The sequence below is a fragment of the Mobula hypostoma genome, chromosome 2 (assembly GCF_963921235.1).
Source record: "Mobula hypostoma chromosome 2, sMobHyp1.1, whole genome shotgun sequence".
In the NCBI taxonomy this organism is placed as follows: Eukaryota; Metazoa; Chordata; class Chondrichthyes; order Myliobatiformes; family Myliobatidae; genus Mobula; species Mobula hypostoma.
In genome coordinates, this window is record NC_086098.1 from 245434372 (window position 1) to 245678164 (window position 243793).

Sequence of the window (243793 nt, forward strand, 5' to 3'; positions counted from 1 at the left end):
TCTCTCACATGCACGCACTGTCTGTGTGCATATGTGTGAGTGTCTGTGTGTGTGAAAGAGCGAGAGTGCATGTGTGTCCACTTACACCTGCTTTCTAGCCCTAGTTTCCCGACAGATTACCTGTAGTCTTGTCCCCCGATTCATTTGCATTTCCACCTCTGATCCAAGGTTCCAGGACCAAGTGGTGCTCGGGATAAAACTCTGGGCCGATACTGGGGCAGGGTTGCACTGTCAGAGGCAGACTGAGCAACGCTTCTTGGGTAGATGGAAAACATGTTGAAGTGTAGGGGAGTTTTTCCAGATATCCTGACTAATATTTATCTGTCAACTGACATGACAAAAAGGAGACCAGATTTGTTGCTACATTGCAGTTTATAAGAATTTGTCTGGTCAGAACAGTTGCCTCATTTCCCCTGTTGGTACGGTGGGTGGAGTCGCTGCCTGGGTTTGAATCTGACCTCGGGTGCTGTCTGTGTAGACTCTGTTCATTCTCCCCATGACTTGTGTGGAGTTCCCCTGGGTGATTCATAGATTCATAGTTATACAGCATGGAAACATGCCCTTCAGCACAACTTGTCCATTTGCCTGCGTTTGGCCCTAAACCCTTCCTATCCATGTACTTATCTAAATGCTCCCTAAAACACTGTAATTGTACCTGCCATTGCCACTTATTCTGGTAACTAATACCCACCACCCTCTGTGTGAAAAACTTGCCCCTCAGATCCCTTTTAAATCTTTCTCCTCTCATCTTAAACTATGTCCTATTAACTATATCTCCCTCACTACCATTCAGGGCTTCAAACAGTCCTTCCAGGTGAAGCGACACTTCACCTGTGAGTCTGTCGGGGTCATATACTGTGCTCGGTGCTCTTGGTGTGGCCTCCTGTATGTCACTGAGATGTAGTTTGGGAGACCGTTCTGCCAGAAAAAGTGGGATCTCCCAGAGGCCACCTATTTTAATTTCACTTCCCATTCCCATTCCGATATGTCAATCCATGGCCTCCTCTACTGTCATCATGAGGGCACACTCAGGTTGGAGGAACAACACCTTATATTCCATCTGGGTAGCCTCCAACCTGATGGCATGAACATCAATTTCTCAAACTTCCAGTAATGCCCCCCACCCCACTCTCCTTCACCATTCCTCATCCCCTTTTCCATCTCTCACCTTATCTCCTTGCCTGCCTATCACCTCCCTCTGGTGCTCCTCCCCTCTTTTCTTTTCTCCATGGCCTTCAGTTCTCTCCTATCGGACTCCCCCTTCTCCAGCCCTGTATCTCTTTCACCAATCAACTTCTCAGTTCTTTACTTTATTCCTCCCTGTCTTGGTTTTACCTATCCCTTTGTGTTTCTCTCTCCCCTTTCCCACCTTTAAAATTTACTCCTCATCTTTTTCTTGTACCTTCTTCCTGATGGCAGCAGTGAGAAGAGAGCATGACCTGGTTGGTGAGGGTCCCTGATGATGGATGCTGCTTTCTCGTGACAACCTTTCATGTAGATGTGATCAATGGTGGGGAGGGCTTTATCCATGATGGGCTGGGCCACATCTGCTACTTTTTATGGGGTTTTCTGTTCAAGGGCATTGGTGTTTCCATACCAGGCTGTGATGTAGCCAGTCAATATACACTCCACTACACATCTATCAAAGTTTGTCAAAGTTTTAGATGTCATGCTGAATCTTCGCAAACTCCTAAGAAGGTAGAGGCACTAATGTGCTTTCTTCGTAATTGCACTTATGTGCTGGGCACAGGACAGGTCCACCAAAATAATAACACCAACAAATTTAAAGACGACATTCAACAATCTAGACAACATTCCTGAATATCCTTTTTTAAAACTCCCTCTTGCTTAATCAAATCCTTCCTATTGAGTGTTCCCTGAACTCTTCCCATCGCACTTTTAAAAGCCTCCCACTTGCCAGACATTCCTTACCTGCTAATAGTCTCTCCTAATCAACCATTGCGAACAGGAATTGAGGCTTTAACCTGTGGACTTGTCTTATCAATAAATCACAGATTTGCGTAGAGGTACGGCACAGATAAAGATTCTTTGCCTTATTGTCTTGCTGATGTTTTTTTGCTCAGTATGCCCTCTATACTGCCTGCCTAAATGCCTCAAATGTAATGACTGTATCTAATTCCACCATCTCCTCTGGCAGCACATTCCAGATCTCAAACTTTCCCTGCGTAAAAAACTTAGCCCTCACTTCCTGTTTAAAACTCCCTCCTCTCACCTTAAACCTCTACCCTCTTGTTTTTGATACTCTTAGTATGGGAAGAAAGATTCTGGCAATCTATCTATGCCTTGCAAAGTATTACATTATATACCTCTGTTAGGTCACGCTGCAGCCTCCTCTGGTCCAGGGAAAACAAACCCAGCCAGTCCAATCTCTCCCCATAACCAATCGTGGTGAATCTCCACTGCTCTCTCTTCAGCTCAACCGCGCCTTTCCTGTAGTGTGGCACGGAGGCGCAGCAGTTAGCTTAATGCTTTACAGCACCAACAATTGCGGTTGGGTTTCAATTCATGCCACTATCTGTAAGGAGTTTGTATATTCTCCCTGTGACCGCACGGGTTTCCTCTGGGTGCTCCAGTTTCCTCCCACAGTCCAAGGACATGGAGCTAGGATGTGTAAGTTCTAGGCATGCTAGGTTACTGCTAGAAACTCATGGGCTGCCCTCAGTACATCATCGGACTGTGTTGATGGTTGATAAAAACGCCGCATTTCACTGTATGCTTTGACGTTTTGATATGCAAGTGACAAGTAAAGCTGATCTTTAAAACTTTATTGTGGTGCTGAGAACTGCATACAGTTCTCCAAGTACAGTTTTAACCAGTGCTTTGTAAAATGGAGCGTCTGCAGATGCAGGGTCTTGATCCAAAACACGGAGCGTTTCCTTTCCTCTGAATGGACGCTGTTCGAACCACTGAGTTCCTCCAGCAGACTCTTGCAGCTACCTTGCTTTGTATAGTTCCATAGAGCAGTACAGCCCTGGACAGCCTACTGGACTCACATTAAATGTCCTCCTCCAGATTTGTTTATTTATTTTGTGTACAGCTAAATGCGTTAACAACCAACATAGGTCAAGGGTGTGCAAGCAGCAGCCCACAAGTGTTGTCACATATTCCGGCACCAATGTGGTATGCTCACAACCTTCAGCAGAAGAACACAAGCAACAACAACAAAAGCAATTACTCAACAAAACAAAACAATAACAACAAAATAAGCCCTTTTCTTCTCATCCCCCTGCCCACCCACTCACACACAAACCCAGGACAGGCCACCTCCAGGCCTCCAACCCTGGCCTGGACTTGCAGGCATCAAGCTTCCAACTTCTGGACATGCCAACCCAGGGGCTTCAAAATCAGGCCTTGACCTCCAGATGTGCCGACTTTGGTCTTCAACTTCTGGTATCGACCCCAGGATTTGCCAATCATGGGATTTTGAACTCTGAACTCCCACGGACCTCCGACCCGGGAATTTACTGACCTGAGGGGTCACCAGCCCTTATGCTTCCTGCTCTGCATATCATAACATCTCGACACTTTAATTCTGTGCCCAGCACATAAGGGAACCATGCGATATGCCAGGGGTGGTGAACCTTTTTGAGGGTGTGTGCCCAAATAGTCAATGATCTTCTAAAACCTGTCTCACGTGTCATGATAATTTTAAGCAGAGATTATCATTGAACAATTATGGACTTTTTTTTAAGGAAAAAGGATGAGTCCTGTTGTTTATTTACATGTATTCATTGTTTTACTATTAAGAAAACTATAACAGAACCATTTTGGAAAACCTGTTTGAAAATTATTAATATTAATCTTTTTAAAAGACAATTGAAAAATAACATCATTTTAAAAATAGTATTGTGGTGGTAATCATTTACTATCCAAATACTGAGTGTATACCAGGTCTATAAGGATTTCAAAATGTGTCATCCAATGTCACATGCTCTCAAAACCATCTAGCTAGCACCAAGCCGGCGTGAGAGATTTCCCGTGAAAAGATCTCACTGCTCTTGGATTGTAAGAAAAATAACTTGCTGTTTCATTTGGCAGTAAAGATAATCATTAGGTATCTTTTTATTGTGAATGGGGTTTAAAGAATCAAGGGGTGGCACTGCATGGTGCATGCCAAAAAAGTTTAGTGTGTGCCATCTTGGACATGTGTACCATAGGTTTACCACCCTTACATGCCTTCTTCACTACCCACTCAAGTGGAATTTACCACTCAAGGTGGCTGTGGAGCTCTGTCATTGAATACATTCAGAAACAATCTTACAGACATTTGGAATTAAGGACAAACTTGGGTTGTTTTTGCTGGAGCATCAGGGTCTGAGAGGAGATCTAAAGTTATGAGAGGTAAAACAAGGGTAGACAATCACAGCAACACACACAAAAATTGCTGGTGAACGCAGCAGGCCAGGCAGCATCTATAGGAAGAGGTACAATCGACGTTTCGGGCGTCCTGACGAAGGGTCTCGGCCCGAAACGTCGACTGTACCTCTTCCTATAGATGCTGCCTGGCCCGCTGTGTTCACCAGCAACTTTTGTGTGTGTTGCTTGAATTTCAAGCATCTGCAGATTTCCTCGTGTTTGCGTAGACAATCACAGTCTTTTTTTCCAGAGTGGAAATGACAAATACTAGAGGGCACACATGGAATGCTGGAGAAACTCAGAAGTTCAGACGGCATCAGTGGAGAGGAATTAGCAGTCGACATTTTGGGTTGAGGCTAGAAAGGAAGGAGGAAAAAAACCAGAGTAAGAAGCTGTGGGGAAGGAGAAGAGTACAAGCTGGCAGGTGATAGGTGAAGCTAGGTGAGGGGGAAGGATGGTGGGTGGTGGAGGGGGGATGAAGTGAGTAGCTGGGAGGTGATAAATGGAAAGGGTAAAGAGTTGAAGAAGAAAGAATCTGATAGGAGAGGAGAGTGGACCATGGGAAAAGGGGAAAGAGGAGGGGCACCAAAGGGCAGGTGAGAAGAAGAGAAAGGATAAGAGGGGAGTCAGAAATGGGAATAGAAGAGATGGGGGGAGGAGAAATTAATGAAAGCTAAAGAAACACTAGAAGGCATGACTTTAAGGTGGGGGGGGGAGTTTAAAGGATATTAATGAGGCGGGCCTTTTTAACAGAAAGTGGTAGGTGCCTGGAATGTGTCACCAGAAGAAGTGGTGGGAACAGATTGTTTAAGAAATGTTTAGATAGACACATGAGCAGATAGGGAATGGGGGATATAAACTACATGTAGGCAGACAGGAACAGGTTGGGTTGGCATCATGATTAGTATGGATGTACTGAACCAAAGGGCCCGGTCCTGTGCTGTACTGTTCTCTGTTTTATGTTCCAATCATTGCAGGGATTGTGACAGCCTATTTATGCACCGCCAGCTCCTTCAGACAGAAGAAGATAAGTGACCAAGCTATCTCTTTTCTGGGCAAGGGATGTGTTGGCTTGAGGGAAGCCCCTTCTGCCCTTCTCAGAAATTGTAGTTGTGGTGGTGGGGGAGATGCGATGAACCCCGCACCTTGCCAGATGGTAGATGGTAGATAGAAGATTGGCTGACTGGCAGGAGGCAAAGAATGAGAATAAAGTGACCTTTTCTGGTTGGCTGCTGACGATTAGTGGTGTTCTGCAGAGACTGGTGTTCGAACCACTTTTTATCATGTTTTTGATTAATTAGATTATAGAACTGATGGCTTTGTGGCCAGGGTTACAATATATAGTCATAGTCATAGTCACATTTTATTGATCCCGAGGGAAATTGTTTTCGTTACAGTTGCACCAACCAAGAATAGAGTATAAAGATAGGTGGAGGAGCGGGTAGTGTTGAGGAAGCAGGGTGCCTGCAGAAGGACGTAGAGAGATTAGGAGAATGTGCAAAGAAGTGGCAGATGGAATATAGTGTAGAAAAGTGTATGGTCAAGCACTTTGATAGAATAAGTAAAGGCAAAGACTATTTTCTAAACAGGGAGTGAATTCAGAATTCAGAGGTGCAAAGAATCTTGGGAGTCCCCATGCAGGATTCCATGAAGGTTAACTTGCAGGTTGTGTTGGTAGCAAAGAAGGCAAATGCAATGTTAGCATTCATTTTCAGAGGACTAGAGTACAAAAGCAAGGGTGTGATGCTGAGACGCTTGGAGTATTGTGAGCAGTTTTGAGCCCCGTGTCTAAAGGATATGCTGTCAATGGAGAAGGTTGAGAGGAGGTTTACAAGAATTAGCTTGTGAATGAAAGGGTTAACATGAAAACATTTTATGGCTCTGGGCCTGTATCCACTGGATTTTAGAAGAATAGTTGGGGGGGGGTGGTGGGATCTCATTGAAACCTATTGAATATTGAAAGGCCTAGACAGAGTGGACATTGAGAGGATGTTTCCAAGTGGGGGACTCTAAAACCAGAGGGCACACCCTCGGAATAGAAGTAGGTCCCTTTGATGACACATCAACAAACTTAAATATAGTATTGGAGGTGGTTGTTGATGAGTGAGGAACTCGGGGTCTGGAGGTGAGAAAATTGAGGATCCAGTTGCACGGGGAGGTATCGAGGCCCAAGTCTTGGAGCTTAGCGATGAGTTTCAAGGGGATGATAATGTTGAATGCTGAGCTGAAGTCAATGAACGGCATCCTGATATATGCACCTTCAATGTCCAAATGTTCTAGGGCTGAGTGAAAGCCTTTGAAATAGCATCTGCTGTTGCTCTGTTGTGACAGTAGGTAAATTGGAGTGGATCCAAGTTACTCCTTAGGCAGGAGTTGATAAACTGTGTGACCAACCTCACTGAGAGGGAAAATAAATCAGCCATGGTTGGATGGTGAAGCAGACTTGATGGGTCGAATGGCCTAATTCTACCCCGATGTCATATGGTCTTACGGCATTTCTCCTCGCGTCAGAGAGGCAGTACCTCTGAGAGTACCGTGCGTACTCAGTACTGGCACCAGAGAGCCAGCCAAGCCCATAGGCATGAGCCTTCGGAGCCACGTTCCCCCCACCCATCACCTCTCGGATGAGGCGGCCTGAAATATGTGTGTGTTCCAGTTGACTGGGCTAGTCACCACTTTCCCTGCACAGCTCACTCAGTGAAGCGACAGTGGCGTGCTTTGCTTCGGTTGATTGACTCATTTCTGTTCTCGTCTGACCCTTTCACAACCCAGGCCACCTCCTCCTTCTTGGAAGTCAGGAGAAAACCCACACTGCACTATGAAGTCATCTCTAGTGCAAAGAAGCAAAAACAGCTGAGGAAGTGTGTTGTTGCAAGAAGAACATTGGCCTGTTTTAACAGAGCTGCAACTCTTCCTCGTGCTCTGCAGAGGTTCATGAGAGTGACCATGTGAATGACAGGGCTAATGTATGAGAAGCATTTGATGGCCCTGGGCTGATATTCACTAGAGGTTAGAAGAATGGGGGTGGGGGAGATACCTCATTGAAACAGATCAAATACTGAAAGGCCTATAGATAGAGTAGATGTGGGGAGCGTGTTTTCTATAGTGGGAGAGTCTCAGAAAAGAAGGGTGTTCCTTTAGAATAGAATATAGAAATCTACAGCATATTACAGGCCCTTCGGCCCACAATATTGTGCTGACCACGTAACCTACTCTAGAAACTGTCTAGAGTTACCCTACCACATAGCCCTCTATTTTTCTAAGCTCCATGTACATATCTAAGAGTCTCTTAAAATAGCCTATTGTATCTGCCTCTACCACTGTCACTGGCAGTGTATTCCTCACATCCACCACTCTTTGTGTGAAAAACTTACCTCTGACACCCCCTTTGAACCTACTTCCATGCACCTTAAAACTATGCCCCCTCATGTTCGCCATTTCAGCCCTGGGAAAAAGCCTCTGGCTATCCACACATTCAATGCCCCTCGTCATTTTCTACACCTCTATCAGGTCACCTTTCATCCTGTGTCACTCCAAGGAGAAAAGGCTGAGTTCACTCTACCCATTCTCATAAGGCATGCTCCCTAATCCAGGCAACATCCTTGTAAATCTCCTCTGTACTCTTTCTATAGTATCCATATCCTCCTATAATGAGGTGACCAGAATTGAACACAATATTCTGAGTGGGCTCCAATGTCTTATATAGCTGTAACATTATCTTACGGCTCTTGACTCAATGTGATGTGGTGGAAAAGAGTGGCAGGCGATTCCTGTTAGCAGGGTGGAGACTGGAAGATGCCTGCCCTGTGCAGTTCTGACAGTCTGTTCCTTTCTCTCTCCTTCGCATTGACCCATGTCCTCTGGGGCAGCACTCTCTTTCCAAGCCCCCTACCCAGCCCACTGTTAGAGATTAGGAGGATTTTTTTTTACCCAGAGGGAGGTGAATCTATGGAATTCATTGCCACAGACGGCTGTGGGGTCCAAGTCATTGGTCATTTTAAAGCGGAGGTTGATAGGTTCTTGATTTGTAAGGGTGTCAAAGGTTATGGGTTAGGAGAAGGTGGGAGAATGGGTTTGAGAGGGATAACAAGTCAGTCATGATTGAACTGCGGAGCAGACTCAATGGCCAGATGGCCTAATTCTGTTCCTATGTCTTATGGTCCATGGGAACTTTTACCCTACTCCAAGATCCATGGACCTTTTACCCTGCTCCAAGATTCATGGTCCATGAGACCTTTTAACCTACTCCAAGATCCATGGTCCATGGGACCTTTTAACCTACTCCAAGATCCATGGTCCATGGACCTTTTAGCCTGCTCCAAGATCCATGGTTCATGGGACCTTTTACCCTCCTCCAAGATCCATAGTCCATGGGACCTTCTAACCTACTCCAAGATCCATGGTCCATGGACCTTTCAGCCTGCTCCAAGATCCATGGGACCTTTTACTCTGCTCCAAGAGCCATGGTCCATGGGACCTTCTAACCTACTCCAAGATCCATGGTCCATGGGACCTTTTAGCCTGCTCCAAGATCCATGGTCCATGGACCTTTTAACCTACTCCAAGATCCATGGTCCATGGACCTTCTAACCTACTCCAAGATCCATGGTCCACGGACCTTTTACTCTGCTCCAAGATTCATGGTCCATGGGACCTTTTAGCCTGCTCCAAGATCCATGGTCCATGGACCTTTTAACCTACTCCAAGATCCATGGTCCATGGACCTTTTACTCTGCTCCAAGATCCATGGTCCATGGGACCTTCTAACCTACTCCAAGATCCATGGTCCATGGGACCTTCTAACCTACTCCAAGATCCATAGTCCACGGGACCTTTTAACCTACTCCAAGATCCATGGTCCATGGACCTTCTAACCTACTCCAAGATCCATGGTCCACGGGACCTTTTACCCTACTCCAAGATCCATGGTTCATGGGACCTTTTAACCTACTCCAAGATCCATGGTCCATGGACCTTTTACCCTGCTCCAAGATCCATGGTCCATGGACCTTTTAACCTACTCCAAGATCAATCTAACGATTCCCTCCCACATTGCCCTCCATTTTCCTTTCATCCAGTGTCCATCTGAAACACTCTTGAATTACCCTAATCCTGCCTCTACTATTGCCTCAGGCAGTGCGTTGCGTACGCTTGCCATTGTGCAAATAACCTACCTCTGATATCCCCCCATACCTTCCTCCAATCACCTTAACATTGAGACCTCGTCAAGATGTCATTGATGGTGGGGACGGTTATGCCAGTAATGGAATTAGCTGAGTCTACGGCCTCTGAAGCCTCTTACATGAGAGGTTATGTAGGATTAGTGGTTGATGGTCAGTATGGACTCAATGGGCCGAAGGGCTTGTCTCTTTGACTCCATGTGTCTTACAGAGTTGGTATGCATTAGAGGAATGTATGAGAACAGATAGAGGAGGGAACTAGATAAATACATGGTGGGAAAGAACGTGCAGAGTCATAAGTTAGATATTGAGGGAATAGATGGATACAGACATAATAAGGAGGAGAAGATGGCGGCACGACGGCAGCGCGCGCGGCCACTTCGGCGGTGATGTCTGTTATCTGTTAAGTAGGGAACCGTGCACAATTCTGATTTGATGGAGACAGATGTGAGAGTACGGAGGAACATCTGGAAAACTTCTGAAATGCCCGCTTCGCTGCCGCTGCTACTGTGTGGTAACCGTAATCTCCGGAGCAGAAGGCCCCAAAATCCTCGGCTTTGCGTGTTTCAGCGGCCGGGGCAAGGTCGAAGGCGCTAGGCAGAGGATGGTGCTCGGGAGGCTGGTCGGAAGCTTGAAGTTTTCGGACGGATGGACTCAGGGTCGGCTAGGGTCGGCTGTGGTTGGCTGCTTCCAAGGTATCGGCAAGTTGACGGTGGCTGGCGGTTTATGGCAGGGAGTTTCTCCCTTTTGCCGCCTGCTATCGGGGACTCAGGAGTCAATCAACTTGGGGACTTTTGAGACTTTATTTACCGTGCCCATGGTTTGTTCTTCATCAAATCATGGTATTGCTTTGCACTGCTGTAACTATATGTTATAATTATGTGGTTCTGTCAGTGTTAGTCTTTGATTTGTCCTGTTTTCTGTGATATCACTCCGGAGAAACATTGTATCATTTCTTAATGCATGTATGCATTTCTAAATGACAATAAAAGAGGACTGAGTGTTCTCATAATCTAATCTAGAGCAGGAAGAACAATCTTTTACAGATGCACCACACAAAGCATCCTATCCGGTTGCTCATGGCTTAGTGCAGCTACTGTACAGCTCAAGACTGTAAGGTGCCACGGAGAGTTGTAGACACAGCTCAGCACGTCACAAAAACTAGCCTCCCCTCCACTGACTTTGTCTACACTTTCAGCTGCCTTGGGACAGCGGCCAACATAATCAAAGATACCACCCACCCCGGACATTCTCTCTTCTCCCCTCTCCCCTCGGGCAGAAGATACAAAAGCCTGAGACCAGGCTCGAGAACATCTTCTATCCCACTGTTATCGTACTCTTGAATGGACCTTTTATATGCTAAAAGATGAGTTCTTATGTCGCTGTGGCCCTTGCACTCTATTTACTTGTATTACACTTTCTCTGTAACTGTAACACTCTATTCTGCATTCTGTTTCCTTTATACTACCTCGATGTAATTATCTGTCTGGATGGCATGCAAAATGGAAGGTTTTTGCTGTACCTTGCTACATGTGACAATAATAAACCAATTACAAAGATCAGCCATGACCTAATCGAATGGTTGAGCAGATGAAAAGGGCCAAATGACCTAACGAGCTTCTTTGTTTTATGTTCATATTCAAGAACAGAAGAACATAGAGTGAAGATAATCAGGTTGCACTTTCAAAGGGACAGCATGGGAACAGTTGGCTAAGTGGCTTCTTTCTATATGGACAAGAGAAAATCTGCAGATGATGGAAATCCAAGCAACACACACAAAATGATGGAGGAACCCAGCAGGCCAGGCAGCATCTATGGAAAAGACGTTTCGGGCCGGAACCCTTCGCTTTTTAACCAATTTCCCCCGGGATCAATAAAGTATGACTATGACTATGACTATGTGGTGCTGCTTATCGGAGGTTAGAAATTCCAGCACAAAATAAGTTTTGTTTTCAAGGGTCCAAGCCCCTTTGCAGACAGCTGAGGTGGAATCACTGACACAGTACGGACCCAATTTTGGGCACAGCCAGCCTGACATTCAGTTTTCCCCACATTGAACTGCACACAGTGACTCCAGGTGTGGCCTAACCAAAGTTTAATAACATGGTAAGCATGATGTCCCTTATATTCAGTATCATCACCAATAAAGTCAAACACCTCGTATGCCTTCTTCCCACACTCTCCAGCTGCTTTCCAAGGCCTTGTATTTGGTGGTTCATCTGTTCATCAATGCTCCCTCAGGCCTGACCATTTGCTGAGTATGTCCCACCCAAAATGCATCACCTCACATTTCATTGGACAAATTGAGTAAACCACACACTCATAAAGTGACCACTTTATTAGTACCTCCTGTTCATGATCTTCTGTGCTGTAGCCCATCCACTTCAAGGTTCTACATGTTGTGCATTTAGAGATGTTCTTTTCTGCACAACACTTAGTTATGTGAGTTACTGTTGCCCTCCTGTCAGCTTGAGATAGTCTGGCCATTCTCCTCTGACCTCTCTCATTAACAAAGCATTTTTACCCACAGAACTGGATGTTTTTTTTTGTTTATCGCACCATTCTCTGTAAACTGTAGAGACTGCTGTGCATGAAAATCCCAGGAGATAAGCAGTTTCTGAGATACTCAAACCATCCTGTCTGCACCACACATAAAAGTTGCTGGTGAATGCAGCAGGCCAGGCAGCATCTCTAGGAAGAGGTACAGTCGACGTTTCGGGCCGAGATCCTTCGTCAGGACTAACTGAAGGAAGAGCTAGTAAGAGATTTGAAAGTGGGAGGGGGAGGGGGAGATCCAAAATGATAGGAGAAGACAGGAGGGGGAGGGATGGAGCCAAGAGCTGGACAGGCGATTGGCAAAAGGGATATGAGAGGATCACGGGACAGGAGGCCCAGGGAGAAGGAAAGGGGGAAGGGGGGGGAAACCCAGGGGATGGGCAAGGGGTATAGTGAGGGGGACAGAGGAAGAAAAAGGAGAGAGAGAAAAAGAATGTGTGTATATAAATAAATAAATAACGGATGGGGTACGAGGGGGAGGTGGGGCATTAGCAGAAGTTAGAGAAGTTAATGTTCATGCCATCAAGTTGGAGGCTACCCAGACGGAATATAAGGTGTTGTTCCTCCAATCTGAGTGTGGCTTCATCTTTACAGTAGAGGAGGCCGTGGATAGAAGCCTTGCAGCTCCTGAATTCAATCGCCTGACTAATGAAGGCTAATACACCATAAGCCTTCTTAACCACCCTATCAACTTGTGCGGTAAATCTGGGGGATTTATGGACGTGAACCCCAAGATCCTTCTGTTCCTCCACACTGCTAGGAGTGCTGCCATTGACCCTGTACTCTCCCTTCAAGTTTGATTTTCCTAAGTGTATCACTTCACACTTTTCCAGATTGAATGCCATCTGGCACTTTGTTCAAGGTCAGATGGTTTATCCAAGAGTGATGGAAACAGGCAGGAAGAGGAACTCAGAGCAAGATCAGATCCACCAAGACTGTAATGAATTAGCATTCGTCAATCAGGTGATTGAGTTCAGGACCTGCAAGGTAATGTACACCACACTTGAAGTATTGTATGCAGTTCTCCGTTATAAGAAGGATGAGGAAGCTTTAGAGAGGGTGCAGCGGAGATTCACCAGGATGCTGCCTGGATTAGAGAGTATGTCTTATGAGGAGAGCACAGGCTTGGAAAACCACAAGCTCACCTCCTCTTTAAGCATAATTTTGCTGTCTATCGCCACCTCCCTTCCTGTTTGACCTACAAGTGTCCCTTTGTAGATTCCTTGTATCTTCCGCCCAGCTCATCTTCTCACCTGGAGGAGTAGGGGCAGTGGTAAAGGTAGACACATTAGGGACACTTAAGAGACTATAAAATGGGCACATGGATGAAAAAAAAATTGAGAGCTATGTGGGGGAGAAGCATTAGATTGATCATGGAATAAGTTAAAAGGTTAGCACAATATCATGGGCTGAAGGGCCTGTTCTGTGCTGTACTTACTGTTCTATGTGCTATGTAACAAAAAGAAAGTGACTGTCTAAAAGATATCCAATATTCCAGAAAATCAGACAGTTTTACAATAAAATCCTGAGCACGCCGGATTATTGGATTACCCTGATGAAGGGCCTCGGCCCGAGATATTGACTGTTCATTCCTCTCCGTGGATGCTGCCAGACCTGCAGCATTTTGTGTGTGTTCCTCTGGATTTGCAGTGTCTGCAGAATTTTTTTGTGTCCAGCTTATTGGTGTTTGTTTGATTTCTACATGAGAAAGATACAGCTGCTTTGGAAGTCATCGGATTCCTAGGGCATGGGGATTGTCTAATGAAGCAACTCTATGACCACTCAACCATATCCAGGCTCCACTATCACACCTCTTTCTGTTTGAGCTTCCTTTTCAACCACCATTTCCTTCCTTGACCCCATCTCCTCTCTTCCCTGGTTTCACTATAATTATCACCATTCTATTTATTTATTGAGATACATCATGGAGTAGGCTCTTCCGGCCCTTCAACTCCCAGTTTAATCCTAGGCTAATCACAGGACAATTTACAATGACCAATTAACCTACCAACCGCTATGTCTTTGGACTGTGGGAGGAAACCAGAGCACCCGGAGGAAACCCACGCGCTCACAGGGAGAACAAACTCCTTACTGACAGTGGTGGGAGTTGAACCTGTGTTGCCTGTACTATAAAACTTTGTGCTAACCACTACTCCACTAACCTTCCAAGTAACTCCTTATCATCACGTACTGTTCTTGAACCAGCAGAAACTCTCTGTAGAAGAGAGATTGTGTAAAATTGGCTTAACTTATTAACTAATCAACTCATTCAGGCATACAAGAGTCTGTGTGAGATTGAAAATGTGGGTGTTGCTATGTGTTTCCAAGCATAGGGGATTAGCTGGAGGATTAAACACAAAGTTAATTATGGTGGAACTAGGAAAGAGAAAAAAAATTGAGTTAAAGGACAGTGTCATAAGGGGGCACTGGTGGCGGACCCATATGCAAGACACAGACACTGAAGTACTAGGAACAGGAACGGACTAGAGTTAGGGAGGGGACAGGACGCAGACAGGAACACAGACCAGGCTAGGGAAGCAGGACCAGGACGAGGGACTGGGAACAAGGAGCCTGGGCATGGACTCCGAGCCAGAGACTGGACAAGGACCCAGAACCTGGGTCTTGGCTCGTGCTCAGACCCCCAAAACCAGGCAAAGATGTGACAAAGCTTGGGTTCTTGGGGACCCGGCAAAGACGTGTTGAGGCTTGGGTCCTTGGGGACCTGGGTTCTTGGAGGCTAGACGATAGGGCAAGGGTACTTCAAGGCAACTCCTGGGAAGGATGCGGGACTCCTGGGCAGGATGCTGGACTCCACCCCACGGAGGCAAGGACAGGGAGGGATAGACCCAATCGCAGGGTAACAGCAAATGACCTGGCTTACCCAATGGAGGCAAAGGACAGGAAGGGACAGAACCAACCGTAGGGTAACGCCAAATGGCCTGGCTTACCCAAAGGAGGCAAGGGACAGGAAGGGACAGAACCAACTGCAGGGTAATGGCAAATGGCCTGGCTTACCCAACAGAGGCAAGGGACAGGAAGGGGCAGAACCAACCGCAGGGTAACGGCAATCAGTCTGGCTTACCCAATGGAGGCAAGGGACAGGAAGGGAGCTAGGTCCAGGGTGGCTCCAAGACTCAAGGCAGCCGATAACCTCGGCGGGCTACAGAACAGCCAAATCCATATCTCAATGACTGCACTAGTCTTCCACCAGTGGGTTGCTCCAAAGGGAGACTGACAAGACAACCCAGCAACCACACTCGATCCCAGGGCCACCTATATTCCCAGCCCCAAGATGAGCATCAGGTGCTTATGGTTAAGTCCAACCAAAACAAGGGACAGCCGGAAGTCCCGGAGTCCGCGGACTGGACCGAGAACCGGAACGCGGACTTCAGACTGGACCATGACAGACAGAGGTCCAATAGGCAGCAAGGCAGCACAGTGGCATAACAATCAGCACAATGCTTTAAAACATCAGTGATCACAGATCAGGATTTAACTCTTGCCACTGTCTGTAAGGAATTTGTATGAACCCCCTGTGATTGTGTAGGATTCCTCTGGGTGCTCTGGATTCCTCCCATATTCTGAAGGTGTATGGGTTAGGGTTAGTAAACTGTGGCATGCTATGCTGCCACTGGAAACATGGTGATACCTGAAGCCTGCCTCAACACATCCTCCGCCTGCATTGGTCATTGACGCCATCAACACTTTTCACGGTATGTCTTGATGTACATGTGACAAATAAAGCTAATCTATCTCTTTAAAAGTGGAGATGAATCAGCAATAAATGAGAGTAGAACCTGAGTGGCCATGTAGTCATTGAGTAATACTGCATAGAAACAGCCCTTCAGCCCATTGAATCCTTGCTGGTCAATGGAGACAGGCTAGCTCCTACTGTCATCAATAGATCTGGGGTTGAGAAGGTGAACAGCTTTAGTTCCCCGGCATAAATCACCAAGGATCTCACGTGGTCTGTACATACCAGCTGTGTGGTGAAAAAGGCACAACAGTGCTTCTTTCACCTCAGACGGATGAAGAAATTTGGTATGGGCCCCCAAATCCTAAGAGCTTTCTATAGGGGCACAACTGAGAGCATCCTGACTGGCTGCATCACTGCCTGGTACGGGAACTGTACTTCCCTCAATCGCAGGACTCTGCAGAGAGTGGTGCGGACAGCCCAGCGCATCTGTAGATGTGAACTTCCCACTGTTCAGGACATTTACAAAGACAGGTGTGTAAAAAGGGTCTGAAGGATCATTGGGGACCTGAGTCATCCCAACCACAACCAGCTGCTACCATCTGGGAAACGGTACCGCAGCATAAAAGCCAGGACCAACAGGCTCCAGGACAGCTTTTTCCACCAAGCCATCAGACTGATTAATTCACGCTGCTAAAGTTGTATTTCTGTGTTATATTGACTGTCCTGTTGTACATAATATTTATTACAAATTACTATAAACTGCACATTGCACATTTAGACAGACATAACATAAAGATTTTTACCTCTCATGTATATGAAGGATGTAAGTAATAAAGTCAAAACAATTCAATTCAATTCAACGTCAATCCTACCCTAATCCCATTTTTTATTCTCTTTGCATTCCCATCAACTCGCCCCAGATTCTACCCAATTAGGGCAATTTATAGCATCTAATTAACCTACTGATCCCCACATCTTCGGGATGAGAGAGGGAAGCAGAGTAGCTGGGAACCAACATGTGGTCCAATCACTGAAACCAACATATGGTCACATGTCAGGATCAAACCCAACTCAATGGTGCCATGAGTTAGTAGCCCTAATAGCTCAGAATCAGAACCATTTATTATCACTGACTTACATGATGTGAAATTTATTGTTTAGCAGCATCAGCTGCAGAAAATAAATAGTGCAATAAGAAAGAAAAATAAAGGAATAATGTGGTAACACACATCAAAGTTGCTGGTGAACGCAGCAGGCCAAGCAGCATCTATAGGAAGAGGCGCAGTCGACGTTTCAGGCCGAGACCTTCGTCGGTTCATGAACTGTTCAAAATCTGTTCCTAAAGTTGAGTACGTTTTCAGGCTCCTGTACCTCCTCCCTCATGGTAGTAATGAGAAGAGAGTGTTGGAATAGGGTGTAGAATTGTTACTTTTCTTGTATTTTGACTTTTCTATGTTTGCTTATAATGTTATATGCTCTCTTACATGTGTGTAATTGTTCAGTGGATTTTCCAGTAATTGTTGTATGGCTCATTTTGTATTTTTGTGGAAGTTTCTCTGCAGCATGCGTAACACCATCTCTCTAGTGAGCCAGCTTTTAGTATAAAATGGCCATAACTTCTTTGTTCTTTCTCTTTTCCTTTGTTTTCCTCTTTTGCTTTCTCTCTCTCCCTTACAGTAGGGTGAGTTGTGTTATAAGTGCCTAACAAAAAGCTATCATTATAAGCTTTGCACCTCATTCTTGACTTCCAAGAAATCTGTGGATCAAAATCACTGAAACCAACAAGGGCAGGTCCGAGATGGTGATGTTCCTTAATGCTTGATGTCACCTTCTTGAAGATATCCTGAATGGTGGGGAGGATTGTGCCTGTGATGGAGCTGGCAGATCCTCTGTAACCTCTTTAGATCTTGTGCAATGGAGCCTGTCTACCAGGCTGTGATACAGCCAGTCACAATGCAGACCATTCTGACTGACTGCCCTCAGGAAGATAGAAAAAAAGGAGAAAGGGAAGGAAGAAGGAGAGATCTGCTGAAAGTCAGTGAACCCAGAGCTGCTTTCCTCAACCACCCCAAGCACAAGCATCAACTGTCTCATGTCCAAATGGCAAAGTCAGAGGGAGAGATGCAGAAATGGACAACATAATGTGGGACAGGCGCAGAGGAACACCGAAGGTCTGAAAATGTTCCCCCAGAGCCAAAGAAGGCTAAGAAGAAATTTAACTCATAAAGGGCCTTGAGTAAACAGATACGTAGAATAACTTCTTTAGCCACAGGGTGGTGAATCTGTGGAAATCCCCAAATCAGCAACATCATGACTGAACAAATGATAACTACAGCTTTCATAGTGCATCATTCTCTCAGAGGATACTACACTATCAAAGCTGCTGTACTTTGGATGAGATGCTGAAGTCAAGAACAATTTTCTCCTGATTTAAACAACCCTCTGCGTGGCAGAGAGCTGTAGTTATTCTGGTGACCTGAGCTATGTGTATCCCTCAGTCAACATTACTAAAAGCAAATTACTTGCTCAATTGTGATGTTGCTGTTTTGGGGATTTTGTCATGAAATCTGACTGCCCACATTGAAGGCACTATGTAAATGCCAGATTATACTTTTACCGCCTATGTTTCTCATTGATCTGTATCATGTTGTAGCTTTAGAGAACTTCTCCTATTATCTACAGCACCATCAATTTTCTGCCCCAGCATAAGATCATAAGACACATGAGCGGAATTAGGCTATTCAGCCCATCAAGTCTGCTCCGCTATTCCATCATCAGATGATGGTTCAGCCCCAGCTTCCGCACTCTCTGTAAGTACACCAGGGTCACTGGAACATTTATGATAATACCATGTTGGACTTGTCGGGAGATTGAGTTCAAGAGCTGTGACGTGATTTTGAAGCTCTATAAAACCCTGGTTATGATAGCGGAGTATTGTGTTCAGTGCTGGTCACCTCATTATAGGAAGGGTGTGGAAGCTTTAAGAAGGATACAGAAGAGATTTACCAGGATGCTGCCTGGATTAGACAGCATGTATTATGTGGATAGGTTAAGCAAGCTAGGGCTCTTCTCTTTGAAGTGAAGGAGGATAAGAAGTGACTTGATAGAAATGTACAACATGCTAAGAGGCATAGGTTGATTGGACAGCCAGAGACTATTTTCCAGGGCAGAAGTGGTAATATGAGAGGGCATAATTTTAAGGTGACTAGAGGAAAGTATAAGAGGAATGTAAGAAGTAAGAGTGCAGATCCAAAAAACAGCCTTCAACTGCTGGGTGATTCCATAACAGAATCTAAAATCCACTCCTATTAACAATTTCCTGACTGTGAGATTGGTCACAGGGATCCATGCTGGCCCCCCCCCCGAATGTTTGTCACCTATATTAATGATTTGGATGAGAAGGCAGTTGTTATAGTTGGTAAATTTGCAAATTTGCAGATTGCAAAGATTGACAAGAGGTCAAAAGAACATAGAACAGAGAACAGTACACACTCTTCGGCCTATGATGTTGTGGCGACCTTTTAACCTACTCCAAAATCAATCTAATCTTTCCTTCCTACATAGCCCTCCATTTTTCTTTCCTTCATGTGCCTAAAGAGTCTCTTAAATGTCCCTACTGTATCTGCCTCTATCACAACCCCGGGCAGGGTGTTCCATGCACCCACCACTCTCTGTGTGACAAACCTACTTCTGACACCCTGCCCGCCCCCCCCCCCACCAACGCTGAGTGTTCCTACAAACACCTTAAAATTATTTCTTCTCAAATTAGCCATTTCCCCCCTGGAAAAAGAGACACTGGCTTTCAATGCTTCTTATTATCATATATCCAGTACCTCTATCTAGTTGCTCTCCTTCCGTCACAAGAGTAAAGCCCTAGCTCGCCCAGCCTTTCCTCAAAGGAGTTTTATAGAGCTGAAACATTGCCTCATGGTTCTTGAACTCAATCCTCTGACTAACAAAAGCCAACGTACTATTATAATACATGTTCCTTTTATCTAAGATTATAACTGGATTTAGGTCAACCATGGAATGGTGTGGAATTTAACTTAGACAAGTGCAAAGGTTTGCATTTTAGGAAGTTAAGCCAAAGCAGGAGTCACAAGTACTGCCCTGGTTTAACTTTCCAAAATGGCAGGTTCCTGGACAGTGATGTAGAACAGAAAGAACTTAGAGTATACGACCATAAGATATAAGAGCAGAATTAGGCCATTTGGCCCATCAAGTCTGCTCCGTCATTTCATCATGGCTGATCCAGTTTCCTCTCAGCCCCAATCTCCTGCCTTCTCCCCGCATCCCTTCATACCCTGACCAATCAAGAATCCATCAATCTCGGCCTTAAATATATATAAAGACTTGGCCTCCACAGCAAAGAATTCCACAGAATCACCACTCTCTGGCTAAAGAAATTCCTCCTCATCTCCTTTCAAAAAGGATGCCCCTCTATTCTGAGGCTGTGTCCGCTGGTTTTAGACTACCCCACCATCGGAAACATCCTCTCCACATCCACTCTATCAAGGCTTTCACCATTCGATAGGTTTCAATGAGGTCACCTCTCATTCTTCTGAATTCTAGTGAAAGCTGACTTAGAGCCATCGTACACCCTTCCTATGACAAGCCATTCAATCGTGGCTTGAATGCGCTCCACTCTCTCTGCACTAATCCTAATTTCACCATCAAACCCACAGATAAGGGAGGTGCTGCAGTAGGCTGTTGGGACTAATCTCTACCTCGCTGAGGCCAGGCAACAACTGTCAGACACCTCCTCTTACTTACCCTTGAACAGGACCCTATAAAGGAGCACCAGGTCATTGTCTCCCACACCATCACAGACCTTATTAACTCAGGGGATCTCCCATCCACTGCCACCAACCTCATAGTTCCCACACCCTGCACTTCCCACTTCTACCTCCTACCCAAAATCCACAAACCTGCTTGTCCAGATAGACCCATTGTTTCTGCTCATTCCTGCCCTACCAAATTTATAGCCTTATACCTCTACTCAGTTTTATCTCCCCGGTTCAGCCCCTTCCTACCTACATCTGTGACACTTCACACACTCTTGATCTTTTCAATGATTTCAAAGTCCTTAGCCTCGATCATCTTATTTTCACTATGGATATCCAGTCCCTATACACCTCCATCCCCCACCAGGAAGGCCTCAAAGCTTTCCATTTCTTTCTGGACACCAGACCCAACCAGTTCGCGTCCCCCACCATTCTCCTCCGTCTTGCAGAACTGGTCCTCACTCTCAATTTCTCCTTTGGCTTCTCCCACTTCCTTCAAACAAAAGGTGTAGCCATGGGCACTTGCATAGGTCCCAGCTATGTCTGCCTTTTTGTCGGCTATGTGGAACAGTCTATATTCCAAGCCTACACTGGCATCACTGCCCAACTTTTCTTGAACTTCATCAATGACTGCATTGGTACTGCTGCTTCCCACACCCATGCCGGGCACATTGAACTCATCAACTTTGCCTCCAACTTCCACCCTTTACCAGGTCCATTTTAAACACCTCCCTCCCCTTTCTTGATCTCTATCTCTGGAAATAGCTTTTCTACTGATATCTTTTATAAACCCACTGTAAAAATGCCACCCCCTTCTCTCAATTCCTCCGTCTCAGCCGCATCTACTCTCAGGATGAGGCTCTGCATTCCAGAACTAAGGAGGTGTTCTCCTTCTTCAAAGAAAGGGGCTTCCCTTCCTCCACCATCAACTCTGCCCACGTTCGCAACTCTTCCATTTTGCATACATCTGCCCTCACCACATCCTCCCGCCACCCCACCAGGGATAGGGTTCCTCTTGCCCTCAGCTACTACCCCACCAGCCTTCTTGTCCAGCACATAATTCTCTGTAACTTTCACCAGTTTTCAACAGGATCCCACCACCAAACATATATTTCCCTCCCCACCCCACTTTCTGCTTTCTGCAGCGATCGCTCCTTACGCAACTCCTTTGTCCATTTGTCCCTCCCCACTAATCTCCCTCCTGACACTTATCTTTGCAAGTGGAACAAGTGCTACACCTGCCCCTACACCTCCTCCCTCATTACTAAACAGTCCTTCCAGGTAAGGTGCCACTTGTGAGTCTGTTGGGGTCATATACTGTATCCAGTGTGGCCTCATGTATATTGGTGAGACCCATCGTGATTTAGGAGACAGCTTCACCGAGCACTTGCAATCTGTCTGCCAGAAAAAGCAGGATGTCCCAGTGGCCACCCATTTTAATTCCACTTTCCATTCCCACTCTGACATGTCATTCCATGGCCTCCTCTACTGCTGTGATGAGGCCACACTCAAGCTGGAGGAACAAAACCTTATATTCCATCTGGGTAGCCTCCAACCTGATGGCATGTATATTGATTTCTCAGACTGCTGGTAATGACCCCCCCGCCCCCATCCTTCACCACTCCCCATTCCCATTTCTCTCTCCCACCTTATCTCCCTACCTGCCCATTACCTCCCTCTGTGCTCCTCCCCCTTCCCTTTCTTCCATGGCCTCCTGTCCTCTCTTATCAGATTCCCCCTTCTCCCTTTTATCTCTTTCACCAATGGACTTCCCAGCTCTTTACTACATCCCTCCCACCTCCCAGTTTCACCCATCACCTACAACCTTGTATTTCTTCCTCCCCTCCCTCCACCTTCTTACTCTGACCTCATCTTTTTTCTCCAGTCCTGATGAAGGGTCTTGGCCTGAAACGTCAACTGTTTACTCTTTTCCATAAATGCTGCCTGGCCTGCTGAGTTCCTCCAGCATTTTTTTGTGTGTTGATTCAATCCTGGAAAATGTTCGTGAACCTCCTTTGAACCTTCAGCACATCCTTTCTAAGATCATGGGCCCAAAACTCCTCACAATACTCCAACTGCTTTATAAATGAAGCACCTTCAATAATTCCAAAAGACTGAAGTAGGGTAAATACTGAAAGGCTTTTATGCGCTGTACAATACGACTTCCATGCTGAGTGTCTGCCCCCGGACTGAGGCGGAGGGGCAAGGTGAAATCACCTTTATTCAGGGGTCTGTGGGAGGAGCCACAGGGGCAGTCAGCAGAGGGGCATTTCCAGACAGTTAACCCAGTTACAACATATATATGGTTTACCACAATAAAGTCTCAACATTACATCCTTGCTTTTATATTCTAGTCCTCTTGAAATGAATGCTAACATTGCATTTGCACATAGTTCCCTGAAAGTTCAAATACAGGATAGACAGAGTGATGAAGAAGGCACTTGGCTAATTTGGTTTCATTGGTCAAGGTAACGAATACATGAGTTGGGACACCCATCTTCCAGCTGCCCAAGACGTTGGTGAGACTTCATTTTGGAGTACTGTGTGCGGTTCTGGTCAGCATACTGTAGGAAGGATGTCATTAAGTTGACGATGTGGTCTGAGACCAAATGGCTTGAGTTAGGAGAGGTGGATAGGCAAGGGCTGTTCAATCTGGTTGAGGGATGTCTTTACAGAGACTTGACTAAATCATGAGGAGCATAGATAAAGTGAATGGATACTGGCTATTTCCCAGGATAGACTCCAAAATGAGAGCATGTAGGTTAGAATGAGGAAGAGAGAAAGAAGGGCAAGTTTTTCCACACAGAAGGCGGTGATTATTTGGCATAAGTTGCCAGAAGACATGGTAGAGCTGCACTTTTAAAAGCATTGCAATATTTAAAAATCACTAAGACAGGTACATGGATAGGAAGGATTTAGAGTGATATGGGCAAATGGGACTAGCTCAGGTAAGCACCTTGGACAAGATGAGCTGAAAGGCCTGTTTCAGAGCTGTAAAACGATATGACCCTGCAAAAAGCTGCAGTGTGATTCCGAACTAAGATCTAAAATCCGCTCATGCCCTTGGTTTCCTGAACAAAAGATAATTAAACATTAGATTTTTTTTTTGTCTTGGGATAAATAGACTTAAAAATAAACATAAAAGGAATCCCAGTGTTTATTTCTGGAATTAATTTCAAGAATGGATAGGAATTATTCTTTGCACTTCTAAAAACTATCAGAATATATGGTAACTGTTGCAGCATCTAATTCCTGTGCGATAAAATAGCATGCCTTCTGACAAAACCATGAATGTTATCTGAGTAATAATTATGTATCTGAATATGCACACTATCTATATCCTGTTGATGTCTTTCTGCCACTGTGTAATTTTCACCATTGTTAAGTCGCTGTTTGAAATAGAACTCAAAATGTTTCTGAGAAGACATTCAGCAAAAGTTTCTGAGTTGCAATTTTTCTCTGTAATTGAAATTTCTAATGTTTAAAGATACAGGTTGTTCCAGATAGCAAACAGATGCCCTTGAGTCACTTTTTTCAGAAGTTAGAAAATACACAAAAATCAGTTGATATGGTAACCATATCACCACAGTATTGTAATGAAAAGCATCAAAAACACATACAAGGGGTGATTGATAAGTTGGTGGCCTAAGGTAGTCATAGTCATACTTTATTGATCCTGGGGGAAATGGGTTTTCGTTACAGTTGCTCCATAGATAATAAATAGTAATAAAACCATAAATAGTTAAATAGTAATATGTAAATTATGCCAGGAAATAAGTCCAGGACCAGCCTATTTGGCTCAGGGTGTCTGACCCTCCAAGGGAGGAGTTGTAAAGTTTGATGGCCACAGGCAGGAATGACTTCCTATGACGCTCTGTGCTGCATCTCGGTGGAATGAGTCTCTGGCTGAATGTACTCCTGTGCCCACCCAGTACATTATGTAGTGGATGGGAGACATTGTCCAAGATGGCATGCAACTTGGACAGCATCCTCCTTTCAGACACCACCGTCAGAGAGTCCAGTTCCATCCCCACCACATCATTGGCCTTACGAATGAGTTTGTTGATTCTGTTGGTGTCTGCTACCCTCAGCCTGCTGCCCCAGCACACAACAGCAAACATGATAGCACTGGCCACCACAGACTCGTAGAACATCCTCAGCATCGTCCGGCAGATGTTAAAGGACCTCAGTCTCCTTAGGAAATAGAGACGGCTCTGACCCTTCTTGTAGACAGCCTCAGTGTTCTTTGACCAGTCCAGTTTATTGTCAATTCGTATCCCCAGGTATTTGTAATCCTCCACCATGTCCACACTGACCCCCTGGATGGAAACAGGGGTCACCGGTACCTTAGCTCTCCTCAGGTCTACCACCAGCTCCTTAGTTTTTTTACTAACTTCAAACTTTCTGCATAATCACTCAAACAGATGAGCTGTATAACTCATCTCCTTCTACCTTAGGCCACCAACTTATCAATCACCCCTGCCTGTGGGCACTTTCTGGAGGTCCAAGATCCGTATGCTCCACGGCTGCTGGACTAAGTGTGTAAGTGTAGGAGGGGGACTATGTTGAAAAATAAATGTGCTAGGTTTTCTGAACTTGACTCCTTCTACCTTAGGCCACAAACTTATCAATCACCCCTTGTAAGCATGATTGTAAAGAATAATTACGAACCGTGGAAAGGGAAAGGAGAGTAGCTCTGTTGTTTGGTGGAACAAATATGTATACATGTCAGATTTTAAAATTTAACAATATATTATTTTATTTAGAGATACAACATGGTAACATGCCCTTCTAGTCCAACGTGCCCATGCCACACAATTACACCCTGCATATGACCACCAACCCGTGAGTCTGTGGAATATGGGAGGAACCGCAGCACCTCAAGGAAACCCAAGAGGTCAAGGGGAGGATGTTCAAACAGTAGCAGAATTAAACCTGGGTTGCAGGGGCTGCAATAGTGTGCTAACCCTAGTATCCTGAGAGCTTACTTGCATGTAGGGGTGTCTATAAGTCAGATATTTGTAACCTAGGCGTCACCTGTAATCGCGTGTTAAGTAAATAGTGTGCAGTTTGTTGTTGTTTTTGGAAGAGGTACAATGACACAGTTAGTTGAGATTCCGCCTCTCAGCTCCAGAGACCCAAGTTTGTTCCTAATCTCTGGTGCTGTGTATGTGTGCATTCAGATGTATGTATTTTCACGTGTGTTGTATGTGGGTTCACTTGGATGAGGGGAACTATTTACGAGCAACAATTGCATTTTTATTTACTACAGCACTTAGCTTTCAGCAGAGCAGATCAGTCCTGTTTCCCTTCAATTCCATTACATGTGCAGCGACTCCCTTTTGGTTCTTTTGCTATTTACCGTCTCTAAGGGACAATTTACCGCAGCCAGTTAGGATATGGAAGGAAACTGAAGCACTCTGGGTTACAAGAAGGAAGTGTAGACTCCAAGCAAAGAGCACCTGAGATCAGTATGGAGCTGAGATGAAGTGTCATGACCTGCCCACTGAGATGGGGAGGAATTTCTTCAGCTAGAGCGTGGTGAATCTGTGGAATTCTTTGCCACAGACAGCTTTGGAGACCAAGTCATTGGGTGTATTTAATTCAGAGCATGATAGGTTATTGCCTGGTAAGGGGGTTAAGGATTAAAGGGAGAAGGCAGGGGAATGGGGTTGAAAAAAATTAACTAGCCAGAATTGACCAGTGAAGCAGACTCGATGGGCCAAATGGCTGAATTCTGCTCCTATGTCTTATGAATCCAGGTCACAGGTGTTGTGAGGCAACAGCTCTTATAGCTGCCTATATAACAGTCATAGATCATGGAAACAGGCCTTTCAGCACAACTGGTCCATGCAGTGCAGGACTCCCATCTAAGCTAGTCCCATTGCCCATGTTTGTCCCATATCTCTCTAAACCTTTCCTTCCACGTAACTGTCACCTGTTCATGTGTCTTTTAAATGTTATTAATGTACCTGCCTCAACCACTTCCTCTGGCAGCTTATTCCATATACTGATGTGAAGGTTCCTATTAAATCTCTCCCCTCTCATATTAAACATTGCTCCCCAGTTCTTGATTCTCTAACCCTGGGGAAAAACTGTATGCATTCACCCTATCTATGCCCTTCATGATTTTATACACCTCTGTAAGATCATCCGTTCTATGTTCTAATTTCTTGGGAGGCAATGGGGGATTGCTAGTGCAACAGTGGAATGAATACACTTAATTCTGCATAATTGTGGTCTTACGGTTTTGAGGGGCTTGGGCCTGTTCTTACTAAAGTTTAGAAGGAAGAGTGATGATCTTGCTGAACCATTTTGGATTCTGAAGATGGATCTTTGAGAGGCTGCTTCTCCTTTAAAGGGGAGTGAGAATAAATGACCACAGTTTCAGAATGTGGAGATGCCTATTTAAGATATGGGTAGGTAGGAATTGTGAAGACTTGAAACTCTCTACTTCAGAGAGACATGGACAATGGGTCTTTGCAGGGAGTTATAGAGAGTCATTGAGTTATACAGCACAGAAACTGGCCCTTTGGTCTAATCTGACAATGCTGACCATGTTTTCGAAATGACCTCGCTCCATCTTCCTGTGTTCGGCTGATATTCCTGTGAATCTTTCCTGTCCAAATGCCTTCTAAATGTCATGATTATACCTGCCTATACCACTCCCTTGGTGGCTGCTCTTGACTTAGAGTCATAAAGTCATAGAGCACCTCAGCACAGAAACAGGCCCTTTGGCTCATCTAGTCCATGTGAACCTGATCTTCAGCCTAATCCCATCTACCTGCACCCGGACCACATCCCTCAAAAACCTCCCGTCCATGTACCTATCCAAGCTTCTCTTAAATGTTACAACTGAGCCTATATCTACAGTACCACTTCTGCCAGCAGCTCTTTCCACACTTGCACTTCCCTCTGGAACTGCAGTGGCAGAGTGCAACACTTTAAAAAGTCACTATAAGTTACAATACAAAATATATTTTTTAAAAAGTAAGTAGTGTGAAAAGAGGGCAAAATAGTGAGGTAGTGTTCCAAAGGCCACCCAGAAATCTGATGGTGGATGGGAAGTTGTTTCTAAAACATTAAGTGAGCACCTTCAGGCTCCTGTACCTCCTCCCTGATAGTATAAGGTTCGTCCATCATCATCGACGAAGACCTCGACACCATTAGATGGTGTCGAGACTAGCGCGTGATTTGGATTTAAGTGAGAGAGAGTTGCGCAGTGTCAGCCTCACTCTCTCTTCCCAATTCCCATCTGGATCCAGTGACAAGACAGAGTCTAGACGGCTGGAGATGGGACTAGGCGCAGTGGATGACCAGAACGTCTTCTGTGTCTTGTCCTGCTCTACACGTTCCACGACGCTTGCAGAGACTGCCTCCTTGACCGTTGGACCTTCCATTGGTCTCGTCCGCTCAATCCGCTGGAGTCTGTCTTCATGCTGGGATAGACAACTCCCTATCTCACCAAGGGTGTGAGACCCGTCGGCTACCCTCACCTGGTTTAGCTGGCTTGTCGAAGCCGTTGCCCGGGGTGTGGACGCTATCACATGCAAACAGCTACGGGGAGCCACAGGTGAGAGCTGAGTTCCAGGTGGGGACCAAAGGTGGACAAACCGCCCTGAAAAGGACGCGACGTGTTCCCCCACCAGAGGTGCTACCCCTCCCTGACACCCCATACACCCCTCCCTGATAGTAGTAAAGAGAAGAGAGCATATCCTGGATGGTGAGGGTCTTTAATTATGAATGTGGCCATCTTGATGTACCACCTTTTAAAGATGTCCATGATGATGAGGAGACATGTCATGTCTGCGATGGAGCTGGCTGAGTCTACAGCCCCCTGTGGCTTTATTTTTGATCTTGTGCATTGTAGCCTCCATTCCAGGCAGTGATACCTCCAGTCAGAATGCTCTCCACAGGACACCCGTAGAATTCATAACTGCTGGTTCTGCTACACACCAAAACTCTTAGGCCTTGGCCAGTATGGATGTGTTGGGCCGAAGGGCCTGCTTCCATCTCATGGAACAGCAGAGCAGACCTCAGGACTGCATGGCTTTCTCTTATTCCAAGTCCTGATTCTTAATTGCAAATAGGCCTGTAATTTTTTGCCAGCAAGACATAAGAAGATTGAGGCGAGTCAGTTTTCCCTCTCCCCCCCCAACTATTCTAACCAATTTTTACAGAAGCACCATTGAAAGTGCTGTCACCATCTGGTATGGGGATTGCAAAACATCTGACCACAAGTCCTTACAAAGGATTGCGAGGACTGCTGAGAAGATTATTGGGATCTCTCCTTCACCCATCAACAATATTTATCAGGAGTGCTGCATACGCAGGGCTCTTAGCATTAGCAATGATCCCTCCCATTTGTTCAATGATCTCTTTGACTGCCTACCATTAGGCAGGAGGTACCATAGCATTATGATAGGGACCGTTAGGATAGGAAACAGTTTCTTCCCCCAGGCTGTGAGACTACTGAACTCTTTGCCACCATCCAGGTCTCAACACATATGAAGAGCCAGTGACATTATGCAGTTTACTTTTTAGATGCACCTTATCATTTATTAGTTTATTTCTGGTCATCAGGAAATGTAAAGGAGGCTTGATCCAAACGCAGAGCAGTGGAAATGATTTAGCTGTGAGTGATAACGTTAATAATACAAAGCAAAATAACAAGCCATGAGGGGCCACAAATCAGAAGAGAATGGATACTTAACAAGGTAGCTAAAGGGTAGGAGCAACTAGGTGAGGCTGCCTGGTTTGATGAGTGAACCAGGACTTGGATGAGAGCTGGGTTTAAATAGGCTGCAGGTGATGAGTTGGAAATGAGTGGCAGGTGACTTCTGTTCGCTGGGTGGAGCTTGGGAGGTGCCTTCCTGTGCAGGCCTGACAGTGGTAATATTACTTTGTTGTGTGTGAGTTATCTGTACTGTGTTGTGCACCTTGGTCCAGAGGAATGTTGTTTTGTTTGTACAGTTGAATGACAATGAACTTGAACTTGAGCTTGAAAATGTGATGGAGAAACACAGCGGGACAGGCAGTATCTATGGAGGGAAATGGACAGTCAACGCTTCTTGTGTCGCGACCCTTCACTGGAATCCAGGTGAAGGTTCTCGGTCCGAGAAATGTCGACTGTCCATTTTTAATTTCCCTCCATAGATTCTGCCTTATGACTGAGGTCCTCCAGCATTTGTGTCTTGCTCCAGATTCCAGCATTGGCATTCTCCAGTGCCTGTATTCCTTTTCTGTGAGAGGTGGTGATACAGGTTGGGATGCTCCTTGGTAACGTGGAGCCTCCTGCTTGCCATCTAGCCAGGTTCAGAGAGACTGCAATGGGGGCAATCTTATGACACACAGCAGATGTAAGGAGGTGATAAAGGCTGCCGTGCAGGAGCTGCTCTGGTGGGAGGCAGTAACCTATTTAAGTGGTGATATGCAACTCTTGGGTGAGTCACTCTTTCCCCTTGATAAGAAAGAAGCAAAAGAAAGAAAGGTCTTCTGGAAATATTCCAGAGAAACATATTTTTTTTCAATACAAGGAAGCCTGATACCAGTATTTTAATCATTCAATCTGCTCAAAACAGTTCCATGGAATATTACTTGCTGGCTTACGTTGTACAGCTGACCAGTTCCTTCTCTTTTTCTGGTTCAGCCTTTTTTTTTTGGCTGAACTCTTTTGTGCTTCTGGCCTTGTTTCCTGTGGTTTCAGTAGCTCCACCAGAGACCAATGTAACACTCTAGTAACTCATCCTGCACATACCAGGACCACATATACACAAATTATTTATATAAAATATATCCATAGTCTTCTGCTGCTGTAGCCCATCCACTTCAAGGTTAGACATAACGTGCGTTTAGAGATGCTCTCGTGCACACAACTGTTGTAACATGTGTTTAAGTTACTGTCACCTTCCTGTTCTAATCCTAAATAGCTTAAATCATTGTATGTGTGGCTTCAGGCTCCTGTACCTGCTCCCTGATGGTAGCAATGAGAAGAGGGGATCTGCTGGGTGGTGGGGTCCTTAATAATGGAATCCGTCTTCTTGAGGCAGTGCCTTTTGAAGATGCCCTCCATGGTGGGGAAGCTAGTTCCTATGATGGAGTTGGCTGAGTTTACAACCATCTGCAGCCTCTTGCAATCCTGTGCAGTGGAGCCATCACAACAGGCCGTCGTGCAATCAGTGAGAATGCTCTTCTCAGTGTATCTGTAGAAATTTGTTAAGAGTCTTTGGTGACCTCCCAAATCTTTTCAAACCAATTTTAATCTGCTACTGGGGCTTGGGAGCTACTGGTTGTAACCTATCACTGAGAGTAGCCACGCCAGGATCACTCAAGCTGAAGCCAGGGTGGCTAAGCTAATTGATAAACAAACTCCCAGCTGCTCACCAGGCACTTGTGTGCCTCTCTCTACCAAAGCAAGCGGATGCAGAGAGGATGATTGCATTGGTGGAGAATCTAACGTCCTAGGGCAGAGCCTCAGAATAAAGGGACAGCCCTTTAGAACAGAGATGAGGAGAAATCTCTTCAGTTACAGCGTGGTGAATTGGTGAAATTCAATGCCACCGAGGGCTGTGGAGATCAATTCATTGGGTAGCAGTTGATAGGTTATTAGATTAAGATTTAAGAGATTGATGGAAATTAAGGCAGAGATTGATTGGTCAAGGCTTTAAGGTGCTAGGGAAGACTGGGGGTTGAAGAAAAAAATCAGCCATTATTGAATGGTGCAGCAGACTCAATGGGCTGAATATCCTAATCCTGCTCCTGTATCTTATTTTGTCTTTTCCCTATCTTCCCATGCTTTCCTTTCTCTCAGCTTGCACTCATGCTTGTCCATTGCCCCGCTCACATGCTAAGACTTTATCCCATACAGAAGCAAGTCTGCAGATGCTGGAAATCCAGAGTAACACACACAAATTGCTGGAGGTACTCAGCAGGTCAGGCAGCATCTATGGAGAGAAATAGGGAGCCAATGTTTCGGGCTAAGATCCTTCATCACTCACTATCCCACAGTTTCCTCTTTGATCGACCCCAGTTCCTTCTGTCTTCCTTTCTGTGTCTTGTTTGTTCTTTCCTGTTTATTTCTCATTCCTTTTATCTGCGCCTATCTCGCTCTCCTACCTCTGTAAGCTCCAATTTCGTCTTCTCTTGCTTATGACCACTGCTTCCTCCTTATCGCTCAGGCTTCGATTAACATTCTTGCTCTTTCCATGTGGTGGTTTGGAGATATGAAAATTTCCCTTTCTGATACACAGGATGTAATAATGTGCTTGAAGGTGCACTTTCCAACACCTACTAACTTTTCAATTGAAAGGGCATTATTGTGTATACTGAAAAGAGGTAAATTACGCTTAAGCGTTGTTACAATTCATTATCAAACAGAAGACAAAAAAAACTTAGAACAATCATCCCATTAATGACCTTTAAAAATCCCCAACAGAAGGAAAAAGAAAAGAGACTTACATTTATTCATTCCACTGTTTCGCTAGGAATCTCCCCTTACCTTCCAAGAAACTAGAGCTGAGGAGAATGAGTGGTGACTTTACAGAGGTGTATAAAATCATGAGGGACATAGATACGGTGAATGCACACAGATCTTTTTCCCCCCTCAGTTGGGGAATCTAGAACTAGAGGGCACAGGTTTACGTTGGTGGGGGGATGTTTAATAGGAACCTGAGGGGCAAGCTCTTCACCCAGATGGTGCTTGGTACATGGAATGAGCTGCCAGGGGAAGTGATTGAGGCAAGCACATTAACAACTTTTAAATGGTACTTGGGCAGGTACAAGGAGAGATGTGGGCCAAACACGGCCAAATGGACCTAGCTTAGATGGTAGTCTTAGAATGCATGGACCAATTATACTGAAGACAGCTAGTTGAGCTAATACCCCACAGCTCCAGTAACCTGGATTCATAAGACCATCAAACATAAGAGATAAGAATCTATCGCTCTGGTGTTGGACTAATGTTGGTCAGCTGCACCCTAAACACTTCCTCCACGGTGACTGTGGTACGTACTAACTACAAAATGCACTGCAGACTACTCAGGCAGCCCCTCCCAAATCCATCCACCTCTATCAGTGAAGATAAGAGCTGATTGGGAACATTACCATCTACTCCATCTAGACTTGGAAATGTCTTGGTCATCGTCATTGGATCCAAATGCTGGAATATCCTATCCAACAGCATGGTGAGAGCACTTCACCAGGACTGCAGCAGTTCTAGAACACAGCTATTCAGTCCCTTCTCAGGGTCGTTATGGGAGAGGCAGCAAATACTGTCCTCGCCAATGATATCCAGTGGGCTACAGTGACCCGTGTTCAATCCTGACATTGAATGCTGTCTGTGTGGAGTTTGCACATTCTCCCAGTGACTACATGGGTTTCATAGTCATAGAGTCATAGAGCACTGCAGTATGGAAACAGGCCCTTTGGTCCATCTAGTCCAGGTCACCAGTTAAGCTGCACCTGGACTATAGTCCTCCATACCACTCTCATCCATGTACCTATCCAAATTTCTCTTAAAAGTTACAATTATACCTGTATCTATCACTTCCGCTGATAGTTTATGGCACTCATACCACCCTCTGAGTGAAGAAGATTCCCCCTCAGTTTCCCTTTTAATAGTCATAGTCATACTTTATTGATCCCGGGGGAAATTTGGGTTTTCGTTACAGTTGCACCATAAATAATTAAATAGTAGTAAAACCATAAATAGTTAAATAGTAATATGTAAATTATGCCAGGAAATAAGTCCAGAACCAGACTATTGGCTCAGGGTGTCCGACCCTCCAAGGGAGGAGTTGTAAAGTTTGATGGCCACAGGCAGGAATGACTTCCTATGACGCTCTGTGTTGCATCTCGGTGGAATGAGTCTCTGGCTGAATGTACTCCTGTGCCCAACCAGTACATTATGTAGCGGATGGGAGATATTGTCCAAGATGGCATGCAACTTGGATAGCATCCTCTTTTCAGACACCACCGTGAGAGAGTCCAGTTCCATCCCCACAACATCACTGGCTTTAGTTCACCTTTCACCCTAAACCTATGACCTTTCCTCTCATGCTGGATGGTGGATTATCAGGCTGCTTAAAAATTGTGCTTAGTTAGATGAGTGGGGAAATCTGGTGGGAGTCGGAAATATGGAGAGTTAGGTAGGATTAGAATAAGGAGCTGCTACTGCCATCAGGAGGAGGAAGGTGGAGTTCCATGAGCCAGTCCTCATCGGGGAATCAGAGGTGGAGAGGGTCAGCAACGTTAAGCTCCTTGGTGTTATCATTTCAGAGGATCTTTCCTGGGTCTAGTACATAAGTGCCATTGTGAAGAAAGCAGGGGAGTGCCTCTACTTTCAGAATCAGGTTTATTATCACCTGCATTTGACGTCAAATTTGTTAACTTAGCAGCAGCAGTTCAATGCAATGCATAATCTGGCAGAGAGAGTAATTAATAAATAAATAAATGAATGAATGAATGAATGAATGAATGAATGAAACATAATAATAAACAAGTAAGACAATGTGCAAAAACAGAAATACTGTATATTAAAAAAAAGTGAGGTAGTGTCCGAAGCTTCAAAGTCCATTTAGGAATTGGATGGCAGAGGGGAAGAAGCTGTTCCTGAATCACCTTCCTGAAGTGTGTGCCTTCAGGCTTCTGTATCTCCTACCTAATGGTAGGGTGCTGGAGGTCTTTAATAATGGATGCTGCCTTTCTGAGACACCACTCCCTAAAGATGTCCTGGGTACTTTGTAGGCTAGTACCCAAGATGGAGCTGACTAGATTTACAACCTTCTGCAGCTTCTTTCGGTCCTGTGCAGTAGCCCCTCCATACCAGACAGTGATGCAGCCTGTCAGAATGCTCTTCACGGTACAACTATAAAAGTTTTTGAGCGTATTTGTTGACATGCCAAATTACTTCAAACTCCTAATAAAGTATAGCCACTGTCTTGCCTTCTTTATGACTACATTAATATGTAGGGACCAGGTTAGGTCCTCAGAGATCTTGACACACAGGAACTTGAAGCTGCTCACTTTCTCCACTTCTGATCCCTCTATGAGGATTGGTATATGTTCCTTCGTCTTACCCTTCCTGAAGCCCACAATCAGCTCTTTCGTCTCACAGATATTGAGTGCCAGGTTGTTGCTGTGACACCACTCTACTAGCTGGCATACCTCACTCATGTACACCCACTCGTCACCATCTGAGATTCTATAACAATGGTTGTATCGTTAGCAAATTTGTAGATGGTAATTGAGCTACACCTAGCCACATAGTCAAGTGTATACAGAGAGTAGAGCAGTGGGCTAAGCACACACCCCTGAGGTGCGCCAGTGTTGATCATCAGCGAAGAGGATATGTTATCACCAATCCTCACACTCTGTGGTCTTCTGGTTAGGAAGTCAAGGATTCAATTACAGAGGGAGGTCCAGAGGCCCAGGTTCAGCAACTTCTCAATCAGGATTGTGGGAATGATCGTATTAAATGCTGAGCAATAGTCGATGAACATCATCCTGACGTAGGTGTTTGTGTTGTCTAGATGGTCTGAAGCTGTGCGAATAGATAGATAGATAGATAGATATAATTTATATTAATCCCGAGGGAAATTTGGTTTCGTTACAGCCGCACCAACCAAGAATAGAGCGTAATATAGCAATACAAAAAACCCCAACAATCAAACACCAAAATGCAAACTATGCCAGATGGAAAGTAAGTCCAGGACCAGTCTATTGGCTCAGGGTGTCTGACCCTCCACGGGAGGAGCTGCACGTTCGATGGCCACAGGCAGGAACGACCTCCCGTGCCGCCAAGTGTTGTATCTCAGTGGAATGTGGCCGAAGTCCAACAGTAAAAAGTTCAATATCCAGTCTGCAAACACATTCCTCGATCATAATATACCCCGGATTGCACCATCCGTTGTTAGCCAGAACAGTAAGCACCGAACTCCTTTACGCTTATCGCTCTCAGTGCACTTCCAGTCAGTTGGAACGGTATTACCCACTGAACTCCTCTTGTCCAAAAGTCTCTGTTGTCTCGACTGGTCCTCTTTCCTCGGCTTTGTGATCCCCCTCTGTGTGTTTTCCTCCGGATTTCAGCAGGGGTGTCCACTGCTCTGTTCGCTAAGCCGGCCGGTCTTTGCTGGTCCGTGAAATACACAATGCGTCCTTGCTTCTGTCCTGCGTGGCGGGATGTAACCATTTCCAGCACTAAAGAAAACCCAAATAAAATTCTCTCTACCAGCATGTTAGAGAGGGTGCAGCTTCGACGTGTTACCGTGAGAAAAAAAATACAAAAAATAACGTAAATTAAAAAGTGAGAAGAAGAAAGTAAGAATAGATCGGAACGGCTGTACCAGGCTGCATGCAAGAGCCATGGAGAATGCGTCTGCCGTTGACCTATTGTGACGATAGGCAAATTGCAATTGGCCCAGGTCCTTGCTGAGGCAGGAGTTCAGTCTAGTCATAACCCACCTCTCAAAGCATTTCATCACTGTTGATGTGAGTGCTACTGGGTGATAGTTGTTAAGGCAGCCCACATTATTCTTCTTTGGCACTGGTATACATGCAATTGTTGCCTTTTTAAAGCAAGTGGGAACTTCTTCCCGTAGCAGTGAGAGGTTGAAAATGTCCTTGAATATTGCCGCTAGTTGGTTGGCACAGGTTTTCGGAGCCGTACCAGGTACTCCATCGAGACCTTCTGCCTTGAGAGGGTTCACTCTCTTTGAAGACAGTTAGAAGTTTGTGAAGATTCGGCATGTCATCTAAAACTTTGACAAACTTCTATAGATTTGTGGTGGAGAGTATATTGACTAGTTGCATCATGGCCTGGTATGGAAACAGCAGTGTATTTGAATAGAAAAGCCTACACACAAAGAGTAGCCCAGTCCATCACGGGTAAAGCCCTCCCCACCATTGGGCACAACAACAAGGATTACTTTCGCAGGAAAGCAACATCCATCATCAAGGGCCCACCATCCAGGCCATGCTCTCTTCTCACTGCTACCATCAAGAAGGTGGTATAGGAGCCTCAGGACTTTCACCACCAGGTTCAGGAACATTTATTACCCCACAACCATCAGGTTCTTGAACCAGAGGGGTTAACTTCACTCAACTTCACTTACTCCATCACTGAACTGTTCCCACAACCTATGGACTGATTTTCAAGGTCTCTACAACTCATTTTCTCAATATTTATTGCTTATTTATTTATTATTATTGCTTTTTTTCTCTCATTTTGTATTTGCACAGTTGTTGTCTTTTGCACATTGGTTGTTGCCCACCCTGTTGGGTGCCGTCTTTCATTAACTCTACTGTGTTTCTTGTATTTACTGTGAATCCCTGCAAGAAAATGAATCTCAGGGTTATATATGGTGACATGTATGTACATTGATAATAAATTTACTTTGAACTTTTTGAAAATAGGTGCTTGAAGGTCAGCCTGGACCCGATGTGGTCCATGCTGTGATGGTTTGCATCACCAACAATGATGTGACGGCTTACAGGGAGGAGGTGGAAGAGCTCGAGGCCCGGTGCCAGGCAAATAACCTCTTGCTTAATGTTAAACAAGACAAAGGAGATGGTTATTGACTTTAGAAAAACTTGAACCAGTCACACCCCTCTTTACATCAGTGGCACAGCACTGGATACGGCGAGCAGTTTCAAACTCATAGGAGTACACATCTCACAAATCCCTCATGGTTCCTACCATCCAGGGCCATCCCATCTTCCCTCAGTCGTAACATCGGGTAGGAGGTACAGGAGCCTGAATTCCCAGACCACCAGGTTCAGGAACAGCTACTTCCCTTCAGTCATCAGGTCCTTGAACCAACTGCACGACCCTAATCACTACCTCAGCAATGGAACACTACGGACCACCTCTTACACCATCATGGTTATGTCTTTCTTTTTGTACTAAGGTCTTGGTTTTTACAAATCTTTCACAGTCTGTATAATTGATGAATAATTTATATTCTGTGTGTTGTCTATATTGATGTGCCTGTGATGCTGCTTGCCAAGCTTTCCATTGTACCCATACCTCATTGTACTGACACCCATGACAAGGAGCTTAACGTAGACACAAGAGATTCTGCAGATGCTGGAAATCCTGAGCAACACACAAAATACTGGAGGAACTCAGCAAGTCAGGCAGCATCTATGGATGGGGTCTCGGCTCAAAGCATCAGCTGTTTATTCCCCTCCATAGGTGCTGTCTGACTTACTAATTAACTAAAGACAGCATAACTAAACACAATGAATTCCAACCTGATAGAATTTCCACCGCTGCTGTCTCCAACCAGACAGCTTAAATGCCGAATTCTCAAACTTCTGCTAACCACTCTCCAACCCTGTCCCTTTTCTCTTTCTCTGGCTGATTCAACTGGCCCCCATCACCTTAACCCTTTTCCCTCCCCCACCCACTCCATTTGCCCATCACCCACGTACCCCTCCTACTGGTTCCCTTCCTCAACTACCTTCCTTTGCTCCATGCTCCCCCCATCCTCTTCCCGCAGATTTCATCATCTTCAGCTCTTCATCACCTCCTACTTCTGACATCATTCCTCTCTCTCCTCATTCTTATCTACCCATTACTTCTCCAGGCATGGGTGGCATACCGATCAATTCACAGAAAGAGAGAGAGAGAGAGAGCTTGGCACAGGTCAGGGAGAAGAGTTCTAAAAAGGAGTGTTTCACGGGGCTTGGTGTATTAGCAGCAGACCAATTCATTCACGATTCATTAGCAGGAGCAAATAAAAGTTAAAGCAGGGTCAAGCAGAACGGCCACTGTGTGAGCGGACCAGTGTAGGAGTGGGAACTTGAGGCTTTGGCGAGGAGGCACAGGTGAGTAGCAGGTAAGGCTTTTGCAGTGGTTGGATAAAAAGTCACTGAATTACACCTAACTAAATGAAGGGATGATGCAGGATCAGGTGATGTGCTGCATCTGCATTATGTGGGAGGTGGTGGACCCCATTGTGGTTCCTGGTGACCACATCTGCAGCAAGTGTTGGCTGCTCGAAGAATTTAGGAGAGTTACCTGGATTCTCTGTTTCAGGAGGTAGGCACACCCATTAGATTAGCTGCCTCAAATTCAGTCTGTGGTCAGGGACAAAAGGGTGTGACTATGAGCGAGGCAGATTGTGGGATCCAAGAGACAGTGCTGGAGGAGCCTCAGCCCTTGAGCTTGTCCAACAGGTTTGAGAGTGGGGGCTGTAGGAAGGATGAGCAGCCTAACTGTGGCACCATAGTTCAGGGAGCCATTCAAGAGGGGGAAGGGAAGAGAAATGTAGTGGTAACTGGGGATAGTACAGTCAGGGGAATAGACGGACTTCTCTCTCGCGAGGATAGAGCATCCGGGAGGCTGGTAGAGATTAGGAATAGTAAAGGGAAAAATCTTATCAGCCACCAAATAATAACATTACAGTGGCACAGGCAATAAACACAGAAATATTTAGGCATTTAAGAATGGAACAGCAGTTATCATGGGGGAGTTTAACTTGCACATAGATTGGGTGAATCAAGTTGGTCAAGATCAGGTCCTGTGCAATAAGACGAGTTAAATTAGTGATCTTGTAGTTAGGGATCTTCCTGGAAAGAGTGATCACAGTATGACTGAGTTTCTCATACAAATGGAGGGTGCAATAGTTCGATCTAAAACCAGTATATTATACCTAAGCAATGGAATGAAGGAGAATTTGGCCAGAGTAGACTGGGAACACAGGTTACATGGTGGGATGGTTGAGTAACAGTGGAAGACTTTCAAAGAGATTTTTCACGGTGCTCGACAAAAGTATATTCCAGTTAAGAGCAAAGACAGTAAGGGTGGGGAGAACCAGCCTTGGATAGCTAAGGAAATAAGAGAAGGCATCCAACTAAAAGCTCATGCATACAAAATCGCTGAGTAGTGGGAAACTGGAAGACTGGGAAAACTTTAAAAAGCAACAAAAAAACTACTAAGCGAGCAATAAAGAAAGGGAAGTTAGATTATGAAAATAAACTAGCACAAGTTTTTATAGTAAAACTTTTTGGATAGTAGAAGTTTTTATAATTATATAAAGCAGAAAAAGGTTGCTAAAGTAAATACAGGTCCCTTGGAGGACGACAAGGGGAAATTGATATTGGGTAATGAGGAAAGGGAAGAGACTTTGAATGACTATTTTGTGTTGCCTTTCACGGTGGAGGACACATCTAACATGCCAAAGAAAGATGTTATGGATGTGATGGGAAATGAGGACCTCAGTACAATAACTATCACTAAAGAGGTAGTGCTGAGCAAACTTGTGGGCCTGAAGATAGACAAGTCCCCTGGTCCTGATGGAATGCATCCCAGGGTACTGAAAGAAATAGCAGAAGTTATAGTAGAGGCTTTGATGATAATTTACCAAAATTCTCTGGACTCTGAGCAGGTCTCAGCAGATTGGAAAACAGTGAATGTCACACTACTATTCAAAAAAGGATGTAGGCAAAAGGCAGGTAACCATAGGCCAGTTAGTTTAACATCTGTAGTTAGGAAAATGCTTGAAGCTATTATTAAAGAAGAAATAGCGAGGCATCTGGAAAGAAATGGATCCATCAGCGAATGCAGCATGGATTCTGCAAAGGCAGATCCTGTTTGACAAACTTACTGGAGTTCTTTGAGGATATAATGAGTGTAGTGCATAAAGGGGAACAGATGGACGTTATTTACTTGGATTTCCAGAAGGCATTTGATAAGGTGCCGCATAAAAGACTTATCCATAAGATAAGGATGCATAGAGTTGGGGGGTGATGTATTAGCATGGGTAGAGATGGCAAGAAGAGAGTTGGGATACATGGTTGTTTCTCTGTTGGCAATCAGTGGTGAGCGGTGTGCCACAGGGGTTGGTGTTGGGGCCACAACTGTTCATGGTATACATTAACAGTCTGGAAGAGGGGACTGAGTGTAGTGTATCTAACTTTGCTGATGACACTAACTTGAGTGGAAAAGCAAATTGTGCAGAAGGCACATTGAGTCTGCAGAGAGACATAAACAGGTTAATTGAGTGGGCAAGGGTCTGGCTGATGGAGAACAACGTTGGTAAATGTGAGGTCATCCACTTTGGAAGTTAAAATGAAAGCAGATTATTATTTAAATAGTAAAAAAAATTGCAGTATGCTGCTGTGCAGAGAGACTTGGGAGTGCTTGTGCATGAATCACAAAAGGTTGGTTTGCAGGTGCAGCAGGCTATCAAGAAGTCAAATTGAATGTTGGCCTTCATTGCTAGAGGGATTGAGTTTAAGAGCAGGGAGGTTATGCTGCAACTGTACAGGGTACTGGTGAGGCCGCGCATGGAGTACTGCGTGCTGTTCTAGTGTCTTTACTTGAGGAAGGATATACTGGTTTTGGAGATGGTGCAGAGGAGGTTCACCAGGTTGATTCCAGAGATGAGGGGGTTAGATTATGAGGAGAGATTGAATTACCTGGGATTTTACTCGCTGGAATTCAGAAAAATGAGAGGAGATCTCATAGAAACACATAAAATTATGAAAGGGATAAATAAGATAGAGGCAGGAAAGTTGTTTCCATTGGTAGGTGAGACTAGAACTAAGGGACATAGCCTCAAGATTCAGGACGGAGATGAGGAAGAAGTACTTTTCCCAGAGAGTGGTGAATATGTGGAAATCTCTGCCCAATGAAGCAGTGGAGGCTACCTCTGTAAATATATTTAAGACAAGGTTGGATAGATTTTTGCATAGTAGAGGAATTAAAGGTTATGGGGAAAAGGCAGGTAGGAGGGATGAGTTCATGGCCAGATCAGCCATGATCTTATTGAATGGCTGAGTAGCTTGACGGGCCAGATGGCTGACTCCTGCTCCTACTTCTTATGTTCTTACACCTGGATCCACCTATCACATGCCAGCTCTTGCCCCACCCCTTCCCTCTACCTTTTTATCTGACTATCTTTCTTTCAGTGCAGATAAGGGATCTTGACCTGAAATGTCAACTGTCTATTTTCCTTCACAGATGCTGCCTGACCTGCTGAGTTCCTTCAGCATCTTGTGTGTTGCTAAGGACAATGAATGGCAGAGACCTAGGGTTTGTTAAGGAACATAAGAGACCTCAGTGCACAAGTACTAGGATTCCTGAAAGTGACAGTGCCAGTGCATATACCCTGTCTTGGGCAGGGAATATAAAAGAAAGGAGGTCATGCTACAGTTTTGTAAAACATTGATTAAGCCACTGCTGGGGTATTGCATGCAGAATCAGAATCAGATTTATTATCCCTAATATATGTCGCAAAACTTAGTGTTTTGTGGCAGGAGTACAGTACAATAAATAAAATTACTATAGCAATCAGATGAAAGGCATCCGTTAGTCTTGCAAGACCATGGATCTGTGCCTGGAAAGTCTTCACTCTCCAGGGCACAGGCCTGGGCAAGGTTGTATGGAAGACCGGCAGTTGCCCATGCTGCAAGTCTCCCCTCTCCACGACAACGATGTTGTCCAAGGGAAGGGCATTAGGACCCATACAGCTTGGCACCAGTGTCGTAACAGAGCAATGCGTGATTAAGTGCCTTGCTCAAGGACACAACACGTTGCCTCGGCTGGGGCTTGAACTCACAACCTTCTGGTCGTTAGTCCAATCCCTTAACCACTTGGCCACTTGGCCACGTGCCCACTCAGCAATCAGACATATTTTTAAAAATGTGCAACATTACCGTACTTTTTGCACCACTTATTTATTTTTAATATACAGTGCCTATAAAAAGTACTCACCCCTTCCCCCCAGAAGTTTTCATGTTTTATTGTTTTACAACATTCAATCGCAGTGGATTTAATTTTGCTTTTTTAACACTGATCAACAGAAAAGACTCTTTAGCGTCAATGTGAAAACAAATTTCTGCAAATTAGTCTAATTTGATTACAATTTTTTAAACATGAAATAATTGATTACATAAGTATTCACCCCTTTCAAGTCAGTATTTAGTAGATCCACCTTTGGCAGCAATTACAGCCCTGAGCCTGCTTAGATAGGTCTCTATCAGCTTTGCACATCTGGACATTTCAACTTTTCCCCATCCTTCTTTACAAAGCTGCTCAAGCTCTATCAGACTGCATGGGGATCATGAGTGAACAGCCCTTTTCAAGTCCAGCCACAAATTCTCAATTGGATTGAGGTCTGGGCTCTGACTTGGTCACTCCAGGACATTAACTTTGTTGTTTTTAAGCCATTCCTGTGTAGCTTTGGCTTAATGCTTGAGGTCATTGTCTTGCTGGAAAACACATCTTCTCCCAAGTTGCAGTTCTCTTGTAGACTGCATCAGGTTTTCCTCCAGGATCTCCCTGTATTTTGCTGCACTCATTTCACCTTCTACCTTCACAAACCTTCCAGCGCCCGCTGCAGTGAAACATGCTTCACAGTAGGGATGGTGTGTTTTTGATGATGTGCAGTGTTTGGCTGATGCCAAACATAGCATTTAGTCTGATGGCCAAAAGGCTCAATTTTGGTTTCATCAGACTATAGAACCTTTTCCCAGCTGACTTCAGTCTCTCACATGCCTTCTGGAAAACTCTAGCTGAGATTTCACGTGAGCTGTTTCCAACAGTGGCTTTCTCCTTGCCACCCTCCCATAAAGCTGTGACTGGTGAAGCACCCGGGCAACAGTTGTTGTATGCACAGTCTCTCCCATCTCAGCCACTGAAGCTTGTAACTCCTCCAGAACTGCCACAGGTCTCTTGGTGGCCTCCCCTCACTAGTCCCCTTCTTGCATGGCCACTCTGTTTTTGAGGTTGGCCTGCCCTAGGCAGATTTACAGCTGTGCCATATTCTTTCCATTTCTTGATGATTGACTTAACTGTATTCCAAGGATATTCAGTGACTTGGAAATTTTCCTGCATCCATCTCCAGACTTGTGCTTTTTAATAAGCTTTTCGTGGAGTTGCTTTTGTTTTCATGGTGTAGTTTTTGCCAGGATACTGACTCACCAGCAGTTGGACCTTCCAGGTACAGGTGTATTTTTATTACAATCAATTGAAACACCTCGACTACACACTGATGGCAGTAATGAGAAGAGGGCATGTCCTGGATAATGAGGGTTCTTAATGATGCTGCCACCTACTTGAGGCATTGTTTGATGATAGAGGTATTCAAGAAGCTCTTAGATAGGAAGATGATTGTGCAGGAAATAGAAAGATATGAATATTATGTAGGCAGAAGGGATTCATTTAATTGAATATTAGATTACTAATTTAATTACTTGAGCATAACATTGGTGGCTGAAGGGCCTGTTCCTGTCAACACACACTAAGTGCTGGAGGAACTCAGTAGGCCAGGCAGCACTTATGGAGTAAACAGTCGACGTTTTGGGCCGAGACCCTCAATCAGGACTGGAAAAAAAGATGAGAAGTCAGAGCAAGAAAGTGGGGAGGAGTGGAGAGGAAGAAGTTCAAGGTGGTAGGTGATAGATGTCACCAGGAGAGGAGGAGAGGGTGAAGTAAAGAGTTGGAAAGTGGATTAGTGAAAGAGATGAAGAGCTGGAAAAGGGGGAATCTGATAAGAAAGGATGGGAGACAATGGAAGAAAGGGAAGGGGGGGGAGTACAGAGTGAGGTGATAGGCAAGTAAGGAGATAAAGTGAGGGGTGGAAAGAGGAATAGGGATGGTGAAGGAGAGGGGGCAATTACCAGAAGTTCGAAAAATCAATGCTCATGCCATCAGGTTGGAGGCTTCCCAGATGGAATATAAGATGTTGTTCCTCCGACCTGAGTGAGATCTCATCGTGGCAGTAGAGGAGGCCGTGGGAATGGGAAGTAGATTTGAAATGGTAGCCACCAGGAGATCTCAGGCCTGATCCTATGTTGTACTGTTCTGTGTTCTGTTTTTGGTAGCCACACCCTCAGGAGAAAGTGACTGCACTGGAGACGGTGCAGAGGAGATTCACCAGGATTTTGCCTAGGAAGGCAGTGTTTCAGTTATGAGGAGAGATGGAATAGTTTAGATTTTTTTCCCCTTTGGAATGGAGGAGACAGCCGGGGGGGGGGGCATTGGGGAGGAAACTGATAGAGGATACAAAATGATGAATGGGATCTTTCCGCCCAGAGGGGGATTGGAATCTGGAATGGACTGCCTGAGGGAGTGGCAGAGGCAGAGATTCTCATGATATTTAGTAATGTATCCAGATGAACACTTGATCATTGAGACAGAGAGGCAAGTGTTGGTAAATGGGATATAATATTCATCCTGTATGTTTACTAATTCCCTATTTCATCTTGGAAACTTGTGTGCTCAATCCAAATAGATCACAGAGCAGTACAGCACAGGAACAGGCCAGTGTTGAACTAATTAAACGCCAATTAAATTAACCCTGTCTGCCTATACTATATTCATATCCCTCCCTGCACATCCATGTGCCTATCTAAGAATCTGCTGAATGCTTCTTTTATATCTGCCTCCACCGCCAATCTTGGCAGAATATCCCAGGCCTTTACCACACTGCGTGAAAAAAACTTGCTCTATATGTCTTCTTTAAATATTCCACATCTCACCTTGAATGTATGCCCTCTAACAATAGATATTAGATTAGATATTGTGATCCTGGGATAACGATTCTAACTGTCTAAGACTCTCATCTTATAAACCTCTATCAGATCTCCCCTCAGCCTCCACCGCTCCAGCGAACGCAATACAGGTTTGTCCACATGCTCTCTAATCCAGATAACATCCTGGTGAACCTTTTCTACATCCTCTCTAAAGCTTCCAGGTCTTTCCGGAAATACTCTGGTTCATATTTCTGACTCATGTGCTGTACTTTAGAAGTCTAATCTGCTGAGATAGTCCCTTGGGATCAAGGGCGATTTGCTTGTACTCTGGATCTGCGGCTTCCAAGGAGACTGCTGAAATCAATGTGCATCACACACAAAAGGCTGGAAGAACTCAGTGTGAAAGGTAGCATCAATGGCGGGGAATAAACAGTCGTCATTTTGGGCTGAGACCCTTCATCAGGTCATCAGAGGAAGGGGGTAAAAGCTAGAATAGGGTGGTGGTGGGACGGAAAGGAGTACAAGCTTGCAGATGAGACCAGGTGAGGGGAAAGGTTGGTGGGTAGGGGAGAGCAGATGAAATAAGAAGCTGGGAGGGTTTCGGTAGAAGAGGTAAAGGGCTGATGAAGAAGGAATCTGCTAAGAGTACAGTGGAGCACGGAAGAAAGGGAAGGAGGATGGCAGGTGAGGTGGAAGGGTGAGAGGGGGACCAGAATGCAGAATAGAAAATAGAAACAGAGAGAGGGAAGAGGGGAGAAATTACCAGAAGTTTGAGAAATGAATGTTCGTGTCATCAGGTTGTAGGCTACCCAGATGGACTATGAAGTGTTACTACTCCAACCTGAGTATGGCTTCATCGTGGCAATAGAGGAGGCATAGAACATGTCAGAATGGGAACGGGAATGGGAAGTTGCATTGAAATGGGAACCCACCAGGAAATCCCATCTTTTGTGGAGGATGGAGCAAATGTTCTCAACAAAGCAGTCCTCCAATCTACATTTGATCTGAAGTCAACATGGCAGCTATAAGTTCTGCCACAGGATGCGGAAATGGCTGGGTGGCTAGATCATGAGGTGGTGTGCTCCTTCCACTGGTTATGTTGGGCTGGGTGACTGGAGATCCTCAGACCCTTCCCAGCTACTTCTTGTCCTCTGAGTCACAGACACGCAGACAAACACAGGTTGTTTGTCCACTGACCATCAAGCAACCATCTATCCATTTTTATTCTCCCCACATTCCCGTCAATCCACTCTACCACTCACCTCCATACTTACAAGAGCCAATTCCCCATGCCACTGCACGTCTTTAAATTGTGGGTGGAAACTGAAACATCAGGGGCAACCCACACCATCACAGGGAGCACATGCAAACTCTACACACACACGCCAGAGGCCAGGATTGAATCCGGATCACTGGAGCTGGGAGGCAGTGGGCCACTCTATTGGCCAGTGATTACTGGAGTTGATAGAGATGCACTACTTTTCCAAGGAAAGTCAAAGTCGAGTTTATTGTCATTTGCATAAGTACATGTGTGCACAGGTGCAATGAAAATCTTATTTGCAGCAGCATCAGATACACAACATTCACAAGAAAAATATAAATTATACATCAGTTTGAAAAGAAAACACAATTAGAATGAAAATTCAAATTCCATTGTAGTACAAAGTGGTCCTCGTGTTCCTATATTGAGGCAGTGAATCCGGTTGTGCCATTTGCTTCAAGAAGGGAAGTCGCTGTTCCTGAACCTGGTGGTGTGGGACTTCAGGCTTCTGTACATCCTGTCCGATGGGAGCTTTGAGAAGATGGAAGGGCCTGGAGGGTGGGGATCTCTGATGATGAACGTTGCCTTCTTGAGGCAGCACCTTCGGTAGATACTACTGATGGTAGGGAATGATGTCCCCATGATGTGTTGGGCTGAGTCCATGACTTTCTGCAGCTTCTTGTGTTCCTGCACCTTCTAGTTGCCTTACCAGACCATGACGTAACCAGTCAGGACAGCTGTAGAAGTTTGTTAAGAATGTCCTAAACCTCCTTATGCTCCTAAAAAAATAATGCTGGCACACCTTCCTCATGATCACCTTTATGTGCTGGGCCTAGGACAGGTTAATGCCCGGGAATTTAAAGCTGTTGACCCTCTCAGAGGTTTTGAGAATATAGTATTGCAGCTTTTCCTCTCTGCAACTTGCAATCTCTTATTGAGCTTGGAAAATTTCTGGCATTATCAGGCAAACAGCATAATCAATTCCACCTCTCCTCAGACCTGCAACCCATCCCCCTACTATATCCCCCATACCCCTCCCTCCCCAACTGCTGACAGAAGTACACAACTCCGGGTTGCCGGGTTTAATCCATAGCTCAGGCCTGGTGTTTGTGGAGTTCAGTCATTCTCCTAGCAGCTGTGTGCATTTCCGCTGGCTCCTCCTGCTTCCTTCAACCCATGATTTATGAGTCTGATAGTCCACTGGAAAAGTCAATAGCCCGATGTATGCAAGCCTATTAGTCCACTGAAGGCAGGAGGCCCGGAGGCAGCCTGTACTGGGGCTGGAGGACTGTGCACATGTGAGTGGGTGGTAGGGAGTAAAGGGCTTGCTTTGCCATTGTTGTTTTGTTGTCATTGTCGTTATGCTGACAAACGGTGGGCATGCTGGCTCCAGAATATATGGTGACACTTGTGGAATGCCCCCAGCATACCCTTAGGTTGCATTGGTTTCAGTGTACGTTGCAATGTACACGTGACAAATAAATGAATCTACATCTGAGTTATATCTGACAGGTTACCTGGTACATTAAATGGCCGCTGTAAATTACCTCTTGGCTTTGGTAAGTGTTGAAAGAATTGACTATGCTCCTACGTGTTATGGTCTTTTGGCATGGAGCCTTCAGTGTGCAGAATCAAAAGAGGCTGCAGTGGATTGAAGGCTCAGCCAGTTCCACCACGCGCACTAGCCTCCCCAGCTTCGAGGATATCTTCAAAATGTGGTGTCTCAAGAAGGCAGCATGCCAATTTAGGATCCTCGCCATCCGGAACATGACCTCATCTCATTACTACTGTCAGGGAGCAAGTACAGGAGCTTGGATACTCACGCTCAATGTTTTAAGAACAGCTTCTTCCTTTCTGCCATTAGATTTCTGAATGGTCAATGAACAGTACCTCACTATTCCACCCTTATTATCTATGTAGTGTAACTGGAGTAATTTTAAAAAAATGTTAGCACTGTACCACTGCCATAAAGCAATGAATTTCATGATGTTAGTGATAAACCTGATTCTGGTTCTAACAATAGTGTGTACGTAGGAGTCAGAGGGTTTTCTAGAGATTGTGTTGGCAGCATCTATCCATTGTTGAGGTTTATGCTGTAGGTAGTGCAGCTCTCATCATTGGTTGTAAGTTGTTTTGGGACAATCATAAAGGTCTGTGGAAACGCTTCGCTCCTTTCAATGATAGACTTCTGCAAAAGAGGTGATTGAGATTCAGTGAGATAACACACTGTGTAATCTATGGTAGTTGTTCTGCGAAACGCCCACCAGGAATGAATTAATCTGATAATTCTGTGAACAGAGATGTAGGTGGAAATTGGGCAGGACTTCTAGTCCATTTCCCCAGTGAGAAATGACCAAACTAATGGACTATATAGACGTTCTGGTACCTGTGCCGAAGACGCCGCGCCCCAGCGGCCTCAATGACTACAGACCGGTGGCATTGACCTCCCACATCATGAAGACCCTGGAGAGACTTGTTCTGGAGCTGCTCCGGCCTATGGTCAGGCCACACTTAGATCCCCTCCAGTTCGCCTACCAGCCCCGACTAGGAGTTGAGGATGCCATCGTCTACCTGCTGAACTGTGTCTACGCCCACCTGGACAAGCCAGCGAGCACTGTGAGGGTCATGTTTTTTGACTTCTCCAGTGCGTTCAACACCATCCGCCCTGCTCTGCTGGGGGAGAAGCTGACAGCGATGCAGGTGGATGCTTTCCTGGTGTCATGGATTCTTGATTACCTGACTGGTAGACCACAGTACGTGTGCTTGCAACACTGTGTGTCCGTCAGAGTGATCAGCAGCACTGGGGCTCCACAGGGGACTGTCTTGTCTCCCTTTCTCTTCACCATTTACACCTCGGACTTCAACTACTGCACAGAGTCTTGTCATCTTCAGAAGTTTTCTGATGACCCTGCCATAGTTGGATGCATCAGCAAGGGAGATGAGGCTGAGTACAGAGCTATGGTAGGAAACTTTGTCACATGGTGTGAGCAGAATTATTTGCAGCTTAATGTGAAAAAGACTGGTGGAGCTGGTGGTAGACCTGAGGAGAGCTAAGGTACCAGTTACCCCTGTTTCCATCCAGGGGGTCAGTGTGGACATGGTGGAGGGTTACAAATACCTGGGGATACAAATTGACAATAAACTGGACTGGTCAAAGAACACTGAGGCTGTCTACAAGAAGGGTCAGAGCCGTCTCTATTTCCTGAGGAGACTGAGGTCCTTTAACATCTGCTGGACAATGCTGAGGATGTTCTACGAGTCTGTGGTGGCCAGTGTGATCATGTTTGCTGTTGTGTGCTGGGGCAGCAGGCTGAGGGCAGCAGACACCAACAGAATCAACAAACTCATTTGTAAGGCCAGTGATGTTGTGAGGATGGAACTGGACTCTCTGACGGTGGTGTCTGAAAAGAGGATGCTGTCTAAGTTGCATGCCATCTTGGACAATGTCTCCCATCCACTACATAATGTATTGGGTGGGCACAGGAGTACATTCAGCCAGAGACTCATTCCACTGAGATGCAACACAGAGCGTCATAGGAAGTCATTCCTGCCTGTGGCCATCAAACTTTACAACTCCTCCCTTGGAGGGACAGACACCCTGAGCCAATAGGCTGGTTCTGGACTTATTTCCTGGCATAATTTACATATTACTATTTAACTATTTATGGTTTTATTACTATTTAATTATTTATGGTGCAACTGTAACAAAAACCAATTTCCCCTGGGATCAATAAAGTATGACTATGACTCCTATGACTATGACTTAATGCCCACCATTGAGCCCATCTACAAGGAGCATTATCGTAGGAAAGCAGCATCCATCAGCAAGGACCCCCACTATCCAGGCCATGCTGTCTTCTCGCTGCTCCCATCGAGAAGGAGGTAGAGGAGCATCAAGTCCCACATCACCAGGTTCAGGAACAGTTATTACCCTTCAACTATCAGGATCCTGAACCAGATGGGATAGTACTTCCATAACCTATGCCTCACTTTTAAGGACTCAGTTAATAATAATAACAATAATAATAGATAAATAAGTAATAAATATCAAGAACACAAGTTGTAGAGTCCTTAAAAGTTTTTGCTGCTATTTGCACACTGGTTGTTTGTCCATCTCCCTTGTGCGTTTTTTTATTTATTCTATTGTGTTTCTTTGTATTTACTGTGAATGCCCACAAGAAAATGAATCTCAGGGTAGTATATGGTGACACATACTGTGTGTACTTGAGTAATAAATTTACTTAGAACTTTGCTGTAACCCCTTGTTTTTGGTAAGTTGCAACAAGAATGGGAGTTGATTGGTATGAGAGATAAGTGTTAGCTGGTATGATAGAAGGCATCAGCTAATAGAATGGTTATACCATTGGAAGGTGCCATTTGGCCCATCAAATCATTTACTGTTCTACATCAGAGCAATCCACCTAGTCTCATAATTTGCTCTCTACCCAAAGTGGTATGTTCTGATCTTGGGTGATGTGTGTGTCCACAGAATTAGTACGTTCTCCCAGTGACCATGTGCATTTCCCCTTGTATGCATCTAAAAATTCAACCATTTGTTTGTCATGATTTGCCTAGAATAAATCCACACTGGCTATCTCTAATCAATCCACACATGTCCAGGTGACATATAATCCTGACCTCAGTTATTGATCTAGAACATTCCACCAGTGAAGTTAACAAACTGGTGTGCTGCACTGTAGGTTGTCTTGAGGGTACCTTTTGAATAAGGGGGGAGTGGATGGAGGGAACTGTGAGAGAGGAGGGCTGGGGTGAGATGAAGGCTTGGAGGGCAGAAGGCGGCTTGGGGTGAGAGGGATGCTTGGATGGGGTGGGGGAGATGGAGGCTTGGAGGGCAGAAGGCGGCTTGGGGTGAGAGAGAGGCTGGGCGGTGGGGGGTGAGAGGGATGCTTGGGTGGGGTGGGGGAGATGGAGGCGGGGGGAAGAGATGGAGGCTTGGGGGGGGAGATAGAGGCTGGAGGGGGGAGATAGAGGCTCGGGGGGAGATGGAGGCTTGGAGGGCAGAAGGTGGCTTGGGGTGAGAGAAGAGGCTGGGCGGTGGGGGGTGAGAGGGATGCTTGGGGGGGAAGAGATGGAGGCTTGGAGGGCAGAAGGTGGCTTGGGGTGAGAGAGAGGCTGGGCGGTGGGGGGGTGAGAGGGATGCTTGGGGGGGAAGAGATGGAGGCTTGGGGGGGAGATAGAGGCTGGGGGGGAGATAGAGGCTGGAGGGGGGAGATAGAGGCTGGAGGGGGGAGATAGAGGCTCAGGGGGGGAGATGGAGGCTGGAGATGGAGGCTTGGAGGGCAGAAGGTGGCTTGGGGTGAGAGAGAGGCTGGGCGGTGGGGGGTGAGAGGGATGCTTGGGGGGGGAAGAGATGGCTTGGAGGGCAGAAGGTGGCTTGGGGTGAGAGAGAGGCTGGGCGGTGGGGGGTGAGAGGGATGCTTGGGGGGAAAGAGATGGAGGCTTGGGGAGAGGGAGATGTGGGAAAGGGAGAGATGGGGAGAGGGGAAGAGGAGGGAGAGTGAGAGAAGAGAGAGTAAAAAGAGAAAATGAGAAATAGAGACTCTGCTGGCGTGAGTGCGTAGGGTCACTGGTGGGTGCGGGGCCACGGTCCAACCCGCCCACTTGCTGCTTTGGCAGCGGAGGTTGTATTGGCCCCACGTGACCAGTGAACAAGCGCCACAGACAGGAGATTGCTCATCAGAAGAAAAATGTGAAGGTTTTCCTATACTTTTCCCTCAGGATCCCCACTCAGTGATCAATTAAATTTAATACCTATTTTCAGTTATTGAGTGAGGAGAGGGAGGGCTTCAGGTGACCTACCTCCGTCTCGGGGCGGGGCGAATTAGATCAGGTGGCGCCGCCAAAGCCTCGCCTGCGCGCCGCCGATCCAACCAATCAAGATGGAGGTTGAGGTCGTGGAGGTGGAGCTTAGCGTGATCGACAGGATTGCATCCACTCACGGGTGACATCTGACCAATCAGGAATCAGAGTTTTTCTATGCCGTCGCTTGCGCAACCTGAAGGGGCGGGGAAATATTTGATAGGCACCTAGATTCTCCAATTGCCACTGCGGAAAGCGCCACGAGGCTGGGCGTGACTGACGCGACAGACAATCGGGGCGGAGCTTCATCTGGAAGCCAATAGAAACCGCCTGTTTTGAGATTGATGTGGCCATACACCAACCAGACGGGTATATAGTTCCAGGCCGGCGGGACTTTACTTAAATTGACGTCGAAGCCGACTAATGGAGATGGAAATCCAAGGGCGCCGCCCACCGCCGAGGGGGAGGGGCGGCTTCCAGTAGGCCGGGCGGGAGGCGGAGTCTCAAGCGGCATTGCGTGAAGTTTTTTTCCCTCTTCTCCTCGGGAGCGGAGCGAATGGGCGACGGGAGGGAGCAACACGCTTAGCAGGGCATTAGCGGCGTGCCCTTCTTCTCTGCCTGGCTCTTCGGTGTTGTCAGCCCGGTTAAATTGTTAAATTAATTACTCCGGGACCGGAAGCGCAGGTAAGTGACGGCCAGTTGACCCGCAGTTAGTTTATTTTTGATGGTGGCTTGGGGCTGGGGGAGGGTGGGAAGGTGGAGCGATTCCCTTCTTTTAGCTCCCGTCGGGCCGTCTTGGCTATCTGACAACAGGTGAAGGGAAGGGTCAGGGGTCAGGGAGTGGGCTGGGCTGGGCAGCGAGACGCCGGGCTGCTGCTGTGATCCCACCTCTTCGCGTGGTTCGGCCCGCCCCTTGGACACGCCCCCTCGCGCCCCTCCCTCCCCCCGCCCTGCCGCGCCCCTCCCCGCCCCCTCCATGTGGCCGACCTCTTCTGTCACTCGCTTGAGGTCAGGCGTTTAGTACCGAGCGCAGGACAGTCCCTCTAACTAACTACAACTTTAAGGCAACCCGTCCCTCCTGCAAACTACTTTCCTACATCCTGTTGCGAATCCTGACATTCACCCTGTACTCTGCCTTCAAGTTCGACCTTCCGAAAAGTGCATCAATTTACACTTTAACAGATTGAATTCCATCCGCCACTTCTTGGCCCGGTTCTGCATCCTGTTAATGGCAAGTTGTAACCTGTGATAACCTTCTATCCACAACACCACCAAACTCTGTACCATTCGCAAACTTATTAACCCACCCTTCCACTTCCTCATTCAAGAGCAGGGGGGTCTCCGAGCAGTTATGGGATTGTTCTGTCTGCCACGTTTGTTAACCTCTTGTATGCTGCAGTATAAATACTTGGTGAGTTGCATGAACGTATTGAGCGCGGATGAGTCTGGCTCTTTGACTGTCAGGGCTATGTTGGAGGGTATGATTAAGGTCTGGCTGAGGGTAGCAGACACCAACAGAATCAACAAACTCATTCGTAAGGCCAGTGATGTTGTGGAACTGGACTCTCTCATGTGGTGTCTGAAAAGAGGATGCTGTCCAAGTTGCATGCCATCTTGGACAATGTCTCCCATCCACTACATAATGTACTGGGTGGGCACAGGAGTACATTCAGCCAGAGACTCATTCCACCGGGATGCAACACAGAGCATCATAGGAAGTCATTCCTGCCTGTGGCCATCAAACTTTACAACTCCTCCCTTGGAGGGTCAGACACCCTGAGCCAATAGGCTGGTCCTGGACTTATTTCATAATTTCCTGGCATAATTTACATATTACTATTTAACTATTTATGGTTTTATTACTATTTATTATTTATGGTGTAACTGTAACGAAAACCAATTTCCCCTGGGATCAATAAAGTATGACTATGACTATGGTGGGGTGTAGGAGCTGACAGGTGATGGGGGTTGACTAACAGTGACCAGACAGGTTCTGATGGTGCTAGGTAATGACAGGGCCAGCCACGAGTGATGGTGTGTTAGCACTGAGGTCTGCAGGAAGTCAAGAATGGAAGCAACACACACAAATGCTGCAGTAACTCAGCAGGTCAGGCAGCATCTGTGAAGGGGAATAAACAGTGGACTTTTCGGGCTGAGACCCTTCTTCAGGACTGGGAAGGAAGAGAGCAGAAGCCAGAATAAGAAGGAGGGGGAGGGAAAGGGTGATGGCAGGTGATAGGTGGGTGGGAAGAAAGAAGCGAGAAGAGGATAGGTGAAAGGGATATAGGGCGGAAGAAGGAGGAATCTGATAGGTGAGGCCTTTCAATTCCCCCACTCACTGATCTTCCCTTTGGTGACAAAAGAATTGGAATTGATTATCAAAGTTAAAGTCAAGGACAAGTTATAGTCATATGCACAAGTACATGTAAGCACAGGTGCAGTGAGAGACAGAGGTGCAGCACCACAGGCCCATTATAAACAACATTCACAAGAAGTGCAGAAATATAATGCAATTCTTATGAGAACTAAAGAACTATTAGAACTAAAGAAAACAGCAATTTGTTTTAGTGCAAAGTGATCATAGTCAACAAACACAAGAGGTTCTGCAGATGCGGGAGCAGGCTCAATGAGCCGAATGGTCTGATTCGGCTCTCGTGCAACACATTGCAAAACGCTGGATGATCGCAGCAGATTGGGCAGCATCTGTAGAGGGGAACAAAGTATCAGTGTTTCAGGTCGACACCCTTCAGGACTGGTCAAAGTGGTCATCGTGTTGCTAAGCTAGCGATTCAAGAACTGAATGGCTGAAGAGAAGTAGCTGTCCAAGTCAAGTTTATTGCCAAGGTGTGAGTACCATTATATCTAGGTACAGTTGCAATGTTAATTAGGTAGGCTTGTGGTTCTGGGTGTAGGAGGAGCTAGTGCTGTGTGGGCTGTTGTATTTCAGGCAGTGGGGGAGGGGGCAAGGTCAGCTGAATGAGGGAATTGCAGTTGGACATCTTTGGAGAAGCCATTCAGTGTGCTGGTAACACCTTTGGGGATGGCTGCCATTTAATAGATGCTGTTTTTTATGCCGGTTGCTACTGTGGAAGGTGTAATGAGAATGTTGCAAGAGGTGGAGCCACTGCCCTGTTAGATGGTGGACAGATGGGCAGGTGTGTTATACAGGCTGGGCTCTGTAAATACAATACTTGTGCTCCTTGTTTTCCAGACTTGGCATTTGTCCATCCCTAATAGTTTTGGTTTAAATCCCTGGCTGCTTAAATGAAACACATTATAAATATGACACCTAATCCAATGAAACACATTACAAATATGATACCTAATCCAAAAGAGCTCAGATACAGTTTGTTCTTTCCATAAGACACAGGAGCAGAATTAGGCCATTTGGCCCATTGAGTCTTTGCTATTCCATCATGGCCGATTTATTATCCCTCTCAACCTGCCTTCTCCTTTGACACCATTACTGATCAAGAAACTATCAACTTCTGCTTTAAATATACCCAGTGACTTGCCCAGCACAGCTGTCTGTGGCAATGAATTGAAGCGGAAAAAAATTTACAAAGATGTTGCTGGGACCTGAGGGCCTGAGTTATAGGAAAAGGATGAATAGGTTAGGGCTTTCTTCCCTGGAGCATGGGAGAATGAGGGGAAATTTGACAGAGATATACAGAACTATGAGGGTAGAGCAGGCTTTTTCCATTGAGGTTCTGTGAGACTAGAACTAAAAGTCATGGGTTGAGGGGAAAGGTAAATTATTTAAGGGGAAAATGAGAGGGAATTTCTTCACTCAAGGTGGTGCAAATGTGGAATGAGCTGCTAGTGCAAATGGTGGACTCTGGTCCAATTTCAACTACCAAGAGAAACTTGGATGACTATATGGGTGGGTGGGTTATGGTGGGCTGTGGTCCGGGTACAGATCGATGGGACCAGGCAGATTAAAGGTTCAGCATGAATCAGATGGGCTGAAAGACCTGTTCCTGTGTTGTAATGTTCTATGAGATTATGAATTCCACAGACTCACAACCCTCTGGCTAAAGAAGTTCCTCTCATTTCTGTTGTAAAGGGATGTCCTTGTATTCTGAGGCTGTGCCCTCTGGTCCCAGACTCTCTGGCTGAGGTGGAAAGCCATTAATGATATAATCGCATCAGTTATATATCTCCACTAACACAGCAGAAACATCCCGCGTTGCCTCATAAAAGTTAAAATTACACAGAATGGACATGTTTGGCCAGATGATCACGATTTTGGCTGAGTAAATTCCAAAGACAGAGTCAGGAGTTAGGATTAAGACAGTATGGAGATGCTAATGCTGTTTTCCTCTCAACAGTAATTGGCTGACCTGATTGTTTACTGTACTGGTATTAGAAATAACTTGGAAACTTTAGTCTGCACTTGAAGTGCTGATTCACCAGCGTTAAATATCAATGGGTTTATATCACTGTGATTTGCATTCCCATGAGCATGGATAGTTGAGGCCCAGTTAAACCTTTCATAGATATCAAAGACAAGATTTTCTCAAGAGTATTATTTTGACATCCTGACATTGTGAAGGGCAGTATATAAGTCCAGGGTAAGGAACCATCACCTTAAAATTGGGGTTCATTACTTTAAGAGTGGTCCCCAACCCAACAGCTGCATAAGGAATTTTACATCTTTTTAGACATTCTGACTACTTGGAGTATCGTGTTCAGCTCTGGGTGCCTTATTAGGATGGTTAAGAAGCGGTATGGTTGGTCTTCATTAATTGGGGGAATAGCTCTGTCTGCTGGAAAATGATGGTGGATAGTTATTAATGGGGGACAAAGAACTGATGGATGAACTCTTAAGTATTATGTCACTCTGCACTATGGAAGACAACAGCAGTGCTAGAAATTTGAGACTCTCAGGGGGCAGAAGGAGAAAATGCTTGGGAGCCTGAAAGGTCTGAAGGTAGGTAAGTCAGCTGGACCAGATGGACTGCACCCCAAAGTGCTGAAGTGATTGTGGAGGCATTAGTAGTGAGCTTTCAAGAATCACTAGAGTTAGTGGTGGTTCCGGAGGACTAGAAAATTGCAAATGTCATTCCACTCTTTAAGAAGGAAGGGAGGCAGAAGAAAAGAAATTATAGGTTAGTTATCCTGACTTCAGTGATTGGGAAGATGGCAGAGTCCGTTATTAAAGACGTGGTTTTTGGATACTTGGAGGCATATGATAAATTCAGTACGGTTTCCATCAGGGGAAATCTTCCCTGGCAAATCTGTTGGAATTCTTTGAGGAAATAACAGGCAAGATAGACAAAGGAGAGTCAGTCAGTGGACGTTGTTTACTTGGATTTTCAGAAGCCTTTGACAAGATGCATGCAAGGCTGCTTAACAAGGTAAGGGCCCATGGTATTACGTGAAAGATATTAGCATGGATAGAAGATTGGCTGATTGACAGAGGGCAAAGAGTGGGAATAAAGGGGGCCTTTTCTGGTTGGCTGCAAGTGACTAACAGTTTTGGGCTCCTTATCTAAGAAAAGATGCGCTGCATTGGAGAGGGTCCAGAGGAGGTTCATGAGAAAGGTTCTGGGAATGAAAGGGTTACTTGCCTGTACAGGTTTCCCCTGCTATCCGAAGGTAGAGCGTTCCTATGAAACGATTCATAAGCTGGAATGTCGTAAAGTGAAGAAGCAATTACCATTTATTAATATGGGAAAAATTTGAGCGTTCCCAGACACAAAAAATAACCTACAAAATCATGCCAAATAATACATAAAACCTAAAATAACAGTAACATATAGTAAAAGCAGGAATTATATGATAAATACACAGCCTATATAAAGTAGAAATACTTTTCTGCAATCATCGAAGCACTGTCTAGCGCAGCGAAAATCTTACGCAGGTGCTCTCGGCAGGAAGACTCTCTCCAGTAACCTTTAAGCTATGAAGCTGCCAAATCATACCAAATAACACATAAAACTACACAGCTGATATAAAGTATAAATAATGTATGTACAGTGTAGTATCACTTACTGGAATTGGGAAGACAGTGAGCACACTGATGATAGTATGTTAGGCTGAAATTGGAGGTTGGGGTGGTGGGACACTGGGGTGTCATCTCATCGTTGTCTGTTTCCATCAGGGCAGGCAGGTCATCTTCTATGTCTGCTTGCCTCGATGTCAAAGGTCGAGGTTCGTCGTCTGCTGTGGCTGATGTGGAAGGTTTGAAAAACGACAATATGCTTGACTGCTTAGCCTCGCGCATTTTTCTATCATCCAGTTCTTTGTAAGCACTCAAACCATCCTGCAACCATACCCTAAACCTATATACCCTTTCAAAATCAAAGCTGTACTTTTCAAAATTAAAGTCGTACTTTGCAGTCATTGCAGCGAAAATCTCATGCAGTTGCTTCACGTTCAGTTCCTGGACAACTTCACTTTTGGTCTGTTCGCTACTGCATTCGGTTTCGATTGTTATCCTTTCCTCTTCCAATTGCATCAGCTCTTCATCTATCAGTTCTTGGTCATGGGATGCCAAAACCTCTTCAATATCATCTTCGTCAGCTTCCACAAGCCAAACTCACCTTGTCCTTTGTTCACCATGATCGAAACGCTTAATTATGTCTAGTTTTACGCTAAGTGTAACACCCTTATGAGCTCTTTCAGGCTTTTCCGACACCTTAGAACTCATCTTGCTAACGGATGCTCAAAGTAAATCGACATAAAGCACAGATGCTCACAAGCACATGTTTAAGTAATGCCGGCTAGAATGCAGTTCCAGTGGAGGAGCGGCTGCTCGGGGCGCGCGCTGCCTTTTTTTGTAACAGTGTAAACACCTTCTGTTAGCGAAAACAGGTAACTCATGTAGGTCTTTCGTAACAGCAAGGTGTCATAAAGCTAATGTTCAAAAAGCGGGGGACACCTGTACTCGCTGGAGTTTAGAAGAATGGGGTGGTGGGGGGAAAGAATCCAATTGAAACCTGTTGAATATTGAAAGTGAATATGGAGAGGATTTTTCCTAGAGTGGGGAAGTCTAGGACCAGAGGCACAACCTCAGAATGGAGGGACGTTGATTTAGAACAGAAGTAAGGAGGAATTTCTTTAGCCAGCAGGCTGTGTTCATTGCCACAGATGGGTGTGGTGGCTAAATAATTGAGTGTTTAAAATGGAAATTGACTTCTCTAACTTCCGTTAATGCCCCACCTCTCCCTCGTACTCCATCCATTATTTATTTATTTAATATACATATATTCTTTTTCTCTCTCTCTCCTTTTTCTCCCTCTGTCCCTCTCACTATACCCCTTGCCCATCCTCTGGGTTTTTCCCCCTCCCCCTTTTCCTTCTCCCTGGGCCTCCTGTCCCATGATCCTCTCATATCCCCTTTGCCAATCGCCTGTCCAGCTCTTGGCTCCATCCCTCCCCCTCCTGTCTTCTCCCATCATTTTGGATCTCCCCCTCCCCCTCCCACTTTCAAATCTCTTACTAGCTCTTCTTTCAGTTAGTCCTGACAAAGGGTCTCGGCCCAAAACGTCGACTGTACCTCTTCCTAGAGATGCTGCCTGGCCTGCTGCGTTCACCAGCAACTTTTATGTGTGTTGATTGATAGGTTCTTGATTAGTGAGGGTGTCAAAGGTTATGAGGAAAAGGCAGGAGAAGGGAGTTGATAAATCAACCATGATGGAATGGCTGAGCAGACTTGATGGGCTGAATGATATAATTCTGTTCTTATTTGCTATGGTCTTGTGGGGCAATGCTATACTGTACTATGTACATCACGGCCTTGCTCCTGCAGTTGAACTCATTCGTACCAAGTTGGAGATGGCCAAATGCAATACTAATAGATTATAGAAGATGTGGGGGTGTGGTAAAGCTGAGCCAAGTATCTGGTGCATGCCTGTTCGTAGAGAGAGTGTAGACAGCAAGGTACACTCTACCATGATGAGGTAGATTGAGAGGTCAAGAGTGTATCTTTTTCATGCAAGGAAACTATTCAGTTATGTTACAACAGCAAGATAGAAGCTGTCCTTGAGCTTGCTGGCACCTTGTGTCCAGCTTTATCATCTTGGAGTTGAGTGCGGGGGTGGGGGGGGGGAAGAATGTAGAGATGTCTTAGATGTTGTGAGAGTCTCTGTTTCTTAGGCAGAGGCAGCTGACAGAACCTTAGGCAGTTGGTTCCAGATTCTGGCCACCTTCTGCATGAAAACAATTGTCCTTGTAACCCCTTTGGCTCTTGCCCCTTAACCTTTGAATTTTATTACTGGGGGAAGGTTTTTTAATTTGTCTATCTCTGCCCCTCATAATTTTGTAAATTTTAATCAGGTCTCCAATCTGTTCCCTGCAACTCAGGTCTCGTACTAGAGTTTTAGTCAAGATAAAGTGAGTAGTATTTTCTCCCTCGAGTCATGGTAGAGTGAAAGGATTCAGGTTCCACTCTAGTGATGGATAATCTAGAATCAGAATTAGGATTATTGTCAATGACATGTGCCATGAAATTTGTTGTTTTGTGGCAGCAGTACATTGCAATGCATAAACTATTGATAAATTGCAACAAGAAATATGTTATCTACACATACATATTAATATATAGGTAACAGTTGGGTGTGTATATAATTACACGTAGCAAAAAGGAAGTAAATTTAGTGAGGTAGTTAGTATTCGTGGGTTCATTGTCCATTCAGAAATCTGATGGCAAAGGGGAAGAAATAGTTCCTAAATTGACAATGTAAGCTGACGATCCCGGTGCTAATCAGATTATATGTCAGGGTGCAGTGAAATTTCTTGTTGCATGAAGCTTGGAGAATAAACAGTGTCATCTTCATCATTGTGTGCCGTGTCTTATTCCATGAGTGATCATGGTCTTCCATCTAAAGCCTGTGGGAAAGACCCCCTTCAAGCTGTTGTTCTTGTTCTTTTATCTAGCCATGATTGTTCTTGACAAATTTTCTACAGAAACGGTTTTGCCATTGCCTTCTTCTGGGCAGTGTCTTTACAAGACTGGTGACACCAGCCATTATCAATACTCTTCAGAGATTGTCTACCTGGTGTCAGTGGGCGCGTAACCAGGACTTAGTGATATGCACCAGCATCTCCATGCTGCCCCCCCCCCCCAAATTAACAATGTACACGCTAATAATAAATACACAAAGGTGATTGTAAAACAGCAGAATAGAGAATAGTGCAAAGACTGTATTGCAATCTGCAGTAGTATTTCTGCCCATTTGGGCAGATAGGGCTTGTCGGCCGTGTTTGGCAGCTCACTTAGGAGAAGAAAATCTCTGATCTCAAACTGTTACTGCCTCGTGGCTGTAGCCACTCAAGAGGAAGGCTTCAGGAGTAAAACATGAGGAAAAATCTGGAGCTGGAGTCCCTAAGGCAGTCCTACGTTGAGTTCAAAACACCTGCAACATTGCTGGTGCCAAACTGTATTGCTCTCTGGCGTGCATTTGGATTTATCAGCTGCATGGGCAACAGTTTGCTCTCCATATCGTACTGCCCTGGCTTGTGTAACTAGACAGCTATTATGTAACATCCATGGTCGACCCTGACCGATGGAAGGCCACAGTACTATAAAAAGAATTACTGAAGCAGAGTAATCAAGAGATAGAACTGAGTCCAAGGTTGTGGCAACAATAGATGAGATGGATGGTCCAAAAATTTTTCTCCACACTAGGAGTCCAGAACTAGATGGCATAGATTTAAAGTGATAGGGAAAGGATTTAAAAAGGACCTGAGGGGCAACGTTTTCCACACAGAGGATGGTGAGAAAATGGAAGGAGCTGCCCGAGAAAGTGGTGGGAGTGGTTACAATTATGGCATTTAAAAGACAAATGGACAGTTGCATGGGTAGGAAAGTTTTGGAGGAATATCGCTCAAACCCAGACAAATTTCAGATAAATTCATTGGCATGGACATTTGGGGAAGGAGGTGCGAAAGACATGATGGGGTCAGAGGTCTGACAGTGGTGGGGAAGGAACTGTTCTTGTCTGGACAGCTGGACTTTCAAACCTCCTGTACAAGAGAGAAAAAGGAATGGCTAGGGAGGTGGACATCCATTATCGTACTGTTAGCCTCCCTCAGGCAATATAAGAAATTGCTTCAGATTCCGATTCAGTTATGTAGGTTAGGTTTTGGGTCCCACAGGAACAGTTATTACCCTACAACCATCAGGTGCCTGAAGCTTTCCGGCGTGGACAACTTGGCCAATCTCAACACTGATCTGATTCCACAACCTATGGATTCACTTTCAAGGGTTTGACAACTCACATTCTCTGTATTTTATTATTATTTGTCTTTTTTTGTATTTGCTTAGTTTCTTTTTTGCACATTGCTTGTTTGTCAGTTTCTGTAGTTTTTCATTGATTCTATCGCATTTCTTTGTTCTTCTGTGAATGCCTGCAAGAAAATGAATCTCAGGTGACATAGACATCCTGTGATAATAAATATACTTTGAAATTTGAATTTACCATGTGTATATTGAAACTTGCCATGAAATGTGGCACATCGGAGGGTGTGCCAGCCATCCTTTCACACATTGCAGGAAAGGCATTACGCTGAATATATGGAATCCTGAGCTGCTTTGAACAGTTGCTCCAGTTCTCTGATAATCAGTACCCAAACATTGTGTTTTATACCCTTTTCCCACTCACTCTGACTTTCATTAATCTATTAACTAGACTCTCCTGTAAGCAGCGGGATTAACTAAGCACCCCTGTGTCCCATTATCCTTGTTCTATCTATACCTGCTGATTTAAAGCCTTATATACACACATTCTTCCTCTCTCTCCTTTTTCTCCCTCTGTCCCTCTGACTATACCCCTTGCCCATCCTCTGTTTTTTTTCCACCCTCCCCCTTTTCCTTCTCCCTGGGCCGCCTGTCCCATGATCCTCTCATATCCCTTTTCCCAATCACCTGTCCAGCTCTTGGCTCCATCCCTCCCCCTCCTGTCTTCTCCTATCATTTTGGATCTCCCCCTCCCCTTCCCACTTTCAAATCTCTTACTAGCTCTTCCTTCAGTTAGTCCCGACGAAGGGTCTTGGCCCGAAACATCGACTGTACCTCTTCCTAGAGATGCTGCCTGGCCTGCTGCGTTCACCAGCAACTTTGATGTGTGTTGCTTGATTTAAAGCCTGCTTGTTTTTGCTGCCTTTCCAGTTTTGATGAAGGGCCTTTGACATCAAATGTTACCAATCTATCACCGTAAATCAGTGAGGTTTCTTTCTGTCTTGTTAGTCTCCATTCTTGCTGTGTGACACCTCTCTGTCCTTTTGTTAGTGAGAGAGAAAGCCTGTGGTATGTTGAATTGTCAGGTGAATGATGAGTTTTTGTTGTACTGCAGGTCATGGGGGCTGCTGATGCTTTTTTTTGCTGAAATAAGTGGGGGGAGGGGAGAGTTGTTCTGCTTGTGTCTGGGAGGGGACTGCGGGGTTCTAATGTTTTTACTGCCACTCTTTCTGTGGGGCACTCTTTTTTTGAAAAGAAGAGTTTCAGGGTGAATATTGTATACGTTCTCAGATATTAAATGAAACTATTGAACTATTGAAACTATTGATTCTCTTTGCATTGATCTGGCCTGACCTGCTAAGTCTTCCACCATTTCCTGTCTTCATTACAGATTTGTGCTCCTTTGTGAACAAATTGTTGCCCCTCTTTCCTTGACAATAGTAGTACTTCATTCTGTGGCTGTGAGAGGCACTACGTACTTGTAGGCCCTTTCATTGGGAAGTCATACAGCACAGTAGAAAGTTCTATGACCTTGCTGACCAATTTGCCTAACTGAGATTTGTCTGACATTCACCCATAATCTCCCCCCCCTTCTCCATTCCTTTCCTACCCATGTAACTGCTCAAATTCCTTTTAAATATGGTAATAGTATCCACCTCTACCTCCTCTGGCAGCTCATTCCATATTCTAACTAAGTTCTAGTTCAATGTGGTAATGTCATCCACCCCGACATCACCAAGTTCAACGTGGTAACTGCATCCACCCCTACCACTTCCTCTGGCAGCTCATCCCATATTCTCGCCAAATTCAAGTTCCAGTTTAATTGTCATTCAACTGCACACACAAATTCAGCCAAACAAAACAGTGTTCCTCCGGGGCCAAGGCGTAAGACACAGTTCCAACAATTACACACGGCACGTATAGTACTTATGATTATAACAGCGGAAAAATATAGAGTCATAAATAGAGCCCAAGTCCCTGAGTGCCGTGGTCTATGGATTGATGGTGCATGAGGTGTTGTTCTGGAGTCACATTTCTGCAAGAACAAGCAGGCAGCGGTCCTCATCATGAATGAATGGAGCTGCAGGTGAATGCAATCCAGCTGCCTGCCCCCTGCAACCCAGCACAGACTGCCATGCCTCTGCTCTTGCCCAAGTGAACCAGTGAACTGGGCTTGCACTATTCTATGTTGCCAACGTCCAACAGGGTCTTGCAATCACCTACCCTCCCACCCTCTGTATGAAAACTGTTGCCCCCCTCGTGTGTCCTTTAAATCTTTCCCCTTTCACTTTAAACCGATGCCCCCTAGTTTTGTACTGTAGGAAAAATTCTTTGACCATCCAGTTTACCTATGCCTCTTGTGATTTTATAAACCTCCTCAGCGTCCTTTACTGCAGGGAAAGCAGTCCCAGCCTGTCCAGTCCCTACTTGTAACTCAAGCTGTCTAGTCGCACTAAGATGCTTTTAACTGGAACTGGAGTGCCAGCTAAATTGAGATTATTTTGTCTAATCTGCTGTTGTGGCTCTCTTTCTGCTTCTGCGTTGTACAATTCTCTATCCCTGCTCCACGCTGAAGAAAAGCTAATACGTCAGAACTGGGAGATTGGCAGCGGATTACTGCACTAATCCAGCTTCGGCTTAATGCGTTTGGTAATTTCTCTGGGGCCAGGTGAGAGTGGCGGGCTTCATAAGCAACAGGTGTTCGGGGGTGGGTAAGATGGAGGTTTACAGAAATTGTCAAAGTCTCATTGTTTGATCTCCATTAGGTTGGATGAAATTGAAGACAATGCCATAATCCACAAGGCCCAAACTGAGCTCGCAATACAGCTGAACTCTGAGGCTGGGTTTCTGCCAATAATCCTCTGCCAAGCTCTAAACCGGTAAGGGTGCTTTCTGTTTTGGGAGGTGCTTCTTTTGATGCCTCTGCTTTTGATGTGGGTCACTGTACCAGCCAGAAGGCAAGTTGCTGCACTGATTCCTGGTGCCTCGCACAATTTTAAGGGAAGGTGTGTGTGCTCGTCAGTTTTAATTATTTTGTATTCCTCTTCTGTGGGTGTTGACCGGTGTTGGTCTAATAGCTGCCAACTTCTCTGTCCTCTCTTCCTGCTGATCTGGATTGTTAGTCATGTAGAAGTACATCTTTGTTAAGAATGGACGATAGGTTAGATCCTGACCTCTGGTGCTGCTTGCGTGGAGTTTGCACGTGCTCCCGGTGACCAGGTGGGCTGCCTGCTGGGTGCTCCGGTTTCCTCCTGCACGCAGAGCCAGTGGGTTAACTGGCTACTGAAAGTCGCCTTCCCTTAGTGAGTGCATGAAACTGGGGGGAGATGATGGGAATGTGGGGAGAATAGGGCGGGATGAGTGTAAATGGGTGACACAGTGGCTGCCTTACAGCACCAGAGAAGCTGGGTTCAATCTTGACCTGGGGTACTAACAATGTGGAATTTGTATGCTCTCCCTGCGAACGGGTGGTGTCCCCCAGGTGCTCTATTTTCTTCCACATTCCAAAGGCGTGCGGATTGGGAGCTTAATTTGCTGCTGTAAATTCAGAATCGGGTTTATTATCACTGACCCATGTTATGAAGTTTCTTTTGTTTTGCTCCAGAGGTATGGTGCAATAAAAATATTTTTAAAAAGTAGTTCATGGGAGAATGGACTGTTCAGAAATCTGGTGGAGGGGGAGAAGCTGTTTCTAAAATGTCGAGTGTGGGTTTTGAGGCTCCCTTACCTCCTCACTGAGGTAGTAATGAGAAGCGGGCATGTTCTGGATAGTGAGGGATCCTTCATCATGGATGCTGCCTTTTTGAGGAATCGCTTTTTGAAAATGTCCGTGATGGTGGGAGGCGACTGTTTGTGATGGAGCTGGCTGAGTTTACAACCCTCTACAACTTTTTCTGATCCTGTGCACTGACCGCTGCACACCAGACAGTGATGCAACCAGTTAGAATGCTCTCCACAGTACATCTGTGGAAATTTGCTAGAGTCTTTGCATACCAAATCTCCTCAAACTCCGAAGGAAGAATAGACACTGGTGTGACTTCTTTACATTCAGATTAATTAATTTATCATGTACATTGAAAAATAGAGTGAGGTGTGTCATTTGTTTTAACAGCCAACACCACCGAAGGATGTATTGAGGGCAACCTGCAAGTGTAGCCACACGTTCCAGTGCCAAAATAACACCAATATTTTGAGAACAGGTGAGGGCCTGACATATCCGTAGTGTCCAGGCGAAGGTTAGAATCTGGAGTAGAGAATTAGGGGGAGGATAAAGGAGATTTTGTGTAGGGTTGGTGGAGATGCCAGTGTGGCCTCAAGACTTCTATAGTTTCTGTACGTTTCATGACTGGAGTTGGCTAGTTCTTGTTGGGAGAGTGTGGTTGTAGGAACACAGGTCTTTTTCTCCCTCACTTCCCCTTAGAAATCTTTTCTTCCCTGAAGAATGCTGCCTCACAATTGCACGTTTGCAACTTCGAGGCCTCGCTAACAGTTTAAATGCAAGAGCTACTCAGTCATAGTTGATGAATCAATTGTGAGTCATTTTTAAAACATCCTTCTCTGTGCCACTTTGACACCACTGGTCAATCCTGGCTGAGTGTTATTCAGCACTTCATCAGATTGGAATTGGTTTATTATTGTTGTATGTACTGCGTTACGGTGAAATATTTAGTTTTACAAGCTATCCATACAGATAATTTCAACATGCCAATGCATTGAGGTAGTACAGGGGAAAGTCAGTGAGAGAAAGGTGCTAAAGTTACAGAGAAAGTACAATGTAGGCAGACAACAAAGTGCAAGGGCCATGCTGAGCTGGATTGTGAGGTCAAGAGTTTATCATTAAAGTACAAGATGTCCATTCAAGACTCTGATAACAGCGGGGTAGAAGCTGCCCTTGAGTGTGCTGATATGCTTGCAGGCTTTTGTCTCTTCTGCCTGATGGGAGGGAGAAGCAAGAATGTCTGGGGTGGGTATGGTCTTTGATTAAACTGGCTGCTTCACTGAGGTAGAGAAGTGTAGACAGAATCTCTGGAGGGGGAGGCTGGTTTTCCTAATGGACTGGTCTGCGCCCACAACTCTGTGCGGTCTCGGGCAGAGCAGCTGGCATACGAGGCCTTGATGCTTCAGAATAGGATGCTTTCTATGGTGCATCAATTTATAAATTGGTGAGTGTTAATAGAGATGTGCCAAATTTCCCAGCCTTCTGAGGTTCTGGTATGCTTTCTTGGCTGTAGTGTCGAAGTGACTGGACCAGTACAAGGTTTTCATTGCACTTGTTAACACATGCCTGTGCGTTTGACAATAAACTTCATCTTTGAATTTGAATAGCCTTGTTCCTAGGTGATGCTTACACCTACAAATTTGAAGCCGTCAACCATCTACACTTCAGCACCTTTGACACATACAGGCGAGTGTGCTCTACCCCGCCAGCTGAAGTCAATGACCAGCTCTTCCGTTTTGCTGATCTTCAGAGAAAGGTTGTTCAGAGTCAAGTTTGTTCTCATATGCCCAGGTACAGCTACACACAGGTGCAGTGAAAGCTTACTTGCAGCAGCACCACAGGTACACAACATCAATGAACAACGTTCACAAGAAAAATTTGGATGCAAATTTTACAAGAGTATGATTAGAACAAAAACAAAGCCCATTTTATTGTAAAGAGATCAAAGTGGTCATAGTGTGGCTGAACTGTAATGATTAGGGTTGAGTTGGTTGGTTCAGGAAACTGGTTGAAGGGAAGTAGCTGCCCCTGGACGGTGGTGTGGGACATCAGGTTTCTGTACTTCCCGCCTGATGGGAGCCATGGGAAGTTGGCCTGGCCCGGATGGTGGATGTTGTCTTTTTTGAGGCAGTGCCTCCCGTAGATAGTTGTCCTGGTACCATGCTATTTGGCCTGAATTGTCGGCTTATTCCTCTCCATTGATGGTGTCTGACCTACTGAGTTCCTCCAGTATTTTTTGTGTGTGAGACCCTCATGTCCTTTTGTCTTCCACCTCATCATTATTTGAGATCCAATTAACTGTGGTGGTGCCATTTGTAGACTTGGTTGGTGCTTGCTTCTGGCGTGCTGACAATGGCAGGGTTGATAACAGTAGTGGAATAAGGAGGTGGTGTGGACCTCGTGTCCCTGCCGTCTAATGGGTGTATTATACTTTGGATGCACAGTTTCATGCTGCCAGACTTCTTGTTTTTCACGGTGCCGTAAAATGTGGGGAGTGTGGAGACATTCTCTCTCTCAGTTCAATGTTGTACAGAGTTGTCAGAGGTTACAACAGGACATTGAGATGAGTTCAGAAGTGGCAGATGGTTTCAACTGGAAAAGTGTGAAGGGATTCGCTTTGGGAGGCCGAACTTAAAGGGAAAATACTGGGTTAAGGGCAGTGTGGAGGAACAGGGGGATCTTGGGGTCCATGCTCATAGATCCCTCAAATTTGCTGCACAAGTTGATCGGTGGTTAAAAATGTCTATGGTGTATTGGCCTTCAGTAGTTGGGGGACTGTGATCAAAAGCTGTGAGGTAATGTTGCACCTCTATAAAAGCCTGCTTAAACCACAATTGGAGTATTCTGTTCAGTTCTGATTGCCTCATTCTAGGAAGGATATTGAGGATTTAGAGGGGGTGCAGAAGAGAGTTACCAGGACACTGCCTGGATTAGAGAGCATGACTTGAGAGGAAAGGTTGAGGGAGCTAAGGCTTTTCTCTCTGGACAGAAAAAAGATGAGGGGTGATGGTAGAGGTGTTTAAGATGAGAGGTATAGATCAAATAAACAGCCAGAGACTTTTTCCCAGGGCAGAATTGGCTAATATGAGGGTGTATAATTTTATGATTGGAGGAAAGTAAGGGGTTGAGTTTTTAGAGTGGTGGGTGTGTGGAACAACCTGCCGGGGGTGGTGGTTAAAGCAGATATATTAGGGACATTTTAAGAAACTCTTAGACACATAGATGATAGAAAAATGGAGGGTGATGTAGGAGGATGGGTGGTGGGGTGGAGATTCATCTCTAACCAAGGAGGTGAAAAGCTCTCCTTCCCTCTGCTAGCCTATATGTCACCCTTGGGCAAAGTGTAGCACCTGCTTAGCCCCCCGATCAGGGTCACGTGAAGCCATGGGAGCAGGTGATGGGTGGTCACATGAGCCGCTGATGCAGAGCACATAACCAGGACTTGTGATCACTGATGCCAGGCAGACGATCTCTGAAAAGTATTGATAATGGCTTGGATCAGCTGTCTTGTAAAGGCACGACCTAGAAGAAGGAACTTCTGTAGAAAAATTTGCCAAGAACAATCATGGTCGTGATTGTCCATGTCAATACAACACGGCACATGATGATGTTGAATGTAGGAGGGAAGGGTTAGAATGATCTTAGAATAGGTTAAAAAGTTGGCACAATGTCATGGGTCATAGGGCCTGCACTGTTTGTTGGCATTGCAGCAGGTAGTGCACTTCAGGAGATACTGCACTGACAGCCAGGGGTCATAAGTGAGTGCAAAGGCACAACGTTTTCTTTATTTTTCCTGCAACAGCGCGTGTTACTTGGAAAAATAAAGCTGAACCCAGGTGCGCTACAGATCTGAAAGGTTTTGACACGTGGAGGAGAGTGTTGACGCACAACTTGCTCCACGATTGGAGCATGTTTTCCCTCTGCCAACGCGAGGCATTGATGGCTTTGTTTTTAAGCAGTCTTTTCCGCTGTGTGTCAGCAGTGGAAAAATTTGGCTCTTTAATGACACATCACAAACATATCAATTTCATAGTGACAAAGATTCAAAATTCATGATTCAAGTTCGTTTATCATGTGTACATTAAAACACACAGTGAAATGTTGTTTACGTTAACAACCAACACAGCCAGCGATGTGCTGGGGGCAGCCCTCAGGTGTTGCCACACATTCTGGAGTCAACTTAGCGTGTCTACAATGTTCAGCAGAGCAACACAGAACCCAACAAGCAACAAAACAAGCCCCTTTCCTCATTCCTACCCAATGTACATACACAGTCCTCTAAGACAAGCCATCTTCGGCCTCCAGCCTCCAGCAGACCCAGATTTGGACTCAGTCGCACAGACATTGGTCCTTCAGCTACTCCGATGGACTCAGAGATTTGTGAACCTGGGGCTCTGGGCAACGGGCCTAGACTTCCTGACTTCTGATTCAACCCTCAGGCTTCAATCTTCAGCATCATGTTATAAGACCATCGAACCCACCCAGCCGGACTGGACATTCTCTGTCCTCCCCTCTCCTGTCAGACGATGTGCTTTTGGCAGGCTATGCAAAAGCTTGATAGCATGAGCCACCAGGCTGAAGAACAGCTTCTGTTCTGCTGTTATAACTACTGAATGGTCCTCTAGTATGATAAGATGGACTCTTGACTTGGACTAACTTGTTGTGGTCCTTGCACTTTATTATCTACTTGCACTGCACTTTCTCTGTAATTATAATACTACTTTCAGGAGGAAGAGAAATAGACAGGTGACCTCCGACCCCCCCCGCCCCCCAGCCATTATCAATACTCTTCACAGATTGTCTGCCCGGCATCAGTGGTCACAGAACCCGGATTTGCGATCTGCACCAGCTGCTCATACGACCATCCACCACCTGCTCCCATGGCATCACATGACCCTGATCGGCGGCTAGGCAGGTGTTATGCCTTGCCTAAGGGTGACTCGGAGAGAGGGAGCACCTTGCACCTCGTTTGGTAGAGATGTATCTCCACCCCACTTTGTAAAAGATCTTTAAAGAATGAAAGAAGTATTATTTGTCACATGTACATCAAAAGATGCAGTGAAATTCATTGTCTTGCATCGATGACCATCACAGTCTGTGAATTGTACTGGAGGCAAGCATCACAATGCTTCCGGTCCAACGTAGCAAACCCACAGCTCACTAATTCTAATCCGTATGACTGGTGTGTGGGAGGGAACCCATGCAGTTACAGAAAGACCATACAAACTCCTTATAGACAGCAGCAGGAATTAAACCCTAATCTTCTGATTGCTGGCGCTGTAGAGCAATTGCGTTAACCTCCGCTACTGTGTTGCTGTGAGGATGGCGTCACACAGGCTAGATGGGACACACACACCTGTAAGAATATTAGGGAAGCAGATTGTTTTTCACAACAGTTAGTAACATCTTGGTCACTATTTCTTGTGTTGTGGAGGTTTGTGAATGTTTAGAGGAACTGGGAATACAGACGTGGGTAAAAGACATTGGTAAAAATAATCCCCTTACTCGGTGAATTTTATGCTCTGGGCCTTGCTTCTGTATTAATGGCAGTAGGAATTAGATATTATTACAGGGAAAATAATTTGCAGGGTTATTAGAGAGGAGTGGGTTAATGTGGCTACCTCGATTGCGGTACTGCAGCTTTGCATTGAGTTTGATGGGCCGAGCAGCCTCCTTAGCGCACAAGATTCCTTGATTCTATAACGGGACCTCCGGTGCTGGCTGTGTGGAGTTTGTGGGTTTTCCCTGTGACCATGTGGATTTCCCCTGCGTGCTCTGTTTCCCATTATCCTAAAAGACATAGGATCAGAATTACACCATTTGGCTCATTGAGCCTGTTCTGCCGTTTTCATCTTGGCTGATATATTATCCATCTCAACACCATATCCTGTAGACATGCAGTGGGTTAATTAGCTGCTACAAATTGCCCCCCCACTCCTCCCCCCCCCATCTCAGTGTGTGGGTGTGATAGAATGTGAGGGGGAGTGTCTGGAGAGTAAAATAGAATTGGTGATTCTATGGTGAGCTGTTTAGTTTGGGTTTGTTTAATTCATTTTAAGTTCCCCAACTAATGTGGTGGGGTGACCTTGTATCTCTGCAGTTTTACTCCATGTCTCTGCATTGCTGGCCAGCAATGTGACATGCCTCCCTTTAGCTTCACATTACAAATCGTCAAGATAGAAAAAACATAGATTTGTCCAATTGGGGAAAGTGACCTTTTCGAATCAATGGCAGGATGCAAGAGAGCCTGGGAAGCTGAGGAGTTTCATTGTTCTGAGGAAAGAATGAGTCTGCAATCAGTTCTTGGTGTTGGTTTAGATTCACTAACCTTTGCAGACTGATGGATGTACTTGCTGCCTTTTAATTAGCAGTGAGGGGTCTGCAGGATAACAAGTGGTTAATTTTCCTCTAATTGCTGAGTTCCTGCAGCATTTTGTGTGTGTTGTTGAACCCTTCAGCCCAAAATGATGTCCCAACCTTCTAACTCACTCTAAAATCAATCTAAACTCTTCCCCCGCCCACCACATAGCCATCTATTTTTTTATATCATCATGTGTCTAAAAGTCTCTTAAATACTCTGGAGAGTATTCATAATGGTTGAGGTCACCTGTCTTGTAAAGATTCTGCCCAGAAGAAGGCAACGGCAAACCATTGTAGAAAAAAATTTCCAAGAATAATCATAGTCCGATGACAGGGCACATGGCAATGATGATGATTGTATCTGCATCTGCCTCTACCACCACCCCTGGCAGTGTGTTCCACGCTTCACCACCGTGACATCCCCCTCCCATCACCTTAAAATTATACCCCTTTATATTAGCCATTTCTCAAGATGAATAGCCTTTTTGCAGATGAACAGCCCAGCAGAGGTACACTTAGATTTGTCCAGTAGTACGCTTCCCTTCCATTACTTCCCCTACCTGCAGGTCCAATGTTAGCCTCCTCCGGTCATTTCCGAGCTCTCAGAATTAGAATGTAGCTGAGTTATTCTCAGTCCCTGCCTACACTTCTTGCTGCCTTGGAAAAGCAGCCAGCATAATCAAGACCACTCCCACCTTGGATGTTCTCTCTCCTGACTACTACCCCTTCCCATTGAGCAGAAAACACAAAAGCCTGAAAGCATGTGCCTCCAGGCTCAAGGACAGCTTCTCTCTCTCTGTTGAATGGTAAGGTGTACTCTTGACCTCTTCGTCAGCCTCATCATGGCCTTGTACCTTAGTGCCTGCCTGCATCGTGCTTTCTCTATAACGGTATTGTTTTACCGTTTGTTACTCCCTCCATGTACTGATGAGACCCAACAAATCTGTTGGAATTCTTTGAGGAAATGACAGTGAGGATAGACAAAGGAGAGCCAGTGGATGTTGTTTATTTGGATTGTCAGAATTACAGGAAAGATACTACCATGGATAGAGAATTGGCTGATTAGCAGGAGGGAAAGGGAGAGTATCTGACTGCCAGTAACTAGTGGTGTTCCACAGGGGTCAGAGTTGGTTCTGCTTTTTACATTGTATGTCAATGATTTTGATGATTTGATGGCTTTGTGGCCATATTTGCGAATGATGCAAAGATAGATGGAGGAGCAGGTAGTGTTGAGAAGTAGAAAGGCTATGGAAGGACTTGGACAGATTAGGAGAATGGGCAAAGAAGTGGTAGATGGAAAGCGGTGTTGGGAAGTGTATGATCATGCACTTTGGTAGAAGGAATAAATCTGAGTTCTTCCAGCATTTTGTGTGTATTGATTTGCATAAAGTGTTGCTGATAGCAGAGCTCTGTGACCTGCATGGAGAGAGAGATGTGGCAATGGAAATGAAACTTAATGAAGATATAACAACGATTTGTTCAAATGGCTGAATGTGGTTGGATCAATTCTCTATCTTGACCTTTAAGAAATGCATTTGTTTAACTTTTTGCGTACCTTTACTGAGTAAAACACTGTAGTTTCACACGCTGAGACTTCCAGACAGTTTCCTGTCACGCAAGGGGTTAACAACTCTCAAAGTAGAAGTTTATCTTAACATTACAGGTGCACCATACATTCTACCAGGAGGAACTGAAACCTCGGTGAGGCCGCTGTCTGGCCGTGCATCTGAAAGCCACTCATGGGCAGACTCCCTGATGGAATTGTGCATGGTGTTCCTCACTGCCCTTCTATGGAAGGTTGTCCTCTCAGCTGCCCCAGGTGACATCAGTAGAGACTGGATTGTGCACTTGTAGTGCCCTGGTTTGCTCAGGCTGGCCGCTGTTATCAGGGGATGGAGAACCTAGTGGAAGCACTTCTTGGCCGCTGCCTGTATGCACTCAACATTCTGAGCCTTTGTAGCACTGTCGCGCTGCTCCAGGGCCAGTAAATTGCTTTTCCTGAATGTCTGGTGTAGGAAACATAACAGTTGGGTTGTTTACTGGCACCAATGTAAATACAGCCAGGTGATCTTTCTAGAGCGATTTAGCTAAGGCTCAATGTTAATCCCAGGACTAGGGAGAGAAATCCCCTGGTGTTCATCAGAAACAGGTTTATTATCACTGACAAATTCTATATTGTGAAATTTGTTGTTTTGTGGTAGCAGTATAGTGTGATACATAAAATAATTATTCTAAGTTACAATAAGAAATATAAAAATAAGTAGTGTAAAAAGAGCAATATAGTGTACTTGGGTTCGTGGACCATTCAGATATCTGATGGCAGATGGGAATGAACTGTTGCTAAAACGTTGAGTGTGGTTTCACGCTCCTGTATTTCCCTGATGATGACGAGAAAAGGGCATATCATGGATGGTGACTGTCTATAATGGTGGACGCATCCTCGATGGTTGTGTCCACGATGGAGCCGGCTGAGTTTACAACCCTCTGCAGATTGTTCGCCATCTCTGTACATATGACAAGTAATTTATAAACACAGGAGATTCTGCAGGTGCTGGAAATGTTGAGCAACACATAAAATGCTGGAGGAACTGGAGTCAGGCGGCATCCATGGAAGGGAATAAACAGTCGATGTTTCAGGTCCACTTGTGCTTCATCAGTGAGATTGTTCACATCTGTCTATCGAACTGCGTAGCTCCATCATGGGCACTAGCCTTCCCACCATTGAGGAAATCTTTTAAAACACGATGCCTCAAAAAGGCAGCATTCATCATTAAAAATCCCTGTCACCCAGGGCACGCCTTCTCCTTATGCCATCAGGGAAGGTGTAAAGGAGCCTGAAGACACACTTCTCTCCCCCTCCACAATCTGATATCTGAATGGTTCATGAATGCTATTTTGCTCTTTTTGTACTAATTATTTTTATAATACATTTCTTCTAACTTGTATTAATTTCCGTATATAGCACTGTATTACTGCCTCAAAACAACCAATTTCACAATATGAATCAGTGATAAACTTGATTCAGATTCCGGAACAATCTTATACTGCCTGGTTAAGCGTCCTTCCCTGGTAATTTATTCCACACCTAATCTTACAGTGAATCATGGATCACACCAGAACTCATTGTGTGAAACTGGAGCGGGGTTTATGGCTGTAATCTGAATCCAGGGATCAGGATACAAACTTCAGTTTACTGAGAAGGGGCTGTGTATTTGTTTTATGGAACCCGTGGTGCACGTGTGACCTCTCCAGTGGGTGTCCTTCGATATGTGTTCTTGCATTTATAGACATTGGAACCACCTCCCCTCTCTGGACTCTTGTCTACACTTCTCACTTCATCAGTAAAGCAGCTGCTATAAATCCCACCCACCCCAGACATTCTCTCTTCTCACCCTCCCATCGGACGGAAGATACAAAAGCCTGAAAGCACACAACACCAGGGTCAAGGACTGCTTCTATCAGACTCCTGAAAGGTTCTGATGAAGTGATTAGGCCTGAAACGTTGACTGTTTATTCCTCTCCATAGATGCTGCCTGACCAGCTGAATTCCTCCAGCATCTTGTGTGTGTTACTCTTGTATGATAAGATGGAATCTTGGTCTCATAACCTACCTTGTTATGATCTTGTATTTTATCGTTTACATACACTACACTTTTTCAGTATGTTTTACACTTCTGCGTTGTTAATTGTTTTACATTTTTCTAGCTTAAATAACTCTGTGATGATCTGATCAGGACAAGCTTTTCCACTGTATCTTGGTACATGTGACAATTATAAACCAACATCAATTGTATCAGTGATAGGAATGGAGGAGGGGTGAGGAATACAAGCTGGCAGGTGACGGGTGAAGCCGGGTAAGGGGGAAGGTGGGGCGGCTGAAGCAAGATGTTGGGAGGTGATGGGTAGAAGAGGTAAAGGGCTGAAGAAGGAATCTGATAGGAGAGGAAAGCATGAAAGAAAGAGGAGGGGAAATAGAGGGATGCGATGGGCAGGTGAGGAGAAGGGAAGGGGTAAGAGGGGAGCCAGAATGGAGACGGGGAGAAATTACCGGATGTTACGAGAAATTGATGTTCATGCTGTCAGCTACCCAGGTGAGATACGAGGTGGTGTTCCTCCAACTTCAGTGAGGCCTCATGGTGTTGCTGTGTATTTACAAGGTTTGTGCAATCTCTGGGGTTAATGATTCACTGACTTCCTCCAGCAGTTGTTTTTTTTTATGCTGCAGATTCCAGCATCTGCTGTCTCTTGTATCTCCTATCTGCTCAATCAGATGAGCATTACAAGAAAGATGTGTTGGCATTGGAGAGGGTCCAGAGGAGGCTTACAAGAATGATCCTGGGAACGAAAGAGTTGATGCATGAGGAGCATTTGACGGCTCTGGGCCCGTACTCGCTGGAGTTTAGAAGAATTAGGGTGTGGGGGATCTCACTGAAACCTAGCAACGTGTGTAAGGCTTAGACAGAGTGTGTAGGAGAGGATGTTTCCTATAGTCCAGGACCTGAGGGAGCAGCCTCCGAGTAGACAGAGTGTGTAGGAGAGGATGCTTCCTGTAGTCCAGGACCTGAGGGAACAGCCTCCGAATAGACAGAGTGTGTAGGAGAGGATGTTTCCTATAGTCCAGGACCTGAGGGAGCAGCCTCCGAGTAGACAGAGTGTGTAGGAGAGGATGTTTCCTATAGTCCAGGACCTGAGGGAACAGCCTCCGAATAGACAGAGTGTGTAGGAGAGGATGTTTCCTATAGTCCAGGACCTGAGGGAGCAGCCTCCGAGTAGACAGAGTGTGTAGGAGAGGACGTTTCCTATAGTCCAGGACCTGAGGGAACAGCCTCCGAATAGACAGAGTGTGTAGGAGAGGGTGTTTCCTATAGTCCAGGACCTGAGGGAGCAGCCTCCGAATAGACAGAGTGTGTAGGAGAGGATGTTTCCTATAGTCCAGGACCTGAGGGAGCAGCCTCCGAATAGACAGAGTGTGTTGGAGAGGATGTCTCCTATAGTCCAGGACCTGAGGGAACAGCCTCCGAATAGACAGAGTGTGTAGGAGAGGGTGTCTCCTATAGTCCAGGACCTGAGGGAACAGCCTCCGAATAGACAGTGTGTAGGAGAGGATGTCTCCTATAGTCCAGGACCTGAGGGAACAGCCTCCGAATAGAAGAAAGTCCCTTTAGAACAGTGAGGAATAAATATCCTTAGCCAGAGGTTGGTGAATCTGTAATTCATTACCACAGACAGCTGTTTAAAGTGGATAGATTCTTGATTAGTCAAGGTATCAAAGGTCACTGGGAGAGGGCTGGAAAATGTGGTTGAAAGGGATAATAAATTAGCCAGGATGGAATGGTGGAGCAGACTCAATGGACAGAATGGCCTAATTCTGATCCTATGTCTTGTGGTTTAACAAACACCGTGACTGTACTTGAGGAAGAACTGGGAATCTGCTCCAGTGCCCTGTGCAATTTTTACCCATAGATGCAACAGGTTATTTGAGCATTGCTTTGTGTGTATATGGAAGCTTGCTGTACACCTAGATCCTAGAAGGAAGCGAAAGGGTTTGGACAAATCTTCCTTGCAGTCAGATGAAAGCAGCGGCAATTTTATGCACACACAGTCGTACAGGTGACATTAAAATCAGGAACTGGAGAAAATCTGTTTTCAATGGTGGAAGAAACCCTTGGTCAGAACCTTGACAGAACTTCCTGATTTAGGGCACCTGACTGGTAGTTATCTCAGCTTAACCACAGCATCCTTTTTTTTATAAAAGAGAATTTTCTTTATATATTTACAATAATCACATCATTCTCAATTTATTTTTGTAAATGTACATCAAGTTAAAACCTAACTATCCCTGAATCAACAAACAAAATGCTGGAGGAATTCAGTGGGTCAGGCAGTATCTGTGAACGTAAATGGGTCGAGACCCTGCATCTTGGACAAAATTCTGATAATCTGGCATCTGAATGTTCAAAACCCAAACATCTGTCCACATCTTTAACAGATGAAACACAGGGATTCTGTTGATGCTAGAAATCCAGAGTAACACACACAGTACTGGAGGAACACAGCAGGCCAGACCGCATCTACAGAGGGGTTTAGGGCTTCTCTCTTCATAGATTTCATACCATTAATGCTGCTTGACCTGATGAGTTCCAGTCTGTGTTACTCCTTAAAAGATTTGCTTTATTTATCTCATGTACCACAAAGCATGCACAGTGAAATGTGCCATTTGCATTGAGGATGTGCTGGGGGTAGCCCGCAAGTGTCGCCATGCTTCTGCGCCAACATAACATGTCCACAACTCACTAACTGTATGTGTTAGAAATGTGCCTTGGAATGCACAAAAAAAAGTGCGAAAAATGAGGTGGTGTTCATGGTCCGTTCAGAATTCTGATGACGGGGGGGAAGAACAGTTTTGAGTGTGTGCCTTCAGACTCCTGTACCACCTCCTGACAGTAACAATGGGAAAAGGGCATGTTCTCTGTGATGAGTCCTTGATGCATATTGTCTCCTTGAGCCATCGCCTATTGAAGATATCCTCGACGACAGGGAGGCTCGTGCCTGTGGTGGCGTTTACAACCCTCTGCAGCCTTTTCCGATCCTCTCCATACCAAATGGTTACTGTTTTCTCTTATTCTAGCTTAATGCACTGTGGAATGTTTGATCTGTATGAACAGTATGCAAGATGCACTTTTCACTGTATCTTGGTACATAATTAAAGTGGAGGTTGATAGGTTCTTGATTAGTCAAAGGTTATGGTGAGAAAGTGGGAGAACGGAGTTGAAAGGTACAATAAGTCAGCCAAGATGGAATGTTGGAGCAGACTCGAGGGGCTGATTCTGCTCCTAGGCTTTATGGTCTTGTGTGACCATATACAAATACCAATATCAAATTGGTCAGTTGTGCCATGTGGCAATGTTCTAACGGCAGATGGTAACAGCCTATGACATATGCTCTTCGATTGCTGGTCTTACTGACTACTTGATGTGCTGATTTTAAATCTGTCTGCCAAATCCAGGCTGAGAGTATTTTTAAAATCCTTGGTTCATGATTGAGCAGAAATGGAGAGTGGATTGGGGCTGTTTGTTGATGTTCATCATGAAAGTTTTTAAAAAAAACTTTTAATGCAGTAGATTAGTCTACAGCTTTTATGTTTTAACTCTTTTTCTGCAGTCTTCTCCACCCCCCCCCCCGCCATCGCAAAGATTTTGTTGGTGTATGGTTCTTAAAAGCTGGCAGCCACTGGATTTGCTGGTTAGGTCAACCTCTGTGTGCACTAGTGTTATCAAGTTACTTCAGCACACACAGACAAGATCACCCGGTACTGCTGTCTCTCGATAGAGAGCCTGATTACGTGCGTGGCTTTGTCAAGTTGCCAACGCTTCAGGAGGCTCTGAGGATTAAAATTTAATCTCTGTGATAAACTGACGCGAGAATATCGTAGGGAAATTCTACTTTGTTCCTCTGAAGTCCTTGTATGGTCAGAAAATATTGGGAGATTCCTACTTCCCTTCAACCATTTCGTTCTTGAACCACCCAGCAAAACCCTAATTACTACAGAATTAGAATTGGGTTTATTATCACTGACAGACTGTGAAATTTTGTAGCAACAGTACGCTGCAAGATGTAAAAAAAATTAAGTGACGCAAAAAACGAACAAAGAATGAGAACTACAAGAGATTCTGCAGATTCTGGAAATCCAGAGTAATACACACAATTGCTGGAGCGACTCAGCAGGTCACCAGCATCTATGGAGAGGACTAAATGGTCGATGTTGTGATCCGAGGTCCTTCATCAGCAAAGTCAACTGTTTACTTCCTTCCTGACCTGCTGAGTTCCTCCAGCATCTTGTGTAGATTGTCTGTTGCTGATAGAACTATGTGCCCTGTTCAGCAAGGAAGAAGTGGCTGTGGAAACGAGGTTTGGTTAAAACCTTTTGAAGATGTGACAAAGATTTTATTTAGAGATGCAGTGCGAAATAGACCCCTCTGATCCAACAAGCTGCACTGAACAACAACCCTACTATTTAACACTAGCCTAATTACAGGACACTTTTACAATGACCAGTTAACCCACTAACCGGTACGTCTTTGGACTGTGGGAGGAAGCCAGAGCACCTGGAGGAAATCCACACAATTATGGGGAGAACGTGCAAGCTCTTTACAGACTGTGCTGGAATTGAATTCAGAAGTCCGATTATTTAATAGTGTCACACGAACTGCTATGCTACTACTGTGGCGCCCTTTTGTTCAAATGGGTAAACATGGTTGGAACAGTTTTCTACCCTGACCTTGGCATTTATTCAATTTTCTGCATACCTTTCCTGTGAGAAATTATGCAGAAAATATTTACAAGGTTGTTGCCAGGACTAGAGGGCCTCCTGAGCCGTGGGTCAGGTTAGGTCTTCATTCCTTTTGAGCGTAGGATAATGAGGGGCAACTGCGTCAAAGTCTTTAAACTTATCAGAGAACATAGATAAGGTAGATGGTAACAGCCTTTTCCCTAGGGTAGGGGAGTCCAAAACTAGGAAGAATAGATTTAAGGTGAGAGGGCGGAAGATTTAAGAGACCTGATGGGCAACTTTTATCAGGCAGAGGGTGGTGAGCCAGAGCAAGTGGTTGAGGCAGGCACAGTAGAGTTGAGGAGTCAACAAGACTGGGTACAGATTAAATGCAGGATGTTTCCAATTGCTGTGGAGTCTACTACCTGGGATCAAAGTTCAAAGTAAATTTATTATCAAAGTACAAAGATGTCTTTGTATACAACACGAAGATTTGGTTTTTTTTTGGGGTGTACACAGTAAATCCAGGAAACAGAATAGAACCAATGAAAGACCACACCCAACAGGCCAGACGAGCAACGAATCCGCAAAGGAGAACTGTACAAATACGAAAGAGGAGAAGAAAAAAATATAAAATAAGTAAACTATGAATATTGAGAACATGAGATGAGTCCTGTGTTCAGTGATGGGATGAGTGAAGTTATCCCTTCTGGTTCAAGAGCCTGATGGTTAAGGGGGTAATAACTGTTCTTGAACCTGATAATGTGGGTCCTGAGAATCCTGCACTACCTACATGATGGCAGCAGTGAGCAGTATGTGTTACTCTGGATTTCCAGCATCTGCAGAATCCCTTGTGTTTTATGTTTTAGGAACAGCTTCCCCTCCGCTATCAAATTTCTGAACGTTCCATGAACATTTTTAGTCATTATCGGTCATGTACGGTCTTTCAAGTGACACACACAAAATACTGGAGGAACTCAGCAGGCCAGGCAGAATCTACGGAAAAGAGTACAGTGGACATTTTGGGCCGACACCCTTTGGCAGGACTCCTCAGAGATTTTCTGCTAGGTGTCAGTGGTCGCATATGTGATGTGCACATATTCTGGGGGTGGTGGGTGGGGGGATCTAAATAGTTGCTAAACCTTGCGCAAGCATGTCCTGCAGACCAGCAGAGAGAAGGAGTGAATTGTACCTCCTTTGATAGAGATGCATCTCCACTCCACATGAACACTGCCTCACGATCGGTGTTTCTCTTGCACTTTTTAAATGTCAGTAATATTAAACCTGATTCTAACAGGATGATATTCTAACCTGCTGTCTGGAGAGTGGAGCAGTTGACCATTTTAAGACTACAGCTTGAGTGGCTAGGAACTTTAGATGTTCAAACCATATTATAATAATAATCTTGATGATGAGTCAGGATTTCTCAGAATTTACATTCTCTTTCTAAATAAGAGTTCTAGTCTTGTTAAAAGTGACTGTGAGGCTGCCAAACTGTTGTCAAAGTTCAAAGTAAAAGCATTATCAAAGTACACTTGTCACCATATACAATCCTCAGATTCGTTTTCTTGTGGGCATTCATAGTAAATACAAGTAAGTACAATAGAATCAATGAAAAACCGCACACAGACAACCAATGTGCAAAAGATAATGAACTGTACAAACACAAAACCCCCAAAATAATAAAAAATAAATAAACAATAAATATCAAGGACACAAGGTGAAGTTCTTGAAATTCTGCAGATGCTGGAAATCCAAAGCAACACATACAGAATGCTGGAGGAGCTCAGCAGGCCAGGAATCATTTATGGAAATGAATAAATAGTCGAAGTTTTGGGCCGAGAGCCTTCTTCAGGACTTGAAAGTGAGTCTGTAGGTCATGGAGTCAGTTCAGTGTTGAGGTGAGTGAAGTTATCCATGCTGGCCCGGAGCCTGACGGTTTAAAGGTTTCTGAATGTGGTGGTGTGGGACCTAAGGCTCCTGTACCTCCTGCCTGATGGTAGTAGTGAGAAGAGAGCATGGCCTGGAGGAAATCCTTACCCAGTTTGTGTCTTTGTGCTTCTCTTGGTCCCATACCTTTCTACAGTGGTCTAGTTTGTCAAGATAAAAAGTTCAAAGCTCAACGTAAATTTATTATCATAAGTGCATCTATGTTGTCATAAACTACCCCATGATTCATTTCTTGCAGGCATTCACAGTAGAACAACAAAATATAATAGAAATAATGGAAAACTACGCACAAAGACTGACAGCCAATGTGCAAAAGAAAACAATCTGTGCAAATACAAATAAATAATACTGAGAACTTGAGTTACAGAGTCCTTGAAAATGAGTCCATGAGTTGTGGAATCAGTTCAGTATTGGGGTGGCGGGGATGAGGTCTGGCGGGTGTGACATCACTGGTGACAGGCTGAGTTCTGGTGCCGGGCTGCTGCCGTGAATTCCCCTCCGCATTCCTGTTGTGTTGTGCTTTCCCTGTGACGTTGTGGGCAGTAGCAGACTCTGCACTCGGGGGTGGTAGCTGAGAAGTAGCGGGCTGACTCACTTGGTGGGCTAAAGCAAAGGTCAGATAAGCTTTTCTAGTTCTGAATGCTGATCATGATGAGGTGCCCATGTGAGAGGTGGACAGGGCTTGGCATAGGAAACTGGTGTAGGGTAGCTCCTTCCAGACTGCTCTACCGTTCACTTAAAAGCAGAGTCGTCTTTCATTGCTGTCCCCTGCAAGAACATGATGTGATGCAGTGTAGAGAAGTGTATGGTCATAAAGGTGTAGACTTAATTTGTAAATGGGAGAAAGTTCAAAATTAGAGATGCAAAGGGACTTGGGAGTCCTCGTGCAGGATTCCATAAAGGTTAACTTGTAGTTGAGCAGTGACAAGGAAGGCAAATGCCATTTTGGCATTTATTTTGAGAGGACTAAGTGTAATGCTGAAGCTTTATAAGGCAGTGGTCCCCAACCACCGGGCCGCGGACCGGTACCGGGCCGCAGAGCATGTGCTACCGGGCCACGAGGAAACGATATGATTTGGTGATATGAGTCAGCTGCACCTTTCCTCATTCCCTGTCACGCACTGTTGAGCCATTACCCGCACGTCATCCATGCCAGCGCGGGAATGAGATCAACTCCTCGAGCTTGCAAATGACAGCGGGCTGAAAAGTCTGTTTGACATAACATCTCTGCCGGCATTCTGGATCGAAGTCAAGGCTCAATATCCTGAGATAGCCACGGAAGCACCAAAAATGTTGCTTCCATTTCCAACATATCTCTGCGATGAATGTAACAAAAACTAAATTGCGGATTAGACTGGACATAAGGAACCCCCGTTCGAGTATTGCTGTCCCCCATCACCCCTCGATAGGACTGTCTTGTTGCAGGAAAGCAAGCCCAGGGCTCCCACTGATTCAGCGATATTGGTGCGTTGCAATGATTTTATAAGTTCATATGGGGAAAATATGCGCTGTGTTTAATATCCAAAGGTTACTTAAAATGTTATGATGCTATTGACTTATATAATCATATAACAATTACAGCTCGGAAACAGGCCATCTCTGCCCTTCTAGTCCGTGCTGAACACTACTCTCACCTCGTCCCACCGACCTGCACTCAGCCCATAACCCTCCATTACTTTCCTGTCCATATACCTATTCAATTTTTCTTTAAATGATAATATCGAACTTGCTTCTGACATTTCGACTGGAAGTTTATTCAACACTTACTTCAAGCTCCCCTGTCCTCCCCTGATAATTGACATCACTATATTCATGCGAGGAAAAGGCGCTGTGTGTTTAATATTAAATTCGTTAGGTAAAGCCTTTTAGAAACGAAATTTTGTGTATTAGCCACTTATCACCGATATTCCAGTCGTGATTAACACCCCCCTCTGAACAGAAACGCCAAAAACGATTTGTAGAAAAATAATCGGCAGGTGCACGCATGCGCACTGGTGCCCGCGCAAGGCTTCATGGTCATTGTAGTCTTTCTCTGGGTAAACGCAACGTATTTGACTGCTACTCTTGTCCCTTGGCAACCATCCGCCCCTCCCCCCCCCCCCCCCCCCCCGGTCGGCCAGTCCGCAAGAATATTGTCAACATGAAACCGGTCCGCACTGCAAAAAAGGTTGGGGACCCCTGTTATAAGGCATTGGTCAGACTGCTTGGAGTACTGTGAGCAGTTTTGGGCCCCTTGCCTAAGAAAGGATGTGCTGGCATTGGAGAGGATGTGGAGGAAGTTCACAAGAATGATAGCGGGAATGAAGGGGTTAATATACGAGGAGTGTTTGATGTTTTTGGGCCTGTACTTGCTAGAATTTAGAAGAATAAGTGGGATCTCATTGAAACCTATTACATATTGAAAGCCTAGATAGATTGGATGTGGAGACAATGTGGTGGGGGAGTCAAGTACCAGAGGGCACAGTCCTAGAACAGAAGAACTTCCCTTTAATACAGATGAGGAGGAATTTCTTTAGCAAGGTAGTGGTGAATTTGTGGAGGCCGTCATTGGGTATATTTAAAATGGAGGTTGACAGGTTCTTGATTAGTCAGGGTGTCAAAAGTTATGGGGAAAAGGCAGGAGAATAGAGTTGAGAGGGATAATAATTTAGCCATGATGGAATGGCAGAGCAGAGTCGATGGGCTAATTCTGCTGCATATCTTATGGTCTTAATTTCAAGGATAAACTTTATTTGCCATATACATTTACATACATTATGAATTTGCTGTGGTGTGTTGTTCAGGGTGCAACAAAAACAACATTCAACAATTTTAAGGAATAAAGAATTATATAAGCAATGAAGGTATGGATTGAAGTGTAGATGTGGAATAAAATGTGCATAAAAACTAAGTACTAGTGTGTATTTACAATGTAAATAGCATTATAAAAAGTGTGTTTAAAAATATTTACAGTACATTGTATGATGGTAATAGAGAGGAGTGTGGGGGGCTAACTAGCATGGTTGATCAGATTAACAGTCTGGGGGAAGAAACTTTTAACGTGTTGTGAAGATTTTGTTTTGTTTCAATATCCCTGTAGCACTTTCCCGGAGGGAGCTTTTGGAAGAGGTGGTTTGCAGGGTGGGTAGTGTCCGCATTGATTCTTCCTGCCTGTCTGGACACACAGAAGTTCTACAGTGATGGTGGACTGCAGCCAGTGAGCTTTCCTGCTGAGCTGACAGTTCGCTGTGGTTTTTGTGCATCGCGGGAGGATGCTGCACCGAACCAGACAGTGATGACTGATGTGAGGATGCAGAGTAGTAGTGTGATCACTCGAGCTGAGCATGATGTTCTCCAAAGGGGGCCCTGGGGTGGATTCGCTTAATGGAGAACGCCTGTGCGTGATTTTGTTCAATATGGGGAGGATGGAGCACAGGCAGCCACCACACATTCCTTGACAGATCGGGGTCAGTGCCAGTGACATGGAACGTGATACAACTGGGGACTTTTCAGTGCTGCAGCCTTCCTCCAGCTTCACTGTCGTTGTGGTGTGTCATCGTTTTCCGCCAGCACCACTATTGAGGTCTTAGTTGGATTGTTCTATGTCTGGAATCTCCCCCTTGACCTTACCGCCATGGGTGACCCTACCAAGAGCTGAACTCCAGGCAGCACTGCTCTCAGGGTCTTGAACACCCAAGCCTCACCACATGACAAGGTGATGACCCTTGGAGAAGACAGGTGTAGGAGTAGGTTATCAGATCCCTTAAGCCTGCTCCTCTTTTCAATAGGCTGGTATACACTGGCCTCCTCTTCTGACCAGTTTCCCATCCCATAATCTGCAGTTCCTCAATCTATTAGCTATTGATCCACCTCAACCTTAAATGATCTGCCATCCACTGTGTTTAGAGGAAGGGAATTTGGAGGCAGGATTATTATCACGGGTACATTGTGAAATTTGTTGCTGCTTGGTAGTGGGATACAAGCTCTCCTTGAGCCTGCTTTCAGGCTTTTGTATCTTCTGCTTGATTGGAGATGGGAGAATGAAGAATGTCCAGGCATCTGTCCCCATTACACACCTCTCCTCTGGACAGAGGGTACACTTCAGTAACCAGTACGTTCAGAATGAAATCCTGTTATGTGTTCATGCATCCTGTAAGCTATCTTAGAAAAGCAAATTTTCAGATTTCCAGCATCAACCATATTTTGCTCTAGTACAGATTGGTTTTACAACAAATATTCAGGATACAGGTGTGATCTTGGCTTTGATTGTAAAGGAGATGGATGATGATGTGCAAAATCATATTGAGGTAGATTGAGGCTTAGCGGCTACCTTATCGAACTAGAGGTCTGTTTAAGTATCTGATAACAGCGAGATAGAAGCTGTCCCTGAGCTGGTGGTATGTTCTTTCAGGCCGATGTGGGAGAGGGGAGTGGGGGTGAGTGGGGTCTTGGATTATGCTGTCTGCTTTACTGGGGCAATGAAGTGTAGACAGAGTCTACAGAGGGGAAACTGGTTTCTGCGATGTGGTGAGCTGTGTTCACAACTCTGCAGTTTATGCAGTCATGTGTAGAGCAGTTGCTGTACCAAATGGGATACTTTCCAGAGTGCATTGATTTAAGTAAAAAAAAAATAATAGCAATATTGGTTAGGTTCATCAGGTATAGGCCAGATTTCTTCAGGAGGAATTTCTTCTGCCAAAAGGTGATGAATCTGTAGAATTCATTGTCATAGACAACTGTGAAAGCCAAGTCATTGGGTGTAATTAAAGTGGAGATATATAAGTTCTTGATTAGTAAGGGCGACAGAGGTTATGGGGGGAAGGAATGAGAATGGGGTTGAGAGGGAAAATATATCGGTAAATCGGCCATGATTGAATGGTGGAACAGACTTGATGGGCTGAATGGCCTAATCCTGCTCCTTTGTCTATAGGTTTACATATACAGAACATGCTGAGCTCTCATACATTTAACGGCTATGCCAGTGTGGTTGTATGAGTTGGAAAATTGGGTGTGAACTGCAGGTTTGAGGTCATAATTTTAATGCGTGCAGTTGTGTTGCTGGTGAGAATCCCGTAGTGACATTTCAAACCACTGAGTCACTTGCTCCAAAAGCCTAGAGATAGTTTACGGAGCATGATGGAGAAGTTCAGATTCTACCTCTCCCAGCATAGAATGCATGAGGTGCTATCACAGTGTGCTGCCGTGCCTCCTTTGTAGGAGCAGAAAAGGCTACAAAAAGCCCTCTCCACCACTGAGCACATCTCTACACAGAGCGCTGTCACAGGAAAGCAGCATGCATCATCAAGGACCCCCACCACCCAGGCCGTGCTCCCTTCTCACTACTACCATTAGGAAGGAGACAAAGGAACCTTGAGTCCCACACTGGCAGGTCCAGGAACAGTTATTAGCCTTCATCGATTAGGCTCCTGAACCAGCTCAACTCTGAGCTGATTCCACAACCTATGGACTCACTTTCAAGGAGTCTACAACTCATGTTCTAAGTGTTATTTATTTACCGTTTATTTATTATTTATTTTTTGTATTTGCAGTTTGTTTTGCACATTAGTTGTTGTCAGTCTTTCTGTAGTTTTTTCCATTTATTTTACTGTGAATGCCTGCAAAAAATGAATCTCTGGGTAGTGTATGGTGACATATGTACTTTGATAATTCATTCACTTTGTAATTTGAACTTTGTGAACTTTGTACCATTTGAGGAGGAATTGGGTCAACAAAGTGTTTCACTTGTGACACACTAGTTTAAAGACCTGTGGTCGCTCTGGTGAACATTAATAAACAAAATTTTATGCTGAGCTTTGTAAAGATGGATTCGTCTAGGTGACCAAAGGCTTATTCAGAGCAGGAAGTTTTAACGAGAGCCCTGCAGGTGAAGATATAAAGGGATGAGGTTCCAGAGCTTGGGCCCCAGACAGCTGACAACTGCCATTGACAGAAGGATGGAAATTAAGAGATGGTAGTTGACATTTTCGGCGGAGACCCTGCATCTGAACTGTTTCTCGGTCCGAAATGTTGACCTTTTATTCCTTTCCATAGATGCTACCTGATCTGATAAGTTCCTCCAGCAGTTTGTGTGTGTTGCTCTTAGATAGCCTTCCATGTAGCCATCATCCATGTGCCTAGTAGGATGGGAGGTGACGTTGATCCTGGAGTAGGTTAAAAGGTTGACACAACATCATGTGCCAAAGGGCCTGTACTGTGCTGTAATGTTCTCTGAACTGTCGATGTTTCTGCCCAGGAAGAGGGCAGAAGCCAGAATATTTGTTTATTCTGTACCGTACGCTTATCCCAGTCTGCACTATCGAGGACTTTCCTTCCAGTTAATTCAGTTCCATTGTTTGCTGATGAGTTTAAATGTCAATGTGCATTAACTCCTTAATATAAAAGTAACTTTAAAATAAAAGGTTTTGGAACTGTTAGGGTTCCCTATCCCGTTTGCTCCTCAGCCTCTAATTCCAGACCACTTAGAAAATGTTGGAAACCTCCCCTTGCAGAGAGTTGTAGAAGTAAGTGGCTTCTGAAGAGCACCTCATTCTCGCTCTGTAAGCCGTTCGAACCGGGGATTGATAACTCATGTTAAGGATGTGTGCTCAAGGTATGGTGGTAGAAGATCTCCCTGTAGCAGAGTTTCCAAAACTAGAGAATGTAGGTTAAGGTACATGGTTTAGAGGAGATCCAAGCAAGAGCCTTGTCATCCGGAGGGCTGTTGGAACATGGAATGCACTGCCTGAGGGGTCGGTGGAGGGGGTACTCTCATAACATCTGTGTGATTATATCTGGAAGTGGTTAGTGCAATCACTCTACAGCATTAGTGATCACTGATTTGGGGGTGGTGTACAGGGCAACCACTTCCATTGAATTGCAGACCAGACCTGATGACCAGAGTGATTCATTCTGTAAGCACTTGGTCGACTATCCATGTGAAGTTCTAAGGGAGGTCAGCAGGGTAGTGCATCACTTTACAGTACCAGCTATAAGATCGAGAGTTCAATTCCTGCCGCTGTCTGTAGGGAGCTTTTTCATTCTCCCCATGTCTGTGTGGGTTTCCTCCGGGTGCTCTGGTTTCCTCCCACATTCCAGGGATGTTCCGGTTAAGGTTAGTGAGTTGTTGACGTGCCATGAAGGTGACGAGAGTGTAGTGACACTTGTGGGCTGCCCCCAGCACATCCTCAAACTACGGTTGTTGGCGCAACTGACACATTTCACTGTATGCTTCGATGTATTTGTGACAAATAAAGCTAATCTGTAATCACTGCCTTTTAATAATAATAATAAGTACTTTATTGAACCCGAGTGGGAAATTATTTCGTTATAGCTGGATTTTACATAGGGTTGGGGCATAGGTTCAAGGTGAGAGGCTCAATAGGATTCTGAAGGGCAACTTTTTACCCAGAGGTGGTCCAAGTATGGAACAAGTTGCCAGAGGAAGTGGTTAAGACAGGTACATTAACAATATTTAACTGACATTTGGGTGGGTTCATAGGAAATGTTTGGAGGGGTATGGGCCAGACACGGGCAGGTGTTCCTTGCTTAGATGAGCTGGCATGGACCAGTTGGGATGAAGGATCTGGTTCCACAATGTCTGGGGGGACACATTAAAAAAAATCTGAAGGAAAAGGAATTTTGTACTGCAATTAGTTACTTTATGTGGCTGTTTTATTCCACACTGTTAGAGGGATGACCTGAGGAGTTTTTTTTTAGAACCTTGGTAGGGTGGGTGTGAAGATGTTTCTACAAGTGAGTGAAAGTCCAAAATTAAACTATAACTACAAGGAGCAAGCATCAACTTTATTTGCCTTCTACATTTACATGAATTAGGAATTTGTTGTGGCGTGACATGCAACAAAAATCATTCAACAGTTACAAAGAATTATATAAAAAATAAACTTGGAGGTTAAGGCCATAACCATAAAACATAGGAACAGAATGAGGCCATTCAGCCCATCAAGTCTGCTGCACCATTCGATCATGGCTTGTTTGTTATCCCTCTCAAACCCATCCGTAACCTCTGATGCCCTGACTAACCAAGAACCTATTGGCCTCCACTTTAAACATACCCAATGACTTGTGGCAACAAATTCCACAGATCCACTACCCTCTAGCTAAAGAAATTACTAGATCTCTCTTCTAAGGGATGTCCCTCTATTCTGAGGCTGTGCCCTCTGGTCTAAGACTCCCCCACGAAAGGAAACATCCTCTTCACGACCACTGTATCTTGTTTGTTATGTGTCATGTTGTATGATGAGGGCAGTCATGGTCTTTCCATGACAATGATTGTTCTTGGCAAATCTTTCTACAGAAGTGGTTTGTCATTACCACCTTCTGGCCAGTTTCTTTTTAAGGCCGGTGATCCCAGCCACTATCAATACTCCTCAAAGATCGCCTGCCTGGCTTCCGGAGTCACGTAAACAGGACTTGTGATCTGTAGCAGCTGCTCGTACGACCATCCACCACCTGCTCCCACGCTTCAGTTGACAATGATTGGGGGGCTGAGCATGTGCTACACCTTGCCCAAGGGTGACCTGCAGGCTAGTGGAGGGAAGGAGTTTCTTCTTTCTACAGAAGGAGTATCTACGTTCTCTCCATGTCCATTCTATCTAGGCCTTTCTATAAGCGATATGGAATAAAATGTGCAAAAATACCAGTATGTATTTACAGTGTAAATAGAGGGACTGTAGACAGAAATCTCAGTAAAGATTCTGGGAAAGCCACCTTTATTCGGAGAGTGGGGAGAAGGTGCAATCATTTATTTTGGCCAATGTGCATGATCAGGTTAGTATTTGTCATAGACACCAAGATACAGAGACATCCTGTGCTTGCATGAGCTGAGAGTAAACAGGGTACATGATGTTAATAAATGCAGTGGGATGGTGCGATAAAGTAACAATCTCTGAAAACTGGAAGAGGTAGAATCAAAGATAACTTCACTCAGTACAATGCTGAATGTCTGAACACAACTTGGGGACTCACGTTCAAGGACACAACACATCCTCCGTTATTAGTTTTGTATGTGCGCAGTTTGTCTTTTACACCTTGGTTCTTGTCAGTTTTTCGTTAATTGCATTCTATTTCTTTGTTGTGCTGTGAGTACCTGCAAGAAAATGAATCTCGAGGTAGTATATGGTGACATATAGACTCAGTGGCCATTTTATTAGGTACACCTGTACACCTCATTAACGCAAATATCTGATCAGCCAATCATGTGGCAGCAACTCAAATGCTTAACGGCACGCAGACATGGTCAAGAGGTTCCATTGTTGCTCAGACCAAACATCAGAATCGGGAAGAAATATGATCCAACTGGCTTTGATCATGCAATGATTCTTGGTGCCAGATGGGGTGGTTTGAGTATCTCAGAAACTGTTGATCTCCTGGGATTTTCACACACAAGTCTTTAGAGCTTACAGGGAACGTTGTTATTTTTTAAAAAAAAATATCCAGTGAGTGGCAGTTCTGTGGATGAAGATACCTTGTTAATGAGAAGGTCAGAAGAGAATGGCAAGTAACTCAGATAACCACATATTACAATAGTGGTGCACAGAAGAGCATCTCTGAACACACAGCACGTTGAACCTTGAAGTGGATGGGCTACATCAGAAAACCATGGGCATGTACTTGGGCCACTTTATTAGGTACAGGTGGTAGCTAATTAAGTGGCCACTGTGTGTACCTACTTTGATAATAAATTTACTTTTAACTTTTGACAATTCTGACAACATGATTGAAATAAAGTAGGATTGGTAGGAGGCTTGTGTGTAGCTTAAACACTGAAAGGACCATTTAGGTTGAGTTTCTCTCTGTGTTGCACATTTTTAAAAAATAGTGTTTACAAAATAAATTCTCCTGATTAAAAACTTTTTCTTGAATTACTGCTTTTAAAGAAAGGAGCCCTTTTCTTCCCAGAGTTAATTATTAACTAGGGATGAGCTGTTTGCGTGACTGCTACTTGACACCCTTATGTGGGCTGTGAAGCCTGAGCCCTTTCGCAGGTGGCGATTAGCGTGTCAGTTTTGTGTAGAGCACTGTCTGTAATCAGGCAGGTGACTTGAGATGGGTAGGCTCAGAATGCTACTGCAGGTATTGTCGGCATTTTTCCTCCTTGTGAAACAGCTATTTGGTCAACAAGCAGTGAAGAGAAAGTTTTTAACACTAACACAGTTTTGGGCTCTGTAATTTTTTTCTTTTTTTTCCCCCTAAAAAAGGATCCTTGTTTTCATGAATCTGCTCCCCATCTTGCTGTATCCCAAAGCACAGTTGCGCAGTGAGCAGGGCTACTATCTCACGGAGCCTGGGTTTGATCCACTTTGTGCGTGGATTTCCACAGGGCTCTCCAGTTTCCTCACACATCCCAAAGAAGCTCATATTGGTAGGTTAACTGGCCATTATAAAATTACCCCTGGTAGAACATAGCACAGTTCTTTGGACCACAATGTTGTACTGACCTTTTAATCTACCCTTACATCAATCTAACCCTTCCCTCCACTGTGTCTATCTACCAGTCTCTTAAATCTCCCTAAATGTATCTGCCAGTACTACCACCCCTGGCAGAGTGTTCCACACACCTACCACTAGCTGACATTATCTTCCCTATCTGATCACCTTAAAATGATGTCACCTCGTATAAGCCATTTCCATCCTGTGGAAAGAGTGGCTGGCTGTCCACTTGATCTATGTCTCTTATCATCTTGTACAGCTGTTTAGTATCTGGTGTTTGGATAGGTGGTAGAATCTGGAGGCCGTTGAATGAAATGAGGGGAGAATAAATTGGGATCAAATGGTCCTTGGTGGTCAGATACTGTAGACTTGTTAACCCAGGATGAATTAACTATAGAAGGCAGTTGTCTCCATGATTGTCTGCTCTGCTACTTAGTGAGATGGTGGTCAATCTGTACACCAACCATATTCAGCTGCCTTGGGTGAATGGTGTACAGGTAACTTATTAATGCCAAGGTTATTAATAAGTTATCAGTCTCAGGTTAAAGTTGAATTGTGATAGCCATTGTGACAAAGGGAATTATGGTGACTGTTTTGTTCTCAGTGGGATCTTGGAAACACAATGTGGCGATGACCAGTTATTAGAAGGTTAATTGTTAGCACAGTACACCAGTAACATCCCCGCCTACCCCCCCCCACCCTGCCCATGTCAGTTGCACCTTGATATCGTAAATTGGTTTATTATTGTTACAAGTACTGACATACAGTGGAAAATCTTGAATTGCACACCATTCATACAGATTATTTCATTACAATTAAGGTAGTAAAAGGTAAAACAATAACAGAATACAGAATTAAGTATTACAGTTACAGAGAAAGTGCAGTACAGGTGGACTCTAAGGTGCAAGGGCCACGATGAGGTAGATTGTGAAATCCAATCCACCTTTTTTGTACGAGGGAACCGTTCAATAGATTTAGAATAGCAGGATAGAAGCCACCCTTCAAAATTCAAGATTATTTAATGTCATTTCCTGGACACAAATGTAAGGAGAGTGAAGTAATTGTTACATACACAGGAAAGTCTGCAGATGCTGGAAATCCAAAGCAACACACACAAAATACTAGAGGAATTCAAAGGTTAGGTATCATCTGTGGAAAAGAGTAATCTGTCAACGTTTCGGGCTGAGATCCTTCAGGATTTGTTACTTTACATTTGATTCAGCGCAAAAAAAAACACAAAAGATAAATACATAGGGTAGCTTATATACAATATTCTTCAATGTCCTGAAGAAGGGGCACAATCTGTCTTCTCCCTCCCATCTGAATGCATCAGTTTGGTTTTCTGTGTTCTCTGTGGTTCTGCTGAGTTATATTGGTGCTATGCATATAGCATGAATTCTATGAAGTGTCGATTTAAAAAGAAAAATTGGTGAAGCTACTAGATAGCCCATTAGATATAGCCTACAAGATCAATTTTCAACGTCCTTATTAGGTGAGTTGTCCTTCAGCCCACCGAGTCTATGCCTTCTTTCAAATGCCCCACTTCTATTGATCTCATTTTATTCTCCCCTCTTTCCCATCAACTTCCTCTGCATTCTTCCCCCCCCCCCATCCCCACGCCTACTCTGGCTGCCAATTAACCTACAAATCTCCACGCCTCCAGGAGGAGGAAGGAAACCAGAAAATCTGGGGGAAACCCGCACAGTCGCATGGAGAGCACACAGAGTCCACGAGTGCAGGCAGCAAGTCAAGGTAGAGCCTGGGTCAGTGGGACTGTGAGGAAGCATCTCTTTTCTCCTTCCTGCTTTGCCACTTATGCCACCCTTAAAAAATCTGATTTAACCTAGTTGCTAGAATATAAGTTCGCCTGACATGATGGTGGCATTTGAACTTGCATCTCGGCATGACCTTGCAGAAAGGGGAAAAATAGCTTTGGTGACCTCTGACAATAGGATTCAGTGAGTGGCGGTTATTTCAAGGGTAGTAAACTGCTTGTGGGACTCATTGATTCATGCTGTATGCAAAACTTTGTGTCAGCGGGGATTCTCCCTGAATTTTTTTTTCTCTGCAAGACAAAGTTTGAACGAAAAACGCAAATGTGTGTTCTGTAAAGGTCACTTGTGTTCATTCTCTTGTTTGGGTGTTCCATTTCTGTCTGTACCTTGTTGCGATATTTTAACGCATCCGTTTGTAGTTCGGTCGCAGCTAGGATGTAAGGTAGTTTCAGTGTTCCTGACCACTAAAGTGAGAAAAATACTTCCCCATTTTCTACCTAGTAACATGTTTTGCTAAGACCAAGCTTCATTCAGTGGGGGGGGGGGGTGGAATTTACCCCTCAGGTCCCTCCTAAAATCTTTCCTTCTCACCTTAAGAGAAGTTTGAAAAGGATGTGGACGGGAGGGGAATGGAGGGCTATGGTCCAGGTAAGGGTCAATGGTTCTCAGCAAAATAGTGGTTGGGCACAGATGGGCTGAAGGGCCTGTTTCTGTGCTGTAGTGGTCTATGACTCAATAACATTGAATCTATGCCCTCTACTTTTAGACTACCTTACCCTGGGGAAAACAAAAACAAAACTCTGGCCATTCTCATTTTCTGCACCCCACATGGTTTCATAAAAGTGTGGTCGTGTAGTCATTATTATAATCTTACAGGCAGCACTGTGAAGTGTTGAGTGTTGAGTTTCAATTTCTGCTGCTGTCTGCAAGGATGTTCTCCCTGTGGCGATGTGCGAGCTTCCGTCTGAGCGTTCTGGTTTCCTCTTGCATTCCAAAAGACATGCGGGTTCGATGCTTTGTGGCCATGCTATGTTGCCACTGGAAGCTTGGCAACACTTGCTGGCTGCCCCCCAGCTCACATTCAGGCTGCACTGGTCAATGCATTTCACTGTATGTTTCGATTTCTGATGTACACGTGACAAGTAAAGCTACTCTTTAATCTTGAGAAACAAACGCAAAAGGTCTCAGCCCAAAATGGCGACTGTTCATTCCTCTCCATAAATGCTGCCTGACCTGCTGAGTTCCTCCAGCATTTGTCTGTTTGTTCCTCTGGATTTCCAGCATCTGCAAAATCTCTTGTGTTTATAATCTTTATCTTTAAAATATTTTGCTGCAGTTAAATCTTTAATGAAGAACGGCCACTAAGAGCGTGGTGGCAGAACTGATGATTTGTCGATGTGCCAGAGGTTGAGAGTCCAAATGCTGCCGTGACAGATGGTCATATTGAATGCCTCTGAAAACCTATCTACTTCGCTTCTGCTCTTCTTGCAGACAATCTGCCACCCCCCCCCACACACATACCCTGACCCCCTCTACAAGATTGACATGATGCTTGCTCAGCCATTAATGATCTAATCTTGTAGTATGGAGATAGTTTGGTAGTCTGAATGAAATTACTTTTAATTCCTTGTTGCTGTCAGTTTCCGGCTGCCCTTCAAGAAGTTAGATCCAGACCGCGTCACCCAATTTCTCATCTCCCTTTTTTCTTATGCCATCTGCCAGTCCTCCCAGGGTTAACAGTTCACTCAATCAAAACTCTTCATTATTCTGAACGTCTGTCATTTAATATCCCTGCAACCTCTCTATTAGAGTAGGAACGATCCCAGTTTTTCTGTCCCTTCCACGTCTGGGGCAGTCCTGGAAAATATCCCCAAATCTCTGAGACCTGGTTATTGTGCTGCAGGAGAGGATACAGAAGAGATTCACAAGGCTGTTATCGGGACAGGGCTTTTTGAGTTACAAGGAGAGGCTGGACAGGATGACTCCAAGACTAGGGGGGGCTAGTGGACACGAGAAAGGATATCAAAGCTAGTAACGGGTTCTGGACCAAATGGAACAATGGGCTGAGCAATGGCAGATGGAATTTAATGCAGTCAAGTGAGCTGTTGTCCTTTGTGAAGACAAACCAGGGCAGGACTTGCATAGTGAACATTAGGGCATTGAGGAGTGTGAGAGAATAGAGGGATCTATGAATCAAGATCCATAATTCTTTGAAAATGGTGTCACAGGCCATGAAGATAGCTTACGGCATGTTGACCTTCACGTATTAAAGTATTGAGTACAGGAGTTGGGATGTTATGGCCTGATTTGGAGTATTGTCTGCAGTTCTGATCATCTACCTACAGGAAAGGTATCAATAAGATTGAAAGAGTGTAGAGAAAATTTACAAAGATGTTGCTGGGACTTGAGAACTTGAGTTATAAAGGTTTTATAGATTTGAACTTTTCCCAGGAGAATGAGGGGAGATTTGACAGGTGTACAGAATTGAGGGGTATAGATAGGGTAAATGCAAGCAGGCTTTTCCACTGAGGATGTATGAGGCCACAACCAGAGGTCATGAGTGAAAGGTGAAATGCTTAAGGGGAGCATGAGGGGCACCTCTTCACTCAGAGGGTGCTGTGAGCGCGGATCAAATGGAAGTGGTAGATTTGGGTTCGATTTCCACATTTAAGAGAAATTGGATAGGCCCATGGATGGGAGGGCTATGGTTCATTGCAGGTCACTGGGACTAGACATATTAATAGTTAGGCATGGATTAGATGGGCTAATGGGTCTCCTTCTGTGCTGTGGTGCTCTATGACTCTAAAATCACAAGGACTTTCCAGCATTTATCATTTCTTGGCTAACAGCAATGACCAAGAAGGCTTAAACCAGAATGCTCAACCTGAATTCCTGCAATTGTTTGCATTATAATGTTCTTGCCCTTACTCTGCACTTCAAATAATGATTATAGCATCAGGCAACCCAGTTCAACAATATTCTTTAACTTCACTTGTAGCCCAGCCCAGGTGAAGTTATAGCAACACACATCAAAGTTGCTGGTGAGCGCAGCAGGCCAGGCAGCATCTCTAGGAAGAGGTACACTCGACGTTTTGGGCCGAGACCCTTCGTCAGGACTAACTGAAAGAAGAGCTAGTAAGAGATTTGAAAGTGGGAGGGGGAGGGGGAGATCGAAATGATAGGAGAAGACAGGAGGGGGAGGATGGAGCCAAGAGCTGGGTAGGTGATTGGCAAAAGGGATATGAGAGGATCATGGGACAGGAGGCCCAGGGAGAAGGAAAGGGGGGGGGGAACCCAGAGGATGGGCAGGGGGGAAAAACCCAGAGGATGGGCAAGGGGTATGGTCAGAGGGACAGAGGAAGAAAAAGGAGAGAGAGAGAAAGAATGTGTGTATAAAAATAAATAACGGATGGGGTACGAGGGGGAGGTGGAGCATTAACGGAAGTTAGAGAAGTCAATGTTCACGCCATCATGTTGAAGGCTACCCAGATGAAATATAAGGTGTTGTTCCTCCAACCTGAGTGTGGCTTCATCTTTACAGTAGAGGAGGCCGTGGATAGACATATCAGAATGGGAATGGGATGTGGAATTAAAATGTGTGGCCACTGGGAGATCCTGCTTTCTCTGGCGGACAGAGCGTGAAGTTATGACTGTAGACTAGAACTGTTGTCCCCTGAAGTGTAAGAGGCTGAGAATTATAAAATCCTGAGGGGGAGGGTTAGATAGATGAATGGCCACATTTTTTTCCCTTGGGGTAGGGGAGTCAAAAACTCAAGGGCATATATTTAAGGGGAAAGATTCCAAGAGGACCTAAAGGTAAATTTGTTTTGCACAGGATGAATGCAATCTTTTCCCCCAGGGTTAGCGAATCAAGAACTAGAAGGCACAGTTTTAAGATTGGGGGGGGGGGAGTAGATTTAATAGGAACTTGAAGGACAACTTTTTCATGTCTCTATACAGAATAAGTTGCCAGAAATAGTAATAGAGGCAGATATAATTGCAACATTTAAAAGACTATTTCCAGTTGCTCCAGTATTTTGTGCATTTTGCTCTAGATTTCCAGTATCTGTGGAATTTATGATCACCAGGCTGTTGGTGGGATTAGAGGGTATGCGCTATAATATTGCCTGAAGAAAATCTTGAGCAATGCACACGCAATGCTAGAGGAACCTGGCAGGTCAGGCAGCAGCCTTGGAAGGGAATAAGGAGTCGATGAATGAAGGGTTTTGGCCTGAACTGTCAACTGGTGTCTGTGATTGCTTGTGTTAGTTACTGTAATCTTGGGCAGATATTCAGCCCGCTACAGAAATGAGAGTAATCTGCAGTGCGGTGAGGCTACTGGCAAGGCCCAGGAAGGAAGTGAAGGGGTGCCTAGAATGAAACGATGAGAACCCTGTGGAACATGGCCTCCTCAACGCAGTCAGCCTTTACATGGTCTGCTAGTGGCTCATTGTGGGCTGAAGTCGGTGAGGCACAGCTCCTTCATTTCCCCATTTGTGTTCCGGATCCTTGTGGAAGTGAGAATCTTGGGATGCCTCTCTTCTAACTTCCTGGCAAGCCCATCTGGAACTGTATGGTCCTGTCACCATGGTGAGCCCACAGCTGTAAGTTGGGGTTTGTTTAAAGACCATGTGGCTTTCCTGCTCCACCAATATAGTCTTCCTCAATGTTAATCACTCATCACCATGCCTTCAGCTGTTGAGCCCAAATCCCCAAGTTCTATCTTCGTGTCCCTTTTTCCTCCTCCGGTAAATTCGTTAAAAGCCAAGTACCGGACAGGCCATTCAACATTGTTCTAACCCTGATGCCAATTTGTATTAACTGGCCTCCTATTACTTCTGGTAACCCACTCCAGGAACTGGTCACTCTGTGTGTGGGGGGTGGAGCTCGCCTCTCATGGCACCTTTAAATTCCAGCCCTGCTCCCTCTCTCCTTTCTCAAATGGGTGGGCAATAATGCTCTGTCACGGCCCCAGGAAGGTCAATGCCAGCTTGTGCTGTGAAGGTGGGGTTGGGGGAAGAGGAGTGATGTTCACAGGAATATGGGCAAAATTAGAGGGAGACGCCCTCCCTCTGTACAACAGCACTGGACAGGCTGTTCAGCTCATGATGCCGTACAACCCTGATGCCAATACAATTCTCCTATGATCATCCATATCCCTCCATTCCCTTCATTTTCATGTGTCAATCCAAAGCCTCAAACTCCCCCAAACTGCCTGCTTCCACCAGTACCCCTGGTAACCCATTCTGGACACCCACTACTCAAGAAAAATCTTGCTCCTCATGTCATCTTTAAAGTTCCTCTCTCTGACTTTAAAAGCATGTCCTCTGGTGTTTGACATTTCTACCCCAGGAAAAAGGTTCTGACTCCTTCCTTATCTATGCCTCTCATAATTTAAAAAAAATTGTCAGATCTCCACTCAGCCTCTGACACTCTAGAGGGGAAAAAAAGCAACCCAACCTCTCCTCATGCCCTCTAATCCAGGCAGCGTCCTGATGACCCTCTTCTGCACCCTCTCCACAGTCTTCATATCCTTCCTATAATGGGAAGACTAGAAATGCACTCAGTGCTTCCAAGTGTGGACTGACTGTAGTTTTGTACAGCTGCAACATGACTTCCTTGCACTGAAACTGAACACCCCTACCAATGAAGGCAAACCACCTTCACCACTATATCTACATGTAGCCACTTTCAGTGAACCTGGACCCCTAGATCCCTCTCTACTTCAATGGTATTAAGATATTTACTGTATACTTCCTTCTTTCATTTGACCTTCCAAAGTGCACCACCTCAAACTTGCTCAGACTTTTCTACCCATATCTGAAACTGTGTTCTTTGATAGTCCTTTACACTGTCCACAGCACCACCTGTGTTTAGCTATCTTAGAGTTGGCCATCTTATTTTAGTTATATTAGCTCCAAGAGATGGTTCAGCGTGATGGATGCCTTTTGGTTTTTGAAGTGTAAATCAGGGCAAGGAATGTTGGCCCAGGCATTCTGTTGCTGATTGATACACTTCTTTTTTTTAAAAAAAAGTGTACCTATTTGTGGCAAGGTTTGTGTGATGCCTCCACGAGTGGAACAATCCACAGATCTCATAGAGTACCTACCACTTGTGGCACAGCAGCGTAGTGGTTAGTGTAACACTATTATAGTGCCAATGACCTAGGTTCAATTCCAGCTTCTCTCTGTAAGGAGTTTGTACATTCTCCCTGTAACTGCGTGGGCGCTCCAGTTTCCTACTGCATTCCAAAGATATACGGGCTTGTGGGTGTTGGATTGGACTGTGTACAGTACTGTGCAAAGGTCTTGGGCACATGTATAAAGCTATGGTGGCTAAGACCTTTGCACATGCAGTTTAATAATTTATGTCTGCTGGTATTTATAACTACCTATATACATGTAACTGCTTAATATGTTTCCTAGTGGTCAATGTGTCCCAATGGTTACAGTTCTTTGTATGATTCTGGAAGCTTCTCTGGTGTTGTGTTATTTGAATAGGAGCTATCTGATTGGTTAACTCTTATCTACAAAATTTGAATGGAATGTTTCCTATCCATGTGGTACAAAAAAGGTAGAACATGTTGCCCCACCACCTTTAGTCTTTTTTTCCCCCGGATCTTTGTTCTCAGCTGATAGATTTTTGTAACTCTACATTTTAAATTCTTTGTTTTATTTGTGCTTAATAAAACAATCATGAAGCAATGGGTTTTATGCGTCTTTCTTACATTTGAAAGGACCTTTGATCAAAACGTCAGATTCCAATGCAAGTTAACTGGACAGGACAGGTTCAATGGGCTGGAAAAGCCTGTAACTGCTGTATATCTAAATCATCGTCATTATGTGCCATGTCATATGATGTGGGTGATCATGGTCAAGACCATGATTGTTCTTGGCAAATCTTTCTACAGAAGTGGTTTGCCATTGCCTTCTTCTTTACAAGACGGGTGACCCCAGCCATTATCAATACTCTTCAAAGATTGTCTGCCTGGTGTCAGGACTTGTGATGTGCATCACTTGCTCCCCTGGCTTCACGTGACCCCGAGGAGGTTGGGGGGAGCTAAGCAGGTGCTATGTTGTGCCCAAGGGTGACCTGCAAGGTAGTAGAGAAGGACCTTGCACCTCCTTTGGAAGAGATATATCTCCACCCCACAATTCAATTTCTAAATAAAGAGTAAAACTAAATATCTGCTCCAGTGATTGGAGTTAGGAAATGGGTTGCTGTCAAACCTGATGAAAAATGCACTTAACTCCACGTTGAGCAAACATAACTTTCTTGAGAAATGTTTTTATAATATGGCAATGGTTAATACCGGGGGAGTATAACTTGAAAGTATTTGGAAGAAAGTAGAAAGTGGGATGTCCAGAGATAGATTTTTTACATAGAGAACGGTAGGTGCAAGGAATATGCTCCTTGCGGTAGTGGTGGAGGCGGATACAATAGGGACTCAAGAGACTCTTAGATAAGTACATGGATGATAGAAAAATTGAGGGCTGTCTGGGAGGGAAGGGCTAGATTCATCTTGGAAGGCCAACACAACATTGTGGGCCGAAGGGCTTATACTATACTGTACTGTCCTATGTTCTTGCAGCACTTTACCTCTTCTACCTATCACCTCCCAACTTCTCACTCCATCTCACTTCCCCTTCACTTGGTCTCACCTATCACTTTCCCCTTTCCCACCTTCTTGTTCAGGCTTTCTTCCCCCTTCTCCAGTCCTGCTGAAGGGTCTCAGCCCAAACCATAGTTCCCTCTAAGCTGTGCGTGTGTGCGCACACGTTTTTCAACCAGCGCACAAAGGAAATTAATGTGCGCGCAAAGGTTAGTTACCTAAAATAATGTAGTAATTAATAATTATACTTATTGAAGATAATCTTTTAGCTAACTGTTTCTGTTAACTAGTTAGTCGGTTTTTCAAATACCACAATGCACGTCACTAATTTACGTCACCTCACCTTTCCTGTTCCGGTTTGTATAGCTGCATCACGGCGGCAGCCATCTTTGGCGGACAGTGTTCATATCGTAAAGTTTACAGAGATCTGTTTCAAATCCTGTAGATAGCTTATTAAGTTTTTATTGGAAAAAAAATATTGATTCACTATTTCGAATTCAAAAAAAGTGAAGGGTATGAAGCGCAAAAGAACTGCAAATTTGTTTAAAGTTGAATGGTTTAACAAAATAGTAGAAACTGCTACACTGAAAGCTCATGAGGTCATGAACATTCAGCTACGAGAAATATTTATGTATGATTCGGAAACTGGAGTTATCTGTTTGTATTATCGTGATGCAAAAGTGGCTGGAAAATGTGCTAGTGGAAAGAAGTGGAATGAGATTTGGAAACTTGACTTTTTGAAGCGTCATTTGGCAAGTAAATGGCATTTGGATGGTGTACAAAAGCTCAGGCAACAGAACCCATCATTACCCGTTACAGGAGCGCTATGCATGTTACGGTTGAGTGCAGATGAGGGAGAGCGTAAACGACCAAACCCAGAGGAGATCAAAGCTGAGGTACAAGAATGGTCAGCTTTTGATTTCTCTACAATTGCAGATTGTGACTTCACATTTGGCGATGAACAAGTTAATGCCTTATGTCTAAAATATCATGATTTTCTAGCTGAAGATATTGTAATGGTTAGACAGTTTAATGATTTCAAATTTTCTGTGCAAGAGACTCTTATGACCTGTTCTGGTTCCAGTGTTGTTTGTCATTGGGTCCAATGTTGTTTGTCATATACATTAATGATCTGGATGATGGGGTGGTAAATTGGATTAGTAAGTATGCAGATGATACTAAGATTGGTGGAGTTGTGGATAATGAAGTAGGTTTTCAAAGCTTGCAGAGAGATTTAGGCCAGTTGGAAGAGTGGGCTGAAAGATGGCAGATGAAGTTTAATGCTGATAAATCTGAGGTGCTACATTTTGGTAGGACTAATCAAAATAGGACGTACATGGTAAATGGTAGGGCATTGATGAATGCAGTAGAACAAAGGGATCTAGGAATAATGGTGCATAGTTCTCTGAAGGTGGAATCTCATGTGGATAGGGTGATGAAGAAAGCTTTTGTTATGCTGGCCTGCTGGCCTTTATTAATCAGAGCATTGAGTATAGGAGTTGGGATGTAATGTTGAAATTGTACAAGGCATTGGTAAGGCCAAATTTGGAGTATTGTGTACAATTCTGGTCACCGAATTATAGGAAAGATGTCAACAAAATAGAGAGAATACTGAGAAGATTTACTAGAATGTTACCTGGGTTTCATAGAAACATAGAAAATAGGTGCAGGAGTAGGCCATTCGGCCCTTCGAGCCTGCACCGCCATTTATTATGATCATGGCTGATCATCCAACTCAGAACCCAGCCTTCCCTCCATACCCCCTGACCCCTGTAGCCACAAGGGCCATATCTAACTTCCTTTTAAACATAGCTAATGAACTGGCCTCAACAGTTTGCTGTGGCAGAGAATTCCACAGATTCACCACTCTCTGTGTGAAGAAGTTTTTCCTAATCTCGGTCCTAAAAGGCTTCCCCTCTATCCTCAAACTGTGACCCCTCGTTCTGGACCTCCCCAACATCGGGAACAATCTTCCCGCATCTAGCCTGTCCAATCCCTTTAGGATCTTATACGTTTCAATCAGATCCCCCCTCAATCTTCTAAATTCCAACGAGTACAAGCCCAGTTCATCCAGTCTTTCTTCATATGAAAGACCTGCCATCCCAGGAATCAATCTGGTGAACCTTCTTTGTACTCCCTCTATGGCAAAGATGTCTTTCCTCAGATTAGGGGACCAAAACTGCACACAATACTCCAGGTGTGGTCTCACCAAGGCCTTGTACAACTGCAGTAGTACCTCCCTGCTCCTGTACTCGAATCCTCTCGCTATAAATGCCAGCATACCGTTCGCCTTTTTCACCGCCTGCTGTACCTGCATGCCCACTTTCAATCTCCTAAGTTACAGGGAAAGGTTGAACAAGTTGGGTCTTTATTCTTTGGAGCATAGAAGGTTGAGGGGAGACTTGATAGAGGTATTTAAAATTATGAGGGGGGTAGATAGAGTTGACGTGGATAGGCTTTTTCCATTGAGAGTGGGGAAGATTCAAACAAGAGGACATGAGTTGAGAGTTAAAAGGCAAAAGTTTCGGGGTAACATGAGGGGGAACTTCTTTACTTAGAGAGTGGTAGCTGTGTGGAACGAGCTTCCAGCAGAAGTGGTTGAGACAGGTTTGATGTTGTCATTTAAAGTTAAATTGGATAGCTATATGGACAGGAAAGGAATGGAGGGTTATGGGCTGAGTGCAGGTCAGTGGGACTAGGTGAGAGTAGGAGTTCAGCACAGACTAGAAGGGCCGAGATGGCCTGTTTCCGGCTGTAATTGTTATATGGTTATAAGAAAAAATTAAATCCAAACCGATTTCAAACTTTGCTCAAATTGTGGCATTTGTACTTCAAAATGAACAGTTTTGCGACCTTTCACAGTTGATGGACATTGGGGGAACCTTTCTTGCGTCTAGTGTAGCCTAATGAATCAATTCAAAAACAAGCTGAGAAACCGTTTAGGTGAATGTCATTTGGATATGTTAATGAGAATCAAAAGCTATTAATTGGATGGAAGTTCTATTAGTCTAGATAGAGTTTACAAAGAATGGGTAAATGCCAAAGACAGGAGAGAGAAAAAATAACTGAGTAACTTAAATATGTATATTATTTTGTTTTTATTCTGTGCAGTTTTATGTCGAGTATTTTGTAAACCTACATAAACTGTCCCATGTGTGCATTCAGTGCGCACATACTTTTGTCACAGGAAAAAAATTTGCACAACATAATATTTTTGCGCACACTGACTACTAAAAATGAGAGGGAACATTGGCCCAAACCATCGACTGTTTATTCCCCTACCGAGTTCCTCCAGCATTTTGTGTGTATTGTCCCGAAGCGTGTGGTCTGTTGTGATCTTTGAAGATGGCTGTCTGACCTAATGAGTATACCTGGTATTTTCTACTTCCGTTGTACATCAGTAAAACATCTACATTTACCACTGTTGGATACTTTATAGAATTCCACCGCCTCTCATTTTGTAAACCAAAATGTCACGTTATTATCTGAAACTAGGTAAAGTTTATTTTAATCAGATTTATTTGAAAATTATTTTTCCACTGAAGCTTGCAACATTTGGTTTTGCATTGATGACAACTAACCCGGTGGCCAATTTCACAGGTCTTATCATTATATCAGATCCTTTGTTTCTCTGTTGTATTATTATTGAGATAAACTTTCTCGGAAATCAGAGACCTATCTCGTGCTTCTGCAGGAACACAGTACCGTCTTTGATAGGCCTACGTATTTTCCAAATTTCAGCCTGCAGTGCTGATTTTGAGAAGATGTGGGCTCAAACCGTAGTCACCTGAGGTAGGCACTGCTATGCTGTTGCCTTATCAGAGGGTCCATTGCCATTAGAGCGTTTGGGCTCAGATACCGGAGTGCTTGGTGGATGTGTTCAGTACAGAATAGCGAGCTCCTCTGATGGCCAGTGCCAACAAGAGCAAACTCAACAGATGTTACAACCGTCTGCCATAAGAACAGATGAGGCTGTTCATCCCATTGAGTCTGCTCTGTTGTTTGATCAGAAGAGGACACGAAGCGTGAGCACATCAGCCATAATCATACTGAATGTCGGGCAGATTTTAGGGGGCAAGTGGCCTACTTCTGTTTTCTTATGTACTATCAATCTCTTCTTGTAACAACTCCATGAACCATATGTGGGACTCAATGCAAGACAAGTATAACGTTGCAAGGCCATGATACCCTTAACTTCTTACAGAGCCAAGGTGTGGTATAATCAGGGGTTTGTGTTACTGTGGCATACTTTCTACCTTGTTATCTAGTCTTTTGGCTATGAAGCCCAGAATTTCCTTAACTTTTCATTTGTTCTGTACCTATCTGCATCATTTTAATCTCTTTTGATGAGTAGTGTCTTTATATTTTAACCATTTATAAAATACTTTGTTCCTTTTAGAACATAGGACAGTAGAGCACAGTACAGGCCCTTCAGCCCACAATGTTGTGCCGACCGTTTAATCTTCTCCAAGATCAATCTAACTGTTCCCTCTCACGTAGCCCTCAACTGCCATCCAAATCATTGACAGACAACGTAAAAAACTGTCTCAGCATAGACTCCTGTGGCAGCCAATCCAAAAATAATCCCTTTATTCCCACTCTTTGCCTCCTGCCGGTCAACCAATGCTCTATCCGTGCTAGTATCTTTCCTGTGATATCATAAGCTCTTAACTTATTAAACAGCCTCATGTCTGGCACATTGTCAAAGGCCTTTTAAAAATCCAAGCACAGAACATCTACAGATTCTCCTTTTTCTGGCCTGCTTATTATTTCTTCAAAGAATTCCAACAGACTTGTCAGGCAAGATTTTTTACCTTAAGGAAACCATGCTGACTTTGGTCTACTTTGTCACGTGGCTCCAAGTACCCTGAAATCACATCCATAACAATTGACTCTAACATCTTCCCAACCACTGAGGTCAGGCTAACTGACCTATAATTTCCTTTCTTCTGCCTCCCCTGCTTCTTGAAGAGTGGAATGACATGTGCAATTTTCCAGTCCTCCAGACCATGCCAGAATCTATTGATTCTTGAAAGATCATTAGTAATGCCTCTATAATTTCTTCAGCTACGTCTTTTAGAACTCTGGGGTATAATCCATCAAGTCCAGGTGACTTATCTACCTTAAGATCTTTCAGTTTCCCAAGCACCATCTCCCTAGTAAAGTTCAAAGTAAAAGTTATTACAGAATACATGCACGTCACCACATACAACTTTGAGATTATTTTTCTGTGGGCATACTTAGAAAATCTTTAGAATTGTAACTGTAAACAGGATCAATTGACAACAAACTGTGTAAATACAGATATAAATGAATAGCAATAAGTAATGAACATGAAATAACAAGATAAGAGTCCTTATAATAATACCTGCTTTACTGATCCCAAGTGGAAATTCTTTCGTTGCTACTTACTACTAGTGCCTTCCACAGTAAAGACTGATGCAAAATACTTATTTACTTTGTCCGCCATTTCTTGTCCCCCCCCATTACAAGATCTCCAGCGTCATTTTCCCATGGACCAATATCTACTTGCAGCTTTCCTTTACTCTGTATGTATCTGAAAAAACCTTTGGTATTGTTTTTGTTATTATTGGCCTCATATTTTATCTTTTCCCCCTTATGGATTTCCAGTTGCATTCTGTGGGTTTTTAAAAATGTATCTGCCTTCACACTCATTTTTGCTCTACTTTATGCTGTTTCTTTTGCTTTTATGTTGGTACTTATGATGCACTGCTTTCATCAAAGTTGTTGATGCCAGTGGGGAATGGTTGAGGTCCCAAAATGGTTGGGAAGATGTTGGAGTCAATTGTTAAGGATGAGGTGATGGAGTACTTGGTGACACAGGACAAAATTGTACAAAGTCAGCATGGTTTTCTTCAGGGAAAATCCTTCCTGTTGAGTCTGTTGGAATTCTTTGAGGAGATTTACAAGTAGGATAGATAAAGGGGTTGCAGTGGATGTTGTATATTTGGACTTTCAGAAGGCCTTTGACAAGGTGCTACATGTGAGGCTGCTTACCAAGTTAAGAGCCCATGGTATTACAGGAAAGTTACTAACATGGTCAGAGCGTTAGCCGATTGGTAGGAGGCAGTGAGTGGGGGGGGGAATAAAGGATCCTTTTCTGGTTGGCTGTCAGTGACTAGTGGTGTTCCGCAGGGGTCAGTGTTGGGACTGCTTTTTATGCTGCATATGAATGACTTATTTGATGGCTTTGTTACCAAGTTTGCAGATGATACGAAGATTGGTGGAGGGGCAGGTAGTATTGAGGAAACAAGGCGGCTGCAGAAGGACTTAAACAGATGAGGAGAATGGGCAAGAAAGTGACAAATTAAATACAATGTTGGAAAATGCATGGTCATGCACTTTGGTAGTAGAAATAAATGTGCAGACCATTTTCTAAACGGGGAGAAAATTCAGAAATCGGAGACGCAGAGGGACTTGGAGTTCTTGTGTAGAACACCCTGAAGGTTAACTTGCAGGTTGAGTCAGTGGTGAGGAAGGTAAATACAATGTTAGCATTCATTTCAAGAGGTCTAGAATACAAGAGTAAGGATGTGATGCTGAGACTTTATAAGGGACTGGTGAGGCCTCACCTTGAGTATTGTGAACAGTTTTGGGCCCCTCATCTTAGAAAAGATGTGCTGGCATTGGAGAGAGTCCAGGGGAGGTTCACAAGGATGATTTCAGGAATGAAAGTGTTATCATATGAGGAACGTTTGATGGTTCTGGGTCTGTACTCACTGAAATTCAGAAGGATTTGGGGGGATCTCATTGAAACCTTTCAAATATTGAAAAGCCTAGCCAGAATAGATGTGGAAAGGATGTTTCCCATGGTGGGAGAGTCTAGGACAAGAGGGCACAGCCTCAGGATAGAGGGGTGCCATTTCAAAACAGATGTGTAGAAATTTCTTTAGCCAAAGGGTGGTGAATTTGTGAAATTTGTTGCCACATGCAGCTGTGGAGGCCAGGTCGTTGGGTGTATTTAAGGCAGAGATTGATAGGTTCTTGATTGGACATGGCATCAAAGGTTACGGGGAGAAGGCCGGGAACTGGGGTTGAGGAGGAGATTTTAAAAAAAGGATCAGCCATGATTGAATGGTGAAACAGACTCAATGGGCCTAATGGCCCAATTCTGCTCCTATGTCTTATAGTCTTAAAACAAATTGTTGCAGAGCACGATTGGTATCCCTGTGGTCAACCTTTTCCTCTGCTAGTCGCTTTTCTGGTCAATAGTATGTCTTCAGTTCCTTGAGCTTCATGCAAGGTCTCATGATTATATTTTCAAATTCCTTGAGGAAAAAGTCCAAATTAAATTTATTATCAAGCATAGTACGAATATGTCACCATGAACAAAGAGGAATAAACAGTTCCTTCAGAACTTTGTGTGTGTTGCTCTGGATTTCCAGCATTCACAGAATCTCTTGTGTGATTGACTAAATACAATGTGATTTTGCTGTTTTGGGCCAAGATCCTTCAACAGGACTGGAAAGGAAGGGGGAAAAAACCTGTAATGTTTATTCCTCTCTTTAGATGCTGCCTGACCTGCTGAGTTCCTCCAGCATTTTGTGTGGTGTTCAGTAACTTCTGTTTTTAATTACAGACTCTAGTAATATCCCAGTAACAGGCGTTAAGATAACCATATTATAATCCCTGGGTTTAACACTCCTCCCTCCCCTGCCTCCCCGCTTCTCTACACCAATCTTAAATCTGAAAGAGAGAGGGAGAGTCTTGCAAAATGACTTATGTGCACAGTTCAGTAGCTACTTCTGTTCAAATTATGACAAAAAGTAAGCAAGAAGCTCAACTTGCAGATTTCGGGCAGTAAATCAGAAGAAGCACCAGTGCAGTGTCCTCAGGGGCCAGGATGGTCAGGGGCCAGGATGGTCAGCTGCAGAGATCCAGTGCCTGGAAAATACGTCCAGGTGTCCTGAATGCAAATGAGCACTTTCTGAGGAGACTGGAGCGAAGTGGACTGCACATCAATACTCACGACCTTGTGCAGATATGTGGCTGAGAGCATCCTATCATGCTGCATGACTGTGGTTTGGAAACAGCACAGCAGCGACAGGACAGCTCTATAGTGGCTAGTTAAAACTGCCCAGTGCATCATTGGCACCAGTGTACCTATCATAAAGGACATGTACACAGAAAGGTGCTGGAAATAGGCTAGCAATATTACGAAAGATCCCACCCACCCTACTCAGTTTGTCCCACTCTCATCAGGGAGGAAGCTAGGACCAGTAGACTAAAAAAAAGTTACTTTCTCCAACTTATCAGGTGATCAACAACACCCCCCCCCCACCATCACTACATATACATCACCCTAGTGTTACTTCATGTACATACAATCAGAATATGCATACAGTATATGTATTCTTGTGTTTTTTAACACAGTTTTCGATCCGGAGTGAAAATCATTCTGTTCTCATTTACATTTGTGTGCTGAAGAATGACAATAAACTGTCTTGAATCTAAATGTAGTTTTGATGTGTAGTTAGTCTGCGGCTTGATCTGTTTTTCAAGGCATCTTCATGTTTGCTCAGAACAGGATCAAAAATGGTAGTCTTTGATGAGAGGAGTTGTGGGGCTAGAGAGGTACACTGAGGATTGCAAAGGCTGGTCTGGGAATATTGGGGTACAGAGTGGTTGGGAGAGTTGGAGATCCAGAGTGTTGGGCTTTGGGAGAGCTGAGGGGATTGAAGACCACCAAAGTCAAAAGTTGCAGATGCTAACAATGTGAAATAAATGGATAAAATAGTGTTATACAGTGTGGAAATAGGCCCTTGGGCCCAAATTGGCCTTGCCAACCAAGAAAGTGCCTGCAAAAGAAAAATCTCAGGGTAGTGTATGATGATATATATGTATATTGAACGTGGTGTCCCCCTGAGCAAGTTCCGTTTGCCCACATTTGACTGATATCCCTCTACCTTTCCTATCCATGAACCCACTGAATTGTCTTTTGATCACTGCAACCCACCTCTCCCAGTTTTCTGACGGTGAGCACATTGATACAGAGAGCTGGCACAAGAAAGCATCATTCAGCATCAAGAACCACCATGCTGTTGCCATCAGGAAGGAGGTCCAGGAGCCATAGGTCTCACACCACCAGGTTCAGGAACAGCTATAGCCCCTCAACCATCAGGCTCTTCAACCAGATAACTTCACTCACCTCAGCACAGAACTAATACTATGATCTACAGACTCACTTTCAAGAACTCTTGTTTTCAGAATTTTTATTTATCTATCTGTTTCATTTTGTATTTGCATGCTGGTTGCTTGTCAGTCTTTGTGGTTTTTCACTGCTTCTCTTCTATTTTGTTCCACTGCGAGTGCCCGCAGGAAAAAGACTCTCTGGGTAGCACATGGTGACAAATACATAAAGTGATAATATATTTACTTAGAACTTTCCAACCACCCTCTGAATAGAGAATCTGGTCCTCAGATTCCCTTTAAATCTTTCTCCTCTGACCTTAAACTAATGCCCCCAGCAGGGCACCTGAAATGTTAACCATTTCTCCCTCCCAGCAAATGTGGTTGGGTGTTTGCAATATACAACGGGTTCGGGTGGAAGGAGTCAGAGCAATCAGAATGGTGGGTTGTGCCAGAAGAATATGAATCAGCTTTCTTATCACCGTCTTGTATGACATGAGATCTGTTGCACTGTGGCAGTAAAGTTACTATAAATAGTGCAAAAGGCAATAAGAAAAGATGGACCGCCCTGATGGCAGAGGGGAGGAAGCTGTTCCTGAACCATTCAGCGTGGGTCTTCAGGCTCCTGTACCACCACCTGGAGAGCCCAGAGGAGGTTCATGAGAACACTCCAGTAAATGAAAATGTTAACATATGAGGAGCGTTTGATGGCTCACTAGAGCTTAGAAGAATGAATGGAGAAGTCATTGAAACCTGTCGGACATTGAAAGGCCTTGATAGGGTGGACGTGGAGAGGTTGATAGTGGGGGAGTCTAGGACCAGAGGGCGCAGTCTTGACAAAGAAGCACGTCACTTTAGAACAGAGATGAGAAGGAATGTCTTTAGCTGGAGGGTGGTGAATCTGTGGAATTCATTGCCACAGGTGGCTATGGAGGCCATGTCATTGGATATATTTAAAATGGAGGTTGATAGTTTCTTTATCTTATGAAAAAGGCTCCGTGTACTCCCAGTAGTTCATGGAGGCCTGCCTATCCTGGAGCACGGTCAGAGCATCTTGTGCTTGTGTTGGGAGATTGAGACCTCTGTGATTAACCAGCTGTTGGCTCACTTGTGATTGGAAGGTGGCGGGGGGGTGGTGGTGGAGGCTGCTGCCTTGGAGATTTTGTCGGCCCTGAGAGACTGCAGCTTGCTGAAACTGGAGACTGTACTTAAGTGGGTGGGAACGTGCGTGTTAACAGGAGATTGGGTTATTGGAGACAGAGAATGGATGTTTACAAGTCTTGGCAGCCAACCTGGCATGTACTGTGAGCCAAGTGGCACTGTTGTGCTTGGGCAGGGCTACAGGTGAAGTTAAGGAATTTTGTTGAACTGGGTGTTTGTCTGATGCTATAATCACTGTTTGAAGTGCACAGTAAAGGCAAGAGCAGTATAATGCAAGCGGGTAATTGCAGGTATTCAGGTTGAGCGTTCTTCTGTCTTAAGCACTCTTGGTCATTGTTGTGTTTGCCAAGTAACAATAAATACCGGAAAGTCCTTGTGATTATAGGCTCACAGAGCACTACAGCACAGAAACAGACCCTTTGGCCCATCTAGTCCATACCTAACTATTAATCTGCTTAGTCCCATTGACCTGCGCCAGGACCAGGGCCCTCCCATCCATGTACCCATCCAAGTTTCTCTTAGATGTTGAAATCAAACCTGAATTCTCCAGTTCCACTTATTCCACACTCGCTCCTCCCTCTGAGTGAAGAAGTTCCCCCTCATGTTTCCCTTAAATATTGCACCTTTCACCCTTAACCTATGATTTCTTGTTGTGGAAAAAGCCTGCTTGCATTACCCTCTCTATACCCTTCATAATTTCGTATACCTGTATCAAACCTCCCCTTATTCCCCTACTCTCCAGGATGATTTGGCATAGGCTTGTCCTGTGGGAATTCACAAAGGTATAATGATGTAAGGTGTTAAGAGACCAAATAAGTAGCTCATTTTTTGCAACAATGTCCTGTTGGTCCATTCTATTTGGGGTGAGGGACTTTCGCAGTCAGGGCCCGGCACTCTGCTGTTCCCTGAAGAGCCATACAGCTCCTTTGTTCCAGCCCGCCTACACCGACCAAGATGTCCATCTGTGCAAGTCCCATTTGTCTGCATTTGGCCTGTGTCTCCTCTCCACCCCCCAATATACCCAGCTAGTGTAGTTAATGTACCTGCCTCAGCTGCTTCCTCTGACCACCCTCTGGGTGAACAAGTTGCCGCTCGGGTTCCTATTAAGCCTCTCCCACCTCACCTTGAACTGTATCCTCTAGTGTATTCACCCTATCTATGCCCTCATGAATTTTTATACAGCTCTGTGAAGTCACCCGCTCATTCTCCTATGTTTCAATGAATAAAGTCCTAATCTGCTCAACCTCGCTCTATAACTCAGTCCCCTGAGTCCTGGCAACATCCTTGTAAATATTTTCTGCACACATTCCAGCTTCATGACTTGTATAGTGACAACTGGATCCTTGACTTCTTGACCAACAGACTACAATCAGTAAGAATGGGCTCCAATACCTCTGCCATGATTATTTTAAATGCTGGTGCCCCACAAGGTTGAGTCCCTAGCTGCCTGTGCATTCACGACTGCATGGCTAGACTCTGGTCTAACTCTTCTACATGTTTGTAGATGATACCACTATAATGGGCCCAGAGCCATTAAATGGTCTTCATACATTAACCTTTACATTCCTGGGATCATTCTCGTAAATCTCCTTTATACCCTCTGCGTTCCTCTGAATAAGGAACCCCAACTACTCATAATACTCCAAGTGAGGCCTCATTGTGCTTTATACAGCCTCAGCGTTACATCCTTACATTTGCACTCTATTCCTTTTGAAATGAATGCTAACATAGCATTTGCTTCTTTACCACCAACTCAATCTGCAAGTTAATCTTTAGGAAATCGTGCACAAGGACTCCCAACTCCGTTTGCACCTCTAATTTCTGAATTTGATCCCCGGTTAGAGAATTCTCCACACCTTTGTTCCTTTTACAAAACTGCATGACCATAGACTTCCCTGCTATATTCAATCTGCCACTTCTTTGCCCATTTTCCTATTCTGGCCATGTCCTTCTGCAGACTTGGTCATAGTAAGTGTATTATCAAAGTATGTATAAGTTAGCCGTATACTACCTTGAGACTTGTTTTCGTGCAAGCGTATATGGGAAAATAATGAAATGCAATCAGATTTATGAAAAGCAATACATAGATGCTGACAAAGAACCAATGTGCAAAATAAGACAATCGTGCAAATAAAAAAGATACCGAGAACATGAGTTGTAGAGACCTTGAAAGTGAATCTGTAGGTTGTGGAATCAGTTCAGACACCCTGCTTCCTCAGCACTGCCCTTCCACCTGTCTTTGTATCATCTGCAAACCTGACCACAAAGCCATCAATTTCGTCATGCAGTTCATTTACGTGTAACATGAAAAGTTACACCAACCCCTGTGTAACACCTCTAGTCACGGTCAGCCAAGTAGAAAAAGCCCCCTTTATTCCCACATTTTGCCTCCTGCCAGTCAGCCAATCTCCTGTCTATGCTAGTGTCTTTCCTGTATTGGAACAGTACAGCACAGGAACAGGCCCTTCGGCTCACGGTGTTGTGCCAAACCAGCTAAGAAGCAAATCAAAAACATCCAGAAATAAATCCCTCCTACCTGCACAATGTCCATATGCGCCCCCCATCTTCCTTACATCCACGTGCCTATTCAAGTATCTCCTAACAGCTTTTAATGTACTTGTCTCTACCACGGTTGGCTGGTGGCACAGTGACATCAGCATTGGACTCCGGAGCGGAGGTTCCCAGGTTCGAATCCAGTCGGGCCGCTCCCGAGTACGCTTTCCATCCGCGCCGGGTTAAGTGTTGAGCTCGCAACTTGACCTCGTAAAATAAAGAAAAATACTGTGAAATGTCTGTGCGAGGAATGGCGCCCCACACAGCCTTCCCATCCACGCCTTGTAAGGCATGAAAATGCCCGACGCTGGCCTCTCAGGCCTGAGTCAACGTCATCATCATCATCATCTCTACCCCAGGGCCATTCCAGGCATCCTCCACTCTGATTTAAAAAAAAAAACTTGCCCCTCACCTCCCCTTTGAACCTACCCCTTCCTCACCTTCAATGCATGGCTCTGGTATTAGACAGATAATCCCTGTCTACCCTTTCATAATCTTATAAACCCCTATTAGATTTCTGCTGCTCCAGAGAAAACAGCCCAAGTTTATCCAGCCTCTCATAATAGCACATGTCCTCTAAACCAGGCAGCATCCTCCTGAACCTCTTCTGCGCCCTCTCCAAAGCCTCAACATCCTTCTTTGTAGTGGGGCTACCAGAACTATATGCTATATTCCAGATGTGGCCTAACCTTTAAGGTTTTATAAAGTTGTAACATAACCCCTTGATTTTTGAACTCAGTGCCTCAACTAATAAAAGCAAGCAATCCATAAGTCGTCTTAGCCAACCAGCATTATCTGATACCAAGATTATTATGGAGAATAGTCATAGTCATACTTTATTGATCCCAGGGGGAAATTGAGGCTGAGAACCTGTGTGATTGGTATTGAGGGTATAGAAATTGTGATAAAGCAAGGGTTAACAGAATGTCTAGGCAAGGATAGATTGCAGATAGAATGCAGACAGCCTAGGCAAGAAAGGCCTTCAAAGAACAGAGCTTCCCTTTGCATAGCAGGTTATCAGAGCCATTTTACTTACTGGCACCAAGATAAGAATGTAATGGAAAAATGTGAAACAGACACACGCACAAAAGGACAATTGCTTTACTAACTTCAAAATATCATCGGTTGTCAGCTTGAAGATTTGATTAACACCTGTACTGTGAATGGCGATTGATCTTGCAAATAAGGATTTCAAACATACACGGTCTACCAAGTGGTCAATATCTGTAACTGCTAGTCAATTCTGTATAAAAATGGCATTTCTCTGTAGAAACTTCAGAACAGTGCAGTTACGGGGGCCACGCTGTTCTGCTTTTGCACAAATAAAATGAAGTATGGTTGAGGGATGAGTGCAAGTATTCAGAGACCATTTAATCCGCGACAATAAAGGACATCAGTAGCGTGATGTGCCGTTACTATTCCTTCTCAAGGAAAGAAGGTACTCTGTAACAGCTCCCTGATTTTGGATTCTGCATCTGCCCTCTCACATTGATTCACGTAAACAAAAGAGATAAAAATTAGCTTTATATGTGTCATATTTAATTGAAACATACGGTGAAATGTGTTATTTGCATCAAATCAAATCAGCAAGGGTTGTGCTGGGGGCAACCCGCAAGTGCCACCATGTTTCCAGTGCCAACGTAACATACCCACAACTTCCTAACCATAACCCGTACTTCTTCGGAATGTGGGAGGAAATTGGAGCAGCCAGAGAAAGTCCATGTGGTCTTGGGCAGAACGTACAAACTCGTTATGCAGTCGGTAATCGCTGTCTCTGTAATGGCTTTAGGCTAACCGCTGTGTTACCGGACCACCCATGCATGAATCAGGATCTCGCAAACTCCACGGACTTTGACCAGGCTTCAGTTTAACACGTCCCATGGTAAGATGCTACCTCTGACAGTGCAACAGGAGTACCTCAATAACAATCAAACAGGATTTCGGCCTCAATTCTCCGCAATAGTATTATGAGACTAACACACACAAAATAATGAGGAACTCTGAGGTCAGGCAGCGTCTGTGGATGGAAATAAACAGTTGACGTTTTTGACCAAGATCTTTCATCAGGATATGCAGTCCCCCTATTGCAGCACAGAAGCCACACCTTTGGGCTTCAAAGTTCAAAGTAAATTTATTATCAGAGTATGTATATGTCACCATATACTGCCCTGAGATTAATTTTCTTGGCTGGTGTTCATCATAGAACAAAGAAATAAAATAGAATCAATAAAAAAACAGACTGACAAACAACCCTTGAGTAAAAAACAAACTGTGTAAATACAAAAAAAATTGCTGAGAACATGAGTTGTAGAGTCATTGAAAGGGAGTCCACAGGTTGTGGAATCAGTTCAGAGTTGGAAGTCAGTGAAGTTTTCCTTGCTTGGGAGTGAGCATTCTGGTGTTGGCAAGGCTTCAAGTTTCACTCTAATTGCACTAGTTGCTTGGTTCTAACATATCAGCAGAGATAGTGTGGTTGTAAAAACCTGTTCTGAGTCCTGGCAGGTCTAATTCTAGGAAATCTAACAGGTGTACTTCTGTACCTGCCTTTGTTTATGACACACAGTGTCATGGTTTCCTGCTACCCTGTTTGAACAGGACGAAACATGCTGTGCTCATCTGCACATGGTGCTGTCAGAGTGCCATCCTCACCCAGAATGTTTGACACAGAAGGCCTTCTACAGTCCAGCAGTGAGAGTCATTTCTATGAATGGGGAAGAGGTAACACACACAACATACTGGAGGAACTCAGCAAGTCAGGCAGCATCTGTCGTCACCATCATTATCATTATGTGCCGTATTGTCTGACGTGGGCCATCATGGTCTTGTGACTATGATTGTTCTTGGCAAATTTTTCTACTAAAGTGGTTGGGCAGTGTCTCTACAAGGCAGGTGACTGCAGTTATCATCAATACTCTTCAGAGATTGTCTGCCTAGCGTCAGTGGTCGCATAACCAGGACTTGTGATATGTACTAGCTGCTCATACGACTATCCACCACCTGCTCCCATGACTTCACATGACCTTGATTGGGGGGGGGGGGCTAAGCAGGAGGCTACATCTTGCCCAAGGGTGACCTGCAAGCTAGCAGAGGGAAGAAGCACCTTGCACCTCCTCTGATAGAGATGCAGCTCCACCCCACCACCAACCTCATCTGTGGAGGGGAATAAACAGTCAGTCTCATTCTCCTACCTTCTCCACGTGGTCTAATTCTGCTCCTACATCTTGGGGTTTAATACAATATAGAAAGAGGACTGCTGTGTTAATGTTAACTTGCTCCATTTCATCTCTCTTCCCCCCCCGATCCAAACACGTTTCACCCCAAGTATCTCTCCTGTTCCTGTTTGGAAAGCTGTTGATTTTTGTTTCCACTAAGAATTTTCAAGACAACACAGTTCAGATCACAAGCGGATTGCTTTTAAAAGAAGTCTGTTGTCTGCAAAATGGTCATCTGTTGCCATTTCTTTTGAACTGGAGTTTTTATCTTGTCAGGTGAATTAAGAGTATCGTAAAATGGTTGTTCATGGTTACTTCCTGCATTAAACCTTCTCTCCCAATTTAAAAAAAACAGTCCTAACCAATGTTCCTATTGCAGGAAACATTTGTGATGAGTAAATAATTTTTCACAATAGATCCTGCTGCAGGAACACCCAATTAAATAAATACATTCAGCGGCCACTTTATTATGTGCCTCCTGTAGCAGATTAACTGGCCACTGAGTGAATGTTCGTGGTCTTCTGCTGCTTTAGCCTGTACACTTCAAGGTTTGACACGTGTGTTCAGAGATACTGTTCTGCACACCACTGTTGTAATGTGTGGTTATTTGCGTTACTGTTGCCTTCCTGTCAGCTTGAACCAGTCTGGCATTTCTCCTCAGACCCCTCTCATTAACGAGGCTCTTTTGCCTACAGAACTACTGCTCACTGGTTTTTCTTGATGAAGGGTCTCGGCCCAAAACGTCGACTGTACCTCTTCCTAGAGATGCTGCCTGGCCTGCTGCATTCACCAGCAACTCTTATGTGTGTTGCTCACTGGTCTTTTGTTTTTTTTAAACAATTCTCTGTAAACAGCAGAGACTCCACCACCAATAAAAACTCTAACCAATGTGTGAAAATTGTAGGAAATCAGCAGTTTCTGAGATGCTCAAACCACCCCGTCTGGCACCAACTATCACTGAGATCACATTTCTTCCCCATTTTAATGCTTGGTCTGAACAACAACTGAAACTCTTGACCATGTTTGCATGCTTCTGTGCATTGAATTGCTGCTGCATGGTTGGCTGATTAGATATTTGCATTAATGTGCAAATAAAGTGGCCACTGAGTGTACCCTCTCCTCCCCTAATAAAGACCGTAACCAATGTCCCCATTGCAAGAAATGTTTCTGATGAGTGACTAATTTTTCACAGATAGAACCTGCTGTCATGTGAAGCAGGACCACCGATTAAATAAATAACTTAATCTCTGTGTCGTATTTTTAATATGGTCGTCTGAAAAGTCTGTCTTTCTTCTTGCACTTTCAATGGCTAGACAGCAGGGGTTCCCAACCTTTTTTAATGCCATGCACCCCTGCCATGAATCGAGGGGTTTGTGGATCCCAGGTTGGGAAGCCCTGGTATACAGGTGGTTTTCTAGCTGACAGGGTGCCCCCTAATTCCCTTGGAAGACCCGTATGGAAGGAGGGAGAGAAGGCAGCTGAATTAACTTTATGGGAGCCTAAACCGGAACCTCTTCACTCAGAGGGTGATGGGAGTGTGGAATGAGCTGCCAGTGGAAGTGGTGGATTGGTGGGGGGGGGGTCAGTTTGCAACATTTAAGAGAAGATTGCATAAGTACATGGATGGGAGGGGCGTGGAAGGCTTTGGTGGGTCAGATGGAAAATAAATGTTCAGCATGGACGAGATGGCCTCAAGGGCCTTTTTCTGTGCTGTAAGATTGTGTGGGATATTTGAAATGTGGCCATGAGACTTGGGGTCTGGAATCAATGCTGGGGGCTCCCAAGGTCACTGCCTTTTGCCTATATACCATTGTATGATGACCCAGTCCTTCCATAGGATGTAGCCAGGGATTGTGAGAGAAAGGTCTGGCTCAGCGGCCTCTTAAGACCTTTTCTCTCAATACCGTGGATTCTTCGTCATGTTTACTACATCTTGTTTACAGAGAGACAGAGAATTTTCATCTGTATGACTACACACAAAATGCTGGAGAAACTCAGCAAGACGGGCAGCATTTGTGGAGGGGAATAAACAGTCAATGTTTTGGTCTGTGACCCTTCATTCAGGACTGGAAAGGAAAGGGGAAGAAGCCAGAATAAGAAGATGGCAGGTGATAGGTGAAACCAGGTGAGGAGTAAGGTGGGTATGATGAAATGAGAAGCTGGGAGGTGATAAATGGAAGTGGTGAAGAGGCTGAAGAAGGAATCTGATAGAAGAGGACAGTGGACCACAGGAGAAAGGGAAGGAGGAGGGGAACTAGAGGGAAGTGATAGGCAGGTGAGGAGAAGAGAAGGGGTGAGAGGGAAAACTGACAGAAGAAGGGGAAGTGTGGGTTACTGGTGCCTTAAAACAGGGGTCCCCAACCTTTTTCGCATTGCGGACCGGTTTCATATTCTTGCGGACCGGCCGACAGGGGTGGGGGGGGTGTGGTGGTGGTAGGGTTGCCAACGGACAAGAGTAGCAGTCAAATACACTGTGTTTACCCCGAGAAAGACTACAATGACCATGAAGCCTTGCGCAGGCACCAGCACGCATGCGTAACTTGCGCATGCGGGTATGTTTTTCTCTACAAATCGTTTTTGGCGATTCTGTTCGGTGGGGGAGGTGTTAATCACGACTGGAATATAGGTGATAATTAGCTAATACACTCAATTTCGTTTCTAAAAGGGTTTATCTAACGAATTTAATATTAAACACACAGCGCATATTTTCCTCGCATGAATATAGTGTTAAGTCAATTATCAGGGGAGGACAGGGGAGCTTGAAGTAAGTGTTGAACAAACTTCCAGTAGAAGTGGTAGAGGCAGGTTCGATATTATCATTTAAAGAAAAATTGGATAGGTATATGGACAGGAAAGGAATGGAGAGTTATGGACTGAGTGCAGGTCGGTGGGACCAGGTGAGAGTAGCGTTCGGCACGGACTAGAAGGGGAGAGATGGCCTGTTTCCGTGCTGTAATTGTTATATGGTTATATAAGTCAATAGCATCATAACATTTTAAGTAACGTTTGGATATTAAACACACAGCGCATATTTTCCCCGTATGAACATATAAAATTATTGCAACACACCAATATCGCTGAATCAGTGGGAGCCCTGGGCTTGTTTTCCTGCAACAAGACGGTGCCATCGAGGGGTGATGGGAGACAGCGATACTCGAACGGGGTTCCTTATGTCCAGTCTATTCTGCAATTTAGTTTTCGTTGCATTCATTGCAGAGATATGTCGGAAATGGAAGCAATGTTTTCAGTGCTTTCATGGCTATCTCAGGATTTTTCGCCTTGACTTTGATCCAGAATGCCAGCAGAGATGTTATGTCAAACATACTTTTCAGCCCGCTGTTGTTTGCAAGTTCAAGGGGTTGATCTCCTTCCCGCGCTGAAAAACATGACGCGTGCGTAATGACCTCGTGTGCGTAATGGCTCAACAGTGGGCGTGACAGGGAAGGAGGAAAGGTGCAGCTGACTCCTATCGCCAAATCATACAATTTCCTCGTGGCCCGGTAGCACATGCTTTGCGGCCCGGTACCGGTCCGCGGCCCGGTGGTTGGGGACCGCTGCCTTAAAAGACAGTCACTTTGGGCAGATGGGTCTCATCAGCCATAGTTGGCAGCTCATCTCGGAAAAGAAAAATCTGGTCACAAATCTCCAATGCAGCTATACCAGTCATGGGAAAGCTTCAAGAGTAAACCCCGAGAAAAATATCCAGGAGCTCGAGTTCCTAAGGAGTTCCCAATGCTGACTGGCAACTTGTGCGACGCTGCTGGTGCCAAACTGTATCAGTCTCTGCCGTTCCTTTGGATTCATCAGCTGCATGGGCAACAGCTTGCTCTCCATATTGTATCGCCCAGGTTTGCGGAGATACCCAACATCCATGGTTAACCCTGATCAACAGAAGGCCTACTACTACTGCAGCAGCAGTATAGTGCAAGCCATAAGGTGCAGTATAAATAATTGCTGCAAAAGAGAGACAATGAGGTAGTGTTCACACGTACATCAAAACCTACAGTGAAATGTGTCATTTGCGTCAAATGAAATCAGCGAATGATTGTGCTTGGGGCAACCTGCAACTTTCGCCGTGCTTCTGGTACCAACACAACATGCCTTACAGCTCACTAACCCTAACCCTACGTCTTTGAAGTGTGGGAGGAAACCGGAGCACCCTGAGGAAATCTACGGAGTCACAGGAGAATGTACAAACTGCTTACAGACAGTGGCAGGAATTGGACCCTGATTAGTGATTGTTGGTGCTATAAAGTGAAGTGTAAGTGCTATTGTACCGCACCGCCCCTCAGAGTTAAGTGTTGGTTTCGAGCCCCAGAGGAGAGGCATATGGAGAAACGGTGGGAGGAGAGATAGCAGCGCGCTGCGTGTGCGCAGCCCTCTGATGAAAATGATATCGCATCCATTAAATAGGGGCCGTGGACAATTCTGATTTGATAGAGACAGACGTGAAAGCACAGAGGAACATCTGGAGAAATTTCTGAAACGCCCGTTCGCTGCTGTTGTTACTGCGCAATCGAGAATCTTCCGGAGGGAAGGCCTCAAAATCCCCAGCTTTGCCTGCTGTTGGCGACCGAGATTGAGGTCTAATCATTCGGATAGAGATGGTGCTCGGTACTCGGTGTCAGAGAGCTGATCAGAGGCTTGAAGTTTTCGGACGACTCAAAGTCGGACTGTGGTCGGGCATGGCAGGGAGAGTTTTTCTTCCTTCTCCCGTCTGCGTGAGATGTGGGACTTTCGAGAAACTTTGAACTTTTTTACTGTGCTCATGGACTTCTTCATCAAGTTATGGTATTGTTACACTGTTGTAACTATATGTTATAATTATGTGGTTTTGTCAGTTTTTCAGTCTTGGTCTGTTCTGTATTTTGTGATATCACACTGGAGGAAATATTGTATCATTTCCTAATGCATGCATTACTAAATGACAATAAAAGAGGACTGCGTGTCTTCATAATCTAATAATCTAATATGGACTAAATTACAAATTTATAAAAGAAATAGTGATTTCTCAGTTGTTGATTACACTATCCTTCACTTTAAATGTTAGTTGGTGATCTGTCCATCCTGGAAAAAGATCAGAGGAGCATTTCGAGTCTTCAGACAAATCCCTCAGAGTTTGTTTGTCACATAATTTGACACACATTTGTGTCAGTTGGCTGCCACGTAACTACAAAAGGGACTACATGTAGATATACTCACCAAATTCTTGCAATGTCCTGAGTTTGTGAAAGGTGTCATAAAAATCAAAGTGCATTTCAGTTCTTGGTTTAACAGGCAATCCTCAGGACTGAACCTAACTTGATCCAGGAGTCAGTTATATTGTCTTGGCTGAGAGCTCAACCAGTTGAACAGAGTTAACGCTTGTACATTGTAGCCAGATTCTTGACCCAGCTGAGGGACTTGAGATTTAATGGTGACTAAACATTCGTAGAACAAGTACAGCACAAGAACAGGCCTTTCAGCCCGAATTGTCTGTGCTGAGCGTGATATCAAATAGAAGGAGATCCTTTCTGTTCACACGTGATCCATATCCCACCATTCCCTGCACATTCATGTGTCTATCTTCTTAAACGCCTCTATCATGCTTGCTTCCATCCCTCTCCTGGCAGCCCATTTCAGACACCTACCACTCTGAGTATAAAAACTTACCCTGCACATCTCCTTTAAACTTTCCCCCTCTTACCTGAAATGCATGTTTTCTTGTATTTGACGTTATCACCCTGGGGTAAAGATTCTGATTGTCCAATCTCTCTGTACCCTTAGAATTTTGTAAATTTCCATCAGGTCTCCCTTCAGCTTCCGATGCTCCAGAGAATACAGCCAAGTTTGTCTAACCTCTAGTTCAGACAGGATCCTGGTGAAACTCTTCTGCACCTTCTCCAAAACTTCCATGCCCTGACGAAGGGTCTTGGCCCGAAATGTCGACTGTACCTCTTCCTAGAGATGCTGCCTGGCCTGCTGCGTTCACCAGCAACTTTGATGTGTGTTGTCCTTACTGCAGTGGGGTGACCAGAACCGAATGCAAAACTCCATTCACTCCTGATTCTATTTGTTTTATAATAAACTTTTAGCTCATTAGGTTTGACACAGTACAAAAAGTTTTAGCCTACTTATGTCAGTAAGAAACTTATTGAGGGGTGGCTTGGTAGCATAATGCTATTACAGCACCAATGGTCAACGATAGGCATTCAATCCCGCTGTTATCTGTAAGGAATTTGTACATTTTCCCTGTAACTGCATGGGATTCCTACGGGTTCTCAAGTTTGCTCCTGTTATGTTTTGTAACTTCAAAACATTGAACTAATACAAATGAAGGCATGAGAGTCTGGGAATGCATGTCTAACTAAATGCTTACTTTCAGTGAGGCATGCACATGTCATGTGGTAGTGTAATGACATATGCAATTCATGTATTTATATATATGAAACCTGCAATGAATTATTTAAATAAAGAATGCTTAATCAACCAATATATACACAAGATTACTCAAATATTACTGAAATATTAAGTGAAACACTCCTCCCTACTTAGCTATAAACTCCGACTCAATATCGAATGCATCAACTATATACCCAGTATACTATATAATACAACTACCATTGACAGACATCCACAGGAGAGTAAATTTTAAATGATCCCATTGAGGCCGAAAGGTTTAATCACTATGGAGGATTTCGTTCTCTTGTGGGATAATATCTTTCCTGATGGGGGGGATCGCACTGCTTGGCAGGTGAGACTTGTGGCTGTGAAACAATCTCAGGTTCTGGGACCTCCTCATGGTGGTTATAGGAGTTGACTCTGAGATTGCAGGAAGTGGTTCTGACAGTGGTGGCCACCTTTCTTCTTCTTTGTCCTTTATCTTCTAGTTTGTGCCTTTTGATCTCGGGAAGGTGCATTTAGTTTACTGGATATTAATTTATTAATCCTTCTGTTGCTCCCTTTACAGTGAGATCTCTCCTCTTGGTTTCTTCAACCATAACAACATTTGACGAATTCCTTGTTTTCATGTATCCATTGTCTTCTTTCTTTTTCTCTTCCATTCATCCAGCTGGGCTTTGATCTTTACAAGCAGTTTTTTGTCTCCTACTTGGAAGTTCATGCAATAACCTTAATGCATGCAAGGTAGATTCTGGCTCTTTATACTCACAAAAGCCAAAAGCTTGCAACTTTGCTGAAGCTCCGTGAACTCTCTCCCAGCTTAAAACAAAGTCACGTTTCGCAAGTAACTGCCTGATTAACATACCAGAAGCTTTCTCAGATATGTTGTCTACAAAAAACTGTTGTAGTTGGACCACTGCTTTTATCACTTTCACACTTCCTCTGAGCAGCATGGTCCTTCCTTGGTCCAATATGCTTTCCAACCAGAGGCACAGAGGTTGTCACCAACACCTGTTTGCCCTTTGTTGGGCAATGGTTCATGGTGTTTGGCATGGAGACAGTCGTGGCATCATCTTAATTCACTTTCATTTGACGCTGTTGCCGTGGATGTGGCATGCAAATGGTGGATGGATCTCCAATCCAGTTGTAGTTGTCTCAGCCACTCACATCTCCACAATGTTGGCCCTTCTGTTTTTACCACATACAAGCCCAATGTGGCTTGTTGTTTGTTCTATTTCACTGTCATGAATGTCACCTTTTCTCCAGTATAAGTTCTTTGTTGGACATCTGCAGGCTTCAGTTCAGTATCTTTGAAATGCTATTCAAACTCAATTTTTTTTCGCTGTGGTTTGATCGAGGCATGGTTGCACAGGTGCGTGGACGTCAGCGAGCTAGACCAGTGGGAAGAATTTAAAGGGACACACATCAAAGTTGCTGGTGAACGCAGCAGGCCAGGCAGCATCTATAGGAAGAGGCGCAGTCGACGTTTCAGGCTGAGACCCTTCGTCCTGATGAAGGGTCTCGGCCTGAAACGTCGACTGCGCCTCTTCCTATAGATGCTGCCTGGCCTGCTGCGTTCACCAGCAACTTTGATGTGTGTTGCTTGAATTTCCAGCATCTGCAGAATTCCTGTTGTTAGAATTTAAAGGGAGATCATTTTTTCTTCAGCGGTTTGATGGAGGTACAACTGTTCAGGCGCGTGGATGTCAGTGAGTTAAACTGGCAGGAAGAATTTAAAAGGAGAGCATTTTTTCTTCAGCGGTTTGATCGAGGCATGACTGCGCAGGCGCATGGATGTCAGCGAGTTAGACTGGCAGGAACAATTTGAAAAGACTCCTTTATGGAGCGGCTGCTGGAGTTGAGGGAGTCAGAGTAGGAGGGCTTTGGCTCAACGGGACTTCGGCTATAACGGGTCAAGGTGAGGTAAGTTACTTGTGAAGAATAGGAATAGGAAATATGTCTATGAGGCCAGTGTTCTGTATTGGGTGTCGGATGTGGGATGTCCTGGAGACTCCCAGCCTCTTGGACGGCCACATCTGCGCCAGGTGTGTTGAGCTGCAGCTCCTTAGGGACTGTGTTAGGGAACTGGAGATGCAGCTCGATGACCTTTCGTCTGGTCAGGGAGAGTGAGGAGGTGATAGATAGGAACTATAGGCAGGTAGTCCCTCCAGGGCCTCGGGAGACAAATAAGTGGGTAGCAGTCAGGAGAGTGAAGGACAAGAGTCAGATACTAGAGAGTACCCCTGTATCATCCTCAACAATAACTACTCCTGTTTGAGTACTATGGGGGGGGGGGAACGACCTGCCTGGGGAAAGCAACAGTGGCCGTGCCTCTGGCACAGAGTCTGGCCCTGTGGCTCAGAAGGGTAGGGAAAAGAAGAGGATGGCAGCAGTGATAGAGGAATTCTATAGTTAGGGGATTAGACAGGCGACTCTGTGGACACAGGAAAGAAACACGGATGGTAGTTTGACTCCCAGGTGCCAGGGCCCAGGATGTTTCTGATCACATCCAAGATATCCTGCAGTGGGAGGGTGAACAGCCAGAGGTCATGGTGCATATTGGTACCAATGATATAGGTAGGGAAAGGGAGGAAGTCCTGAAAACTGACAACAGGGAGTTAGGAAATAAGCTGAGTAGCAGGACCACAAAAGTAGTAATCTTGGGATTACTGCCTGTGCCACATGACAGTGGGTATAAGAATAGAGTAAGGTGGAGGATAAATGCGTGGCTAAGGGATTGGAGCAGGGGGCAGGGATTCAGACTTCTGGAACATTGGGACCTCTTTTGGGGCAGGAATGACCTGTACAAAAAGGATGGGTTACACTTGAATCCAAGGGGGACCAATATCCTGGCAGGGTGGTTCGCTAAGGCTATTTAAATGAGAATGAACTGAAGAGACAGAATAAGGCGCAGTTGGCTCACAAATAGAGAAAGCTTGGAGACAGAGCGAGGAGGAGGAGGATAGGCAGGTGATAGAGAAGGGATGCACTTAGACCGATGGTTTGGGATGTGTCTATTTTAATGCAAACAGTATTATAAATAAAGCGGATGAGCTTAGAGCATGTATCAGTACTTGGAGCTATGATGTTGTGGCCATTACAGAGATTTGGATGGCTCAGGGGCAGGAATGGTTACTTCGAGTGCCAGGCTTTAGATGTTTTAGAAAGGACAGGGAAGGAGGCAAAAGAGGTGGGGGTGTGGCACTGCTGATCAGAGACAGTGTCACGGCTGTAGAAAAGGAGGAAATCATGGAGGGGTTGTCTACTGAGTCTCTGTGTTAGAAAGAGGAAGGGGACAATAACTCTACTGTTATTTTTTTTTATAGACCACCCAATAGTAACAGGGACATTGAGGAGCAGATAGAGAAACAGATTCTGGAAAGGTGCAATAATAACAGGGTTGTCGTGATAGGAGATTTTAATTTCCCCAATATTGATTGGCATTTCCTTAGAGCAAGGAGTTTAGATGGGGTAGAGTTTGTTAGGTATATTCATGAAGGTTTTCTGACACAATATGTAGGTAAGTGTACAAGAGGAGAGGCTGTACTTGATCTGCTATTGGGAAATGAACCTGGTCAGGAGTCAGGTCTCTCAGTGGGAGAGCATTTTGGAGATAGTGATCACAATTCTCCTTTACCATAGCATTGGAGAGGGATAGGAACAGACAAGTCAGGAAAACATTTAATTGGAGTAAGGGGAAGTATGAAGATATCAGGCAGGAACTTGGAAGCATAAATTGGGAACAGATGTTTTCAGGGAAGTGTTCGGCAGAAATGTGGGAAAAGTTCAGGAGATATTTGCGTGGCATTCTGCATAGGTACGTTCCAATGAGACAGGGAAAGGATGGTAGGGTACAGGAACCGTGGTGTACAAACGCTGTAGAAAATCTAGTTAAGAAGAAAAGATGAGTTTACGAAAGGTTCAAAAAACTAGGTAATGATAGAGATCTAGAAGATTATAAGGCAAGCAGGAAGGAGCTTAACAATGAAATTAGGAGAGCCAGAAGGGGCCATGAGAGGGCCTTGGCAGACAGGATTAAGGAACATCACAAGGCATTCTGCAAGTATGTGAAGAGCAAGAGGATAAGACATGAGCGAATAGCACCTATCAAGTGTGACAGTGGAAAAGTGTGTATGGAACCGGAGGAGGTAGTGGAGGTACTTAATGAGTACTTTGCTTCAGTATTCACTATGAAAAAGGACCTTGGTGATTGTAGGGATGGCTTACAGCAGACTAAAAAGTTTGAGCATATAGACATTAAGAAAAAGGATGTGCTGGAGCTTTTGGAAAGCATCAAGTTGGGTAAGTCATTGGACCGGATGAGATGTACCCCAGACTACTGTGGGAGGTGAGGGAGGAGATTGCCGAGCCTCTGGCAATGATCTTTGCATCATCAATGGGGACGGGAGAAATTCTAGAGAATTGGAGGGTTGTAGATGTTGTTCCCTTATTCAAGAAGGGGAAATTATAGGCCAGTGAGTCTTACTTCAGTGGTTGGTAAGTTGATGGAGAAGATCCTTAGAGGCAGGATTTGTGAACATTTGGAGAGGCATAAAATGATTAGGAATAGTCAGCATGGCTTTGTCAAAGGCAGATCATGCCTTCTGAGCCTGATTGAATTTTTTGAGGATGTGACTAAACACATTGATGAAGGTGGAGCAGTAGATGTGGTGTATATGGATTTCAGCAATGCATTTGATTAGGTACCCCATGCAAGGCTTATTGAGAAAGTAAGGAGGCATGGGATCCAAGGGGACATTGCTTTGTGGATCCAGAACTGGCTTGCCCACAGAAGGCAAAGAGTGGTTGTAGATGGGTCATATTTGGTTGGTGACTGGTGGTGCACCTCAGGGGTCTGTTCAGGGTCCCCTTCTCTTTGTGATTTTTATAAATGACCTGGGATGAGGAAATGGAGGGATGGGTGAGTAAATTTGCTGATGACACAAAGGTCGGGGGTGTTGTGGATAGTGTGGAGGGCTGTCAGGGGTTACAGCGGGACATTGATAGGATACAAAACTGGGCTGAGAAGTGTCAGATGGAGTTCAACCCAGATAAGTGTGAGGTGGTTCATTTTGGTAGATCAAATATGATGGCAGAATATAGACTCTTGGCAGTGTGGAGGATCAGAGGGATCTTGGGGTCTGAGTCCATAGGACACTCAAAGCTGCTGCGCAGGTTGACTCTGTGGTTAAGAAGGCATACAGTGCATTGGCCTTCGTCAACCATGAGATTGAGTTCAAGAGCCGAGAGGTAATGTTACAGCTATGTAGGAGGACCCTGGTCAGACCCCAATTGGAGTACTGTGCTCATTTCTGGTTGTATCACTGTAGGGAGGATGTGGAAACCATAGAAAGGGTGCAGAGGAGAATTACAAGGATGTTGCCTGGATTGGGGAGCATGCCTTATGAGAATAGGTTGTGTGAAATATGCCTTTTTTCCTTGGAGCGACGGAGGACGAGAGGTGACCTGATAGAGGTGTACAAGATGAGAGGCATTGATCTTGTGGATAGTCAGAGGCTTTTTCCCAGGGCTGAAATGGCTAACACGAGAGGGCACAGTTTTAAGGTGCTTGGAAGTAGGTACAGAGGAGATGTCAGGGATAAGTTTTTTATGCAGAGAGTGGTGAGTGTGTGGAATGGGCTGCTGGCAACGGTGGTGGAGGCGGATACAATGGGGTCTTTTAAGAGACTCCTGGAAAGGTACATGGAGCTTAGAAAAATAGAGTAAGTACATATTTGGCATAGCATTGTGGGCCAAAGGGCCTGTGTTGTGCTGTAGGTTTTCTATGTTTCAATTTGTGGAATGACTGAAGCAGCCGAGCCAATGGTCAATTCCATTTAAATTAATTTACTATTCACTTCTGGTGTAAGCCGTATTGCTTGTTTGTTGCTAATTTTTTCATGGTAAATCTCAAGGCTATACAGTCCTGTGTCATTTATCATTTTAGATTTTTCATCAACAACATGCAGATTAGTGCTCTTTTTGAAATTGCAAATTGAAGCCTTTTCTGTTCCCTGTGCAATCCATTTATTTTTGTCTGTTTGACATGCTCTTTGTATATGTTTTGCTTTGCTTGCATTTTTTTTAAAGTTTCGCCCTTAAACCTGCATTTCTTTGGTGAACGTGAATCTCTGCCACAAAAGTAACGCAGTTTTGTTCAGCCAGGCAGGTTTCTGTTTAGACCTTGCAATTTGGTTCACTTTTGCTTTCATTCATGCCTGCAACTCAATAGCATCTCTGTCTGTGGTTTCCATTGAAACAGCAATTTCCACTGCTCTTTCAAATGTAAGCTGTGCTTCAGTTAGGAGCTGTTTCTGAATGTTTTCTTGTAAGATTCCATGGACTAAACAATTTCTCAGTGCATCATTAAGACCATTACCGAACTGACAATGCTCAGACAATCTGTTCAATTCAGCCATGTATGCAGAAACGGACTCCCCTTCCATTTGATTTTGCTTGTGAAACCTAAAGTGTTCTGCAGTTGACAATGTCTTTGGTTCTCTGGCAAAGATGTGATTGTTAGGTGGGAAGCCTTCAAAGGGGAAATTTTGAGAGTACAGAGTTTGTATGTTCCTGTCAGGATTAAAGGCAAATTGAATAGGAATAAGGAACCTTGGTTCTCAAGGGATATTGCAACTCTGATAAAGAAGAAGAGGGAGTTGTATGAAATGTATAGGAAACAGGGGGTAAATCAGGTGCTTGAGGAGTATAAGAAGTGCAAGAAAATACTTAAGAAAGAAATCAGGAGGGCTAAAAGAAGACATGAGGTTGCCTTGGCAGTCAAAGTGAAGGATAATCCAAAGAGCTTTTACAAGTATATTAAGAGCAAAAGGATTGTAAGGGATAAAATTGGTCCTCTTGAAGATCAGAGTGGTCGGCTTTGTGTGGAACCAAAGGAAATGGGGGAGATCTTAAATAGGTTTTTTGCGTCTGTATTTACTAAGGAAGCTGGCATGAAATCTATGGAATTGAGGGAATCAAGTAGTGAGGCCATGGAAACTGTACAGATCAAAAAGGAGGAGGTGCTTGCTGTCTTGAGGAAAAATAAAGTGGATAAATCCCTGGGACCTGACAGAGTGTTCCCTCGGACCTTGAAGGAGACTAGTGTTGAAATTGCAGGGGCCCTGGCAGAAATATTTAAAATGTCGCTGTCTACGGGTGAAGTGCCGGAGGATTGGAGAGTGGCTCATGTTGTTCCGTTGTTTAAAAAAGGATCGAAAAGTAATCCGGGAAATTATAGGCCAGTGAGTTTAACGTCAGTAGTAGGTAAGTTATTGGAGGGAGTACTAAGAAGCAGAATCTACAAGCATTTGGATAGACAGGGGCATATTAGGGAGAGTCAACATGGCTTTGTGCGTGGTAGGTCATGTTTGATCAATCTGTTGGAGTTTTTCGAGGAGGTTACCAGGAAAGTGGATGAAGGGAAGACAGTGGATATTGTCTACATGGACTTCAGTAAGGCCTTTGACAAGGTCCCGCATGGGAGATTAGTTAGGAAAATTCAGTCGCTAGGTATACATGGAGAGGTGGTAAATTGGATTAGACATTGGCTCGATGGAAGAAGCCAGAGAGTGGTGGTAGAGAATTGCTTCTCTGAGTGGAGGCCTGTGACTAGTGGTGTGCCACAGGGATCAGTGCTGGGTCCATTGTTATTTGTCATCTATATCAATGATCTGGATGATAATGTGGTAAATTGGATCAGCAAGTTTGCTGATGATACAAAGATTGGAGGTGTAGTAGACAGTGAGGAAGGTTTTCAGAGCCTGCAGAGGGACTTGGACCAGCTGGAAAAATGGGCTGAAAAGTGGCAGATGGAGTTTAATACTGACAAGTGTGAGGTATTGCATGTTGGAAGGACAAACCAACATAGAACATACAGGGTTAATGGTAAGACACTGAGGAGTGCAGTGGAACAGAGGGATCTGGGGATACAGATACAAAATTCCCTAAAAGTGGCGTCACAGGTAGATAGGGTCGTAAAGAGAGCTTTTGGTACATTGGCCTTTATTAATCGAAGTATTGAGTATAAGAGCTGGAATGTTATGATGAGGTTGTATAAGGCATTGGTGAGGCCGAATCTGGAGTATTGTGTTCAGTTTTGGTCACCAAATTACAGGAAGGATATAAATAAGGTTGAAAGAGTGCAGAGAAGGTTTACAAGGATGTTGCCGGGGCTTGAGAAACTCAGTTACAGAGAAAGGTTGAATAGGTTAGGACTTTATTCCCTGGAGCGTAGAAGAATGAGGGGAGATTTGATAGAGGTATATAAAATTATGATGGGTATAGATAGAGTGAATGCAAGCAGGCTTTTTCCACTGAGGCAAGGGGAGAAAAAAACCAGAGGACATGGGTTAAGGGTGAGGGGAGGAAAAGTTTAAAGGGAACATTAGTGGGAGGCTTCACACAGAGAGTGGTGGGAGTATGGAATGAGCTGCCAGACGAGGTGGTAAATGCGGGTTCTTTTTTAACATTTAAGAATAAATTGGACAGATACATGGATGGGAGGTGTATGGAGGGATATGGTCCGTGTGCAGGTCAGTGGGACTAGGCAGAAAATGGTTCGGCACAGCCAAGAAGGGCCAAAGGGCCTGTTTCTGTGCTGTAGTTTCTATGGTTCTGTGGTTCTAAATGTTCCTGCATTACTTTCACGATATCAGCACAGCACATTTCTGTTGGTTTGGTTGGAACAGTCAAACTTTGAAGTAAACTGTGTGCCTTTAAACTCAATGCACTTAGCATTATTGGTACTTGTTTCTCATTGGCTATTTTATTTGCTTCAAAATATTGTTGAATTAGCTCAGTGTACATGAGTCAGTTATCCATTGTGTAATCAAACTTGTCTATCTTTCTGATGTAGCAAATCATTTCTGCTTTTATTTGTGATTACTATCACCTGGTACTCACTGTTCATGAATCTGTGAAGTCTTCCATGTACTTACTTTTTTAAAAAGAAACAACTCGATAGTGTCTTTTCTTCTGAGAACATATGCTGGGCTACCTTTATTTTTAACTCGACCATCTCTGCATTTTTTTTAGTTTGAATGTCTTACAGCAATTCAGGTCGATAGAGTTGAGTTTGTTTTAAAAATACCTTGTTGCTAATATTATGTTTTGTAACTTCAAAACACTGAACTAATCCAAAGGCACGGGAATCCGGGAATGTGGGTCTAACTTCATGTTTACTTTAAGCGAGATGTGCACGTATCACTTGTTCAATTCATGTATTTATACATATAACCCATAATGAATTATTTAAATGAACAAGAATGCTTAAACAACTAACATATATACATGATTACTCAAATATCACTGAAATATTAAAATACAAAACACCTCCCACATTCCAAGGACATATGTGTGACGGTTAGTAAGTTTTGGACTTGCTATGTTGGCATCAGAATGATGGCAATACTTGCAGCTGCCTCCAGCATATATTCGGTCTGGCTGTTAAAGCAAATGATGCATTTCACTGTATGTTTCGATGTTTCAATGTACATGTTACAAATAAAGTTAATCTTGAATCTTTCTATCGTATTGTAAAGGATAAGTAATTTTTTTTAATGTAGCTACTGTAACAGGAAAAGTTGCTGCACTAGTTGATAAGGGTGGTTAAGAAGGTGTATGGTGTGTTGGCCTTCATGGGTCTAGGGATTGAGTTCAAGATTCATGAGTAACGTTGCAGCCCTATAAAACTGTTTAGACCACACTTGGAATATTGTGTTCAGTTCCGGTCACCTCATTATAGGAAGACTGTGAAAGCTTTAGAGGGTGCAGAGAAGATTTACCAGGATGCTGCATGGATTATGAAGATAGGTTGAGCAAGGTGGAGCTTTTCTCTTTGGGTGAAGGAGGATGAGAGGTAACTTGATAGAGGTATGCAAGGTGATAAGAGGGATAGATTGAGTGGATAGTTAGAGACTTTTCTCAGGGCAGAAATGCCTAATACAAGGTATCATAATTTTAAGGTGATTGGAGGAAAGTATAGGGGGGGCATCAGAGGTAATTTCTTTACACAAAGTGATGATCGTCCTGCCAGGGATGATGATAGGAGCAATTATTAGGAGCATTTAAGAAACACTTAGATGGGCCCATGGATGAAAGATAAGTGGAGGCCTATGGGGGAGGGAAGGATTAGATTAATCTTAGGGGTGGGTTAAAAGCTTGGTACAACATTGTGGGCCGAAGGGCCTGTATTGTACCTCGAACTGTGCTGGAATCCTTTGTCACTCAGGGAAGCACTGATCGACCTGCTCTGGTTGCTCGAGGTGTACTTGAACCCGTGAACTTGAATTCAGAAATGGTTCACCAGTAATCGTCTTGAATAATGATTGTTTTGCAGAATTCAGTCACTAGAATTTGCCGATGCGGATGTTTTGCTATACAGAGTAGGGAGACTTAACTCTTACTCAGTGCCAGACAAGGCCTATATCAAATAACCCTCCTTTGGAGTAATTAAGACTTTCTTACTGAGATTTTGTTCTTGAGATGTGGATTTGTTCAGTGCTGATGGAAGAATAGAAGGGGTGGTGGAATTCAGGGATGAGATTTTTATTTATCCATTTTCTGAGAGCTACCATTCACTGACAAGAATGGCACTTTAACCCATTTCTAAACTGCCCTGAGAATGTGGCAGTGAGCCATCTTCCTGAATGGCTGTGGGTTTTCCATGACACAGGGTGTGACCTTTGAATGTCTGCCCTTCTATAGCTTGTGGGGCCTCAGCCGATTTCCTCCGTCTTTGCTTTTGAGCTGTCTCTGTGCCGAGGTGGCTGGGTTTTCAAATGACAAATGCTTTGCCACCAACTCTGCTATCGGCCAACCCTCTTTCACCCACAGAGTTATCCACTTGGGTTTCATTACTCTCTGGAATGGAGGGGGCATTGCACAAGATCGGCAGGAAGTTGTAAACTCAGCCAGCTCCATCATGGTCACTAGCCTCCCTACACTGAGGACATCTTTAAAAGGCAGTGCCTCAGGAAGGAGGCATCTGTCATGAAGGACCCCCACCATCAGAACCTGCCCTCCTCTCATTGCTACCATCAGTAAGAAGAAACACTCAACATTTTAGGAACAGCTTCTTCTCCTCCGGCATCAGATTTCTGAAGGGTCAATGATCCCCGCAAACACTACCTCGCTGGTTCTGCTCTCTTTTTGCATACCTTATTTAGTATTTTATACAGTTATTATAATTTATAATACTTTTATATTTTATGTTGCACTGCGGCCGCAGGCCAACAAATTTCACGACATGTATCAGTGATAATAAACCTGACTCTGTCTCTGCTCCTTGCTGTTTGCCTAGTATTTATCTGAAACAAATCCCACTCCTAGACCTTAGTCTAGGGCAAGAGTTCCCAACCATTTTTATGCTATGGATCCCCAACATTAATGTAGGAGTCTGTGGGCCCCAGGTCTCGGGTCTTAGAGCCTTGGGTCCCACACCAGCAGGTTAAGGGACACCTTTACTCTACAATCATTAGGTTCCTGAATCGGTTTGGATAACCTCAGTCACCTCGACGCTGAACTGACTTCACAACCACTTCCAGCACATGTCCTCAGCAGTGTTTGTTTATTATTTGCACAGTGTCTTCTTTTGCACATTGGTTGTTTGTTTGTAGTTTTCATAAATCCTGTTCTGTATTTCTTGGATTTACTGTGTAACCCTGTAAGAAAACGAGTCTCAATGGTGACGTAAGTATACTTTGATAATAAATGAACTTTGACTTTGAGTACTTTTCTCCACCTGGATTCAGATTTATTTATTACATGAACATTGAAACATACAGTGAAATTTGTTGTTTGTGTTAACAGCCAACACACCCAGGGGTGTGCTGGAGACAGCCCGCAAGTGTTGCCCCACATTCTGGCGCTAACATAGCATGCCCACAACGCTCAGCAGAACAATACGGAACATACCAAGTGACAAAGCAACAACAGCAAAACAAGCCCTGTTCCTCCCTCCCACCCAGCCATGCATATATAGAGTCCGCTAACCCCAGGGCATACAGTCGTCTTCGGCCTCCAGTCTTCAGTGGACTCATGGATTCACAGATGTTGGGCCCAGGAATACCCCAGTGGGCTTGTAGAGATTCGCATATTCGTGGCTGCAGCTATCTGGACCTCCGATTGACCTTCGGACTTCGATCTGAAGGTAAACACTGGGCCCCACACTCACATCATCTGACTCCATTTCCATATCTGTGACCTTGTTTCTCCTCACCAGCTCTCGAGTGTTCACCCACATCCGTAGATTCTATGCTTGCTGGCCACCTCCCTCATAAACACAGCCTCCTGTGTCCTGACTGCTTCTGTGAAATGGGGGAAGTGATGGACTTTGTAAGGATGAGTCCCAGAGTGGTTTAGCCTTTGCAGAAGGACAGAGTTAATTAGCATTTCGGCTTGGATTGTCTGCAGGAAAAAGATCAGGATAATAGATTTGAAATGAGGAAGACAATGCAAATTCTACAGTAACCCTGACAAGTCTGAAATGTAATGAAAATATGATGGGAACTAATTGTGTATGGTTCCACACTCTCACTAGCAGTGGCTGATTGGCAGGAGGCAAAGAGTGGGAATAAAGGGAGCCTTTCTGAATGGCTGCCGGTGACTAGTGGTGTTCCACAGGGGTCTGTGTTGGGACTGATCCTTTTTGCATTTTAATGTCAATGATTTGGATGGCATTGTTGCAAAGCTTGCAGACAATATGAAGATAGCTGGAGGGGCTGGTACTTTTGAGGAAGTAGAGAGAGAGAGTACAGAAGGAATTAGATTAGGAGAATAAGAAAAGAAATGGCAGATGGAATACAGTGTCGGGAGGTGTACGGTTATGCACTTTGGTAGAAGAAATGAAAGGGTTGCCTATTTTCTAAATGGAAAGAAAATACAAAAAATTGGGTTGCAAAGGGTCTTGGGAGTCCTTGTGCAGGATTCCGTAAAGGTTAATTTGCAGGTTGAGTCTGTGGTGAGGAAGGCAAATGCAATGTTAGCATCCAGTTCAAGAGAATTAGAATATAAAAGCAAGTTGAAAGCACTGGTGAGATCTCACTTGGAGTATTGAGAGCAGGTTTGGGCCCCTTATCTTGGAAGGGAGAGGGTTCAAAGGAGGTTCACGAAAATGTTTCCAGAATCGAATAGCTTGTCATATGAAGAGCATCTGGTGACTCTTAAAATTCAGAAGAATGAGGGTGACCTCATTGAAACTTATAACGAATGGTGAAAGGCCTTGATAGAGTGGATGTGGAGAGGATGTTTAAGACCGTAGGACATAGACTCAGAATAGATGGGTGTCCTTTTAGAATGGAGATGAGAAATTTCTTTAGTCAGAATCTGTGGAATTTGTTAGTTGTGGAGGCCAAGTCTTTACGTATATTTAAGGCAGAGGTGGATAGACACTTAATTGGTCAGGGCATGAAGAGTTACGGGGAGAAAGCGGGAGATTGGAACTGAGAGGAAAATTTGTTCAGCCATGATGAACTGGTGAAACAGACTCAATAGGCCAAATGGCCTAATTCTGCTATGTCGTATGGTCTTATAAGACCATAAGATATAGGAGCAGAATTAGGCCATTTGGCCCATCAAGTCTGCTTCACCATTTGATCAACCCCATTTTCCTGCCACCTTCCTGTAATCTTTGATGCCCTTACTAATCAAGAAATTATCAGCCTCTGCTTTGCACACACCCAAAACCCTCCACAACTGTATGTGGCAATAAATTTCACAGGTTCACCACTCTCTGCCTAAAGAAATTCCTCCTCTTTTCTGTTCTAAATGAACATCCCTCTATTCTGAGGCAGTGCCCTCTGATGCCAGACTCCCCCACAATAGGAAACATCCCTTTCACATCTACTCTATCTAGGCCTTTCAATAACCAGTAGGTTTGAATGACATTTCCCCCTTCATTCTTCTAAACTCCAGTGAGTACTGGCCCAGAGCTCGCAAATGCTGCTCATGAGTTAACCCTTTAATTTCTGGATAATTCTTGTGAACCTTCTCTGGACCCTGTCCAAATCCAGCACATCATTTCTTAGCTATGCGGCCCAAACCTGCTCACAATACTGCAAATGTAGTCTGACCAATGTTTAATAAATCCTCAGCATTACACCCTTGATTTTATATTCTAGTCCTCTTGAAAAGAATGCTAATTTCGCATTTGTCATCTTTACCACCAACTCAACCTGAAAGTTAACCTTTAGAGAAGGTCCCCAGGGACTCCCAGGTCCTTTTGGAGCTCCAGTTTCTGAATTTAGTATCCCCCATGTAAACAAGACCCCCACTGAGTGTAAGGATTACCGTACTGCACTGGGGTGCGTGAATTAGTTTTGGTTGGATGAGACATTCCTTTGCCAGGACACACCCAGGTCCTGGTGGAGGTTGAGTTGTATGTCAGAGGGTCAGTGACTCATCACTAGCTCACCTCTACCTAATTGGCTCAGATCTGATAGGAAGCGTCTGAAGATGTTGTATCATGTCATTGATCATGCATATTTTATTTAAAAGAAGCCACCCTCTGTGCTGTCAGAGAGAGTGCATGGGATGTCTTCTTCCACTTGTAAGTGTAAGATCAATCAGAATAAATGTCCTTGTGTTCGTGTTACAGCAACATGACATGCAGATTAATGGGATTTCCCTCCAGCCTCTCTGGGCTCCTGTACAGTTTGTGAGTGCCCTGAAGGCTCCTGTTGGCTAATATCTGTTATATGTGCTGGGTTGGGTGAGGAAGCCTGTCAATTATTGTGGTAATCCCTAAAATATAGGAGCACAATTAGGTCATTGAATCCATCAAATTTGGTCCACCACAGACTCCACCCCAGAGGGCCACAAGTGGTAGCCGTGCTATTGATCTGTAGAATGTAATAGAACATCCAGAAAGCATTGAGTATGAATGTAAAGAAAGAAATATCATTGCATGGTTTATTCTTGTAAATATATTCTTATTATAAATAAAGCTTATTCATAATAAAAATGTGCTAATGCTGTGAGACTGATCCCGGCCTCTGCGCTTCGTGTCTACCAAATTTGCAACGATTTGCCCTGCTAATATGATGAACTGGTATCAGAGGCTTTTGGGCCTACTCCGGGCTGTTCTGGGGATTTGGATCTAAGGACTCAATTTGGTTCGGAATGCTGTTGTTGTTGCTTGCTTCTATTGTTTGCGTGATTAGTGTTATTTTTCTGTTTCTCTGTGTGCATTGTTGAGGGGGGTGGTTTGCCTTTATTTTTCGTATTGGGTTCTTCCAGGTTTCTTGCCTCTGCACAAGCAAATCTCAAGATTGCATATTTACACATTCTTTGATAATAAATGTACTTTGAATCTTTGCAACTTGTTTTAACTAAAAAAATCTCTAGAATGCATGGTTGGACTTTACCGGTTGAAGTGACTGCATACTTCTATCACTGTCCTAAGGCTGTGTCAAAGGACGTTGCAGTCAATAACAAAGTTTTTACAGCCACTTTTACAATGTAGGAAATGGTGCAACTGCGTGAAATTCTGGTCACCCCATTACAGGAAGTGATGTGGAGGCTTTGGAGAGGATGTAGAAGAGTGTCACTGGAATGATGCCCAGATTAGAGGACATGAGCAATCAGAATCAGATTTGTTTCCACTGATTTATGTCATGAAATGTGTTGTTTTGCAGCAGTAGTACAAGACACATTAAAACACTATGAGAGCAAAAGAGGAATAAATTAAGTTCGGTACTGTGCAAAAGTCTTAGGCACGCGTTTGGCTGCCGCAAAAAAAAAGAACAGAAATTTCATGACATGTGATGATAAACCTGATTCTGATATGGGTCTCTATTGTGGACTGAGAATGGGAAGGGGACAGGGAGAGGCAAATCATGGTTGGGGAAAAGGGGAAGGGAGAGGGGAGGGAGCAGAGTCAGTCTCTCTGTCTCTGTCTCTGTCTCGAAATTGAGTTGTTTTCTCCAAAGCAATGGAGGCTGAGGGGAGGCCTTGTAGAGGTCGATAATATGATTAATGGCATAGATAGGATGGATAGTCAAATTCTTTTTTTTCCAGAGGTGAGTGGGGGAAAGTTTAAAGAAGATGTGAAGGGTAAGCTCCTATGTTCTTAAGGAGTGCCTGTATTCAAGTCTGGTCTACAGCCATAGAGTACCAGTGTAGAGAAATTTTGCACTAACTATGCAGTACTTTTGTAAATTCAGAACTATAGTATAGTTTAGGTCTCCTGATTTAAGAAAAGTTCATCAAGGACCTCCACCATCCAAGCAATGCTCTCTCTTCCTGCTGTCACAAGGAAGGAGGTACAAGAGCTTTGGGTCCTGCATTACCAGGTTCAGGAACAGTTCAACCATCAGGCTCCTAAACCAGTGTGGATAACTTCACTCATTGCAACTCTAAACTGATTCTATGACCTACATACTCTCTTTTAATGTCTTTGCTCCTCATGTGATCAATATTATTTATTTATTTGCATTTGCGGAGTTTGTCTTGTTGTATACATATTGGTAGTTAGTCTGTGTATAGTTTTTCATTGATTCTATTGTACTTCGTTCTACTGTGAAGGCATGTAAGAAAATGAATCTCAAGGTTGGATATGGTGATATGCAGTATATGAACTTTGATAATTTACTTTAAACTTTGGATATACTTGCCTTGGAGGCACTGCAGAAAAATGTCAGTGGACTGATATCGTGTATGAAGATGTTCCGTTATGAGGTGCATGTAGCAAACTGGGGCAGCCCCAGAATTTAGAACAGAAGTCATAATGAAACTTGCAGTATCCTATGGGGCTTTCACTGGGCGCTGGAGGATGTTTCCTCCTCTGGGAGAATTTAGACTAGCAAATGTCATCCATTTTAGTAAAGACGAGTTTATTGTTATCTGCACAAGTCCGTGTATTCACAGGTGCAATGAAATACTTAAATCACGGTACATAGCATTAGATAAGCAGTATTCTGAAGAAAAACATAAATTAAGGACACATAATTGGTAACTTGGTTTATAATTGTCATAAGCACGGAATACGGTGAAATACAATGAAATACTTTGTTTTGCACACCATCTATACAACTCATGTCAGTACATTGGGGTAGTAGAAGGGAAAACAACGACACAATGTGTGCCACAAAAGGCATGATCTCCCGATGGCCACCCATTTCAATTTGGCTCCCCATTCCCACTTTGACATGTTGGTCCATGGCCGCCTGTACTGCCACAATGAAGCCACTCGTGGGCTGCAGAAGCGATACCCTCATTTCATCTGGATAACCTCCAACCTGATGGCGTGAACATCAATTTCTCTAAATTGCACTAATTTTTCCGTCTCTTTTTCCATTGTGGCTCCTCTCTTACCCCTTCTCTTCTTTCCTATCCTTTCTCCATGGTCCACTGTCCTCTCTTGTCAATTTTTTCTTTCCTCAGCCCTTTACCTTTTCCACCTATCCCCTCTCAGCTTCTTATTTCATCCCCTTCCCTCTCCCACCCACCCACGTGGTCTCGCCTATCATCTGCCATCCTGTACTCCACCTTCTCATTTTGCCTCCTTCCTTTCTTTCCAGTCCTGATGAAGGGTCCTGGCTCAAAACGGCAACTCTATTCCCCTCCAAAGATGCTGGCTGGCTTGCTGAGTTTCTCCGGCAATCTGTGTGTAATGCAGAATAAAATGTTAGTTTCAATTTATGTTCAATAGGACCCCTTCAGAAACATCCTGAGACCAGAATTAGAGTGGCAGGAGTAGTATCTGTATGGTTTGGGCTGATGTGGATATAGTTTTGTTAGGAGTGGGTGTTGAGAGCTATGTGAGAAAAGTGATTTGTAACCATGGAGGATCAGGTTAGTTGTGCCCTTAATTCATTAGGGTAGCCGCCTCAAGAGAGTAAAAGGTCATTTGTTCCGATGGTCATGAGCCTTGTAGCTGCCTGCCAGCTCTGTGCAAAATGGCCACCAGAATTATCTATGCATCACATAATTTGTTATACGCGAGCTGGAAGACCTTTGAGAGCTTTCTGATGTATATGTGAAAATACTCTGTAAATACATTATTGTTTTATGTTTTTATTAGATCTTTAAGGTTGTTGTAATTCAAAGGCAGAATTTGTTGTATGTGTAGGGTAGGGTGGGGAAAGGAGGGATTTTGAGAGCTAATTGTTATGTGAACTTAAAATGGCTGCCTTGCCAACCACAATTTAGTTGGGGCTGTTCAGGGACAAAACTAAGCCTCAAAGTAAAGTTTCCAGTGTAATCTGAAGAAAAACCACTGGTTTTTGATAATTACTGGGTATAATATCAGCTGACAATGTCTCATTCCAAACACATTGCTTTCTTGTAAAGGGCTGGGCAGTATCGTTACACAGAAGGGTGTGTGTGTGTTTGTCTTTATTCTTTGCTGCCCCCCCCCCCACATTTCTAACGACCACCAAAAAAAAATTTTTTAGAAATCCCCCTGTGGGGGAGGCTGGAAAGGTTAGCTGCCTGAACTTGCATGGAAATCTTTTAAGTGCCTCTTTCGTGAGTTGTACTATGTCATTGCATGATGCAGCATATTACAGTACTCACTTAAAATGAGGAAGTCTTGCTCACCGATCAGTGGCGTTAACCGTTTGCAAAACCAGTTTCATTGCCACTGTAAAAAAAAAGTTGGACTTCAAGTGCATGCATGGTCCTTCTACAGAGAGAATGGGCAAACTTGAATTCATGGAGAGTCCTTTGACAACCTTAGTGTATCTGAGGACTTCATGGTCAAGGAAATACTTTTTCCAAGTACAATTATAATTCCAGTTCCGGTATCTAGTGTCAAAAAGGAAAACAAGCCCCTTTGATGCCGTTATTAGTTGCCGCTAGTGTTTATTGCCTTCTTAGAGATTAAGAGATTCTCCAGTTGATCAATTGCTTCTTGTTGCTCCATAAACAGGTTTACAAATAAGTGTTTTATTCTCCTGTATCCTGTCCTCTTGTCTGTCTTAAAGGTCAAACATCATCCCTGGATCATTTGCTTTTGCATTTTCTTGATTAATCTTTGCCTTGGTGCTCTGTTAACCCCTTCAGTCCCTATTCAGAAGACTGTTTTCTTCACTCACCCTTTTGGTCAGTCCATTTAAAGATTGAGTTGACCAACTGCATAAGATCAACACTTCCTTGTTGTTCTCTGGTAAACTCCCTCAACGTTTTAGGAACTGCTTCTTCCCCTCTGCCATTAGATTTTTGAACAGATCATGGACCTATGAAAACTACCTCACTGTTTTGCTCTTGTTTTGGGAGTACCATTGGATCCTGATGCTTTTGCGATCCAAGGGATCTTTGGAAGTCAAGAATGAGGCATAAAACCTGTTGCTTACAGTCATTTTATTAACTGTTACAAGAACGAAGGAGAAGTGTGGTGATGGAAACAAAGAAAAGTGCAAACCTAAAAGTAATCGTGTCCTCCTCATAACAGAGTAAAGATAACGGAAATCCATTGAAAACAGTTAAGCAATAAAATAGCCAGATTTAGTAGTGTGACACTTGCTACTGAAACCAAGAAGTTTCCAGAAAAATACAGGGACAATGCATCGTAATTGCCGGAAAATTCTCTCCACACACACACACACACACACACACACACTTGTATAACAATACAAGCAAGCATAGAAAGGTTAAACTACAAGGAAAATAACAACTCTATACCCTAATTCAGCACTACTTAATTTTTATATTCCTTATTCTAACTTCTATATATTTTAATTGCACAGTAGTACTGCAGCAAAACAAGTTTCTGTAATACATACAGAATATCAGTGATAATAAACCTGATTCTGATTGTCAGTTGGTGAATTGGTTTCTTATTGCCACATGTACCTTGTGCAGGGAAAAGATTGACTTGCATACCCTCTGGACATATCTTTCGTTGCAATGGTTGTACAAGGAAAATCTGTAAGGGAATGTAGAATAAATGGGCGGTATGGTGTGCAACGGTTAGCGTGATGCTATTACAGACCAACGATCACAGATCGAGTTCGGATTGCAGCTGTCTGTAAAGAGTTTCTATGTTCTTCCCATGCCTGTGTAGGCTTCCTCTGGGTGCTCCATGTTCCAGAGAGGGCTCAGGATTTGTGAGTTGTGCCCATTCCGTGGCGATGCTTATTCTCGCTGATTTGATCTGAATCAAATGATGCAGTTCACTGTCTGTTTTGAAATACATGTGACAAATAAAGCTGATCCTTAAAGAGTTATAGAGAAGGTGCAGCACAGGCAGACAGTAAGCTGCAAGGACCATGATGAGATTGTGAGATCAAGAGCCATCTTATGATGCCATTCAATAGCCTTAGAGCAGAACAACAGAAGCTGCCCTTGAGTCTGATAGTAGGTGCTTTCAAACTTTTGTAGCTTCTGCCCAGCAGGAAGGGCAGAAGGAGATGATCTCTGGGGTGGGTTGAGGTCTTTGATTATGCTGACTGATTTACTGAGACAGCAAGAAGTGTAAACAAAGTCCATGGAGGAGAGACTCATTTCCACGATGTGCTGTTCTTTGCAGTTTCTTGTGATCACAGACAGAGCAGTCGCCGTACCAAACCATGATGCTACCTTTACCATCTTTTTAATCGCCTGTTCCTTGTACACTCAGTGGCCACTTTATTAGGTACACCTGCTCGTTAATGCAAATATCTAATCAGCCAATCATGAGGCAGCAACTCGATGCAGTGAAGCATGCAGACATAGTCAAGAGGTTCAGTTGTTCAGACCAAACATCAGATTGGGGAAGAAATGTGATCTGAATGACTTTGACCGAGGAATGATTGTTGGTGCCAGACATGGTGTTTTGAGTGACTGAGAAACTGCTGATCTCTTGGGATTTTCATGCACAACAGTCTCTAGAGTTTACAGAGAATGGTGTGAGAAACAAATCAAGTGAGCAGCAATTCTGTGGGTGAAAAGACTTTCTAATGAGAGAGGTCAGGGGAAAATGGCCAGACTGGTTCAAGGTGATAGTAACTCAAATAACCATGCGTTACAACAATAGTACACAGGGGAATATCTCTGAATGCACAACATATTGAACCTTGAAGTGGATTGACTATAGCAGCAGAAGACCACAAGCCTGCACTCAGATGCCTCTTTATTAAGTACAGGTGGTACTAATGGAGTGGCCAGTGACTAAGCCCAAGTCCGAATCAGAATCCAGTGGAGGCCAAGAAAGACGGTCTGCCTTGTGGTTAGAGGCCTGTAGATGTGCGTGGCTGGGAGTGGGGAAAGGGGTTTGTTTTACTGTTGTTGTTTTGTTGCTTGGTGTATTCTGTGTTGTCCTATGGAGCATTGTGGACATCCTACTTTGGCACTGGAATGTGTGGCGATATCTGCAGGCTGCACCCCCCTACCCCCAGCACTCCCTCGGAAGCATTGGTTGTTAACACAAATGACACATTTCACTGTGTATATCGATGTACATGTGATAACTAAACTTGAACCTTAATTCTTGACTGCCCAAGCTATTACAGAAAGTGACTTAAAAAAAAATTCCATCAAGGCCAGGAGTCTGGTGCAAGTGGGGGTGAATATGTTGTTCTGCCATGACTGAGGGCTGAAATTGGAAAAGACTGACTGTCTCCACTTTTACATTCCTCCCGAGGGGGCCTGGTGGTCTCTGCTGGTGCTGTTATAAACACGGCAATCCTGCACAATCTCAGTCCTAATTACTCACCAGTCGTCATTTCAGGGGGGTATCCTGCCCATCTCTAATCCACGTTTTTCCTGCAGACCCTCAAGTGCTCATTAACTAACGAAGCAAGTGTGTCCCTCTGCTATCTCTGCACGTGAAAAGATTTAACCCTTTATTCACTGTCTTCTTTTTCCCCACAGTTGCTGTTAATCGGAGCTTGCTGCAGCCACTGCTCTAAAATATCTCTCTATGCCCTGTGAGGTGACTTGCATCTGTATGTTTAAGATTGTGCTTATTGTTATTCTTCATTACACCAGTGTAGAGGAGAACAAGGTGATTGTTACTCCAGATCTGATGCAGCATAAAAAAACACAATAAGTGTAAAACTAAAATTGATCTTATAAAACACATGTAGACGTAACTATTGAGTATCACCATATATACATATTAGTTTATGCAGACGGACGGTATGTACATAAAGCAACACAAGGTGCAGGAGTATCTGAACGTACGGTGACTCTGGCAGGAAATGATAAAGTGACAAAGTGACTTGTCAAGGCGAACTCTTCTAGGTGGCAGCAGGGTAAATGAAAGCACAGTGTTTCAGTGACTGCGTGTCAGTGTAGGTAAGAGGTGTGGGGTGTTGGTGTAAGGCGGCAGTGCACGGCTGGGGGGTGGGGTGGTGTGTGGGGTCGTGGGTGCTGAAGGCTGCCGAAGGGCTGTGGAGAGGTGTGGTTGCTGTGGATGTAGTGCTGGTGGGGTGAAGGTGATGATCAGCCCGACGGCTTGGGGGTGGGTGGGGAGAGGGGAAGAAACCAGATTTTCAGTCAGGTGCACTGTAGCCTCCTCGATGGGAGTGAGGCAGACAGTTCAGAAGCAGGGTGGGTGTGATCCTTCGTGATGTTAATAGCCTTTATCTGGCACCTTTCTGTATATGTCCTTGATGTCGGGTAGGCGGGTGAATGAATATGTGTGTATTTGTGGGAGGACCCTTCCTTGCGGCAGCCACAGTACAGCAGTGGGGTGCAGAGAGAAGTACCCTAATGTTCATTTATACGTAGACAGTGTATATGATATTGTGTGTGTATAAAGATACTTCTGTCCTCTGCACACTGCTGTAGAGAGACTGCAGCAAGGAGAGGTACACTACCTGGTCAAATAGCCATGTGTAAGTTTGTGAAGTCATGATTATAGCGAGGGAGTGGAGGGGTTGAGGGAGGCATCATTGCAAACTGCATCTCTTGGGCACTTTACACTTGTCACATTTGTCATTGTGACAGCAGAAAGCCTTGGCTTGTAACCCACTTGTGATTTGTAGCCAGATATCTAGAGCCTCTAACTTCCACATCCTTGGAATGGGTTGGGCCAATAGTTTATCAGTTTCAACTTCTGCAATTACAGTGTCCGCAATTTCAGCTATAACTTCCTCGTCATAAATGGTATCAGAACCTCTATTAAAAGTTTGGATATAAATAGGTCATTGAGTAGGCGGGAGTGAAGCTGCTAGTAGCAACTGTCTGCTGTAGCAACCCAACTCTTCTGAATTAGAGGGGAAAAAATGTTTTTAATGTTTCGCCAAAGAAGGAAATGCTGTCCTGGTTACCCACATGGAGCTCAGAGAGGGTTAAAAGCAGTTCTCTGAGCTGCATGGGACGCGACCCTGGGGCGTGGGTGTAGTAGTCACACTGAGGTGGGGAGCCGGTCTAGTCAAATTACTCAGAGAATTGCCAGACAGTCGAGAGAGAGAGAGAGAGAGAGAGGGGGGGGGGATTTTTTAAAAAAAAAGTTTGATTTGTAGAACTTCCAGTCCATTCTTCAACTTAAACAGGAAGGTAAGAAAAGATACCAGTAACTTCAGTCACTGTCAGTGCGTGTTTGCGGTGCAGGGCAAACTGGCCCTTCGACTGAAATGTTGGTAAGGAAGCAGTGTTTAAAACTTCCAGCTTCTACGGGCAGGCAGTGGGTCTGGATCTGCAGAGCCATTTTGGAAGGTGTGCGGCATTGTGCACCGCACGGGTAACCTGTCTGCTGTCGGGGAAGTTTGTTTCAGTTGTGCCAGAGCAAATAGATGTCATAAGACCTTGTATTTTCCTTTTGAGAGAGAGAGACTGTTCAGCTTGTGTGTTCCGTGTCTGAATTAGCCTTGGAAATGAGTGGATTTGCTTCCTTTGCTTGTCTAGCTGCCAAGGACTTCTACGGAACAGCAGAAGTGTCTGCAATTAAACTTCTAAAGTGCCCTGTGCTGTATTCTGTCTTGTCCTGTCAAGAAAAGAATTTGAGGAGTTGGGCCATTGCCATCTTGACTATTCTGATTGAAAACTGGGCCAGTCAAATCAGGAACCTTTAGGGTAGGATCGATAGGATTGCTCAGGGAAAGGCCATTTTGTCCCCCAAAAAAATTGCATTTCCCTTCCATATTGCGATGTGTGACTGCGTTTTTTTTGGGAATGAGAGTCTTAATTGAGCCTCCACCACCCTTGGTTGGCAGGGTGGAGTGAGGCTCCTCACCTCGGAAAACAGAACGAAGCTGATCATTATGTCTAGATGGCGGTTCCCTTCTTCTTATCCCTGACGCCTGCCAGGGCGGGAGGGGGACTTTGGACTCTCTAAATTAATGGTTTGAAGATTTTCCGATTTGTAAGGGTGCTGGCTTGCTTGAGTCTGGTGAAACGTGCCAAGGTCTCGGGGTCCCTCAGTTTCTCCATAACCACTGAGTCATTTCAAGACCATGGCTTATATTGAATTTTTGACTGCGGGCATACTTTTAAAATTAAAAGAATATGCTTGGCTCTGTATTTGCTTGTTTATTATAACTGAAGGCAAGTTTGGCGGTTTCAGTATTGACTAATCTGCCATTTTGATCAGGTTTCAGTATCATATTTGTGTGGAATGGAAGGATGAAACATAGTCAGCGGCCACTTTATTAGGTACCACTTGTAGCTAAAAAAGCTGTCACTGAGTGAATGTTTGTGGTCTTCTGCTGCTGCAGCCTGCCCGTCCACTTCAAGGTTCAACAAGTTGTGCATTCAGAGATGCTCTTCTGTGCATCACTGTTGTAAATGTGTGGTTATTTGAGTTACTGTCGCCTTGCTGTCAGCTTGAACCATGGCCATTCTCCTCAGTTACTCCCATTAACAAGGTGTTTTCACCCACAGAGCTGCTATTTACTGGATGTTTTCATTTATTGGACCATTCTCTTGAGACCGTAGTTGTGAAAATCCCAGGAGATCAGCAGTTGGAGATACTCAAATCACTCAGTCTGGCACCAACAATCATTCCACAATCAAGGTCATTTAGATCACGTTTCTTCCCCATTCTGATGTTTGGGCTGAACAACTGAACCTCTTGACCATGTCTGCATGCTTTTACGCATTGAGTTGCTGCCACATAATTGACTGATTAGATATTTGTATTAATGAACAACTGTACAGGTATACCTAATAAAGTGCCCACTTGACTGTGTAAAGTGACTGTCTGCCCAAAACGTCGACTGTTTATTTCATTCTATAGATCCTGCCTGACCTGCTGAGTTCCTCCAGTGCACACATGTGTTTGTTGATAAAGTTCAAATGTAATTTTTTCTTAAATACAAGTCCCAAAAAGTAATAGTGTATCTGAATGTCTTTGACAACACCCCCCCTTTTCCATTTATAGAGTTTTAGAAAAAAATGGTGTCTTATGTGTGGCATGGTGTTACCAGGACAAGTGTCCAGATGATTCTGTTCAGGAAATGCATTTTAGGGAGATTCTAGAAGGAGAGAGAGGCATAGAGGGGTTTAGGGAGGGAGGTTCCGAGCTTGGGCTCCGGGTAACTGAAGGCGAGCAGTGGATAGTAGTGATAGGAATGGAGAGAGAGTAGTGCAGAGAGATCTCGCCGAGATGTGCATAGGGTGGCATTTGTGTCACTGGTTCAGAATTCTTTAGCCAGAGGATGATGAATCTGTGGAATGCTCTGCCACAGAGCTGTGGAGGCCAAGACTGTGAGTATATTTAAAGTGAAAATTGATGGTTTGCTGATTGGTCAGGGCATCAAAGGTTATAGCAAGAAGGCAGGTGTGTGGGGTTGAATAGGATTCAAGATCAGCCATGATGGAATGGTGGAGCAGACTTGATGGGCTGAATGGCCAAATTCTGCTCCTAGGTCTTATGGTTTTAAATAGAACTGCTTTTCCATCCTTTGGAATTGGATCTGAACTTTATCGGGTAATTACAAGAACAAGTATTAACCTGGAGTTGAAAGGGTTTGAAAAGATTTTGCAAGTGAACGTTGACGATCTAATTTTGCAGAAGGCAAAAATGGCTTGAGATGACCTCATTTGGGGTGTGATTTAGCCTCTTGCTGTCAAACTAAGAAAGGAGAGTTTATCCAGAGTTCCCGTTGCTTGAAGAAGCAGCTGTAGGTTCAGTTTCATTGAAGTGAAGGAAGCCTGTATTGTTAGTGAGAGCTCCGTGTCATTACAGAGGGAGAATGCCACTCGCATGTGTACACCAGGGCTTATTTCTCCAAAGACGAGCGAGTGTTCATTGTTTTGGATGAGGATTTGTTGGTAGGAACTGTAAATAGAAGAACTCAGTCAATGTGAATCGACGAAATAGGGCATTCATATTAACATGAATCTCAATAAACAATAACTTAATAAACTCCCCCCAAATCTGGAAGTCAAGTTTGTCTTTAATAACAGTAAAGTAATATTATGAATTCAATATAAAGGCAACAAGTCTTTCATTATCCCAGATTTCAAGCTTTTGCTTTGCTAAAGCCCTGACTTCTTCAATTCCTGAGTTCCAAAATGGATCAGTTGAAAGTCTCGGTCATGCCACAGTGTTTCTCAATACAGCTTTTGTCTAGCCCCAGTGGCAATTGCCCATGACGATGACTAATTCCAAAATATCCCACTTCTTCACAACTAGAAATATTAACCAAAAGAAACCATTTTCATTAACTAGAAATGTTAACCAAAACATCCCATTTCTTGCGTTACTAAAGTGTTAACCAGAGAAGTCACTTAAAACAAAATGCTGGTATAAAGTTCCACGTGTACCCCTCCAGGCCATGCTCTCTTCTCACTACCACCATCATGCAGAAGGCACAGAAACCTTAGGTCCCACACCACCCGGTTCAGGATCAGTAATTACCCTTCAACCATCAGGCTCCTGAACTGGTGTAGGGTAACTTGAATGATAAATTTACTTGAACTTTGGGGGATGGATGGGCTTCTTTTCTCAATGGATTAGGATTGTGTTTAGTTTTAAGATTAATGAGAAAAAAATCTGCGTGGGATTGGGAGAGCAGAATACAGCTAACTGTTGTAGAAATACTAATTGCTATGGGGCCGGATTAAGGGAAGACTGTACTGTCAAAAGGGTCATCGTTCTCAGTGAAACACAGAGCAAGAAGAATCTTGCCCTGGCTGGTCAGTGGGTCAGCTGTTGGTTCTCAACCAGCTTTAGCAGCCGAAGTGTCAGAGCTCAGACACTGCATGATGGCAGGGGACTTCTGACTGAGGAAGATGTCGTAGCAGTCCTGAAGTTGTCCTTGATCTCAAAGATCAAAGTAAATTTATTATCAAATTACATGTATGTCCCCATATACTACCCTGAGATTCATTTACTTGCAGGCATTTACTGGGAAAAAGAAATATAGAACCAGTGAAAAACTACTCAAAGGACTCCTGTTAATAAAGGCTTGAACAAGTGCTGTAAGTCTTGGATAATTAGATAACATGATAATGTAAACATTCACTTTACTTGTCACATGTACATTCCAATGTTTCGACGTGCATCTTTTGAGTCAACGACTCTCACAGTCTGAAGATATGCTGGGGCAGCCTGCAAGTGTAGCCACGCTACAATTATAATTATTAGGTAACTCCTGTACCAAATTTAAATAAATAAATATAAATGTATGCATATTTATATTTATTTATTTAAATTTGGTACTGGTGTTACCTGATGAAGTGGCCACTAAGTGGATGTTTTAGAGCTTTAACTGAAAGCTTTTGTAAACTGTCATATGTATCATGTAGAATTCTTTGAAGCAAGTATTTGTTAGAATTGCCTCCAGGATGGAATATAATAGCTATTGAACATGTCTGTTTTGAAACAGAGCACTTAAAATAAAGTGTTGCTGCTAGGGACGTGCAGTATTGCTCCTTTCCGATGGCCCACAGGTTTAACTAGGATTACATTTTGTGTTTATGCCACATCTTCTTTAATGCAGCAAAAATATCGCCACGATGTTTCACAGGAGACGCGAGAATGCAGTTGCTGGAATCCAGAGCAATAAACAAGAAATTGGAGGAACACACAAAATGCTGGAAGAAGAACCTCAACCATCCATTTCCCTTTGTAGATGCTGCCTGGCCTGCTGAGTTCCTCAGGCATCTTGTGATATCTTCTGATGGAGGGGCTAATGCTCGTGATGGAATCAGTCAGAAAACTCTCCTCAGATTATCTGTAGAAGTTAGCTGGAGTCTTTGGTAACATACCAAACCTCCTCAAGCTCCTAATGAAATGTATGAAAATTTGTTATCAGTGATAATAAATCTGATTCTGATTCCTACAAAGCTTAGGAATCCTGCTAAAGACTGATCATGTCAACTGGCTGCATTACTGTTTGGTATAAAGGCACTGCACAGTATCGGAAAGAGCTGCAGAGAGTTGTAAACTCAGCCTGCTCCATCACGGGCACAACCCTCCCCAGCATCGGGGCTATCTTCAAAAGGTTCTAGAAGGTGCTGTCCATCATTAAGGACCCACACCATCTGGGACATGCCCTCTTGTTACTACCATCAGGGAGGAAGTACAGGAGCCTGAAGGCACACATTCAGCATTTTAGGAACGACTTCTACACCTCTGACATCAGATTTTGTCTATGAACATTATTTTGCTCTGTTTCTGCACTAGTTATTTCTTTAAATATTTCTTCTTGTAATTTTTCAAATGTATTGTTCTGTACTGCTGCCGCAAAACAACAAATTTCACGAAACATCCGTGATAAAACTGATTCTGACTTGCATACAAGTTATAAAACCTCTATATATTACAATGCAAATTTGATGGGCTCTTACAAAAATAACTAAATTATGCAATTACAAAGTAGTGTTCACAGGTTCATAGACAGTTCAGAAATCATTATCATGATGCAGTGTTATCGTATTGTTTCTATGTGATATGAAGAATGTTGTGCACTTCTAAAATTAGAAAAATAGATGACTGCAGCACAAGAGGGTCATCACCTGATCCATCCTATCTGTGCTAGATCTTTTGCAGTGAAATCTGAGACTTAAACCCACTGCCGCACTCTGTCCTCTCAGTTCTGTTGCTTCACGAGTTTGCTCAGTTAAAGGATGCATGCTTACTGCGTCCAAAGCCCTAGCCAGAGGAAGTTGGCATTCCCCATTGATTCCTCCTTTCAAATGTCATCTCGCCATGGGAAATGAGGTTTTCAGTGTCGGAATGACTAGTATGTGAAATGAATGCAACTTAAATGTGGCTGCTTGAATGAATATAGATACGAGTCCATCAGATTTGCCTAATAAACTGCAGCAAGTGGCATAATCACCAGCCGCTGGCAGATAAGACAATAAGACATAGAAGCAGAATTAGGCCTACCACATCTGCTCCGCCATTTCATCATAGCTTATTTATTATCCCTCTCAACCTCATTCTCCTGCCTCTCCCTGTAACCTTTGACATCCTGATTAATTAATCTCTGCTTTAGATATACTCAATGACTTGGCCTCCACAGCTGTCTGTGGCAATGCATTCGACAATCCTTGTAACTTTGAGTGGATGGCTTGTAGTTGGGTTTTCAGAAATAGAACACATCATTCTTCTTGAGTCTGCAGATAGTCAACAGATTCTCTTGAACCTCAGAGTCTGCTGGGGGTAGCTGAAAGCCCATTGTCAGTGTCCAAATCCGGTTCTGTTGGAGGCCGAAGAATATGGACTGAATTTTATTTTCTTAGTATTTAGAGATACAATACAGTCACAGTCCCTCCCGGTACAATGAGTTCACCCACCTGTCCAATTACACCCTTTACAGATACAATACAGTAACGGTCGCTCCCAGTACGAGTTCACCCACCCTGTCCAATTACACCATTTACAGATACAATACAGTCACAGTCCCTCCCGGTACAACGAGTTCACCCACCCTGTCCAATTACACCCTTTACAGATACAATACAGTCACAGTCCCTCCCGGTACAACGAGCTCACCCACCCTGTCCAATTACACCCTTTACAGATACAACACTGTAGCAGACCATCCCGGTACAACGAGCTCACCCTGTCCAATTACAACCATGTGACCAATTAACCTAGTAACCTGTATGTCTTTGGGATGTGGGAGGAAACCCAGGTATGCGGTCATGGGGTGAAAGTACAAACTCCTTGCAGACAGACAGTGGTAGAATTGAATCTGGTCACTGCCATTGTAAAGTGTTCCGCTACCATACCGCCTTGGAGTTAGAGGACTGTTTGTGTGTTGGATGGGGGTGAGGAAAGGGGCTTGTTTTTCTGTTGTTGTTTTATTGCTTCTTGTATTCTGTGTTGTTCTGCTGAGCGTTTTGGGCACGGGAATGTGTGACGACACTTGTGGGCTGCCCCCAGAACACCCTCAGGTGTGTTGGTTGTTAACACAAATGATGCAGTTCACCGTATGTTTCAATGTTCATGTGATAAATGAACTTGAATTGTGAATGCGTGATTGTAGTGTGCATGAACTGATTGTTGTACATCTTTCCTATTTTGTTCAGTGAAACTGATGACAATCACCTACACCTCCAATGTGCATACTCTTTTGTTAACCACATTCGCTCTAAATGACTTTTATTTATTGCTAAACCAGCTTCGTGCTTCATTGCAAAACTGAAGGGTGGGGGGGGGGATTGTGTTGGGAGGGTGGAAAAGAAGTGACGCGGATCTGCCCCAGCATCGTCTAGTTCTAACCAAAGCTTGCCGTGTCAAGGGCTTTTAATTTATAGAAACGTAGTGGGGAAGATACCATTGGTCTTTGGAAGTTTGCGGAGTATAGGCAGGTATTAGAATCTGAATGAGATTTATTATCACTGATTTGCACTCAATGGCCACTTTATGTCCTGTGCAAGTTCGACATGTCCTGTGATCAGAGGTGTTCTTCAGCACACCACTGTTGTAACAGGCGGTTATCTGAGTTACAACAGTCTGGCCATTTTCCTCTGACCTCTCTCATTAATGAGACATTTATGATACTCACTGGATGTTTTTTAGCTTTTCACACTACTCTCTGTGAACTCTGGAGAATGTTGTGCTTGAAAATCCCAGGAGATGAGCAGTTTTTGAGATGCTCAAACTACCCTGTCTTGACACCAACATTTATTCCATGGGCAAAGTCACTTAGATCACATTTCTTCCTCGTTCTGATTTTTGGTCTGAACAACAACTGAACCTTTTAACCGTGTCTGCATGCTTTTATCATTGAATTGCTGCCACAAGATTAGCTGATTGGATATTTGCATCAATGAGTAAGTGGTACAGCAGTACCTAATAAAGTGGCCACTGAGTGTATATGAAGTGAAATTTGTTGCTTTCCAGCAGCAGAACGGTGTGAAGACATAAAATTGGAAAAATAAGTGCAAAAAAAATGGAGTAGCAAGGTACTGTTCATGGGTTCATGGTCCATTCAGAAATCTTAAGGCGACATTGGGAGAAAACCCAAAGGTTGTAGTCAACCTCGGAGAGATAAAAATTCCATTATAAGGGGATATAACAATTGCTTACCATCTCTCATTGAAGCAGGTACAAATATTTTGATGTACAGAGGCTTTAAATTTGCATTGGAATGGGCTTGCTTCCGCTGTAGCGAGAATCTAAAAGAAAAAAATACTAGCTTTATTTGTCATGTGCACATCAAAGCATCAAACGTGTGTGTTTGAGAGAGTGAGAGAGAAAGCAAGATTAAAGATTAGCTTTATTTGTCGCATGTACATTTGAACATATAGTGAAATGCATTATTCGTTTCAATGACCGGGGACAGCGTGGACCTGTTGCTGCACCTCTGGTGCCGATATAGCATGCCCACAACTTACTAACACTAACCCATATGTCTTTTGGAATGTGGGAGGAAACCGGAGCACCCGGAGGGAATGAACGTGCTCGTGGGGAGACGGACAGTAGCAGGAATTGAACTCCACAATTGGTGATCGTTGGTACTGCAAAGCGTTGTGCTAACTGCTACACTACCATGCACTTTGATCTTTGTTTGTATGGTGATGGTGCAAACTCCTTGAGGGGTACTGTCAGTCTCCAGAATCCTCTGTCAAGCCGTCTGCTCTTTGAAGAGTCCAGACAAGAAGTATTTATGTGTGCAGTGGACACTTTATTAGATACACGTGTACACCTGCTGATTAATACAAGTATCTAATCAGCCAATCATGTGGCAGCAGTTTAATGCATAAAAGCATGCAGACCTGGGCAAGAGGTTCAGTTGTTGTTCAGACCTGAGGAAGAAATGTGATTTAAGGGACTTTGATTGTGGAAAGATTGTTGGTGCCAGACGGGGTGGTTTGAGTATCTCAGAAAATGCTGAACTCCTCAGATTTTCACGCACAACAGCCTCTGGAGTTCACAGAGAATGGTGTGAAAAACAAAACACATCCAGTGAGTGCAGTTCTGTGGGCGAGAAGACCTCGTTACTGATAGAGATCTGAGGAGAATGGCCAGACTGATTCAAGCTGACAGGAAGGTGACAATGACTCAAATAACCATGTGTTACAACAGTGGTGTGCAGAAGAACGTCACTGAATGCACAACATGTCGAAGCTTGAAGGGGATGGGTACAGCAGCAGAAGACCATGAATATACACTCAGTGGCCATTTTATTAGGCACAAAAGGTATTTAATAAAGTTGATGGTGTATCTATTATCTGGCATTAATTTGACTGACTTTTGTGTACTATATATGTTAAATTGCCTGTTACATCCTTTCATTATCTAATTAGTTCAGTCCTTAAGCAACAAACAATCTGCTGGAGGAACTCAGCGGGTCTAGCAGCATCTGTGGGAGGCAAGAAATTGTCGACGCTTCGAGTCGAAACTGCATCAGGGCATTCTTGACGTCGACAATTTCTTTTCCTCCCACAGATGCTGCTCGACCTGCTGAGTTCCTCCAGCAGATTGTTTGTTCTCCAGATTCCAGCGTCAGCACTCTCTAGATCACCCCAGAAACTTGAAGGATACGAACCTGGTGTGTGCCTGAATTTTCAAATACCAGAGGTGAGAGAGTCTTTTGTCAAGGAGACCTGTGGTTTGTTTTCCACACACAGGTGGTAGGTGCTTGGAGCGGGCTGTCAGGGGTGGTGGTGGTCGCATTTGAAAGGCTTTTAGAAAGTGTGCAGGGAATGTAAGGATGAAGTATGTAGAGTCAGAAGAGATTTAGTTTAATTTGGCATCGTGGCACCTATGGTCTATGTTCTATGGATTGTAATGCCTCCCACTGCATCCTGCCTACCTCAGACAGGCAAATCAAAAAAAAAAATTGCAAGTTTTTCTGTTGACCTAGATGACATGAAATTTGTTCTGCAGCAGTGCAAGGAAATAAAATTATTCAAATTACAAAATAAATAGTGCCATTAAAAGGAATAACGTAGTGTTCTTGAACTCTGGTGCAGGGGAAGAAGCTGTTCACTGGATTGTTGAGTGTGAATTTTCAGGGTCCTGTACCTCCTCCCCAATGCTAGGAAAGAGAAGCAGGCATCTCCCAGGTGGTGAGGGTCCTTAGTGATAGAATCTGCCTCCTTCAGGAGTGTCTTATGGGGAAATGTTGAGCAAGTTAGGGCTTTTCTTTTTGGAGCAAAGAAGGACGTGAGGCAGCTTGTTAGAGGTGTGTAAGATTCTGAGAGGCATAGATAGAGCGGACAGTCATTGGCCATTTCCGTCCTGGAAAAAAGGCAAAGTGAGAGGGCAGCCTTTTAACATGATTGGAGGAAAGTATGGGGAGAGGGATGTCAGAGAGAGGTTTTTTATATAGAGCTTGGTGGATGTATGGAATGCACTGCCAGGGTTGGCGGTAGAGGCAGATACATTAAGGACATTTAATCACAAAATAATCTGCAGATGCTGGGGTCAAAGCAACACTCACAACACGCTGGAGGAACTCAGCAGGTTGGGCAGCATCCGTGGAAAAGATCGGTCAACGTTTCGGGCCGGAACCCTTCGTCAGGACTGTCCCAGCCTCTACCAGCCTTCTCCTTCCCACCCTCCCCCCACCTTCTTTATAGGGCCTCTGCCCCTTCCCCCTACAGTCCTGACGAAGGGTTCCAGCCCGAAACGTCCACCGATCTTTTCCACGGATGCTGCCCGGCCTGCTGAGTTCCTCCAGCGTGTTGTGAGTGTTGCAAGGACATTTAATCGATAGGCGTGTGGACGAAAGAAAAATGGAGAACTGTGGAAAGGAAGCGTTAGATTGATCTTGGAATAGGCTAAAAGGTCAGCACAACCTTGTGGACTGAAAGGCTTGTACTGTGCTTGTGGTGTTCTGTAATAATAATGATAATAACAATACCTTATCTATAGAGCACTGTTCATACAGACGATGTAGTTCGAAGTGTTTTACAATGGGATAAAAGTACAAACATGGAAATAAAAAACAAAAAGATGTTGGTTAAAAGCTGGTGTTTAAAAATGTCAGATGAGTCTGCATCCCTTATAGTTTAGGTATTGAATTCCACAGTTTAGGAGAATAGTTTAAAAAAAAGCTGACTTGCCAATTAACTTTTGCGGGAGATTGTTTGAGAGACCGATGGAAGAAGACCTGAGAGCTCGAGTGGGATTATAAAATGAAAACATTGCACTGCGGTCCCAGACTGTGGGGAGCTTAAGTAAAAGAATTTTAAAATCTAGAAGGTGCAGGAAGTCAATGCAGAATAGTTAGAATGGGAGTGGTATGCTCCTTCATGCTGGTTTTAGTTAGAAATGTAGCAGTGGCATTCTGAATGAGTTGAAGTTTGTCAATAGATTGCTGTGTTCTAAGTATATTGCCCTTCCTTCCACACTCCATCCTCTCAAAATCGAAAGTTCCTTGTGAAGCAGCCTGTCAGAACACAACAGCATGCATGCAGTCTAAACCTGGGTTTGAACAGGCAAACAGAAGCAAGGAACCTCAGCTCTGAAGAAGGTTAAGTTACTTGTTGCACAGATGCTGCCTAACCTGCTGAGTTGTCGCAGCACTTTCTGTTTTTATTGCAAAGAAATAAGACCCGGTATCATTGCTATTTCTGTCACCTTCATATTGTATCACTGATTGCTGATACTGCAAACTGTGAAAACCCACTACAATAGAACCTGGGAAGAAATATTTGTTTTTATTTATTTAAAGATACAACGCAGAACAGGCCCTTTTGGTCCAACGAGTCTCACTGCCCACCAACCTTGGACTGTATATCTTTGGACTGTGGGAGGAAACCCATGCATTCATGGGGAGGATATACAGAGGATGCCAGAATTGAACTCCAAATTCTGACACCCTGAGCTTGTAATAACATTGTGCTAACCACCACGCTACCATAGAAAATAAATCTGTATTCATTTTCCGACGTAACAGATCTCTGCCTTCTTGGTTTGAATCTTCAGTTCTCTGTAAATCTTTCCTGCACAGTCTTTGAGGCCTCAACGTTCTTTGTGTGATGCACGACAGCCTTGAAAGGAAGCCAAAGTAACAAGGTGTGTTTACCTAATATTGAAAGGAAAGAGTGGACGTAGAAAGGATTTTTTTCAATGGTGGGAGAGTCTAGGACTTGAGGGCATAGCCTCAAAGTACAAAGGTGTCCCTTTAGAACAGATGAGGAGGAATTTCTTTAACCAGAGGGTGGTGAATCTGTGGAATTCACTGCAACAGAAGGCTATGGAGGCCAAGTTGTTGGGTATATTTAAAGTAAAGATTGATAGGTTCTTGATTAGTAAGGGAGTGAAAGGCTATGGGGGGAAGACTGGGGTTGAGAGGGAAAATAAATCAGCCATGATCAAATGGTGAAGCACATTTGGTGGACCAGGTGGTTTAATTTTGTTCCTATGTCCTATGGTTTTACTCAGCTCAACAAAGGGAGCCTGTGTGGCCTATCGCTGTGCCCACTGGGTAGGCCTCTGGATCCCTCTCTTTCAAGGTGTTGGAGGATGTTACTGAGGCTTCCTGTGTTTATGGATTTGGACCATGGACGATAGACTTTTTTCAGACTTAAGAGTTTTTATACTCTGTTTTTGCCCGTTCTCTCTTGTTTTATTTTTGCGTGGAGGGAGGGGGATTTGGGGGCTGATGTTTTGTGCGGTGGGGGGGGGGTTCTGGAGGTCAAGTTCTTGTTGCGTTTTGTGCATGGGAGGGGGGTTTGGGGGGTGGATGATTATGTTGTTGTTATTTTTTGTGCAGGGGTGGGTGGGGTTGCTTTTTCTCTCTGAACGCCTTGCATGTTTTTCCTTTGTCCTGTGGCTGCCTGGAGAAGAGCAATCTCAGAGTTGTATACTGCATACATACCTTGATAATAAGTTAACTTTTGAACCAAGGCAGAATCTCACCAGAGTTGAATTTTGGACCAAATTTTGATTGTTGTGCAAGAAGTCAACTGTTAGTTCCATACCCTGAGATGGTTTCTGTGAATAAAAGTTATTAAAATTAATGGGGAAGAAGTTGGTACGTGGAGTTAGATCTCAGATTGGTAATTGGTTTATTATTATCACCTATGCTGAGATACAGGGAAAACTTTCATCTGCATGCCATCCAGGCAGATCATTCTATACTTAAGTACATCGCGGTAGTAAAAAGGAAAACAATGCAGAATAGAGTGTTACAATTACAGAGAAAGTGATGCGTAGGCAGACAAATAAAGTGCAAGGGTCATGATGAGGGAGATTGGGAGATCAGGAGTTCATCTTTTAGTGTATGAGAGGTCCGTTCAAGAGTCTAATACCAGCAGGATAGAAGCTGTCCTTGAGCTGGTGGTACGTGTTCTTAAGCTTTTGTATCTTCTGCCCAATAGGACAGGTAAGAAGTGAAAATGACCAAGTTGGAATGGGTCCATGATTATGTTGTCTTCTTTTCCAAGTCGTGGGAAATGTAGACGGAGTTAATGGAGGAGAGGCTGGCTTTAGTTTTGGACTGGGCTGTGTTCACCACTCTGCGGTCTCTTACATTTTTGGGAAGAGCCGTACCAAGTTGTGATGCATCTGAGTAGCCTGCTTTTTTACGTTGCAGTTTTAAAAATTGATTTATTATTAAATGGTGGCGGTTGTCTATTGTATCCAACAATGACAGGAACCCCCGTATGGGAGAGTTTTTAAAGTAGAAAAGCTGTTGCACTGGCAATTTCACTCCCTCGACCCCTGAAGACTGGGTCTAGCAGTACGAGTGGTCGGCACAACTGGGGTCTTCCTGGTTGCAGTGGATGACAACTCGTCATGTCCTTTGCTCTCCACAGAGCATTGCAGAACCACCTTCCTGGCCATCGGATCTCACTGTAGATCTCTTCTGCCCAGTCCGCTGGAGCTGGTTCCGTATTTAGTGGCCTGAATGGCCTCGTGGTCCCATAGAGTGACCAGCACTTGGATTGGGGCTTAGCAGGCTTTTTTTTTTTGCAGTGCAACAGTTTCAATACATGAATTTTTTATATTATATCAGATCAGATTCAGGTTTATCAAGCGTCAAGCATCAACTTTATTCACCGTACACATTTACACGTATTGGGAATTTGCTGAGGTGTGTTGGCTAGGACACGACATGTAACAAAAATCAACAACATTCAACAATTATAAAGAATTCTATAAAAATAAAGTTAGAGGTTAAAGTGCGGATATGGAATTAAATGTGTGGAAATACGTAAATACTAGCATTTATTTACAATGGAAACATTATAAAAAGTGGTTTAAAGTGTTTACAGTGCAGTGACTGGGGTAATAGAGGGGAATGTGGGGGTCTGACTAGAACGGTTGATCAGATTAACTGTCTGGTAGAACAAACTTTGAAGATGGTGTGAAGCTTTTGTTTTAATAGCCGCATAGAGCTTTCCTGAAGGGAACTTTTGGAAAAGGCAGTTGGCAGGGTGGGTAGTGTCTGCAATGATTTATTTTCCACTTGCTTCTTTGTCCTGGACACATGCCAGTCCTGTAGTGATGGTACAGTGAAATGCATCATTTATTGTAAATTAACAACCAAGGTTGTGCTAGTTATCAACCAGAGTAAAATGGCAATCAATTACTCTAACAAAGTAAGACCCTACATAGTATGATCAGGGGATATGGCTTAACTGACCTGGATTGTGTACGCAGCGGAGGAGAAAGAAGGGGGTATTATTTGAACCAGTTTAAAATGTTGTGGTAAGAGAAGGGAGAGAAATGAGATCGAACACATCATAATGTAGAGTAGCAGTCAGTGCAATGCTTTATAGCGCCAGCTATCTCTTATCGAAGGTTCAATTCCTGCCACTGTCTGTAAGAAATTTGCACATTCTTCCCACGATTGCTCCGGTTTCCTCTCACATTCCAAAGACGTACAGTTAGAGTTAGGGTATACAATCTAAATAGATTGATGTAAATACAATTAATGTATATAAACTATTGTATGTATTTATATTTGTTTTTTATTATCATGTACTTTATTGTGTTTTTTCTGGACTAACAATTATTGTGTTCTCCTTTATTAAAAATAACATTTAAACAATCTTGACTCTTGGTTAGTGAGTTGTGGGCATGCAGTGTTGGCACCGGTAGTATGGCGACACTTGTAGGCTGCCCCCAGCTCAATCCTTCTAATGTATTGGTCGCCGAAGCAAAAAACACATTCACTGTGTATGTTACTGTGTACACATGGCAAATAAAGCTAATCTTTAATCTCTTTAATCAGAGTGTACGCTTCTGCACGTTTAAAAACAACAATATTGAAAGAAGCAGAGTATGATATATATTCAATCCGCGGCCTGGACTGAAAATGGTACGCTCAGAGTAGATATTGTGATCAAAAGAATAAGAGCTAACTTTCTACTTCTCCTGTGGCTTTCTGGATTACTGTAGCTCTTTTCAGTCTCAAAACCTTTTTTTATATGAATTTTCACTTTCTCTTGGTTTCTCTTAATTTCTTTCTCACTGTTTAGATGGCACCCTGACATTCTTGGTCTCTACTGCCTGAGTTGAACCCTGCTCCCTCACACGTTGCATTAGAATATCTCCCGTCAGGTTGTGCATGGGGAATGAAGGGACCACTGGTTTTGAACGGTTGGCCCCTTGCTGCTTGATGGCCTGGTAGATCAGGGTGCATGGCAATGGTGTGAGGAAGCGGTGGGTAGTCAAAGCTGGCGATCGCACCACTGGCACCGTTAAGGGCATGTATACCGAAAGGTGTCTGAAAAGAACCAGAAACATCATGAAGGATCCCACCCAGCCTGCTTAAGGACGGTTTGATCTGCTTCTATCAGGGAGGAGGTTCCGTAACATCCACGCAAGGACTACCAAACTCAAAAACAGTTACTTCCCCCCAGCAGTAAGGTTGATCAACACCTTCATCCACCAACCCACCCCTCCACACCCCACCACTACTTTATCATTTCCTATCAGAGTCACCTTATGTACAAACTCTTAATGACACATAATCAATCTATGTGTGTAAGCTATCTTATGTATTTACGTATATTTAGTGTCTTTTTGTGCTGCATGGGATCCAGATTTACAATTATTTCGTTCTCCTTTACACTTGGGTACTGGCAATGAATTCCATATATTCACCAACCTCTGGATAAAGAAATTCCTCCTGAAGAAACCTGGCATGTCCTTGTCGAACCTCACCAATTTTTTACTGATACTCCATCGGAAGTACCCGGGCTGGGTACGTAACTGCTTGGTAGAGCAACTGCTGTGCTTCAGTTGTGAATGCTGCGTGTCTGATGTGTCAGTGATGCTGCTGCAGTCAGTGTTTCAGTGCACCTGTGCAGATGGCAATAATAACAATAATATAGAACAGGGGCATACAGACAACGTAGCTCAAAGAGCTTTACAATGAGATAAAGCGGAAATATGAAAATAAAAGATAAAATGATGTTAGTTAAAAGCAAGGTTAAATAGGTTTTGAGCTGGTATTTAAAAGTGTCAACTGAGTCTGCATCCCTTATAGTTTTAGGTATTGTGTTCCAAAGTTTAGAAGCTAAGTTCACAAAAGCTGACCTGATTATCTTTTGCGGGAGATTGTTTAAATTTAAGGGATCGGCAGAAGTCTATAAATTCAGCTTTTACTTTGGTAGAATCTGAGGCATGTTGCCGGGAGCACGGAGAAAGTAAAATGGGGTTAATGTATTTGGGTGGCTGATGGCTGGCACTGACTCGGTGGGCTGAAGGGTCTCTCAGTGCTGTGTAGCTCAAACTCTTCTATTTCTTTGGTGGAAGTAAGCAATCTTGTAGTTCTGCAGGATGTTGGACAATTCTCCCCAGGGTTCTGAAACCAATATTTATCCAAATATGATTATTTGATCATTATGAGATTGCAGAACATGGGATGTTACTGTGCTGAAATAGTCTGTTGCATTTCCTGTCTGATTTCCTGCACCTTCATAGCTAAAGATTGCTTTCCTCTGTGTCTGAACAATGTTTTATAAGTTCAAGGTTCTAAGGATCAAACAGACATCTTTCTGCCTGATAAAAGCTTGCAGTGGATTTTCATTCCTGATATTTCGGTAGTATTGGATTTAAAGATTTAACGATTAGGCTAATTTGTCGCATGTACATCAAAGCGTACAGTGAAATGCTTCACTTGCGTGAAATCAGATGAACGAGGATTTTGCTGAGCGAACTCGCAAGTGTTGCCTGCTTCTGGTGCCAACACAGCATGTCAATAACTGCTAACCCTAACCTGTACGTCTCCGGAATGTTGGAGAATCAGAATCGGGTTTAATATCACTGATATCTGTCAGGACATTTGTTGCTTCGCGGCAGCAGTACAGTACATATTTTAAAATGTGCAAAATGGCAGATGGAATATAGACTAGGACAGCACATAGTCATGTGATTTGGTAGAGGGAATAAAGGTGTGGGCAGGAGAGAATTCAAACATCAGAGGTGCTCAGGGACTTGGGAGTCCTCATGCCGAATTCGCTAAAGGTTAACTTGTAGGTTGAGTCAGTGGTAAGGAACGCAAATGCAATGTTAGCATTCATTTTGAGAGGACTAGAATGCAGAAGCAAGGACGTGATGGTGAGGCTTTGGTCAGACCCCACTTGGAATATTGTGAGCAGTTTTGGGCCCCTTCTTTAAGAAGAGATGGAATGGCATTGAAGAGAGTTCAGAGGACGTTCATGAGACTGATCCCTGGAATGAAAGGGTTATCATATGAGGAGCATTTAATGGCTGTGGGCTGAATGGCCTAATTCTGCGACCATGTCTTATGGTATAAAAAAACTATAAATTAAATTAAAGTAAATATTGTGTGGCCAAGTGGTTAAGGCATTGGACTAGCAACCTGAAGGTCATGAGTTCGAGCCCCAGCCGAGGGAACGTGTTGTGTCCTTGAGCAAGGCACTTAACCACACATTGCTCTGCGATGACACCGGTGCCAAGCTGTATGGGTCCTAATGCCCTTCCCTTGGACAACATTGGTGTCGTAGAGAGGGGAGACTTGCAGCATGGGCAACTGCCGGTCTTCCATACAACCTTACCCAGACCTGCGCCCTGGAAAGTGAAGACTTTCCAGGCGCAGATCCATGGTCTCGCAAGACTAACGGATGCCTTTAGAAATATATATATTATACAAATTATATAAATCGTGCAAAAAGAGAGAGGAAAAAGTAGTGAGGTTGTGGAAACTGGAGCACCAGGAGGGAACTCGTGTCGTGTGATCATAGGGAGATCAGACAAGCACCATACAGACAGCGGCAGGAGTTGAAACCTGAAGTGTTGTACTAGCGTCTGCACTCCTGTACTGCCCCTTGGTTTGAACTTGATGAGGGATTTTCAACAGGAGGATATAGTGGTCTGAACGCTCACTTGCAACTAGCACCCGGTACTTCCATCCAAAGAGCCAGCCTTAATACCAGATACAGGACACTGCAGATGCTGATGTGGTAAGGGTTAAAGACAGTGTCCAGGCAAGGATAGCCTGGGCCAGTTGCAGTGAAGTGAGACTGCCAGAGACAGCTTTGCTTGTGGCAGACGAGATACGCGGGGGACTGTGGCAATGTGCACTCAAGCTAGAGGAGTGAGGCCTCTGTGATGAGATTTTTTCTAGGAAGGTCTTCCTAAAACACAACAACTACTTGCACAATAGGGACGCCAGAGACAGATGGGATAAGAATAACGAAAGATGGGATAAGAATAACGAAGGATAGGACAAAAACCCAACAACTGAAGGACAGTTGCTTTACTAACTTCGAAATATTATCAGTTATCAGCCTGACATTTTGATTGAGTTTTAACACCTCTGTTGTGGATGGCGATTGATCTTACAAGTAAGGAATTCAAACATATACAATTTGCCAAATGGTCGGTATCCATAACTGATGAGTTAATTCTACGTAAAAATAGCAGTTTTCTATCCTGGCTTCAGAACAGTGTAGGTGACAGGGCAGAACAGAAGAGAAAAAGGCCCTTCAGCCTATCTAGTCTGTGTCTAACGATTAATCTTACCTAGTCCCATCGACCTGCACCCAGACCATACCCCTCCATACATCTCTCATCCATGTACCTATCCAAACATCTCTTAAATGTTGAACTCGACCCTGCATCCACCACTTGCACTGGCAGCTCGATCCACATTCTCACTGCCCACTGAGTGGAAACATTCCCCCTCATGTTCCCCTTAAATATTTCACCCTTAACCCATGACCTCTAGTTATAGTCTCACCCCATAACAGTGGAAAAAGCCTACTTGCTTGCATTTACCTTATCTATACCCCTCATAATTCTGTATACCTCTATCAAATCTCCCCTTAATCTTTTACGTTTTAGGGAATGAAGTCCTAGTACATTCAACCTTTCTCTTTAACTCAGGTCTTTTTCTCTGCACTCTTTCAATCTTATTTACATCTTTCTTGTAGGTAGGTGATCAAAGCTGCACACAATACTCCAAACTAGACCTCATCCGTCTAGTACAACAACATAACATCCCATCTCCTGTACTCAGTACATTTATTTATGAAGACCAATATGCCAAAAGCTTTCTTTATCTGTGACGTCACTTCTAGGGAATTATGGATCTGTATTCCCAGATCCTCTGTTCTACAGCACTCCTCAGTGCCTTGCCACTCGCTATGCTAGACCTACCCTGGATGGTCCTCCCAAAATGCAACACCTCACACTTGTCTGCATTGAAGTCCATCTGCCATTTTTCAGCCCATTTTCCCAGCTGGTCCAGATCCTGCTGCAAGCTTTGATAGTCTTCCTCACAATCCACCACACCCCTCATCTCGATGTCATTGCAAATTTGCTGATCCACTTTACCACATTATCATTCAGGTTGTTTACAGAGATGACAAACGACAGTGGATTCAGTACTGCTCCTTGCAGCGCACCACCTTTCAGAGGGACAACCGTCTATGATCTCTTTCTGACTTCTTCCACAAAGCTAATGTCTAATCCAATTTGCCTCCTCACCTTGAATTGTGAGCGACTGAACCTTCTTGACTAACCTCGCCAAAGGCCTTACTAAAGTCCATTTAGACAACATCACTGCCTTGCCTTCATCAACTTTCCTTGAAAAACTAAACGATTGGTTAAACATGACTTACCGTGCACAAAGGCATGTTGACTATTCCTAATTAATTCCTGTCTATCCAAATACTTACATATCTGGTCCCTTAGAATACTCTCCAATAACTTCCCCGCTACTGATGTCAGACTCAGTGGCCTATAATTTCATGGCTTATTCTTAGAGCCTTTCTAAACAGTGGGACAACATTAGCTCTCCTCCAATCCTTTGGCATCTCACCTGTGGCTAGAGATGTTTTTAATATCTCTGCCAGGGCCCCTACAATTTCTGCACTAGCGTCCCACAAGGCCCTGGAGATTTATCCACTCTAATTTGCCTCCAGACAGCAAACATCTCCTCCACTGTAATCTGTATAGGGTCCATGACCTCACTGTTGCTTTGCCTCACTTCTGTATATTCTTTGTCCTTCTCCAAAAAAAAATCCATCTAAGATCTGCCACATCTCTTTTGGCTCCACCGCAATCAAAATTGGCCTTTCTCCAATTTAGAATCTCAACCTGAGGACCAGACCTATCCTTTTCCATAATTGCTTTGAAACTAATGGCATTATGATCACCTGATGCAAAATGTTCCCCTACACAAGCTTCTGTCACCTGCTTGCTGTAGCTTCTCCCTGGTCACCCTGCCCCGCCCAACAGCGTCCAAAGTGGTATACTTATTATTAACGGGAATGGCCACAGGGGTTCTCTGCACTAAATGCCTGTTGCCTTTCTCTCCTGAAAGTCACCCAGCTACCTGCCTCCTGTAATTTGGAGGGGACTACCTCCTATCTATCTAGGGTTGCTAACTGTCCCGTATTTGCTGGGACATCCCGTATATTGGGCTAAATTGGCTTGTCCCATACGGGACCGCCCTTGTCCCGTATTTCCCCTGCTAAGGTAGAGCATTCCTATGAAACCTTTCGTGCTGAAATGGTGTAAAACGAAGAAGCAATTACCATTAATTTATATGGGAAAACTTTTTGAGCGTTCCCAGACCCAAAAAATAACTTACTGAATCATACCAAATAACACACAAAACCTAAAATAACTCTTAACATACAGTAAAAGCAGGAATGATATGATGAATACACAGCCTATATAAAGTAGAAATAATGTATGTACAATGTAGTCGGGAAGATTAAACTAAAACCAATTTGTGGAAAAAAATTGGAACGTACATACATGCGCACGTCACGCATGTGCACACAGGTGCCCGTGCAAGGCTTCATGGTCATGGTAGTCCTTCTTGAGATAAACACATGTCCTGTATTTGACTGCTACTTTTGTCCCTTATTTGGGAGTGAGAAAGTTGGCCACCCTATATCTATCACCTCCTCGTTTTCCCATATGAGCCTAAGGTCATTGAGCTACAGCTCCAGTTCCTCAATATGGTCTCTAAGGAGCCATTCTCCTTGTGCACAAATAAAATATCAAAGAATGCTGAAGTCGTAACAGTGTGTGTGTGTTCTGGACCCAGTTATTTTATTTAATTACCGGCAGCGACCTGGGAAGGCAGAGCTATATGTGGTTTGCTGGAGGAACTCGGTAGGTTAAGTAGCATCTGTGTGGGTTTAAGGAATGGTCAACGATTGGAGTCGAGACCCTGCATCAGGGATCAGAATCGGGTTTATTATCACTGGCATATATGTTGTGAAAATTTGTTGTTTTGCAGCAGGAGCGCACTAGAAGATACACAAAGAAAATATTGCATCATATACAAAATGCTGGAGGAACTCAGCAGTTCAAGCAGCATCTATGGAGGGGAATAAACAGTTGATATTTCAGGCCGAGATGCTTGTTCTGATAAAGGGTCTCAGCCCAAAATGGCGACTACTGTTCTCAGTAGGTGTTGACTAACCTGCTGAGTTCCTCCACTGCTCCGGATTTTCAGTATTTGCAAAATCTTGTGTTTATTCTTTAAAATAGGATAAGTTGCAGAAAGAAATAAATATTTAGTGCAAAATAGGAATAGTGAGGCGGTGTTCATGGTCTGTTCAGAAACCTGATGGTAAAGAGTGCAGGCACCAGGAAATCTACAGACGCTGGAATTTCAAGCAACACACATCAAAGTTGCTGGTGAACGTAGCAGGCCAGGCAGCATCTCTAGGAAGAGGTACAGTGGACGTTTCGGGCTGAGACCCTTCGTCAGGACTAACTGAAGAGCTAGTAAGAGATTTGAAAGTGGGAGGGGGAGGGGGAGATCCAGAATGATAGGAGAAGACAGGAGGGGGAGGAATGGAGCCAAGAGCTGGACAGGTGATTGGCAAAAGGGATATGAGAGGATCATGGGACAGGAGGCCCAGGGAGAAGGAAAAGGGGGAGGGGGGAAGCCCAGAGGATGGGCAAGGGGTATAGTCAGAGGGACAGAGGGAGAAAAAGGAGAGAGAGAAAATAATAATAATAAATAAGGGATGGGGTACGAAGGGGAGGTGGGGCATTAACGGAAGTTAGAGAAGTCGATGTTCATGCCATCGGATTGGAGACTACCCAGACGGAATATAAGGTGTTGTTCCTCCAACCTGAGTGTGGCTTCATCTTGACAGTAGAGGAGGCCGTGGATAGACATATCGGAATGGGAGTGGGATGTGGAATTAAAATGTGTGGCCACTAGGAGACACTCTGTCCGCCAGAGAAAGCAAGAGTCTGCAACCCTCTGGAGCCCCTTGCGATCCTGAACATTGGAGCCTCCATAGCAGGCTCCAGTACAACCAGTCAGAATGCTCTCCGTGGTACATCTGTAGGAGTGTGTTGGCATCTGTGATCACGTACCATGGCACTCTATGTTTCTCTGTCACGTTAGTGCCTCTTCCGGCATTATTTTAAATTGAATGCAAGAGCTGGTATTCTCTGTGCTGGCAGCACTTAGAGTGTTAAAGGGAGCAGGCGTTTTGATCTGGTTTCTGTCAGTAAGGTGTGGTATCAGAAGCTGTTTGGTATCAGTCTGTTAAAATGAGAGGTACATTGTTTTTAGTATGGTTGACTCAAAATGCAGGAAATCTTGAGCAACCACAAAAATTCTGGAGGATCTCAGCAGCTCAAGCAGCATAAACAGTTGATGTTTCAGGTGAGATCCTTCATCAGGTCCCATGATCGGCCTGACCTGCTGAGTTTCTTCAGCATTTCGTGTGTGTTTTTGCTCTAGTTTAAACCTTCCCTGCTAGCAAAAGCAAATTCCCCCACCCCCCGGTTCAAGTGCAGTCCACTCCTCTTGCACAGGGTCACCTTGAGTCCCTGCTGCCTGCACTAAAGCTATTCAGCCACATATCTATGTGGTGGAGAAATCTGCAAGAGTCTTTCACCAAGCGGTTCTGCAGATGTTGGAAATCTTAAGAAACGCACACAGACTGCTGGGTAAACTCAGCAAGTCAGTTAGCGACTACGGAGGGGAGTAAACAGTCGACATTTCAACCTGAGACCCTTCATTGGGATTTTTCCCTTTCACGTTCAGTATGGTTTCCCTATTTGCAGTGTAGCTTTTTAACAAGGTACTTATTACACCTTCTGTAGAGTTGTACTTCACAGAGACCGACTTTCCAGCCCACTTCGTCCATCCCAGCCACCGATCATGGGGCAGCATCGTGATTAGCTGACATTATTACAGCTTGGTGTGGGAGTTTGAAGTTCAGTTCCAGCGTCCTCTGTAAGAAAGTTGTACGTTCTTCCTGTGTGTACGTAGCTTTTCTCCAGGTGCTCTGGTTTCCTCCCACTTTCCAAAGACATGCAGGGTAGTAAGTTAATTGGTCACATGGTATAATTGGGCAGCGATGTCTCATTGGGCCAGAAGGGCCTGTTACCATGCTGTGTCTCAGTAATCTTGGAGTATTGTGTTCAGTGCGGGTCACCTCGTTGTAGGAAAGGTGCAGAAGCTTTAGAGTGGGTGCCGAGGAGCTGTAGCAGGATGCTGCCTGGACTAGAAAGCATGTACTGTATTATGAGGAGAGGTTGAGCGAGCTAGGACTTTTCTCTTTGAAGCGAAGGATGATAAAAGGTGACTTGATAGAGATGTACAAGATGCATGAGGCAAGGGTTAAGTTGACAGCCAGAGACGTTTTCCTTGGGCAGAAATGGCTGATACAAGGGGGCATGACATTAAGGTTTGGGAGGAAAGTACAGGGGGGATTTCAGAGGCAGGTTTTTTTAAAACACAGAGTGGTGGGTGCGTGGGGTGGTGGTAGAGATTTGATACATTAGGGACATTTAAGAGACTTAAGTAGGCACATTGATGATAGGAAAGTGAGGGCTATGTGAGAGGGAGGGGTTAGATTGATGTTGGAATAGGTTTAAGTGTCAGTACAATATCATGGGCCTATACTGTGCTGTTTTAAAAAAAAATCCAATAGGTGCCAGTGACTGGTACGGGCTCAGTGGGCTGGACTCTGTCTCTATGATGCTATGACTAATATTCTCCTGAACACCAAGGTTAAATTGACTCAGCTGTAACTACTGGGTTTATCCTTGCACTCTGCTTTTTCCAGTCCTGAGACAGACTCCTGGATTTGGGAAAACCCAGACACTTCGTTACTTGGCTTCCCTCAGAGGCTTGGAGTGTGCCTCATCAGGTGATTGATGGAGGGCAGCCTACGGACCTAATGAAGGACCTCGCCCTGAGTCACAGACTGTTTATTTCTGTCCGTAGATGCTGAGTCCCTCCAGCATGTTGTGTGTGTCTCTGTGGATCTCCAGCGTCAGCAGAATCCCTGCTGTTTATAAGTGGGGGGGAAATGTTCTGCTAACTTGAATCTGGCTGGGGTTATTGTGGTAGTTACCAAAGGCTGTAGCAAATTTCTACAGATGTACGGTGGAGAGCATTCCAACTGTTTGCATCACTGGCTGGTATGGAGGGGCCACCGCACAGGATTGGGGAAAAAGATGCAGACCGTTTTAAATAAAGAGCTGATGTTTCAGTCTGATAGATAAAGAGCCAATGTTTCAGAGTCTTGGCCTGAAAGATTGTCTGTTTATTCCTTTCCACAGATGCTGCCTGACCCATTGAGTTCTTTAGCATTTCGTCTTTTTCCCCACTCATTCTGCTTTGAACTGGGTTCCACTTTGAGAGCTCACCAACCATATTGACAGACAATCTATAAATAATTGTTGATCTTTAAAGCTGCCTCATCTGTTTGGTGACATTTCCCCACTGAAAGCATGGTATGATTTTTTACTTCAGAAAACTGTCATAGGCAATGAGCCTGACTGAACCACAATCCGCAGCACACTTGAGTGCCTTCAAGCTAAATGTGTTAAAATGAGAAAATGGCGATGCAGAACCCTTATTCTTAATATGAAAGCAAGGGTTGGTGATACTAATTTCTGAACCAATCAATATTTCCAGCAAAACCACACAATGCTCGTCACGTTTAGGGGAAGTACCATCTCTAGGCCTTCAGTAACTGAGATGGTTGCATTGATGGCAGGTGCATCCTGAATGACAACTTTGAACCCCACTGAGCATCTCGTCCAGGCTGGTGCATCTTCTGAAAGAGTTGCATCTCCATCACTGCCCTGCTTCCTCAGTTCTGCATGGTCTGGGGCCGGGTGGGCAGTCTTTATACCCGTGGCAACGTGCTACATCTGGTAGATGTTATGTGCTGTAGCTGCTGTGCTTCGTACTGTCCCGTAACTCCGCTCTTCCCTAACACTGCTCCTCCTCCTCCCCCTATCCTGAGTGGCATAGCCATTGGAATCTTGGAATTCCGTTCACAAGGAGCAGCACAGCAGCGTTGCAGTTAGTGTAACGCCGTTTCAAAGCCAGCGGCCCGCGTTCCGTTCCCGCCACTGACTGTAAGGAGTTTGTACGTTCTCCCTGTAACCACGTGGGTCTCCTCCCACGTTCCAGAGACATGTCAGTTCGGAAGTTAGTTGGTCACAAGGGCATAATTAGGTGGCACAGGCTTGTTTAGGCCGGAACAATCTGTTGCTGTATATTCATCTCTAATAAATAAAAACAAGTATCTCAGTCCCTCATAGTGATTCCTCGCTCGTTGCGCCCCCTCCCTCGAGGGAGCATGGTGGGGCATTTTCCAAAGTGAAAGGCTCTTGCTTCTAACTATTTGAACATCCCGTGTGTGAGAAAGAACTTCTCCTAGGTCACACATTTAACCACCAGGAATGATCCACGTACTATTGGTATGGCAAGATGCATGAAAAGGCTATAAAACCATTAGACACAGGAGCAGAATTAGGCCTTTTAGTCCATTGAGTCTGCTCCACCGTTCTGTCATGGCTGGTTTATCATCCCCCTCAGCACCATTCTCCTGCCTTCTCCCTGTATCCTTTAACGTCATTATAATCAAGAATCTATCAGCCTCTGCTATGAATATACCCATTAACTTGTGTTTGAGAAGGAAACACCCCTTGCTAGCACAGTAATGGTCCAGATACTTTTGGTATGGCGCAATACCTGAGAAAGCGGTAGAGCTATGGTTTTAGGAGTAGTGGAGGAAGTAGACCCCTGTGAGCGGAACAGTCGAGTAGCGCTTTGCGCAATCGCTTTACAGCACCTGAGATCACTGATCGCGGTTTGATTCCCACCACTGTCTGTAACAAGTCTGCATGTTCTCCCCTTGAATGTGTGGGTTTCCTCGGGCTGCTCCAGTTTCCAGTTTCCTCCCATAATCCAAAGACGTACTGGTTCGGGTTAGTGTTAGTGAGCTGTAGGCGTGCTAAGTTGGTGTTGGAAACATGGCGACATTTGTGGGCTGCCCCCAGCACAATCCTTGCTGAATTGATTTGATGCAAACAACACACTTCACTGCATATCTCGATGTTTCAATGTACATGTGATAAATAAAGCTCATTTTAATCTTTTACTTTAAGGTTGATGCATAAAGATAGTGAGATAGCGGATAATGAGACGCTATTACAGCTTGGGGCTTCCGGCGGAGCTCAGAGTTCAATTCCAGTGTTGTTCTGTAAGGAGTCTTTGTACACCATCCTGAGGAAGGTGTGGGGTGACCCCATGTGCTCTGGTTTCCTCCCACAGTTCAAAGACCTACTGGGTAGCTTAATTGGTCGTTGTAAATGAGCCCACGATCAGTTTGGGGCTAATCGGGGTTGTGAAGTTGCTGGGGTGGCGTGGCTCGATGGACTGGAAAGGCTGACCCCACACTGTTTTGCTAAAATAAAAAACTTTATTTAAGTTGTATTTGAGACAGACACTGTGGTCCAAAGGGCCTGTTTCTGTGCTGTATTGTTCTGTGTGTCCTGCCTGATACTTATCCCTGATGAATGTAACTGAGAAACGGAAGATATGGTGACTATCAAATTGCCATTTTTTGGGTGCATGTTAAATATAAATTGACAATATTTCTCAGAATGCAAATTGCAACGGCGGAGGTAGTGTTGACCAAATGTAAGGAAGGAGAGAGTTGTGTACTACATTTCCCCTAACATTCCTTGCACTCTCTTTTGTGACCATAATGTCACCCCCTTGTCAACTCTCTCCCTCCTACTAGCAACCACCTTTCTGATGCTCTCCTCTCACTTTTATCATACTAACCCCATCTCCCCATTGACATCCCCCTCCCCCTCTCTGCCTCTCTCCCTTGCTTTCTCTCTGCCGCCATCTCCTTCCCCTTACTCCTCCTCCTTTCTCCCCTTTCTCTCCCCCCTGCCCTGTCTGGAATAGGGTAAGAAGTTTAGAGGGGATCTGAAGAACTTTTGAACCTTTGAAGAAATACTTTTTCACTGAAACATGGTTAGAGTCGAGAATGTGCTGCTTGAATGGGTGCTGGATTGGGGTTATCCCACAATGTTTGGGAAGTATCAGAATAAACGCTGACATTGTCGAGGCACTGAGGCTGGTAGATGAGATTAGTGTGGACAGGCACTTGATGATCAGTCGAAGTGTTGTATGAAAGAATGCTTGTGCAGTTTCGCTCTGGTGTCTCAGCTGCTTCTCCCATAATCAAAGACCATGGCGTCAAGGTTCTAGCACAGCCATCAAATCATGGCAGTTTTAAAATGGAACAGTGTGACCGGTTACAATGTGGTCGAATTATTGCCATGCATGTGGTTTCCTCCTGTTTGTGGTGTAAAGTCATTTATTCTCTTTTGAAATGACCATGACAGACTTGATGTGAAGAGTCCTCACTGCCTTGGTACACTATTCTGAAATGAATACTGAAGTCATCGACTTCACTACACACACACACACACACACACACACACACACACACACACACACACACACACACACACACACACTCACACACACTCTCACACACACTCTCACACACACTCTCACACACACTCACACACACTCTCACACACACTCTCACACACACTCTCACACACACTCTCACACACACTCTCACACACACACTCACACACTCACTCACACACTCACACACACACTCACACTCACTCACTCACTCACTCTGATGTTCTGGTCACCAACTTGCGACACAGGGACGGAGACACACGGACAGGGACCCACAGAGACATACGGACAGGGACCCACGGAGACACACGGACAGGGACCCACAGAGACACACGGACAGGGACGCAGGGGCAGGGACACATGGAGACACACCCCCTTTGTAGCAGGGGCGGCATTTTAGCGTAGCAACTAGCACAATGCTTTACAGCGCTAGCAATCAGGGGTCAATTTGCGCTGCTGTCTGTAAGGAGTTGGTATGTTCTCCCTGTGACCGCGTGGATATCCTCCGGGCGCTGTGTTGACACTGGAAGTGTGGTGACACTTCTGGGCTGCCCCCCTCCCCCCACCACCACAGTAGTTGAACTGCGTTGGTCTCTGTATATTTGGATATTTCGAAGTACATATATGTTCTTTTGCCCCCCCCCCCATAGGAAGGATATTGAGGATTTGGAGAGGATGCAGAAGAGGTTACCAGGATGTTGCCTAGTTTAGAGGGTATGTGCTATCACGAGAGGCTGAATAAACTTGGGTTGTTTTCTCTGGAGTGCCAGAGGCTGAGGGGAGACCTGATAGAGGTTTATAAGATTATGAGAGGCAGACAGTATCAGTTTCCTAGGGAAGAAGTGTCTCGTACCGGAGGGCATGCATTGAAGGTGAGAGGGGTAGGTTGAAATGGGGTGTAAGGGCAAGGTGCCTGCAATGTACTGCCTGGTGTGGTGCTGGAGGCTAATACATTGTAGGCTTTTAAGAGATGTTTAGATAGGCACATGGATGTGAGGAAGATGGAGGGATATGGACATTGTGTGGGTAGGAGGTGTTTTCCATTTGCTTTTTGGCTGGTTCAGCACAACATTGTTGGCCGAAGGGCCTGTTACTGTGCTGTACGGTTCTATGTTCTGTGTAGCAAATAAAGCTCATCTTTAAATCCCAGGCATGATATAAGCAGTGTTCAGAAGAAGAACATGAATGAATAAATTATGTACAAATTTTACAAAAGTTTGGAACAAAATAAAACAAGTCTCAGTGATCAGAATGCTCATGATGTTGCTAAACAATAGCTAGTGATGAGGGCTGTGCCAGTCAGTTCAAGGACGGAATGGTGGAAGGGAAGTTGCTGTTCCTGAACCTGGTGGTGTGGGGCTTCAGGCTTCTGCATGGCCCACATGATGGGGATCTTGATAACAGATGTCGCCTTCTTGAGATATCACAGATGGTAGGGAGGGGTGTCTCACCTTTTAAGACAAGACTTGCATTAATTTTTAACGGTTAACATGATTCATTTTAGTCCCTTTTAAGATGAAATTACCACCTATCACATGCTGTCATCGTTTCAGTTTATCAGTTAACAGCATGAGCAGGGAACAACTTCCGCCTTCAATCTGACCTGATATCTGATGCACTTTGTGTGTGGAGTTTGCACATCCACCCTATGATCTGGTGGGTTCCCTCCCCTAGTAGCTCCAGTTTCTAGCTGCATCCCAAAGATATGTAGGATGGTAACTTAATTGCCACTAAGCTGTGTACGTGCCTTGGGGAAAGCCTTGGGGAAAGTTGGTGAAAATATGAGGAGAATGAAATGAATGTAAGATTGCTGTCGGAATAGTCTACTTCCGGTCAAGATGGTGCCAGAAGTTGGCGGAAGATGGCGGTCGACATCTTCCAGATAGCAAACAAAAATAGCTTCTTTTTACTACTTTTATGTCTGTTTTTCACCTTAAATGTGTTCCTGGAATCATTTAAGTAATCCAGCACTTTGCTGTCTCTGAGAAGATTCTGGGAAGCGAGCGTATACTTGGCAGCCTCGATGCGAAGAAGCTTCGAGACCGGGCATGAACTGATGTTCAACTTCATTTGGCCATTTAAAGTGTTGAGGAAGACAAAGATTTCGAGGCGAATGCGGAAGGCGAGCGAGACTGCCTGCCTTTTGATCGCTGCTGGAGAAGGAGCCTGTGAGCAGCCAGTCGCTGTGTGGCTCACAATGGCAGGCGGGTAGGCCTGTGGTGTCCCATTCACTAGATGAATGTTGGTGATATCGTAGGATGGTATGGGGGTTCTGTGTTTAATGATTGTGGACTTTTTCAGACTTCTGGTTTTTGTATTCTGTGTTTTTTATTGCCCGTTCCCTTTCCGTTTTGTTGTACAAGGGAAGGGTGTTTGGGGGTTGATGTTCTGTTAGATTTTTGTCTGGGGGAGCTGTTGTTTTTTGGGGATAGGCATTCTTGTTCTGTTTTGTGTGGGGTAGGGAGGGTTTTGGGGGTTGATGATCGGGATGCCATTCTTTTTTGTATGGGGTGGAGGGTGGGGTTTCTCTCTGAGTGACCTTCATATTCTCTCTTTGTTTCGTGGTTATATGGATACATGCCTTGGTAATAAATGAACCTTTGGAATGGGTGGACAGTAGTTGGCATCAACTTGATGGGATGAAGGGCCAGGTTTTGTGCAATTGTCTCTACACTCAATGGGCACTCTGTTAGGTACCTCTTCTCATTGGACACTTTATTAGTATCTCCTGTATCTAATAACGTGGTCACTGAGCATATGTTCATTGCCTTCTGCTGTAGCCCATCCACTTCAAACTATGACATCATGTGTTCAGAGATGTTCTTCTGCACACCGCTGTTGTAATGTGTGATTATTTGATTTACTGTCACTTCCTCTCAGCTTTAACCAGTCTGAACATTCCCCTCTGACCTCTCATTAACAAAGTGGTTTCACCCACAGAACTGCCACTCACTGGATGTTTTTATTTTCTACCATTCTCTGTAAACTCTAGAGAATGTTGTATGTGAAAATCCTAGGAGATCAGCAATTTCTGAGATAGTCAAACCACCCTGTCTGTCACCAACAAATCATTCCACAGTCAAAGTTACTGAGGTCACATTTCTTTCCCATTCTGATGTTTGATCTGAACAACAACTTGACCATGTCTGCATTGAGTTGCTGCTTCATGATTGGCTGATTAGATATTTGCATTAACAAGCGGGGGTACCTTATAAAGTGGCCACATCAATGTACATGAAGTGAATGCCTGTACATTAATTGACTGACAAGAAATGATAAAGTAGCATGGGGAGTGGGTGGAGGTGTTGATCAGCCTTACTGCTTGGGGAAAGCAGCTGTTTATGGGTCTGGTGGTCCTGGCATGGATGCCACTCGCCCTCCTCCCCAGTGGGGAGTGGGTGAGATCCTTCATGATGCTGGCCTTTTCCCGGCTACCTTTCTGTATATACTGTATGTCCTTGATGGCGGGTAGGCTGGTGCCGCTGATGCCCTGGACAGTTTCAACTCCCTGTGTGCTGCAGCGCAGTTTCTATACCACACAGTGATTCTGCATGTTAGTACTTTTGCAACTGTGCATCTGTAGAAAGCTGTGAGTATTGATATGCATAGCCTATCTCAGTACGGTAGTCAAATTTTCCATTGAAGGAAAGCAACACATCTCTCCAATCAAGAGACTCCTGGGTAGGTACACGGAGTTTAGAAAAATAGAGGGCTATGGTAACCCTAGGTAATTTCTGAGGTAAGGACATGTTCGGCACAGCTTTGTGGGTCGAAGGGCCTGTATTGTGCTGTAGGTTTTCTATGTTTCTAAACCTATGTGATTGGGGGTTGGGGGTGGGGGGAATCTGCAAACTCTCTACAGATAATGTTGGAATTGAACTTCGAACTCCGATGCCTTGAGCTGTAATAACATTGTGCTGACTGCTGTGCTGCTGTGGCACCCAATCGCCTAAAATGATGCCCTCTTATATCAGCCATAAAGTAGCCATGATTCAGTGTCTTCTCTTAAGGGATTCTGCCAACGTGTGGCATCTTAACCACATTTCCAATTTGTTCCCAAACTAGGAATATTGCACCACGGATTCAAGACTACACAGACCCTCATTCCGATGGTCCAAGGCTGTTGGTTAACAACACTGGAGGGAGCCGAGCAGGGACTTTGAACTTGTATCATTTCTTGGTTGGATTTCAGCGGATGTCCGAGGGGTGAAAGGTCAGTGTAAACGCACTCCTTCTCCTGTTCTTGAGAAGATTGCTTGAGCCACGGTTAAATTTTTGTTCCTTCCTGGTGTTTCTCAACCTAATTCAATATTGCAAACATTATCCCAGCTCTACCTTTGTCCTTCAAGGAAGCCAAGTATGGAAGGCTAATTAATGGGTCTGTTGGTATAAAATTGGATTTAGAATCAGGTTTATTATCACTTACATGAACGTGGGTATTGTGAACTGTTTTGAGCCCCTTATCCAAGAAAGGATGTGCTGGCATTGGAGAGGGTCCAGAGAAAGTTCACGAGAATGCTCCCAAGAGTGGAAGGGTTAACGTATGAGGAGCGCTTGATGGCTCTGGGCTAGTACTTGTTGGAGCTTAGAAGAATGAGGTGGGATCTCCCAGTGGCCACACATTTTAATTCCACAACCCATTCCCATTCTGACATGTCTATCCACGGCCTCCTCTACTGTAAAGATGAAGCCACACTCAGGTTGGAGGAACAACACCTTATATTCCGTCTGGGTAGCCTCCAACCTGATGGCATGAACATTGACTTCTCTAATTTCCGCTAATGCCGCACCTCCCCCTCGTACCCCATCCGTTATTTATTTTTATACACACATTCTTTCTCTCACTCTCCTTTTTCTCCCTCTGTCCCTCTGACTATACACCTTGCCCATCCTCTGGGTTCTCCCCCCCCCCCCCCACCCGTCCTTCTCCCTGGGCCTCCTGTCCCATGATCCTCTCGTATCCCTTTTGCCAATCACCTGTCCAGCTCTTGGCTCCATCCCTCCCCCTCCTGTCTTCTCCTATCATTTTGTATCTCCTCCTCCCCCTCCCACTTTCAAATCTCTTACTAGCTCTTCTTTCAGTTAGTCCTGACAAAGGGTCTCGGCCCGAAACGTCGACTGTACCTCTTCCTAGAGATGCTGTCTGGCCTGCTGCGTTCACCAGCAACTTTGATGTGTTGTTTGAGGTGGGATCAGAGTCAGGTTTAATATCACCGGAACATATTGTGAAATTTGTTGTTTTGCAGCAGCAATACATTGTAATACATAATTTATAAAGAACTATAAATTACATAGAAATATATATATATATATATGTGTGTGTATGTATGTATGTATAGATAGATAGAATTGAATGAAGTAAGCCATGCAGAAAGAGGGCAAAAAATATATAGTGAGGTAGTGTTCATGGATTCTTTGTCAATTCAGAAATCTGATGGCGGAGGGGAAGAAGCTGTTCCTGAAACATAAAGTGTAGGTCTTCAGACTCCTGGACTTCCTGCTTGATGGTAGCAATGAGAAAATAGTGATAGAGGTATCTAATGATGGGTATCGCCTTCTTGGGGCATCACCTTTTGAGTTTGTCCTGAGGCTGAGGAGGCTGGTGTCCGTGATGAAGCTGGCCGACTTTACAACTTCTGCATCTTTTTCTGATCCTGTGCAGAGCCCCCGTCCACACCAGACGGTGATTCAACCAGTCAGAATGCTCTCCACAATACATCTCTAGAAATTTGCGGGTGTCTTTGGTGTCATACCAATTCTCCTCAAACTCCTATTGAAATATTGCTGCTGTTGTGCCCTTTTTCTAGTTGCATCAATATGCTGGACCCAGGGTAGATCTTCAGAGATGTTGACACCCAGGAACTTAAAAATGTTCATCCTTAGATGAGGACTGATGTGTGTTCCCTCAACTTCCCCTTCATGAAATCCACAATCAGTTCCTTGATCTTACTGACGTTGAGTGCAAGGTTGTTGTGACACCACTCAACTAGCTGATCTATCTTGCTCCTGTACGCCTCCTCGTCACCATCTGAAATTTTGCCAACAATAGCTATGTCATCATCAAATTGTAGATGGTATTGGAGTGTGCCTAGCCACACAGTAGTGGGTGTAGAGAGAGCAGATCTTATTGGAGTCTACCAAATATTGAAAGGCCTAGGTAGAGTGGAGAGGATGTTTCCTGTAATGGGAGAGTCTAGGACCAGAGAGCACAACCTCAGAATAAAAGACATCACTTTAGAACAGTGATGAGGAGGGATTTCTTTAACTAGAGGGTGGTGAATGTGTAGAATTCATTGCCATACACAGCTGTGGAGGCCAAGTCACTGGGTGTATTTAAAGCAGAGGTTGATAGGTTCGTGATTAGTCAGGGTTACAGGGAGAAAGCAGGAGAACGCAGTTGAGAGGGAAAAAAAGATCATCCATGTTGGAGTGCCAGAGCAGGACTCCTGGGCCTTATGGGCACATGTTGTGAAATTAGTTGTTTTGTGGTAGCAGTATCATGTTGTCTGTGCAGCGTACAGTATTTACTTTAATGTGTACAGTACAAATTTGTCTTCCTTGTTCCCTCACCATTGTATCCTCCTCCTCCTCCTCCTGACAGTTATTCTGATATCCAACGTCTGCACTTTTAATTTAAGTTGGAAAGTGCCCCCCTCTCTGATCTCGACTTGACCGTGTGCTCATCCAGACTTGCTGCCACAGCCATCTGTCCTTCCTGGGAACTTGTTTTCACCACCATCTTATTACCTCCCAACTTCTCACTTCATTGCTGTACCCCCCCTGTACCCACCTTCGCCCTCACCTGCCTTCACCTATCACCTGCCAGCTTGTACTTCCTCCCCTTTCCTCACCTTTTTATTCTGGTTACACCCTTTTCAGTCTTGATAAAGGTTCTCAGCCTGAAACATCAACTCTTTTATTCCTTACCATGGATGCTGCCACACCTGCCAAGTTCCTCCAGCATCTTGTGTGTGGTACTCTGGGATAATGTTTCTTTGGGATTATAAAAGATTTTTATTGTAGCGTACCTAGGCTCCCTTTTTTTTTAAGGAATACCCCAAGAACCTTTGGGTCTGCATGGGGGAGTACCCAAGGCTAGAGCTTAATGTCTGATCACCCAAAAGACATGCTTTGGACATTACAGCACTTCCTCGGCAAAGCATTGCATTAGATTTTTGTTTTGAACCTCTTTTCAAGTTACTTGGCTTCTGTTGGCTTTGTGTGTAGGTAAGCAGATAGAAACTTGGTGCAAAACTGGGAAGGGTAAAATAGAATAAGTTGAAATGGATTGTTGATGGTCAGCACAGACTCATTGGGCCGAATGGCCTCTTTCTGTCCCATATGCGTGCCTGATTGAGCCCCATGTCCCAGGAAAAGATTTATTAGGCATCAAGACTATTTCTAGGTTTTAAACCGTTCCTTCAGGGGCTCCTCCCTTAAAGGGTGGTACTGTAGTGTAGCAGTTATCATTATCACATCACATTGCAGCAGGCACGGATCAGGATTAAATTCCCGCTGCTGTCTGTAAGGAGTTTGTGTGTTTTTCCTGTGGACACGTGGGTTTCATCCAGGTGCTCCAGTTTCCTACCTCATTCCAAAGACCTCCGAGTTAGGGCTAGTGAATTGTGGGCATTCTGTGTTGGCGTCAGAAGGGTGGCAACACTTGCAGCCTGCCCAGCGGAATCCTCGCTGATGTGCTATGCTGTACATGTGACAAGCAAAGCTAATCTTTAATGTTGTAAAGGAACGACGTGGGTTCCCCAGGCTGAGTGGGTGGCTGGATCCTGAGCCCGAGTACCAGAGGCTTCTTGCACATTACAAGCACGAGCTACAGGTCAGTTCGCTCACAGAGGGGAGAGCCACACTGCCAGAAGTGCCTTGTTTTGAATGAGACACTCACACACTTGTAAAAGATGTTGTGGCCACTGTTTAGAAGAAGAATTAGTATCTTGGGAACGATAACTAATCACACAACTAAACTGGAAGGAGTGCAAAGAAGGTACGTATATGAGAATGTTGCCAGGACTAGGGTGCCTGAGTTGTATGGAGAGGTTGGTCAGGCTAGACTTTATTTCTTGTAATTGAAAGGTGATTTTATAGAGCTGTAGAAAATCTTGAGGGGTATAGAGTGAACATAGAAGGGGAACTAAAAAAGTAAAGGCATGCGTTTAGAGGGAGAAGCAAAAGGTTTAAAAGGGACCTGAGGGGCAACTTAACTCAGCGAGTGGCCAGAGAAAGTGCTTGAAGCAGAATCAGGCTTATTATCGCAGACATGTGTCATGAAATTTGTTTCTTTGCTGCAGCAGTACAGTGCAATGCATAAAAAAACAATCATTTATAATAAATATATATATACAATACTAAATTTTTAAAAATTAGTGCAAACAGAGGGCAAATATAATGAGGTAGTGTTCAAGGTCTGGTTGATTGTCCATTCAGAAAGGTGATGGTGGAGGGTAAGAAGCTGTTCCTAAAGCAACTCCAACAACAACATTTTAAAGACATTTGGTAAAGACGTGGAAGTGTCTGCAGGATTATGGGCCAGGCCGGCATGGACGAGTTGGGCTGAATGGCCTGATTCCATTCCATACACTAAACTTTTTGTAAATTTGGTGAGAGCGAAGGATGTTGGAATGGCGAGGGTGGAGTGCCACTGGAGGGTGTGGGACAGGTGGCAAAGAAGGAATGCCAGGGGCAGGGGGTGGTGCGGGGGCAGACATACCCAGCCCTGAGACACTAGGCGAAGTCATTTGATTCCAAACGATTGATTTATTGATCATTACAGGATGTTTTTCCCAACCATGATTCCCCTGTCTCTGCCCCCTTCCCACTCTCAGTGCACAATAGAAACACATATGAGAATCAGGTTTATCATATGTAATGAAATTTGTTTTTTTTTGTGGCAGCAGTACAGTACAATATATAATACTGAGCAAAAGTCTTAGGCACCCTAGCTACATTTACATGCCTAAGACTTTTGCAGAGTACAGTACAATTCAGGGGGCCTCAGTTGATAGAGACCTGAATAAGCAGCTAATGAACCCTATCTGGTTTCCTGAGGGCACATATTTTCACTAATCCGATCTTAATCTTCCCACGTTCTCATCAATATCACCCACCTGCCCAATCAGAGCAGTGTACAGTGACCAAATCGCAGGTCTTTAAGGTGTGGGAAGGAACAGGAGCACCTGGAGGAACCAGCCCAGACACAGACGAAAGATATAAAATTGACCCAGACGGTACCAAGGGTCAGATTGAAACTGGGTCACTGGCACTGTGAGGCAGCTCAGTGCACCACTGTTATAATTCAGACAGAAGCACTTAGCTTCTGTTAAAAGGTGGCAGAAATATCTGTCTAAATTTTGTCATTCCCCCCCCCCCGCACCACCACCACCGTCCTATTCCCACCCTGACTGTATCTATTTCCTTTAACACTGGAACATTTCCACCGTTTTTAGTGCATACACTGCTCCTTTTCCCTTGTGACTTAGCCAGTCCGCACAGCTCTCATTAAAATCCCTGCAACTTCTCTGCTGAGGGCATACATACCCAGTTTTTCCTAGTCCTTCCACACCTGAGGCTGTCCTGGAAAATCTCCCCAAATCACAGAGACCTAGATATTCTGCTGATTAAACTGGAGAATGTTACGTGTGTGCAGAGCAAGAGTGGCAAAGAGGTAGTAATAGTAAATATTTTTACTGAGTCATGCTAGCCTCGGTACACGTGGGGCAAGTTACAGCGCGGGAGTGACAAACTGGGCCTGCCGAGACAGAAATAAGTGTGCACTCCAAATCCCGTGCAGAAAAGAGAGAGGTCTTCAACAAGGACTCCTCACCTCACGTGATCAATCAGCCATCTACGCGCTTGCCACATTCTTGCAATTGATGGGATACAGTTCAGGGGAAAGATTCACCAGGATGTTATCAGGATTGGAAGGTTGAGTTATAAGGAGAGGGTCATAGATAAGGTGGATGGTAACAGTCTTTTTCCCAAGACAGTATGGTATCATAGTGATTAGCGTAATGCTTTACAACATCAGTGATCACCGATTAGATTTCAATTCCTGCTGCTGTCTCTAAGGAGTTTGTTTGTTCTTTCTGGGTTTCCTCCGGGTGCTCTGGTTTCCTCCCACATTCCAAAGATAGGGTTAGGGTTAGTGAGCTGTGGATATGCTATGTTGGCACGGAAAGTGCAGCAACACTTAGCGGCTGCTCCCAGCACATCCTCAGACTGTGTTGGTCGGCAATGCATTTCACTGTATGTTTTAAAATGTTTCACCGTGGTTGGCATGGGTTGGTTGGGCTGAATGGCCTCTATCTGGGCTGTATTGCTCTGTAACTGTATGAGACACTGGAGAGGCTAGGCTAGGAATTTTTCAGGCTGGAGCTTAGGAAGTTGAGTGGTTATCTTACAGAGGTTCATAAAATAATGAGGGTTGTAATTAAGTGAATAGCCACAAGGTTTTATCCCCAGGGTAAACCTAGAGAGTGTAGACTTAAGTTGAGAGTGGAAGCATTTTGAAGGGACCCGAGGCATAATTTTTGCATACTGAAAATGTCTGTAATGAGCTTCCAGTGTTTGTGGTACATTAACAATTTATAAACGACACTGGATGGGTGCATGGCTAAGAAGAGTTTAAGAGCTTAGAGGGATATGGACCAGATGCAAGCAAATGGGACTGGCTCAGCTAGCTTGGCCGGCATGGACTTGTTGGGCTGAAGGACTGTTTCCATGCTGTAGAAGTCTGAGAGCATCCTTGCCAGCTCAGCCGCTCGTCGGGTAAGAGTTTCTGGGCTCTGTTTGTGTCTGAAGGCTGGGATCAGTAATCCAGCAAAGATACAGCGCCAAAGGAGCCACACCGTCCAGCGACCCACGACTACCCACGGTTTAACCTGAATCTAATCACTGAACAATTTACAATAACCGTTTACCTTACCCAGTACATTGTGCAAGGAAACAGGGGCACCCAGAGGAAATCTACACATTGTAAGGGGAGGATGTACAGAGGATGCGGGGCTTGTCAAACTTCCTGAGCTGTAGTAGTGTCATGTTACCTGCTACGTTCTTGTGGCACTCAGCGGAAATGAACCCCAGCTCCTCCCTCCCTCCCTCCACAGATTGTCTATGTTTCTTGCTGCTTTAGTAAAGCAGCCAGCATATTCTCACTACACAGCCCAATATTCTCTCTTCTCCTCCCTACTGTTGGGCAGAAGATACAAAAGCCTGAAAAAACTTACCACTGGCTCAGGGACTGCTTCTATCTCGCTGTTATCAGGCTCTTGAACAGACCTCCAGTACAATAAGATGGCTTCTAAGCCTCACAATCTACCTCATTATGATTTTGCATATTATCATCCATCTCCCTTATAATCAAAGCCGAGATCACACTGGTATCCTGAATATTTGTTGTAACTCCAATCTGTACTAGAGCAAAATATGGTTGATGCAGGAAATCTGAAATTTGCTTTTCTGAGATAGCTTACAGGATGCATGAACGCATAACAGGATTTCATTCTGAACGTACTGGAGTGTGCCCTCTGTCTAAAGGAGAGGTGTGTAATGGGGACAAGTGTATACTCTAGCAGTACAATAAAGCAGACAGCATGATCAAAGACCCCACTCACCCCAGACATTCTCTCTTCTCCACTCCCCCAATGGGCAGAAAATGCGTAAGCCTGAAAACACATACCATGAGACTGGAGAACAGCTTCTACCCCACTGTTATAAGACATCTGAATGGTCCCTGGTACGACAAGATAAACTCTTAACCTCACAGTCTACCTTGTTATGGCCTTGGACCTTATTGTCTGCCTGCACTGCACTTTCTCTGAAACTGTAACACTTTATTCTGTATTCTGATGAGTCCTGATGAGAGCCCTGGCCTGAGACGCTGACTGTTCATTCCTCTCCGAAGGTGCTGTCTGACCTGTTGAGTTCCTCCAGCATTTTGTGTGTGTTGTTCTGGATTTCCAGCAAGATTTCCTATTGTGTGTATTCTTCATTCTGTTATTATTTTACCTTGTACTACCTCTATGTAGTGCTGTAAATAAATGATCTATCTGGATGGCATGCAAACCGGTTCTTCACTGCATCTCTGTATGCAGGTATGTGACAATACTAAACCAATTTACCAGTCTGGTTTACTTTCAATATGTCAGTTGGCCCGAGTCAATTTGAGAGCCTCCTTCCTTTGCTTCTGAAACCTTTTGCTTTGACCCTCTGTAATACTGTGACTCACAGCACAGTGTTTTATTACTATATGTGACTTACGTTGGATGACATTTGCTATAGCCCACATCCAGTCCAAGCAGAGTCGAGATGAAGTCCTGTGTAAGGTACGATGTAGTCACTTTGGTCTTTTCCCTAATCGCCACCATTTGGTTGTTGTGCAAGTTAATGATCTAGTGAAATCAGATCAGTTTCCCTAGCTGCTCCTTCACACATTAAATTCAGTAGAATTATATAGTCCGAGGCTGAACTCTGAAGAATTGAAACTGGAAAGGTTGCTGGTCTCAATATTCATGCATTGTTTGCATTAATAAGCAACATAGCTGAGGATGTGATGGGACAGCCATACTTTCCAGTACAGGCATATCATGGCCACAGTGCTCAGCAGACTACCACAGAATCCAACAAACAACATCAAAAGCCCCTGTTACGCCATCCCACCCAGACACAGACACTATCCTTTAACCCCAGGACAGACCTCCAGCAGACATGGACTTGGGCCTACAAACACCGGGGCTTCACCCACCGCAGTGGACTCGCAGAGATTCCAACTCGGCTTCAGCCAATGGGCCTTCTGATTCATTCTGTCCTCGACCCATGGCACCGCTCCCCGGAGTGTCTGATCACTGAACACTAGGTCTTGAAATCCGGAATCACTGATGTTGGGAACCCGAACCCTAGGCCTCAAACTCTGGACTCACCGATTCGTGAACCCAAGGGGCCATTGGGACTCGTCCCTGCTACCCACAAATCCAGAACCCACCACAACAGCCCACGGACCTGGGGAAGTGTTGCTCGTCAGCTCTCCGCAGGTTTGACAGCTGATCGCTTCAAACACAGAGTGGAGACTTTGACTCTGGCCTGACCTCTTAATTCCCCCACATCCCTTTTCCTAAAACCCTAACCTGACCCCCTAACTCCCCTCTCTGTCCCCCAAACCATCCTTACGAACCTAAGAAAATAATTTAACATGACATTATTGAACAACTAAACTTGAGCTGCAGCTCAAATGGAGGTCGCGCCTCGGCGTCATCTCTGCTCAGCAGATGATGTTTCCCCCACTTCTGTACAACATGCGATGGGGCCAGAGCACAGTTAGCGTACCAACACAGAAGTCTTTGTGGGGGAAACCAGTAGGGTGTGGGGAGCTCCACATAGACAGTACCCGGAAATCGTGATTGAACAGGGACCACTGGTAGTGGAAGTAGTACCCAAAGCCTGCAGAGGCTAATGGGTTGGGTTTGACTCATGTAGGCAAGGAGTGCTTTATAGACAATTCTCTGTGGCATTTTAAAAGGTCCTATGCCTCTCGTGTGGTCCAGGGGAAGTTTATTGGTTAAGGATGTTTGGTGTGCAGTCATTAAACCCTGTGCAGTTTCAAAAAAGAAGAGCAACTTTTTTTTTTGCCCTCGGTGCTGCTAAGTGATATAATCTTCACCACAGTGCTTGTCACAGCTCAACTCTCCTCTGCTGCTGTTCATTCGTCTATGGGCCACACAGTAGCGTAGTGGTTAGCGTAACACCTGCTATTACAGTGCCAACAGTAAGATCGGGGTTTGATTCCCGCCACTACCTATGAAGAGTTTGTATGTTCTCCCCATGACCACATGGGTTTCCCCTGGGCACTCCGGTTTCCTCCCAAACTCCAGAGATGTACGGTCAGGGTTAGTGAGTTCTGAGCATGCTACATTGGTGCCGGAAGTGTGGCGACGCTTGCGGGTTGGCCATCGCAATCTTCGCTGATTTGTTAGATGCAAGCGACACATTTCACCGTATGTTCTGATGTAAATGTGACAGATACAACTAATCGCTGAGATCTTTGAAATCTTTTCTAGCAGCGGTTGCACTTGAAAAAAGGACTTGGACTTGATTGTGTAGCACTTCGGTGCATCTTGATAAGTGCTATGTGAGTGCAGCCCATACTTTTTATTAAGGTCTTCTCGCTTCCTAGGGGTATTGCTTGGAGTTTGGAACATTATGGGGATGACATGATAGAAGTGCGTCAGATCGTGAGGGGCATAGACAGGATGAAGGTACATAGTCTTTTTCCCAAGGAGGGAGTGCTATAAACAAGAGCCTTAAGATCAGAGGTGAGACATTTAAAAGGGATATTAAGGGTATTTGGAATGAGCTGCCAGAAATGGTGATTGAGGTGGACACATTTGCAACATTTAAAAGCCACCTAGATAAGTACATGGGTAGAAGAGGTTAAGAGGCCTGTAGGCCAAATGTAGGCAGACAGGACTAGCTCACTAGGCAACAGGGCCAGCATGGACAGGTTGGGCTGAAGGGCCTGTTTCCATGCTGTACAGCACTATTATGTGTTAGAAGTTTTGAAGCAAATTGCGAGGGATAGAACCGTTTCTGGGAAACTGGGAAGTGTAGGATAGGACTCGAGGCAGGCATTTTTCAGAGTCCTGTTGAGACAGGTTTCTTCACATGTGAGGTTGTTGCACCCAGCTGTGTTATAACTGGACGGGTACGTCAATGAATGTAGATACCAGTCCATCTAATTTGCATTATAAACTGCAACAAGTGTCATAGTTACCAGCCACTGGCAAGTAAGGGGTAACTTGAAGCTTTGGGTAGATGTCTTACAATTGAGTTTTCACAAATAAAACACATTATTTCTTACCTGGAGTTTGCAGAAATTCTCTTGAACTTTTGCAAGTCTGCTGGGGTCATCAAAGGCCCAATGTGTGCATGTCGGTGTCCAAATCCGGGTCAGCTGGAGGTGGAAGAGTAAGGTGCCCTGGGGGTTGGAGGACCGTGTATGCGGGTGACTGGGAGGGAAAGGATGGGGCCTGTTGTGCTGTTGTTGCTTTGTTGTTCTGCTGAACACTGTGCGTATGCTCTGTTGGCACTGGAATGAGTGGCGACACGCATGTACCCACCTGTCCTGGGGTTGGGGGCCTGTCTGTTTGTGTTTGGGATAGAAGGGGGCTTGTTTGATCTTGGTGTTGTTGCTTGTATTGTCCTGTTGAATGTGCCAGGCGTGTGATATATTGCCATCAGAATGTCTGGAGGCACTTGTGGGCTGCCGTCAGCAAACCCTTTACTGTGTTGGTTGTTTACAAAAATGATGCATTTTGCTGTCTGTTTCAATATGCACATGAGGAATAAACTTGTTTATTGGACTAACTTAGCTATTACATGTCAGTGCTGAACGTAGATTTGGACCTCCCTTGCAAAATGGTGACAGCTGCTGGGCAGTTTGTTAACTTTAAATCCAGAAGTATTGAGGGAAATCCAGAAAAGAGTGAAGTGATACAACTTGGAAGGTCGACTGAGTACAAAATTAATGGCCAGATTCTTATCAAGAACAGAAGGATTTTGTACATAGGTCCCATAGAAGGCCATTACATCCATCAGGTCGATTGTGGCTGTCAGAAGTTCCCCATCTATCCTGTTCCTCCCTCCCCCCCCCCCCGCAACTTCTTTCACTGTAAGCTGTTCTCATTGACTCTCCTGTAACACAATTCTCCTGCCGATTTGCAATATTCACTTAATCTACCATATGTTTGTGGGCAGTGAAACGAAAGCAGGAGTGCCTGGGGAAAGCCCGCACAGTCACGCAAACTCTACTCATACTGGTGGTCAGGACTGAAGCCTGCATCAGCGGATCTCTCTGATGCCAACACTCTTTGGCCATCTGGCATGTCTCATTTTAAGGAATCTTCATCAGAATTCCCAGGCTGGCCGTAAGCCTCTTTTCATTAACTTGTTTTGGGGACTCAATTGGGAAAATGCAGCAAAATTTCCTTCAGGGCCTTTATTTTGAACTTATTTTAGGTACTTTCCAACTTCCCCATTTTGTGTATGTGTGTGTGTGCTTGTATGGGTTTTAAAGTTATCTGGGACTTGACTTCTCCCACCTCTCATAGAGCCCATCTACAAACGTTTGTAGTCCACACCACACTGTTCTTCGGCCTGGTCCCATCAACGTGCTGCTGGACCACAGCCCTCCATACCACTCCCATCCATGACCTCATCCAAACTTTTCTTGTGTTGAAATCAAACCCACATTCCCCACTTCTGCAAGCAGCTCGTTCCACACTCTCACCACCCTCTTGAGTGAAGTAGCTGCCCCTTGAGTAATTCACCTTTCAGCACAACCTATATAACCTCTAGTTCTAGTCTCACCCAAGCTCAGTGGAAAAAACCTGATTCATTTACCCTAGCTTGCATTTACCCTAGCTATACCTCTCATGATTTTTGTCTCCCTCTGTCAAATCTCCCTGATTTCATTCCCTTTGCTCCAGGGAATAAAGTCCTGACTTATTTAACATTCCTCTATAACCCAGGTCCTCAAGTCCCAGCAGCATCCTTGTAAATTTTCTCTGTACACACACAGACACACATCCAACCTCCAGTCCCTGGCTCAGACATCGGGCCTCAGAGTTCCGGATATGCTGATCCAGGGGTTTTGACCATCAGGCCCTGATGTCCAGACTCACTGCTCTTAAAGGGCTTCATTGTACAGCCATCTGATTTAACATTCTGATGGGAAGTGTGAGGACATCAGCGTGTGTCAGGGTCTCCGTCGATCAGAGTTCACCATGGATATTGCATCCTAGCTGTCTAGATACGCAAGCCTGGGCAGTACGATATGGAGAGCAAGCTGATACCCGTGTATTGGGAGATCGTTTTGCTGAACACCTATGCTCTGTCCGCCAGAGAAAGCAGGATTTCCCAGTGGCCTCACATTTTAATTCCACATCCCATTCCCATTCTAACATGTCTATCCACGGCCTCCTCTACTGTAAAGGTGAAGCCACACTCAGGTTGGAGGAACAACACCTTATATTCCGTCTGGGTAGCCTCCAAACTGATGGCATGAACATTGACTCCTCTAACTTCCGCTAATGCCCCATCTCCCCCTCGTGTCCCATCCGTTATTTATTTATTTATATACACACATTCTTTCTCTCTCTCTCCTTTTCCTCCCTCTGTCCCTCTGACTATACCCCTTGACCATCCTTTGGGTTTCCCCCCCTCCCCCTTTTCCTTCTCCCTGAGCCTCCTGTCCCATGATCCTCTCGTATCCCTTTTGCCAATCACCTGTCCAGCTCTTGGCTCCATCCCTCCCCCTCCTGTCTTCTCCTATCATTTTGGATCTCCCCCTCCCCCTCCCACTTTTAAATCTCTTACTAGCTCTTCTTTCAGTTCGTCCTGACGAAGGGTCTCGGCCTGAAACGTCGACTGTACCTCTTCCTAGAGATGCTGCCTGGCCTGCTGTGTTCACCAGCAAATTTGATGTGTGTTGACCCATGTAGCAAGCTCCCTTTTTCCACACAACTGATAAACCCAAAGGAACTGCAGAGACTAATACAGTTTGGTACCAGCAGCATTGCAGGAGTTGACGGTCAGCATTGAACTCAAGGTAAGACTCCTTTAGGGACTCCAACTCCAGATTCTTCCCTCGGGGTTCACTCCCAAAGCCTTCCCTATCAGTGGGTATAGATACAAGACAGCGGAGGCTTGAGATCAGAGTTTTCTTTCTCCTTGATGAGCTGCCAACCACAGCTGATGAGCCCCATCTGCCTGAAGCGACTGGTTTTAAGGTGCCAGTAACCTGCCTTTGCCCCTTCTGTCAGTAGAAACAGTTCTGCTGGGCTTAGTAGCTAAGCCACACGTGAAGGCCAGGAGCTGGACTTGGTTGCCAGAGGCTATTTGAGATGCAGACCATTGGGAGCGTTTAATAGGTAGTGAGAGCTTGTCCCCATTACCACCCCCGGCTATAACAAGCTTAAGGAAGTGCATCATTCTATTTTTCAATGGCAAGAGAGGTGAGACAGTTTGAGTTTGTGTTTGTTCGAGTTCAGAAAGGTGACAGCTGACCTTGTACTAACATACAGGATGCCAAGGGGCAAAGGCAAACTGCTAGAGAGGAACTCAGCTGGTCAGGCAGTATCTGGTGTGATGCTTCCACTAGTCACCGTATCAGCACTGGGAATTTAATTGTGTCACTGACACTGATCTGGGCTGCTACTCTCTTCTGGTCTGCACTCAGGTTCCTTTTAAATCTCTCCCCTCTGACCTTATACCCATGCCCTCTGGTTCCTATGCCCCAACCCCAGGAATAAGACTATATGCGTCACCCTGTTTATGCCCCTTGTACCTTTCCTTTTGGATTTCTACTCTGGAGCTAAATCATTGAGGCTGGGAGCTTTTAGATGGAATGCTAATGTGATAATCATAGAGTGTGGGCACATGGCCAGGTGGTTAAAGCATTCGACTAGCGACCTGAAGGTCGCGAGTTTGAGCCTCAGCTGAGGTAGCGTGTTGTGTCCTTGAGCAAGGCACCTAACCACACAGTGCTCTGCGACAACACCGGTGCCAAGCTGTATTGGCCCTTGCCCTTCCCTTGGACAACACCGGTGTCGTGGAGAGGGGAGACTTGCAGCATGGGCAACTGCCTATCTTCCATACAACCTTGCCCAGGCCTGCACCCTGGAGAGTGAAGACTTTCCAGGCACAGATCCATGGTCTCGCAAGACTAACGGATGCCTAAAAAAAAAATCATAGAGTGTACATATAGCACTACAGCACAGCGCAGACCCTTCGCCCACAATGTTTTAACCTACTCTAAGATCAATCTAACCCTTCCCTCCTACATAGGCCTTCATTTTTCTATCATCCATGTGCTTAGGTACGTTTCTTAAATGCCTCTAGTCTGCCTCTACCACCATCCCTGGCGGGGTGTTCCATGCACTCCTCACTCTCTGTGTCAAAATAAACGCCCCCTGTACTCCCCATTTACTGGCCATCCACTGATGTATGCCTCTTTTTTGTCTTGCACACCTCTGTGAGGTTACCTCTCATCCCTCTACACTCCAAAGTGAAAAGCCCTAACTCGTTCAACCCATCTCCATGCGACATGTTCTCTGGTCCAGGCCGCATCCTGGAAAATCTTTTCTGACCCCTCTCTAAAACTCTATTCTATATGAGGTGAGCATAACGTTATGTTAGACTCTAGGGAAGGAGGGAGGAGTTTCATTGGTAGGTAGCTCGGTCTGCACCATTTGGAATTTCACACAGAGGGAAATTATGCCAATTGATGCAAGCGGCTTTAATTCTGAGCTTCAAGATTCAACATTGTTTATTGTCATTCTTCAGAATAAAGGAGAACAAATGATTGTTACTCTAGATCCGATGCAGCATAAAAAAACACAATAAGCATGATAACAAACACAATAAATGCAAGTTTAAAAGTGGCCTGTAAGACAGGGTAAAAGTACGTTGTATATACATTACACAGGCAGATTGTATGTACGTTAAGTGATGCTAGGTGATGTCTATGTAGGGGTGGTGGGGTGGGTTAATGGGTGGAGGTGTTGATCAGCCTGATGGCTTTGGGGAAGGTAACTGTTTTTTGAGTCTAGTGGTCCTGCTGTGAATACTGCATAGCCTCCTCCCTGATGGGGGAGGGACAAACAGTCCACGAGCAGGGTGGGTGGGATCTTTCACGATATTGCTGGCCTTTTTCCGACACCTTTCCGTGTACGTGTTCTTGGTGGTGGGTAGGCTGGTGCCGGTGAAGCATTGGGCAGTTTTATTTACCTGTTCTAGAGCCCTCCTGTCCACTGCAGTGCAGTTTCCTTACCCCATAGTGATGCATAGGATGCCCTCGACTGCACACCTGAAGAAGGACGAGTATTTATGTGCATAGTCCATCTCTCTCCAACCCCCTCAGAAAGAAGGAGCTCTGGTGAGCTTTCTTGACTTGGACGAGAACGTTTGTAGGTCTACGCTCTATGAGCAATTACCTGCTGGAGATATCTTAAATATTTTGTTTTGTAGCGACAGTGCAAGATTCAAGATTCAAATTTATTTTCACAGGTACGGTGAAATGTTAATAACCAACAGACTTGAGGGTGTGCTGGGGGCAGCCACACATTCTGCCGCCAACATAGCACGCTTGTCAGAATAACAGAGCACAACTAAACAGAACACAAGAAGTGATAAAGCAGCAACTGCAAAACATGCCACACACGTGCACAAACGCACACGCACTGGCACGTGCACACATTGCAATACGTAAATACGTGGATGCTTTGGGCTGGAACTCTTCATTAGGACTACGTTAGGGTCTTGTCCCAAAACGTCCACTGCTTTCTCTCCAAAGATGCTGCCTGACCTACTGCATTCCTCCAACATTTTGTGTGTTGCTCTGGATTTCCAGCATCTGCAGAATCTCTTGTGTTGTTGAGTATAAATTGCTTTGGATCCCCTGGAAGTCTGTGTGATGAACTACTATGTTAGGTGTCTTTCTTGGGCTCCTTTCAGTGTTTGCATATCAAGAACGCTGGCCTGCTCTGACCGTGCGTTCTGTTGCAGCAGTGTACTTTGCATTGTTTGATCAGCACCCCACCCTCCTAGTCACAGGATGTGGGAGGAATGAGGGCCTGTTAGACAATGGAGTGTAGTTCCCACAGGCACTGGTACACTGTTCTGTCCGTTCCCTGATTACGAGCAGAGTTGGCTGTTCATCCTGTGGCATAGACGCAAGTTCAAATTCATTGTCACAGGTATAGGGTATAAATGCTTTAAAAATTAGTTTTTGGCAGCATAGGACTTTACAAACATGACAAATGTGAGCTAACATGAATTTTCATAAAATACTCTATTCTTGCTCTTGTTTTGCACTAATTTTTTTTAATATATTGTAATTGTATGTCGTCCAACACACGCCTATTGACTGCAGAAACTAACAGTTCCTATTGACTGAAGAAGCCAACAGCACTACAAACACGGCTGGCAGCTCAAATAAACCAGCTGCTTGAAGCAGGTCCCCACCCTGAACTTCAGGAAGGACAGTGCTCGTAATGAAAGATCCTCACAAAGGAGCAACACCATCAAACTACTGGCCTATAGCCTGCCTGTCAACAACGTGGAAGCTCCTATCGGGCTCAGAGCCACCAAGCTGAAGGAACATATGTGTAAATTCCTGAGCTCTGCTCAGAGGAGGATTGGTAAAGGAACAGACCAACTGCTGGTAGACAAAGCAGTCATGCAAAACTCCAAAACCAACCTAAGCACAACCTGGATTGACTACCAGAAAGCATACGACGCAATGCCCCACACATCAATCCTGGAACACCTGGCTTTGTACAAGGTCAACAAGACATCAAGGATCTTTATCAAAAACGCAAAGCAATAGTAATAGATGTGACAATCCCGAATGGCAGTGACATCAGGAAGAAAGAATATTAAAAACTGGAGAAATGCCAGGGCTTGAAAGAGCAGATAGACAGGATGTGGAAGGTTAGAGCCAGAGTAATCCCGGTGGTGATAGGAGCCACTACTTGAGCTGGCAGCTCGTTCCATGCACACACCACCCTTTGAGTGATGAAGTTCCTCCTTATGTTCTCCTTAAGTATTTCACCTTTCACCCTTAACGCATGACCTCAGTGGAAAAAGCCTGCTTGCATTTTCCCTATCTATACCCCTCATAATTTTCCATACCTCTATAGAGCCTCCTCTCAAACTTCTACACTCTAAGGGAATGAAGTCCGAACTTATTCAACTTTTCCCTATAACTCTGGTCCTCCAGTCCCAGCAACCTCACTGTCAATTTTCTACATACTCTTGCAATCTTATTTACATTTTTCCTGTAGGTAGGTGTCCAAAACTGGACACACCAATGTCTTATACAATTTCAACACAACGTCCCGACTCCTGTACTCAATATATTGATTTATAAAGCCCACATGTGCCAAAAGGTTTCCCTTATGAACCTATCTACCTGTGACACCACTTTCAAGGAATTATGGATCTGTATTCCCACCTCACTCCTCAGTGCCTTACCGTGCCCTGTGTAAGACCTACCCTGGTTGATCCTCCCAAAGTGCAACATCTCACACTTGTCCGCATTAAGTTCTATCTGCCATTTTTCAGCCTATTTCACCAGCTGGTCCAGAACCCACTGCAAGCTTTGATAGTCTTCCTCACTGTTTATGATACCCTAATCTCGATGTCATCCAAAAAATGTGCTGATCCACTTGACCACATTATCATTCAGGATCATTGATGGAGATGGCAAAGGGGTCGAGGACTGATCCCCTGCAGCACACCGCCAATCACAGGCTTCCAGTCAGAGAGGCAATCATCTACAGACTTGCTAAAGACAACATCCACTGCCTTGCCTTCATCATCTCCCTCAAGAAACTCTGTAAGATTGTTTAGACATGACCTACCATGCACAAAGCCATATTGACTATCCCTTATCAGTCCCTGCTTAACCAAATAACTATATATCCAGTCCCTTGGAATACCTTCCAATACCTTCCCACTACTGATGTCAGGCTCACTGACCCATTATTTCCTGACTTATTCTTAACGCCTTTCTTAAACAATAGAACAATATTAGCTATGCTCCAATCCTTTGGCACCTCACTCTTGGCTAAGAATGTTTTAAATATCTTTGTTCGGGCTCCTGCAGTGTCTACACTAGCCTCCCACAAGGTCCAGGAGAATACATTGTCAGGCCCTGGATATTTATCCACCTTAATTTGCTTCAAGATAATAAATACTTCCTCCTCTGTAATCTGTATGGAGTCCATCATCTTGCTGCTGCTTTACCTCACATCTCATAGTCATAGTCATACTTTATTGATCCCGGGGGAGATTGGTTTTCGTTACAGTTGCACCATAAATAATAAATAGTAATAGAACCATAAATAGTCAAATAGTAATATGTAAATTCTGCCAGTAAATTATGAAATAAGTCCTATAGACTCTGTGTCCATCTTCCGAGTAAACATGGATGTAAAAGATCCATTTAAGATCTCCCCTATCTCTTTCAGCTCCGTGCATAGATTACCAGAGGACCAATTTTGTCCCTTTCTGTCCTTTTGCTTGATTCTCCTTCATCTTGCCTGCTTGAGCAAACCCATGTCTTCTTTTAGCCCCCCTAATTTCCTTCTTAAGTGTTCTCATGCATTTTTATACTCCTCGAGTACCTCATTTGTTCCTGCTGGTCTAAACCTGCCATGTACCTATTTATTTTTCTTAAACAGAACCTCAATATCTCTTGATAACCAAGATTCCATCAACCTGTTATCCTTGCCTTTTATTCTGACAGAAACACCCTGTACTGTCAAAATTTCACTTTTGAAGGCCTTCCACCTGCCAAATACAGAAAACAACCTTTCTCAATCCACACTTACCAGATCCTTTCTGATACCATTAAAATTAGCCTTTCTCTAATTTACGAGGGGTGATTGATAAGTTCGTGGCCTAAGGTAGAAGGAGTCAATTTTAGAAAACCTAGCACATTTATTTTTCAACATAGTCCCCTCCTAAATGAACACACTTAGTCTAGCAGTCGTGGAGCATACGGATCCCTCCTTTGTAGAAGTGGTCCCCAGCAGGGGTGATTGATAAGTTTGTGGCCAAAGGTAGAAGGAGATGAGTTATTAATTTCAAACTTCAAACTTTCTGGATTATCACTCAGAGTTGAATTGCACATGCATGTAACAAGAGCATCTTGGACCTCCACAGCAGCGTTGAGTGATAAGTTCGTGACCTAAGGTAGAAGGAGATGAGTTATACAGCTCTCATTACGTGCACGTGCAGTTCAACTCTTTGAGTGAAAATGCAGAAAGTTTGAAGTTTCTCCTGATCTCCTTCTACCTTGGGCCACAAACTTATCAATCACCCCTGCTGTGGACCACTTTCGCTGGACTAAGTGTGTAAATGTAAGAAAAATAAATGTGCTAGGTTTTCTAAAATTGACTCCTACCTTAGGCCACGAACTTATCAATCGCCCCTTGTAGCATACCAACCTGTAGACCAGACCTCTCCTTTTCCATAATTACCTTGAAACTAATAGCACTATGATCGTTAGGTGCAAAGTGTCCCCCTACACAAACTTCTGTCACCTGCTGTGTCTCATTCCCTAAAAGGAGATCTAGAAGCAATCAAGTCCTTGTCAAACACAGCAGAAGAAAGCAGCAATTGGATTTGGATTAAAAGGAAAGACAACAACTGGGCTGCAAGATGAAGACAGGAGGGTACGGAACTGAGGGGGTGTATCTGGGACGCCAGGTAGCACCGTTGAGCCCTCTGGAGACATCGTGGGCTTATCAACGAAACGCCAAAGAAGGAGGGTGCCCACCTGATGACCCCGATGATGTACCTACCTTCCCTCCTTGTCACCACTCCAAGCCCACTGCCAACATCGAGAGTGCCAACTTACCATAGGGATCGAAACATCAAGTCCTAGTACCTCTACTACTACTCTCTCTATTTGGGATTTCTATGTACTGATTAAGGAAACTTTCTCAAACGCACTTGACAAACTCTTTTTTTCCCATCCAGCCCTTTTACAGTATGGATGTCCCAGTTAATATTGAGTTAATAAAAGTCAATACAAAGTTAAAATTACCTACAATCACAACCAGAACTTTCTTGCAACAGTCTGGGATCTCTCTACAAATTTGCTCTGCTAAATCACGCAGACTATTGGGTGGTCTATAATATAATCCCTTTAACGTGGTCATACCCTTCTTATTCCTCAGTTCTAACCATAAAGCCTTGCTAGACGAGCTCTCCAGTCTATCCTGACTGAGCACTGCTGTGACACTTGCCCTGACTCGTAATGCCACCCCTCCTCCTTTAATCCCTCCTGCTCTGTTACGTCTCACACAACGGAACCCTGGAACACTGAGCTGCCAGTCCTGCCCCTTCTGTACCAAGTCTCACTAATGGCTACAATGTCATAATTCCACGTGCTGACCCATGCCCTAAGCTCATCTGTTTTCCCGACAATACTCCTTGCATTGGAATATACCCAGCTCTGAACATTAGTTCCACTATGCTCTGCCTTTCGATTCCTGACTGTATGTAGGCTTAACACCATTTTTCTCCACAGTCACTCCACTATCTATAAACCTTCCAACTAGGATATTAGTCCTCTTCCAGTTCAGGTGCAAACCCTCCCTTCTGTACAGCCCCACCTTCCATGGAACAGAGTCCAATGATCCAAAAATCTGAAGCCTTTCCTCTTGCACCAACTCCTTAGCCATGTGTTAAACTATAAGATCTTCCTATTTCTAGGCATTGGTCCATGGGCCTGTATCCATACAGTACTGGTCTATGATTATGACCTTGCAGTTTACTCTCTGCCTGCACTGCAGTTTCTCTGCAACTATAACACTTCATTCTGCATTCTGTTCTTGTTTTTCCCTTGTTCAATCTCGATACACTGTACAGTGAAATGATCTGTCAAAATCCAGTTTGTTGTCATATGAACAGCTACGCACAGGTGCAATGCAAAGACTCGCAGCATCATCACAGCATTGGCAAGGAAAACATACACACAAAGTATGCACACATTTTACAAGGAAAAGAACACAATTAGAACAGTAAATTTTAGTGCATGGTGTTCAGAGCGGTCATAATGTGGCCAGACTGTAGTGATTAGAGTTGTGCTGGTTAGGTAAAGAATCGAATGGTTGAAGGGAAGTAGCCGTTCTTGGACCAGGTGGTGTGGGACTTTAGACAACTGATGGCATTCAAAACCTTTGTACATGTGACAATAATAAAATAATTTACCAATCAGATAAGCAATTTATCAGCAGTTTACCAATTTGCTCTCAGCCTCATGGAGAGGTTTAATTGAGTGGAAACTGTTTCCAGTGGTAACACATAATTTGCAGAAGAGTTTGTGTGAAGGAAGATCAAAATCAGTGAGTTGTGAGCCTCCCGACCATCGAGCACATTTATAAGGAATGCTGCCACAAGAAAGCAGCATCCATCATAAAGGATCTCCACAATCTAGGTCATGCTGTCTTCTTCATACAACCATTGGGAAGGAAGTAGAGGAGCTTTAAGTCTCACACCACTAGGTTCAGGAGCAGTTATTACCCTTCAACCGTTCACTCCCGTGACTGAGCTGATTCCACAATCTTTGAACGGGGGAAATTGATTTTCATTACAGTTACACCATAAATAATAAATAGTAATAAACCATAAATAGTTAAATAGTAATATGTAAATTGTGCCAGGAAATAAGTCCAGGACCAGCCTATTGGCTCAGGGTGTCTGACCCTCCAAGGGAGGAGTTGTAAAGTTTGATGTCCACAGGCAGGAATGACTTCCTATGATGCTCTGTGTTGCATCTCAGTGGAATGAGTCTCTGGCTGAATGTACTCCTGTGCCCACCCAGTACATTATGTAGAGGATGGGAGACATTGTCCAAGATGGCATGCAACTTGGACAGCATCCTCTTTTCAGACACCACCGTCAGAGAGTCCAGTTCCATCCCCACAACATCACTGGCCTTACGAATGAGTTTCCTTGATTCTGTTGGTGTCTGCTACCCTCAGCCTGCTGCCCCAGAACACAACAGCAAACATGATCGCACTGGCCACCACAGACTCGTAGAACATCCTCAGCATCGTCCGGCAGATGTTAAAGGACCTCAGTCTCCTCAGGAAATAGAGACGGGTTTGACCCTTCTTGTAGACAGCCTCAGTGTTCTTTGACCAGTCCAGTTCATTGTCAATTCGTATCCCCAAGTATTTGTAATCCTCCACCATGTCCACACTGACCCCCTGGATGGAAACAGGGGTCACCGGTACCTTAGCTCTCCTCAGGTCTACCACCAGCTCCTTGGTCTTTTTCACATTAAGCTGCAGATAATTCTGCACACACCATGTGACAAAGTTTCCTACCATAGCCCTGTACTTAGCCTCATCTCCCTTGCTGATGCATCCAACTATGGCAGAGTCATCAGAAAACTTCTGAAGATGACAAGACTCTGTGCAGTAGTTGACTCTTGACCTCTTGATGGTCTTGATCCTCTTGACGTAAACAGGAGCATGTGTGCTCTGCACCCTCTTCTCCCTTTTGGAACCCATTGACCAGCTTTGGTCCATAGCTATTATTAAGAAGCTGAAAGGAAAAGAAAAATAAATAATAATGGAATTTTTAAGTATATTCAGGTTAGGGTGCAAACTGGTGTTGGACAGATTTTATCTTGGAGATTGTTAATAAATTGGAGTAAGCCACAGTCTTGAGGCCCTCCGTTGGTCAGGGTCGACCATGGCTGTTGTCTGATAGATGTCTACATGATAAGCCAGAGCAGTATACTATGGAGAACAAGCTGCTGCCCCTGTTTACGCAGCTGATGAACATAAAGGAATGTCGGAGACTGATACAGTTTGGCACCAGCAGCATCGCAGGAGTTGCCAGTCAGTGTTGAACTCTATGTAGGGCTGCCTTAGGGACTCCAGTTCAGGATTTGTTTGCTCAGCATCTCAGGCCACTCCCGATGAGTGGGTGTAGCTGCAAGGCACTGAAGGTTTGAGATCAGAGTTTTCCTTCTCCTAACTAGAATTTTGCACATGCACACAGATACAGACAAGTGAACAGACTGAGTCACTGACGCCCATGGCCTGCTCTAGTGCTTTGTCCAGTAAGATTGTAGCTGATCCCTTCACTTGTCAAGAGGAAAAATAAAACAATGAGACGGATTAGGCCATTGGTCCCATTGACTCTGCTCCACCGTTCCGTCATGGCTGACTCTTCATCCCTCTCTACCCTGGTCTCCTGCCTTCTCCCAGTACCCTTGATGTTCTTACTAACCAAGAACCTAGCAACCTCCACTTTAAATATAACCAATGACTTGGCCTCATGGCCACCTGAGACAACAACATTCCACAGATTCAGCAGCCTCTCTTAAGTTTGGAGTGTACTGTGCTGAAAAAAAAATTCTGATTGCATTTATCTGCTGGCCAAGAGATGAAACCAGAGCTGCAGGACTTTTTAAAATTAACTTTAAGACCATAAGACATGAGAGCAGAATTAGACCATTCAGCCCATTAAGTCTTCTCCACCATTCCATCATAGCAAATTCATTTTCCCTCCCAACCCCAATATCCCCGTAAGTTCAGCTTTAAAGGCCTCCACAGCCTGTGTGTATATATGTCTCTCTGTACATCCTTATCCCTGGGCATTAGTGACTCATTCTGTGCACACGTCAGTGAGTGCATATCCACTTTACTGTGTGAGTTTCTAGTTAATTTCTGCAGGCATGAAGCAACCACCACTACATAATGTACTGGGTGGGCACAGGAGTACATTCAGCCAGAGACTCATTCCACTGAGATGCAACACAGAGCATCATAGGAAGTCATTCCTGCCTGTGGCCATCAAACTTTACAACTCCTCCCTTGGAGGGTCAGACATCCTGAGCCAATAGGCTGGTCCTGGACTTATTTCATAATTTACTGGCATAATTTACATATTACTACTTAACTATTTATGGTTCTATTACTAGTTATTATTTATGGAGCAACTGTAACGAAAACCAATTTCACCCGGGCTCAATAAAGTATGACTACGACTATAACAATGATATGTCCTTTTGCTGTTTTCAGTTAGGGAAGTTAAGCTTTGAAAATTTGTAGTCAGAGTAAACTGAATGGTGGACCAGTGATAGGGAGGACACATGGCTGAACCTTGAGATGGAATGATCCAGGGTTGGCCTGGATTGCAACAGAGATGACAGTGCGTGACACGAAGTGGCCTGAGATTGTACAGAGACACCCCTTTCCCCCCCATGCTGATAGGGCAGTGCAGCCAAGGAGAAATGTGAGAGCCTGGTATGAGGCTCAGTAGGGCATTCCAGTCTCCTAGCACGGGAACCCCCCCCCCCCACCCCAGCTCCTGTGGTCAGGGCTGCTGTGAGGTATGGGGTGATCACATAGTGCGAATGATGTCAGCAATAACTCCATCACAGCACTAGCCTACCCATCATCAAAGACATCTTCAAAAGGCTGCCTCAAGAAGGCAGCGTCCATCATTAAAAGCCCTCACCATCCAGGTCATGCCCTCTTCTCATTACTACCATCAGGGAGCAAGTGTATGAGCCTGAAGACCCACACTCAACACTTTAGGAACAGATTCTTCTTCTCTGCCATCAGATTTCTAAAGGCTCCATGAACCCATAAACACTACCTCACTATTTTGCTGTTCTTATGCATTACTGATTGATTTTTTTATATATGTAAAACTGTGCAAAGGTCTTAGCACAGTACTGTATTTGTCAATGTGGAGCAGAGAACGAGTTTGTAAACCTGGCAGGAGCAAAGGGAATGACAGGGGTGGAGCACCGTGGGTTGGGTGTGGGACAGGTGGCAGAGGAGGAGTGCCAGGAGCGGGGATGGCGTAGGTGCTGACACACCCAGCCCTGAGACACCAGACAAGGTCACTTTAATTCCAAACAGTTGATATATTGATCATTCCAGAATGTCTGTTTGGTGCTTCCCGCTCCCCCTCCTCTCCCTTCCCCTTTTCCCAAAGATGATTCCCCTCTCCCTGTCCCCTTCCCACTCTCAGCCAACAGGAGACCCATATCAGAATCAGGTTTATCATCATTCACATGTCAAATTTGTTTTTTTTTTGCAGCAGTACAGTGCAATAATAAAATGACTATGGTACTGTGCAGAAGTCTTAGGCTCCTGAGCTGTGTACATGTGCCTAAGACTTGTGCACAGTGCTTATTGTAACTTGTGGCTTTTTAATTTTTGTTTTATGTGTGAACTGTTTCTCTGCCAGAGAACGATAAATTTCACAGCATTCAGTGATAATAAACCTGATTCTGACAACTGATTACAGGCTTATCCAGTCGATAAACAAATATCTCTGCACTGATCACAAGACACTCTCCTGTATCTATGAGCATCCTAGAAATGTGGGGAGAATGTGTGTGTAAGCTGAAAGGTTTTAATAGTGCTATGCTCAAATCTCAAAAGACTTGACCTCCCTGACCAGACCTTTATTCCTTTGAACGTAGGAAAATAAGGGACGACCTTATAGAATGTTTAAAATTATGAGAGGCAAAGATAAAGTGGACCATAAGTCTTTCCCCCAAGGTAGAGTAGTCTAAAACTAGGGGGCATAGGTTTAGAGTGAGAGGGGAAAGATTTAATAGGCACCGATTTTTCACTCAGTGGTGAGTATCTGGAGCAAGTTGACAGAGGAAGTGGCTGAGGCAGGTAGAGTAGTCTCATTGCAGAATCACTTGTACTGGTACATGAAGGAGTCGGGGCTTGGAGAGATGCAGGTCAGTGGGAGTAGCTGGTTAGGCACCGTGTTGGCATGGATTGATTGGGCCGAAGGCTGCATTGGTTGTGTCGGTGCTGTAGTGCTCTATGATTCTCAAAGAACCTCTTTCATGTGCACATTAATCACAGTGTATGCACCTCTGCTTGATGTGGAGTGAAGAGTGAGAGTGATTTCTACCCCAGCTCAACAGATGTGCATTCATTTCCACCGCAAGTGGGAGAAGACAGCCCACGATTGTAAGGAGGGTAGCATTTTGATAGATAATCTGAGACACAGCACATCTTCACCCCGATTACAGGCACCACTTGCCAGCACAGAGCCAGTCAGACAGAAGAGAGCTTGTGATGAGTTTGCTGCTGGTGTCACTAACCCTGCGGATCACTCTGTGCCCTGTAGCCCCCACTTCCCCGAGGGTCTAGGAGGGTTCCGGTGCTCAGTGTGCACCTCCAGTTCAAACTCAAAGCATGGGTAGCATTGTGAAGCAGTTAGCGCAACACTGTTATAACTGGGGCATCAGAGTTCCGAGTTTAATGCATAGGTTCATTTTTTATTGTCAAAGTAAGCATGTACAATACAACTCTGATATTTCTCTACTCCACTCAAGCACTAAATACAGAAAGACCATGGATATTGATGAAAGAAAAAACATCAACTCCCCTCCCAACCCCCCACGCGAAAAAGAAAAGAAACAAAACTCACAGACCCCAAAATCCCCCCACACACAGCAAAGAACAGCCACAATAACAATCACTGACCCCCTACCATAACAATCTCTGACCCTCCCTCACGCATGTAAAAGAACAATGACAGTAGTACCAAACCCCAACTCGTCCCCTCACTTTAACTGAAAAATTAACAGATCACCCACCCACTAATCATCCGCTGAGAGCAAGTTTGTTCGTTCCTTCTCGTGTGCGCGTGGGTTTCCTCCCACAGTCCAAAGACATATCAGTTAATAGGTTCATTGGTCATTGTAAATTATGCCATGATTAGGTGGATTGTTGGGCGGTGCAACTCAAAGGCCCCTGAGGGCTTGTTCTCACTGTATCTCTAAATAGAAATAAATAAAATGAATAAATTTATTATCAAAGTACATATGTGTCATCATATACTACTTTGAGATTCATTTGGGACTGAAGACTGCTGTACCTCCTGCCTGATGGTGCTGGGGAGTGGGGTGGACACACGCCATCACACTCAGACCAGGAGTCGATCCGGTGAACCTTTATCACTCAGTCTCTATTCCAAGTACTTGGGAAGCAGTGGTCACTGCACAGAGCAGCTAATATCCGACACGAATTCTGCATTTCAAAGACATGTGGAGCAGGGTTAGTGAGTCGTGGGCGTGGTATGCACTGGAGGCATGGCAACACTTGTGGACTGCCCCCAGCACAACCTTGGACTGTGTTGATTGTTGATGCAAAATGATGCATTTCGCTGTATGTGACAAATAAAGCTCATCTTTTTTCTTCACAAGAACTGTTGTTCATTCCCTTTTCGTCTGCTGCAGTCATTGCCTTAGCGAATTGGGTAACAGTTGACTTGATAAGTCAGAGAGGATGTGGTAAGGTGCAGGGAAGTAAGTGGTTTGCATGAACCTTTGAGCCAAACTAACACCTCAGCAGTCCCCAACCATGGCAGGAGGGGACTGATCCAAATCACTGTGAAACGCACTGTTTTGTCATTGCAATGGCGTACGGTGTGCAGTAACTGCAAATAAGGCCTTTAACACGAGAAATTCTTCAGATGCTGGAAATCCAGATAAACTCAAGCAAGATGCTGGAGGAACTCAGCAGGCCAGGCAGCATCTAAGGAAATAAATAAACAATTAAAGTTTTGGGCTGAGACCTTTTGTCAGGACTGGAAAAGGAAGGGGCAGAGCCAGAATAATATGGGGGGGAGAGGACGGACTCCAGAATTATGTAAGAAACCCAGGTACAAACTATGAATTGAATTCAATTGACTTTATTACTTACATCCTTCATATACATGAGGAATAAAAATCTTTGCGTTACGTCTCCATCTAAATGTGCAACTTATAGTAAGTTATAGTAGATAGTATGTACAACAGGACAGTCATTATAACACAGAAATGCAATTGTATCAGCATGAATTAATCAGTCTGATGGCCTGGGGGAAGCCCAGACCCTGTTGGTCCTGGCTTTTATGCTGCGGTACTGTTTCCCAGATGGCAGCAGCTGGAACAGCTTGTGGTTGGGGTGGTTCGGGTCCACAATGGTCCTTTGGGCCCTTTTTACACACCTGTCTTTGTAAATGTTCTGAGTAGTGGAAAGTTCACATCTACAGATGTGACGGGCTGTCTGCACCCCTCTCTGCAGAGCCCTGTGATTGAGGGAAGTACAGTTCACATACCAGGCAGTGATGCAGCCAGTCAAGATGCTCTCAATTGTGCCCCTGTAGAAAGTTCTTAAGATACCAAACTTCCTCAACCGTCTGAGGTGAAAGAGGCACTGTTGTGCCTTTTTCACCACACAGCTGGTATGTACAGACCACGTGAGATCCTTGGTGATGTTTATGCCGAGGAACTTAAAGCTTTTCACCCTCTCAACCCCAGATCTATTGATGTCAATAGTGGCTAGCCTGTCTCCATTCCTCCTGTAGTCCACAACCAGCTCCTTTGTTTTTGAAACGTTGAGGGAGAGGTTGTTTTCTTGACACCACTGTGTCAGGGTGATGACTTCCTCTCTGTAGGCTGCCTCATTATTATTTGAGATTGGCCAATCAGTGTAGTGACATCAGCAAATTTAATTAGATTGCAGCTGTGGGTGGCAACACAGTCATGGGTATACAGAGAGTAAAGGAGGGGGCTTAGTACACAGCCATGAGGGGCACCTGTGTTGAGGGTCAGAGGGCAGAGGTGAGGAAGCCCACTCTTACCAACTGCCTGTGATCCGACAGGAAGTCCAGGATCCAGCTGCACAAGTCAGGGTGAAGGCCGAGGTCTCTGAGTTTCTTGTCGAGCCTGGAGGGAATTATGGTGTTGATGGCTGAACTGTAGTCCAAGAACAGCATTCTCACATAAGCATCCTTCTTCTCCAGATGTGTATGGACGGCTATCAATATGGAAGGCTATCTTTAGAGTGAAGAAACAAATTGAGGTTAGAAACTGAATTAGATGCACATCAGCTCTGGCAGGGTTTGCAGGACATTACTTCCGACAAAGCAAAACCTAACATCATGAACGGCTGTGCTGTTTCACTCCCAGATGAGCTCAGCAACTTTGATGCACTCCATCATTATGGACCCCCAGGACATGCTACCATCAAGGAGGAGGTCCAGGAGCCTGAAGATACACCACTCAATGTTTCAGGAATAGCATCTTCCCCTCTGCCATCGGATTTCTGAACGGGCAATAAACCCACAAACACCTCCTCACTATTTTCTCTCTCTTTATGCACTACTTCAATTTAAATCAAATCAAATCAAGTTAAATTATCACTCAAACCATACATAGATACAGCTGCACGAGACTGTGTTCCTCTGGGGCCAAAGGTGCAAAACGTTCAAAACAGCAAGCAAACATTCAAAAATATCAAGTAACACAATTCAAAATAGTTAATATATTCACTCGAAAAAAAATAAACCTATACCTAGCCCAAGACCCTGAGCGACAATGTCCAGCAGTCGATGCTACAATCCCCCGGCAGTGTCCAGACGCATGCAATCCAGGCTTTCATTCCACCAGTCGAGCACAGGAGGGCAACACCGATGGGCAAGGCCAGGTCCCATTTGAGCGCAATCACACTGTAACGCTTCTGCGTTGCCCACATGGTCTGCAGCAGCAGGCAAGCCCAAGACTTGAGACTTAGTTTTCACTACAACTGAGGCTACACAGTTCCCATGTTGACTGTCCCTCCACCAGGCAAGGGTAACTTATACTAACACTGTCTGACAGAGTCTTGCAGTCGCAAGTGAAATGTCCGAGACAATCTCCTACGGTTGTGCTGCACCAGCTCTGATGGTTCCAAGTGGTGGGTAGCAACATGGTCTGCAGCCAGCTCAGCTCCTCCAAACCCAAACCGGCTCCTCTGATACCCTGGTGGGTTCTTCTGATACCCACACTGGCTCCTTTAATACAGGTTTCCCCCGCCATCCGAAGGTAGAGCGTTCCTATGAAACGGTTTGTAAGCTGGAATGTTGTAAAGCGAAGAAGCAATTACCATTTATTTATATGGGAAAATTTTGTGAACGTTCACAGACCCAAAAATAACCTACCAAATCATGCCAAATAACACATAAAACCTAAAATAACAGTAACATATAGTAAAAGCAGGAATGATATGATAAATACACAGCCTATATAAAGTAGAAATACTTCTCTACAACGATTGCCTGCACAGATCTCCGTAGCAAAAATCTCACGCAAGTGCTCTCGGCAGAAAATCTCACGCAAGCGCTGCTGGCATAAACGCGCGCTCCGGTAACCTTTAAACTATAAAGCTGCCAAATCTACCAAATAACACGTAAAAATGCACAGCCTATATAAAGTAGAAATAATGTATGTACAGTGTAGTATCAGTTACCGGAATTGGGAAAACAGCGCCGAAAGCAAAAACAGGGTACTAATGTAGGTCTTTCATAACAGTGAGGTTTCGTAAAGCGAACATTCAAAAAGCAGGGGACACCTGTACCTTGGCCGGCTCTCTCTCCAACGTCACGGCCTTGGCTGGCCGCTTCGACACCTTGCCTGGCTCTCTCTCTAGCATTACAGCCAGCCCATTTGACACCTTGGCTGGCTGTCTCTTTCCAACGTCATGGCCTTCGACACCTTGCCCAGCTCCCTCTCCACCACCATGGCCAGCTCCATGCTGACACCAGTCCAGCTACTCCCATCACAGGCAGCTTCCTGATGGAGTAGCCCTGCAGCACCCGGTGTTCTTGGAGTAGAATTGTCTTTGGATCGTATAAAACAAATTTTACAAAGAAAAAAGCATCTTTGGTTGGCCACCTCCAAAAGGCCACTGCGTTCACACGCGCTGACATTTTACTGAAGATCCAAGATTGTTTATTAATTTATATTTTTCTATATACTTATTGTAATTTATAGTTTTTATAATATGTATTGCAATACGCTACTGTTGCAAAACAACAAATTCCACAATATATGCTGGTGTATTAAACCTGATTCTGAATCACGGTGCATGCTAGAGGGTGATAGGTTAGAATAGTAAAGGACTGAAAAAGGAATGTAATGGGAGAGAAGAGTGGACCGTGGGAGAAAGGAGGAGGGGCCCTACAGGCCGGTGATAGGCAGGTAAGAGGGGAGCCACAGTGGGGAATGGAAGGAGAGGGAAGGGCCATGGACCGATATGTTGGAATGGGAATGGGGACTGGAATTAAAATGGTTGGCCACAGGGAAGTTCTGCTTTTGCGGATTATGGGAAAAAGCAATCTACGTTGTGTCCTTTGACACTTTTCTCTGTCACTTAAGGGAAGCGGTTAGCATAGTGCTGTTTGTATGGAAGTTTAGGAGTTCTCATGACTGCGTGGATTTCCGCCAGGTACTCCAATTTCCTCCCACTTTCAGTTCACGTGGCCAAGTGGTTAAGGCATTCGTCTAGTTATCTCAAGGTCGCTAGTTTGAGCCTCAGCTGTGGCAGCGTGTTTGTGCCCTTGAGCAAGGCACTTAATCACACGTTGCTCTAGTCTGTGCAAGGAGTGGCGCCCCGCACAGACTTCCAATCTGCGCCTTGTAAGGCATGAAAATGCCCGACGCAGGCCTCTCATGGTCTGAGTCAACGTTCCCTCCCTCCCCCTCCCTTCCAAAGACATACGGATTAGGGTTAGGAAGCAGCATCTGCAGATTTTCTCTTGTTTGTAGTAAGTTGTTGGCTCCGGAAGTGTGACGAAATTTGTGGGCTGCCCCCAGCACATATTCAGACTGTGTTAGCCGTTGACGCAAACAACGCATTTCACTTTATGTTTCTGTATTTGAGATAAATAAAGCTATCTGCCTTTGTTGCACTTTCCCTGCAGCTGTAACACTCTATTCTGTTACTGTTTTTCCCGCATACTACCTCAACATACTGATATGAAAAAATTGCCTCTATGGATGGCACACAAAGCAAAGTTTTTATTGTGCCTCAGATCATGTGACAATAATGAACTAATTTACAATTTTAATTTGCTGCTTTAAATTCTATGCTGTAGTACTGTATGACTCCATCTGATATCGCTGGAAATGTATAGATTGTTTCTTCATGGTCACTGGCCCGAAACCATGGACTCCCTGCCCAACCACACTGTGGTAACTCTGTCAGCACTCGAATGCAACGGTCCAAGAAGGTGGCTGACCACCATCTCTTCGAGGGGAAGATGCTGTCCGGCCTTGCCAGTTGGCTGCCACGATTCAGGAGTATCAGCTATCAGGAAAAGACTGACAAACGTGGCTTGTTTTCTCTGCAACATCAGAGGCTGAAGGGAGACCTAACAGAGGTTTAGAAAATTCTGGATAGACATGCATCGGGTCTTTCTGCCAGGCTGAGAAATGTCAGATGCTAGAGAAAGTAAAACCATAAGTCATAGGAGTGGAATTAGGCCGTTCAGCCCATCAATTCTGCATCTACCTTTCCATCATGTTTGATTCATTTTCCCATTCAACTCCATTCTCCTGCCTTCTCCCTGTAATCTTTGACACCCTGACAAATCAAGAACCTATCAGCCTCCGCTTTAAATATATTCAATGACTTGGCCTCCACATCCATCTGAATCAATGAATTCCACAGATTCACCACCCTCTGGCTGAAGAAATTCCTCCTGGGCTAAGTCGTCTTACACACAGAGTGCCAAGAAGTGGTAGCGGTGAAAGCAGACATTGATAGTGAAGTTTCAGAGGTGTTTAGACAGGCAATGGAAGGATATGACTCATGTGCAGGGTGATAGGCTTAGTTTAAACAGAAGAGATTCTGCAGATGCTGAAAACCTTGAGAGAGAGAGAGAGAGAGAGAGAGAGACACACACACACACACACACAGCTGGTCAGGCAGCATCTATGAAGGGGAATTTACAGTTAGTGTTTTGGGCTAAGCATTCCTCTTCACAGATACTGCCTGACCTGCTGAGTTCTTCTGGCATTTTGTGTGTATGGGCTTAGTTTAAATCGGCCTCATGGTTGGCACAACACGGTGGGCCAGAAGGCCTGTTCCACGTTTATGTTCTTGTCAGCAATGCCCACGTCGCCCAAGCAGTGAAATAACTAATGAACATTGCCTTTGGTAATGTTTGGTTTAGCACAGATTCATAGCTCATAGGGATGCCTTTCCAGGTTATACACTACGGAGAGAGTCATCTGTTTGAACAGAATTAGGCCATTTGGCCCATCGAGTGCTCCGCCATTCCATCGTGGCTGATTAGTTATCTCTCTCAACCTCATTCTCCTACCTTCTGCCCGTAACCTTTGATATCCTGGCTAACCAAGAATCTGTCAACCACCGCTTTAAATATACCTCCACAGTCGTATGTGGCAAAGAATTCAACGGATTCACCACCCTGTCTGTTCTGAATGGATGTCCTTCTATTCTGAGGCTGTGCCCTCTGGTCTTAGACTTCCCCGTTATAGGAAACATCTTCTCCACATCCACTCTTTCAATATTTGATAAGTTTCAAGGAGATCCCCGCCTCGTTCTTCTAAACTCCAGCGAGTACAGGCCTGAAGTGCTCCTTGTACATTAACCCTTTTGTGTCTGGAATCATTCTCGTGGACCCCATTTGAGTCCTCTCCAATGTCAGCTGATCTTTTCTTAGATGTGGGACCTAAGGTTTGCTTGAAGTGATGTGGGGGTTGGGGGGTGTGGTGATGAATGTTAAACAAGAGGAAATCTGCAGATGCTGGAAATCCAGAGCGACGTGCTCAAAATACTGGAGGAACTCAGCAGGTCAAGCAGCATCTATGGAAAAGAGTAAATCAGTTGACTTTTCCAGCTGAGACCCTTCAGCAGGTCCTGTTATTCTTTTCCATAGATGCTGCCCAGCCAGCTGAACTCCTCCAGCGTTTTGTGTTATGAATGTCACTGCCCTGCCCTTTTGGTTCCGTGCCTGCTCCAGCTGGGCAGAACAGACCGAATAAAACATGCGTGTCTGCTTGTGATTCTGATCAATATGCTTCTGCGCCCGAGCGATATTCTCAGCAGCGCCCTGCCCAGCACCCTGGGCTGGGTGGGGACCAAACTGAACCATCTAGAAGTCTTAAAGGTCATGGGAGGGTGTGTCTGGAAGAGCGCCCGTGAGAACAGCAGGGTTTCTGGGGGGTTCAAAATCGTGCACTGAGCTTCTGAGATGTGCAGGCAAGAAAGTCAAAGACACAGGAAACAAGGCAGTAGTGGGGCTGCATACTGACGATCCGTCTGAGGTGACCTGAGCGACTAAATGTCAAATGCCAGAGTAATGAGCAAGTGGCGGTGACACCTTTGACTTGGCAGTTTTTCCAGTCTGTCAGTATTGAGTTTGATTGCACCACATTGTATGAATTAAGTTTGAAACTAGGAGATAAAAGAATCAATCCAAGCGGAAAGCGGAATCTCTGAATCTACAGGTCCGCCCTGTGACGGTATAATGTAATCTTTTATATTGCTGTTTCTAGTCCCTGTGACACTCAAGACTTTCAGACCTCTTGTCATATCCGGATGTAAACTCTCCAGTTTTTTCCTCCAATCTTTCCCATCTTTATTTTTGTCCACTCTTCTTCTGAATGCTTCTGTCCTGTCTGAGTTGTTTAAGTGTTGCTATCAGTCCATCACAGGCTGGTCGCTCCCTTCCTACCTTTACGGTGTGTTGCTTCAGGAAAGCTGACAGTATTGTTAGGGCAATGTCCCAAAAAGGCAGCATCTATCACTGGGGACCCCCACCAACCAGGACATGGCATCTTCTCATTACTACCATCAGAAAGAGGTGCAGGAGCCTGAAGGCACACACTCAACATTTAGGAACTGCTTGTTCCCCTCTGCCATCAGATTTCTGAATGGTCCATGAATACCACCTCACTATTTTAGTTCTCTTTTTGCAGTACTTATTAATCTGAATCATGCGATTCTGCAGATGCTGGTGAAGGGGTTTGGCCAGAAACGTCGACTGTTTATTCCTCTCCCCAGATGCTGTGTGACTGCTGAGTTCCTCCAGCATTTTGTCTGTCTGAATCTGATTCTATCTGTTACTGACGTTGAACACAAGAATCTTAGACTTTTCCCTAAACACCTCTCCACTCTGAGATCTCAGTGCCACAACTGGGGCAATAATAAATGTTATAAGGTTAAATACTGGGGGGGTCATCCTTGCACAAGTGATGGGGCGTACTTGGTGTCTGAAGTTAATTAAAAATTATGCCTGAGCATCTGCCAGAAGCCTAGCAAAATTTAAAGTACATATACAACCCTGAGATTCATTTTCTTGTTGGTATTCTCAATAAATCTATAGAATAATAACATTATAGAATAATAATAATAATAATAAGCTCAAATGCACATGGATGCATCCACGATCTGAAAGCTGGCATCTCATTGGCTATGTCATCACCCGACAACGAGACGTCTCTGACGTTCGTATCACCATAGTTAAGCGTGGAGCTGAGTGCTTAACTGATCATCAAATGGTGTGGTGGGATCTACGTCTATCGATCAAACCTCCATGCAGACTGAACGCTGCCAAACCACCCAAAAAGCTGAACACCACCAAACTGAAACATCGTGAGTGTGCTGATGCCCTGAAGTGCTCTATGGAAACTGCTCTAAGCAGACTGGTTGAGAATCCACCGGACGATACTACTGAGCACTGGAATGTCTTCAAAGAAACGGTGTACAGCGCTGCCCAGGACACCTTGGGGAAACGGTCTACAGTGCTGTCCAGGACACCTTGGGGAAACGGTGTACAGTGCTGTCCAGGACACCTTGGGGAAACGGTGTACAGCGCTGTCCAGGACACCTTGGGGAAACGGTCTACAGCGCTGTCCAGGACACCTTGGGGAAACGGTGTACAGCGCTGTCCAGGACACCTTGGGGAAACGGTCTACAGCGCTGTCCAGGACACCTTGGGGAAACGGTCTACAGCGCTGTCCAGGACACCTTGGGGAAACTGTGTACAGCGCTGTCCAGGACACCTTGGGGAAACGGTCTACAGCGCTGTCCAGGACACCTTGGGGAAACGGTGTACAGCGCTGTCCAGGACACCTTGGGGAAACGGTGTACAGCGCTGTCCAGGACACCTTGGGGAAACGGTCTACAGCGCTGTCCAGGACACCTTGGGGAAACGGTCTACAGCGCTGTCCAGGACACCTTGGGGAAACGGTGTACAGCGCTGTCCAGGACACCTTGGGGAAACGGTCTACAGCGCTGTCCAGGACACCTTGGGGAAACGGTCTACAGCGCTGCCCAGGACACCTTGGGGAAACGGTGTACAGCGCTGTCCAGGACACCTTGGGGAAACGGTCTACAGCGCTGTCCAGGACACCTTGGGGAAACGGTGTACAGCGCTGTCCAGGACACCTTGGGGAAACGGTCTACAGCGCTGTCCAGGACACCTTGGGGAAACGGTCTACAGCGCTGCCCAGGACACCTTGGGGAAACGGTGTACAGCGCTGTCCAGGACACCTTGGGGAAACGGTCTACAGCGCTGTCCAGGACACCTTGGGGAAACGGTGTACAGCGCTGTCCAGGACACCTTGGGGAAACGGTCTACAGCGCTGCCCAGGACACCTTGGGGAAAGCCAAGCGCGAACATCAGGACTGGTTTGATGAGAGCAACCAATCTGTGCAAGACCTTCTCAGAGCTAAGGCAGCCGCACACCAGGCTCCTCTTCGACACTCAAACTCAAGTTCAAAAAAATGTGCCTTTTTGAGTGCAAAATCAACTTTGCAGAGGCAGCTCAGAGCTATGAAAGACCAGTTGTGGGTGAACAAGGCCAAGGAGTTACAAGCCTTCGCTGACTGTAATAACTCAAGAAGCTTCTATGAAGCAATCAAGGTTGTGTATGGTCCATCAAAACAAGGCACCTCACAACTCCTGAGCAAGGACAGTACATCCATCTTCACTGAGAAGTCAGAGCACATGAAAAGATGGCAAGAACACTTCCACGAGCTGCTGAACAGACCAGGAACCATCACCGATGAAGCACTGGGCAGAGTACACCCTCGACCTGTACTGTTCGAGCTAGATGCTCCCCCTACTCTCCACGAGGTCATCAAAGCCATCAAACAGCTCAAACCCAACAAAACACCAGGGCCTGATGGTATCGCAGCCGAGATCTACCAGTATGGTGGTCACACACTGACATCACGCCTGCACCAGCTGTTCACAAAGTTATGGGGAGCTGCAGAACTACCACAAGACTTCAACGACGCATCAGTCATGACTATCTACAAGTCCAAGGGAGATAAGAGAAACTAACAACTACCGTGGCATCTCTCTTCTGTCAGTTGCGGGAAAATGCCTCACGAAGATCATCCTTAGACGCTTGGTGTCCAACATCAGTGACAACATCCTTCCAGAAAGCCATTGTGGTTTTCGAACAGGCCGTAGTACAGTGGACATGATCTTTTCACTGAGCCAGCTCCAAAACCACCAGCGTCTCCTGGGAGGGAACGTGAGAGGAAAGACGGCCAGTCTGTTCCAGGTACAACACTTGGTCATAGCTGGGTAAGATATTCCCTTCCACGTGTTCTGGTGGAAGTTGGGGCTATAAGGCAAATGGTGTTCACGATGTCAGGCGCAGCCCTCACGAACTTGCCTCCTCCTGGTGAGCTCTGTGCTGATCAGAGAATGCCTGTATGTTAGAATAAGATGTTCTACATCTGTCTATTCAGAATGGTGCCCAGTCGGGGAGGGCATATTCACCAACAATATTTTTAATGTCTTGCACTGCACTGCTGCCAGAAAACATCAAATGATCTGTCATTCATAATAAACCGGATTCTGATTCTGATTCTGAAATGCTGAAGCTTGGAAGCTGTCGACCCCTTCAGAATCAGAATCAGTTTTATTATGACTGACACATATCATGAAATTAGTTTTACAGCAACAGTACAGTGCAATGTATTAAGTATGGTACAAGTGACAATATACAGTAGAGTCCGGTTAACTGGCCATCAGTTAATCAGGGCAGCTTATTTGAGACAACTCTTAAAGAAAAAAGACCTAATTGAGAAAACAGCCGGGATTCCCTTCATTTGTTTGGGACTCTATGCTACTTAATTGGGTCAAGAGACTGTTACCAAACAGTTTCTAATGAGTATCAGATATGTGGACCTTGTTTCTGCTTAGAGTGAACGGTTTTTAAATAGCATCAGCTTAGTTCACTGATTTTTGTCACTGATAGTTGGTGAGAAATAAGCAATGAGACAATTCAGAACTGTGGCTTCAAGCATTCAGGCTTGGAGATACCAGAAACGGCCAGCAATGAAAATTCGCTACTTCAACTGGTTAGGAACTAGGAAAAATTTGAAGGTATTGACAATCATCCTGAATGTTACAATGAAAATGAAGATTTAGAGGATGCAATTGTCGAAAATTGTATGAAGGCGGTCCATTATCTACATAAGGTGTCTATGTTAATTTTGTTCATTTGCAATCAATCAAAAGAGCACAGCAGCAACAATCAGTTCTCACCTGTGGCTCCGGAGAGCCATTTGCATGCAGCCACGGCCACGCTCTGTTACACCTCTTCGACAGGAGGATTAAACAAGAGTAGTGCGTCACAGTTACAGAGAAAGTGCAGTGTAGGCAGACAGATAAAGTGCAGGTAGATTGGGAGATGAAATGTTCATCTTTTAGCGTATGAGAAGTCAACTCAAAAGTCTGATAACAGCGAGATAGAAGCTGGCGGATCTTGTACCCGGGTGAGATAGGGACGTGTCTATCTTAGCGTGCAAAGTCTGCTCCAGGACCTAGACTTCTAAGTTTGAGAGAGTGCAATGGCACTTCCACTTTAAAAACTCACCCACACAGGTTTCCTGTCGTCATCAGCCACCAACCACCAAACCAACTATTAGGAACTAATAATCAGTTTTACTAGGGAAAAAAAACTACTATTAGGGGCCAATATACTGCAGTAGTCTTGATAGTGTTCTAATTTATTCTGTATTTCATTTAAATACATAATTTGTTACGCAGTTAAACGGTAGTTTGTCTTCTTTATACCTTTTAAACTATTTTCATGAAACTTCAGCTAATTGGGGCAGGCACTTAATTGGACCAAAATGTACTGGTCCTGATTTGTCCCCATTAACTGGAATCTACTGTATATAAAATATAAGTAGTGCAAAAAAGGGAGCAAAAATAGTGAGGTAGTGTACATGGTACATTGTCCATTCAGAAATCTGATGGAAGAGGGAAGAAACTGTTCCTAAATATTGAGTGTGGGTCTTCAGGCTCCTGTACCTCCTCCCTGGTGGTAGAAGTGGGAAGAGGACATGCTATTATCAGGGAGGAGGTACAGGAGCCTGAAGACACACACTCAATGTTTTAGGAACAACTTCTTCCCCTCCGCCATCGGATTTCTTGCAGCTCTGGCTGCCAGTTGATTTCTTCAAAGTTTAGTTTATTATTGTCCCCTGCACTGAGATATGGTGGAAAACATTTGTCTGTGTGCCATCCAGACAGATCGTCCCATACATCAGTATGTTGAGATAGGAATAAGGAAAAGCGGTAACAGATTGTAGAATAGTGTGTCACAGTTACAGAGAAAGTGCAGTGCAGGCAGACAAATAAAGTGCAGGTAGATTGGGAGATCAGGTGTTCACCCTTTAGCGTGTGAGAGATCAACTCAAAAATCTGATAACGGCGGGATAGAAGCTGTCCTTGAGCCTACGGTACATGTGTTCAGTCTTCTACCCAATTGGGAGGGTGGGGGGGGGTGGGAGAGAGAATGTTCAGGGTGGAACGGGGTCCTTGTTGACGTTGGCTGCTTTCCCAAGGCAGTGGGAAGTGTAAATGGAGTCAGTGGAGGGGAATCTGGTTTATGTGATGGACTGAGCTGTGTCCAAACTCTCCAGTTTCTTGCCGTCCTGGACACTGAGTCATAATGTGTTGGAATGGGATGTTTTCTAGGGTGCATCTGTCAAAATTGGTGAGGGTTAATGGGAACATACCACATTTCCATTGCCTTCTGAGGCAGCAGAGGTGTCGGTATGCGATCTTGGTCGTAGTGTGCAAGTGGTTAGACCAGTACAAGTTGGTGATATTTATACGTTGACGCTGTCAAGCATTTCCACCTCAGCACCATTGATAGAGACAGGAGCATGTACTCCATTCCAGTTCGGAACTACAGGTTAAGGGTCAGATTTTATTTGTTTCATCTACCCCTTCTGCTGGCAGCTCATTCCATGTTCGCACCACCTTGTGAGGAAGCAGTTCCCAATCAGATTCCCCGTAAATATTTCATCTTCCACCCTAAACTCATTACTTCTAGTTCTAGTCTCACCCAATCTCAGTGGAAAATGGCCTGCTTGCATTTACCCTATCTATACCCCTCATAATTTTGTAACTTTGCACCGTAATCCCTGCCTGCACTGCTGTCTCTTTGTAATTGTAACACTACATTCTACAGTCTGAGCAACACACACAAAACGCTGGAGGAACTCAGCAGGCCAGGCAGCATCTATGGAAAAAAGTACAGTTGGCATTTCGGGCTGAATCCTTTCAGTAGGACGGTTGTATTCTACAATCTGTTACTGCTTTTCCCTTGTACTCTGTCAATGTCCTGATGTGATGAAACAATCTGTGTGATGACATGCTAAACAAAATTTTATAGACAATAGACAATAGGTGCAGGAGTAGGCCATTCGGCCCTTCGAGCCAGCACCGCCATTCACTGTGATCATGGCTGATCATCCACAATCAGTATCCAGTTCCTGCCTTATCCCCATAACCTTTGATTCCGCTATCTTTAAGAGCTCTATCCATCTCTTTTTTGAAAGCGTCCAGAGACTCGGCCTCCACAGCCTTCTGGGGCACAGCATTCCATATATCCACCACTCTCTGGGTGAAAAATTTTTTCCTCAACTCCGTTCTAAATGGCCTACCCCTAATTCTTAAACTGTGGCCTCTGGTTCTGGACTCACCCATCAGCAGGAACATGCTTCCTGCCTGCAGCGTGTCCAATCCCTTAATAATCTTATATGTTTCAATAAGATCCCCTCTCAGCCTTCTAAATTCCAGAGTATACAAGCCCAGTCGCTCCAATCTTTCGATATATGACAGTCCCGCCATCCTGGGAATTAACCTTGTGAACCTACGCTGCACTCCCTCAATAGCAAGAATGTCCTTCCTCAAATTTGGAGACCAAAACTGCACACAGTACTCCAGGTGTGGTCTCACCAGGGCCCTGTACAGCTGCAGAAGGACCTCTTTGCTCTTATACTCAATTCCCCTTGTTATGAAGGCCAGCATGCCATTAGCTTTCTTCACAGCCTGCTGTACCTGCATGCTTGCTTTCAGTGACTGATGTACAAGAACACCTAGATCTCGTTGTGCTTCCCCTTTTCCTAACTTGACTCCATTTAGATAATAATCTGCCTTCCCATTCTTACCACCAAAGTGGATAACCTCACATTTTTCACTGTATATATAAGTATTTGGGACAATAATTAACCAAATTTAGTTAAGTTAGGAGAGACAGCTTGGTTGCCATGGACATTTTAGGCCCATGGGCCTGATTCCATGCCTTATGCATTGATATTTTGGGAAGAATTCTGAAGTAACTCAAGGAAGGAATTTCCTCAGTACTATTGCCTTGACAAACATGTTTTATTGAGTGATTAACCCTGATAGTGGTGCAGCTATTGGTAAATAATCCTACTGCCTTGTAGGCAGCCTCAGGAGAGACGTAGGTTACGGGAGTAAATCCAGACAGAAAATACGGAGTGGAGCCCCTAAGGCAGCTGGACCTCACTGAACATCACTAGTTCCTGCAGCCAAGCTGATGCCAAACATATTGCTTTGCTTTTCTTTGGACTACAGCAGTGAGGCCGGCTGAGAGGGGAATCTTGACAACTGGGCATCCCAGGGCCTCCATACCTTCCACCCAGGCTTCTGCCACTCTCCATTGTCCTTTGAGACAGAAGGATGCCATCATTGGTGTAGCTAGATATGAATGCAAAGGAGACCTAGGAAGCTAAAATCTGGACTGAAAAACAGAATGCTGGAAGATCAGATTCTTTTTCCAGCAAGAAATTTCAACTCAAAGGAACAGTAAGCTGTCATCTTAGCAGTGGCCCAGATAGATGGGATTTATAATACTTGTTTGACACTGTCACAGTCTCACCAATTCATCATGTACATCCTGTGTTTAGACTGAAAACGGAGTAACATATGCAAAATGCTGGAGGAACTCAGCAGGTCTGGCAACATCTATGGAAATGAATAAACAGTTGGCTTTTTGGGGCGAGACCCTCCATCAGTCTCGTTGACTGATGAATTAACTCTTTATTCTTCTCCATAGATGCTGCCTGACCTGTTGAGTTGCTCCAGCACTTTGTGTGTGTGTGTGTTACTGGATTTCAGGCATCTGTCGAATCTCGTTTGGGAAGGAGGGCAGGCGGCCATTAACAGTGGTACAGCAGGCAGAGTTGTTGCCCCACAGCCCCAGGGTCCCAGGTCAGACAATGTGCACCTGTGGAGTTTGTATTCGCCCCATGACCGCGTGGGTTTCCCCCGGGAGCTCGTACAAAAAAAAACTATCTGATTTCATATGGTCCTTTGAGCGTTAAGAAACAAAAACTGTGTGTGACTGTTGTGAGGAGATTTGGAACAGGTGACTGAAAACACACGACTTCCTCAGAGAGTCAGAGGACGCACGGATGACTAAGTGGTCTGGGAGACGGGTGGCGAGTGGGGTGTCAGGGAAATTCCAAAGTTTGTATCCCAGTCTGCCTGACCCATTGATAATGGAAACTGGAACTTGTGTGGGAGGAGGGGGAGGAAAGTAGAAAACAGAGACTGGAGATCAGCAGAGGTTATAGAAGTAAAGACTGGAGGAATTTTATAATAGGAATGATTATTTTAAAATCAAAACACAGCTTTATGAGACAGTTGAGTAGGGAACATGGATGATGGAAGTACATAAGAAAATAGGAGCAGATATAAGCCACTTAGCTCCACAAGACTGTTCAATATCATCATGGCTGACCTTCCCCAGGGCTCCTCTTCTAAACTAGTTCCCCACTGCCCTCAATTCCTCAACTTCCAAAAATATATCTACTTCCTCTTTATACCCGCCTTCCCCCCCCACCCACAACTCAGCCTCCGCACCCTCCAGAGCAGAAAATTTCCAGAGGTTCAGCACCATCTGTGAGAATAAAAATGAGGAGGAATTTCTTGAGTCAGAGGGTAATGAATCTGAGGAATTCAGTGGGGACAAGTCATTGGGTATATTTAAAGTAAAGTTTGATAGGTTCTCGATTAGTAAGGGTGTTAAAGGTTACGGGCAGAAGGCAGGAGAATGGAGTTGAGAGATATAATAAATCAGCCGTGATGGCATGGTAGAGCAGACTTGATGGGCTGAATGGCCTAATTCTTATTGTCATCTGACTATACATTTATGCAACCAAATGAAATACATTCCTCCGGACCATGGTGCACTCACACAACACATAATCACACAGCACATAAGCCAAAATATTACTGTATACCATAAATAAGATAATAAAATTGATTCAAAATGCGTGTAGTAAAGCACGGCACGGGTAAACAGTAAACAGCTCGCTGTCCCAGTGACGAGAACTTGGTGAAGGCAGGGTATTCATTAGTCTCATAGCCTGAGGGCTGTCTTATAGTCTTATTCCTATGTCTGAAGTCCCTAGGCACTTTAGTTTTAGATGACTGCCCCCTGATCTTGTAACCACGTCCCCTCAGCCAACACTGTTCCAGAAGTGAAACAGCTCCATATCTATCCTGGAACCCTGGAGACAGTAGAAGGCTGCAGATGCTGGAATCTGGAGCGATATACAACAAGGGACTTTGGTCCAAGGTGTTGACTATCCATTTCCTTCCCTTGATGCTGCCTGACCCGCCGAGAACCTCCACCAGTGTTTTATGTGTTATTCGTAGAGTTGTTGAGTGTATAGGATTTGATAGCACAAAAACAGGCCCTTCGGCCCATCCCATCCATACTGACCATCAAGAACCTATTGTCTGTATTGATCCCATTTATTGCTTTGTGTTCTGTGGCCTTTCATGTCTTGGTGATTTGAGTACTCATCTTGATATGTTGTAGAGTACCTGCTCTAATGTAGACGCCAGCAGTGTCTCATAATTTTGTGTACCTCTATCAAGGTCAAATTAAATTTATTATCGAAGTGTGTACTGTGTACATCACTATCCCACAGAAAGCACAGTCGCATCCCCCCAGCTCCATTCTAACCAATTTTTATAGGAGCACCGCTGTCCTGTGTCTTGACCAGCTTCATCAGTGTCTGGTATGGAAATTACAGGTACAGGTTTCCCCCAGCATCCGAAGGTAGAGCGTTCCTATGAAACGGTTCGTAAGCCGAAATGTCGTAAAGCGAAGAAGCAATTACCATTTATTTATGTGGGAAAATTTTGTGAGCGTTCGCAGACCCAAAAATAACCTACCAACTCATGCCAAATAACACATAAAACCTAAAATAACAGTAACATATAGTAAAAGCAGGAATGATATGATAAATACACAGCCTATATAAAGTAGAAATACTTCTCTACAACGATTGCCTGCACAGATCTCCGAGGCGAAAATCTCACGCAAGCGCTCTCGGCAGAAAATCTCACGCAAGCGCTGTTGGCATAAACGCGCTCTCCAGTAACCTTTAAACTATGAAGCTGCCAAATCTACCAAATAACATGTAAAAATACACAGCCTATATAAAGTAGAAATAATGTATGTCCAGTGTAGTATCACTTACCGGAATTGGGAAAACAGCGCTGAGCACACTGATGATAGTGTGTTAGACTGAGTCATCGCAGGCTGGGTGGTGCAGTGGCCCCCACCCTCCGGGCCGCCGAGCGATACGTTGCCATGAAGAACGCAGCAGTAGCCGGGAGGCACCCAGCACATCTTTAAGGAAAAAGCTGAAATAAACATGCTAATTAATTAGGTGCTGCCCGGCACATAAATGTTGGCGCAGATCAGAGGCGATTGCTGATTGCATCGCCTCTGATCTGGACTGACAATTACGTGCTAGGCGGCACCTAATTAATTAGCATGTTTATTTCAGTTTTTTTCTTAAAGATGTGCTGGGTGCCTCCCGGCTACTGCTGCATTCTTCGCGAATCGGTACAGTATCTGTCCGGGGCCTGGGTGTTGGGGTGGTGGGACACGGGGGTGTCATCTCATTGTCGATCAGGGCAGGCAGCTCATCTTTTCCTATGACTGCCCGCCTCAATGTCGAAGGTCGAGGTTCGTCATCTGCTGTGGCTGATGTGGAAGGCTTGCTTGACTGCTGAGCCTCGCGCATTTTTCTATCATACAGTTGTTTGTAAGCACTCAAACCATCCTGCAAATATCCTCTAAACCTATGTACCCTTTCAAAATTAAAGTCGTACTTTATCATTGCAGTGAAAATCTCACGCAGTCGCTTCACTTTCTGCATTCGGTTTCGATTGTTATCCTTTCCTCTTCCAATTGCATCAGCTCTTCATCTATCAGTTCTTGGTCATGGGATGCCAAAACCTCTTCAACATCATCTTCGTCAATTTCCACAAGCCAAACTCACTTTGTCCTTACTTCGTTCACCACGATCGAAACGCTTAATTATGCGTAGTTTTACGCTAAGTGTAACACCCTCACTCTTTTAGGCTTTTCCGACACCTTAGAACTCATCTTGCCAACAGCTGCTCAATGCAACGTGTTAAAGCAATGCCGTTCCGAATCCGGGGCAGAGCGGCTGCTTGGGGCGCGCGCTGCCTTTTATTGCACGCTGATTTTTTCGCGTGCTGCCTTTCTTCGTAACAGTGAAAACACCTTCTGAAAGCGAAAACAGGGTACTAATGTAGGTCTTTCGTAACAGTGAGGTTTCATAAAGTGAACGTTCGAAAAGCGGGGGACACCTGTATCTGACCGCAAGACCTGACAAAGATTGCGAGGACTGCTGAGAGATCATCGGGGTCTCCCTTCCACCTGTCAGAGATATTTACCAGGAGCGCTGTGTTCGCAGAGCCCTTAGCATTGTCAATGATCCCTTCCCATCTGTCCAACAATCTCTTTGACCTCCTACCATCAGGTAGGAGGTACCGTAGCATTAGGACAAGGACTGTTAGGGTAGGAAACAGCTTCTTCCCCCAGGCTGTGAGACTACTGAACTGCCTACCACCACCCAGGTCTCACCATGTACGAAGTGTCAGTAGCATTATACCGCGTTGTAAATGCACCTTATTATTAATTTACTAGTACTGTTATTACTGTATGTGTTGTGTGTGTGAATTGTCTGTATTGTGTTCTGTACCGTGGTCTGGAGGAACATTGTTTCGTTGGCGGTATACAGGTGTATGATTGAATGACAATAAGCTTGAATTTGACTTGGCATATACTACCTTGAGCCTGCAAGAAACCACCTTGAGATTGTTTTCTTGTGGGCATTTATATGAAAATAAAGATATTAAATAGAATTTGTGAAAACTATGCATAAACAAAGACTAACAAACAATGTGTTTTAAAAAAAGACAAATTGTGCAAATAAAAAATTAGATAGTGAGATGATGAGTTGTCATCATTGATAGTGAGTCTGTAGGTTGTGAAATGATTGAGGGGTAATAACTGTTCCTGAACCTGGTGGTGTGGGACCTACCCCTGCCCAGTGGTCAGGTCTTTTCTCAGTCTCCAGGTGTGTCAGACACACCCTGACTCATAATTGAAAAGCTCCATCCCAGGCGTCATCTCATAAATCCCCTCTGCTCCCTTCTGTCCTGTACGGAACTGCCCTGTGAGAAGCACAAATTCTACACACAGAAGAGGAGAACTTCGTCCTTGATTGTCAGCAAATGGAACGTTATCTGTTGGCTGTTATATTTCCAAGTGGCTCCTTGGTGCAGTGGGTAGAGCTGCTGCCTTACAGCCCCAGAATCCTGGGTTCGATCCTGACCTCTGGCACTGTGTATGCGTGTGTACGCGTGCTTGGAATCTTGACCATAAGACATACTGTATGGTCTAACTTCATCCCTCCCCCCCGCCCCCCGATGAAGGCCCAAAGTATCGAGTGTTTATTCCTTTCTATAGATGCTAGCCTTGCTGAGTTTCTTCTGCTGGTGGCGGATGGGCTGAATGGTCTCCTGCTTGTTGTAGGGTGGGGCAGGTAGGACTGACTGCAGTGTTCTCACTTTTCCCTTCTGAAGTTCCACAATCCTGGTGATTTCTTAACTGTTCAGCCTGTTTATGAGCCACAGGGGTACATTGATAAAGGCCAATCTATCTCAAAGTCAGTCACAAGGTCAAGTTTGTTTTGTTGTCGTCGGTACAAGTCCATGCGTGCACAGGTGCAACGTTAGACTTACCTGCACCAGCATCAGATAAGCAGCATTCTCAAGAAGAGCTTAAATTAAATGTAAACTATAAATTACAAGAACACTTCTAGAACAGAATAAACACACACAAAATGCTGGAGGAACTCAGTAGATCAGTCGGCATCCACGGAGAGGAATAAACAGTCAAAGTTTTGGGCCAAGACCCTTCAACAGGACTGGAAAGTTAGGGAGAAGTCAGAATGAGAAGGTGGGGGGAGGGGGAGGTGATGGGTGAAACCGGGAGAGAGTAAAGCCCAATTCAGATTCAGATTTATTTATCACATGTACTTCAAATCATACAGTGAAATGTGCGGTTTGCAGCAACACACACAAGGACTTGCCGGAGGCAGCCCGCAAATGTCGCCACACATTCTGGTGCCATCATTGTAATACGAAGTGGTCACAGTGTTGCTGTGCCGGTCGGTTCAGGAGCCGAATGTTTGAAGGGAAGTAGCTGTTGCTGACCCTGGTGGGGTGGGACTTCAGGCTCCTGTACCTCCTGCCAGGCGGTGTGGAGTGCTTCAGTCAGGACCCTGTCTGCTCTTGCCGTGATGGAGTTCCGGCTGGGAGCTCATTGCCAGATGTATCTGCAGGGGAAAATGCACCATTAATTGAAAAGGCTGCCTCAAAAGTTTACACTGGGTGCTCCGGTTTCCTAACACATTCCAAAGACATACGGGTTAGTAGCTTAATTCGTCACGGGTATAATTGAGCAGGGCGGGGTGGGCTCGTTGGGCAAGAAGGGCCCTGTTACTGCACTGTTGGCCTATAAATAATTTGGTGTGGTGTTAATGGAGTGTCAGGGTGTGTTGCAATTCAGGGTTGTGTCCTAAGCCCCCTCCTTTACTCTCTGTATACCCATGACTGTGTCGCCACCCACAGCTCCAATCTGCTAATTAAATTTGCTGACAACGCTACTCTGATTGGCCAATCTCAAATAATTATGAGGCAGCCTACAGAGAAGAAGTCATCACGCTGAAGAAAACAACCTCTCCCTCAATGTCGCAAAAACAAAGGAGCTGGTTGTGGACTACAGGAGGAATGGAGACAGGCTAACCCTTATTGACATCAATGAATCTGGGGTTGAGAGGGTGAACAGCTTTAAATTCCTCAGCATAAGCATCACCGAGGATCTCACGTGGTCTGTACACACCAGCTATGTGGTGAAAAAGGCACAACAGCGCCTCTTTCACCTCAGACAGCTGAAGTTTGGTATGGGCCCCCAAATCCTAAGAACTTTCTATAAGTGTACAATTGAGAGCATCCTGACTGGCTGCAACTCTGCCTGATGTGGGAACTGTACTTCCTTCAATCACAGGACTCTGCAGAGAGTGGTGCGGACAGCCCAGCGCATCTGTAGATGTGGACTTCCCAGTATTCAGGACATTTACAAGACAAGTGTGTAAGGGATCATTGGGGACCTGAGTCACCCCAACCACAAATTGTTTCAGCTGTTCCCATTCCGGGAAACGGTACCGCAGCACAAAAGCCAGGACCAACAGGCTCCAGGACAGCTTCTTCCACCAGGCCATCAGACTGATTAATTCATACTGACACAACAGTATTCCTTTGTTATATTGACTGTCCTGTTGTACATATTGTTTATTACAAATTACTATACATTGCACATTTAGACAGAGACATAATATAAAGATTTTTACTCGTGTAAGTGAAGGATGTAAGTGATAAAGTCAATTCAGTTCAAACAGTGAAATATAGAGTGACAGAGATACAGACCAGCACGGTATCTGTGCAGAGAGAAAAAGCGAGTCTATGTTTATGGTCCGGGAATGGGGAAATCTCAGTAGCTGTGGGGGGTGGGGGAAGGAATAAGACAATAAAGCTCTATGATTGAATGAAGACCAAGAGAGCAACACACAAGGTGCTGGAGGGACCTGAGTTGGAGGTTTGTGGCCAGTCAACATTTGGGGTTGAGACCATTCATTTGGTCAAGAGGGACTACCCATTTATACGTACAATATGTTAACCCTTTTAAAAAGTTCTCCCCATGACCCCCCCCCCCAGCAATTTTGCCTAGACTGTAGTGGGCAATATGTAGTGCCCAATTAACCCCACCCACCTCCCCACCTCTCCAAACCAGCACGTTTTGGGATATGTGATGAACACAGTCACAGGGAGAATTTACACACACTGACCCCCCCCCCCCCCACTGGGATCACGCTCACACACATTCATGCTTCCTCTCCCACCCCCTCATACACCCTCACCCTCCCACCCGCTCTCCCCCGCGCCCTCTCTCCCTCCCCCACTCCTTCCCCCTCTCTGTCTCTCTGTCTCTCTCTCTCGCTCGCTCTCTGTCACACACACACACAAAATGCTGGAGGTCCGAATCAGGAGGTCCTGGCGGCAGCAACTCTGCTCACTGGGCAACTGGGCTGCCCTGAAGACAGGTGGCAATGAGGGAGAACGAGATGCTGGACAAACTAAGTAATTATTTTGCATCAGTCTTCACTGTGGAAGACACTAGCAGTGTGCCAGAGGTTCGAGAGTGTCAGGGGGCAGAAGTCAGTACAATTGCAATTACTTGGGAGAAGGTGCTTGGGAAGCTGAAAGGTCTGAAGGTTGCCCAGCTGATCTACACCACAGGGTTCTGAAGGAGGTACGTAGCTGAAAAGATTGTGGAGGCATTAGTAATGGTCTTTCAGGAATCATGGTTCTGGTAGACTAGAAAATCGCAAATGTCACTCCACTCTTCAAGATCGGACAAAGTCAGCATGGATTTGTGAAAGGAAAATCATGTCTGACGAATCTCATAGAATTTTTTGAGGATGTAACTAGTAGAGTGGATAGGGGAGAACCAGTGGATGTGGTATATTTGGATTTTCAAAAGGCTTTTGACAAGGTCCCACACAGGAGATTAGTGTGCAAACTTAAAGCACACGGTATTGGGGGTAAGGTATTGGTGTGGGTGGAGAATTGGTTAGCAGACAGGAAGCAAAGAGTGGGAATAAACGGGACCTTTTCAGAATGGCAGGCGGTGACTAGTGGGGTACCGCAAGGCTCAGTGCTGGGACCCCAGTTGTTTACAATATATATTAATGACTTGGATGAGGGAATTAAATGCAGCATCTCCAAGTTTGCGGATGACACAAAGCTGGGTGGCAGTGTTAGCAGTGAGGAGGATGCTAAGAGGATGCAGGGTGACTTGGATAGGTTGGGTGAGTGGGCAAACTCATGGCAGATGCAATTTAATGTGGATAAATGTGAAGTTATCCACTTTGGTGGCAAAAATAGGAAAACAGATTATTATCTGAATGGTGGCCGATTAGGAAAAGGGGAGGTGCAACGAGACCTGGGTGTCATTATACACCAGTCATTGAAAGTGGGCATGCAGGTACAGCAGGCGGTGAAAAAGACAAATGGTATGCTGGCATTTATAGCGAGAGGATTCGAGTACAGGAGCAGGGAGGTACTACTGCAGTTGTACAAGGCCTTGGTGAGACCACACCTGGAGTATTGTGTGCAGTTTTGGTCCCCTAATCTGAGGAAAGACATCTTTGCCATAGAGGGAGTACAAAGAAGGTTCACCAGATTGATTCCTGGGATGGCAGGTCTTTCATATGAAGAAAGACTGGATGAACTGGGTTGTACTCGTTGGAATTTAGAAGATTGAGGGGGGATCTGATTGAAACGTATAAGATCCTAAAGGGATTGGACAGGCTAGATGCGGGAAGATTGTTCCTGATGTTGGGGAGGTCCAGAACGAGGGGTCACAGTTTGAGGATAGAGGGGAAGCCTTTTAGGACCGAGATTAGGAAAAACTTCTTCACACAGAGAGTGGTGAATCTGTGGAATTCTCTGCCACAGCAAACTGTTGAGGCCAGTTCATTGGCTATGTTTAAGAGGGAGTTAGATATGGCCCTTGTGGCTACAGGGGTCAGGGGGTATGGAGAGAAGGCTGGGGTGGGGTTCTGAGTTGGATGATCAGCCATGATCATAATAAATGGCGGTGCAGGCTCGAAGGGCCGAATGGCCTAGTCCTGCACCTATTTTCTATGTTTCTATGAATAAAGTATTGGCTGGTTGGCAGGAGGCAAAGAGTGGGAATAAAGGGAGCCTTTTCTGATTGGCTGCCGGTAACTAGTGGTGTTCCACAGGGGTCTTTTACATTATATGTCAATGATTTGGATAATGGAATTGATGACTTTGTGGCCAACTTTACGGATGATACAAAGATAAGTGATGGAGCAGGTCGTGTTAAGGAATTAGGGATCCTGCAGATTAGACAGCATTTAGATTAGGAGATTGGGCAAAGAAGTAGTAGTTAGAATACAGTGTCAGAAGTTTATGGTCATGCAATTTGGAAGAAGGAACAAAAGCGTAGACTATTTTTTAAACTGGCAGAAAATTCAAAAATCCAAGATGCAAAGGGACTTGGGAATCCTCCTGCAGGATTCCCTAAAGGTTAATTTGCAGGTTGAGTCAGTAGTGAGGAAAGCAAATGCAATGTTAGCATTCATCTCAAGAGGACTAGAATATAAAAGCAAGGATGTAATGCTGAGGCTATTTAAGGCATTGGTCAGACCACACTGGGAGTATTGTGAGCAATTTTGGTCCCTTACCTAAGAAAGGGTGTGCTGAAATTGGAGAGGGTTTAGAGGAGGTTCAGGAAAATTATTCCAGGAATGAGGAACTCTGTACTTGCTGGAATTTAGAAGGGTGGGGGGATCTTACTTAAACCTGTTGAATATTGAAAAGCCTAGATAGAATGGATGTGGGGCAGATGTTTCCTATCGTGGGGGGGGGGGGTCTAAGACCAGAAGGCACAGCCTCAGAATAGAGGACGTCTATTTAGAATGGAGATGTGGAGGAATTTCTTTCAGCAAAGAGTGGTAAATCTGTGGAAAATGTTGCCATAAGTAGCTCTGGGGGTATATATGGGGTGGAGGTTGATAGGTTCTTGATTGGTCAGGGTGTGGTAGGTTATGGGGAGAAGGCAGGAAACTGGGGTTGAGAGAGAAAATGGATCAGCCACGGGCCAAATGGTGGAGCAGACACAGTGGAGCAAATGGGCCAATTCTGCTCCTGTCTGTTGTGGTCTTATGCAGCACTCCCCTCCTTGGGAGCAAGTAGAGACACCGTCTCAGTCCTGACTTCCAGCGCTCTGTGTCTGTATGTATGTGTGTCTGTGTAGAGCTTGCACCACCTTCTTCTCCCTGTGACCGCGTGGGTTTCCCCCAGGTGCCCCGGTTCCCTCCCACGTCCCAGGGTTGGAGGGTTAATCGACATGCTGTAAACTTCACTTTGTGGTGCATGGGTTGCAGATAAAATCTGGAGGCCATTGATGTGAAAGCAGAGAAAGTAAAATTGGGACTAGTCTAAATTCAGCATGATTGCGTAGCAGTTCGTGCAATGCACTACAGTACCGGCTGTAAGATCTGGGTTCACTTCCCGCTGCTGGCTGAAAGGAATCTGTACGTTCTCCCTGTCACTGTGTGGGTTTCCTCAGGGTGCTCTGGTTTCCTCCCACATCGCAGTGGTTGTACGGGTTAGTGTTAGTAAGTTGTGAGTATCCTATGCTGGGGCTGGAAGCACAGCGACGCTTAGAACTGATTTGATTTGATGCAAATGATGCATTACACTGCATGTTTCAATGTACATGTGATAAATAAAGCTGACTTTTAATGTTTTATCTCTTTAAAATGGGCTTTTGATGCATAGACATCATAGAGCCAAAAGACTTAATTCTGTTCTATATGACTCTTGTGTCTGCAAACTTAAATCCAAGCTCTCAAGAAAAGATTTATCAGGAATCCAAACTATTTCCAAGTTTGCAAACAGTTCCTGTGGGAGACTCGTCTCGTTAATGTTTCTTGGCATGTGAGTGATGTCTCACAGTTGGCTAATCATCAGGGAGAAATTGTGTGGATGCTTTCAGTAGCTAATTGAAAAGGAACAGCATGGGTTTTCCAGGCTGAGTGGGGTGGCTCGATCCTTAGCCCAAGTATCAGAGGCATTTTACACTTCTCAAGCACGAGCTACAGGTCAGTTCTTTCACAGAGGGGAGAGCCACACTGCCAGAAGTGTCTTGTTTTGAATGAGACTCTCACACACCTGTAAAAGATGTCATGTCCACTGCTCAGATGAATTAATATACCTTAATCCCACAACTATGCTGAAAAACTGCAGAGGATCTAGAACGTAGAACAGTACAACACAGCAGTAGACTATTCAGCTCACAATGTTGTACCAAACCAGCTAAAGAGCAAATCAAGAACACCCAAACACTAATCCCTCCTACCTGCACAATGTCCATATCCCTCCAACTTCCTTATATCCACGTGCCTATCCAAACGTCTCTTAAAATCTCTAATGTACCAGGTAGGGCATTCCAGGCACCCACCCTCTCTGAGTAAAACACTTACCCCTCACATCCCTCTTGATCCTACCCCCCTCCCACCTTCAATGCATGTCCTCTGGTATTAGACATTTCAACCCTGGGAAACAGATACTCCCTGTCCACTCTATCTAAGCCTCTGTCAGATCTCCCCTCTGCTCAGGCACTCCAGACAAAACCCAAGGATGTGGCGAGGATTTGTGAGCCTGAGTTGCAGGAAGAGGTTGGGCAGGCAAGGACTCCATGCATTGGAGCGCAGGAGTCTGAGGGGTGGCCTTGGTGGGCTGATGTAATTGCCTCATGTTGACAGCATAGATATGGGGGATGGTAACTGTCTTTTCCCCAGGGTAAGGGGATTCCAAAATTAGGGAGTATAGGTAAGAGGGCAAGATTTAAAAGAGGCCTGAGGGGCAACTTTTTCACACAGCGAGTGGTGGGTGTTTGGAATGAGTCGCCAGGGGACGTGAGGAAATACGATACTATAACTTGGGAAGCACTTGGACAGTTAAGTGGAGGGATATGGGCCGACCACAGGTCATTTGACAGCATGGCTGGTGGGGCCGAAGGGCCTGCATCCACATGATGCAGTTCTGTTACTGTTCTGTATCTCGAGGGGCATAGACAGGGTGAATGCACGCAGTGTTTTCCCAGGAAAAAGGAAATCAAAAACTAGAGGGTGTAGCCTTAAGGTGAGAGGGGAGAGATTTAATAGACTTCTTCACCCAGAGGCTGGTCCATATGTGGAGTGAGCTGCCAGAGGAAGTGGTTGAGGTAGGTGCTTTAATACTTGGACAGGTAAACACACGACATGCTGGAGGACCTCAGCAGGTCAGGCAGCATCTATGGGGAGGAATGAACAGTCAATGTTTTGGGACGAGACCCTTCATTAGGACTGGAAAGGAAGGGGGAGGCAGGAGCTGGAATAAGAAATTGTGGGGCGAGGGGGAGCCGTACAAGCTGGCAGGTGAGAGGTGGGACCAGGCGAGGGGGAGGTAGGTGGGGGAGAGGGGATGATGTGAGAAGCTGTTTGTCCATCTTTGTGTGCAGTTTTTCATTGTGCTTTTTGTTTTGTTCTTACTGTGAATGCCCACAAGAAGTGAATCTCAGGGTAATGTATAGTGACATTTATTTAGAGATACAGGCCCTTTCTGCCCCTTCGAACCTCGTCACCCAGCAATTCACCAATTTAACCCTAGCCTAATTAAGGGACAATTTACAACGACCAATTAGCCTACTAATGGGTATGTCCTTAACTGTGCAAGGACACAGAGGAAAACCACACTTTCCCCGGGAGGACGTTCCGAGACTCCTTACAGAGGACACTGGAACTGAACTCCAAACTCCGGCACCCCAAGCTGTAATAAGCACGGCGGTTTGCACGACGCACTGTGAAGGCATATGTACTTTGATAATAAATTAAATTTGAGCTTTCCCCTGCAGGGCGTGATGGGAGCCAGTGAAGACGAGCTGATCGGAATCCCGTTCCCTGAGCATAGCAGTGAGCTTCTCAGCAGCCTCAACGAGCAAAGACACAAGGGGCAGCTCTGCGACGTCACCATCGTGACACAGGGTCTGGAGTACCGCACCCACCGAGCCGTGCTGGCTGCCTGCAGCCGCTACTTCAAGAAGCTCTTCACGTCCAAGCCTTTCAGCGGACAGCGCAACGTCTGCGAGCTGGACTTCGTCAAGCCTGAGGTGCTGGGTGCCCTGCTGGAGTTCGCCTACACCGCCACGCTAACCATCAGCAGCTCCAAAATGAGAGACGTGCTGCAGGCCGCCCGCCTACTCGAGATACAGTGCGTCACCGACGCCTGTGCCGACATCCTGCGCAGCAATGGCGGAGGGGAAGAGTGTGAACGGCCGGAGCCTGAGCCGGCCGCTGCCCAGGAATACCCAGGGCCAGTGGGTTATGCTGAGGGCCACGGGGACCCTGTTCCCGGCAGCCCTCTTGGACTGGCTGAGGAGCAGGGCAATGAAGCACTACCCGTATTCCGGCGGCGGCAGCGCAAGAGGCCAAAGAAGCCCACCCGCATCTCGCTGGGCCACCGGGGCAGTCTGTACCGCATTGTCCAGCCCCTGCGGACCACCAAGAGCAACGTGCTGAGGGCCGGCGGTCCGGAGGAGGCGCCGGTCGGGATGGGCGAGCGCTATGCGCCGGCACTGGAGGAGGACATGGAGGAGGTGGCAGAGGAGGAAGAGGAGGAGGAGGACTTGGAGAACGAGGACTTGGAGGGTGCAGGTGGCCGGTTCGGGGCGCCCGACTTCCTGCCATCCCCTTCCCCAGCGGACCGGATCACGAGTGGAATGGACCCGGAGCAGGACTCCACGCCGTACCTGGCCTCGCAGGATGACGGGCTCTTGGGCAGTGGGCTAAGCTCCCCCGACAAGCTGGTGCGTAGGCGTAAGTCACAGCTGCCCCAGGAGTGCCCCATCTGCCACAAGGTCATCCACGGGGCGGGTAAGCTCCCACGACACATGCGTACCCACACCGGCGAGAAGCCGTTCGCCTGCGAGGTGTGCGGGGTACGATTCACCAGGTAAGGAATCTTCTTTGACACAGCTTTCGGATTAGTAAATTGGTTTATTATCGATAATAAACACACACACAGAATGCAAACAGGAGGAAATCTGCAGGTGCTGGAGTTTCAAGCAACACACTTAAAAGTTGCTGGTGAACGCAGCAGGCCAGGCAGCATCTCTAGGAAGAGGTACAGTCGACGTTTCGGGCCGAGACCCTTCGTCCTGACCAACAGAAGTTGTGTTCACCAGCAACTTTTAAGTGTGTTGCTACACACACAAAATGGTGGAGGAACTCGGCAGGTCAGGTGGCATCTATGGAGGGGAATAAACATTTGTCCGAAACCCTTTATAAGCCTGACCTGCTGAGTTCCTCCAGCGTTTTGTGTGTGTGTGAATCACGTTTATTATCACGGACGTACATCATGAAATTTGTTGTTTTGCAACAACAGTACATTGCAATACATAAATTCAGAAATACAGTTTGAAAAGTTGAAAACACAAGGGATTCTGTGGATGCTCTAACCCCAGAGTAATCCTGGGAACAGATATGGTGCAGACGAAGGAAATGAAGGGAGTGGAACTTTTACAAGTGTCAAGAGTGGGAAGGGATAAAGATCTAAAGTTATCAGTAGAGAGTTTGTCACCAGAGATGGATACAGAGAGATTGTAAAAGGAGTGGGAGGTGTCATAAGTGGACCAAGTGAATATAAGCGCTGTGTGGAAGTTGGAGGCAAAGTTGAATCAAGAAAGCGGTTCCCCACTCTACCGATATAGAGATTTTTATACTGATGTAAAAAAATTATTCAGTGGTGCAAAATGAGAGTAGTGGTCATGGGATCGTTGTCCATTCAGAAATCTGATGGTGGAAGGGAAGAAGCTGTTCCTGAGTCACTGTGTCTTCAAGCTCCATATCTCCTCCCTGATGGTATTAACATGGAGGGGGCATGTCCTGGGTGGTGGTGGGGGGAACTTCATGATGGATGCAGCTTTCTTGAGGTATTGCCTTTTGAAAATGCCCTCGATGGTGGGGAAGGTTGTGACTCAACCATGGACCTGGTTGAGCCTATAACTCTGCAGATTTTCTGGAGGCATTGCCTTTTGAAAATGCCCTCGGTGGTAGGGAAGGTTACGCCTGTGATGAAGTTGGCCGAGTCCACAACCCTTTGCAGATCTTTTTCACCAGGTTATACCCACCCTTGTGGCAAAAGCAAATTTCCCCACTCAGATATTGGTCTCCATCTGGTTCAAGTGCAGCCCCATCCCTCTTGTACTGGTCGCCCCTACCCCAAGAGAGATCTCAGTGATCAGAGAATCCCTGCCTCCTGCACCAGCTACACATTTATCTGATAGGTATGGGCAGAGAAATTTACAAGAGTCTTTTGACATAAGAGATTTTACAGACTGCGGAAATCTTGAGTAACACACACAAAGTGCTGGAGGAACTCAGCAGGTCAGGCAGCATCTATGGAGGGGAATAAACAGTCGACATTTTGAGCCACGGCCCTTCGTCAGGACTATAGAGGAAGGGGGAAGAAGCCAGAGTAAGTGGGGGAAGGAGAACGAATACAAGCTGGCAGGTGATGGGTAAGACCGGGTAAGGGGGAGGGTGGGTGGATGGGGGGAGGAGGAGTGAAGTAAGAAGGCGGGAAGTAATCGGTAGAAGAGGTAAAAGGCCGACGAAGGAGAGGACAGTGGACCATGGGAGAAAGGGAAGGAGGAGGGGCACCAGAGAAAGGTGATGGGCAGGTGAGGAGAAGAGAAGGGGTGAGAGAAGAACCAGAACGTGGAATGGAAAAAGAGAGAAGAAGGGAGGGGTTAGTAATTTCTGGAAGATAGAGAAATCAGTGTTCCTGCCATCAGGTTGGAAGCTACCCAGATGGAATCTGAGGTGTGGCTCCTCCAGTCTGAGAGGAGCCTCATCCTGGCAGTTGAAGAAGACTAAGGGCAGACATGTTGGAATGGGAATAGGAAGTTGAATTGAAATGGGTGGCCCCCAGCGGGAGATCCTTCCTCTGACGGTGGACAGAGTGGAGGTGCTACTCCAGCATTTTGTGTGTGTTGCTGAAGATTTCCAGCATCTGTGTTTGTAGTTTATTCTTGTCGTGTGTACCAAGGCCCAGGGAGAAGGTTTGTTCTGCATGCCGTCCATACAGATCATTTCATCATGTCAGTTTGTCAGTATACAAGATAAAGTGTCGCAGAGAGAGTGCAGTAAGGCTGACAAAGTGCGAGGGCTGTAACGAGGTGCATTGTGAGGTTATGAGTACATTTTATAGGAGGATCATTCAGTAGTTTTATAACAGCAGGATAGAAACAGCCCTTGAACCTGTTGATACGTGCTTTCAGGCTTTTGTATCTTCTGCCAGAGTAATGAAAAGAAAAAAGTGTTAAGTTACAGAGAGAATAACAGGTCACAGTTACAGAGAGAGTGCAGTGTAGGCAGACAAATAAAGTGCCAGGGCCACGAGGGAGATGAAGAGTTAATCTTTTAGGGTGTGAAAGGACCATTCAAGAGTCTGGTAAATGTCAACTGTTGATTGGCCTCCATAAATGCTGCCTGACCTGCTGAGTTTTTGTATCATCTGCCTGACGGGAGGGGGAGATGAGACAATGTCCGGTGTGGGTGGGATCCTTGATAGTGCTGGCTGATTTACTGAGGCAGTGAGAAGTGTAGACAGAGTCCATGGAGGGGAGGCCGGTTTCCACAATCTTTGCAGCTTCTTGAGGTCTCGAGTGTAGCAAGTCATTTTTCCTTGCTCTCTCAGAAAGCAAAACACACATTAAAGCAGAAGCCATGGTCCGCTGTCCTCTCCTATCCCATTCCTCCTCCTTCAGCCCTTTACCTCTTCCACCTAACACTTTCCAGCTTCTTGGTTCATACCAGCATCTGCAGAATGTCTTGTTTAAAATACTGACAGGACTGATTAAATTAGTCAAAAGAGATCTTCCTGGTTGCTCTGCAGTCTAGACCAAGGAATTGTAAGGGGTTGAAGCTGAGGGATGATGGTGGGGGGCATGATTGGCAGAGGTTTGTCAATGCTTTTACTATTCTGAGCCTCTCTTTCTTGCCACTCCTCCCTTTCCTCCCCTCCTTATCCTCTTCACATCCCTCCCCCTTACAACCCTTCCCGTACCCTCTTGTACCCTTTTCCTCTCTCCCCCTTCCCCATCTCTTCTTCATTCTCCACTCTTCCTCTCTTCCCCTCACATCTCCCTCTCCCCCACCTACCTCCTTTCCCATCCCCTCCTCCCCTCCATCCCCTCTCTCTCCCCTCATCTTCCCCCTTCCCCTTCATTCTTCTCCCTCCCTCCCTCCCTCTGCCTCTCCATCATCTCCTTCGCTCCCCACCCCACCACCCCGCTCCCGCTCCCTAGGAACGACAAGTTGAAGATCCACATGCGGAAGCACACGGGTGAGCGCCCCTACAGCTGTAATTGCTGCGATGCCCGTTTCCTGCACAGCTACGACCTGAAGAACCACACCAGGCTTCACACCGGCGACCGGCCCTTCGAGTGCAGCCAGTGCCGCAAGGCCTTCGTACGCCTCGATCACCTGCAGCGCCACCTCAAGGGCCAGAACTGCCTGGAGGTCCGCACCCGGAAGCGTAAGGGAGAGCCGGAGGGCAGCGTTACCGGCGCGAACGGCGCCTTCACCCACGACCACGGAGCCGCGAGGCGGCTGCTGGAAGCGGATGGCGGCTTGGCGGTGGAGTACGGCGTGGGCAATGGCAGCCTGCTGATGGACAGGAGCTTCGACCCCGAGTGGGGCCACGTGAGCACCTCGTGGGATCAGGAGCCGGCGGCGGATTCTTCGTAATCTTGCAGATCAGAGATATATTTTTATAAGCGGAATGCAAGCCCCCCTCACTGCATCAACACCTCCGCCTCCCCAGCAGCATAAAAAGAAATACCCAGGGGGCTGTAACCCGGCAGAGTTCCCCAACGCTCTTAGTCACAGGCACCCACCCTCGCTGCACCTCTCTCCTGTCTCACTTTGGTGCTTAGAGGCAACCAGCCTTTCCTTCTGTTCCATACGTCCAAAAGGTTCCCTCCCCCATCCCGCTCAGATTCCCCCAGCACAAGTTTGGGGGCGACGCACGGTGGGAGAGAAGGAGGGAGACGCTCTTGCCTTAATGCAGAGCAGCGCATGACAAAGCCGGAGGGTTAGGACGGAACCCCCATTTCCCGCTGGATTCATCCGGTCCGCTGCTCCCGATTTCCAGCATCTGCTGTCTCTTGTGGCTCCTTTAGCGTGGGTGGGGTGGGGCACCGTGGGGACAGGTCCGTCATTGGATTTGTTTCTCGGTGCCCTCCCACTTTGCCCGGAATTAAGTGCGGCCCTGCCCTCTGCAATAGATCGTAAAGCAAAATAGCTAACTAATTATGATGTAATTGATCATTCAAATAACACAAGTGAATCCACAAGTCTGTCACCTTGCTGAGCGGTGACTGAAATAGACATAGATTTGAAGGATTAATATATATCTAAATTATAAATATATATATAAATATATTAAAAATATAAATTTTGCAGCCCTATGCATGTGTGTGCGCGCGCGTGTGCACAAGTGTGTATGTCAGCACATTTTAACAGCGACCTATTTAAATTCTGATCAGGAATCTTTTAATCAGTCAGAGGTGTCGGCCTCCTGTATATATGTACCGTTTTAAGTTTGTTTGCTGTGTACTGCTGCATCTTTTTAATCTCCTGCTCTCTCTTCAGCTTCCCCTTTCCCCATGCCTCCTGCCCCCTCTCCAAGGCCAGAACTTTCCTGTCTTTTCCAAGCTGGATCATAGCTGGACTCCCCTCCCACCCCCACCCCAACTCCACCCCCCACCGATGGCGCGACAGACTGTTTACCGACCACTGTGATATCGGATTAGAACCGAGATTGTTAATCGCCTCTGAAGGAGTATCGCCACCCAACAAAGAACTGTCCACGTGCACTTTGGAACTGACCTGTAGGCCAATGGATTTGGGATAGTGCAATATTATCATAGCACAGAGAAAGACGCTCGATGGTTGCCAGAGTCGTCCAGTAAATCCCTTCTCCCTCTCCATCTGCTTATACTGCCCTTTCACAGATTATTCCTTAACCCCACCAAATTTGGTTTCCTTTGTGGAGACTAAGTGCTGAAAATACTCTACAGATCGGCCAGCGTCTGTGTGGAAAGCACCGTTCCCTCTGAGCTGAGCAGATGCGTGGCAGCGCAATAACTGAAATGCTCCTGCGCACGTAGCCTTTGTTGGTATTTTGTTTTATATATTGTTTTATTAAAGTGGCGCACAGTTTTCAGTTTCCTGCTCAGAGCAATGGTTAGTCCATGCAGCTGTTAAAAATAGTAGAGGGAATGTTGGAAAGAGTATCAGAGTGAACATTTCACTTTTGTGTAGGTTTTCATTTAATCAAATAGCTTTAATTCTGTCTCCTCTGGGACCCAGGACCGATTCCCTAAGAATATCTTGCCGCTCCGTACTCAGGGTATAGAGGGCAGCACAATAACGTAGCAGTTACCGCAGTCGCTTTACAGCCCCAGCGATCAGGGATCCATTCCCACGCCCTCTGTAAGGAGGTTATACATCCTCTCCGTGACTGTGTAGGTTTCCTCTGGGTGCTCCAGTTTCCTCCCACATTCCAAAGACGGACGTAGGGTTAGTGAGCTGTAGGCACGCTGCGTTGGCACTGGAAGCTGGGCGGCATTTGCAGGCTGCCCCCAGCACCTCCTCGGACCGTGTTGGTCATTGATGCAAGGTGACACATTTCAGTGTGTGCTCCAATGTACCTGTGACAAGTAAAGCTCATCTTTCATCTTTAAGTGAGCAAGAGATGTAAATTAACGTTTCAGATTGAGGGTCTGCATCAGAGCCAGGGAGTACGAGATTCTGCAGACGCAGGTCTGGTGAAGGGCTTGCCCCAAAATGTCCACTGTTTATTCCTCTCCATTGATGTTGCCTTACCTACTGAGTTCCTCCAGCACTGTGTGTTTGTGGCACTGGATTTCCAGCGTCTCCTGTTTCCTCTTCCTGATTTAGCATAGAGACGGAGTGGGGGTTCTGCCCCCACTCCTCTTCCTGTCCCGATGAAGCGTCTCAGCCCAAAACATCAACTGTTCGAAAAGTTCAAAGTGAATTTATCATCAGAGTTCAGATATGTCACCTTATACAACCCTGAGTTTCATTTTCTAGTGGGCATACTCAATAAGTCTATAGAACAATAGCCATAACGGAATCAACGAAAGACTGCCCTAGTTGGGTGTGCAACCTCTGTGCAAAACACAACAAATTGTGTAAATACAAAAAGAAAGGAATAACATTAATAAATAAATAAGCAATAAATATCAAGAACATGAAATGAAGAGTCCTTGAAGGTGAGACCATTGGTTGTGCAAACATTCCCCTCCATAGATGCTGCCTGACCTGCTGAGTTCCTCCGGCATTTTCTGTGTGTTGCTGGAGTCTCTGTGGTCTTCCCTGCTAACGTTTTCACTCCTTGCCGGCTCTGATGAGGGTTTTCAATCTGAAGCGATACCTCTGCTACCCAGTCCGTTCAATGTTTCCACCATGTTGCTGTTCGTTAACAGAAACAGTTCCTCCCTCTTCGTTCTGTGATTGGGACACCCTGTTAACTCTCCCTTTAACCTTCGCTGCTTCAAGGAAAACAAACAAGTCCCTCCAAAACGCTTGATCCCTGGTGACTCTGTCTTCACACCCTCTCCAAGGGCTTAGCATTCTTCTCCAAGGGCAAAGTGCAAACCTCCCCTCACCCGTGAATCTC

General features: G+C 44.9%; 1 protein-coding gene across 5 annotated transcripts; it reads left to right on the top strand.

Annotated features, from left to right (window-relative positions):
- Positions 1–52655: 52655 nt before the first annotated feature.
- LOC134343058 (zinc finger and BTB domain-containing protein 7B-like) lies at positions 52656–243420 on the top strand. Of its 5 annotated transcripts, XM_063041904.1 has the most exons (6): positions 52656–52839; positions 65107–65220; positions 157630–157761; positions 180422–180569; positions 235938–237034; positions 240393–243420. In XM_063041904.1, the coding sequence occupies exons 5-6, from the start codon at positions 235944–235946 to the stop codon at positions 240832–240834; spliced, it is 1533 nt and encodes a 510-aa protein (XP_062897974.1). In that variant the 5' UTR covers positions 52656–52839; positions 65107–65220; positions 157630–157761; positions 180422–180569; positions 235938–235943; the 3' UTR covers positions 240835–243420. The 5 variants fall into 5 exon arrangements, with proteins under 5 accessions (XP_062897974.1, XP_062897973.1, XP_062897975.1 ...); XM_063041903.1 differs by lacking the exon at positions 157630–157761; XM_063041905.1 differs by lacking the exons at positions 65107–65220; positions 157630–157761.
- Positions 243421–243793: the final 373 nt, after the last annotated feature.

Excerpts from the sequence above, each read along its gene's own strand:
- LOC134343058 (XM_063041904.1), top strand. The coding sequence starts at position 235,944 with ATGGGAGCCAGTGAAGACGAGCTGATCGGAATCCCGTTCCCTGAGCAT. Across the intron at positions 237,035-240,392 it reads TGCGGGGTACGATTCACCAG|GAACGACAAGTTGAAGATCC; the intron begins GTAAGGAATCTT and ends CCCGCTCCCTAG.